Below are 288,358 nucleotides of genomic sequence, written 5' to 3'. Positions count from 1 at the left end.
CAGCGGGTTTGACCTGTTCGACCTGGGGTTTGACCCCCCCAGAGTCACTGACGCGTGGGCCCCGTCGGCCAGGTGGTTAGCTTAGTACTAATCGCTGTTAGTTAACCCCCCCTGACACTGACAAGTGGGCCCCAGCGCCACTAATTCTTAATTAGGATTAAACTAACCTCTGTTAAACCCCCTGTCACTGACGTGTGGACCCCACACGTCAGGTTTGACCCCAGCCAGCCGCAGTTGACCGCTGACGTCGTGCTGACGTCATGCTGGCGCAATATACATATTTCTGGATTTAAATTAAATCAGGAAATTCCAGAATATAATTTAAACTTCAAAAATTCATAACTTTTATTCTGTAACTCCAAATCAGACAAATTATATATGAAAAATGATCAGAAAAATCCAATCTATCCATCTGTACTATTTTCATGCATGATCAAACAAGTTAAATTGATGTTTAAAGCAGAACAAGGAAAAGCACTTTAAAAGGCCATGCTTGAGTTTGAAATTTGAATCTTTGATTCAAATTTGTTCAAACCCTTCTGGTTTTAGTTGCATTAGCCCAACACACTCATATTGCCATGTTTCATGCATGCATCATATTGTTGCACATTGTTTGGTGATGGTTGTGTATCGGTGTCCTTTGCGACAGGTTCTGCCTCCGAGGAGTACCGTGATTACCCTAACGAAGAACCGTATCAGTGCATCGAACCATCAGGCAAGCAACCAACCATTTGATCATATCGATACAATCCCATGTTCTCGCTCCTGCTCTCTTTTACTGCATTAAGACAACGCGATTCAAACTGCTGTGTGCTACGGTAGTTGAACCCATTTCCTCTGCATGACCTGTCATTGCCACAGTAACTAGATGAAACCCACTAGCATGTGTAGGAGTTGTATGAGCCATATGTATGTGTTGTTCCTACCTTGCTATGCCTGCTATGCTTAGAGTCGTGTCAGGTCTGGTTCATCTGGGTGATGGGCTAGAGTGAAATGATTATGTCGGTAATGAGAGTGGTGTGGTGAACACGATTTGGTAAAGGTATCGATGAGAGGCCATGTAGGAGTACATGGTGGGTTGTTTCATTGAAGCCGACCTTAAGCACTGAGATCTGTATGTGTGATTTAAGAATCAGCTACTACCATGCATTGGGCCCGAAACCAATGGACCCTCTCGGCTTCTTATTCACCCTAGTTCTCCGTCCAGGAGTTGCAAGTAGTTTCTGGTGTTTGTAGCCTACTGGAGGCCGTGGACAGTGCTGACCGTAGGGGTGGGCTGTGATGCGGTAGGTACGTGGCCGGGTGTACCGAATACCCGTTAGGTATCTTGGGAACCCTGTTCACATCGTTCGGGGCCGTATGGGAAACCTCGGCCGGACTCCCTGCGGATGGAACCTGAATAGGCGATAAACCTGGACTGGAGGCTTAGGTGATTAGGTAGGTCGTGGCCGACACCCACGTTGGGCTTCCGCTTGAAGGTTGCCGAGTACATGTCGTGTAAACGACGGTAAGTGGTGAGAGCGTGTATGAAGAAGTACACCCCTGCAGGGTTAACATGATCTATTCGAATAGCCGCGTCCGCGGTAAAGGACTACTTGGTTGCCTATACAGTTCATAGACAAGTAAATGGAAACTGCTAAAAGCCTCAAGATAGTGTGGGTGCCGAGGATGGCTCTTCCGTAGGGAGACGGAGGTGGATCCTCGGTAGTGTATTGAAGTGGTGAGTAGTGGACTCGTGTGCGCAAAACCATTTCAAGTTGGAGTATCGTAGGATAGTCTAGCCAAGAGTCAAAGCTGGCTTGCTGCAATAACTCCACCAACCCTTCTTGATAATATGCATGTATGTAGGATCTGATGTAAGTCTTGCTGAGTACCTTTGTACTCATGTTGCTATAATTTACATTTTACAGAAGACGCTGCAACCCCTTCTGATGGGTTCTACGTAGACGTTGACATCAACGAGTAGGCTAAAGGCCCAGGTGGTAATCCTGAGCTTGTGAAGGACCATGTAGTATAGCTAGGCTTTCCAAGCCTCTTTTATTTTACTAGTTGTCTATACTCAGACAAGTTACTTCCGCTGCTGGTTTGTATGACTGTATGACTTGAATGTTGGGTCGTGAGACCCGTACCTTTGTGTATGTTATGTATGGCTCCCTGAGCCTTAAATAAAGTACTTGTGTCGTAGAGTCATGTTGTGATGCTTCGTTGTATTTGCACATATCGAGCATATTGTGTGTATGATTGAAATGCTTGGTATGTGTGGGATCTGACTATCTAGTTGTTTATCTTTAGTAGCCTCTCTTACCGGGAAATGTCTCCTAGTGTTACCGCTGAGCCATGGTAGATTGCTACTGCTCTGGAACACTTAGGCTGGCCGGCATGTGTCCTTCTTTGTTCCTGTGTCTGTCCCTTCGGGGAAATGTCACGCATTGAGTACCGGAGTCCTGTTAGCCCGCTACAGCCCGGTTTACCGGAGTCCTGCTAGCCCAGTGCTACAGCCCGGACCCACTTGCTGATGACCGACACGTTCGAAGCTGGGTCATGGATGCCTGTCCCTGTAAGTCTGTGCCACTTCGGGTTTACGACTAGTCATGTCAGCCCGGGCTCCTTATCATATGGATGCTAGCGACACTATCATATACGTGAGCCAAAAGGCGCAAACGGTCCCGGGCAAAGGTAAGGCGACACCCGTGGGGATACCGTGCGTGAGGCCGCAAAGTGATATGAGGTGTTACCGGCTAGATCAATGTGACATCGAGTCGGGGTCCTGACAAGATCCACGAAGGAGGAAGCTTAGTGACGATACCTCCGGCAACAAACTTGTCCGGTAGCATACAACTGAAGTGCTCAAATTCTCCAGCAAATGACTGTATCTCATGAGCTTGCTCAACCACGAAGCGCTCTTCAATCATCCTGTAATCATAGAATTGCTCCATGATGTACATCTCAGGGCTAGCAACCGGAGGGTAGCAGTGGTGGCCTTACTTGGATCCGAGCGGCGATGACCTACCGTGTTCTACTCTTCCTCGTTTTCGTGTGGCGCGGCCTCATTGGCAGCGGGGCGGGGCCTCAGCAGAGCTGGCGATGTCCTATGTCTCGTTGCCAGCTGGCGGCGCCTCAGCGGAGCAGGGGAAATCCCCCCTCGTTGCTCACAGGGTGGGGCCTCGGCGGAGCCGGCGGTGTCCTATGCCTCGTTGTTGGCGCCGCGGGGCCTCGGGGGAGCAGGGCCTCGCCGACGCCAGCGGAGCGGGGACTCGTCGGCGCCGGCATTGTCCTTTGCCTCGTCCTCGATCTAGCCAAACAACGCCTCACCCGCTTCATCACCCTCTTTGTAGGCGGCTGCAGCCTCCGCCACCCGCATGTGGTACCGCCAGTGCTCGAGGCGGCCCTCGTGGGCGGAGCAGTACGAGTCGAGCAATGCCTCCTGCTCCGCCCACTCCACGGTGATCTGCTCCTCCGCCTGCAGGTGCTCCTAGAGGAGATGGTGGTTGTAGGCGGCGTCGGCCTGCACCTCCCGGAACTGCTCCTCACGCTTCTGCCTCACCGTCTCCATATATTGGGCACAAGCCTCGTCGATGGTCATGGTGCAATGCATCGGCGAGGATGGCGCGGAGGAGGGGATTGGCGCCGGATCATCGACTACCATATTCTCCATTGGGACGTCATCGTCCTCCGGCTGCCTGTCGGCCAGCTAGTCGGCAGTAATGGCTGCCATCTCCTTGTGGTTCGTCGTCCGCCCGTCGCAAAGAGCGCTGGAGCGCGAGGAAGCCATGGTGGGCAGTAGTGGTGTGGACAGGGGAATATGAACGGATGCGGATGACTGCGGCTATGGCCGGCGCAGCTGTTTATATAGCAATGGTGGGCGGCGGAGGGACGGTCGTGTGGTGTCGGAGTAGTCATCTCGACAATCGCTTATTGTTAATGTGGGCGGCTGAACGACGGACGGACGACACTTGGGTTGCTTGAAGGCAGAGCAATCGCATGCACCGGGAAGCGGGGCGGGCGGCGCTGACCGTTTCATGCGGAAAGCGCGTGCGGTCGAGGGAGGCGGTCTGGGTGGGCCAGGGCAGTCAGAATCGTGCTTGGCAGTGGGTCGGTCCAGCAGCTGGACATGCTGGCTCGCCAGCTACCTCGCCGAGCTGAGCGACGACAATTAGACGATGGACATAGCTTCCGACCAGGAGCCGGCACCACTGTCCAAGCCGGTTCACGCCGTGTTCACCATAGAGCAGGTGCGGCCGCACTTCGACGCCCTAATGGTGGAAAGCTACCAGTGCAGGAGCACCTGTGTTGCAACCTCCGTCTCCTCAACAAGCATCGGTGAACAAGCGAACGAGAATGACGTCGCGGACATGTGGCCCTATGATCTTGGCTTCCCGAATGAGCAGCGGGCGTTGTATCAGACCTTCCGTAGGGCCCGTGAGGCCCTCTCCTTTGTCCTTCGAGTTGTTGCGCTCGCCGTGGTGCCGCTGTCTCGCGCTGTCAACTTGGTCAACGGACATGAGGATGAGGAGATGAATTTACTTGGAGAGGATGACAGTGGGGACCCACCAGGGCCATAGCTGCACGTACACAAAGTGCCTCCTTATTAGTATATAAAACTATAATTTTTTTCTTCCTCCTGGTTTCCTGACATCACGGTCCCACACCATTGTCAACCTATGTAGTCAATAAACAAGAGAATTGCACAAGAAGCGGCCGACAGCTGGGACCAAGCAGCTCGAGCAGTATTTGTGTTTTTTAGGTGTGAGCACTGCAGAGTTTTTCTTGAGCGATGTTTAGCCCAAATATTAATTTTTCTCCTCTGAACAATAACGAAAACATCGCTGCAGCTATTAACTGGGCGGGCTGTGGCTCGTCTAGCCCAGGCCAGCCCAGATCTTAATTTTTTCAAGCTGAAAATGGCTAGCCCAGCTATACTTTTTTTAAGAATACCCACGCAAGGTCAAGTTGTTATTCTCCGCCCCGCTCGGCTGCAAATCTTTCCTAGGAGGGATGCATTAGGCTTAACAAGAAAAATGGGCTTTAAGAAATAATAAATGGGATGTAATTATAAAAACTGGGCAATAACTATGAAAAATGCACCAAACACGTAATTACTTTATAGAATATTATTTTTGGATATTGAATTTTTTAATTTCATTAAATGTTGCAAGCACAATGTTTCATTGGATTTTTACGTAATATATATTTATATTGAAATTGTATTTAATCTGACTAGAAATTTTGGGATAAAAATATTTCGAATCCCATCAAAATGTGGGAAATTTTATTGAATTCTGTTTTGAACGGTTGGTTGAAATTGGCTGTACTTTTAACGAACTGTAAATGGGCTATAGTAAATTCCATTAGAGTTCAGAAATTGGCTGCACATTCTTACACATTTCAAATGGCTATAAGTTCTCTGCCACACACTTGTGGCCTTACTAAGTTGACACGTCCCCTAAAAAAAAGAGTTGACGCGTATACAAGGCTTTGTCAACTTATAGTCAACACACGGTTCTAGCAGCAGTGGCCGTTGGATGTCCATCCAACGGATGCCGTGCTTCTTCTTCAATCTCGGATATTCTAGCTTCACCCACCCAAAAAATTATTCCTCCCCCTGACATCTGGAGCGCACCGTTTCAGAAGCTGACCTATGGGCCTACTAAGTTGACGCGTACCAAGGGCTTTGTCAACTTAGTCAATATAATCCATTCTAGCTGCACTGACCGTACGATGTCCATCCAACGGCCTTCATGCTTCTTCAACCTCTGGTCTTCTTGCTCCAGCCGCCCAAAGCAGCATCGGTCGTGCCGCCTGCTCCTACCTCCCGTGGCCGGCTGTGCTGCCGCACATGCCTCACCGCCCCTACTACTCCCACCGCTGGACAGGGCATCCCTCCACTCACCCACAACCCCTGTTATTCTGCGGCGACGGCAGCTTCACACCGCAGCCGAACCAGTGAACCCTCGTACTCCTCTCTGCGTGGGCATCTGCGTTATATCGACTAGAGGGGGGTGAATAGGCGATTTTTATGAAAGTCTTCAAAATGTGGAAGTTATGAAGACAAACAGCAAAGATTATGCCTATTACTATGTAGCGGAAGTTAGATTACACTAGGCCAGCCATGGTCAAGTATTCAATAGAGTGAAAGCACGACGACAAACAGCTGCAGTGTAATAAGGATCAGGTAGGAAGAAGTTATGAAGCCAAACAGATCATACATTCATGTTGTGAAGACAAAAGATAAAGCAAGCATGCAATGTCTTCTCAATGAGTAACAGTAAGAAAAGGAAGTGAAGATGAAACCAGTGACTCGTTGAAGACAATGATATGTTGGACCAGTTCCAGTTGCTGTGACAACTGTACGTCTGGTTGGAGCGGCTAGGTATTTAAACCTTAGGACACACAGTCCCGGACACCCAGTCCTGAACACACAGTTCAGGACACCAAGTCCTCACCGTATTCTCCTTGAGCTAAGGTCACTTAGTCCTCGCCCAATCACTCTGGTAAGTCTTCAAGGTAGACTCCCAAACCTTCACAAACTTCATTCACTGGCAATCCACAATGTCTCTTGGATGCTCTGAACGCGACGCCTAACTGTCTGGAGGATTCACCGTCCTCAAGTGTAATAAGTCTTCAGATCACACAGATAAGAAGACCTAAGTGATGCCCAATTTGCTCTGGCTCTGGGTGGTTAGGGCTTTTCTCCTTACTAGGAATTTTCTCTCAAAGGCTTCGAGGTGGGTTGCTCTCAAACGACAAAAGCCGTGCACTGAAATCTGAGCAGCCAACCGTTTATGGTTGTGGAGGTGGGCTATTTATAGCCACTTGGCAACCCGACCTGATTTGTCCGAAATGACCCTGGGTCACTAAGGAACTGACACGTGTCGCAATGATCAGATTTCAAACTCTCATGGCAACTTTACTTGGGCTACAAGCAAAGCTGACTTGTCCGGCTCTGGACAAGATTCGCTCTCATTGTCTTCGCTCGAAGACATAGGTTTTTGATTTAGGCATCACTTCAGTCATTCTGACTGGTTCTCCTGGACCCCACTTAACAGTACGGTGGTTCCTATGACTCAACACAAAAGAAAAGGAACTACGAAAGATCTAAGTCTTCGAGCTCCATAGGCTTCATAACGTGTCATCATAAGTTGCAAAGGGTAGGGAATTGTCATCATAAGTTGCAAAGGCTCCCCCTGAAGATGTGCATATAGGTTAATTTGCTTTTGGAATGAAAATGCACATGGCAGGTTGTACTTGAGGAGATCCTCTTCAGCTTATGATGACAATCCACTATGCATGTGAAAGTATATGAAGACAATGACATGCATAATGGAAAATGGACGTTTGCAGAATGAGATAAGTGCGGAATTTATCGTCGCACATGCGGAATTTATCTTCGCAAACAGAGTGGCAAACAAGTAGCAGACGACCATCAAGTTTTAGTGTTTACAACTCAAAGAACCAAATAAAGTAAAAGCAAGAGTTGTAAACACGAGGCAAACTATAACAAAACATAAGGCACCCGCCCATATGTTCCCGCTTGAAGACTATAAACATCATATGCTTCTCCCCCTTTTGTCAGTAATGACCAAAAAGGTTTGAAGACATAGAGTTTTCTACGCGTTCCCAGGCGCAGCAGGGTCGGTGGAGTTGTTTGGCGGTGCAGAACTTGGATGTGCTGAAGCAGATGGTGGTGATGTAGCATCGTCGTCTTCATCAATGATCCTTGCAGTAACTGTGGCAGCAGATGAAGAAAACTCAGAGTCTTCAAGTGACGGTGTGTTGCGCATCACAACCCTTCTCGGAGGTGTGGTGTCAAATTTGAAGCGCTCTGTGAAGCCATCCTCTTCAAGTTTAGCTTCAGTGCATATCATTGAGAGCCCTTTCCATGTACGACGACACGTCTCATGAGTGACAAAAGCATTCTTGGTGGCTAGGTTTCGAAGACGATTGACATCCACCAAGAGGCTCTTCATCTGACGCTTTAGCCAGTCGTGATGCCTATCTTGCTTTTGGTGAAGGGCCACAAGAAGCTCTCGGTTAGTGAGGACACGAGCACGCTTCTTGGGTCTTGGAGCATTTGTGTTGTCTGTGGCTTCAGTAGATGCTGGTGCACGTGTAGTGCCATCCAACGGATATACCCTGGATATGGCTTCAACACCTTCAACATTCTGCGTGAAGCTCTGGTGTTCTGCATTCTGAAGACTTATCGGTTGTTTGGCAGGCTCAGGGTATATTGCTTCAGTAGAGGTATCCACATCCGGCAAGAAGATCCGATGGTTTCGGGCAGAGGGCTGATACGAGATCGCAGAGTGCAGTTTGATTAGCCTCATCACCCAAGGAGCATAGAACTTCAAACCAAATAATTCTGAGCCTGACGCTGCAAGTTGGCGTATGAAGAAATCCTGTGCGTTGAACTATTTGCCATGAAGGATACAGAATATCATAGTCTTCATTGCACCCTCGATCTTGGCATGTGGTGAGTGTCCCTTAATGGTCCAGAGAGTCCGCCGGATGATGTGATATATGGTCCTGGGCAGGTACTCTAGGTCTTCAACGAAGAACTCAGTTGGATAGGGTGCATCCTGAGGCAATGGCTTCATCATTGAGAGCATCTGACTCATATTTGGTTCAGTCCTTTGGAATATGCTCTCAATAGCTTCAGCATGTAGTTGACATCCTTCCTCGTAGTATACGCCAGGAGTGGGCAGGCCGGTGAGCTCAATGATATCGAATGCATTGGCTTCATGATGGACATTTCCGGTCATCCACTCCAGGACCCAAGTCTTCGGATCTCTGTTGTATCCTTTAATGTGGAGGGTGGCATAGAACTGAAGCAGAAGCTCTTCATTCCAGTGCTCTTCATTTGTGACAAACGGAAGCAGACCCACTTGCCTGAAGCAATCCAAGGCTTCCTCAAGACATGGCAGACCAGCAATGGCTTCAACCTCAAGGCGCTTGTGGGGAAAGATGCGACCTTGGTTGTATAAGATGCATGAGTAATAGCTGCGCTGAGAATAGCTCCAGAACCTGTCTGATACAATCCTTTCCCTTGAATAGGGGTTCTTGGAGCTATTGAAAAATGTATTGTCTGCCTTGAAGCTATTGATGTCAAAGGAACCAGGTGCTGATGCAGGACCTAGAAACCTTGGAAGCCTTGGGACTGGCTTCTGGACATGAGGTATGTGCTCAATATGATAATCGAATTGAGGACCTATAGCAGACTCAGGAACAGAAGTGTCTGGCTTGGTAGCTTCGATGTCCGCCGAAGCATTTGGTGGGGCGGGCTCCACATTGGCTTCAGTGTTTGTGGTGGGAGCCGCAACATTTTCTTCCTCCGCTTGTGTAGTTGGAGGGACAACCTCAGGCACGTTCTCATGGAGAACTGCATCTTGATGGAGCGGGGAAGTGGGTTCTGGTGGTGCTTCTTCATTATCTTCGGCTGATGCAGCCGGAATTTCTGCAGTATGGACTTGAGGCCGTGGACCGTTGCGAAGCCTATGGAACGCAGACGACGCTTGTGGGGTCGGAGTGGGCTGAACCTCAAAGTCTTCTTCCTCCTGAGGGCGATACGTCCATGACTCATCTTGTGCCATTGGCGTCAGAGGACGGCCAATACTGATGAGTTCGCTTGTTTCAAGCTGAGGAAGGGCTGCATCATCTTGTACATTGTCTTGATGACCAATGTCTTCAGCAGCTATTGGGTCGGCTACTGGTATGTCTTCAGCTTCAGGAGCCTCCGTGGGAGTAGGCTCATGAACTGTCAGTCTTCTTTCTGCATTGGGGTGAAGGACAGAGAGAGGTTCAACCATCAAGGGCTCTGTGGGAGCAGCCCGAGATTTCTTGATCTTGCGCTTCTTTTTGCTGGGGGCAATAGGAGAGGCTTCAGTGCTCTTCCTTTTTCTGGCTTCAGCCTCTGCAGTTCTTGTCTTCTTTAGCTCTGAAGATGTTGACCGGCTCTTTGGCTTCGAGCCAGTCATTGCAATGGGGAAGACAATTTGAACCGCTTCTTGCCTAGGTGCCTTTGGTTCATTCACAGCTGGCTTCTTCTTCTTCTTCGCGGCCATCTTGGGGTCGATGCCAGGACGCCCAAGTGCCTTGCACTTTTCAGCCTCGTTGTAGGCCTGAACACATTTGTCTGCCAAAGACTTCATCCTTTCACGCGAGCCCTGAGCTTCAGCACGCTTCTTCAGAAAGTTTTCTTTGAGCTCATGCAACATGATTTTGAAGCTCCTCACTTCCTGCATGCTGAGGCTGGCCATGTGCTTGTTGAACCGAGCCTTTTCGTGATCAATTTTCTCCTTCAGCTCAACAATGCACTGAGCAATGGCCAGTTCTGAAGCAATTGCGCCTTGGAAGGCGACACTGAGGCCAAGTGGCAGCTGCAGATCATTGAAGCTTATGACTGGTGAGTCAAACCATTCATCGATGAAGCTGTGGATGATGGCGACATCAAAGAGAGGCAGATTGTTAAAGATTTCAGCTTCTTCTTTGCTTTTGATAAGCTGCTCTAGAGCGTCATCTCCCAGATCTTCATCGCTTGATAGATCAATGGCTTCACTGCGCAGAATGGCAGCAACAGTGAGCTCTTTGCCTGTTTGTTGCTAGGGCTCCTTTTCCTTCTGGGGCTTGGAGACGCGGGATACGTCTTCAGACTGCACATTGACTTCAGGTGGTGCAGTTTTCAAAGGCTTCGCCTTGAGATTTTTGAGGCAGGGGCCGGCTTTGAAGCTTTTGGTTTCTTCGTCTGCTTTGGCTTCGGCATAGCAGGAGCTTCATCAGACTCAGAGTCAGCTGGAGGGTCATTCACGGCAGCCCCTTGTACTAAGATGTGAGTGATCAGGCCCTCAAGATTGGCAAAAGGGCCGATGATATTGGGTTCGGCGTCGCGTGTGCCATCTTCCCTTGGTGAGGAGGGACCAGGGTTGAAGTCTAACCCGAATTTCTTCTTGTTTAGCTTCGCCGACTTTTGGGCAAACTGGAAGTTGCACTTGAAGAGATTGTCGTCACGACACCAGAGGAGTGATGACGGATGCGCATCATCAGGCTGTGGTCCTCGGACCATGCATGGGTAGAAGCCTTGCGCAATGGCTTCATCTTTGGTTCTGGGTAAGAGGTTCTTGAAACGGATATCCCCCCATGGCCTCTTGATGGCATATTTCTCTGCATACTCCTGAGTGACGAAGCGGTATTTGAACCACTGTTCTGCCCAATAGCGTCGAATCCATTGGATTCGGGTCTTGCGCTACCCATAGCTCTCTTCTGGATCTGTTTTGTACATTTCTGCCAAGTCTTCAGGCAGATCTTTGGAAGTTCCCTCATGTCTCTGTCTGCCCCCCTTCCTTGCTGCTGCTTCTGAAGCCATAAACTTTAACTTGAAAGGCTTCAAAACTTTCAAAGGCTTCAAAGGCTTTCTTTTTTCTGGACCAACAGGAACTGGCTTCAGGAGAGTTTATGTGATGCTGTAGGAATTCTGCAAATGAATGTAGACTATGAGAACCGAAGGATTCTCCCATGGACATGTACCTGTGACAGCATTAAGGTGCGAGGGAAGGGGAAGAGGTCATATGCATTCTCAGAAGTTTTTGAAGATTAATCAGTTTAGAAGACATTGACCTCATCGTGCGAAGACATTCACTCATAGATAAGAAGTTGGTTCCAGATTTGTACGAACCCACAGATCAGTACAAGTGAGGAATCCAACTACTTTATGAAGCACAAGTGAATATACTAGGCATGTTATGAGATGCAGCGAGAGATCTAACTAGTGTGAAGAGAAACTTCTTATGGTAGAAAGTGACAGAACCATGAGATCAAAGGGGCTGTAAAAAGAAGTTTTATTTACCACACTAGAACTGCTAGACGGAAGGGATTTGATGCCGAGCAGTTCAGTCCTCCGTGCCCTAACTTGGCGACGGAAAACACCTACGATGACGGCGGAGAGGACGATGTCCGCGGTCAGTGTGAGGACGGCGTTGGAGAGGTTGCGGTAGCGAAGCGCTTCGTCTCCGGCGTCGTCGAGTGCTAGCGGTGGCGCTAGGGTTCGTGCGAGGGTGGAAGAAGGAGATAATGACTGCGGTAAGTGTGAACTTATAGGCGTAGGGGCGGCACTGTGCTATTACACAGGTGCCCCTGTCGGTTCGCATTTGAGGAACGCGTGGCCAGTTAGCGGATGTTTGGGGTTTGTTCCACGTCCTACGCACGCCTAAATTGTCGGGTGGTCGTTCCTGCTTCTCCGGATTTTATGTGGAGGAATGAGCATTAAAAACGGACTTTGTGGTTGTCTCTATATCCTCAGCTGACAAGGACGCAGTGAAGACATTCGACAGTTTCAATAGAATGCATATGACTTGGAGAGATAGAATTTGAGATAGAAAGCATCGATAGATTAGGGTCCGATCACATTCACTTAGTTCAAAAGGTTCAACCAAGAAGACATAGCTATAAGTGAATGCTGTAGAGGACAGAACACCAGCATATATATATATCTATACAAGCAACATAGTGAAGATAATCATGAAAACATGTTCGAAGCCAAACCAAATGTGAAGACAACCAAATGTGAAGATATTGCAAGGTAACGCCATAAGTGAAACACTTCAAAATAGAACGTTTGGTGGTGGCGTTACCCACCGTATAGGAAGTATTAGACCCAGACACGGTGCACAATTATCGTGGCGCTCCGAAGTCAAATTCCACATTAATGTATTCACAGTTAGAATGTATGTCTTCATTGAATGAAGATATACTTTACTTTGTGTGTTGCACATCTAAGTCATCAATATGCATAAGTGTTAGGATGTGTGCCTGATCACAGGACATTTGAGGATTCCAAAATATTTAGCTCACACCGTAACTTGCAAAATCTCTTCTCATCCAAGGGCTTGGTGAAGATATCCGCCAATTGCTCTTCAGTGTTGACGTGTATGATATCAATATCATCCTTCACAACATGATCTCTGAGAAAGTGATGATGAATTTCAATGTGCTTTGTCTTCGAGTGCTGAACTGGGTTGCTGGCAATCTTGATGGCGCTTTCGTTGTCGTAGTAAAGTGGCACTTGCTTCAGATGAATGCCATAGTCCTTGAGTGTTTGCTTCATCCACAGAAGCTGAGCGCAGCAAGATCCAGCAGCAATGTATTCAGATTCAGCAGTGGAAAGAGATACACAGTTCTGCTTCTTTGAAGACCAACATACAAGTGATCGTCCCAGAAAGTGACATGTGCCTGATGTAGACTTGCGATCAACCTTGTCACCAGCATAATCAGCATCCGAAAATCCAACCAAATCAAACTCTGAGCCCTTTGGATACCATAATCCTAGAGTTGGGGTGTGAGCCAAATATCGAAGAATTCGCTTCACAGCTAAGTGATGCGACTCCTTTGGTGCCGCTTGAAATCGAGCACACATGCAAACACTAAGCATAATATCTGGCCTAGATGCACATAAATAAAGCAAAGAACCAATCATGGAGCGGTATACCTTTTGATCGAACTCTTTACCATTGTCGTCAGGACCTAGATGATGTTTGGCTGGCATTGGTGTTGTGAAGCCTTTGCAGTCTTGCATACCGAACTTCTTCAGGCAATCTTTGAGATACTTCTCTTGAGATATGAAGATGCCATTGCGTTGTTGTCGTATTTGAAGACCAAGGAAGAACTTCAGCTCCCCCATCATGGACATCTGATATTGCTCTTGCATCATATATCCAAACTCTTCACTGTACTTCTGATTGGTGCAGCCGAAGATAATGTCATCCACATAGATTTGGCACACAAACAGTTCACCATCATATGTCTTCGTGAAAAGAGTGGGATCCAGGGAACCAGGTATGAAGCCTTTGCTCTTCAGGAAGTATTTGAGTGTGTCATACCAGGCCCTAGGGGTTTGTTTGAGGCCATACAGTGCCTTGTTGAGCTTGTATACCATGTCAGGGTGTTTTGGATTTTCAAAGCCAGGTGGTTGTGCAACATACACTTCTTCTTCAATCCTGCCATTGAGAAAGGCACTTTTCACATCCATTTGATATAGAAGTATGTTATGATGATTTGCATAACCCAGCAGTATGCGTATAGCTTCAAGCCTTGCCACAGGAGCAAATGTTTCATCGAAGTCAATGCCCTCCACTTGAGTGTATCCTTGAGCAACGAGACGGGCTTTGTTTCTGACAACTTGACCATGCTCATCTTGCTTGTTGCGGTATATCCACTTGGTGCCTATTATGTTGTGCTTCCGTGGATCAGGACGCTTAACCAGTTCCCATACATTATTCAGCTCAAACAGTTGAAGCTCTTCTTGCATAGCTTGAATCCATTCAGGTTCCATGAAGGCTTCTTCAACTTTCTTGGGTTCTGATATTGATACGAATGCGAAGTGCCCACAGAAATTTGCTAGTTGAGTTGCCTTTGAATGAGTGAGTGGACCAGGTGCATTGATGCTGTCAATTATTCTGTCAATCTGCACTTCATTTGTAACACGAGGATGTACAGGGCGAAGACTTTGCTCTTGCTGATTTGTGTTGTTATTGGGAGGAATGTCTTCAGGCTGAGCATTGTCTTCATGTTGATCAGGTGCTGAGATGATAAGTTCTTCTTCAGGATGAGCTTCAGAAGGTATAATCTCTCCAGTTCCCATAAGCTTGATTGAATCATTAGCTGGAACTTGATCTAGCACATTTGGCAGTTGCTCTCTTTGTGAACCATTTGTCTCATCAAACTACACATCCACTGTTTCAACCACTTTGTAATGGAAGAGATTGAAGACTCTGTAGGAGTGTGAATCCTTTCCATATCCTAGCATAAACCCCTCATGTGCTTTTGGTGCAAACTTTGAGGTGTGGTGTGGGTCCTTGATCCAGCACCTTGCTCCAAATACTCCGAAGTAACTGACATTTGGCTTCTTGCCAGTTAGGAGTTCATAAGATGTCTTGTACAGAAGCTTGTGAAGATAAACGCAATTGATTGTATGGCATGCAGTGTCAATGGCTTCAGTCCAGAATTTTCTTGGAGTCTTGTATTCATCTAGCATTGTTCTGGCCATTTCAATGAGTGTTCTGTTCTTGCATTCGACGACGTCATTTTGCTGTGGCATGTACGGAGCTGAGAATTCATGTGTGATGCCCAAGGTATCAAGATATGTATCAAGGCCAGTGTTCTTGAATTCAGTGCCATTGTCACTTCTGATGTGCTTTATCTTGGCGCCAAAATTGTTCATAGCTCGATTTGCGAAGCGTCTGAAGACATCCTGCACTTCAGTCTTGTAAAGGATTATGTGCACCCAAGTATATCTAGAGTAATCATCAACAATCACGAAGCCATAGAGGCAAGCAGTGGTAGTAAAAGTTGAGTAGTGAGTGGGACCGAAAAGATCCATGTGGAGCAGTTCGAAGGGTTGAGTAGTAGTCATGATTGTCTTCGAAGGATGTTTTGCTCTTGTCATCTTCCCTGCTTCACAGGCACCACATAAGTGATCTTTCTTGAACTTGACGCCCTCGATGCCTATGACATGCTTCTTCTTCCCAAGAGTGTGGAGGTTCCTCATGCCAGCATGCCCAAGCCTTCGATGCCAAAGCCAGCATTCTGAAGCTTTTGCAAGAAGACATACTGCAAGTTGTGGTCCTGCTGAGAAATCTACCACGTACAGATCACCTTTCCGATACCCTTCAAACACTAGAGACTTGTCAGATTCCATTAGTACTAGGCAATGATATTTTCCAAACATTACGATTATGTTCAAATCGCAAAGCATTGAGACAGACATTAAGTTGAAGCCAAGGGCTTCAACAAGCATGACTTTATCCATGTGTTGATCCTTTGAGATTGCAACTCTACCTAGACCCAATACCTTACTTTTACCAGTGTCAGCAAATGTGATGTGGCTCTTGTCGGATGGACGTAAGGTTGAGTCCATAAGAAGGCTTCTTTTGCCAGTCATGTGATTTGTACACCCACTGTCAATAATCCATTCTGAAGACTTTGAAGTCGCTGGTGTCGTACCCTACAGTGCAGTTAGGGGGATAGGCTTCACGAAGAGAATTGTGAAGCAAAAACATTTGACGAACCAGTGGGTTATGAAAACTTAGATCCAGATTAGGACTAATAGGGAGAGTAGCATGCGATTCAGGAACGAAGTACATAATGATGCCATTCGGGCATTTTATCTTGCGCCCAACAAGATTTTTAAGGTCCCCAGCTATAGCATCAGAAGATTTTATTTTTGTGCTGGAGACATTTCCCTGCAAAAGAGAGTTAAGCTTTCTTAACCACCCACATCTTCAAGGGTGGCTTAGAAGCTATAAGTCTAAGTGCAGCATCTGAGAATTTTGGCTTTGAAGCCTTAGCAAACAGTCTAGCAGGTGGACAATAATACTCATAGGAATAAGCAGAATAATTTTTGGTCATATGAACATGACGGTTCGAAGAACCGCTCTCATATTCGTATGCCTGAGTATGGTTTCCCTGCAAAACATTTGCGTTAGTGTGACTCAGGTGAGTCCTCTGTTTGTATGAAGCCTTTGGACCGTATGAAGCCTTTGGTCTGAGGTTTGTCTTCTTCAAGTGAGGTGTCATGAAGACATTCACAGGAAGATTTTCCAGACACTTTTTCGGAACCCAGATCTTCTTCATAGGCGGTTCATTCCTGCAGTTAGTACCAATGTACCTGGCAAACACTTCACCATTCTGATTCTTAAACAGTTTATTGTTTGCATCAAAGGGTTCATCAATGATAATGGGGTTAGCACAAGTGAAGCCAGATAAATTGGATGGATCTGCTGAAGGTTCCTTTGCAGTAACCCATGTGGTTTTGGGGTACTGCTCAGGTTTCCAGTAAGAGCCATCTGCATTTATTTTCCTCATGAACCCAACACCCTCTTTCCTGGGGTTTCGGTTCAAAATCTGCTTCTTGAGGACATCACATAATGTCTGATGTCCTTTAAGACTTTTGTACATCCCTGTTTCAAGCAATGTCTTCAACCTAGCATTCTCATCAGCAATAGCAGTGGTATCCTCAGCAGAGGGGTTAGTTATCACATCAACAGTTGAAGATATTGGACCAGCAGTAGCAGTGGAACATTCAGCGACAGAAGTAGCATTATCACGCTCAATGCATTTAAGACATGGTGGTTCAAATCCTTCCTGAGCGGGACTGATCTGTTCGGCGCGAAGTGACTCGTTTTCCTTTTGAAGATCTTCATGAGCCGTTCTCAATTTCTCAAGTTCTTGCTTCCTTTGAAGATAATCATAGGAAAGCTTTTCATGAGTTGTTGAGAGAGTATCAAGACGATCTTCAAGTTCCTGATACTTAACGTGAAGGTTTTTTATGTCTTCAATTAAGGATTCGGATTGAGTCATTTCAGCACCCAACAGATCATCGCTTCTGTCTAACAGTTTTTGAATATGTTCCATAGCTTTTTGTTGTTCAGTTGCAATTTTAGCAAGTGTTTTGTAGCTGGGTTTTGAGTCACAGTCAGAGTCATCGTCACTAGATGTTTGATAGCGAGTAGTGCATGTGTTTACCTTGGCACCGCGTGCCATGAAGCAGTATGTAGGAGTGGAGTCGTTCTTGTCATTTGCGTCGGTGTCGGTGATGCAGTCATTGTCTTCAGTGTTGAAGATGGACTTGGCGACGTATGCTGTAGCCAGACTCGCAATGCCAGAATCAGACTCCTCCTCAAACTCCACCTCTGCCTCCTCAGATGCAGACTCCTCCTCTGAATCCATTTCCTTCCCAACAAATGCACGTGCCTTGCCAGATGAGCTCTTCTTGCGTGATGAAGACTTTGAGGAAGACTTGGAAGAAGACTTTGAGTATTTCTTCTTCTGCTTGTCGTCAGAATCATATTCCTTGCTCTTCTTCTTCCTTCTGTTCTCATTGTCCCACTGTGGACACTCAGAGGTGAAGTGTCCAGTTTTCTTGCACTTGTGACATGTTTTCTTCTTGTAGTCATGAGCAGAAGCTTCATCATTCCTTGAGCTTGATCGTGAAGATTTTCTGAAGCCTTTCTTCTTGGTGAATTTTTGGAACTTCTTCACTAGCATTGCAAGTTCTCTTCCAATGTCTTCGGGATCATCAGAACTGCAGTCAGATTCTTCTTCAGATGAGCAAACAGCTTTTGCCTTCAAGGCACGAGTTCGCCCATAGTTTGGACCATAGATATCTCTTTTCTCAGAAAGCTGAAACTCATGTGTGTTGAGCCTCTCAAGTATGTCAGACGGATCGAGTGTCTTGAAATCAGGACGTTCTTGAATCATCAGGGCCAGGATGTCAAACGAACTATCAAGTGATCTCAGCAGCGTCTTGGCGATTTCATGTTTGGTGATCTCTGTGGCGCCGAGGGCTTGAAGCTCATTTGTGATGTCAGTGAGCCGGTCAAATGTGTGCTGGACATTCTCATTGTCATTTCGCTTGAAGCGGTTGAAGAGGTTGCGAAGAACACTGATTCTTTGATCTCTCTGGGTTGAGACACCTTGATTGACCTTGGAGAGCCAGTCCCAGACCAGCTTGGATGTCTTCAAAGCACTCACACGGCCATACTGTCCTTTTGTCAGATGACTACAGATGATATTTTTGGCAGTAGAGTCCAGTTGAGTGAACTTCTTGACATCAGTAGCAGTGACACCTTCTCCAGCCTTGGAAACACCGTTCTCGACGACATACCATAGGTCGACGTCAATGGCTTCAAGATGCATGCGCATCTTATTCTTCCAGTAGGGATATTTAGTTCCATCGAAGACGGGGCACGCAGCGGAGACTTTGATTATCCCTGCAGTCGACATAGCTAAAACTCCAGGTGGTTAAACCGAATCACACAGAACAAGGGAGCACCTTGCTCTGATACCAATTGAAAGTGCGTTATATCGACTAGAGGGGGAGGGTGAATAGGCGATTTTTATGAAAGTCTTCAAAACGTGGAAGTTATGAAGACAAATAGCGAAGATTATGCCTATTACTATGCAGCGGAAGTTAGATTACACTAGGCCAGCCATGGTCAAGTATTCAATAGAGTGAAAGCACGACGACAAACAGCTGCAGTGTAATAAGGATCAGGTAGGAAGAAGTTATGAAGCCAACAGATCATACATTCATGTTGTGAAGACAAAAGATAAAGCAAGCATGCAATGTCTTCTCAATGAGTAACAGTAAGAAAAGGAAGTGAAGATGAAACCAGTTACTCGTTGAATACAATGATATGTTGGACCAGTTCCAGTTGCTGTGACAACTATATGTCTGGTTGGAGCGGCTAGGTATTTAAACCTTAGGACACACAGTCCCGGACACCCAGTCCTGAACACACAGTTCAGGACACCAAGTCCTCACCGTATTCTCCTTGAGCTAAGGTCACTTAGTCCTCACCCAATCACTCTGGTAAGTCTTCAAGGTAGACTCCCAAACCTTCACAAACTTCATTCACTGGCAATCCACAATGTCTCTTGGATGCTCTGAACGCGACGCCTAACCGTCTGGAGGATTCACAGTCCTCAAGTGTAATAAGTCTTCAGATCACACAGACAAGAAGACCTAAGTAATGCCCAATTTGCTCTGGCTCTGGGTGGTTAGGGCTTTTCTCCTTACTAGGAATTTTCTCTCAAAGGCTTCGAGGTGGGTTGCTCTCAAACGACAAAAGCCGTGCACTGAAATCTGAGCAGCCAACCGTTTATGGTTGTGGAGGTGGGCTATTTATAGCCACTTGGCAACCCGACCTGATTTGTCCGAAATGACCCTGGGTCACTAAGGAACTGACATGTGTCGTAACGGTCAGATTTCAAACTCTCATGGCAACTTTACTTGGGCTACAAGCAAAGCTGACTTGTCCGGCTCTGGACAAGATTCGCTCTCATTGTCTTCGCTCGAAGACATATGTTTTTGATTTAGGCATCACTTCAGTCATTCTGACTGGTTCTCCTGGACCCCACTTAACAGTACGGTGGTTCCTATGACTCAACACAAAAGAAAAGGAACTACGAAAGATCTAAGTCTTCGAGCTCCATAGGCTTCATAACGTGTCTTCCTTTGTCATAGTCTTCATTGTGAATATCTTCATATACCACCTTTGTCTTCAACGTCTTCGTACATTTTTAGGGGTCATCTTTGGTAGTAAAACCGAATCAATGAGGGACTTCTACCTGTGTTTTCCTGCAATTCTCACAAACACATTAGTCCCTCAACTAGGTTTGTCGTCAATACTCCAAAACCAACTAGGGGTGGCACTAGATGCACTTACAGCATCCACTACCGCGTCTTCCCTGGCTCCGCGCCGTCCCCTTCCTAGGCCTCGCCATCGTCCACCGCCATGGTCCTCTCGGCGTGGTGTGGTCAACGTGGTCAAGGAACGAGTTCCATCGGAAGAGTACTGTACATGGAAAGGCTGATAGCTGGGTCCACGACAGCCGCAAGGAAGTGCCTCCTTATTACGTGGAAAATAATTATTCCTCCACCTGACAGCAGGGCCCCACCGGACGGGCCACCGTATTTGGTGAAAAAAATGTTTCCTACCTGACTGCTGGGACCCACCAGACGGGCCAACGTATTTCGCGAAAAAAATTCCCCCCGCTGTCAGCTCGGACCCACCGGAGGTGCCTCCTTATTACGCACAAAAAAAATGAATACTCTCCCTGCTAGTTGGGACCCACCTTGGTGGGAGGCTAACTTGTGGGCCTACTAAATTGACGGGGACGGAGTGCTTTGTCAACTTAGTCAATATGAACGATTCTACCTTCAGTGACCGTACGATGTCCATCCAATGGCCGTAGTGCTTCTTCAACCTCTGGTCTTCTTGCTCCAACCGACCAAAGCAGCGCCAATCGTGCCGCATGGTCCTGCCTCCCGTGGACGGCTGTGGTGCCGCAGAGGCCTCACCGCCCCTACTATTCCCACCACTGGCCAGGCCCTGTAGCGACGGCAGCCTCACACCGCAGCCGAACCAGTGAACCCTCATACTCCTTTCCGCGCGGGCTTCCACTACCGCGTCTTCCCCGGCTCCGCGTCGTCCCCTTCATAAGCCTCGCTGTCTTCCACCACCCTGGTGCTCTCGGCGCGGCGTGGTCAACGTGGTCAAGGAACGACTTCCATCGGAAGAGTACTGTACGTGGAGAGGCTGACAGCTGGATCCACGGCGGCCGCAAGGAAGTGCATCCTTATTACGCGCAAAATAATTATTCCTCCGCCTGACTGCAGGGACCCACCAGACGGGCAACTGTACTTTGCGGAAAAACGTTTCCCCCTGATTGCTAGGACCTACCAGCTTCATCTTTGCATGCAAAGAAGTGTGTCCGGGCAAAAAAACGATTCTCCCCCTGACTGCTGGGACCCACCAGCTACATCTTCGCACGCAAGGAAGTGCCTGCCCACCTGGTCGAAGCATACGTGGCGTTGTCACTCTGGTCGCGAAAGTGTACGTACATACTGGTCGATGTACAGGCGCGCACGTGTCATAGTAGAGGCGCACACGTAGCATGTACACGTACATACAGCGGCCAGTGTGCAAGAAAGAAAATACGGCCACATACATACATACGGGCAGGGTCTCGAACGCCTATTCGTGCATACGTACGGCCAGGGCTTGCGTACATGGCTGGGTCGAAACGGAGAAATAGCGTCGTCGTGTTCATGGGGAGCCAACCGGCTGGGTCAGGACGGAATGCGTCGTCGTGTTCATCGGGAGGGCTTGGACGGAACAACCGATGGAAACGAGGCCTGGCGTACCGCAGAACGGAGGAAACAACCTTGTGTTCGACCAGCCACGTTCGAAATGGGATCCTGTTCATCGGGAGGAGTCTGGCGTATCGCAAAACGGAGGAAACGGACCTCCTACGGTCGCAAGAGGGGTCATGTTGATCGGGAGGGGTGTGGCATACCGCAAAACAGAGGAAACAGACTTGTGTTGGAGCTCTACGGTCGAAACGGGGGTCCTGTTCATCGGGAGGGGTGTGGCGTACCCCAAAATGGGACTCCACATGATACTGTTCATCTCCAGTGTCGACCCCCTCCAGCCTCCACGGGCTACTGTTCATGCACTGTCGACCTCCTCCAGCCTCCACCTGCGATTGTTCATCCACAGGCTCCTATTCATCCAGCCTCCACTGCGCGCTACTCCACCGGCTACTGTTCATCCAGTCCCAACCGACTCGATCTATCGGGGTCCTGTTCATCCAGAGGCAAAACCACGGGGTCCTGTTCATCCACCCCCACCGTGAACTGTTCATCCAAACCCCCCAGCAACGCTCACTGTTCATCTAGAGGCGGCATCGATCGACTTCAGTTAGTAGTAGTAGCGAAGGAATTGCTCGATCGGGTTCAGTTAACAGCCATCGATCGACCGCTCGGGTTTAGTAACGCGTAGCCTGGAGTGCAATCGCTCGGGTTCAGTTAGAGCCCAACACCTCGCTCGGGTTTAGTTAGAGCCCAACGCCTCACACCCACGCGTGTGCGTGTACAAGAGAAAAACGCATCGCTTGGCCCCGACCACCCACCATAACCGGGAACACCCCGATATTTTCCTCGCCCTCGCTTCTACTACAGTTTTTTCCATCATGGACGGCCCAAAGAATGTCATGCAGCTGCGTCTCCGGCCCGCCCAGGACGAAAAGCCCATTTTCTATCATGATTTTTTGTCATAGAAGTAGGACCCCACCACATCTATGATGATACCGGGTTTTGTCACAATTATTGTCATAGAAGTGTCATAAGTATGACATAATTTTTTTCGTTCGGCCCAAAATTTCATGGATGTGTCTTTTTTTGTAGTGGAAAGACTATGTCTCGGTCATCCGTTTATCAAACATCATGCAGTGCGAGAAATACAACGGAGGAGATCGAGTCTTGTGGGGGAAAGTGTGCAAACCTCTGTAGAGTGTATAAACTAATCATGGTTAGCGGTGTCCCCGGTTATGGACATCTTGTGTATCTGGTGCTTGAATTATTGTTTTGATCTCATCACTTTAATTAATGAATTTGTTGAGTTATAAATGTTAATTTGGGATTGAGTTGGGGGTACCTTCTCAATAATGTCATCAAACTTTGTAATTAAATAAAACATATTCCTTTGTTGTAGGGAAAAAATAGTTTTATGCAAATGATAACCACAGAGCCTCCACCAGCCAAATATGCATGTAGTGATAGTTGTTATTTGTTCATTGCTCTATACTGTTATCTTGCCAGCATATTCCATGTGCTGACCTACACGGCTGCAACATATCATGTTGCAGAGTTTTCAGATGAAGAGTAAGGTGCGATAGGTCGTTGTCATGCACTCAGTTTTGCCGTGGAGTTGGATGGACTCAGTTATCTTCAAAGCTTCTGCAGTTACCTTATTTAGATGGCCTTTAGCCATATTATTGTAATAATTAGTCTATTGAGACACTCGTTGTAATAAGTGTGTGATTGAACTCTGCAATAAATCCTTGAGTACGGTGTGTCAGCAATACCGATCCAGGGATGACACTTAAGCACAGAGACTACGGTCCATTGGGATCGGGTCGCTACACGAACCAGTAGCAGTAGTGCAAGCGAGTGAGCGAGAGCCAAAGCAGCAGCAGTAGATCCGGCTGGTATGGTCGCCGTCGCCAAAGGGGCCTCACACTGGGGGAGAGCCGTCGTGGAGATTCGCCTGTGGCGCCGACTTCGAGGTAGCCGCACCATGGGGTGCAGGATGAAGCATCGTCGGCGCCGGGAGGTCGAGTTAAGGAGAAGGTGTGATGCGATGAGTGTACAACCTCTTTGGTGGCGCCGAGTAGGCATTAGCTTCGTCCGAGGAGTCGGTGAGGATGTTGTTGTTCCGATGGAGCAGGTGAAGGTGGCACCATGGGGATGGAGCAGCCGCGATAGATGAGGCGACCGTCAGAGCAGCTCCTTGGAGGTGGAGGACGGGGCAGCAAAACCGGCAGGACAATGAGATGGACGACAGAACGTCATCTGGGGAGGTAGATGAGGGACTCAAGCTGTTGCGGTGGACGACATCATCGGGAAGAGGCTCTGGCTGGGCAGTGGTGAGGTGGAGGACGGAGGTGGGTGGGGTTTGATACGTCTCCATCGTATCTACTTTTCCAAACACTTTTGCCCTTGTTTTGGACTCTAACTTGCATGATTTGAATGGAACTAACCCGGACTAACGATGTCTTCAGTAGAATTGCCATAGTGTTATTTATGTGCAGAAACAAAAGTTCTCAGAATGAGCTGAAACTTTACGGAACGCCTTTTTCGAAATAATAAAAAAAATCCTTGCACACCAGGGGGCCCACACCCTAGCCACGAGGGTGGGGGGCGCACCCCCTACCTCGTGGGCCCCCTGGAGCTCCTCCGACCTCAACTCCAACTCTATATATTTGCTTTCGGGGTGAAAAAAATCAGAGAGAAGGATTCATCACGTTTTACGATATGGAGCCGCCGCCAAGCCCTAAAACCTCTCGGGAGGGCTGATGTGGAGTCCGTTCGGGGCTCCTGAGAGGGGAATTCGTCGCCATCGTCATCATCAACCATCCTCCATCACCAATTTGATGATGCTCACCGTCGTGCGTGAGTAATACCATCGTAGGCTTACTGGACGGTGATGGGTTGGATGAGATTTATCATGTAATCGAGTTAGTTTTGTTAGGGTTTGATCCCTAGTATCCACTATGTTCTGAGATTGATGTTGCTATGACTTTGCTATGCTTAATGCTTAGGGCCCGAGTGCCATGATTTTAGATCTAAACCTATTATGTTTTTATCAATATATGAGAGTTCTTGATCCTATCTTGCAAGTCTATAGTCACCTACTATGTGTTATGATCCGGCAACCCCGAAGTGACAATAATCGGGACCACTCCCGGTGATGACCGTGGTTTGAGGAGTTCATGTACTCACTATGTGTTAATGCTTTGGTCCGGTACTCTATTAAATGGAGGCCTTAATATCCCTTAGTTTCCGCTAGGACCCCGCTGCCATGGGAGGGTAGGACAAAAGATGTCATGCAAGTTCTTTTCCATAAGCACGTATGACTATATTCGGAATACATGCCTATATTACATTGATGAATTGGAGCTAGTTCTGTGTCACCCTAGGTTATGACTGTTACATGATGAACCGCATCCGGCATAATTCTCTATCACCGATCCATTGCCTACGAGCTTCCCATGTATTGTTCTTTGCTTATTTACTTTTACGTTGATATTGTTATAACCACTACAAAATACCAAAAACATAATTTTGCTATCATTACCTTTTGCTGCTGTTACCACTACTATCATATTACCTTGCTACTAAACACTTTGCTGCAGATATTAAGTTTCCAGGTGTGGTTGAATTGACAACTCAGCTGCTAATACTTGAGAATATTTTTTGGCTCCCCTTGTGTCGAATCAATAAATTTGGGTTGAATACTCTACCCTCGAAAACTATTGTGATCCCCTACTCTTGTGGGCTATCAAGACTATTTTCTGGCGCCGTTGCCGGGGAGCATAGCTCTATTCTTTGAGTCACTTGGGATTTATATCTGCTTATCATTACGAAGAACTTGAGAGATCCAAAAACCAAGATTTATCCCTCAACTACGAGGGGAGGTAAGGAACAGCCATCTAGCTCTGCACTTGATTCACCTTCTGTTTTGAGTAAGCTTGCGACACCTAAACCTACTTCTGCTATTCATTCTGATATGTCGCATGTTATTGATGATGCCACTTCCGCCATGCATGATACTTATGATGAAACTACTTCTATGCTTGATACTAGTGTGCCACTTGGGTGAATTTCTTGATGAACAACTTGCTAGGGTTAGAGAGAATGAAATTATTGAAACTGATAACATTGATGAAAGTGATGATGAAGACTCTCCCCCTAATAAATATGAATCGCCTGTTATTCTTGAGGGTTATGTTTTGGAAAAAGAAGTTGCTTTAGCTATTTTAGCTTGCAAAGATAGATACGAGCTCAAGAGGTTATTAGCTAAATGGAAGCAGCAATCTCTTAATGCTAGAATGAAACCTGACCCTGCTTTTGCTACTTCACCTATCGATGTTACTGATAAGGACTATGAATGCTCTGTTGATCCTGATACAATTACTTTGGTTGAATTTGATCCTTTTCATCATTGTGAATCTGAACTATTGTGGCACATCTTAATAAATTAAATGATATAGCCACCCTATTCACTAATGATGAGAGAAGTCGTTACTTTTATATCCTTAAAATATTTCTGTTCTCATTAAAGGGTGATGCTAAGATATGGTTTAATTCTCTGGATCCTGGTTGTGTGCATAGTCCCCAGGATATGATTTATTACTTCTCTGCTAAATATTTCCCTGCTCATAAGAAACAAGCTGCTTTGAGTGATATATATAATTTTGTGCAAATTGAAGAAGAGAGTCTCCCAAAGCTTGGGGGAGGCTTCTCCAATTACTTAATGCTTTGCCTGATCATCCTCTTAAGAAAAATGAAATACTTGATATTTTTATAATGGACTAACTGATACTTCCAGAGATTACCTGGATAGTTGTGCTGGTTCTATTTTCAGGGAAAGAACACTGGATGAAGCTGAAATTCTATTGAATAATATGTTGACAAATGAAAATAATTGGACACTTCCTGAGCCAGCTCCTGAGCCTATTCCTAAACCAACTCCGAAGAAAAGAGGTGTTCTATTTCTCAGTCCTGAAGATATGCAAGAGGCAAAGAAATCTATGAAAGAGAAAGGTATTAAAGCTGAAGATGTTAAGAATTTACCTCCTATTAAAGAAATACACGGTCTTAATTTACCGCCTATTGAAGAAACATATGATCTTAATCCATTACCTATTGAAGAAATACATGGTCTTGATAACCCGACGCAGGTAGTAAAGGTAAACTCTCTCTATAGATATGATAAAGCTGAAATCCCTCTCACTAAGTTTGCTAGCCAATGCTTAGATCAGTTTGATAATTTTATGGTGAAGCAAGAAGATTTTAATGCTTATTTTGGTAAACAATTGAAATACAATTCAAATATGCTTGAACACTTGGGTGATTATATGGCTAATGTCAAAGGTGAACTTAAACTTATTAGTAAACATGCTTCTATGGTTACCACTCAAGTAGAACAAGCACTTAAGGCTCAAAATGATTTGCTCAATGATTTGAATAGTAAGAATAATGATTATGTTGTTAGAGTGGCTACTAGAACTGGTAGAAGGACTCAGGATCCTCTGTATCCTGAACGCCACCCTAAGAGAATTGAGCAAGATTCTCAGAGAAATAATATAGATGCGCCTAGTCCTTCTAAAAGGAAGAAAAAGAAAAATGATAGGACTTTGCATGCTTCTAGTGACCTATTGCTGAAACACCTGAGAATCCAAATGATATTTCTATTTCTGATGCTGAAACACAATCTCGTAATGAACCTGAAACTAGTGATAATGTTAATGATAATGTTCATATTGATGCCCAACCTAGCAATGATAATGATATAGAAATTGAACCTGCTGTTGATCTTGATAACCCACAATCAAAGAATCAACGTTATGATAAGAGAGACTTTGTTGCTAGGAAAAACGGTAAAGAAAGAGAACCATGGGTTCAGAAACCAATGCCTTTTCCTCCCAAACCATCCAAGAAAAAGGATGATGAGGATTTTAAGCGCTTTGCTGAAATGAATAGACCTATCTTTTTGCGTATGCGATTAACTGATATGCTTAAAATGAATCCTTATGCTAAGTACATGACAAATATTGTTACAAATAAAAGAAAGATATCAGAAGCTGAAATTTCCACCATGCTTGCTAATTATACTTTTAAAGGTGGAATACCAAAGAAACTTGGAGATCCAGGAGTACCCACTATACCATGCTCCATCAAAAGAAACTATGTTAAAACTGCTTTATGTGATCTTGGAGCCGGTGTTAGTGTTATGCCTCTATCTTTATATCGTAGACTTGATTTGAATAAGTCGACACCTACTTAAATATCTTTGCAAATGGCTGATAAATCAACTGCTATACCTGTCGGTATCTGTGAGGATGTGCCTGTTGTGGTTGCAAACGTTACTATTTTAACGGACTTTGTTATTCTTGATATTCCCGAGGACGATAGTATGTCTATTATTCTTGGAAGACCCTTTTTGAATACTGCAGGGGCTGTTATTGATTGCAACAAAGGCAATTTCACTTTTCATGTTAATGGTAATGAGCATACAGTACACTTTCCGAGGAAACAACCTCAAGTTCATAGTATCAACTCTATTGGAAAAATTCCATCGATTATATTTGGAGTTTTTGAATTTCCTCTTCCTACTGTCAAGAAGAAATATGATATTCTTATTATTGGGGATGTGCATATCCCCGTTGAGGTAACATAGTGTTATTCGAAATTTCTCTGGTTCCATGTTATTCAGAACGAGTTTGTTAACAAGACCTGATCAACCTTGTTAGTGGATCCCTTTTGATGAGCATGAGATGGATGAAACTAGAAGGCACAACCTTCTGTACCCTCCTTTTACTTTCTGTTATTCATATTAAATAAAATAAAAATAGTATTTTCTGTCTGTTATCTAAATTATCCATGCAATATAAAAATACCCCGAAAATAAAAGTTCTCTAAATGCCCTGAAATTTAAATATGATTTTTTCTGGAATATTTGAGAATATTTGGCACTGAGAACACAACACCGGGGGCATCCACCTGGCCACGAGGGTTGAGGGCGCGCCCTACCCGCCTGGGCGCCCCCCTTGCCTCATGGGCCCACGGTGGCCCTCCTCCACTTATTCCTGCACCCACACACTTCTTCTTCCTCCCACAAACACCAATATCCAGCTCAAGCACGAGTTCTAGCTCATTTTGCTGCGATTTTCGATCTCCTTGCTCAAAGCACCTCTCACAGAACTGCTTGGGGAGATTGTTCCTTGGTATGTGACTCCTCCATTGGTCCAATTAGTTTTTGTTCTAGTGCTTTATTCATTGCAAATTTATGCTGCCTAGGTGACCATGTTCTTGAGCTTGCATGTCAAATTTATATGGTTCCAAGTGGTTTTGATGCATGATATAGGCTCTAGGCACTTGTAGGAGTAGTTGCTATAAATATTGTTGAGTTTGGTTCACTTTTATTTTGAAGTTACTAAAAATTTCAGAATTTTTCAGAAAATAATGACGAGATTTTTGAGGGGCTCATCGAGCCGAAGCTCGAAGGAAAAGCAAAATGAAAAATCAGAGAGGCCCAAATATAATCTGCCTCGCACCATGATGGTTCGCCTGTGTGAATGGCCTTCCGATGATTTCTTGAGAGCAGCCGGGATTTATGATGATTTTTATGAATTGGTTGAGAATGCAGGCCTCACCGCCTTCCTCCATGACCAACGCGAACAATATCTCTTACTCACCAATATGTTTGTGCAAAACTTTCATTTCCATGCTAGGAGCTCAACACCTACGGTGGAGTTTTATTTATATGATGAGCATAAGGAGATGTCACTTTATGATTTTTGTCGGGTTTGTTTGATCCCTTTCGAGGGCACAGTAGAGGAACCACATCGCGGCGATGTGGATTTGTTTATTGATACCATCACTATAGGGGAAACGAGGAAGGTTTCTGATGCACAAATCACTAGCATACATTTTCATGTTTTACTCTACTTTGCAATATTTGCTAGTCATTGCTTAATTGGTCGCAGAAAATGTGGAAACCTTAGTGTTCCTGATATTATTATATTGTTCCACGGTTTATTCTGTGATAACTCTGTTAGTATGGGCAGTATTATTGCTAAACGGTTAAGTCTGAACCGTACAAAGGGCCCCATCTTTGGAGGCATCTATGCTTCACGCCTAGCTACACATTTTAACATACCTATTAGGCATTATGAGAAGGAAGAAAAATTGTTGCCTCATGTTTATTTACATTATAAGAGTATGGTGGCACACGATTTTATTGTTAAGAATAGGGAAGGGGAGCTTAAATACAAATTGTTCTTTGATAAACATCAGCTTGAGACGATTACCCTGCCTGCTCCTTCCTTGTTTGATTTATCTGCACGCAAGTACCTTGATCCGTTAGAGGCTATTCACGCCTACCGGAACCTTACATCAGCCATAGAGCCAGAGTCGGAACCACAAGTTGATCCTCCACGACAGTCTAATTACCAGTGGGATCCGGAGATGATTGCCAACCAGTGGCAATTAGAGTCTTCTTCTTCGTAGTACGACCCCAGCTACAACTATGGATATCCGCCAGGCCATCCGTGGCAATAAACCAACTTAGGCCAAAAGCCTAAGCTTGGGGGAGTACGTATTTCTCACCAACATTACATTTATGATCACACACTCATTGCTAGATGTCGGTGCTCATACTTTTTCATTGTAATATACATGCTAGTTTATTTTCCTTTATATGCTTTCTTCTTGTGTGTTTGATAAACCTTAATAAAAACCAAAAAAATATAGTTGTAGCTTTTAATTAGTTGACTTTCCATGCTTGTAGTAGTAATTAAAAAGAAAACCCAAAAATATTTCCTGTTCTTCTTTTGCTTGTTGGGAGCTTTCCCGTGCAAATAGTTTTATTTCTTTTCTTTTCTTTGGGGGTCGATAGGAGAAGAACATAATTGAATTGTTGAAGTGGATCTTATATGCATTATTGTTGATCTGACAAAAGAGCCTATATTGCCTTGTCTTCTCCTATTTATTGAATGCTTGCAAATTCCAGCTTAGTCCAATGCACGTGCACTAGTATTATTATTCACATCGCTCGGTCGTGCAAGTGAAAGGCAATTATGACAATATATGATGGACTGACTGAGATGAGAAAAGCTGGTATGAACTCGACCTCTCTTGTTTTTGTAAATATTATTAGTTCATCATTCTTGATTCACCCTATTATGAATAAACATGTTTGCAATGACAACTACAGATCATAGTTTCTTGTGCCATGCTTGATTAGCTAGGAGCTTATAATGGTTTACCTTGCGTGCGAACATGCTATTAAAATGGTTGTGATGTGGTATGATAGGGTGGTATCCTCGTCTGAATGATTTAAGTGACTTGACTTGGAACATGTTCACGCATGTAGTTGAAACAAAATCAACATAGCCTTCACGATATTTATGTTCATGGTGAACTATATCCTACCCATGCTTGCATTCGGTGTTGATTAATTTTAATGCATGTTCATGACTGTTGTCGCTCTCTAGCTGGTCGCTTCCCAGTATTTTTCTAGCCTTCACGTGTACTAAGCAGGAATACTGCTTGTGCATCCAATCCCTTAAACCCCAAAGTTATTCCATATGAGTCCACCATACCTACCTATATATGGTATCTACCTGTCGTTCCAAGTAAATTTGTATGTGCCAAACTCTAAACCTTCAAATAAACATTCTGTTTTGTATGCTCGAATGGCTCATGTATCAACTAGGGCTGTCCGTATCTTCCATGTTAGGCGGGTTATTCTCAAGAGGAGTGGACTCCACTCCTCACTCACGAGAAAATGGCTGGTCACCGGGATGCTCAGTCCCATGCTTTATGCAAACTAAATCAAAATAATTACAAACAAACCCCCTGGGACTCTTGTTAGTTGGAGGCACTCGTTGTTTTGAGAAAGCCATGGATTGATGCTTGTTGGTGGAGGGGGAGTATAAACTTTACCATTCTGTTTGGGAACCGCCTATAATGTGTGTAGCATGGAAGATATCGCCATATCTTGGTTGTTATGTTGACAATGAAAGTATACCGTTCAAAATATTATTCACCTCTATTTCAAAACCGAGCTCTGGCACCTCTACAAATCCCTGCTTCCCTCTGCGAAGGGCCTATCTATTTACTTTCATGTTGAGTCATCATCCTCTTATTAAAAAGCACCAGTTGGAGAGCACCACTGTCATTTGAATTCATTACTGTTAGTTTACATTGAGTATGACTTGACTGGATCTCTTTTACCATGAATTACAGTGTCTAGTCAGTCCTTGATCTTTAAAGGTGCTCTGCATTTATCTTTTGCGGTCTCAGAAAGGCTAGCGAGATACCATCTTATTATATCATATTATGATTGTTTTGAGAAAGTGTTGTCATCCGAGATTTATTATTATTGCTCGCTAGTTGATTATGCCATTGATATGAGTAAACATGAGACCTATGCGTTATTGTGAATATGGTTAGTTCATAATCTTTGCTGAAAACTTGAATGCTGGCTTTACACATTTACAACAACAAGAGCAAACAAAGTTTGTAAAAGTTTTTCTTTACCACTTTCAGTTTGTTAATTGAATTGCTTGAGAACAAGCAAAGGTTTAAGCTTGGGGGAGTTGATATGTCTCCATCGTATCTACTTTTCCAAACACTTTTGCCCTTGTTTTGGACTCTAACTTGCATGATTTGAATGGAACTAACCCAGACTGACGCTGTTTTCAGCAGAATTGCCATAGTGTTATTTATGTGGAGAAACAAAAGTTCTCGGAATGACCTCAAACTTCACGGAACATCTTTTTGGATATAATAAAAAATCCTTGCAAAAGATGAAGACCAGGGGGCCCACACCCTAGCCATGAGGGTGTGGGGGGGGGGGGGCGCCCCCCTACCTCGTGGGCCCCCTGGAGCTCCTCCGACCTCAACTCCAACTCTATATATTTGCTTTCGGGGAGAAAAAAATCAGAGAGAAGGATTCATCGCGTTTTACGATACGGAGCCACCGCCAAGCCCTAAAATCTCTCGGGAGGGCTGATCTGGAGTCCGTTTAGGGCTCTGGAGAGGGGAATCCATCGCCATCGTCATCATCAACCATCCTCCATCACCAATTTCATGATGCTCACCGCCGTGCGTGAGTAATTCCATCATAGGCTTGCTGGACCGTGATGGGTTGGATGGGATTTATCATGTAATCGAGTTAGTTTTGTTAGGGTTTGATCCCTAGTATCCACTATGTTCTGAGATTGATGTTGCTATGACTTTGCTATGCTTAATGCTTGTCACTAGGGCCCGAGTGCCATGATTTCAGATCTGAACCTATTATGTTTTCATCAATATATGAGAGTTCTTGATCCTATCTTGCAAGTCTATAGTCACCTACTATGTGTTATGATCCGGCAACGCCGAAGTGACAATAATCGGGACCACTCCTGGTGATGACCGTAGTTTGAGGAGTTCATGTATTCACTATGTGTTAATGCTTTGGTCCGGTACTCTATTAAAAGGAGGCCTTAATATCCCTTAGTTTCTGCTAGGACCCCACTGCCACGGGAGGGTAGGACAAAAGATGTCATGCAAGTTCTCTTCCATAAGCACGTATGACTATATTTGGAATACATGCCTACATTACATTGATGAATTGGAGCTAGTTCCATGTCACCCTAGGTTATGACTGTTACATGATGAACCGCATCCGGCATAATTCTCTATCACTGATCCATTGCCTACGAGATTCCCATATATTGTTCTTTGCTTATTTACTTTTCCGTTGCTATTGTTACAACCACTACAAAATACCGAAAATATTACTTTTGCTATCATTACCTTTTGCTACCGTTACCACTACTATCATATTACCTTGCTACTAAACACTTTGCTGCAGATATTAAGTTTCCAGGTGTGGTTAAATTGACAACTCAGCTGCTAATACTTGAGAATATTCTTTGGCTCCCCTTGTGTCGAATCAATAAATTTCGGTTCAATACTCTACCCTTGAAAACTGTTGCGATCCCCTACACTTGTGGGTTATCAGGGTTTCGCGGCTGGAGCAGAGAGGTTATGGCGGCCTGGGATTTCGAATGGCGAAAAGGAGGCGATGGGAGGGGGGAACCATGACTTAGGGACACACTTGTCCAAAATATAGGGTGTGTTACAAAAGTACTCCCACTGATTTGAACTAGCGGCCCTTTCGGCTCAGGGTTAGAAGGGGGATTTCGCGTGTCGGGATTTGGCAGCTGGAGGGTGTTTTCACGGGCGTTGTAATTTTGGGATAGCAAGGCGCGGGTAGTGAAGGTGCGAGTTCTGGGAGCACGATATCTGAATTTTCGGGATATAACAAGGCGCGGGTTTAATTTTAGGGACAAACCTAACGTGTAATATTGTACATACCAAATCAATTCGCACTTCCCTCAACAAAAAAAAAATAAAACTATTCACACCACACAAAGAGAGAGTCTTGTCCCGTTTTACTATACAAATGTCATTCAAAGCTATGAATCCATGTTATGTCCCATTAAAGTTTTTTGCTGGCTGTATAATGCATGCAACTTACTCATACCAACATTTTACTGCATTCCAAATGTCTATACTACCGCTGCAATTCGAACTAAATTTGAATTTGTTTATCTATTTGAATAAGAATCTACAATCATGATTGTTGCCAACTTAAATCATCATTCGTGTATTACCTTAACAACACACCACATGATTACTATAGAGATTGATATGAACTATGTGTACTATATGAACTCGAATTCAAATTTTTGAAAACACTTGATGTTGATTCCAAATAGTAGTACATTTGATGTACTAACTAGATATTCACAATCTAAACCATGTTCCATATGTACACCGTGTTTATCACACAAAGTATAGTGCCCCGCCCTGTAGCGACCCGACCTCAAACGGTCAAGTCTCTGTGCTTCAGTGTCATCCCTGGATCGGTAATGCTGACACACCCAGTACTCGAAGGATTTATAACAGAGTAGCAATCACACACTTATTACATCGAATGTCTCAAGAGAGAACTTATTACAATAAATATGGCATAAGGCCATCTAATATGATAAAAGTGGAAGTCTTGGAAGATAAAGTGAGTCCATTAACTCCAACGGCATAGCTGAGCTGTATAGCAACGACCTAACGAACCTTACTCCTTGTCTGAAAAGTCTACAACATAATACGTTGCAGCCCGAAAACGGGTCAGCACATGGAATATGCTGGCAATGTAACACAATAGAGCAAGAATAGAATAATGCTATCACTATATGCATATTTGGCTAGTGGAAAGCTCTATGGTTAAAGTTTTGCGAAAAAGCCAATTTTTCCCTACAACAAAGGAATAGATTTTATTTAACTATCATGGTAGTTGAAACATCATTGAGAAGGTTCCTCCAACTCAATCCCATTAAAAGTAATTATCAACCCAACAATATTAATTTAGAGTGATGAGATTCATATGATAATCCAAGCACTAGCTACTCAAGATGTCCATAGCCGGGGACACGACTAACCATGATTAGTTTGTACACTCTGCAGAGGTTTGCGCACTTTTCCCCACAAGACTCGATCTCCTCCGTTTGATTTCTCGCACTACCTGGTGTTTGAGAAATGGATGACCGAGACAAAGTCTTTCAGAAGCATTAACTCTCTACTCCGGATAGACTATACCACCTACAACTCACTACCTGCTAGTCTACCTCTACAAGAGCTTCACGCAACTTAATCAACTATGCTAGAGCCCATAATAGCTTGTGGCAGCACACGGAAGTTTCTAGCATGAAATATCTCAGTTCCCTTTGATCCTAGGTGGCGGACCTTAGGATTATCACACGGGTACTCTGGGATATCCTAGGACAACACTGGATTCTCTAAGTGCCCGACAAGCAATCCACCCAGATGTGTATTAAAGTTGCCACCTTAAGTTGAACCATTAATTAACAATCTCGCACCTGTCATGGTTTCACTCAAACCCAATCCACCTCTATGAGCATAGCATGGCAATATAAGCAATACGTAGAAGTAATTCCCAAGGGTTTGATAATGAATAGGTGAGTAGGTACTACCTCATCTACTTCCCAATCCCACATGTTATCAAGTCCTAACCATGCAATTTTTGAGGGTTGAAACTAATGCATAAAAACTGGGTGATTAGGGATATGATCAAAGTGTTACTTGCCTTGCTGATGATCCACAAAACCTAGAGACTCGTAGTAGCATGCTTCGCACTCCGGGTGCTCTATCGCAAACAAACAATAGCATACATAAGCAATAAAGCAAAGGTGCATGGGTAAAACTCAAATAAGAGATCTAACCTGAAAGTTCAACTTAAGAACTCCGGTTTGCAAAAAGAATCAAATCAAACGGAGCAACAAAACTCGAACTGCGAAAGAAACAAGATCCGATTACTAATCTGGACTAAGGTCAAATTTTACTGTATCAAAATCTCGTTCAAGTTGGTTAAATGGAAAGAGGGTTTTGAGACGAAACTCTAGGCGCTTGAATCGCCTGATTCCGATAAACGAGTGAAAAGACAAGCTAAAACGAAAATGGGATCAGAAATCGCGATTGGAAATAATCGCAGAAAATCCGAGAAAAAGAAAAACTGACGAACAGGCTAACGAACGAACGTTCGTTGTCTGTGGCTAACGAGTGAACACCGTTCGTTAAAACGAACGTACGGACGAATGCCCGCTAAGTAACTAAACCGAGAAAACCGGCGAACTGATCTATTAAAAAAACGAAACCTAGGGTTTAAAAAAAAAAGAACCAGTTTTAAAATAAAACTGAACGACGGCGGCGGCGGTGTATACCTCCGGCGAGGCTGCGGCGAGGTGGGGCGGCTCCGGCGGGGCTCGGCTGCGGCGGCGACTTCGGCAGGTGGTGGCGGAGGGCAGCGGCTTGGAGTCCCGAGGGGCCCCGAGCTCGGCTTATAGGGGGGCGGGGCGGAGTCCCGGGCGGCGACGATGCGGCGACCGTGTCCTGGCCGGACTCGGGCATGGGAGGCGATGGCGTGGTGCGGGCCGGCGGCCTGGCTCGGCTGGGCCTCAGCCCAAACGGGCGCGGATTAATTTTTTTTAAAAGAATTCCGCTGAGAATAAATAAAAATCTAAAAATGCCAAAACAAATTTTCACCGTCTAAATAAAATATTTAGAACAAGATGAACATTTTCTTAGCCCTAAAATGTAATTTTTTGAAAACGTGCAATTTTTCTAATGCAAATAAAATAGCAATAAAATCCGGATAAAATCAAATATTTGATTTTAATATTTTCCTCCAATATTTCATTTCTTTTGGATAAGTCATATTATCTCCTCTCATATATTTTAACATGAAATATTTTTGGGGAGAAAATTAATTAAAACCAAAAATCCTCGTTTCAATATATAAAATTTCAAATATGATACAATGAAATCCCCAACTCTCTCTCTGAGGGTCCTTGAGTTGCTTAGGATTTCGAGGATCACGCCAAAATGTAATACAATATGATATGCAATGATGACCTAATGCATAACGTTCCAAATTGAAAGTTTGGGATGTTACAAACCTACCCCCCTTAAGATGAATCTCGCCCTCGAGATTCGGGTTGGCTAGAAAATAGGTGTGGGTGGTCTTTGCGAAGACCATCCTCTCGTTCCCAGGTGGCTTCGTCCTCGGTATGGTGGCTCCACTAAACTTTGCAAAACTTAATAACCTTGCTGCGCGTAACTCGGCTGGCAAACTCAAGAATCTGACTAGCTTCTCCTCATAGGTCAAATCATTTTCCAACTGAATCGCTTCCAGCGGTACTGTATCTCTCACGGGAATGTCAGCCATCTCTGCGTGGCACTTCTTCAACTAAGAAACGTGGAACACATCGTGAACTCCTGACAATCCTTCGGGTAATTCCAATTTATAAGCAACTTCTCCCATACGTTCCAAAACTCTGTATGGTCCCACAAAGCATGGCGCTAACTTTCCCTTAACTCCAAAGCGCTTAACTCCTCGGAGTGGTGATACTCGAAGATACACTATCTCCGATTTCATAGACTACCTCCTTGCGTTTTGAATCTGCATAACTCTTCTGTCGGGACTGAGCTACCTTCAGTCTATCTCTAATCAATTTAACCTTCTCTTCTGATTCCTTAATCAAATCTGGTCCAAACAACTGACGGTCTCCAACTTCATCCCACAACAATGGTGTCCCGCACCTCCTTCCGTACAAGGCTTCGAAAAGGTGCCATCTTCAAACTGGCTTGGTAACTGTTGTTGTACGAGAACTCTGCGTAGGGCAAGTTGTCATCCCAACTAGATCCATAATCTAGTGCACAAGCTCTCAACATATCCTCCAGGATCTGGTTGACTCTCTCGGTCTGTCCATCTGTTTGTGGGTGAAAAGTTGTACTGAACTCCAGTCTGGTTCCCAAAGTTTCATGCAACTGATTCCAAAACTTTGAGGTAAACTGGGTTCCTCTATCTTATACAATTGTTCTCGGAACTCCATGCAAACATACGATCCTGGTCATGTATATCTTTGCCAACTTGGCACTTATATAGGTGGTTTTCACTGGAATAAAGTGAGCTACTTTGGTCAAGCGATAAACTACTACCCATAGAGAATCATATCCTAATTTGGTCCTGGGCAATCCGATGATGAAATCCATGCCAAGCTTATCCCACTTCTATTTGGGTATCGGCATAGGTTGTAACAATCCGACTGGCTTTTGATGTTTTGCCTTCACTCTCTGACATACATCACACACGGCTACATACTCGGCAATATCCTTCTTCATACCAGTCCACCAGAAATGCTCCTTTAAATCCACATACATCTTGGCGTTTCCGGGGTGAATCGAGTATGGTCAGTCATGAGCCTCCTAAAGTATTAACTTCCTGATCTCTGTGGTATTGGGCACATAAACACGGTCCTCAAACCACAAGGTGTCGTGTTCATCCTCACGAAAACCTTTGGCCTTTCCTTTGCTCATTCTCTCTTTTATCTCGGCGATTTCTTTGTCATCCTTCTGAGCTTCTCGAATCTTTCCTAAGAATGTAGACTGAACTTCCATTGTTGCAACAAAACCTCTAGGGACAATCTCCAATCGAAGTTCCCTGAGATCCTCTGCCAACTCCTTTGGCAATTCTGCGCTTATGAGTGTGTTGGCATAACTCTTCCGGCTCAAAGCGTCTGCTACGACGTTGGCCTTGCCTGGATGATAGTGAAGCTTCATGTCATAATCCTTTATAAGCTCCAACCATCTCCTCTGGCTAAGGTTCAGCTCCTTCTGTGTGAAAATGTACTTCAAACTCTTATGGTTAGTGTATACATCGCAATGGTTTCTAATAAGATAATGTCTCCAAGTCTTCAACGCATGCACTACGGCTGCCAACTCCAAGTCATGTGTGGCATAGTTTAACTCATGCGATTTCAGTTGTCGCGAGGCATACAAAACAACTCTTCCGTCCTGCATAAGTAATCCTCCAAGTCATAAGCGAGAGGCGTCGCAATACACTTGGAAATCCTTGCGTATATCTGACAGAATCAGTACTGGGTCTATAGTCAGACATTTCTTTAACTCCTGAAAACTGGCTTCACATTCTTCCATCCATTTAAATTTTATATCCTTCTTCAATAGCTCTGTCATTGGCTTCGCAATCTTGGAAACATTCTCAATGAACCTCCGGTAGTATCCTATGAGTCCAAGAAAACTGTGGATCTCGCTAACTGAAGTGGGTGCCAACCATTCAGTGACTGACTGAACCTTGGTGGGGTCTACTACTATACCTTCTCGTGATATAACATGTCCAAGGAATCCAACTTCTTTCAACCAAAACTCACATTTGCTGAACTTGGCATACAACTGATGTTCCCTGAGTTTCTCAAGAACTAAACGCAAATGCTCTTTGTGCTCCTCTTCATTCTTCGAGTATACCATTATATCATCAATGAACACCACAACAAACTTATCCAAATATTCCATGAACACCTTGTTCATCATGCTCATGAAATAGGCAGGGGCGTTAGTCAGTCCAAATGACATGACCGTATACTCATATAACCCGTACCTTGTGGTAAATGCGGTTTTAGGTGTATCCTTTTCCCGGATCTTCAGCTGGTGATATCCTGATCGCAGATCGATCTTTGAGAACACCTTATCTCCTCGCAACTGGTCAAACATATCATTGATCATCAGCAGTGGGTATTTGTTCTTGATCGTCACCTCATTCAATGCACGATAATCAACAACCATCCTTAGAGACTTATCCTTCTTCTCAACCAAAAGTACTGGGGCTCCCCATGGTGATGAACTCCGTCGGATGTAACCTTTGTCCAATAACTCCTTGATCTGCTTCTTAATCTCCTCTAGATCATTTGCGGGCATCCGGTAGGGTCTCTTTGATATTGGCCCAGTACCTGGCAATAGCTCTATCAAAAACTCGATGTCTCGATCCGGTGGCATGCCTGGTAACTCCTCTGGAAAAACATTTGGGTAATCCTTCACTCCAGGCACTTCCTCCTGAACAACTCCCGTGAGGGTATTTACTTGGATACTCCTAGGCGCATGTCTAGATACATACTTGATCCTTTTTCCCTAAGGGTGGTGAGAAAAATTGATTTACTAGCACAGTCAATGCTTCCTCCATACTTTGACATCCAGTCCATGCATAATATAACATCCAATCCTTGTGACTCCAAAATTATTAGGTCCGACGAAAAAACATGGCTACCAATGGTTAGGGGTATCTGGTCGCACCATCAGCTAGCCATATACTCTACTCCAGGTGAACTTACTAACAGAGGGGTCCTAAGGGTTTGGGTTGGTAGTTTAAACTTATTCACGAATCCCCTTGATATGTATGAATGCGATGCACCCGTATCAAAAAGAACAAGGGAGGTAAAAGACTTAACCAAAAACTTACCAATAATTGCGTCTGGCTGCCCTTCAACCTCCTCCGCGTTAACGTGGTTCACTTGTCCTTTGTTGAATGGATTAGGCTTCTTCCCAGCGCTCCCATTACCGTTTCCATTCTTCGCTTCTGGGCACTCCGTGGCATAATGTCCAGTCTTCCCGCACTTGAAACAAGTAACGTGGCTTAGGTCTCTCTTGGCGGGTGTCGCTGGATTGGAACGGTTCTGATTGCTGCTTGCTCCATTCCCATTCCCGTTCCTTGGGCTAGTATGATTATGGGTACTTCCTCCATTGTGGGTGTGGCCTCCATGGTTATGAACAAGTCCTCCTGAGTTCAGGGTTTGACGAGGCTTCTGCTAAGCTCCTGAGTTATACCTTCATTGTCCATACTTCCTTTTGCGGCTCTCAATTTGCTGCTGCTTCCCTTCAATCATAAGAGCCTTGTCTACCAACTCCTGGTAGTTGTTAAATGTTTCCACCATCAACTGCATGCTCATCTCATCGTTCAGCCCTTCCATAAACTTTTCCTGCTTTGCGGCATCTGTGGCCACATTGTCAGGGGCATAACAAGACATCTTACTAAATTCATCCACGTACTGCCCAAGAGTACGGTTCCCTTGGAGCAAGTTGCAAAACTCACGCTTCTTCATGCTCATAGCTCCTATTGAGACATGGGTGCTGCAGAATGCTTGCTGAGACTGATCCCATGTAACGGTGGCTATAGGATAGGTGACTATGTAATTCTCCCACCATGAGGCTGCCGGTCCATCCAACTGATGTGCGGCAAAACACACCTTCTCAGCATCTGTACAACCTATAGTGGTTAAATCCCTTCCAATCCTGCGGAGCCAATCATCTGCCACTATCGGCTCGGTGCTGCTGGAAAACACCGGCGGTTGCAACCTCAGAAAGCGGGCTAAGTTGTCAACTGGTGGTGGGTTGTTGTTGTTGCCTTGATTCTGAGCTAACAACTGCATCAGTGTATTCTATTGTTGGATCAACTGAGCAAGCTCCAATGGGAAAGTAAATCCGGGGTCACGTCTCGGAGGCATCTGAGGGTTTAGAGGGAAGAGAATAGAATAGAATGAGGTCTGGTGAGTAAAACACTACCCATATGCACATGAGACAAACACAATCATATCACTCAATCAATCAAGCAAGGCATACAATCGATCTAACTATCGTTACAAAAGTGCTTGGACTATACTTTATACATGGTGGAATACTACTACTGATGTGGTGGTCTACTAGAAATATTGATCGATCGAAGACTCCATGATGGCTGCTCCAGCTTCATCTTCATAGTCATCATCGCTATCATCGGGGTCTGAGTCGGTGTCGTCGATGATGATGTAGTCCTCAGAACGAATCTCCTTGGGTTCTTCGACTTCACCTCTTGGCGCGGGGTCTCCCATGAATACTCCTAGCTTCATTTCCAGATCATCATTCTTCTCCACTAGTACGACGATTTCCTCCTCATAATCTTCACGAGTAGCCTTGAGTTCTTCCTCCAGTTCTGTGATCCTTGTCATTGCCTTCTTCATATCTATCATGCCTGCGCACATCTGGTTCTCCTGGCGACGAATGTGCTGGTTTAACTCTTGGATGAAAGCGGCGATTGATCTATCCTTCCTGGTGCTAATCATCTCCCATTGCTCATCTCGGCGCCCACAAATCTGATAGATAGTATCCTGAAGCTCCTTATGGTAAACTTCTCCAATGCGTACCATGGTGATGTGAGCTGCCATACTCTTTCCTAGACTCCAGGTTGGTGCATCAAAGGAAAACTCTATGGGTTAGGTGACTGGCGCGAATGTCCTTCCTGGAACTTGAACTTGGATCATCCATCGCTCCTCTTCTGGTAAAGTGGTGTTGTAAGTCCCGGTGAAGCTTGGTATCTCAATGTTCAGGTACTTAGTGACTTCCTTCAAGTGTCGTCCAAAAGGTGCGTCTTCATCCAGTTGTGCAAACTTGTTCCTTGCGTCCGCCATCCTAAAGAGTAGAAAATGCAGAGGAATTAGAAATGAGAAGAGAGTGGTGATCTAGGGCTTTAGCTTAGTAGTCGTGTCCTACACTCAGCGTGTGCTCTGATACCATCTTGCAGCGACCCGACCTCAAACGGTCAAATCTCTGTGCTCCAGTGTCATCCCTGGATTGGTAATGCTGACACACACAGTACTCGAAGGATTTATAATAGAGTAACAATCACACACTTATTACATCGAATGTCTCAACAGAGAACTTATTACAATAAATATGGCTTAAGGCCATCTAATACGATAACAGCTGAGCTGTACGGCAACGACCTAACGAACCTTACTCCTTGTCTAAAAAGTCTGCAACATAATACGTTGCAGCCCGAAAACGGGTCAGCACATGGAATATGCCGGCAATGTAACACAGTAGAGCAAGAACAGAATAATGCTACCACTATATGCATATTTGGCTGGTGGAAAGCTCTATGGTTAAAGTTTTGCAAAAAGCCAATTTTTCCCTACAACAAAGGAAGAGATTTTATTTAACTATCATGGTAGTTGAAACATCATTGAGAAGGTTCCTCCAACTCAATCCCACTAAAAGTAATTATCAACCCAACAATATTAATTTAGAGTGATGAGATACATATGATAATCCAAGTACTAGATGCTCAAGATGTCCATAACTGGGGACACGGCTAACCATGATTAGTTTGTACACTCTGCAGAGGTTTGCACACTTTTCCCCACAAGACTCAATCTACTCCACTGGATTTCTCGCACTACCTGGTGTTTGAGAAACGGATGACCGAGACACAGTCTTTTAGAAGCATTAACTCTCTACTCCGGATAGACTATACCACCTACAAACCACTACCTGCTAGTCTACCTCTTCAAGAGCTTCACGCAACTTAATCAACTATGCTACAACCCATAATATCTTGTGGCTGCACATGGAAGTTTCTATCATGAAATATCTCAGTTCCCTTTGAGCCTGGGTGGCGGACCTTAGGATTATCACATGGGTACTCTGGCATATCCTAGGACAACACTGGATTCTCCAGGTGCCCGACAAGCAATCCACCCAGATGTGTATTAAAGTTGCCACCTTAAGTTGAACCATTAATTAACAATCTCGCATCTGTCATGGTTTCACTCAAACCCAATCCACATCTACGAGCATAGCATGGCAATATAAGCAATACGTAGAAGTAACTCCCAAGGGTTTGATAATGAACAGGTGAGTAGGTACTACCTCATCTACTTCCCAATCCCACATGTTATCAAGTCCTAACCATGCAATGTCTGAGGGTTGAAACTAATGCATAAAAACTGGGTGATAAAGGGATATGATCGAAGTGTTACTTGCCTTGCTGATGATCCACAAAACCTAGAGACTCGTAGTAGCACGCTTCGCACTACGGGTGCTCTGTTGCAAACAAACAATAGCATACATAAGCAATCAAGTAAAGGTGCACGGGTAAAACTCAAATAAGAGATCTAACCAGAAAGTTCAACTTAAGAACTCCGGTTTGCAAAAAGAATGAAATCAAACGGAGCAACGAAACTCGAACTATGAAAGAAACAAGATCCGATTACTAATCTGGACTAAGGTCAAATTTTACTGTATCAAAATCTTGTTCAAGTTGATTAAATGGAAAGAGGGTTTCGAGACGAAACTCTAGGCGCTTGAATCGCCTGATTCCGATAAACGGGCGAAAAGAGAAATTAAAATGAAAATTGGATCAGAAATCACGATTGGAAATAATCACGGAAAATCCGAGAAAAAGAAGAAGTGACGAACAGGCTAACGAACGAACGTTCGCTGTCTGTGGCTAACGAGTGAACACTGTTCGTTAAAACGAACGTACGAACAAACGTCCGCTAAGTAATTAAAACAAGAAAACCGGCGAACCGATCTATTAAAAAAACCTAGGGTTTAAAAAAAACGAACCGATTTTAAAATAAAACCGAATGACGGTGACGGCGGCGTATACCTCCGGTGAGGCTCCGGCGAGGCGGGGCGGCTCCGGCGGGGCTCAGCTGCCGCGACGGGGCGGCGGGGAGGCGGCGAGGCAGCGGTGCGGCGGCGAGGCGCTGCGGGGCGGCGGCTTTGGGTCCCGAGGGGCCCCGTGCTCGACTTATAATGGGGGGTGGCTTGCGGGAGGGGGCGGCGCGGAGTCCCGGGCGGCGACGACGCGGCGGCCGGGTCCTGGCCAGACTCGGGCACGGGAGGCGGCGGCGTGGTGCGGGCCGGTGGCCTGGCTCGGCTGGGCCTCGGCCTAGTCGGGCATGGAAGAAGTTTTTTTTTAAGAATTCCGCCGAGAATAAATCCTAGAAAAATAAATAAAAATCTAAAAATGCAAAAACAAAATTTCACCGTCTAAATAAAATATTTAGAACAAGATGAACATTTTCTTGGCCCTAAAATGTAATTTTTTGAAAACGTGCAATTTTTCTAATGCAAATAAAATAGCAATAAAATCCGGATAAAATCAAATATTTGATTTTAATATTTTTCCTCCAATATTTCATTTATTTTGGAGAAGTCATATTATCTCCTCTCATATATTTTAACATGAAATATTTTTGGGGAGAAAAATAATTAAAACCAAAAATCCTTGTTTCAATATTTTGATAAAATTTCAAATATGAAACAGTGAAGTCCCCAACTCTCTCTCCGAGGGTCCTGGAGTTGCTTAGGATTTCGAGGATCATGCCAAAATGTAATAAAATATGATATGCAATGATGACCTAATGTATAACATTCCAAATTGAAAATTTGGGATGTTACACGCCCCCTACATTATGACAAGTATTTATCCCTAAGATGCAAAGGCCACACATTATCCCAAATTATAATCAAGGTTCTACATTATGATATCTTCTTCAAATATTCGAATCCACTTTTTTTTATAATGAATTGTGATCTTTGTTCGTCTTTTACACCATCACGATCCTCTTCTCTTTGTAGCTAGCTAGCGCTAACTTTCTATCGTGCATGCACACGCTCACCCCCTCTCACCCTCCCTCAGCGTCCCCTCCATCACGCACATTCGTTACTTATCTTTAGGTCATTCACCCTTGGTGTGTGTAGCCCCCCGGCTCCTTCTTTCCGGCACACATGGGTCGATATACCTCTGTAGCCAAGTGTGCCTACCACAAACACACACTTCCCCTCTTCTCTTCTCACTGTCCATGCCCCCCTATGTCCAATACGGTTCCACGCAGGTGCACACTCCTGCCCCTCTTTTCATCAATGTCATACTCGCACAGTCCCCCCCCTTGACATAGTAGTCCTCTCACACCACCTCCTAGCCGCACCCTCTCCCCCTGTCCGTCTCTCTGGACCTTATTTACTTCTAACGCATGCATGCATTTATACGTACCGATCTCCCTACATATAGGTAGGCCGACTATAATTCTTTTCCCCACGCACCGATCGACTTACCTCACTAGTTATGTCTCTCCCTTTCTCGGACACACGATGATCGATCCTCCTATGTAGTTACTGATACGTCCATTTTGCATCATGCTTTTATATCGATATTTATTGCATTATGGGCTGTTATTACACATTATGTCACAATACTTATGCCTATTCTCTATTATTTTACAAGGTTTACATGAATAGGGAGAATGCTGACAGCTGGAATTCTAGGCTGGAAAAGGAGCAAATATTAGAGACCTATTTTGCACATCTCCAAAAGTCCTGAAACTTCATGGGAGCATGTTTCAAAATATATAAAAAATATTGGGCGAAAGAAGTACCAGAGGGGGGGCCACCCGCTGTCCACGAGGGTGGGGTGCGCGTCCTACCCCCCTGGGTGCCCCCTGCCTCATGGGCCCCCTGGCAGCCCTCTGATGCCCATCTTTGGCTCTATGGAGTCTTTCGCCGAGAAGAAAAATCATAAGCAAGCTCATGGGATGAAACTCCACCCCCACAAGGAGGAACCTTGGCGGAACCAATCTAGGGCTCCCGCGGAGCTGTTCCGTTGGGGAAACTTCCCTCCGGGAGGAGGAAATCATCACCACCGTCATCATCATCGATCTTCTCATCAGGAGGGGGTCAATATCCATCAACATATTCACCAGCACCAGCCTCTCTCAAACCCTAGTTCATCTCTTGTATCCAATCTTTGTATCAAAATCTCATATTGGTACCTGTGGGTTGCTAGTAGTGTTTATTGCTCCTTGTAGTTGATGCTAGTTGCTTTACTTGGTGGAAGATCGTATGTTCAGATCCATTATGCATATTAATACCCCTCTGATTATGAACATGAATATGATTTGTGAGTAGTTACGTTTGTTCCTGAGGACATGGGAGAAGTCTTGCTATAAGTAGTCATGTGAATTTGGTATTCGTTCGATATTTTCATGAGATGTATGTTGTCTTTCCTCTAGTGGTGTTATGTGAACGTCAGGTACATGACACTTCACCATTGTTTGGGCCTAGAGGAAGGTATTGGGAAGTAATAAGTAGATGATGGGTTGCTAGAGTGACAGAAGCGTAAACCCTAGTTTATAAGTTGCTTTGTAAGGGGCTGATTTAGATCCATACGTTTCATGTTGTGGTTAGGTTTACCTTAATACTTGTTTTGTAGTTGCGGATGCTTGCAATAGGGGTTAATCATAAGTGGGATGATTTTCCAAGGAAGGATAGTACCCAAGCACCGGTCCACCCACATATCAAATTATCAAAGTACCAAACGCGAATCATATGAACGTGATGAAAACTAGCTTGATGATAATTCCCATGTGTCCTCGGGAGCTCTTTCCTTTATATAAGAGTTTGTCCAGGCTTGTCCTTTGCTACAAAAAGGATTGGGCCATCTTTCTGCACCTTATTTACTTTTATTACTTGTTACCCGTTACCAATTACCTTATCACAAAACCATCTATTACCGATAATTTCAGTGCTTGCAGAGAATACCTTGCTGAAAACCGCTTATCATTTCCTTCTACTCCTCGTTGGGTTCGACACTCTTACTTATCTAAAAGGCTACAAGAGATCCCCTACACTTGTGGGTCATCAAGACTCTTTTGTGGCGCCGTTGCTGGGGAGTGAAGCGCCTTTGGTAGGTGGAATTTGGTAAGGAAACATTTATATAGTGTGCTGAAATTTACTGTCACTTGTTACTATGGAACATAATCCTTTGAGGGGCTTGTTCGGGGTATCTTCACCCCGACCAGTAGAGCAAAGAGTTGCTCCTCAATCTACTGAACCTACTGAAAATGTTTACATTGAAATTCCTTTGGGTATGATAGAGAAACTGCTAGCTAATCCTTTCACAAGTGATGGAACATTACATCCCGATTTGCACCTAATCTATCTGGATGAAGTTTGTGGATTATTTAAGCTTGCAGGTATGCCTGAGGATGTTATCAAGCAGAAGGTATTCCCTTTATCTTTCAAGGAAAAGGCATTGACATGGTTTAGGCTATGTGATGATATGGGATCATGGAACTACAACCGATTGAAATTGGAATTTCATCAGAAGTTTTATCCTATGCATCTTGTTCATCGTGATCATAATCTTTCCCTAATAATAAAGCACAGATTGACTCCGTGGGTTCACCGTCACAATACGCTTTCTTCTTATGTCACAATACGCTTTTACGATTTGTATAGGCAAAATCGTAATATAAACGAGGTGGTACTAATTTGAGGTCTCCTTGTGGAAGTTTTCGTTTGTCACTCGTTATAGGATTTTAGTACGATGAGAAAAACGGATCAGCCTTTTTGCTCTCTGTCTCACATACCTGATTGGGCCTCTGGCCGTCCATCAGCATCCTGCGTATTGTCTAAAACAAGCAGCCTGTGTTGTGGCCCAACAACGAAACAGGCAAAAAATAGGTACTGCTGTCAGGTATCGAACTCACCACCTACCATGGGTCTTCCTTAGGTAGATCCAACTGATCTAAGTCATGCCTGCGTAAAGAGGACAAGTTTCACATGTATTGTATAGTACCACCTCGCCTCTTTGGGTATAATTTCAGCAATTTATATATGAGTACAAGTTGAAATCAATAAGCTTCTTGAGAGTAATAACGAGAGCGAATTATACAATTAAATTGGCTGACGCACAACAGACACGCCATTGAAGGAGGGATTACTGGGAGAAAATGATGCCATTAAATGGGCTGATGCACAACGGCCACTCTATTCATGGAGCGATTAGTGGGAAATTTTTTAAGTTAGTGAATTAATTAATTAACTAACAAGGAAGAGGATTTGTGAGACATAGTTTGAAGGATTCGAACCAGCATTATGTGATTTTTCACTCGACGTTACTTGATTTTCTCATACTGTACATACTCTGATTTTGTTAATTCTAGGACCACTTCTCGAGAAAATATACAGACTAACTATTCACTTTTAATATAAATATGAAGGTTTTGTTGCATATTATTGATAAAACACATATAGTTTTCCACAAAATAGACCACACTATACCTGGCCATACCTCGGGCCGGGCCGGGCTTTGGGCTAGGCCTAGCCAAGCCCGACACAAAAAACCCAGGCCCGGGCCCGGCTCGGCCATCGGGCCTGTTTTCTGAGCCCGAGCCCGGCTCGAACACGTAAAAGCCCGTCGGGCTCCGGGCCAGCCCGGCCCGACTTTCAGAAAAGTGCAAAATCGACGGGCCTGGCCTGGCCCGGCCATCGGGCTCAAAATCTAGGCCCGAGCCCGACCCGGGAGCAGCGTCGTGCAGGGCCGGGTCGGGCCGGGCTGGCCGGGCCGGGCTTCCCATGGCCAGGTATACATATAATACATATGGACTCGATTTTTTTGACAAAAAATTACAGGTGTCTACTGTTCGACTCTATCACGTTGGATGTTAAGGAGACCATGGTGCAGGATACCTGTTTCAAATACGGCCGAGGCTCTACCCATTCGTGCTGACACCGTCGAGATAGAGGTCAGAATCATGGATGGCGACGGACGACTTATTCAATACTAGGAACTCCATCTCGCTTGTTCTGTCAATCGCATACCTAGCGTCGAGATCACATTTGCACTCGCAAAGTTTCCAGGTTTTGCGTGGGAACTGAAATTTCATCAACAGTTCACATTATTGTGTAACTTCCCTAACTTTCATAGAAGAACTCCAAAATTCATAGCCAATAGGCCATGCGTTGTCGACCTACTACAACCTTAATGTGGCTAACACATTTTTAATAAGGTTCATCATCCCATTCACCAGGAGGGCCTTGACTTCCTTCACTACTTATAAGTTTATTCGTTTAACTACATTGTCATCTACTTCACGGTAATTGGTGATTTACTTCGTAACGATGTATGCATCAACTTTGGTAATTGGTGATTTAGTTTGGACTTGGGAGGATGCATGCATCAAGTTGAACAGAGATTGGTGTTGAATAGATGTATAAGTTGGCCACCATTTGTGATGGTAGCAAACATTAGAATTGACAACTTGGATGGGTTGGGCATGCAAGCATTTGTTTCTCCTGTTGCAACCCACTTGCACATTTGCTATGAAAAATATATGAAGCGCTCTTGAACATAAGAAAAAGTGTCGATGACCTATCAGGATTTCATCAACCAAATTGTCCATCTTTTATTAAAAAAGCATAGCACCATAGGAGTGCAAGGAAATTTTCTCCCGTTCCAACACATGGACATGTGGCGGACTGAGACGAGGAAGGGGGAATAAGTGGAGGCATGAGATGTGTAACAATCTCTCGCGTTGCAACGCATGGGCATTTGTGCTAGTTATATATATAATTTTTGGCCTCGCGAAGGAGAAAGCATCGCTCAAGCTTGGGGGAGGCTTAAGTCAATGTTATATTCATGCCCCAATCGTGAGCTCTCAAGAGAAATTATTATTCAAAATTTTTATGCTCGACTTTCTCTCGATAATCGCTCCATGCTCGATACTTGTACTGGCTCTTTTATGATGAAGACTATTGAATTCAAATGGGATTTATTGGAAAGAATTAAACGCAACTCTGAAGATTGGGATCTCGATGAAGGTAAGGAGTTAGGTATAACACCTAAGTTTGATTGTGTTAAATCTTTTATGGATACCGATGCTTTCCGTGAATTTAGCACTAAATATGCACTTGACTCTAAGATAGTAGCTTCTTTCTGTGAATCCTTTGCTACTCATGTTGATCTCCCTAAGGAGAAGTGGTTTAAATATAATCCTCCTATTGAAGTAAAAGTAGTTGCACCTATTAAAGTTGAAGAAAAGACTATCACTTATAATGATCTTATTGTTCCTATTGCTTATATTGAGAAACCACCTTTCCCTGTTAGAATTAAGGATTATGCTAAAACTTCAACTGTAGTTCGTAAGAGTAATACTAGAACACCTACTCTCTCTGAGCAAATTAAAGTTGAACCTGGTGTTGCTATGGTTAAAGATCTCTTGGCCGATAATATTGATGGGCATGTTATTTACTTTTGTGATGAAGCTGCTAGAATTGCTAGACCCGATACTAAAAATAAGCATAGACATGTTGTAGGCATGCCTGTTGTTTCTGTTAAAATAGGAGATCATTGCTATCATGGCTTATGTGATATGGGTGCTAGTGCAAGTGCAATACCTCATTCCTTATACAAAGAAATTATGCATGATATTGCACCTGCTTAGATAGAGGAAATTGATGTTAAAATTAAGCTTGCCAATAGAGACACTATTTCACTAGTTGGGATTGTTAGAGATGTTGAAGTCTTGTGTGGGAAAGTCAAATATCCTGCTGATTTTCTTGTTCTTGGTTCCCCACAAGATAAGTTTTGTCCCATTATATTTGGTAGACCCTTCTTGAATACAGTTAATGCTAAGATAGACTGCAAAAAGGATGTAGTTACTGTTGGTTTGGGGGATATGTCTCATGATTTTAATTTTTGCTAAATTTCGTAGACAACCCCATGATAGAGAATTGCCTAGTAAAGATGAAATTATTGGTCTTGCTTCTATTGCCATGCCTCCTAGTGATCCTTTAGAACAATATTTGCTAGACCATGAAAATGATATGTTTATGAATGAAAGAAGGGAAATAGATGAAGTATTCTTTAAACAGGGACCTATTTTGAAACACAACTTGCCTGTTGAAATCCTAGGGGATCCTCCTCCACCCAAGGGTGATCCCGTGTTTGAGCTTAAACCTTTACCTGATACTCTTAAATACGCTTATCTTGATGAGAAGAGATATATCCTGTTATTATTAGTGCTAACCTTTCAGAGCATGAGGAAAATAAATTATTGAAAACTCTGAAGAAGCATCGTGCTACTATTGGATATACTCTTGATGATCTTAAGGGCATTAGTCCCACTCTATGCCAGCACAAAATAAAATTGGAGAAAGACGCTTGTAACATCCCAAATTTTCAATTTGGAATGTTATACATAGATCATTCTTGCATATCATATTTTATTGCATTTCATCTCGTGATCCTCGAAATCCTAAGCAGCGCAAGGACCCTCGGAGAGAGTTGGGGATTTCCCCGGTTTTCAAATTTGATTTTATCAAATACTGAAATGAGGATTTTGGTTTTAATTATTCTTCTCTCCGAAAATATTTCATATTAAAATATATGAGAGGAGATAATATGACTCCTCCAAAGTAAATGAAATATTGGAGGAAAAATATTAAAATAAATATTTGTTTTTATTAGGATTTTATTTGCAATTTTGTTTGCATTAGAAAAATTGCACGTTTTCAAAATTGCATTTTAGGGCCAAGAAAATGTTCATCTCGTTCTAAATATTTCATTTGGACGGTGAAAAATTTGTTTTGGCATTTTTAGATTTCTTATTTTTATTTTCTAGGATTTTTTTAGTTTCAGCGGAATTTATTTTTTAAAAAAAAGAGAAAAAAATGCGCAGTGGCTAAGTGGGCCGAAGCCCAGCCGCCGGCCCACCTCCCCTGCGACGTCGTCTCCCTCACGGGACCGATGCCGCCACGCTGCCCTGGACCGGAGTCCGGCTAGGACTCCGCCCCGCCGCCTCTTTGCCCCCTCCCCAAGGCACCCCCTCCCCTTATATACCCCCCCCCCGCGACCACCACCCGCCACCGCCGCCTCGCCCCGCCCGCAGTAGCTGCCGCCGGCCGCTGCCGCCGCCGCCTTGCCGCGCCGCCGCCGCCTCGCCTCGTCGTCGCCACCGTGTCTCGCCGGACCGACGAGGTAGTCGCCGGTTTTTTTAAAAGAAAACTGATCCAGTTTTTTTAAAGAAAACCCTAGTTCGTTTTTTTCAGTTCGCCGGTTTTTCCCGGTTTTTCTTTATAGAGTACGTTCGTCCGTACGTTCGTTTAATGAACGGTTTTCGCTCGTTAGTTATAGATAATGAATGTTCGTTCGTTAGCCTGTTCGTCAGTTTTCTTTTATAGGATTTTTCTGCGGTTATTTCTGATCGCGATTTTGATCCGATTTTCGTTCTAGTTTATCTTTTCGCTCGTTAGTCGGAATCAGGCGATTCAAGCGCCTAGATCTTCATCTCGAGACCCTCTTTCCACTTAACCATCTTGATCAAGCTTTTGCTACTGTATTACCCGTGCTTCTTTGCTTGATTGCTTATGTATTCTATTGTTTGTTTGCGATAGAATTGCCGGAGTGCGAAGCGTGTTATTTGGAGTCTCTAGGTTACGCAGATTGTCAGCAAGGCAAGCAACACTTTGATAATATCCCTTTATCACCCAATTTTTATGTATTAGTTCCAATCCTCAAACATTGCATGGTTAGGATGACATTAACATGTGGGTTGGGAAGTAGTTGATGAGGTAGAACCTATTGCCCTGTTACATTTAAACCCTTGGGAGTTACTTACGAATTGCTTATATTGCTATGCTATGCTCGTAGACGTGGTTTGGGTGAGTGAAATCCATGACAGATGTGAGATTGTTAATTAATGGTTCAACTTAAGGTGGCAACTTAAATACACATCTGGGTGGATTCAGGCACATGGAGTACCTAGTGTTGCCTGTATTTTTGGAAATCCCAGAGTACCTGTGTGATCTTCCAATGGACCGCCACCCAGACTCAAAGGGAACTGAGATGATTCATGCTAGAAACTTCCGTGTGCAGCCACAAGCTATTATGGGCTCTAGCATAGTTGAGTAAGTTACGTGAAGCTCTTGAAGAGGTGGATCAGCAGGTAGTGGGTTGTAGGTTTGGTATGGTCTGCCCGGAGTAGAGAGTTAATGTTTCTGAAAGACTATGTCTCGGTCATCCGTTTCTCTAACACCATGTAGTGTGAGAAATCTGACGGAGGCGATCGAGTCTTGTGGGGAAAAGTGCGCAAACCTCTGTAGAGTGTACAAACTGATCATGGTTAGTCGTGTCCCCGGTTATGGACATCTTGAGTATCTAGTACTTGGAGTATCTTAACTATCTCATCACTCTAAATTAATATTGTTGGGTTGATAATTACCTTAATTGGGATTGAGTTGGAGGAACCTTCTCAATGATGTTTCAACTACCATGATATTTAAACTAAAATCTATCCCTTTGTTGTAGGAAAAAATTGGCTTTTCGCAAAACTGTAACCATAGAGCTTTCCACCAGCCAAATATGCATGTAGTAGTAGCATTATTCTGTTCTTGCTCTACTGTGTTACTTTGCAAGCATATTCCATCTGCTGACCCGTTTTTGGGCTGCAACGTATTATGTTGCAGACTTTTCAGACGAGGAGTAAGGTTCGTTAGGTCGTTGTCGTGCAGCTCAGCTATGCCGTTGGAGTTGATGGACTCACTTTATTTTCCAAGCCTTCCGTTGTTATCGTATTAGATGGCCTTAAGCCATACTTATTGTAATAAGTTCTCTTTGGAGACATTCGATGTAATAAGTGTGTGATTGCTACTCTGTTATAAATCTTCGAGTACTGTGTGTGTCAGCATTACCAATCCAGGGATGACACTGAAGCACAGAGACTTGACCGTTTGAGGTCGGGTCGCTACAAGATGGTATTAGAGCACACGCTGAGTGTAGGACACGGCCACTAACCTAAAAGCCATAGATCACTATTCTCTCCTCATTTCTGACTCCTCACCATTTTCTACTCTTTAGGATGGCGGATGCAAGGAACAAGTTTGCACAATCGGATGAAGAAGCACCTTTTGGATGACACTTTAAGGAAGTCACTAGGTACCTAAACATAGGAATGCAAAGCTTCACCGGGACCTACAACGCCACTTTACGAGAAGAGGAGCGATGGATGATTCAAGTTCAAGTTCCAGGAAGAACCTTCACGCCAGTCACCAAACCCATAGAGTTTTCCTTTGATGCACCAACTTGGAGTTTAGGAAAGAGTATGGCAGCTCTCATCACCATGGGACGCATTGGAGAAGTTTACTAAAAGGAGCTTAAGGATACTATCTACCAGATCTGTGGGCGCCGAGATGAGCAATGGGAGATGATTAGCACTACGAAGGATAGATCAATTGCAGCTTTCATCTAGGAACTAAACCAGCACATTCGACGCCAGGAGAATCAGATGTGAGCAGGCATGATAGATCTGAAGAAGGCGATGACAAGGATCATGGAACTGGAGGAAGAACTTAAGGCTACACGTGAAGATTATGAGGAAATCGTTGTACTAGTGAAGAAGAATGACGACCTGGTTAAAAAGATAGGAGTATACCTGGGAGACCCCGCACTAGGAGGAGAAGACGAAGAACCCAAGGAGATTCGCCCGGGGACTACATCATCATCGACAGCACCGACTCCGATCTTAGCGATGATGACTATGAAGACGAAGCTGGAGCAGATATCATGGAGTCTTCAACTGAGGAATATTTTTAGTAGACCACCACATCAGTAATAGTATTCCACCATGTAAATAGAGTAGTCCGAGCACTTTTGTAACGATAGTTAGGTTGATTGTATGCCCTTGCTTGATTGATTGAGTGAAATGATTGTGTTTGTCTCATGTGCATATGGGTAGTGCTTTCTCATTAGACCTCATTCTATTCTAATCTCTCCCTTCTAAACCCATCAGATGCCTCTGAGACTGACCCCGGATTTGCTTTCCCACCAGGAGCTCACTCAGTTGATCCAGCAGCGGAATACCCTGATGCAGTTGTTTGTTCAGAACCAAGGCAACAACAACAACAACAACAATCCACCACCACCACCAGTTGACAACTTAGACCATTTTCTGAGGTTGCAGCCACCGGTGTTTTCCAGTAGCACCAAGCCCATAGTAGCAGATGATTGGCTCCGCAAGATTGGAAGGGAGTTAACCACTGCAGGATGTACTGATGCTGAGAAGGTGCATTTTGCCGCACATCAGTTAGATGGACTAGCAGCCTCATGGTGGGAGAATTACACTGTCACCTACCCTATAGCCACGGTGACATGGGACCAGTTTCAGCAAGCCTTCCGTACAACCCATGTCTCAACTGGAGCCATGAATATGAAGAAGCGTGAGTTTCGCAACTTACACCAGGGGAACCGTACTGTGGCTCAGTACGCGGATGAGTTTAGCAAGTTATCTCGCTATGCCCCTGATGACGTGGCCATAGAAGCCGTAAAGCAGGAGAAGTTTATGGAAGGGTTGAATGATGAGATGAGTATGCAGTTGATGGTGGCAACATTCTCCAACTACCAGGAGTTGGTAGATAAGGCTCTTATGATTGAAGGGAAGCAACAGCAGATTGAGAGCCATAAGAGGAAGTATGGACAAGGGAGGTATAACTCAGGAGCTCAGCAGAAGCCTCGCCTAACCCCGAACTCGAGAGGACTTGTTCATAACCATGGAGGCCACACCCATAATGGAGGAAGTAACCATAATCATACTGACCCAAGGAATGGGAATGGGAATGGAGCAAGCAACAGTCAGAACCGCCCAATCCAGCCGCACCCACCAAGAGAGACCTAAGCCACGGAGTGCCCTGAAGGTAAGAATGGAACTGGAAATGGGAGCACTAGGAAGAAGCCCAATCCATTCAACAAAGGACAAGTGAACCACGTTAACGTGGCGGAGGTTGAAGGGCAGTCAGACGCGGTTATAGGTAAGTTTTTGGTTAAGTCATTTACCGCTCTTGTTCTTTTTGATACTGGTGCATCGCATTCATACATATCAAGGGAATTCGTGGATAAGTTTAAACTACCGACCCAAACCCTTAGGACCCCTCTGTTAGTAAGCTCACCTGGAGCAGTGTTTATGGCTTGTCGATGGTGCAACCAGATACCCTTAACCATTGGCTACCATGTTTTTCCGTCCGACCTAATTATCTTGGAGTCACAAGGATTGGATGTGATATTAGGAATGGACTGGATGTCAAAGTACGGAGGAAGCATTGATGGTGTTAGTAAGTCAATTTGTCTCACCACCCCGGAGGGAAAAAGGATCAAGTATATATCTACGCATGCGCCAAGAAGTAGCCAAATAAATGCCCTCACGGGAGTTGTTCAGGAGGAAGTGCCTGGAGTGAAGGATTACCCGGATGTTTTCCTAGAGGAGTTACCAGGCATGCCACCGGATCGAGATATTGAGTTTTTGATAGAGATATTGCCAGGCACAGGGCCAATATCCAAGAGACCCCATAGGATGCCCACGAATGATCTGGAGGAGATTAAGAAACAGATCAAGGAATGGTATACATTCGACGGAGTTCATCATCATGGGGAGCCCCAGTGCTTTTGGTTGAGAAGAAGGATAAATCCCTAAGAATGGTTGTTGATTATCGGGCATTGAATGAAGTGACGATCAAGAACAAGTACCCATTGCCGATGATCAATGATCTGTTTGATCAGGTGCAAGGAGCTAAGGTGTTTTCGAAGATTGATCTGCGATCAGGATACCATCAGCTGAAGATTCACGAGAAGGATATACCAAAGACAGCCTTCACCACACGGTACGGGTTATATGAATATACGATCATGTCGTTTGGACTGACTAATGTCCCTTCCTATTTCATGAGCATGATGAACAATGTGTTCATGGAATATTTGGATAAGTTTGTTGTGGTGTTCATTGATGATATAATGGTATATTCGAAGAATGAAGAGGAACACAACGAGCATTTGCGTTTAGTTCTCGAGAAACTGAGGGAACATCTGTTGTATGCCAAGTTCAGTAAATGCGAGTTTTGGTTGAAGGAAGTCGGACTCCTTGGACATGTTATATCAGGAGAAGGTATAGCAGTAGACCCCACCAAGGTTCAGTCAGTCACTGAATGGTTGGCACCCACTTCAGTTAGCTAGATCCGCAGTTTTCTTGGACTCGCAGGATATTATCGGAGATTTATTGAGAATTTTTCCAAAATTGCGAAGCCAATGACGGAGTTATTGAAGAAGCATACCAAGTTTAAATGGACGGAAGATTGCGAGGCAAGTTTCCAGGAGCTAAAGAAACGTTTGACTACAGCTCCAGTGCTGACACTGCCAGATATATGCAAGGATTTCCATGTGTATTGTGGCACCTCTCGCTTAGGACTTGGAAGTGTTCTTATGCAGGACGGAAGAGTTGTTTTGTATACCTCGTGACAACTAAAACCACATGAGTTAAATTATGCCACACATGATTTGGAGCTAGCAGCCGTAGTACATGTGTTGAAAACTTGGAGACATTACCTTATTGGAAACCATTGTGATGTGTACACAGATCATAAGAGTTTGAAGTAAATTTTCACCTAGAAGGAACTGAACCTTAGGCAGAGAAGATGGTTGGAGCTTATAAAGGATTATGACATGAAGCTTCACTATCATCCAGGAAAGGCCAATGTCGTAGTAGACACTTTGAGCCGGAAGAGTTATGTTAATACCCTAGAGAGCATGGGAATGCCGAAGGAGCTAGTGGAGGATCTCCGGGAACTTCGATTGGAGATTGTTCCTAGAGGTTTTGTTGCAACAATGGAGGTACAGTCTACATTGTTGGGAAAAATTCGAGAAGCTCAGAAGGATGACAAAAAAATTGCCGAGATAAAGGAGAAAATGAGCGAAGGAAAGGCCAAAGGTTTTCGTGAGGATGAACACGACACCTTATGGTTTGAGGACCGTGTTTATGTGCCCAATAACACAGAGATCAGGAAGTTAATACTTCAGGAGGCTCATGACTCACCATACTCGATACACCCCAGAAACACCAAGATGTATTTGGATTTGAAGGAACGTTTCTGGTGGACAGGTATGAAGAAGGATATCGCCGAGTATGTGGCCGTATGTGATGTATGTCAGAGAGTTAAGGCAGAGCATCAAAAGCCAGCAGGATTGTTACAGCCTATGCCGATACCTGAATGGAAGTGGGATAAACTTGGCGTTTATTTTATCACTGGATTACCCAGGACCAAATCAGGATATGATTCTATATGGGTAGTAGTTGACCGCTTGACCAAAGTGGCACACTTTATCCAAGTGAAAACAACTTATACCAGTGCAAAGTTGGCCAAGATATATATGACCAGGATCGTATGTCTGCATGGAGTTTCGAGGACCATCGTATCGGATAGAGGGACACAGTTTACCTCAAAGTTTTGGCATCAGTTACACCAGACCTTGGGAACGAGATTGGAGTTCAATACAGCATTTCACCCGCAGACGGATGGACAGACCGAGGGAGTCAACCAGATTCCGAAGGACATGTTGAGAGCCTGTGCGCTAGATTATGGATCTAGTTGGGATCACAATCTTCCTTAGGCAGAGTTCTCATACAACAATAGTTACCAAGCCAGTCTGAAGATGGCACCGTTCGAAGCCCTGTATGGCTGAAGGTGCAGAACACCATTGATGTGGGATGAAGTTGGAGACCGATAGTTGTTTGGACCAGACTTGATCAAAGAGTCTGAGGAGAAAGTTAAACTGATTTGAGATAGACTGAAGATAGCTCAGTCCAGGCAGAAGAGTTATGCAGATTCGAAACACAAGGAGGTAACATATGAAATCAGAGACACAACATATCTGCGAGTATCACCTTTGCGAGGAGTGAAATGTTTTGGAGTTAAGGGAAAGTTAGCCCCGAGATTTGTAGGACCGTATCGTGTTTTGGAACGGATGGGAGAAGTTGCCTACAAGTTGGAGTTACCTGAAGGACTGTCAGGAGTTCGCGATGTGTTTCACGTTTCCCACTTGAAGAAGTGCCATGCTGAGATGGCTGACATACCGCTAAGAGATATCGTACCCTTGGAGGCAATTCAGTTGGACAATGACTTGACTTATGAGGAGAAGCCAGTCAAGATTTTGGAGTTTGCCAGTCGAGTCACCCGCAACAAGGTTATTAAGTTTTGCAAAGTTCAGTGGAGCCACCATACTGAGGATGAAGCCACCTGGGAACGAGAGGATGATCTTCGCAAACACCACCCACACCTATTTTCTAGCCAACCCGAATCTCGAGGGCGAGATTCATCTTAAGGGGGGTAGCTTTGTAACATCCCAAATTTACAATTTGGAATGTTATACAGAGATCATTCTTGCATATCATATTTTATTGCATTTCATCTTGCCATCCTCGAAATCCTAAGCAGCTCAAGGACCCTCGGAGAGAGTTGGGGATTTCCCCGGTTTTCAAATTTGATTTTATCAAATTCTAAAACGAGGATTTCGGTTTTAATTATTTTTCTCTCCGAAAATATTTCATATTAAAATATATGAGCGGAGATAATATGACTTCCCCAAAATAAATGAAATATTGGAGGAAAAATATTAAAATCAATATTTGTTTCTATTTGGATTTTATTTGCAATTTTGTTTGCATTAGAAAAATTGCACGTTTTCAAAATTGCATTTTAGGGCCAAGAAAATGTTCATCTCGTTCTAAATAGTTCATTTAGACGGTGAAAATTTGTTTTGGCAATTTTAGATTTATTTTATTTTATTTTCTTGGATTTTTTTAGTTTACGCGGATTTTTTTATAAAAAAATGCGTAGTGGCTAACTGGGCCAAAGCCTAGCCGCCGGCCCACCTCCCCCGCAACGCCGTCTCCCTCAGGAGACCGACGCCGCCATGCCGCCCCGGACCGGAGTCCGGCTAGGACTCCGTCCCGCCGCCCCTTTGCCCCCTCCCTAGGGCACCCCCCTCCCCTTATATACCCCTGCCCTCCCGGCCACCACCACCCGCCACCGCCGCCTTGTTGTGCTGCGCCGCCTTGCCGCGCCGTCACCGCCGTGTCTCGCCAGACAGACGAGGCAGTCGCCAGTTTTTTTAAAAGAAAACCGATCCGTTTTTTAAAAGAAAACCCTAGTTCATTTTTTTCGGTTCGCTGGTTTTTCCTGGTTTTTCTTTTGAGCGGACGTTCGTCCGTACGTTCGTTTAACGAACGGTTTTCGCTCGTTAGTTACAGATAACGAACGTTCATTCGTTAGCCTGTTCGTCAGTTTTCTTTTATCAGATTTTTCCGCGGTTATTTCTGATCGCGATTTCTGACTCGATATTCGTTCTAGTTTATCTTTTCGCTCGTTAGTCAGAATCAAGCAATTCAAGTGCCTAGATCTTCGTCTCGAGGCCCTCTTTCCGCTTAACCAACTTGAACAAGCTTTTGCTACTGTAAAAATTTGACCTAGGTCCAGATTAGTAACAGATCTTATTTCTTTCACCGTTTGAGTTTCGTTGCTCAGTTTGATTTGATTCTTTCTTCAAACTGGAGTTCTTAAGTTGAACTTTCTGGTTAGATCTTCTTATTTGAGTTTTACCCGTGCTTATTTGCTTGATTTCTTATGTATGCTATTGTTTGTTTGCGATAGAATTCTCGGAGTGCGAAGCGTGTTATTTGGAGTCTCTAGGTTACGCGGATCGTCAGGAAGGCAAGTAACACTTTGATCATATCCTTTTATCACCCAGTTTTTATGCATTAGTTCCAATCCTCAAACATTGCATGGTTAGGATGACATTAACATGTGGGTTGGGAAGTAGTTGATGAGGTAGAACCTATTGCCCTGTTACATTTAAACCCTTGGGAGTTACTTAGGAATTGCATATATTACTATGCTATGCTCGTAGACGTGGTTTGGGTGAGTGAAATCTATGATAGATGTGAGATTGTTAATTAATGGTTCAACTTAAGGTGGCATCTTAAATACACATATGGGTGGTTTGAGGCACCTGGAGTACCCAGTGTTTCCTGTATTTTTGGAAATCCCGGAGTACCTGTGTGATCTTCCTATGGACCACCACCCAGACTCAAAGGGAACTGAGATGATTCGTGCTAGAAACTTTCGTGTGCAGCCACAAGATATTATGGGCTCTAGCATAGTTGAGTAAGTTACGTGAAGCTCTTGAAGAGGTGGATCAGCAGGTAGTGGGTTGTAGGTTTGGTATGGTCTGCCCGGAGTAGAGAGTTAATGTTTTTGAAAGACTATGTCTCGGTCATCCGTTTCTCAAACACCACGTAGTGCGAGAAATCCAACGGAGGCGATCGAGTCTTGTGGGGAAAAGTGCGCAAACCTCTGCAGAGTGTACAAACTAATCATGGTTAGCTGTGTCCCCGGTTATGGACATCTTGAGTATCTAGTACTTGGAGTATCTTAAGTATCTCCTCACTCTAAATTAATATTGTTGGGTTGATAATTACCTTAATTGGGATTGAGTTGGAGGAACCTTCTCAATGATGTTTCAACTACCATGATAGTTAAACTAAAATCTATTCCTTTGTTGTAGGGAAAAATTGGCTTTTCACAAAACTGTAACCATAGAGCTTTCCACCAGCCAAATATGCATGTAGTGGTAGCATTATTCTGTTCTTGCTTTATTGTGTTACATTGCAAGCATATTCCATGTGCTGACCCATTTTCGGGCTGCAACGTATTATGTTGCAGGCTTTTCAGACGAGGAGTAAGGTTCATTAGGTCGTTGCCATGCAGCTCAGCTATGCCGTTGGAGTTGATGGACTCACTTTATCTTCCAAGCCTTCCGCTTTTATCGTATTAGATGGCCTTAAGCCATACTTATTGTAATAAGTTCTCTTTGGAGACATTCGATGTAATAAGTGTGTGATTGCTACTCTGTTACAAATCCTCGAGTACTGTGTGTGTCATCATTACCGATCCAGGGATGACACTGAAGCACAGAGACTTGACTGTTTGAGGTCGGGTCACTACAACGCTAAACCAGTTGTTGATCATCAACGAGGGTTAAATCCTAAGATGAAAGAAGTCGTAAGAAAATAAATACTAAAGCTTCTGGAGGTAGGTATAATTTATCCCATTGCTGATAGTTAGTGGGTGAGTCCTGTCCATTGTGTCCCTAAGAAGGGAGGTATTACTTTTGTTCCTAATGATAAAGATGAATTGATCCCACAAAGAATTGTTATAGGTTATAGAATGGTAATTGATTTCCGCAAATTAAATAAAGCTACTAAAAAGGATCATTACCCTTTACCGTTTATTGATCAAATGCAAGAAAGATTATCCAAACATTCACATTTTTGCTTTCAAGATGGTTACTCTGGTTTCTCTCAAATACCTGTGTCAAAAGTTGATCAAGAAAAGACAACTTTTACTTGCCCTTTCCGTACCTTTGCTTATAGACGTATGACTTTTGGTTTATGGAATGCACCTGCTACCTTTCAAAGATGTATGACTGCTATATTCTTTTCCTTTTATGAAAAGATTGTTGAGGTATTCATGGACGATTTCTCCGTTTACGGAACTTCTTTTGATGATTGCTTAAGCAACCTTGATCGAGTTTTGCAGAGATGTGAAGAAACTAATCTTGTCTTGAATTGGGAGAAGTGCCACTTTATGGTTAATGAAGGTATTTTCTTGGGGAATAAAAGTTCTGAAAGAGGTATTGAAGTTGATAAAGCTAAAGTTGATGCCATTAAAAAGATGCCATGTCCTAAGGATATTAAAGGTATAAGAAGTTTCCTTGGTCATGCCGGTTTTTATAGGAGGTTCATTAAGGACTTCTACTACATTTCTAGGCCTCTGACTAATCTCTTACAAAAACATGTTCCTTTTGTCTTTGATGATGATTGTTGTGTAGAAGCATTTGAAATACTTAAGAAAGCTTTGATTTCTGCACCTATAGTTCAGCCTCCTGATTGGAATCTACCATTTGAAATTATGTGTGATGCTAGCGATTATGCTATAGGGGCTGTGCTAGGACAAAGGGTTGATAAGAAATTAAATGTTATCCAATATGCTAGTAAAACCCTAGACAGTGCCCAGAGAAATTATGCTACTACCAAAAAAGAATTTTTAGCAGTTGTATTTGCTTGTGATAAGTTCAGACCTTATATTGTTGATTCCAATGTAACTGTTCACACTAATCATGCTGCTATTAAATATCTCATGGAAAAGAAACATGCTAAACCTACACTTATTAGATGGGTTCTCTTGCTACAAGAATTTGATTTGCATATTATTGATAGAAAGGGAGCTGAGAACCCCGTTGTAGACAACTTGTCTAGGTTAGAGAATGTTCTTGATGACCCACTACCTATTGATGATAGCTTTCCTGATGAACAATTAGCTATGATAAGTGCTTCTCATACTGCTCCATGGTATGCTCATTATGCTAATTACATTGTTGCTAAATTTATACCACCTAGTTTCACATACCAGCAAAAGAAAAAGTTCTTCTATGATTTAAGACATTACTTCTGGGATGACCCGCATCTTTATAATGAAGGAGTAGATGGTGTTATTAGACGTTGTGTACCTGAGCATAAACAGGAACAGATCCTATGCAAGTGTCACTCCGAGGCTTATGGAGGACACCATGCTGGAGATAGAACTGCACATAAGGTATTGCAATCCGGTTTTTATTGGCCTACTCTCTTTAAGGACGCCCATAAGTTTGTTTTGTCTTGTGAAGAATGTCAAGGAATTGGTAATATTAGTAGACGTCAAGAAATGCCAATGAATTATTCACTTGTCATTGAACCATTTGATGTTTGGGGCTTTGATTATATGCGACCGTTTCCTTCCTCTAATGGGTATACACATATTTTAGTTGTTGTTGATTACATTACTAAGTGGGTAGAAGCTATTCCAACTAGTAGTGCTGATCATAACACATGTATTAAGATGCTTAAAGAAGTTATTTTTCCGAGGTTTGGAGTTCCTAGATACTTAATGACTGATGGTGGTTCACATTTTATTCATGGTGCTTTCCGTAAAATGCTTGCTAAGTATGATGTTAATCATAGAATTGCATCTCCATATCATCCACAGTCTAGTGGTCAAGTAGAATTGAGTAATAGAGAGCTTAAATTAATTTTGCAAAAGACTATTAATAGATCTAGGAAGAATTGGTCCAAGAAACTTGATGATGCATTATGGGCCTATAGAACTGCATACAAAAATCCTATGGGTTTGTCTCCATATAAAATGCTTTATTGTAAAGCATCTCACTTACCTCTCGAACTAAAACATAAGGCATATTGGGCCATTAAATAGCTCAATTATGATTTCAAACTTGCCGGTGAGAAGAGGCTTTTTGACATTAGCTGACTTGATGAATGGAGAACCCAGGCCTATGAGAATGCCAAACTGTTTAAAGAAAAAGTTAAAAGATGGCATGATAAAAGGATACAAAAACATGAGTTTAACGTAGGTGATTATGTATTATTATACAACTCTCGTTTAAGATTTTTTGCAGGAAAACTCCTCTCTAAATGGGAAGGTCCTTATGTTATCGAGGAGGTCTACCATTCCGGTGCCATAAAAATCAACAACTTCAAGGGCACAAATCCGAGGGTGGTGAATGGTCAAAGAATCAAACATTATATCTCAGGTAATCCTATAAATGTTGAAACTAATGTTATTGTAACTGTAAGCCAGGAGGAATACATAAGGGACACTTTCCAGAATGTTCCAGACTCTAAAAAGGAATAGGTACGTGGTACGATAAGTAAACCATCTCCAAAACAGTTCTAATGGCATTTTTTCTCTGTTTTGGAATATTTAAGAAAATAGGAAAATAAGAAGCAGTCCAGAAAGGACATGGGGCTTCCACGAGGGTGGACGGCGCGTCCTACTCCCCTGGGTGCGCTCCCTGCTTTGTGGGCACCTCGTGTGCTCTCCGAACTCTGTTTTCTTGTACGATACTTCTTTTGGTCGGTAAAAATTCATTATATAATGTCCCGAAAGTTTGACCATCGTATCATAGAAATATCTTTTGTCTTTGTTTTGAGCTATTTTTCTCACAGTTCTAGATCACCATGGCGTCTTCAAGTGCCCCCAAGGATAAGTTCTTCGAGAAGGTCATCAACCCCTACCTCGCGGAGGTGCTGCAACACCCTCAAACCATTGAGATGCGTGAGGGGTTGCTGCACATCCACGATGTTGAGGGACCAAGGAGGACCGGAAGCATGGAGACAAGGCTTGAGGCAATGGTGCAACAAGTTTTCAAGTGCCAGGAAATGGTGGAACATGGACTCGACTCTAATTATATAATGATCACGGAGTTCACCAACAACCACAAGCTGGATGACAAGAACATTGGGGCGGCCATCTTCAAGATTCACGAGAAAATTGAGCGCCTCCAAGCCCAGATCTATGACCTGTAAAACCAAAACTATGAGTATGAATATAGATTCAAGAGGATGAGTTTGGCTGCAGATTTGAGGATCCCGGAGACTCGATCATCCTTCTATGATGGTGAGCCTATGCCTTGGAAGATGGACGACAAGCCCACATCATCAACAACTCCATCATCACCACCTCTATCTCTAAACATGTGGAAATATTTTTCGATTTTGGCTTTCGCTTGAGGGCAAGTGAGGTCTAAGCTTGGGGGAGTTGATACATCCATTTTGCATCATTCTTTTATATCAATATTTATTGCATTATGGGCTATTATTACACATTATGTCACAATACTTATGCCTATTCTCTCTTATTTTACAAGGTTTACATGAATACGGAGAATGCCGGCAGCTAGAATTCTGGGCTGGAAATGGACCAAATATTAGAGACCTATTTTGCACATCTCCAAAAGTCCTGAAACTTCACGGGAGCATGTTTCAGAATATATAAAGAATATTGGGCGAAAGAAGTACCAGAGGGGGCCACCCACCGTCCACGAGGGTGGGGGCGTGCCCTACCCCCTGGGCGCGCCCCCTGCCTCGTGGGGCCCCTGGCAGCCCTTTGATGCCCATCTTTGGCTATATGGAGTCTTTCGTCGAGAAAAAAAATCATAAGCAAGCTCACGGGACGAAACTCTGCCGCCACAAGGCGGAACCAATCTAGGGCTCAGGTGGAGCTGTTCTGCCGAGGAAACTTCCCTCCGGGAGGGGGAAATCATCACCATCATCGTCATCATTGATCCTCTCATCGGGAGGGGGTTAATCTACATCAACATCTTCACCAGCAACATCCTCTCTCAAACCCTAGTTCATCTCTTGTATCCAATCTTTGTATCAAAACCTCAGATTGGTACCTGTGGGTTGCTATAGTAGTGTTGATTACTCCTTGTAGTTGATGCTAGTTGTATTACTTGGTGGAAGATCATATGTTCAGATCCATTATGCATATTAATACCCCTCTGATTATGAACATGAATATGATTTGTGAGTAGTTACGTTTGTTCCTGAGAACATGGGAGACGTCTTGCTATAAGTAATCATGTGAATTTGGTATTCGTTCGATATTTTGATGAGATGTATGTTGTCTTTCCTCTAGTGGTGTTATGTGAATGTCGACTACATGACACTTCACCATTGTTTGGGGGTATAGGAAGGCATTGGGAAGTAATAAGTAGATGATGGGTTGCTAGAGTGACAGAAGCTTAAACCCTAGTTTATAAGTTGCTTCGTAAGGGGCTGATTTGGATCCATACGTTTCATGTTGTGGTTAAGTTTACCTTAATACTTCTTTTGTAGTTGCGGATGCTTGGAATAGGGGTTAATCATAAGTGGGATGCTTTTCAAAGGAAAGACAGTACCCAAGCACCGGTCCACCCACATATCAAATTGTCAAAGTATCGAACACGAATCATATGAACGTGATGAATAATAGCTTGACGATAATTCCCATGTGTCCTCGGGAGCACTTTCCTTCATATAAGAGTTTGTTCACGTTTTTTCTTTGCTACAAAAAGGATTGGGCCATGTTGCTGCACCTTATTTACTTTTATTACTTATTACCCGTTACCAATTACCTTATCACAAAACTATCTGTTAGTGATAATTTCAGTGCTTGCAGAGAACACCTTGCGGAAAACCGCTTATCATTTCCTTCTGATCCTCGTTGGGTTCGATACTCTTACTTATCGAAAAGGCTACGATAGATCCCCTACACTTGTGGGTCATCAATTACGTTTGCTTACCATAACCATATCGTCCCCCTCATCATCCTTGCATACCTCCCGACACGTCTCTCATACGCACGTGCATAGACAAGTAGACATCCCCTCTCTTATTGATATTGCACTCGTACCCTCCGTTTGTCTAGCAGGGCTCTCCCACCATTTGTGAGAAGCAACTCCACCACCAATCCTCTGACACTCTCCCTTTGTATTTCTCCCAACCTTCTTCCTCCACTACACATATGCATGGATGCCGATCGATCTCCCTCAATACATAGCTAGGCCTCTCTCCTTCTCCACACATATACTTGTCGATCTACCTATCTATAGTTAGGTCTCTGCCCCCTCCCCCCACACACAATGATAGTCAAACGTTGTAGGTAGGTATCCATGCCACAGAGAAAAACTGCACCTCTTCCCTCTCACATTCCAGTAAGCCAGCGGCCCTGTATCTTTGACGTGGGCAAACACAAATTCGATGGCACTCTTTATCGACTACGCACCCACACACTTCATCCTTATTTTCGATTCTTTCGATATCTCACGCCGATGATCCCTCCACTCTCTTCTCCTGGATCACTCCCTCTATATATGATATATCCATGACTCTGTTTCACACACATTGCATATGTTACATTTTTTATTTGAGATATCATCGACACATTGCCTCTGTTTCGCACAAACCATCTCTCTCACACCCACCCACATACGTACTTGCACCTAAAGAAGAGGTGCACGCACGACGCATGTACTCACGTCTCGTTCCCGACCACACCCGCACGGGTACACGGTGGAGTTCATTTCTGTACGAAAAGGCAGCCCACATGATAATTTGACGCTTGTAGCGGTTGTTTACTCGAAGGAGGGTCGTGTACCACGCGTAGATGAAAAAAAGTTCGACTTGACGCATTAGTATTAAATAAATTTACATTCCTCAATGGCATGTACAGAATATAAAACGATTGTCTCTCATCGGGAAAGAAGAAAAATCCGCTCCACTATATACATGGAGCGTGCCTGCGGGGTTTGTCTCTCGTCACACTATCTCACACAAGGTAGCGGTGGCCTCTCTCTCTCACCGTTGGTCACTGATCCGGCCGCATCCCATCCGCCGACGTAAAGGGAGGATGTGCATCGTTTCTCCGTTCGACGGCGTTGAGGCAGCACGTCCCGATCTGCGGTACCCGTCGTTCTCTCTGACCTAGCTCTGGTGCAGTAGGGCCTTTGCCACTTGCTCGCTGCCGCAGTATGGGCAGATCCCGGCCGCTGGCGCCCTCCTAGTTACATCCCGACGACCCTCAGGTATAGCTTCCTTTGGCCTTGCTCCACTGCCCATCTTCCACGTTGTTGCATGTGGAAAATCCTGCATGTGGGTCTAGTTGTTTGGTTTAAACGTATCTCGGCCGGCGTACTTTCCATCTTGCAATCTCATCCTCAAACAGTTTTTGATAAACCAGCATGCTGCTATCTTTCCCTTATTACATGGAATTTGCTTCTTTTTTGTCGGTGTATGTGTCTTCAACTCGTGTTACTAGGCAGTAGTTGTTTCCTTTCTACCTCCTTTTGCAAACAGGGCTATCCATTTCACCTTGCTGCTATTGTGACCTTTTGGTGAACTGCACAAATCACTTTTTTCTTAAGAGTGTTTTGTGCAGTTCTGCCAAAATGTCACACGGGCAGCGTTTTTACATTTCTATGGGACTGCAGAAAGGGAGATTGGTTTTGCTATCCTCCTTATCCCAACTTTGTGCCTAATCTTCTCCAACAAGTAGTTAGTCCTAAAGAGAGATTGTAGAGGTGATCGACTTCTATTTGTGTGTGTTATGTTTCATCATCTAGTTCCACTATTATTGTAATCACACTGACTGGATATCTTTGCAAACAGGGATGATCAGCTCGATTTTAGTGGAGCTGCACAAAATGATCGGATTGTGATGTCCTCCATACACCTCTTTTTTTGCTACAGAGCTGGGTGAAACTAGCTTCCAACCAATGAACACTGTGCCTAGGAAATGGAGCCATGCCTACAAACATCATCAATCAATTATATATTTTTCTTTATTTGGAAACCTTCACACAACTTTGTCTTCAGTTGTGATGTGAATATTGGTGCTGATCAGCGAACCATTGAGATGCATTAGCATCCATGGTAGTTTCATTTGTATTTGATGGAATGTTGTAACGAGACAATCTTGAGGCAAGAGGACACATGAATCCTAAGTTAAAACTTTTTTTCCTGTGGGAACCAAAGTTGAAACATTCATAGCAGCACAGTACAATTTCATTATGCTGGAAAATCATGCGTACATATAAACAAATCCTGAAGGATTGATAGCAATGCCAGAAACAATTCAACTTTGTTTCGCCGACATGTGGGACATCCTTCATCCGGCTCCACCTGCCATGCAACAATTTTGGGCGGATAACTGCAGGGAAGATTCACCCTGGTTGTTGCGCCATAGTAATAATGACTATTGATCAGTCAAATCATAGAGCCCCACCTCCGCCACAGTAAGTTTCTCGGACAAAGCAACCATCATTTTTCTCTTCATTGAATCCGCTGGTACTCCAATATTCCCAGAGTAATAGTAAGTTGCTCGGGCGAAGCAACCATCACTTCACCTTTCCCACAGTAAGTACTACCTCCTTTTTGATTCTAGAAACAACCACACACGAATATTGGACGGTAGCAGCACAACAACTAAATCAAAAATGGAAACCAACCAATGAACTACTAGTAATGGTGAGCGTTTGCTAGTATCATGTACTCTGTATGTCCATGTATATAGGGCTTAATGCATTTTCCGAGACTAACTTTGGCCCTGTTTGAATCCATGGGTCAGAGTTAGTTTGAGCTAGTTGGGGCTCAAATAGCCCTAAAGTATCCAAACATGAGGGTTAAATTGGAGCAAATTGCACCAAACCCACCAAACAATAGTATTCCACCCAAGAGGTGCTAATTGGAGATAGTTCTCATTGGGCCCACTGAAAAATCACTTTTCTCTCTCTATGCAGCCAACCAAGTGGTGCTAATTGGAGCTAGTTCTTGTGGGGCCCATTGAAAAATCACTTTTCTCTCTCCATCAAGTGCATTGATTGTCAATCTAACCATGTCATCCAAACACCTCTTTGGCTACTAGAGTTAGTTCAGGGTTAGTCATGAGTTAGTCTAACCTCTACCTAAGTTAGAGTATCCAAACATGAGCAGTATAGGACATGTAAGTTGCTCAAAGCATACTGTCAAATTCGTACGTGAAAGGATCTTTTTTTTGAAACAGAACGTGAAACGATCTTCGAATGATATAATTTTCAAAATATATAAAATCTTATCAATAGTCAAAGGCAACCTCGAAGGATACATTAGGCCCTATATACAATCTTATCAATAGTCAAAACCAAGTATTACTACTACACCAAACAAGTTCAAAACGAGAAACTGGGCCCACTCACGGCACGCCAATCTCGTTTGGTCCGTCGGTCAAAGCGCTTCCTCTTCTTGGCATAACAATAGAGTACAATAATTTTTTTTGGAATGCTCTTGGCATGTCGCTAACATGTGATGAGTTAACCGACCTCAATAGATAGCAAAATCTCTAGCCCGCCGCACTTTGAGAGAGACGAGGAGCGAGAAGCGATACTGGCTGGTGGATTACTAGAGCTAGGTGTCGCACGGAGGCCAAGAAATATGGTGATAGCGTGGGTTGGCCATGTATGATGTAACTACACTCGTCTGCCGTGTTTCGGACTCTTCCGGTCTACTGTGGAGAAGATTGGGTAGATTTTATATCTCCGAATAAAAATATTAAAGAGTCCAGACGCTCCACCGCGAGGTTTCTTGCTCCTTCTTGGTCGTTGGAAAGAGTTCTTCTAAGTTTTGCTGACACGTGGGACGTCCAACATTCAGGTCCACTTTTCATGCAAGAAAATTGAGTTAAGTATAGTAGGAGAGACTCACCAACGGTCATGAACGTAAGTGCAGTATATGAGCACGAAGAGAAGAGGTGCAGGCACCGACGCAGGTACTCTTTGGCTCTTTCCCTAATACTCACGTGCAGGTACACTATGAGCTCATTTATGTACAAAGAGGCAGCTCACCAGATAAGTTGGTGAGTGTAGTAGTTGTTCATGGGAACCACACGTGGACGAATCACAGTTCGATCATGACGCGGTGGCGCATAAATTAGGTTATTCTATTCGATGGCACGTACGCAACATTATTTTATCAATGGAACGCGAATCATGCACACACTGAATGACAGAGCACGGGATGGTAGCCATGGACATGGTCAACCCTTTTTGGAGACTAATACACTACTTTTGATGTGTCCCGTCAAGTCACAAACGAGGATAAGCTTTGCTTACTATGACTAGCCACACTTGAGAGTAACATACACATATTCCTAGACTATGTTATACGAAGTACCTTCATAGTGGGTAGTAACATAAGTACGATGTCATGCAAAGATGCATTTATTAGGTTATAGAGTCATATTGCATTAGGACATGTGATGTTACAATAACTAGCTAAGTTACTCAAACTACCTCTCTCCTCATTAACCCACTGCCACATAAGCCGCCTCCCTAGATGTTTGGAGAGGAATTGGTCGTCGCGAGGCGGTTCTATAGGTGTGCAGGCAGAAAAAATAGGGGAAACACGTGAAACAGCTAGATGAGAGATTTGGTTGATTTTATATTGCTGAATAATATAAAATATTATGAGTGCAGATGCTCCACCGTGAGGTTCCTTGCTCCTTCTCGGTCGTCGGCAATCTATGTTCTTCCACTCTCTTTTTTGACGTGAGCTTTGTTCGTCCTTTTCCAACACGCGTGACATCTAGCATCAAGCTGCACGTGTCATGCAAGAAAATGGAGATAAGCAGTGCGTAAGTGAGCCGTGCACTTCTATGGCACCTAGTACTATGCAATATTTTTTCTCCTCGATGGCACGTGAATAGTGCATGTACTCAATGACGGAGCACAGGATGGTAGCCATGGACATGGTAGGCCCTTTTTGAAGAGAATACTAAATTAATTTGATGTGTCTCGTCAACTCGCAGAACGACGAGAAGCTTGCTTACTATGCCTTCTCCCTCGCCAACGCATGTGTGGTGGCTCGCAGCACGAGGAGAAACTTTTGCTTACAACCGGTGGACGTGCATCATTTCATTAGGTGTTAGATTGATAAAAGTAGTACTACTACTGTAGTACCATCATTATTGTTCGACTTCCGGAAGAGGTGAAGAGACAAGCGCAAGGTCACCTACTAACCTAGTACAGTACATACTATAGCCAAAGATGGTCCACCTTTTTAGAGCATGGTTAATTAATATAGGTGGCTCTTGAAGTGGCACATCATTTAGAGCAAGTACTCTCTTCGCAGAGTAAAATCGAGGAATAGGAAAATTGTGAGGGGGAGTCTCCAACAGTGTTCCTCGGCTCGCACCTAGAATCACGGTGGTCGAACTTGGAGTCATTTATCTGGTACACGTGGCATCTCTCATCTGGACACAAAGGTGATGTACACCGTTAAGGTCCATGGTCAAGGGGTCAGGGAGGATGCGACCTCTCACTATGCCCGCCATTTGAAGCGGCGCGCCGGCCCATTGCACCGCCCGCTGCACTCCCAGCTGTACCCGCCTCCTTGCCACATTCAAAAAACTACATTTAAACCTGCATGGAATGCGAGAAACCCACTCCGGCCGCACATGTCCATTCAGGGGCAGGACGCCGGCCAAGCTCCTCCTTCCACCATTTTCTCCACTCTTTCGGCGGCATCCGATGAGCAGGAAGAGCAGTTCTCTGGCATAGAAGCTGCCTGGGTGCCCGCTGAGCTCGGCAGTTAAGAGCAAGGAAGCTCGCTGCTCCACCTACCTTGCCTAGCCCATCAGAGGTAGTTGCCGCACTAAGCCAGCGCGTGGTTTCGCAGCTGGCCGCTCCAATATAGCTCAAGGAAGAGTGCCATCTTGCTCCATGCCGGCTTGTCGGGGAGCACGGCGGCACGGGCATCGTTGCTGCCCTCGATGCCACCGCGTCGTACAGCGCCTCCAGTGTCTGCGACTGCGCCAACCACCATCGACACGTGCGTAGCCGCGCCATGCAGGCAGAGAAAGAAACCGCCGCGGATGTTGACGACGTGACGACCAGCACGTCCCTGCCCGCTGCCATCGTCGAGGAGAAGTAGAACACGGGAGGCCGCTGCCGATTGTATCCCATGAAGGCCACCGCCGAGGCAATTCCCACGAATGGAGCCGGTGTCTTGCACGATTCTTCTTCAGCCAGATGCTGGAGGAGGACAAAGAGATCAGGCGGCGACCATTTAGATTAGGTATATTAATTCTACCAGGCTGGTTGTAATGGGAGTGTCATAAGTAGTATCATGCATGCCAACTAGTAGGCAAATTTGATGTGGTGGTGTAGAATTAAATGAAGAAAGAGAGGGTTGAGTATCATATTATGATACCGTATGGAATTAAGTTACTCCCACTGTGGATAGTCTTAGGCCTTGATCGGTTCAACATCCTCCCAAGGGGTTTGGAGAGGAATGGAGGGGAATTAGGCTTGTACATGATTTAATCTCCCACAATCCCTGTTAATCCCCGTTAAAACCCCTTGAACCGTGCATGCCCTTGTTATCACATACTCATAATGCAATTGTTATGCATGTTAATGTAAGCCCCATTTAATCTAGTGCCAGTGTTGATTTGATGTGATGGCACTTCTTAGATAATGACACCTTTTCATATTGTCACTGTAATGCCATTGATAACATATGAGATGCTCATGTTAATCATATGTCACTGCAAAAAAAATGACACTGCTTAAATAGCCCTGTTACATATTTGTGCAAACAGGGTTGTCTATCTCCATATGGTGTCTATTTGTGCAAACGGAAGCACAAACCTCAATTTTAGTGGAACCTGCTGTCAGCTGACCTCACGATGCTCCAGGTATTCCTACATTCTTAACTACTCAATTTTAGTAGGTAGAATGACCAACACAAGATGAAATAAGCTTATTGGTACGTTAACCGATGAGGAGCCATAATTAAGCTGGAGGCGTCTCTTATTTTCTTTCGAATGGGAAATAAGCTGGAGAGCAGGAGAGTTTCTCTAATGGCCTGCCTCTAGTGTTAAGGCCCTCTAGTACGAAACACGGGCAGCCGACTGGGCCGATACAAAAGCCTATCCATCTTAAAGCCCATTTGCTTCTGTTTTTTGCTAGGAGAAGCCCGTATTTCATGAAGAGGGGGCGATCCTAGAAAACCCTCCTTCCTCCTCGCTTCCACTTATACTACAACTCACTGGACTCTCCCGCTTCCGTCGCCCCCAATTCCCCCCACTCCCCATCTTCCTCACTCGTACAGAAACCCCCCGCTCACCTTCTTCCTCACTCGTACAGAAAATGCCTGCTCCTCTTCTTCCACTCCTACAGAAAACCCCAACCCTCCTTCTTCCCCACTCGCAGTGCCAATAGGCTCGTCTCTGGCTACTATTCTCAAACCAATGAGCTCGGCGCGACCCCGGAAGGAAAATGGAGTCGGCTGGCCCCGGCACCAAGAAGATGAGGCTCCCACCAGAGGCAAAGCCGGTTGTAGATCTCGCACCCGGCAACGCGAGGAGAAGCGGCGAGCCCCCCACCCAGATCTGAAGAACCGGTAGAATCTCTAGTGGACCGCATCAGCGATCTCCCGGGTGACATCCTTGCGGAGATCATTTCGCTTCTCCCCACCAAGGATTGTTGCCGCACACAAGTCATCTCAACTCGGTGGCACCCTTTATGGCGCACCGTGCCCCTCAATCTCGACTGTCGTCAGATATATGTCCTTCCTGAATTTGATCTCCTCAGAGCTAGTGTCTCCTCTCACCAGCAGGGCCCCGTTCAACGCCTCTGCATCCCCACATGCTACCTGCTGTCCATACCCTGCACGGTGGACGCTTTGCTGACATCCCCTGAATTAAAAAAACTCCAGCAGTTTGAGTTCTACCATTACCACAAAAGTTTCATACCACGAACCAAACACCAAGAATTTGTTCCCACACTACCATTGTCCATCTCGTGGTTTTCCTCCTCTCTCCACACCGCCACCTTGGCCCGGTGCCATCTACCAGACGATCTGGTACAAATGCTTCGACTCCCACTGCTAAAAAATTTTTCTGCTTGTGGTGGTTTATTTGTTGGAGGCCTCACTGCACAGCATCACACTCCAGTTACCCTGCCCTGGAGCGCTTGCTGATTGTTTTGGGAATAGAAATCCCTATCAGTTGTCTCCAAATAAAGTCGCCTCACCTTAAAAGTATTGGAATTTGTTTTGAAGGACAACAGCTCATCATCGAAGATGCCCTTCACTTCAAAGGTTGCTCCTTCCTTATTGTTATAAACCTTCGAAAATAATTGTTGTCTCTGCTCCCAAACTGGAGACCTTGGGTGTAATTTTTGATCCGTTTAATGATCACAACAAGTTGGTGTCTGGCTCCTCACTTTTTAGGTATCGTATATTATCATCTATACATTTGTAATCATAAGATGCATTTTTCATTTGTGCGCATAGTTTTATATCATCTTACACTTTGGGTACTAATATTATGTTATATGCTCAATGAAGAGTACATCCATGGATAGCCTATCAATGTTGCTGGATTCTGTCAAGATCTTATATTTCAGAATGGTTAGTTTTGATCTGAACATAATTATTGGATTGTTGCGATGGTTTCGATCTCTGGAGAATTTATATATAAAGGTGATGATTTCATGCACATTGAAAGCCCATATATATTGTACTAGAATTAACCATTGAATTGTCGCTCTTTCGACATACTCTTTTTTCAGACCTTAACTGTTTTCAATCTTCATGTCTACTTAGGTAGTGCTAACACATGGAGAAAACACATATAAATAATCGGTGGCGTAATAAGCACTAGGATTTTCTCATTTCTCATGACATTTGTTTGAGGACAATAACAATGGATGGATATGCATCCAACCAGGCAAACAGAAGCCTTGTCAGATTCTTCCTGTTGAATGCGAGGTTACTATTGTCCATGAGGCTTAAGTTTTACAACAAGAGATTTCTCACGAACATACATGTTGAACAGCAAAAAAGAAGTTTCAGTTGGACAAACGGGCTTCTGAATGTGCTCGGCTTGTATTTACCACAATTTGTAGTCATCCTACAATGTTTTTTTTGCACAGGATGTTGATTTTATGGATCAGACCGATCCATTTGTTTGTGACTGCGAAAAAGAGTGGTTGGGTTAGATGTTATTGCCATGTTCAATCTGGGTTTTGTCTAAATTTCATGAACAATTAATCCTTGGGCTTCTTTTACCGTTTGTAAGCTTGAGTTACATGTTATTACCCTCGTACTCCCCTCCGTCTGCCACTACCTCGCCGCATCTTCCACGTCTCCAGTTCGTTCCCATTCGAGGCCTCACCATTGTTCTCCACCTTGGTTCGCTCGCTGTGCTGGCCATCGTCTGGCGTTGTCAACATGGTCAACAACCGAGAGGAATCAGAAGATGATTGTACATGGAGAGGTTGACAGTAGGGACCCACCAGGGTCATTGCATTATGCAAGCAGGTGCTGTGGGATCTGGGGTTCTCGCAGACCCTTGAGGTTCAAAAACTGGGGAGCGCGCGAAGGTTTTCTCCCTATCAATCCACGCCCTAGCTCTCTAAGATCTCGCAGACGAACACGACGAACTCTCAACACAGGAAGACACAAGATTTATACTGGTTCGGGCCACCGTTGTGGTGTAATACCCTAGTCTAGTGTGGTGGTGGTGGATTGCCTCTTGGGCTAATGATGAACAGTACAAGAGCAAGAACAACCTCCTGAGGTCGAGGTGTTGTTGTGTTTGGTGAGTTTGTGTGTGTGAGGATCGGAATCAGCTGCCGACTTGTGATGGTGTCGATCCAATGCCCCTCATGGTGCTGGCTAGTTCCACTTATTTAGGCCCTAGTCCTCTCCCCAAATATTGAGCAGAAAGGGAGCTAACAACAGCCAATTCGAAAGGGGACATCTAGTACAAGCTATCTTGAGAAAAGGTGGTCTTCACCTGCAAAAGGCTCTGGTGATGACGTCGTCTTGGGCTCCATGGGGACCTCTGTCTTGCGTCCTTCTGGTCCTGGTCTTGTTGCATCAATATGGAAACCTTTGCTTGATGCCTCGGTACTCCGCGCTTGCGCTTTCCACCTTAGCACCAAAGAGGAAGGAAGGACGCTGGCGCCCGCCTGGTCTCGGTCGTCATGGCTCACGTCATGAGGAGCCTCGTGAGGTTTGCCTTGCCTTGATCTTTCCACCCCTCGTGAGCCTGCCTAGAGAGGTCGCTCTTTAGGAGGTCTTGCGTCGTCCGCCCCGCGAGGCTTGGCCCCTCGCGAGGGTCTTGAATGTCTTGTCGATGAAGATGGGCCGTACGAACCTACCAGCCCAGCCACGCCATGGGCCGCAGGCAGGCAAGTCTGGGACCCCCGTTCCCAGAACGCCGATAGTAGCCCCCGGGCCCAAGGCGCGCTCGGCCTTGGCATCGAGGCGAAGCCAAAGGGTCAAGTGTGGAGCGTCGCGGGCCCCAAAAGCCTGCGGCCTCGGTTGACGCATGGCGGTTGATTGGACGTGGGCGTCTCCGCTTCCCCACGCCGCCTTTGAAACTACCTGGCTATGCGGCCCTCGCAACCTACACAGTTATTCTCCCATTGCGCACGCCTTGCTCCCTCGGTCCTTCTACTTCCTTGGGACTCTGCTCCTCCTCTCCAATCTTACCTGCACTCCACTTGCTTCGCTGCCATGGCGCCGAAACAAGTAGACAAGGGGAAGAAGCCTCTGTCCCCGCTTGGTTCACCTCCAGCTGCCGAGCCTGCAGTCGGCCGGTCCTTGGTGCTCAACGACAAGGCCATGGACAAGGTGCGCCCCCTGATCGCCACCAGTTTCAACGAGTGGGGGGGGGGGGGGCGGTGGCTTGGCCCACGTCTCGCGCTCATATTGCTCGGGTGGTCACTGAGGTCCCAATCTTCATTGATGTCCTCTGGGAATGCCTGATCCCCCCTTCTCTGCCTTCTTGAACGCGGTGCTTGAACATTACCAGATCCATGTGCTGCATCTCGACCCCCAATCCATGACTCTCCTTGTTGTCTTCGCCTTCGTGTGTGAAGCCATGGTGGGCATTGCTCCCTCTGTGGCCCTTCTCCACCACTTCTTCTCGCTGCATCTGACTGATTCCCGGCAAAGCTCGGGATGCGTAAGCTTCCAGGCCGTGGCCGCGACGGCTGGCACGGGGATTGACTTCGAGCTTCCTCCATCCGCGTGCGAGTTTCAGATACGGTGGGTATTCGTCGACGCCGGTGTGCTCAGCCCTCTGCTCCAGGCCCTGTCAACGCGTGCCGTTCCCCACTCTGGCTGGGGACACGAGAGGCTCGCGAGCCCCTGTCTTGCCCCTGTCTGGTTCAGGCTAAGAATGTTGAAGGACCGCAGCGTGACCGCGCCGATGGTGGTGAAGGAGTTCATCAAGCGCCGGGATGCTCCGCTTCAACGCCATTCTCACCCGATGTGGACCTTTCTCAACAGTCAGGACCACATGAGGCTTTAGGAGTCTGGGCTCCCCCTTGGGGCGCAGCAAACAATGCTCAAGGTCCTGACAGGTGTCTCTTTGCCGGACGACTAGCCTGGGAAGAACTGTCTCCTGTAACGATGCAGGAACAAAGTCGAATTCGCTGCTGGCATGTCTTCCTTCGACGAGTGGGGGCTGCGTCCGGACAGCCTAGTGGGATCCCATGAGAACCCTGCCAGCATGGTTCCCCTCTTGGTTGTTGTTGCCGAGCTCGTCCCGAATGTGGGTGCGAGGGGACGAGTGCCACCAGAGGCTGGCGGCTCGAGCGCTGATGTGCAGACGCCGCCTGGGGAGGTCGTGGTGAGACGGCGCCCGGCTGTTCTGCGCAACCAGGCACCCCTGAAGCTGTCCTCTTGAGAACTTCCCCGACTACTACCCACACTGGCAGCCACGTTCAGCGCTTCAGCCAGCTTTGCATGGACTTCGAGGAGCTCCGCAAGTGGCAAGGATCTTCGAGCAGAAGTGGTACCTTCGGGCCGTTGAAGCGACGAAAGTACATTGCCATTGACGAATAAGTATCTTATCTTGGTGATCTTTTGTGTGCCGCCTTCCTTCCCTGACGATTGTCATCTCAGGACCCCTTCTACCAAGGCTATGAAGCCTCCTGAGAAGCAGCTCCGTCTCGTCTCGTCGCACCCTCCAAGCTCCAGTGTCGCAGGTTCGGGCGCCGCTCATGGTGTGGGGTCAGTCGTGGGAGTCGATTTGTCATCAAGGCGCCCCGAGCTTGGGCCTTCGTCGTCTTTTCTCCATGGCCTTGCTCGGAGCGCAGCAGGCATGCCAAGGGCTCCTCCCTTGGCCGTGTTCGACAGCTGCCTGTCCCCATTGCCGGGGTCTTCTTCAAGCAACGGGACCTGCCCGGTTTGGGCCCCTCGTGAAGGCCGGTCGGCGCCAGGGCCGCGCCAGCCCCCAGCCCCCTGCCGGGAGGAGGCGCTCCGCGCTGGGTGTCGCCCACAGCCCCTGTAGCAGAGGGCAAGATGGGATGTGCACTTGAGTTCGAGTGCGGGCGGAGCGTCGTTCGTCACGAGCTCTTCCAGGAGGCGATGGGCACGATGGACAGACTTGGCGAAGAACTTGAGGGTGTCGAAGCGCGCCTTGAGGCCGAGGGTCTTTGGTCGGCGGAGGAGCGGCACAAGCTGAAGGTGGCCATCAACCTCGGGCGCCACCAGCGTGAACTGGACAACGCGAAGGACGAGGCCTCCCTTGCGGCCTCCCGTGAAGCCTGCTCCCGAGCTCTGGAGGAGGCTCTTGAAGCTGACCGCCATTGTGAGGCTACGGAGAAGCGCTCGTGGGAGCTCCACGCCTAGAGTGCGTCCCTCGAGCAGCAAGTGGAGGCGCGCAAGGCCGCCCTCGTGGCTCTAAGGGGGACGCCTGCCGAGGAATATGAGGTCTGGAAGTGCGAAGAGGCGCTGGCTCTGGAAGCCGTGGAGCACAGCCTCGAGCTTGAGCAACTGGAGACGAGGGAGCGTCAAGTTGACCAAGCGGAAGATGCCGTCGGGTGGCCGAGGTTCGCGCAGATCTTGATGGTCAGCACGCCTTGAAGCTGAAGCTTGCGGGAACTGTGGCAGCGGGCAGGACCACCGCTCTCCGGCCCAGGTTAGATGAGGCGAAGAGGTGCGAGGAGGCCACGTCCGCCACCCTGGTCACGGCGCAGGCGAACTTGGCCTCCGCCCGCGCCGAGCTGCTTTCTCTTCAGAGGTGGGTTTACGACGCCGAGGCCGTCACATGGCAAAACAGGGAGGAAGTGCTTCAATGGCGGACGCTGGAGCGCGAGCACGCCCCCATGCTTCAGGGTCTCCGGAGCAGGGCAAATGCCGCCCGGGCTTTATCTGTGACGAGAATGCACCGCCTCCCCACTCGAATGACTATGCCAGTCACCTAACCTTCTTCACCAACATGATGACGTGCCTGGAAGCTTGGTCTAACAGGGCTCGCCAGCTCGTGGAGGAGAGAAGTCGCAGTCTGCTCGGGCGCGCATTCTCCCGCATCTTCAGCCACATCTGGAACAATGTCCTCGACTTCAATTTTGATGTAGCTATCGCTCCCATGCCGGAAGCCATCCAGGGCGACTTGGCGCGGTGGGTCGAGGACCACGTGGATGCGCTGGTCGTGGCCTTCGCTTCTGACGATGATGGGGTTGTGGTTGCGGCGGATGCAGGTGACGTGGTTGATGACGGCGTCATCGACGTCGGCGAAGGCGGAGGCAACGCCAGCGATGGTGATAGCGATGCCCGCAGCGCGTCTGAAGAAGACATGGGGGATGCGGCGAGCGACATATCCGGCTGATTCCCTATTTCCCTGTTATTTATCCTATAAAAACTTGGGCATGGCCCTAGAACATTGTAAGAGCATTTTGAGAGGGGGTGCCCCTCATGTAAACAATAGCAGTTTTTATCCTTTGGCACTAAATTGAGTTTGCGTTTTCATGAGCTTTAGCACCCCGGGACAAGGGTGTTGTTACGGTTTTACCTTAGCTTTGGCAAGCCCAAACTGGCCCGAGGGATTGCAGGTTCTTGAGGAGCCCCTGATGCATCTGTCGCCGCGCCCAAGAAGGCCGTGTGACAAGAGAGCGGCCGCCACGGCTCGACACGCGTGTGGTTCGTGTGCTTCATGCTCAGCCCGGCTCACGAGGGCCCCGCGAGGGGGGAGCGACTGGCACGTACTCCAAAATAAGGCAAGAACGAGACTGCAAGAAATGACTCGAACGAGAAAAGGCATCCCCCACGCGCATCAAATGAAAACTTGACTTCAACTTAAATCCAAATCCAGAAGGCAAGGTTACAGAAAAGAGATCCAAAGCGAATGGCCACGTCCGACGCCTAGTCTATTCTTCGACGTCTTCTCACCAGTGCGGACCTAAGTGCTGCCACTAGGCGTGGGAGGGAGCCCCCGAGGCCCGAGGGCGGCTTTCCGGAGACTCGGCGCGTGTACAACCCCACTCATTATTACATGAGTGTCACGGGCAGCGATCTTCACAGGCACTGGGCCTTGGTTCACAGGAACCGGCCTTGTTTCATATCGCTAGGTGAGGGCCCCACCTTGCGCCACCCTCTACCACCGCTGGGACGACTGAAAGCCTGGACGGCCCAGCGAGGGCAGAGGGGATGCCAGCGGTGCCCTCGGCGACCACGGGTCCTCTTCCGGGGGAAAGGTCGTGGTCGCTGTCGGTGTCAAAACCGGCGGATCTCGCGTAGGGGGTCCCGAACTGTGTTTCTAAGGAGGATGGTAACAGGAGGAAGGGGACACGATGTTTTACACAGGTTCGGGCCCTCTTGATGGAGGTAAAACACTACGTCCTGCTTGATTTATTCTTGATGATATGGGTATTACAAGAGTTGATCTACAACGAGATTGGAGAGGCTAAACCCTAGAAGCTAGCCTATGGTATGATTGTCTGTTGTCCTACGGACTAAAACCCTCCGGTTTATATATACACCGGAGGGGGCTAGGGTTACACAAGGTCGGTTACAAAGGAGGAGATATACATATCCGTAGTTTCTAGCTTGCCTTCCACACCAAGTAGAGTCCCATCCGAACACGAGACAAAGTCATCAATCTTGCATCTTCATAGTCCAACAGTCCGGCCAAAGGATATAGTTCGGCTGTCCAGAGACCCCCTAATCCAGGACTCCCTCAGTAGCCCCCGAACCAGGCTTCAATGACGATGAGTCTGGCACGCTGTATTGTCTTCGGTATTGCAAGGTGGGTTCTTCTCCAATTTCCAAGTGTTTGTAAGCAGTGTCCGACCTTGTAAGTGTTGATCCTCTTGGCTTTTGTGCCCAATAAGGGCTATATCTCATGCGTCGAACGAATACGAGGCGCCAGGGCATTTTTACATTTGCCCCCCTATCCAGATAAATAAATTGTCTATTAAAGGGATAGGGATTCTTAGATCCGATCCACACCATCTTCCCCTTAGCGAGAATCCATCAGAGCGCGTTTCGGAAAGATCCATTCCAGCATGGCCGACCTCCGCACCTCCTCCTCCCACCCCCGTAGCCCTAAGCTCGGTGATTGGGAGAGGTGTTCAGTCCCACACAGTCGATTGGTCGAACTGCAAACCAAGGGATTTCTCCCTCCGGCGTATATGGTACCCGTTCGAGCCGGGCTTGCCACCTACAATGGTGGGGAGCAAGCGGAGAGCTTTCCCTGTCCCTCCATGGGGGAACGGGTCTGCCTTGTTCCTTACTTACTAAGGGGACTCGGATTTCCAAGCCATCCATTCCTCCGCGGGCTCCTGGAGTTCTACGGCCTCCAATTAAACAATTTCACCCCTGCCTCCATTCTACATATCACCGGCTATGTTGCTCTTTGCGAGTTGTTCCTGGGCTGCGAGGCTCACTTTGAGCTGTGGAAAAGGCTATTCTTCCTTGTCCCTCGCACACAGAGGGAATCACTTTATCAAGTGGGCAGAGCCAAAAATATGGCGCATCGCCGATACCAGATACCTGTCCGGTACCCCAAAGAAGCCGTCCGAAGACTGGCCTTCAGAATGGTTTTATATGGAGGACGTCCCCCTTCCGGATCCTGTTCGGCGGGGTCTTCCTGGGTTCAACAATGCTCCTCTGAAGGAGCGCCGAAGTTGGCGCCCACGGAGCCCCCAGGCGGAAGACAACGGAGAAGTCCTCTATCTGATGAATCGGATCAAAGCACTGGCTCGATCAGGATTGACAATAATCGAAGTTATGTCGATTTGCATAATGCGGGGAGTGCAGCCACTTCAATATCGTGGGCACCCCTTGTGGTGTTATAACGGGGCGGATGACGCCACCCGCTGCAGGGGTAAGGGTCCGGACAATGCTGCCGCTCTAGTGAAAATTCTATCTGAATTGTTCAAGGGTGAGGAAGAGGAGTTCACCCGCATCAAGCCACGGGATGGATTCTCCATGTACAATCCTCCAAGCTGGGTAAGTTATATCTACCTGCTCGCATTTTTCCCGCATTCTTTGTTGTAAGTATTCACCTTGCCACTTTGCGGCAGGAATTGCGAAAAGCCATAAAGGAGGTCAGAAGCCCTTCTCCACAACCAGAGGACCCTGACCGGGCCCTCGACTCCGGACTTGAAAAAGATCCGGTTATCTCCGTGGAGCTGATAGACCGACAGTTCTATCAGTTAAGCTGCGACGATGCCCTGGTGGCCATTACGGCCGACTATCCCGGACTGCTCCCTGCATCGCAAGTAAGAAAAATCAAAAGTCCCAACTCCAAAACTAGGACCCCCTTTTAGGCACTTCACCCACCATATACACATGGCATCTTTTACAGGGAAGGCATTCGGGACGCCCTGCCGAACCCGTAGCAACTCGCCAACAAGAGGCACCGAGGCCGAGTAGGCCAAAAAGGAAGGCGGTCAGGACGGAGACGCCGGCGCAAAGGTATAAGAAAAACCCCGCCCCATGGTTGTCGTCTTCCGCAAAATGTAATGACGCCCGTGTTTCTTTAATAGAAAAAACGCTCACCGAAATATGTCCAGCGATGCTGCCAATCACGCTTCCACGAGTTGGGCGCCAGGACCGGACATGGAGGCAGAAGCCGATATGGGGTAGGCGCCGGATAATCCTCCTACAGAGGATGCGAATAGATTATCCGCTACAAACTCAGAAGTGGAAAGCGCCATGAATCATAGGTGCCGCCGGGCCGTACTCCGCGACGCTTGTTTCTCACCAGAGGCGTTTGACGCCTTCAATTCTAGAGAGGCGTACCTCCGTGCCGCTCAGGATGGTCTAGCCAGAGCCACGAATCAGTATGTAATGGATGTACGGGTGAGTAAATCTGGCGATTTATATGTATCAGTAGCCCCTGAGACTTGAAACAGTTAGCAGAACTGATTTAAGGATCATCTTTACTGTGCAGGTCCTTACAGAGAAGAATACTAGTCTGTCCCAGGAGCTAGAGGAATGCAAGACCCAACCGCGGGCCGTTGTTGCCACATTACAGGAACAGAAAAAGCCTCCCGCTGGTAACATTTACTTTAAAGAATGATGGTTACCATATAGTGTGCGCCGTGGCTGCAGATCTAACAATAGATTTTGCAGATGAATCTGGAGAAAATCTGGGGGATCAGCATGTTATGCGACAGCTAGAGGCTGGCAAACGCATGCTGACTGAGGTTAGGCGGGAGAAAAACAATCTCCAAGACACCAATATTAAGCTGAACGTGGAACTAAAAGACGTTCAGGGCCAGCTTGCAGACTCCGAGAAGGAGAATAAGCGGCTTCGACATAGCATTTTCAGTAAGTGCTTGAACGAATCCTTTTAAAGGAGTTCGGCGAAGAAGCCAACTAACAACGTAATGTCTGTAGGTATGATGACGGGTCGTCCCGCGGAGGAAATGCCCGGGTCTGCGAGTGATCTTCTGTCCAAGCTGTCACATCTGCACGAACAAGTTCGGCAGGTGATGCAGGGTGTTGCCCAGGCCTTGTGGCCGTCCGTCTCCCTGCCAGAGGGCGTTGCAGAGCTTGCGGAGAAGCTCAAGGGAGCATGGAGGCGCTTCCGGTTATAGAAGATATCAGCCTACCGACAGGGTGCCAGAGAAGCCTGGGCCATGATGAAGACGCGGTATACTAAGGCAGACCAAAATCACATGGCCGAGGTCGGACCTGTGGGGCCCGACGGAAAAGAGATCCCCGTTAGCTTAGTTTATGGGCAAGTAGAATTAGCCGCAAAGTATTCCCAACAGGATTGTAAGCTACACCACCTGTTGGATGGTATAGAAGAGGAATTTAGTCAGTCTGCATGACTATGTAATTAAAGTGACATGCATAATGCCTTCTAGCCAGATTGTAGGTCATTTGTCGTTGCGGACCTTTTCACTTCAACCTCCGGGCCCGATAGCCAGATTGTAGGTAATTAAAGTGTATCCGAATACCCGCTCAGTTAAATAAGAACCGGGGTATGCGTGGAGACCAGGCATAGGGGTCATTGGTGCTTTATCAGACAAGTGCCCAACTAGTTACGTTATATTACATGGGTAGTAAGAAACATCTTCCACGGAGAATAGTTCCATTAAGGGTTCCTTTCCTTGGGTAAGCATGCCCTAAAGTGCATGTCAGGACTGCGATAGGAAACGTAGGAAAAACATCTGGGGGCAGATATGGACAATAAAATAAAAATCATATTTTGTTCACCGACCGAATATTCCCTTAAGAACGCTAGCTTTCGGCTTCACCCAGTCTGAGGTACACATCCGGCGGACCCGGCAGTAACAATCGCAGAGGTGCTCCCCTTATGCCCTAGACGAATTAACGGGAACGTAGGGCATAAATACAAGAGCCAGGCAACCCAGCTTGGCCAAAACTTAAGTCATATCGATGCATATAATGGTGAAAAAAGGTACATGCGGAAGTACAACACATGTATTGGGCATGAGGCCCGGATAAATAATTTAAGCTTCTGTGAAAGAAGCCCCCAGGTATGAAGACTGCGGCTAGCGCATCTGTAATGTGCAAGCGAGGCACAAGGTGACCCTTGAAAGCCTAGAGGAATAATAAAAGACAGAAATAAAGGAAAACAAGATAGATAATGTATATGCAAAAAATGGACAAAGGTAGGGGACTAACATAGAGTCCGGTGCTAGGCGTAGAATCTTCGAAGCCTGGCCGCGTTCCATGGGTTCGGCTCGAGTCGACTAGTCGATGCATCTTGCAGTCGGTACGCTCCACCGGTCAGAACTTGGTCAATAATGAAGGGATCTTCCCATTTGGGCTCGACCTTGTTCTTTTTCTTATCCGGCAGGCATAGAACTAGTTCGCCAACGTTATAAATTTTGGCCCGTACTTCTCTGCTTTGGTATCTGTGAGCCTGTTGCTGATAAAATGCGGAAAGGGCTTTGGCTATGTCGCGCTCCTCCTCCAGGGTGTCTAGACTGTCCTGCCGATCGAGCTCGGCTTCTCTTTCTTCGTACATGCGCACTCTAGGTGAGTCATGAATTATAGCACAGGGCAAGACTGCCTCTGCACCGTACACCATAAAGAAGGGTGTATATCCGGTACTACGATTCGGCGTGGTCCGCAGCCCCCAGAGTACGGAGTCGAGCTCCTCTACCCAGTGCATGTTAGACTCTGTTAAGGAACACACTAACCTGGGTTTAATGCCACTCATTATAAGACCGTTTGCTCGCTTGAATTGACCGTTGGTTTGTGGGTGATAGACTGAGGCATAATCGAGCTTGATGCCCATTTTGCTGCACCAGAGTTTTACCTCGTCGGCCATGTAGTTTGTGCCATTATCAATGATGATGCTGTGGGGGATGCCATAACGGTGTACAGCCCCGGATATGAAGTCTATCACCGGTGCGGATTCGGCTGTTTTAACAGGTTTGGCCTCTATCCATTTGGTGAATTTATCCACCATGACCAATAAGTATTTTTTTCTTGTGGGTTCCCCCTTTAAGGGGTCCAACCATGTCAAGCCCCCAGACCGCAAAGGGACATGTAATGGGGATTTTTCGGAGGGCGGTGGGTGGCATGTGGCTTTGATTTGCAAAGAGCTGGCAACCGGCACAACGTTGGACCAAGTCTTGTGCATCTGCCCGGGCCGTTGGCCAATAGAATCCTGTACGGAAGGCCTTGATTACCAGAGCCCGGGCTGCAGCGTGATGACCGCCGAGTTCGGCGTGAATTTCTGCTAAAAGATTCCGCCCTTCCTCTTCGGAGATGCACCTTTCAAGGACTCCAGTAGTGCTTTTTTTGTACAATTCTCCCTCACGGACCCTGTAGGCCTTGGATCGCCGCACTATGCAGCGTGCCTCGTTTTGGTCCTCTGGAAGTTCTTGTCTAGTTAGGTAGGCTAGGAATGGTTCTGTCCACGGGGCAATAATGGCCATTATTTCGTGGGCTGAACGTGTTATTTCGGTGGTGGAGCCTCCGATTGTGTCAGAGAGTTCGGTATCGGGTATTTTGGCTGGGTCCGGACTGTTGTTACCGGTGTCCCCTTCCCATACTACGGATGGTTTGAACAACCTTTCCAAGAATATGTTGGGGGGGACCGCATCGCGTTTTGCGCCGATGCGGGTGAGGATATCTGCCGCCTGATTGTTTTCCCGAGCCGCATGGTGAAATTCGAGCCCCTCGAACCGAGCTGACATTTCTAGGAAGGCGTTTCGATAGGCCGCCATTTTCAGATCCTTGGCGTCAAAGTCTCCATTTATTTGGGATATTGCGAGGTTTGAATCCCCACGCACCTCCAGGCGTTGAATGCCCATGGAGACTTCCATCCGAAGACCATGCAACAGAGCTTCGTATTCGGCTGCATTGTTGGAGTTTGTATACAATATTTGCAATACATACTGAACGGTATCTCCGGTTGGGGACGTCAGGACGACGCCAGCCCCTAGACCAGCCATCATTTTAGAACCGTCGAAGTGCATGATCCAATTGGAGTATGCGCCGTACTCTTTAGGGAGTTCGGCCTCCGTCCATTCGGCGACGTAGTCGGCCAATACTTGCGACTTAATGGCTCATCGAGGTTTGTATGTTATGTCGAACGGGAGGAGCTCAATGGCCCATTTGGCAATCCGTCCCGTAGCGTCGCGGTTGTTTATAATATCATTAAGTGGCACTTCTGAGGCTACTGTAATCGAACTCTCTTGAAAGTAGTGTCGCAGCTTCCGCGATGCCATGAATACCGCATATGCTATTTTTGGTAATGTGGGTACCGTGATTTGCATGGAGTGAGGACAGTGGATACATAGCATACCGGCTTTTGAAGAGGGAATTTGTGTCCGTCCGCTTCTCGTTCGAGAACGAGCACCGCGCTTACAACTTGATGAGTTGCCGCAATGTACAATAGCATTGGTTTGCCGATGTTTGGCGCGGCCAGGATTGGGTTGGTTGCCAAAATTGCCTTTATTTCTTCCAATCCGGCTGCGGCCGCATCCATCCACTCAAAGTGTTCGGTGCGCCGAAGGAGGCGATAAAGGGGTAAAGCCTTTTCTCCTAAGCGGGAGATAGAGCGGCATAGAGCCGCCACGCATCCAGTTAACTTCTGGATTTGTTTGAGTTCTGCTGGGGTAGCCAACTGTGACAAAGCTCAGATTTTGGCCGGATTAGCTTCAATACCTCTACTGGAGACAATGAAACCCAGGAGCTTTCCAGCTGGTACGCCGAAAACGCATTTTTCCGGATTGAGCTTGATGTCGTATGTTCGGAGGTTGTCGAATGTGAGCCTCAAGTCGTCTATCAAAGAGTCGACGTGTTTGGTTTTGACGACCACATCATCTATGTAGGCATCTACTGTTTTGCCGATTTGTTTCTCCAGACATGTCTGAATCATGCGCTGATATGTTGCGCTGGCGTTTTTTAGCCCAAAAGGCATTGTGTTGAAACAGAAGGGACCGTATGGTGTGATGAATGCCGTTGCGGCTTGGTCGGACTCCGCCATCTTGATTTGGTGGTAACCGGAGTATGCGTCGAGGAAACACAATGACTCGTGTCCTGCGGTAGTATCAATGATTCGATCGATGGGTATGAGGGGGAAGGGATCCTTTAGGCAAGCTTTATTGAGGTCTTTGAAATCGACACAAAGGCGCCAGGATTTATCCTTCTTTGGTACCATTACCAGGTTTGCTAGCCAGTCCGGGTGTTTTATTTCTCTGATGAATCCGACCTCCAATAACTTGGCTAGTTCCTCTCCCATGGCCTGTCTCTTAGGTTCGGAGAAACGCCGAAGAGCTTGCTTAACCATCTTGAATCCCTTTAGGATATTGAGGCTATGCTCGGCCAGCCTACGTGGGATTCCTGGCATGTCTGAGGGATGCCAGGTGAATATGTCCCAGTTCTCGTGCAGGAACTCTCGTAGTGTGGCGTCCACAGCGGGGTTTAACTGTGCCCTGATGGAGGCTGTTTTTGTAGGGTTCGTTGGGTGGACTTGGAATTTGACTATTTCGTCCGCTGGTTTAAAAGAGGTGGACTTGGATCTCTTGTCGAGTATCACGTTGTCCCTGTCCACTGTGGAGCGTAGCATGGTTAATTCCTCGGCTGAGAGGCCTTCGGATAATGCCTCGAGGGCCAGTGCGGCTGTTTTGTTTTTGGGCGGAGTGTTGTGTCCGGATCACTGGCGAGAGAGATGATTCTGTTGGGCCCGGGCATTTTGAGCTTCACGTACCCGTAATGGGGTACGGCTTGGAAGATTGTGAACGCCTCCCGTCCTATAAGAGCGTGATAACCACTGTTGAACGGGGCCACTTGGAATGTAACTTCTTCGGACCTGTAATTATCCGGCGTGCCGAATACCACATCTAGTGTGATTTTCCTAGCACAGTGTGCTTCCCGACTGGGGATGATTCCTCTAAAGGTTGTGCTACTTTGCTCAATGCGGTTCCGGTCTATTTCCATCTTTTGAAGAGTTTCCTCATAGATGAAGTTTAATCTGCTGCCGCCGTCCATGAGTACTTTGGTGAGTCGAAAGCCATCCACGATTGGACTGAGGACCAGTGCGGCTGGTGCTCGGGCTGTTCGGAATTTAGGTTCGTCACTGGCATCGAAGGTAATAGCCGTGTCACTCCATGGATTTATTGCTGCTACGTGCCAGATTTCGGCCATGCTGCGGAGTGTTCGCTTGCACCTATTATTTGACGCGAAGGTCTCGAAGACTGTTAACACCGTATTGTTATCCACGGGATGGCACTCTGTGGTATTTGGGAGAAGAAGATCCTCACCACTTTTGGCCACCTGCCGGAGTATCCAACATGCTCTAAGGCTGTGCGTTGGTATTGTATCCGCTGTACTATGAATTTTGCAGGGTCCGTTGAGCCATCCGTCTAGTACGGTTCCATGCCCTGTAGAGGGTTTTTTCTTTTTGGTAGCTGACCTGGGTGTATTGTGATAATGCACCCTTTTATTTCGGACTGGGTTTGTATTCAGGGCCGGATTATCCCGAAAGTTTGTTTCGGTTTTCTAGGCACTTTCCATCTCACAGTACTTTCGTACTACGGACGCCAAGTCAGCGAAGTGTGTTATCTCACGGCGATTTATGGTGTTAAGGATTCCCTTGTCTGTGCAATTATTGCAGAAAAATAGGATTGCGTCTTCCTCGCGATAGTCCTTAACCTTGTTCATCGCAAGGAAGAATCTGGCCAAATAGTGATGTATTGTTTCCTGGGGCTCTTGCCTGATGTGGGAAAGATCGCTTATGTTTGGGTGGGTGGGTGTAATTGAATCCAAACCCTTACCCGATCTGTGATCCAGGGGCCGAGGAGTTTCCCATTTTGGAAGTTCCAGTTCCGGGGTGTTACCCTATAATCCTGGCCCGTTGCCTGACTCTAAGTTCAGGGATTGGATGTTGTCCTCCCGCGAACGGGCATCCGGCTCGGAGAGCTCGGGAATCTGGACATAGTTGGTCCTCAAGATAGAGGAAAGGTCGCCGCATTGTTCCTCCACCACTGCAATATGATGGGTGACCGGTGGAGAGTTAATCTCCCTTTGATCGGGTTTAAGCCCAATCCGATCATAGTCCGTAGCGACTCCCAAGGCGGTGATGCGATCCAAGAGCTCGTTTAAGGAGGTGAGCTCCATTGGATCCATCTATTCGGCGAGTGCCGATTTGACGTGGAGGCTGTTTTTGATGACCCGAGAAGTCATCGTCGGTGCGGCGGCCGAACAGGAGGTCATGACGAAACCGCCTAGCCGGAGAGTTTGGCCAACAGCCAAAGCTCCCCCAACAGTAGTACCATCTTTAAAGACGGCACAGAGGAACTCTCAATGAAAGAACCAATGTCGGTGTCAAAACCGGCGGATCTCGGGTAGGGGGTCTCGAACTGTGCGTCTAAGGCGGATGGTAATAGGAGGCAGGGGACACGATGTTTTACCCAGGTTCGGGCCCTCTTGATGGAGGTAAAACCCTATGTCCTGCTTGATTTATTCTTGATGATATGGGTATTACAAGAGTTGATGTACCACGAGATCGGAGAGGCTAAACCCTAGAAGCTAGCCTATGGTATGATTGTCTGTTGTCTTACGGACTAAAACCCTCCGGTTTATATAGACATCGGAGGGGGCTAGGGTTACACAAGGTCGGTTACAAAGGAGGAGATATACATATCCGTATTGTCTAGCTTGCCTTCCATGCCAAGTAGAGTACCATCCGGACACGAGATGAAGTCTTCAATCTTGCATCTTCATAGTCCAACAGTCCGTCCAAAGGATATAGTCCGGCTGTCCGGAGACCCCCTAATCCAGGACTCCCTTAGTCGCCACCCCGGCAGAGGGCCTACCTCCGGGTGTTGCCTTGCTCCCCGCGACTGGGGGAGGGGCCTTGCTCTTGCCCCCTTCCGCGCAGCCCCTAGTGGGTTTCTCCTGTCGGGGCGGGCATCCCCATGCCGGAACCACCGTTTGGCGTCGTAGCCTGGTTTATCTGTGACTCATGATTAGCAAAAGCTTGCTCCTGAGGGATTAGTGGTACCATGTATCTATTGTCGACGGCACAGTTGGCGGGGCTCTCCAGCAGCTCTTGGAAGGCTTCATCTCCCAATGCTTCCTCCTCCCACGAGCCGGGGTCTCCCTCCGGCGTGTAATCCTGGTCCATCATGCGGGGCACATAGGCTTCCGAGGCTGTCACCCCAAACACCTCGCCGTACTGCCCCATGCTCCATGTTGCCCGACCCAGCGCGGCGTCCTAAGGGTGATAGCGCGACGCCTCGCTGGGCCGTGGGGGCAACGCTCGTGCCCATGCTCATTAGAGGCGGCGCGGGGGCAACGGGGCCCACGGCGCTGCCGGCCGCCCTGTTGATGGTGAAGCCCCCGGGCGCTCCCGAGGGTGTGCGGCCATGACCCGTCCCTTCATGAGGTCCGGTAGCGGCTCGGGACGGGACCAGGTAGCAGAAAGACGGTGCTCCTGATGCCGCCGCATCCAGTAGCTCAGTGACACATTCCAGCGGTGCGTCGCGTCCACTCTCCATCAACCAGCACCGCAGCAACTCTCGCGCCATCGTGAGCGCGGCCCGCATGTTCGCCTGCTCCCGCCAGGTGTGTGGCGCCATTGCTGCGGCGTGGCTTGCGGCCCTTGCAGTGGCTCACGCTTGTCGTGGAGTGGGGGTGGATGACGCCTGGCCGCGCCGCCCGCGTCCCGCACCGTTAGGAGGCGCTCGCGCCGCCTGGAGCGCAGGGTTGAGATCTTCATGGGTAGGTGGCACCGCCCGTGCTGGCCAGGGTACCCATTGGTCGGAGTCGGCCCTTGGGTCACCAGACATCGAGGCCACAAAGCGTCGACGGGTCAATTGGTGGGGAAGAGACTCCGGCGCACCCCTACCTGGGGCGCCAAATATCGGATCTGGGGTTCCGACATACCCTTGAGGTTCGAACACTGGGATGCGCAGGAAGGTTTTCTCCCTATTGATCCACGCCCTAGCTCTCTAAGATCTGGCAGACGAACACAACGAACTATCACCATTGGAAGACACAAGATTTATACTGGTTCGGTCCACCGTTGTGGTGTAATACCCTACTCCAGTGTGGTGGTGGTGGATTTCCTCTTGGGCTAATGATGAACAGTACAAGAGAAAGAACAGCCTCCCGAGGTCGACGTGTTCTTGTGTTTGGTGAGTTTGTGTGTGTGAGGATCAGAATCAGCTGCCGACTTGTGATGGTGTCGATCCGATGCCCCTCATGGTGGTGGCTAGTTACAATCCTCACACACAGAAACTCACCAAACACAAGAACACCTCGACCTCAGGAGGCTGTTCTTCCTCTTGTATTGTTCATCATTAGCCCAAGAGGCAATCCGCCACCACCACACTAGAGTAGGGTATTACACCACAACGGTGGCCCAAACCAGTATAAATCTTGTGTCTTCCTATGTTGAGAGTTCGTCGTGTTCGTCTGCGAGATCTTAGAGAGCTAGGGCGTGGAACGATAGGGAGAAAACCTTCGCGCGCACCCCAGTGTTCGAACCTCAGGGGTCTGCCGGAAACCCAAATCCGACATTTGGCACGCCAGGTAGGGGTGCACCGGAGGATCTTCCCCACCAATCGACCCATCGACAGTCTGTGGCCCCGATGTCCAGCGACCCAAGGGCCGACTCCGACCAATGGGCAGCATGGCCAGCCCAGCAGACCCTTGAGGTTCGAACACTGGGGTGCACGCGAAGGTTTTCTCCCTATCGATCCACACCCTAGCTCTCTAAGATCTCGCAGACGAACACGACGAACTCTCAACACAGGAACACACAAGAATTATACTCGTTTGGGCCACCATTGTGGTGTAATACCCTACTCCAGTGTGGTGGTGGTGGATTGCCTCTTGGGCTAATTATGAATAGTACAAGAGGAAGAGCAGCCTCTCGAGGTCGAGGTGTTCTTGCGTTTGGAGAGTTTGTGTGTGTGAGGATCGGAATCAGCTGCCGACTTGTGATGGTGTCGATCCGATGCCCCCATGATGGTGGCTAGTTCTACTTATATAGGCCCTGGTCCTCTCCCCAAATCGTGAGCGGGAAGGGAGCCAACAACGGCCAATTCGAAAGGGGACAACTAGTACAAGCTATCCTGACAAAAGGTGGTCTTCGCCTGCAAAAGTCTCTGGTGATGATGCCGTCTTAGGCTCCATGGTGACCTCCGTCTTGCCGTCCTTCTGGTCCTGGTCTTGTTGCACCAATAGGGAAACCTTTACTTGATGCCTCGGTACTCCACGCCTCCGCTTGCCCCCTTAGCACCAAAGAGGAAACAAGGACGCTGCGCGCGCTGGCGCTCGCCTGGTCTTGTTCGTCATGGCTCATGTCATGAGGAGCTTCGCGAGGTTTGCCTTGACTTTATCTTTCCTCCCCTCGTGAGCCTGCCTGGTGAGGCCGCTCTTGAGGAGGTCTTGCGTCGTCCGCTCCGCGAGGCTTGGCCCCTCGCGAGGTTCTTGAATGTCTTGTCGATGAAGATGGGCCGCACGAACCTGCCAGCCTAGACACTCCGTGGGCCGCAGGTATGCAAGTCTGGGGACCCCCGTTCGCAGAACACCGACAATTTCTACTTATATAGGCCCTGGTCCTCTTCCCAAATATTGAGTGGGAAGGGAACCAACAACAGCCAATTCGAAAGGGGACAGCTAGTACAAGCTATCCTGAGAAAAGGTGGTCTTCGCCTCCAAACGGCTCTGGTGATGACGCCATCTTGGGCTCCATGGTGACCTCCGTCTTGCCGTCCTTCTGGTCCTGGTCTTGTAGAATCAATATGGAAAACTTTGCTTGCTGCCTCGGTACTCCGCGTCTGCGCTTGCCCGCTTAGCACCAAAGAGGAAACGAGGACGCTGCACGCGCTGGCGCCCGCCTGGTCTCGGTCGTCATGGCTCACGTCACGAGGAGCCTCGTGAGGTTTGCCTTGCCTTGATCTTTCTGCCCCTCGTGAGCCTAGCTGGTGAGGCCGCTCTTGAGGAGGTCTTGCGTCATCCGCCCCTCGAAGCCTGGCCCCTCGCGAGGGTCTTGAATGTCTTGTCGATGAAGATAGGCCGTATGAACCTGCCAGCCCAACCACGCCATGGGCCACAGGCAGGCAAGTCTGGGGACCCCCATTCCTAGAATGCCGATAGGTGCCTCATTATTACAAGCCAAAAAATACTTCCTCCTAATTGTTTGAAAACTAGGTCCCACGCCGTTGTCAATGTAGTCAATAAACGAGAAAATTACACAACGAGCGGATAACACCAGGGACCCAGCAGCTCGCCCAGTTGTTTTCTAGTTTTAGAGACGGAACTCAATCGCGCGCTGTGCGGGGGCTGTGGCCCATCTAGCCCACGCTTACGCTTTTATTTAAGCACATGAAGAGCCCAGTTGATATCTTTTTTCTTTCTAAAAATGGCTAGCCCAGTTTTTTGGAGAATACCCAACCGAGGCCTACTTGCTTTTCTTAGCCCTGCTGGGCTGCAAATCTTTCAAGACAAGCAAGGATGTAAGTAGTAAGAAATGGCTTCCCCAGAAAATGGGCTATAAGTTGTAAGAAATGGGCTGCGAATTTTTAAACCAAAGACAACCGGAAATTACATTCAAATACCAATTTTTGGATTTCTCTAATCTTAGAATAAGCTAGCCCAATTTTTTTTGGAGAATACCCAACCGAGGCCTACTTGCTTTTCTCAGCCCTGCTGGGCTACAAACCTTTCAAGACGAGGAGGGATGTAAGTAGTAAGAAATGGGCTTCCCCAGAAAATGGGCTATAAGTTGTATGAAATGGGCTGCAAATTTTTAAACCAAAGCCAACCGGCAATTACATTCAAATATCATTTTTCTGGATTTCTCCACTCTTATAAAAAGCAGAGTTGGTGATGATGGTGTGCCTCCCATCCTATAATATAGGCTGTCCGATCTATATCTAATAGAAAGAAAGGAAAATATGACAATTTACCCGCACTCCTCTCCACATTTCCATATACGTCCTTCCCTCATTCATTCTTTTCTCCCACAAGATAAACTACTCATACAAATGCATCTTGATGTTCCGTGCAACGCACAGGCATCTTGCTAGTGAAGATTTTAAATTTCTTTCATTTTTTGCGGATAATTTTTAAAAAAAATTTAGATGATTTTAAAAAATATTATTTTTAATGTGACTCGAAATTTCGTGATTAAAAGAGTTCGGACCCCACCAAGGTATGCAAAATTTCATTGAATTTTTTAGTAGTGCCCAGAATATGGTCTGCAATGCTAATAAAAATAATATGGGCTTCAAAATATCCTTAAGAATTAGCAAGTGGGCTATAAATTATATTTAAAATAATGGCTAATGGGTTGTATGATGTTTTCCACTAATCTGGAGGCTGACTTCTAGGGCTACTAGGTTGATGATGACACTGTCCTAAAAAAATTGACGCGTACGCAAGGCTTTGTCAACTTAGTCAACACAAAGAAGTAACTGTTGGATGTCCATCCAACAGCCGTCGTGCTTCTTCAATCTCTGGTCTTCCCGCTCCAGCCGCCCAAACCAGCGTCGGCGGGACTGCGTGCTCCCTCCTCCCGTGGCCGGTTGTGCTGCCGCCAGGCCATCCCTCTAGCAACCCGCACACCCATTATTTTCTGCCAACGTTAGCCTCACCCCGCAGTCGACCAGTCAGCGCTCGTACTCCCCTCCACATGGACATCCACTACTGTGGCTTCGCCGGCTCCGGGTCATCACCTTCCTAGGCCTCGCCCTCGTCCACCGTGGTTGTGCTCTCGGTGTGGTGTGGTCTACATGGTCAACAAACAACAACCATCCGAAGATCGATGTAAGTGGTGAGGCTAATAGTAGGGACCCACACAGGCAAGTGCCTCCTTATTACGCGCAAAATAATGATTCCTCCACCTGACAGCTGGGACCCACCGGAAGGGCCTCTGCAATTCGCGAAACAAATGTTCCTCCCACTGACAGCTCAGACCCACCAGCTATATTTTTCGAATGCAAGGAAGTGTTTTCTTATTACGCACAAAAATGAATACCCCCCTGCTAGCTAGGACCCACTATAGTGGGAGGCTGACTTGTGGGCCTACTAAGTTGACGCGGACGGAGGGCTTTGTCAACTTAGTCAATATGAACGATTCTAGCTCCAGTGACCGTACGATGTCCATCCAACATTCGTAGTGCTTCTTTGACCTCTGGTATTCTTGCTCCAGCCGTCCAAACCAGCGCGGGTCGTGCCGTCTGCTCCTGCCTCTCATGGCCGGCTCTGTTGCCGCGCAGGCTTGACTGCCCCACCCTACTCCAACCTCTGGCCAGGCCATCCCTCTACTCACCCACAACCCTTGTTATTTTGTGGCGACGACAGCCTCACACCGCAGCCGAACCAGCCAACCCTCATACTCCTCTCCGCATGGGCATCCAATGTCACGTAGTCCCCGGTTGCGCGTCGTTCCCTTCCTAAGCCTCGCCGTCGTCCACCGCCTTGGTGCTCTCGGCACGGCATGGTCAATGTGGTTAAAGAATGACTTCATCAGAAGAGTATTGTACGTGGAGAGGCTGACAGCTGGGTCCACGGTCGCAGCAAGGAAGTGCCTCCTTATTATGCGCAAAAAATGATTCCTCCACCTGATACCAAGGACCCATTGGACGGGCCATCGTATTTCGCAAAATAATGTTTCCCCCTACTACTGGGACCCGCCAGCTACATCTTCGCATGCAAGGAAGTGTGTCCATATTACGGGCAAAAAATACGATTCTCCCCCTAATAGCTAGGACCCACCAGCTATATCTTCACATGCAAGGAAGTGCCTCCTTACCTCCCTGACAGCTGGGACTTACCCGATCGAACCGTACGTAGGGTTGTCTATCTGGTCGCGAATGTGTACGTACTTACTAGTCGATCGGTCTGTCTGCAGGCTGCAGTGATGAACCGTGGCCGAGTAAGGAAGGGCACATGTCGTAGTAGAGGCACGGGCGTAGCAAGTCACGTAGTCCCATCTATATCGTGTACACGTACGTACAACCAGGGTGCAAGAAAGTAATATGGCCATGTACGAACATACGGGCGGGCTCTAGAATGCCTACTCGTGCATACGTACGGCCAGTGCTCGTGTACATGGAGAGGCAATGGAGAGCAGCGACAGTGTCCTATTCATCAGCAGCTAGCCAGCTGGGTCAGAACGGAGAAACTGTGTCGTGTTCATCAGGAGGCAACGCAATGCATGCTATTCATCGGGAGCTAACCGGCTTAGACGAAACAGCCAAAACGAGGCCTGACGTACTGCAGAACGGAGGAAACGGCCTTGAGTTCGACCGAGGGGTCTGTCGTAACGTAAAACGGAGGAAACAGACTTCTCTTCGACCTCCTAAGGTGAAAATGAGGGTCCTGTTCATCGGGAGGGGTGTGGCGTACTGCAAAAGAGAGGAAACGGACTTCTCTTCGACCTCCTATGGTTGAAACGGGGGTCCTATTCATCGGGAGGGGTGTGGCGTGCCGCAAAACGGGACTCCATGGGATACTGTTCATCCATCGTCTACTACCTCGCTCGAGCCTCCACGGGCTACTGTTCATCCACCGTCGACCTCCTCCATCCTCCACCTGCGACTCTTCATCCACAGGCTCCTGTTCATCCAGCCTCCATTGGCTACTGTTCAACCACCCCTCCACTGGATACTATTCATCCAGCCCTCCACCGGCTACTGTTCAACCAGCCCTCCACGGGGTCCTGATCGTCCACCCCAACCGGCTCGATCAGGGTCCTGTTCATCCAACGACAACGAACTCTAGCTTCTACCACCGGGTCCTATTCATCCAACCCCCACCGGGAACTATTCATTCAACCCCCAACAACATTCACTGTTCATCAAGAGGCAGCAGGTTCGATCCGCTTCAGTTAGCAGCTATAGCGAAGGAATCGCTCGATTTGGTTCAGTTAATAGCCAGATCGATCGACCGCTCGGGTTCAATAATGCGTAGCTTGGAGTGCAATTGCTCGGGTTCAGTTGGCGAACGCCTCGCAGCCACGCGTGTACGTGTACGAGAGGAACGCGCAATCCCTCCATGCATCGCTTGGCCCCGACCACCCACCATAACCGGGAACTCCCTGATATTTTCCTCGCCCTCGCTTCTACCACGATTTTTTCCGTCATGGACGACCCAAAGAATGTCATGCAGCTGCGCCTCCGGCCCGCCCAGGACGAAAAGCCCATTTTCTGTCATGATTTTTTGTCATAGTAGTAGGAGCCCACCACATCCATGATGATACCGGGTTTTGTCGCAATTATGGTCATAGAAGTGTCATAAGCATGGCAGAAAACAAATTGTTCGGCCCAAAATGTCACGGATGTGTCTTTTTTTGTAGTGCCTCTTCGACCCATGCGATGATGCAGAGGAGGACGAGGAGGATAAGAACCCTTCCCGCAAGGGGAAGAGGGCGGCGTCCGAGAATGCGAAGGCCGAGATATGGCCACATGGCCTAAAGAGGCCACTCGAGGCCTCCACCGAGCCTGCTGGCAAGCCGGCCTCGTCAGGGAAGTTCACCTTCCTTGACAATTCAGACACGACGATGATGCCGTCACCCTGGGGAGGGATAAGCCTACACCCCGGAGGTACGTTGTTGTCATTTTCAGTAACTTGGTCATCGAGGGATAATTCATATGAGTGTTTCTTGTTCATCCCACCGTAGGTACGCCTTGGCGACGACTCTTCCAATGGGCTATCGCCTCGAAGTGGGACGCCCAACCCTACTGCTCCCCCTCCCGCTCAAGGGGGTTTGGGGGGAGGTGACGTCTATTGCGGGCCCTCCTACTAACATAATGGAGGCTGGAGGGTTGGTCATTATGGCCGAGGCTGAGGCCTTGGTCCAGCAGGACCAAGGGGACGAAGTCCCCGAGGTCGTTCTAGAAGGGCTTTGCGAGGCATTGGCCCAGCCGAAGTCGACTCTGGCACCAGTATTGCAGCCGGAGACCATCGTTCCCAACACTTCAGTGTTGGCTCTAAGATTGTGCCACCCCTGCCTCCTGCCCCAAAGCAGGCTACCACAGGGTGGACCGAAGAGATGGATGTAGCCCTAACAGGCTCCTCCCTTAAATAAGAGCACCGTGCGTTGATTTGCGTGGCGCTATAGGGCTTCCGGTCTGCTGAGGCCGGAACATGTGAGGCCTTTAAAGGTCTCATCTTGAGCTTCGACGTATTCTCCAATGCCTTTATTTAAGAGTGACTTCCATAAATAGATTTATGTGTGTCTGTTCGACGACATTTTTGCTTATACTGTGGCATAGTGTTTTAGACAGTGTAGCCATTGAGTAGCACCCAAGCCCAAGGCTAGATTTGAAAAAACTGGCCGTGGGTTTGTAGTAGAGTACCATAAGCTAATAAAAAATTAGTAGCCCCCATGACTCTGGCATGCATTCTCAAAATGTAGATGCCTGGTGCAGGGGTTTAAGTATGAACTGTTTGTTTACAGGCTTCTACCTCGAGTCTTAGCTCCGCCTCCGAGGATATTGCGGAGATGAATCGGAAGCTCGAGAGGTCCAAGAAGGACCTCAATCTGATGAACAGGCAGATCAAGAAATCTCAAGGTAAAGTCCACATTATTTAAAATTTACTTTGTGTGAGGATAAATTCATGTGATACATGCTAATGCTGAGCTGTTTAAATGAAAACGGTTGTGGCCGAGCTTGAGTGACTCAAGGCCGAGCTTGTGATATCTCAGTAGGAAGCCAAGCAGCAGAAGGCTGCGGCCGCCAAGGCGGAGAAGGACCTAGCCGCCGAAAAGGTGGCTAGGGGCAAGGACCAGGCACAGGTCCTGGAGGTCAAGGAGAATCTGAAGGGCATGTTTGAGGCACATGATACCCTCCAAGCTGAGGAGAAGAAGATGAAGGAAGAGCTCGAGAAGCTCCGTCTTGTGCACTCGAAGCTCCAGACCCAAGCCAGGACCTACCACGAGGCGCTCCAACAAGTGGGGTAGATTGCCGTGGGTAAGTCATATTTACTTCAGTGCGTTTTTGGCACCAAGGGGTTCATCAAGCTGACCCAACCGTGGTGCTCTCCAGATGTTTTCACGGATCTGTCAGGGAGTGCAATGGACGCGGCTCACCACTTCGGCGAGTAGGAGGGCCATGAGGTAGAGAAGGCGTTCTGGCAGCAATTCCAGGGGGCGCCTCGTCCAGAGTTGCTGAATCATCGAATGAAGCAGCTGGTGGAGCTTCTCCGTATGTCTAGGCCGGTGCTCCAAGATATATGCGTTAACTTGTGGCCCGCGGAGGCACTGCCCACCAGCTTCTTTGGGCTCATAGCTCGGCTGCAAGGAGCCGTGGAACAAGTGGACTACTAGAAACGGTCCGCGTGCCTGGAAGGGGCTTGGCGGGCATATGCCTATGTGTGATACGTCCATTTTGCATCATGCTTTTATATTGATATTTATTGCATTATGGGTTGTTATTACACATTATGGTACAATACTTATGCCTTTTCTCTCTTATTTTACAAGGTTTGCATGAAGAAGGAGAATTCCGACAGTTGGAATTCTGGACTAGAAAAGGAGCAAATCTGGGAGACCTACTCTGCACAACTCTAAAAGTCTTGAAAATTTACGGAGAATTATTTTGGAATATATAAAAATATTGGGCAAAGGAAGCACCAGAGGGGACCCACCAGGTAGCCACAAGGGTGGGGGCGCGCCCTACCCCCTGGGCATGCCCCCTGCCTTGTGGGCCACCTGGCAGGCCTACGGTGCCCATCTTCTACTATATGAAGGGTTTTGACCTAGAAAATTCAAGAGGGAGCTTTCGGGACGAAGCACCGCCGTCTAGAGGTGGAACTTGGGCAGAACCAATCTAGGGCTCCCGTGGAGTTGTTCTGCCAGGGAAACTTCCCTCCCGGAGGGGGAAATCATCAACATCGTCATCACCAATGATCCTCTCATCGAGAGGGGGTCAATCTCCATCAATATCTTCACCAACACCATCTCCTCTAAAACCCTAGTTCATCTCTTGTATCCGATCTTTGTCTCAAAACCTCAGATTGGTACATGTGGGTTGCTAGTAGTGTTGATTACTCCTTGTAGTTGATGCTAGTTGGTTTATTCAGCGGAAGATCATATGTTCAGATCCTTAATGATAATTAACACTCCTTTGATTATGAACATGAATATGCTTTGTGAGTAGTTACGTTTGTTCCTGAGGACATGGGAGAAGTCTTGTTATAAGTAATCATGTGAATTTGGTATTCGTTCGATATTTTGATGAGATGTATGATGTATTTCCTCTAGTGGTGTTATGTGAACATCAACTACATGACACTTCACCATGATTTGGGCCTAGGGGAGGGCATTGGGAAGTAATAAGTAGACTATGGGTTGCTAGAGTGACAGAAGCTTAAACCCTAGTTTATGAGATGCTTTGTAAGGGGCAGATTTGGATCCACGTGTTTCATGCTATGGTTAGATTTATCTTAATTCTTATTTCTTAGTTGCGGATGCTTGCGAGAGGGGTTGATCATAAGCGGGGGGCTTGTCCAAGTAAGGTCAGCACCAAAGCGCTGGTCCACCCACATATCAAATTATCAAAGTAACGAACGCGAATCATATGAGCATGATGAAAACTAGCTTGACAATAACTCCCATGTGTCCTCGGGAGCGCTGTGCTTTGTATAAGAGTTTGTCCAGGCTTGTCCTTTGATATAAAAAGTATTGGGCCACCTTGTTGCACCTTTGTTACACTTGTTACCCGTTGCGAATTATCTTATCACACAACTATCTCTTACCGATAATTTCAGTGCTTGCAGAGAATACCTTGCTGAAAACCGCTTGTCATTTCCTTCTGCTCCTCATTGGGTTCAACACTCTTACTTATTGAAAGGACTATGATAGATCCCCTATCCTTGTGGATAATCAAGACTCTTTTCTGGCGCCGTTGCTGGGGAGCGAAGCGCCTTTGGTAAGTGGAATTTGGTAAGGAAAAATTTATATAGTGTGCTAAAATTTACTGTCCCTTGTGTTGGGAATCGTTGCATGGAAGACAAAAACTTTCTATGCACATGCAATGATCTATCCATGGAGATGCATAGCAACAAGGAGGAGAGTGTGTCTAAGTAACATTACAGACCGTAAGCGGAAGCGTTTCACAATGCGGTTGAGTAGTTGTACACTGTCTCGATCCGCCTGATCAAGTACCGAACACACGACACCTCCGCGTTATGCACATGTTCAGCTCGGTGTCGTCCTCGCCATCTTGATCCAGCAAGTAGGGCGAGGTAGTAGATGAGTTGCATCAGCATAATGGCGTGGTGACGGTGGTGGTGAAGTAATCCCGCAGAGCTTGGCCTAAGCACTGCGGTGATCTAGGGTGGAGGAATAAACTAGAGGCGGAGGGGTGCCGACACACAACGTGGAATAAGCTGTGTATTGTGTGGCACCCCTCCCCACATATATATAGGTGTGGGAGTGGAGGAGGAAACCCCTAGAGCGCCCCAAGTGGTGTGGCGGCAGCCCTAGGGCTCCTCCCTTTGGTGCCCCCCTGCCAAATAGTGGCAAGGGGGAAGGAAAGGGAGGAGGCGCCCCCTTCTTTCCTTCATCCCCTCTCCGGGATATGGTAAGCGGAGGTGGCACCTCCCCCTTCCATCTAATTGGGCGTGGCTGCCATAAGGGGGGGCGCACCAGCCCATGTGGGCTGGTGTGTTCCCCTCTACTTAGCCCACTAAGGTCCAATACTCTCCCGGTGCCTCTGGAACCCCTTCCGGTATTCCGATAACTTTCCTCTGCATTCCAAAACCATTTCGGAGACCAAATAAAATCGCCCTATATATCGTCTTTACCTCCGGACCATTCCGGAGCTCCTCATTATGTCTATATTCACATCTGGGACACCAAAACACATAACTTATATAATACCAAATCGACATCGAATGTTAAGTGTGTGGACCCTACGTGTTCGAGAACTATGTAGACATGACCGAGACACCTCTCCGGTCAATAACCAATAGCGGAACCTGGATACCCATATTGGCTCCTACTTATTCTACGTAGATCTTTATCGGTCGAACCGTAATGACAAGATACGTAATTCCCTTTGTCCATCAGCAAGTCTATTTACTCATTGTGTAATACATCACCTCGTGACTAACTCCTTAGTCATTTGCTTGCAAGCTTATGATGCGTATTACCGAGAGGGCCCAGAGATACCTCTCCGATACTTAGAGTGACAAATCCTAATCTCGATCTATGAAAAGTCAACAAACACCTTCGGATATACCTCTGGAGCATCTTTATAATCACCCAGTTACATTGTGACGTTTGATAGCACACAAGGCATTCCTCCGGTATCCGGGAGTTTCATAATCTCATAGTCGAAGGAATATGTATTTGACATGAAGGAAGCAATAGCAATAAAACCGAACAATCATTATGCTAAGCTAACAGATGGGTCTTGTCCATCACATCATTCTCCTAATGATGTGATCCCCTTATCAAATGGCAACTCATGTCAATGGTTAGGAAACCTTAACCATCTTTGATCAATGACCTAGTCTAGTAGAGGCTTACTAGGGACACAATATTTGTTTATGTATTCGCACATGTATTAAGGTTTTCGATCAATGCAATTCTAGCATGAACAATAAACCTTTATCGTAAATAAGGAAATTTGAAATAAAAACTTTTTATTGACTCTAGGGCATATTTCCTTCAGTCTCCCACTTGCACTAGAGTCAATAATCTAGTTTAGATCGCCATGTGCTTAACACTCATAGCTCACATCGACATGTGACCAACACCCAAAGAGTTTACTAGAGTCAATAATCTAGTCACATCGCCATGTGATTAACACCCAAAGAGTAATAAGGTACGATCATGTTTTGCTTGTGAGAGAGGTTGAGTCAACGGGTCTATCATATTCAGATCCGTATGTATTTTGCAAATTACTATGTCTGCAATGCTATGCATGGAGCTACTCTAGCTAATTGCTCCCACTTTCAATATGTATCCATATTGAGACTTAGAGTCATCTGGATCGATGTAAAAGCTTTCATCGACGTAACCCTTTACGACGAATTCTTTGTTACCTCCTTAACCGAGAAACATTTCCTTAGTCCTTTTTAAGCTACCTAAGGATAATTTTGACTGCTGTCCAGTGACCTACTCCTGGATCACCATTGTACCCCCTTCCAAACTCATGGCAAGGCACATAGTAGGTCTGTTACACAACATGACATACTTTATAGAACCTATGGCTGAGGCATAGGGAATGACTTTCATTCTCTCTCTATCTTGTGCCATGGTCGGGCTTTGAGTCTTACTCAACTTCACACCTTGTTACACAGGCAAGAATCCTTTCTTTGACTAACCCATTTTGAACTCCTTCAAAATCTTGTCAAGGTGTGTACTCATTGAAAATCTTGGCAAGCGTCTTGATCTATCTCAATAGATCATGATGCCTAATATGTAAGAAGCTTCACTGAGGTGTTCCAAAATTCTTATTCAAGTATCCTTTTATGCTATCTAGAAATTCTATATCATTTCCAATCAACAATATGTCATCCACATATAATATAAGAAATGCTACAGAGCTCCCACTCACTTTCTTGTAAGTACATGCTACACCGTAAGTTTGTATAAAACCATATGCTTTTATCACCTCATCAAAGCGTATATTGCAACTCCGACATGCTTGCACAAGTCCATAGATGGATCGCTAGAGCTTGCGCACTTTGTTAGCTCCTTTAGGATCGAAAAAACCTTCTGGTTGCATCATATACAACTCTTCTTCAATAAATCCATTAAGGAGTGCAGTTTTGACATCCATTTGCCAGATTTCATAATCATAAAATGCGGCAATTCCTAACATGATTCAAAAAAACTTAATAATCACTATGGGTGAGAAAGTCTCATCATAGTCAACCCCTTGAACTTGTCAAAAACCTTTTACAACAAGTCGAGCTTTGTAGACCGTAACATTACCATCAACGTCAGTCTTCTTCTTGAAGATCCATCTATTCTCTCTGGCTTGCCGATCATCGGGCAAGTCCACCAAAGTCCACACTTTGTTCTCATACATGGATCCTACCTCAGATTTCATGTCCTCAAACCATTTGTCGGAATCTGGGCTCATCATAGCTTCTTCATAGTTCATAGGTTCGCCTTGGTCTAGTAACATGACTTCCAGAACAGGAATACCGAACCACTATGGTGCAGATCATGCTCTGGTTGACCTACAAAGTTCAGTAGTAACTTGATCTAAAGTTTCATGATCATCATCATTAGATTCCTCTCTATTTGGTGTATACATCACGGGAATGATTTTTTGTGATGTGCTACTTTCCAATTCGAGAGAAGGTACAATAACCTCATCAAATTCTACTTTCCTCCCACTCACTTCTTTCTAGAGAAACTCCTTCTCTATAAAGGTTCCATTCTTGGCAACAAAGATCTTGCCTTCGGATCTATGGTAGAAGGTGTACTGAGGAGTCCAAGATTATGGGGTCTTCGGGTGTCCAAGCCATGTAGCATGGGACGGACTGATGCGCCGTGATAGAAGGCCTTCCCCCGTGTCCCGATGGGACTCTCCTTTGCGTGGGTGGCAAGTTTGGTGTCCGGATGTATGATTTGCTTTCTCTGTAAACCAACTTTGTACAACCCCAGGTCCTTCCCGTGTCTATATAAACCGGAGGGTTTAGTCCGCTGAGGCTATCAGAATTCATATCGGCTAGGAAGCTAGGGTTTAGCCATTACAATCTCGAGGTAGATTAACTCTTGTAACCCCAATACTCATCAAATTCAATCAAGCAGGAAGTAGGGTGTGGGAGTCCTGGATTAGGGGGGTCTCCGGACAGCCGGACTATCTCCATTGGCCGGACGGTTAGCCTATGAAGATACAAGATTGAAGACTTCGTATCGTGTCCGGATGGGACTCTACTTGGCATGGAAGGCAAGCTAAGCAATACAGATATGGATATCTCCTCCTTTGTAACTGACCTTGTGTAACCCTAACCCTCTCCGGTGTCTATATAAACCAAAGGGTTTTAGTCCATAGGACAACAATCACAACATACAATCATACCATAGGTTAGCTTCTAGGATTTAGCCTCTCTGATCTCGTGGTAGATCTACTCTTGTACTACCCATATCATCAATATTAATCAAGCAGGACATAGGGTTTTACCTCCATTAAGAGGGCCCGAACCTGGGTAAAACATCGTGTCCCCTGCCTCCTATTACCATCCGGCCTAGACAGACAGTTCGGGACCCCCTACCCGAGATCCGCCGGTTTTGACACCGACATTGGTGCTTTCGTTGAGAGTTCCTCTGTGTCATCGCCGTTAGGCTTGGTGGCTCCTACTATCATCGATAGCGATGCGGTCCAGGGTGAGACTTTTCTCCCCGGACAGATCTTCGTATTCGGCGGCTTTGCACTGCGGGCTAATTCGCCTGGCCATCAGGAGCAGACTGAAAGCTACGCCCGTGTCCATCAGGTCAGATTTGGAAGTTTGAATTACACGGCCGACATCCGCGGAGACTTGATCTTTGACGGATTCGAGCCACAGCCGGGCGCGCCGCACTGTCGTGATGGGTATGACCTAGCTCTGCCGCCGAACAGTACCCCAGAGGCCGCGCCCGCATCAGCTCCGACCCTTAGCTCGGAGCCAACTGTGCCAGTCGAGGACGGGTGGTTAGACACCGCCTCAGGGGCTGCAGTCTCAAGATCGAGCCAAACACCAGCCTAACAGTCTGCGCAGCCAGTGACTCCAAGGTGCCGGACTCTTTTCCGGACTCCGAACCATCCGCGCCCCTGCCAATCGAATCCGATTGGGCGCCGATCATGGAATTCACCGCCGCGCCCTTCGGCGACATTCTGAATTCACTAAGTTATCTCTCTTTGTCAGGAGAGCCCTGGCCGGATTATGGCCAATAGGATTGGAATGCGGATGACGAAGAAATTCGACGCCCACCCACTACCCACTTCATAGCCACTGTCGATGACTCAACCGACATGCTCGACTTCGACTGTGAAGACATCGACGGTATGGACAACGATGCAGGAGGCGAAGAGGAACCACCGCCCACAGGGCGCTGGACTTTCACCTCATCATATGACGTATACATGGTGGACACACCAAAAGAAGACGACGACGAGGAACGGAAAGACGCACCAAAGGCTTGTTCCCTCGAGAAGCAGTCAAAGTGGCGGCGCAAGCGCCGCCCCAAATCCCGCCTCGGTAGAAATAACGATCATACAGACCCAGCGTTGGAGCAGGGCGAACCACTGCCGGACTACGGCAATACAGAGAATCAAACCGAACAAACTAATTCTGTCAAAGATAATAGTCCGGACGATATAACGCCGGACAGGCACCCGGAGCAGCATAATGCCCGTCAAAGGCTTGTTGCCACCGCGAGGAGTATGAAAAAGCAGAAGCAAACGCTCAAGGTTGCACATGACACACTCCAAATCAGATGGAGTAACGTACTCAACACAGCAACAAAGTACGGCGACAATCGCCCCACCAAGAGCTACCCAAAGCGGAAGTTGCTACCTGAATTCGATGAGGAGGCCTCAGACCCCCCACAACCAAAAATCAAAACAGCCACCTGGCCGGATAGACGACCTCATGGCCAACATCGAGCGGCAAACAACGCCACTCACAAGCCAATACGCGATACACGCGAGGGCTCGCACCAAAAGGACGGCGCAACCAGATCCATCTATGGACCACGCAAGCGCGCCCCAGCATACGATGTAACACAACAAACATCCGAGCAACGTGGTACACCCAGATACAGGGGTGCCGCACACCCCCTATGTTTCACCGACGAGGCGTTGGACCAAGAATTTCCAGAGGGATTCAAACCCGTAAACATAGAGGCATACGACGGAACAACAGACCCTGGGGTTTGGGTTGAGGACTATATCCTCCATATCCATATGGCTCGAGGAGATGATCTCCACGCCATCAAGTACTTACCCCTCAAGCTCAAAGGGCCAGCTCGCCACTGGCTTAAAAGCCTCCCCGAAAACTCCATTGGAAGCTGGGAAGAGCTCGAAGACGCCTTTAGGGTAAATTTTCAAGGGACTTATGTCCGACCTCCGGATAAGGACGATTTGAGTCATATAACTCAACAGCCCGAAGAGTCAGCCCGAAAACTTTGGAACATGTTTCTTACTAAAAAGAACCAAATTGTCGATTGTCCGGATGCCGAAGCCTTGGCATATTTTAAGCATAGCATCTGAGACAAATGGCTTGCCAGACACCTCGGCCAAGAAAAGCCGAGAACCATGGCAGCATTAACAAGCCTCATGACCCGCTTTTGCGTGGGTGAGGACAGCTGGCTAGCCAGATGCAGCACCAGCGACCCCAGTACATCTGAAGTTAGAGATGGAAATGGGAAATCACGGTGCAACAACAATAACAAATGCTGGAATAAAGAAGACAGCACGAAGAGCATGACAGTAAACGCCGGATTCAAAAGCTCTCGGCCGGGAGAGCAAAAGCCACCCTCTAAGGGCGCCAGAGACGAACTGTCCAGCCTAAACAAAATTCTGGACCAAATATGTCAGATCCATAGCACCCCTCGTAAACCCGCTAATCATACCCATAGAGAATGTTGGGTCTTCAAGCAGTCAAGGAAGCTCAACGCCGTACACAAGGGGGAGGATACACCAAGCGAAGACGAGGATGAGCCTCCCAAGCAAGACACTGGGGAACAAAAGAAATTTCCACCAGAAGTCAAAACAGTAAACGTGTTACACGTGATCAAGGAAAGAAACAAAATGGCACTCCCAGAAAAATATGCCCAAGGGCCTACCACCGCGGAGTCCTGCCACTGGTCGTCTCAACCGATCACTTTCGACCATCGAGATTACTCAGCAAGTATCCGGCGTGCAGGATGGGCTGCCCTGGTATTAGACCGAATAATTGACGGATACCACTTCACACGAGTCCTGATGGACGGTGGCAGTAGTCTAAACCTGATATACCAGGACACAATCCGCGAAATGGGGATAGACCCAACAAAAATTTGCCAAAGCAATACTACCTTTAAAGGAGTAACGCCAGGCCCAGGGGCTCATTGCACGGGCTCCCTGCTACTAAAGGTTATATTTGGCTTCCCCGATAACTTCCGTAGCGAACATTTAACCTTCCACATCGCTCCGTTCTAAAGTGGCTATCAAGCACTACTCGGATGCGAAGCTTTCGTTCGCTTTAATGCAATACCGCACTACGCTTCCCTCACACTTAAGATGCCCGGCCCACGTGGCATCATTACAGTGAACAGAAATATTAAGCGATCTTTGCGCACTGAAGAAAGTGCGGCTGCCTTGGCAGCCGCACACTAAAAACGGCCTGACCAACTAAAGCATTTATCAGGTCGTCAAGACCTCGGACACGGTTAGACGAGTCTGGTGCAACTATATGTAATTCATACCAGATCAATGGTCGCACCCCTATTACAAATACAAGGGGCTCAACACGCGCAGACAAGTGGCAATTTTTACTCATCATGAATTATACATAGTTTCTTTAAAAACTATCTTTTTGCACGACAACTTTTTCACCTAAGTTCCTCTCTTTTACAGATGATCATCGTGCCACACCCGTCCAGGATACGGCACAATGGAGATACATGCACAGACGTGCAGCAGGGACCCGCTCAAAGGATTCTTTTTAGATTAAGACCCTGCGTAAACCTTTTTTACTGTCTCTTATTGATACATATCCACTGAATTCTCAGCACAGTTGAGAAGGATGCTGACGTCTTGGCATGTGGCCACGTCAGAATAATGCACGTACCTGGACACAAAGGGCTTCTTACAAAGGGCACTATTTAGGCCCGGTTTATACCATAAAGACCGAATACCTTAGGGAGTGTTCGGCGTCGTGAGTTTGGCCTTATATGCATCAGCTTCGAATCATTGTCTTTGGTCAAATGTTGGGTTTGCCCGGCTCCTGTGTTTTGGTGCCTTACGTTCTGCTTCATCGGCTAAGGTAGCACCAGGAGAACTACTGCGATTGTGCCCTGGTTTATCCAGACGAGCACCTCAGTAGAGAAAGCCGAAAACTGATTGTCATGATATAGCGTGAGACTGGTCAACCACTCGATGACCTATCGGAATGATATAATTCCTCTGCCTTAACGAAGGGCCGTTTTCCGGACAGGCATGTACGCACCCTGCGATCGGGAGAGTGCGGAGCCACCAGGGGCTATCTAGTAGCCCCACTGTCAAACTCCTATGGCTAAGTGAAAGTGTTAAAGCATTATAGTCCGGTTGCCTCGTTCGCGACGCTATCACCTCCTTAATAGGACAAAGACGTTGGGTTAAGTGTGAACACGCGTTTTTTGCTAGCACCTCCGCATTATATGCGTGGGGGTTGAAGCCGACGGCTGCAATCTTTCAGGTTATACACATGTATACATAAACAACTGCACAGGAGGCATCATACTACTTTCAGGCAAAAGTATAAACATAGCCTTATAAAAACTTCATAAAAGCATTGTGTTTACAATGAGAATACATATGACTCAAACATAATATTCTTCGAGCACTGGGCCTCTATCAAACAAGCACCCTCGAGAACTTCCTTGAAATAATGCTCGGCAGCCTGTGCCGCAATTGTGGTAGCGTCCATCTCCGCCCAGTCTGCTTTAACCCGTGCAAGGGCCATCCGCGAGCCTTCTATGCACGCCGACCTCTTCATCGCATTAATGCACGGCACTGCACCAAGGAACTGCTGCACTAAGCTAAAGTAGCTGTTCGGCTTTGGCTTTTCCGGCCATAGCTGATCCACAACAGACCTCATGGCGAGTCCGGACAACCTATTGAGTTCGGCCCATTCGGCTAGCTGGTCAGTCAATGAAAGCGGATGCTCTGGAACGTGGAATTGCGACCAGAACAACTTGTCCATTTCACGATCTGTCTGACCTTGGAAGTACTTGGCCGCATCGGCAGCGCTCGCCGCCAAATCCATATACGCATCTGCCGAACTCCACAACCGATCCAGAGGGGCATACCATGGATCTCCGAACTTCCTCCGTAACATGAAGGGTTTCCCAGCCGCAATATCCCCGGCTTCCCGCAGCTCCTCCTTCTTCGCTCTCATAGCAGAACGGGTGTCTTTGTCCGCCGCCGTGGCCTTCTCAAGGTCCGTTGCCTTCGCTCGGTTTCCTTTTTCAAGGACCTGGCAACAGTCGGTAGTGTCTTTTAATTCTACGGCCATCTTGGCCATCTTCTCTTGGCTCTCGCAATGTGCGGCCTTCTTGTCTTTCAACTCTTCGGCCGCCTTCAAAGCAGCCGCATTACTAATCCTCGCTTGTTCCTTGGCTCAGGCAAGTTCTGCCCGCAAGGCTTCCACGGTGGCAGCTCCATCTACAGTCACAACATATTAAAGATACTAGCATCATGCTGCTCTTACTATGTGGCATTCACCAGATAATAACACTTACCCTGTGCCTCGTCAAGCCTCTTGTTAACAAGCTCGATGTCGGTGTCTGCCGCATCCAGCTGCTCTTACTAGTCCGTCTAGCCACCGAAGCTTCCACCACCTACACATAGGGGCAGTCTGGTTATTGCCTGGGAATATGATCCTCTGTTCGCCGCCGTTCTCGACGACAAGAGTCTCGGGGGCTACTATCTACACAGGGCACACCTAACATGTGAAGTACTATGACATATTATCTCACGTACCTCAAAGCCTATCAGTAGACTCATAAAAGCTTCATGTAATCCGCTTTCGGCGGACGAGATTCTCTCCATCACCGTACTCATCATCATATAGTGTTCTTTTGAGATGGCCGCTCGCCCCACCAACTCTCTCAGAACGTCCGACCGCACACCAGACAGTGCCGGACTCTTTTGTCTGCTCTCTTCGGGAGCCGGACGCTGGGGACTTCAGGGGTCTATGGGATTATCTTTTGGCCTCACCGGATCCGGAGAGGCCCTCCGTGATGACACTTCGAGGACGCCCTCTTCTTGAGCGGAGGAGTCCGGGGGAGGCATTTCGCTCTCCATCATCTCTGGAAGAAGATCCCTCGAAGACGAGCTCAGCTGAGTGGGGCTAAGGCCCGAACTGCAAGATATATGCGGTGGTTATTCTCTTAGAAAAAAAGATATCATACCTTTACTATTAAAGTATTTTGGATCACTTATGACTCATTGGAGGGCTGATCCCCCCGCAGACTTTGTGCGGCAAAAGCACCCCCTGAGGCAGGACCCTCTGTGGGAGACTTCTTCTCCCGTTTGGAGGCTTCGGCTTCCGGATCCTCGGAAGCAGTCCTTTTCCTCCCCCGGTTGTCCTCCTTCGTGGAGACGCTCGTTCCCTCAGTTGGAACGGGCAGCAATGGGGGCCCGCGTACGCCCGTATTATCCCCCCGATATCTTCCTTCAAGGGCTCTGGGCAAGGTGCGACCTCGAGCATCTTTTCCAACACCGGATTTTCTAAACCCTCAGGGAGGGGGGCCAAACACCGAATCATCTTCCCCTTTGTTAGCCAGTCCTGGTCAAAAAGCAAACTCTCAGAAATAACTTTGTGACGAATAAACGACAGTGTGTTCGTCCAGAGGATTTCTTACTTGTTCGGCGACGTGGTTACTGCTCAGGCCCACGTCCTCGGTAATATCCGGACATTCTACTTGAGGTCCGAAGAATGACTTGTACATCTCCTCGTGCGTCAGGTCGAGGAAACTTTGAATGGCACGTGGTCCCTCTGGGTTTAACTCCCACAAGTGAAGGGGCCGGCGTTTGCAAGGCTGGACTTGATGAACCAGCATAACTTGTATTACCGCAACCAAATTAAAATCTCCCTCGAAGAGATCTCGGATGCGGCTTTGTAGTATAGGCACGTCCTTGGCTGGACCCCAACTCAGACCTCTACTAATCCATGACATCAGTTGTGGTGGGGGGCCCGAGCGGAAAGCAGGGGCAGCCGCCCACTTGGCACTTCTGGGAGCTGTGACGTAAAACCACTCCCACTACCATAATTCGGACACCTCTGGGAAGGAACCTTTCGGCCATGGAGCTCCTGCCATATTGCCTATTGATGCACCTCCGCACGCTGCATGTTGCCCCTCGATCATCTTTGGCTTCACTTCAAAGGTCTTGAGCCACAAGCCGAAGTGAGGGGTGATGCGGAGGAAGGCCTCGGACACGACAATAAATGTCGAGATGTGGAGAAAGGAGTCCGGAGCTAGATCATGGAAATCTAGCCCGTAATAGAACATCAAACCCCCCACGAAGGGATCCCGAGTGAGGCCTATACCTCGGAAGAAGTGGGAGACGAACACGACATTCTCGTTGGGTTCAGGAGTAGGGACGATCTGCCCTCAAGCAGGCAGCCGATGCGAAACCTCGGCGGTCAGGTATCTGGCCTTCCTCAACTTCTTAATGTCCTCTTCTGTAATGGAGGAGGGCGTCCATCGGCCTTGAAGGCTGGATCCGGACATGGTTGAAGATCCAGAGCACCTAACCTAGGCTTTGGGTGTTAGAACTCGAGGGGGGGAAGGGTTCGAGTGAGCACAAGAGGGAAAACGCAAAAACCTTGTCCCTTTATAAAGAGGGTGAATATCAAGCGTCCTCTTTGTAGCCGTTTAGGACTTGCCTATAATCTAGGAGTCCTAGACACGGTTGGGTTACCCACGACCGCATTAATGAGAATCCCGCAATTGAGGGAACACGATCTCCGCTTCGGCAAGACGTGTAAATAAACCGCCTCGCGTTATGTGTGGAGAAACGGTTCGAATAATCACCGGGCCATGACATAAGGTCGTGTGCCAAAACAAGCAGTGAATTAGATCTGCGAAAATATTATTCTCTCTGCGGTGGAATGTGGAACTTATTTTGCAGGGTCGGACACTATCCTCGTTTTCAAGTTCTTCTGTGATGTATTCGGAGAAGGAACCCTCCTTGCAATGCCGAAGATAATGTTGCGCACCGGACTCATCGTCATTGAAGCCGGGTTCAGGGGCTACTGAGGGAGTCCTGGATTAGGGGGTCTTGGGACAGCCGGACTATCTCCATTGGCCGGACTGTTAGACTATGAATACACAAGATTGAAGACTTCGTCTCGTGTCCGGATGGGACTCTACTTGGCGTGGAAGGCAAGCTAAGCAATACGGATATGGATATATCCTCCTTTGTAACCGACCTTGTGTAACCCTAACCCTCTCCCGTGTCTATATAAACTAAAGGGTTTTAGTCCGTAGGACAACAATCACAACATACAATCATACCATAGGCTAGCTTCTAGGGTTTAGCCTCTCTGATCTCGTGGTAGATCTACTCTTGTACTACCCATATAATCAATATTAATCAAGCAGGACGTAGGGTTTTACCTCCATCAAGAGGGCCCGAACCTGGGTAAAACATTGTGTCCCTTGCCTCATGTTACCATCCGGCCTAGACGCACAGTTCGGGACCCCCTAGCCGAGATCCGCCGGTTTTGACACCGACATAGGGTTTTACCTCCATCGAGAGGGCCCAAACCTGGGTAAACATCGTGTTGCCTTTGTCTCCTCTTACCTTCAGTCCTCAGACGCACAGTTCGGGACCCCCTACCCGAGATCGGCCGGTTTTGACTCCGACATTGGTGCTTTCATTGAGAATTCCTCTGTGTCGCCGATGGCAGGATCAACGGATCGCCTTGTAATTAATGACACCATCACCTTTGGAAGGGCCCTAGCCTCAGGACAGGTCCTCCAGCTCGGCGGTTTCACCATGGGTTCATGCCTAGAGTTTAAGCCAAAGGAAGCCCCCACAATCGCCATACGTCACCTCCGCATGAGCCCCATACACTCTGAAAAGATGGATCCGACAGATGTCCCATCCTTGAGCGAACTGCTACATCGCATCGCCGCCCTGGGAGTCGCAACAAACTATGATCTGATTGGGCTTAAACCCGATCAGAGGGAAATCAAATCCCCCACCGATCACCCATCTGGTAGTGGTTGTGGAGGAGCGCATCGAGAATACTTCTCCCACTAAGTTAAGAACAATATATGTTCGGATTTCTGGGCCCTGTGCGCCGGATACCCGTCCACGGTAAGAGACCGTATGTCCGCCGAACATAGAATCAAGCGTCGAGCCTGAAAGTCTCCAGGACCGTCCGGATCCTTGACTAGTGACCTCAGAGATTCTTCACGCTCCAGATCCAATGGCGTGTCAGGGTTTGGATTTTTACCCGTCCAGCCACCACAAACAATATTCCCCAAGCAATTCAGGCCCTCTAGATGTATGAGACCTAATGTACGTACGACAGTAGCCTCAGGAAACAGTCAATCACTTCTGGACCAGCTTCCTCCTTGTTAAAACAAGATTAAGGACTGCTGCGACGATGATGCGGTTTCAGTCTTCTCCCGCAACTGTACGGACGAGGTATTCCTCAATGCCCTCAACCGCAACCGCATACTGCACTATGCAGATTTGACACACATAGTAGAGAAGTTCCGCACAATGGAAAGCGCTTGGAAAGCTTAGACAGCCCGATGGGATCCCCCTGCATTCAAGCAACCCACAAGACGGGCAAAAAGGATGCACCCTTACGGGCCACCCGACTATCATCTCATTGACAAGAGAACCAAATCCTTCACAGGACATAGAACTGTCCTTGAGGAACTGCTCGACAAGCCCTGTCAAATACACACTACGCCGAATACCGAACCAACACACAGCCTTCGGGCATGTTGGGTGCTCCGGCAAGTAGCTAAGAGCGGCGAGGCTATCCTCACCAACATCACCCCGGTGATGCACTCTTCAGAGGACGACGATCTCAATGTCTTTACGGTCTTCGAGACCTTTTCGTCAAATAATCAGTGCAAAAGGGCGCTCTGCGACCTCGCGGAAGTCAACCACGTAGCTGCAATAAATCCCTGGAACGATATGGCAATAACTTTTACTGCCGATGACGAACCAAGGGCCAAATCAATCCGAGCACCTATCGCCTTGGTCTTAAACCCAATTGTTGATGGCTTCAGGCTCACTAAAGTGCTCATGGACGGCGGCAGTGGACTGAACCTCATCTACGAGGATACGCTCCAGAAAATGCAAATGGACAAAAGTCGCATCGAGCAAAGCAACACCACCTTTCGAGGCATTATCCTGACTCGAGAAGCGCGAAGCTCTGGGAAAATTAAGCTTGGTGTGGTGTTCGTCACACCGGAGAACTACAGGTCCGAAGAGTTTCTCTTCAACGTGGCACCTTTCAATTGTGGATATCACACCCTTTTGGGGCGAGATGCATCCACACGCTTCCAAGCTATACCCCATTACGGGTACATGAAGCTCAAAATGCCAGGGCCCAATGGAGTTATCACAATCACCAGTGATCCAGATATAGTAGTATCTGAGGCCCTCGCGGCCGAAGAGTTAACCACTCTACGTTCTACAATGGACAAAGATGATGTAACACTCGATAAGAGGCCCATGTCCACTTCTTTCAAAACAGCAGACGAAATAGTTAAATTTCAAGTGCACCCGACGGATCCCAACAAGACAACCTCCATCGAAGCACAGTTGGATCCAACGGTCGACATCGCCTTGCGAGCGTTCCTGCGCAAGAATTGGGACATCTTCGCCTGGCACCCTTCGAATATGCCGGGAATCCCACGCAGACTGGCTGAACACAACCTCAACATAATAAAGGGGATCAAACCAGTCAAGAAAACGTTGCGACAATTTTTCGAACCCAAATGACAGGCTATGGGGGAGGAGCTAACCAAGCTACTTGAAGCCGAGTTCATCAGAGAGATCAAGCACCCAGACTGGCTGGCAAATCTGGTCATGGTGCCAAAGAAGGATAAATCCTGGCGCCTTTGTGTCGATTTTAAGGATCTCAATAAGGCTTGCCCTAAGGACCCCTTCCCACTACCCCGCATTGACCATATAATTGATGTGACTGCAGGACACGATTCTCTGTCTTTCCTCGACGCATACTCCGGATACCATCAAATCAAGATGAAGGAGTCCGACCAAGCTGCAACAACATTCATTACCCCCTACGGGACTTTTTGCTTCAACACTCTGCCTTTTGGGCCCAAAAACGCCAGCGCCACTTACCAACGCATGATTCAAACATGTTTGGAATAGCAAATCGGCAAGACAGTGGAGGCATACGTCGATGATGTTGTCATCAAGACTAAACACGTCGAATCATTGGTGGACGATCTGTGAATCACATTCGACAACCTTCGAACATATGACATATGGCTCAATCCGGAAAAATGTGTCTTTGGCGTTCATGCCGGAAAACTACTCGGGTTCATTGTTTCCAATAGAGGAATTTGAGCGAACCCAACAAAAATCCGAGCCTTGTCACAATTGGCAACACCAACAGACTTAAAGCAAGTCCAAAAACTAGTCGGGTGCGTGGCAGTCTTGAGCCGCTTTATCTCCAGATTAGGGAAGAAGGCACTACCACTTTATCAACTCCTCCGACACACCAACCACTTCGAGTGGACGGACGCGGCTATAGCCGGATTGGAAGAAATAAAAACTTTGTTAGCAAGCAACCCAATCCCTGCTGCACCAAGTGTTGGCGCACCTATGTTGCTCTACATATCTGTGACTCATCAGGTAGTAAGTGCGGTGCTCGTCGTTGAACGATAGGAGGAGGGACATAAATTCCCACTCCAGAAACCGGTGTATTATGTATCGGTGTTTCTAACACCGTGCAAATCTCGATACCCACATTATCAAAATATAGCGTATGCGGTCTTCATGGCATCTTGGAAATTGCGGCACTACTTTCAAGAGTTTTCGATCACAGTGGCTTCCGAAGTTCCACTCAATGACATCATAAACAATCAGGACGCCACCGGCCGCATCGCCAAATGGGCCATCGAGCTCTTACCATTTGAAATAACATACAAGCTATGCCGAGCTATTAAATCTCAAGTGTTGGTCGACTTTGTCACCGAATGGACAGAAGTCGAACTCCCCAAGGAGTACAACACATACTCCAACTAGGTAATGTACTTTGACGACTCTAAAATGTTAGCCAGATTGGGGGCTGGTGTGATCCTAACATCCCCCACTGGGGACACAGTCTGTTACGTATTACAAATCATGTATACGGACTCCAACAAGGCAGCTGAATATGAGGCACTATTGCATGGTCTCCGAATGGCCGTTTCCATGGGCATACAATGCCTTGAGGTGCGTGGGGATTGGAACCTTGCGATATCCCAAATAGATGGAGATTTCGATGCAAAAGATCCAAAAATGGCGGCATACCACAACACCATACTCAAAATATCAGCTCGGTTCGAGGGGCTTGAGTTTCATCATGTCGCTCACGAAAATAACAGGCAGCTGGCATCCTTCCTCGAATGGGCGCTAAACGTGACCCCGTCCAACCTAACACCTTTGTGGAAAGGCTCTTCAAGCCATCCGTGGTATGGCAGGACGAGAGTGGCAACACTAGTCCGGAGACGATCACACCCCCGGTTGCTGAACACAAGTCTAATATCATTGGGGGCTCGGACACCGGAATGACACCTTCCACCCATTTAATCATGGTTGTCATCGCTCCATGGACCGAACCCTTCCTAGCCTACCTTAATAGGCGGGAGCTCCCTGATGACCAGAATGAGGCCCGTCACATAGTCCGACGCTCGAAAGCCTACAAAGTTCATGAAGGAGAACTCTAAAAGAAAAGTACTACTAGAGTTCTTCAAAGATGTATCTCCGAAGAGGAGGAACGACAACTCTTGCTCGAATACATGCTGGCTTCGTTGGCCATCACGCTGCATCCCAGGCCCTCGAAAGTAAGGCCTTCTGTACATGTTTGTTTTGGCCCACGACCCGAGCAGATGCATACGCACTTGTATAGCGTTGTGTCGGATGCCAGTTATTCGCCAATCAAAGTCATATGCTGCCCACTACCCTAAAAACAATTCCCATTACCTAGCCTTTTGCGGTATGGAGTCTAGGTATCTTCGGCCCCTCAAAGGGGTAAGCCATAAGAAGAAATATTTGCTGGTCATGGTGGATAAATTCAGTAAGTGAATAGAGGCCAAACCAGTAAAAACAGGTGAAGTCGGGCTGGTGATCGACTTTATACCCGGCGTTGTACACCGCTATGGCTCACAACCGATGAGGTGAAAAATTGGTGTGCTAATCTGGGCATTAAGCTCGACTACGCCTCAGTATATCACCCTCAAACAAACGGTCAGGTTGAATGGGCAAATGGCCTGATAATGAGTGGCATCAAACCCAAATTAGTGCGATCCCTAAGGGAGTCGGATAAACATTGGTTCGAGGAACTCGATTCCGTACTCTGGGGGCTGCAGACCACGCCCAATCGCACGACCGAATACACACCTTTCTTCATGGTGTACGGCACAGAGGCTATCTTGCCCTGCGACATTATTCATGACTCACCTCGAGTGCGCATGTATGAAGAGATAGAAGTCGATCTCGATCAACAGGACGACCTGGATGGCCTGGAGGAGGAGCGCGATGTTGCAAAAGCCCGTTCCGCATTCTATCAACAACAGGCTCGGCGATACCAAAGCATAGAAGTGCGGGCAAAGACTTATAACGTCGGTGAGCTTGTTTTATGCCTCCCAGAGAAGAAAAAGGACAAGCTCAAACCAAAATGGGAAGGTCCCTTCATTATAGATGAAGTTCTCACTGGAGGAGCCTACAACCTTCGGAATGCATTGGATAATCACTTAGAGACGAACCTGTGGAACACTGCTCGGCTCCGAAGATTCTGCGAAAAGTTCGACCATACTTATTTTCGTTCTCTTTTTCTTTCTTCTCTTCATCTATTTTTCATTTTCTCGTTTTTGTACGATTTCCATGATATGTTCGGATAAGCCGAACACTTAAGGGGTACACATCCTTCAATGTACACACCCCACCATGATTGGGGGCTTATGTAAATAGAAGCTTATCATTATCCCGAGCCTAGAGCTCACAATATATTTGTTGTTTGTTGATATACATCCTTTTTGCCATTATATGCACCTCTATGACTTAAGTTTTTGCCAAGCTGGGTTGCCTTGCTCCTGTTCTTATGCCCTACGTTCCCGATTGTTCGGCTAGGGAATAAAGGGAGCACCTCTGGGATTGTTACAACCGGGTTATCCGGACATGTACCTCAGACGGGTGAAGCCGAAAGCTAGCGTTCTTAAGGGAATAATTGGCCGGCAATCAAATGACAGATTGTTGCAGTATTGCAACTACTTTAAAACAATGCGAGACAGTTTTTCCGTATTACGGATCGCACACCCCGGCACGTGTATGCATAGTATGCTAACCCAAGGAAAGGAACCCTTAACGGAACTATTTTCCTTTGAAGATGTTTCTTACATATATAATATAACATACATTCCGAACTCAATTTTTTTCTGTTTGAGCACAATGACCGGGTTGCTTGGCTTCCTATTATAATACATACTTCTTTCATTTCAAAAAAAAAGTATCCGGAAACACTCCACAAGTTTTTGTTCGGAGGACAAAAGCCAAAGGCCTGCGATGACAAAATTTTCACATGTTCGGCTAAAAGGTACATGTTGACTAATACAGACACCTATTCCTTATCTACTCCATCTATAAGACTTTCTAACTTATAGTCCTCTTGCGAGTACTTCGTAGCCATCATTACTTGGTCATAAACCAACTTCACTGGAATTTCTTTCAAATCTGGTTCCTGTGGTCCTACTCGGGCCATATGATTTTGGTCCAGTATAGTGAAGCGTGTCTTCACCATAGCCCAAGCTTCTCGTGCGCCTTCGCGGCAGGTGGATGTCTTCCATAGCTCGAACCCGCACCGGGCATCTTTGAATAGGTCTTCCAGGCGCTCCATACTTTCCGTATGGGTATCAGATGGCCATAAAGCCTTCACCATACTTTTCATGGCTTTCCGGGCCGGAGCATGTACCACAGACAGTTCCTTCAGCACGTCGCCTTGAAATCCGGATACTTATTCCTCCGGTCGACCAGTCAACAGGCCTGTGGAAATAGAGTCATGGCATTTTGAATTAAGGGATTGCACATAAGCACCTAGGATGGTTCTAAATAAGAGAGGAAGACATACCAAATATGCCGCCTTTCAGCTTCTCATTTTCCTTCTGAACGGCTGATAACCGAGCCTTTAAGCTCTCTATCTCTTCGGATAGTTTGTCTTTTTCCCCGTCATGTTTATTCTTCCTAGACACACTCGTTGTGCCCTTTTGAATTTCCGCCAGCTCGGCTGTGACAACATTTAACTGTGTCTGATTTGCTTCTAGCTCCTCGGACAGCGCGGTATTTTTCTCTTTGAGAACCTGCGGGTGATAGAGATCCTTAAATCAGTTTAACACACCGCTTCAAGTCTCGGGGGCTACTGGCACATGACTATCACAAATTGCGTAAACTTTTACCTGTATGTCCTTCGAGAACAGCTGAATGACTCTGGCAAGTCCGTCTCGAGCAGCTCGGAGATACGCATCCAATGAACTGAGTGCAGTAAACTCTTGTTCGGAAAACATCGGAGCCCGCATAGCCTATTTCAATCGACGGTGATTCATCACACTTTCCACTTCGGAATTCGTGACGTATACGTCATACGAATCTTCTTGAGGAGGCGGAACTGGCATTGCATCGGCTGGCATCCTAGTTGACGAGTCCGACACCGGATCAGTGGACATTCGGCTAATCGGGCATTTTTCAACCGTCCGCAGCATACTCCTCCTGATGTCAAGGATAAAGCGAGACTTTTCACAATCCAGAGTCATGCCTACACATGTATTAGAGCACACGTACCTCTTGGAAGTCTGTGAGGTCTCCGTAGCACTCCCGGTCCCTTTTCGCTTTGAACGACGGCCTTGCGTAGGGGCCGCCCTTGAGGAAATATGCTCCCTAGAGTGCAGATCCTATTAAAATCTGGATCAGTACAGGAGATAGAAATGCAGATAAGGATTTCCTTTTAAGGACCCTCTGAATAGTCACAATGCAAAAGGGATAGTGGCGGGGGTAGTCGGTGGTACTAGCCACCTCCGAACCATCAAGGCTCGCTTGATAAAATACCCTGTCGTCAAACTCTACATATATGTCCGGATCCTCACAAAAGCCAGGATCTTTATCACGGTTATGATCCTTTGGCAAGGGAGCGGGATAGTGGACGTCCTCGGTCATCTTCCTCCATGACTGTTGGTGGCAACAAATGGCAAATTTGATTAGTGTCTGTAAAGCAAAAAAAATACAGACGATCGAAATCTTACCCATTCAATGGGTGAGTACATGGAACAACCCTCCCGATAGTTTAACTGGAGAAAATCTTCCTTCTTGCCCTTATACAGATCGACCAAGATTGAGGCCAGTTCGGCTGGAATATCCGGACCCTTCCGTCTGTAGCGGGATGCATCGTCTTCTTCATTGTAACACCATAAAGGGGTTACTCTGGATTGAAGAGGCTGGACACACCTCTTTATTGCAATGGCCATAACCTCAACTATCGACAGTTTGGTATGGGCTAGCAGCCTGACCTTGCTGACCAATCTCTTTATCTTCGCACAATCCTCTTCCTTGGGGCTTCGGGACCGCCAGTTGAGGCGCTTCTTTAAAGGAGCACCAAAAAATTTAGGGAGGGTGCGCCAAACTGGATCCGATAGCGGAACATCGTCCATATAGAACCATTCTAAAGACCACTAATGGTATACCTCTTTAGGTGTTCCTACGAGGTATACAGATCCAGCTATGCGCCATACTTCGGCGCCGCCCACTTCAAACATGGAACGTCCCCGGTGGCGGGGAACGAGCAAAAGAACTTCCTCCATAATTCAAAATGGGCCTCGATGCCTAAGAATAGCTCGCAGAGGGCAACGAAACCTAAGATTTGCAAAATCGAACCAGGGGTGAGGTTGTGTTGTTGGATGCCATAAAATTCCAATAACCCCCAAAGGAAGGGATGGATTGGAAATCCCAGGCCCGGTAACAGGAATGGGACGAAGCACACCCTCTCCTCCTTATTGGGGATGGGGAAGTTCTCAGTCATAGCGTTGTTGCCGATTGAATATAATCCCACTCGAACAGAGACTAGATCCACGAGGGGGGGTAACCCTGTGTCTGGAGTCGGCTTAGCTGAAGATGAGGCACGGAGCAACTCTGCCAATCACCCTCTTGAGGGCCATGGGGGCGCGAGGAGGAGCCTGGGGTACCAGTCATGTTGGAAAGCTTTGTTCATGGCTAAACTCGACGGTTTCCCTTTTGCGTGATGTGATATGGCATTAGGAAATCTAAAACTCCTTATATAGATGTCGTCTGAGCACGAAGAGCGGGTTATTTGCAAAAAAGGCATGGACTGTTCATATTCGCCTGATGCACGGAAATCGAGAAGTCGGGAGGGGGGAATCGTAAAAGACAAAAACGTCTAGGTTATCGCCGGACTGTCGTTGGTCCTAAATATGATGAAGAACCCGTGTAACACCCTCGATGCAGCTATATCTCCTACGTGTCGAAGCATGACTTAGAGGCATAACCGCATTGAAAGCAATGTCGCAAGTAAGGTAATCTTCACAACAACCCATGTAAATAGATAATAGGGGAAAAGGATACATAGTTGGCTTACACTCGCCACATCACACAAATACATGAATAACATTACAATCATCCAATACACTCATGGTCCGACTATGGCACCAAAATAAAAGATCAACCCCAACATGCGACACGGTCCCTGATCGCCCCAACTGGGCACCACTACTGATCATCTGGGAAAGACACATAGTAACGATGGGAGTCTTCGTCGAACTCTCCCACTTGAACTCAAGCACATCATCTGAAACGGTATCATCGGTCCCTGCATCTGGTTTGGAAGTAATCTGTGAGTCACGGGGACTCAGCAATCTCGCACCCTCGCGATCAAGATTATTTAAGATTAAAGGTAAGGCAAGGTAATATGTGGAGTTGCAGCAAGCGACTAGCATATATGGTGGCTAACTTGTTCGCAAAAGAGAGCGAGAAGAGAAGGCAAAGCACAAACGAAGAACTATGATCAAGAAGTGATCCTATAACAACCTACGTCAAACATTACTCCAACACCGTGTTCACTTCCCGGACTCCGCCGAGAAGAGACCATCACGGTAACACACGCGGTTGATTCATTTTAATTAAGTTAAGTCTCAAGGTATCTACAATCGGACATTAACAAATTCCCATCTGCCCATAACCACGGGCACGACTTTCGAAAGTTCAAATCCTTGCAGGGGAGTCCCAACTTAACCCATCACAAGCTCTCATGGTCAACGAAGGATATTCCTTCTAGCGGGAAGACCCGATCAGGCTCGGAATCCCGGTTACAAGACATCCTCGACAATGGTAAAACTAACCCAGCAACACCGCCCGAATGTGCCGACAAATCCTGATAGGAGCTGCACATATCTCGTTCTCTGCGCACACCAGATTGTCCAAGGTTCCAGTAGGCCAGCCTAGAGTTGTCCCTGGTGGCCACCGGCAGCTGACAGGTTGGACCAACACTTAGAGGAGCACTGGCCCGGGTGTTTAAATAAAGATGAGCCTTGAGTCCACAGAACCCAAGGGAAAAGGAGGCTAGGTGGCGAATGGTAAAACCAAAGTTGGGCATTGCTGGAAGAGTTTTATTCAAGGCGAACTGTCAAGGGGTTCCCATTATAACCCAACCGTGTAAGGAACGCAAAATCCGGGAACATAACACCGATATGACGGAAACTAGGGTGGCAAGAGTGGAACAAAATACTAGGCAAAAGGCCGAGCCTTCCACCCTTTACCAAGTATATAGGTGCATTAAGATAAACAAGATAATATGGTGATATCTCAACAATAAACAATGTTCCAACAAGGAATGATCTCCAATCTTCACCTTCAACTAGCAACGCTATAAGAGGGGCTGAGCAAAGTGGTAACATAGCCAATCAATGGTTTGCTAGGACATGGTGGGTTAGAGGTTTGACATGGCAATTTGGGAGGCATGATGAGCAAGTGGTAGGCATCGTAGCATAGGCATAGCAAAAGAGAGAGCTTCTAGCAAGCAAAGATAGAAGTGATTTCGAGGGTATGATCATCTTGCCTGCAAAGTTGTCAGAGTTGACTTGATCCTCATAAGCAAACTCAACGGGCTCCTCGTTAGCGAACTCATCTCCTGGCTCTACCCAAACAAGACAAACAAGCAAAAGGAACACAATCAACCACATGCAATGCTCGAACAACATGATGCAAACATGGTATGCTATGCGGGATGCGATATGTGATGCATATGCAAGATTTGACAAGGATTGATTGAACCTGGCCTCAACATGGAAATCCAAGAGTGCCACTAGAAAGGTGAGGTGATTTCGGTTGAAATCGATATAAAGATCACCTGAATCGGATGCACGGTTTGGAAATGGCAAGAAAAACAAATATGGCACTGGTCTGCGATAAGCAGCAAGTAGCCATCTAAAAGCATCAAGATTATTATGCTACAGCACTCAAACATGACGACAAAATACATGGCAGGGATCCACTCATGATTCTTGACAAAAGATGAACACTGAGATACGGCCAATTCATCCATTAACAGGTTCAAACAAGCATGGCAAAAGTGCAAATGATAACAGGTTTCAGACTCGGTGAAATTAACACAAGTCTGGAATTTAACACCAGGTAGCACACTTTGGAGCATGAAAACTATATGCTACAGGAACTTAACATGGCAAAGAAAGGCATTAAATGAAGCTACTCAAAGCACTTAAAAAAAGTCCTTTAGCGACCTTGAGCCAAAAGGGATAAGAAAATACAATTGCAAGCATGTGAACATGGCAAAAACATAATCAGATTACAGACTTGGTGAAAAACTGGAGCATGCAAATCTATTAACGAGTAGGCATGTTCACGAGCTCGATGCACTCACTACAGAGCATGGCATGACAAACTAAGCATACACCCATCAAGAATACATGGCATAGAAGCTAGACATGGCAAGAACAACAACATAGCATGCACGGATCAATAGCAACATCCTCGGCAAAATCGCTAACAAGTCAACAATCTGCCAGGATTCACGAAATGGCAAAAGTAGAGCTCGATTGACTCAAGCTAGGTTGCTCCATAAATGCAAACAAAGACATGGATGGATAAAGAAGCACAATGTTAACAAATTATCCTTACTGATCATCCTCAAAAGAGGCACAGATCACTAGGAAACAACATGAACAGATGGCATAATGACAAAATCAGGACAAGGACTTAGAAAAATCCTAAATCCCTGAAATCAGCATTAACGAATGCACTACTTTGCAAGCTTGTGCTAATAACCACACATATCACAAAAATACATGGTAATCACCTCTGTAAAGATGGCATGGCATATAAGAAAACTCATGTAGAGCTCAGGAGCATATCATGCACACATTAATCATGGCAAAAATGACAAATAGCTAATTGATGAAACAGATCTGACAATTATATCACATAGCCCTCTTACAACAGCATTTCGGGAATCAAGATGGGCTCAAATGAAAATGATGCAATGAGATGAAATGATGTACTCTCTGAGACAAACATTTTGATATGCTACACACGCAAATCGGAGCTACGGATGCGGAGCTACAACATGATGAAAAACGCAAAAAAAACTAGGGTTTCGGGAGGAAAAGTCAACCGATCCAGATCCAGATTCGCACGCCGATCGAGGTTCGTCGCTAGAGTACTGTAGCCGCCGGAGTCGGACTTGGGGCCGCCGAAGAGGACGAGGGTGCCGAGGAGGAGGCCGGCCAGAGAGGACGGCGAGGTGCGGTGGCGCAGGACGGCGCCGGAGCAGCGGGACGGCGGGCGGCGCTGGAGGCGGAGGCCGGCGCGGTGGCGCGAGCTCGCCGGCGAGGGGCAGCTCCGGCCGGCGCGGTGTCCTGCGGCAGAGGAGAGAGGCGCGGGGCGGCGCAGCTCTCCCAGGCGGCGGGGCGCGGGCGATGGGCCTCGGGGGCCCGGTGCGGGCTTCCCGGGCCTGCAGCGGGAGGAGTGCGGTGGCGACAGGTGGCACGTCCTGAGTGGTGGCGGCGGTGTGTCCGGCGGCCGGCGGACGTGTCCGGCCGTGCGGAGAGGAATTTTTCTAGGGTTAGGGTGGAAGGAGATCCGAGATTTTTGGGAGATGATCTATATATAGAGGTAGGAGGAGCTAGGAGAGTCCAAATGAGGTGCGGCTTGCGGCCACGCGATCGTGATCGAACGACCGAGATGATGGAGAGGTCTTAGGTGGGTTTTGATCCACTTTCAAAGGGTGTTGGGCTGCAACACTAGCGAGGCCTTTTCGGTCCCTCGGTTAACCGTTGGAGTATCAAACGAAGTCCAAATGGTACGAAACTTGACAGGCGGTCTACCGGTAGTAAACCAAGGCCGCATGACAAGTCTCAGTCCAATCCGGAAATGTTTAACATCGTCACACGAAAAGAGGTAGAAATGGACACCGGGTGACATAGGAGCGCCGGATTGCAAAACGGACAACGGGGAAAATGCTCGGATGCATGAGACGAACATGTATGCAAATGAAATGCACATGATGACATGATATGCAATGCATGACACGCAAGCAATGACAAGGCAAACAACAACGAATAACTGGAAGACACCTAGCACATCGGTCTCGGGGCGTTACAACCCGCCTTGCAAAGCAGAAGACATGAGCCTGATACTACGTCATCATTGAAGGCAAGTTCAGGGGCTACTGAGGGAGTCCTGAATTATGGGGTCTTCGGGTGTCCGGGCTGTGTAGCATGGGCCGGACTGATGGGTCGTGATATAAAGCCTTCACTCATGTCCGGATGGGACTCTCCTTTGCGTGGGTAGCAAGTTTGACGTCTGGATGTATGATTTCCTTTCTCTGTGAACCGACTTTGTACAACCGTAGGCCCCTCCGGTGTCTATATATACTGCAGTGTTTAGTCCGTAGAGGCTATCAGATTTCATATAGGCTAGGCAGCTGGGGTTTAGCCATTATGATCTCGTGGTAGATTAACTCTTGTAACCCCAATACTCATCAAATTCAATCAAGCAAGAAGTTGGGTTTTACCTCCATCGAGAGGGCCCGAACCTGGGTAAACATCGTGTCCCCTTTGTCTCCTGTTACCTTCGATCCTCAGACGCACAGTTCGGGACCCCCTACCCGATATCAGCCGGTTTTGACACCGACTTGTGCCCAATTGTTTCCTTAGGGTATCCTATGAAGACGCACTTTTCCGATTTAGGTTCGAGCTTATTAGGCTGAAGCTTTTTGACATAAGAGTCACATCCCAAGAATTTAAGAAACGACAACTTAGGTTTCTTGCCAAACCATAGTTCACACATGTCGTCTCAATGGATTTAGACGGTGCCCTATTTAAAACGAATGCAACTGTCTCTAATGCATAACCCCAAAACGATACTGGTAAATCGGTAAGAGACATCATATATCGCACCATATCTAATAAAGTACGATTACGATGTTCGGACACACCATTACGCTGTGGTGTTCCAGGTGGCGTGAGTTGTGAAACTATTCCACATTTTTAAATGAAGGCCAAACTTGTAACTCAAATATTCACCTTTGTGATTAGATCGTAGAAACTTTATTTTCTTGTTACGATGATTCTCCACTTCACTCAGAAATTCTTTGAACTTTTCAAATGTTTCAAACTTGTGTTTCATCAAGTAGATATACCCATACCTACTCAAATCATCTGTGAAGGTCAAAAAATAATGATACCTGGCGCGTGCTTCAATAGTCATCGGGTAACATACATCGGTATGTATTATTTCCAACAAGTCATTAGCTCACTCCATTGTTTTAGAGAACGGAGTTTTAGTCATCTTGACCATGAGGCATGGTTCGCAAGTATCAAATGATTCATAATCAAGTGATTCCAAAAGTCCATCTGCATGGAGTTTCTTCATGCGCTTTACACCAATATGACCCAAACGGCAGTGCCACAACTATGTTGTACTATCATTATAATCTTTGCATCTTTTGGCATCAATATTATGAATATGTGTATCACTATGATCGAGATTCAATAAACCATTCACATTGGGTGTATGACCATAGAAGGTCTTATTCATGTAAACAGAACAACAATTATTCTCTGACTTAAATGAATAAACGTATGCAATAAACATGATCTAATCATATTCATGCTCAAGGCAAACACCAAATAACATTTATTTAGGTTCAACACTTATTCCGAAGGTAGAGGGAGTGTGCGGTGGTGATCATATCAACCTTCGAATCATTTCCAACACACATCGTCACCTCGCCATTAACTAGTCTCCGTTTATTCTGCAACTCCTGTTTTGAGTTACTAATCTTAGTAGCTGAACTAGTATCAAATATCCAGGGGTACTACAAATACTAGTAAGGTCCACATAAATAACATGTATATCAAATATACCTTTGTTCACTTTTCCATCCTACTTACCCGCCAAGTATTTGGGGCAGTTCCGCTTCCAGTGACCATTCCCTTTGCAGTAGAAGCACTCAGTTTCAGGCTTGGGTCCAGCTTTGGGCTTCTTCCCGGGAGTGGCAACTTGCTTGCCATTTCTTCTTGAAGTTCCCTTTCTTTCCCTTGACATTTTTCTTGAAACTAGTAGTCTTCTTAACCATCAACACTTGATGCTTTTTCTTGATTTCTACCTTTGCCGATTTCAGCATCGCAAAGAGCTTTGAAATTGTTTTTGTCATCCCTTGCTTATTATAGTTCATCACGAAGTTCTATTAACTTGGTGATAGTGACTACAGAACTCTGTCAATCACTATCTTATCTGGAAGATTAACTCCCACTTGATTCAAGTGATTGTAGTACCCAGACATTCCGAGTACATGCTCACTGGTTGAGCTATTCTCCTCCATCTTGTAGAAAAGTACTTGTCAGAGGTCTCACACCTCTTGACATGGGCATGAATCTGAAATACCAATTTCCAGCTCTTGGAACATCTCATATGCTCCATGGCATTCAAAACGTTTTTGAAGTCCCGGTTCTAGGCCGTAAAGCGTGACGCACTAAACTATCAAGTAGTCATCATATCGAGCTTGCAAAACGTTCATAACGTCTGCATCTGCTCTGGCAACAGGCTTGTCACCTAGCGGTGCATCAAGGACATAATTCTTCTGTGCAGCAATGAAGATAATCCTCTGATCACGGACCCAGTCCGCATCATTGCTACTATCATCTTTCAACTTATTTTTCTCTAGGAACATATCAAAAATATATAGGGGCTATATCGCAAGCTATTGATCTACAACATAGATATGCAAAACTATCAAGACTAAGTTCATGATAAATTAAGTTCAGTTAATCAAATTACTTAAGAACTCCCACTTAAATAGACATCCCTCAAGTCATCTAAGTGATACGTGATCCAAATCAACTAACCCATGTACGATCATCACGTGAGATGGGGTAGTCATCAATGGTGAACATCTCTATGTCAATCATATATACTATGTGATTCATGTTCGACCATTCAGTCTCCAGTGTTCCGAGTCCATGTATGTACATGTTAGGCTCGTCAAGTTTAACCCAAGTATTCCACATGTGCAAAACTGTCTTGCACCCGTTGTATGTGAACATAGAGTCTATCACACCCGATCATCACATGGTGTATCAACACGATGAACTGTACCAACGGTGCATACTCAGGGAGAACACTTTTACCATGAAATTTAGTGAAGGTATCGTCTCATAATGCTACCGCTGTACTAAGAAAAATAAGATGCATAAACGATAAACATCATATGCAATCAAAATATGTGAAATGATATGGCCATCATCATCTCATGTTTTGATCTCCATCTGCAAAGCATCTTCATGATCTCCATCGTCACTGGCTCGACACCTTGATCTCCATCGTAGCGTCGTGGTCGTCTCACGAACTATTGCTTCTACAACTATCGCTAACGCATAGTGATAAATTAAAGCAATTACATGGCGTTGTGCATTTCATACAATAAAGAGACAACCATAAGGCTCCTGCCGGTTGTCAGATATCTTACAAAACATGATCATCTCATACAATACTGTTTATCACATCATGTCTTGACCATATCACATCACCACATGCCCTGCAAAAACAAGTTCGACGTCCTCTACTTTGTTGTGGCACATTTTATGTGGCTGCTACGGGCTTCTAGCAAGAACTGTTCTTACCTACCCATAAAACCACAACGGTGTTTCATCAAGTTTGTTGTTTTAACCTTCTTCAAGGACCGGCCGCAGTCAAATTTGGTTCAACTAAAGTAGGACAAACAGACACCCGCCAGCCACCTTTATGCAAAACTAGATGCATGTTAGTCGATGGAACCGGTCTCATGTGCGCGGACATGTAAGTTTGGTCCTGGCCGATTCGTCCCATAATACTGACGAATCAAAATAAGATGTTGGTGGTAAGAAGTATGACTATCATCGCCTACAACTCTTTGTGTTCTACTCGTGCATATCATCTACGCGTAAACCTGGCTCATGATGCCACTGTTGGGAATCGTTGCATGGAAAAGAAAAAATTTCTACGCACACGCAATGATCTATCCATGGAGATGCATGACAACGAGGGGGAGAGTGTGTCTATGTACCCTCGTAGACCACAAGTGGAAGCGTTTCATAACGCGTTCATGTAGTCGTACACCTTCTCGATCCGCCCGATCAAGTACGGAACACACGACACCTCCGCGCTCTGCACACGTTCATATCGGTGTCGTCCTTGCCATCTTGATCCAGCAAGAAGAGCGAGGTATTATATGAGTTCCGTCAGCATAACGGCATGGTGACAGTGGTGGTGAAGTAATCCCGTAGGGCTTCGCCTAAGCACTACGACGATCTAGAGCGGAGGAGTAAACTAGAGGCAGAGGGGTACCGACACACGGCGTGGAATAAGCTGTGTATTGTGTGGCACCCCTCCCTACATACATATATAGGTGTGGGAGGGGAGGAGGCAGCCCCTAGGGTTCCCCAAGTGGCGCGGCGGCAGCCCTAGGGCTCCTCCCTTTGGTGCGCCCCCCTGCCAAAAATTGGCACAAGGGGGAAGGAAAGGGAGGAGGCACCCCCTTCTTTCCTTCCTCCCCTCTCCGGGATATGGTAAGAGGAGGTGGCACCTCCCCCTTCCATCTAATTGGGTGTGGCTGCCATAAGGGGGGTGCACCAGCCCATGTGGGCTGGTGTGTTCCCCTCTACATGGCCCACTAAGGTCCAATACTCTGTCGGTGCCTCCGGAACCCCTTTGGTACTCCGATAACTTTCAAGTGCATTCTGAAACCATTCCGGAGACCAAATAGCATCATCCTATATATCGATCTTTACCTCCGGACCATTCTGGAGCTCCTCGTCAACTCTGTGATCACATCCGGGACTCCGAACAACATTCGGTCACCAAAACACATAACTCATATAATACCAAATCGACATCGAACGTTAAGCGTGTGGACCCTATGTGTTCGAGAACTATGTAGATATGACCTAGACACCTCTCCAGTCAATAACCAATAGCGGAACCTGGATGCCCATATTGGCTCCTACATATTCTACGAAGATCTTTATCGATCGAACCGTAATGACAACATACGTAATTCCCTTTGACCATCGGTATGTTACTTGCCCGAGATTCGATCGTCGGTATCTTCATACTTAGTTCAATCTCGTTACCGGCAAGTCTCTTTACTCGTCCCCTAATGCATCACCTCGTGACTAACTCCTTAGTCATTTGCTTGCAAGCTTATAATGTGTATTACCGAGAGGGCCCGGAGATACCTCTTCGATACTCGGAGTGATAAATCCTAATCTCAATCTATGCCAACTCAACAAACACCTTTGGAGATACCTATAGAGCATCTTTATAATCACCCAGTTACGTTGTGACATTTGATATCAGACAAGGCATTCCTCCATTATCTGGGAGTTACATAATCTCATAGTTGAAGGAATATGTATTTGACATGAAGGAAGCAATAGCAATAAAACCGAACGATCATTATGCTAAGCTAACGGATGGGTATTTTCCATCACATCATTCTCCTAATGATGTGATCCCGTTATCAAATGACAACTCGGGTCAATGGTTAGGAAACCTTAACCATCTTTGATCAATGAGCTAGTCTAGTAGAGGCTTTCTAGGGACATAATATTTGTTTATGTATTCACACGTGGATTAAGGTTTTTGATCAATAAAACTCTAGCATGAATAACAAACCTTTATGATGAATAAGGAAATTTAAAATAACAACTTTATTATTGCCTCTAGGGCATATTTCCTTCAACTTGTTACTATGGAAAATAATCCTTTGAGGGGTTTGTTCGGGGTATCTTCACCCCGACCGGAAGAGCAAAGAGTTGCTCCTCAACCTACTGCACCTACTGAAAATATTTATTATGAAATTCCTTCGGGTATGATAGAGAAACTGCTAGCTAATCCTTATGCAGGAGATGGAACATTGCATCCTAATATGCATCTAATCTATGTGGATGAAGTTGTGGATTATTTAAGCTTGCAAGTTTGCCCGAGGATGAAGTCAAGAAAAAGGTCTTCCCTTTATATTTGAAGGTGAAGGCATTGACATGGTATAGGCTATGCGATGATATTGGGACTTGGGACTACAACCGATTGAAATTGGAATTTCATTAGAAGTTTTATCCTATGCATCTAGTTCCTCGTGATCAGAATTATATTGATAATTTTTTGCCTCGTGAAGGAGAAAGTATCGCTCAAGGTTGGGGGAGGCTTAAGTCAATGTTATATTCATGCCCCAATCATGAGCTCTCAAAATAAATTATTATTCAGAACTTTTAGGCTCGGCTTTCTCGTAATGATCAATACATACTTGATACTTCTTGTACTAGTTTTTCTATGAAGAAGACTATTGAATTCAAATGGGTTTTACTAGAAAGAATTAAACGCAACTCCGAAGATTGGGAACTCGAGGAAGGTAATGAGTCAGGTATAAAAGTTCGACTGTGTTAAATCTTACATGGTTACCGATGCTTTTCGTGAATTTAGCACTAAATAGGACTTGACTGTGAGATAGTAGCTTCCTTCCGTGAATCATTTGCTACACATGTTGATCTCCCTATGGAGAAGTGGTTTAAATATGATCCTCCCATTTAAGTGAAAGTAGTAGAACCTATTAAAGTTGAAGAAGAAACCATTACTTATAATGTTGATCCTATTGTTCCTACTGCTTATACTGAGAAACCACCTTTCCTTTTTTTGAGGGAAATGCCATCATAGCGGTTTATATTCCATGTGAGAATATAGATACATTGTTTGTTAATACATCTAATAAGAAACCCGAGGGCTTTGATTTCCAAACAATTGTTCTAGATACCTTCAAGTTCTTAGCAAGAAGATCCGCCGCCATATTGGCTTCCCGAGGGCAATGACTATATAAGAAAGAACATTCTTCATAAATTGCCGCTGTAGGTCCAAGTGAATTGCCGCTGCTCTGCATGTTCTCAATAACCTCCATGCAATCCGCCTCAACATAAATTTTGTTGCATCCAACTTCACTCGCTAGTAGTAGGCCATCTCGTAGTCCTCTAGCTTCTGTCATCCCCGCGTCTTCCATAAAGGGTATATCACTACAGGATGCATCAACAAAGAAACCTGCCACATCACGTAGCACTGCTCATGTACCTCTTGCACTAGTGTTCTGATCAAATGTTCCATCAATATTGAGTTTGATGAAGCCCTCCAGCGGCTTGGACCAGCCATGTATTTTGATTTTAGTGTGCTTCATACTTGCATGAGAGAAGTTCTGCACTAGAGTTGATATAGCTTGAGCCGATCTGGCCAGCTCATAGATGTTCTCACCGTGCGTGTGCTACCACTTGAGCACTGCATTGGTTTTCCCTTGAAGAGGAAAGGGTGATACAACAAAGTAGCGTAAGTATTTCCCTCAGTTTTTGAGAACCAAGGTATCAATCCAGTAGGAGATCACGCTCAAGTCCCACACACCTACACAAACAAATAAGAACCTCACAACCAACGCGATAAAGGGGTTGTCAAGCCCTTCATGATCACTTACGAGAGTGAGATCTGATAGATATGATAAGATAATATTTTTGGTATTTTTATGATAAAGAGAAATAAAGATGCAAAGTAAAATAAATGGCAAAGGAAATAACTAAGTGTTGGAAGATTAATATGATGGAAGATAGACCCGGGGGCCATAGGTTTAACTAGTGGCTTCTCTCAAGAGCATAAGTATTACGATGGGTAAACGAATTACTGTCGAGCAATTGATAGAATTGAGCATAGTTATGAGAATATCTAGGTATGATCATGTATATAGGCATCACGTCCGTGACAAGTAGACCGAAACGATTCTGCATCTACTACTATTACTCCACACATTGATCGCTATCGAGCATGCATATAGAGTATTAAGTTCATAAGAACACAGTAATTCTTTAGGGAAGATGACATGATGTAGAGGGATAAACTCATGCAATATGATATAAACCCCATCTTTTTATCCTCGATGGAAAAATACAATACGTGTCGTTTCCCTTTCTGTCACTGGGATCGAGCACCGCAAGATTGAACCCAAAGCTAAGCACTTCTCCCATTGCAAGAAAGATCAATCTAGTAGGCCAAACCAAACTGATAATTCGAAGAGACTTGCAAATATAAACCAATCATACATAAAAGATTTCAGAGGAGAATCAAATATTGTTCATAGATAAACTGGATCATAAACCCACAATTCATCGGATCTCGACAAACACACCACAAAAGGAGATTACATCGAATAGATCTCCAAGAAGACCGAGGAGAACTTTGTATTGATATCCAAAGAGAGAGAAGAAGCCATCTAGCTAATAACTATGGACCCGTAGGTCTGAAGTAAACGACTCACACATCACCGGAGAGGCCATGGAGTTGATGTAGAGGCCCTCCATGATCAATGCCCCCTCCGGTGGAACTCCGAAAAAGGCCCCGAGATGGGATCTCTCGGGTACAGAAGGTTGTGGTGATGGAATTAGGTTTTCATGGTGCTCCTGGATGTTTGGGGGGTACATGGATATATATAGGAGGAATAAGTACATCGGTGGAGCAATGGGGGGCCCATGAGGGCGGAGGGCCCGCCCAGGGGGGTAGGCGCGCCCCTTGCCTCGTGGCTTCCTCCGTTATTTCTTGACGCCCACTCCAAGTCTCCTAGATCACGTTTGTTGAGAAAATCACGTTCCCGAAGGTTTCACTCCGTTTGGACTCCGTTTGATATTCCTTTTCTTCGAAACCCTAAAATAGGCAAAAAAAACAGCAATTTGGGTTGGGCCTCTCGTTAGTAGGTTAGTCCCAAAAATGATATAAAAGTGTAAAATAAAGCCCATTGACATCCAAAATAGACAATATAATATCATCGAGCAATCAAAAATTATAGATATGTTGGAGACGTATCAAGCATCCCCAAGCTCAATTCCTGCTCGTCCTTGAGTAGGTAAATGATAAAAGAAGAATTTTTTATGTCGAATGCTTTCTAACATATTTCTCAATGTAATTTTTCTTTATTGTGGCATGAATGTTCAGATCCGAAAGATTCAAGATAAAAGTTTAATATTGGCATAAAAATGATAATACTTCAAGCATACAAACTAAGCAATTATGTCTTCTCTAAATAACATGGCCGAAGAAAGTTATCCCTACAAAATCATGTAGGCTGTCTATGCTCTATCTTCACCACACAAAATATTTAAATCATGCACAACCCCGATGACAAGCCAAGGAATTGTTTCGTACTTTTGATGTTCTCAAACTTTTTCAATCTTCATGCAATATATGAGCGTGAGCCATGGATATAGCACTATGGTAGAATATAATGGTGGTTGTGGAGGAGACAAAAGGAGAAGATAGTCTCACATCAACTAGGCATATCAACGGGCTATGGAGATGCCCATTAATAGATATCAATGTGAGTGAGTAGGGATTGCCATGCAACGGATGCACTAGAGCTATAAGTATATGAAAGCTCAACAAAAGAAACTAAGTGGGTGTGCATCCAACTTGCTTGCTCACGAAGACCTAGGGCATTTTGAGGAAGCCCATCATTGGAATATACAAGCCAAGTTCTATAATGAAAAATTCCCACAAGTATATGAAAGTGATATCATAGGAGACTCTCTATATGAAGAACATGGTGCTACTTTGAAGCACAAGTGAGGAAAAAGGATAGTAGCGTTGTCCCTTCTCTCTTTTTCTCTCATTTTTTATTTGGGCCTTCTTTCTTTTTTCTTTTCTTTTTTTTGGCCTCTTTTTTTTCGTCCGGAGTATCATCCCAACTTGTGGGGGAATCATAGTCTCCATCATCCTTTCCTCACTTGGGACAATGCTCTAATAATGATGATCATCACACTTTATTTCCTTACAACTCAAGAATTACAACTCAATACTTAGACAAAAAATATGACTCTATGTGAATGCCTCCGGCGGTGTACCGGGATGTGCAATGATGCATGAGTGACATGTATGAAGAATTATGAACGGTGGCTTTGCCACAAATACGATGTCAACTACATGATCATGCAAGCAATATGATAATGATGAAGCGTGTCATAATAACGGAATGGTGGAAAGTTGCATGGCAATATATCTCAGAATGGCTATGGAAATGCCATAATAGGTACGTATGGTGGCTGTTTTGAGGAAGGTATGGTGGGTTTATGGTACCGGCGAAAGTTGCGCGATACTAGAGAGGCTAGCAATGGTTGAAGGGTGAGAGTGCGTATAATCCATGGACTCAACATTACTCATAAAGAACTCACATACTTATTGCAAAAATCTATTAGCTATCGAAACAAAGTATTACGCGCATGCTCCTAGGAGGATAGATTGGTAGGAAAAGACCACCGCTCATCCCCGACCACCACTCATAAGGAAGACAATCAATAAATAAATCATGCTCTGACTTCATCACATAAGGGTTCACCATAAGTGCATGCTATGGGAATCACAAACTTCAACACAAGTATTTGTCAAATTCACAACTACTCAACTAGCATGACTCTAATATCACCCTCTCCATATCTCAAAACAATTATCAAGTATCAAACTTCTCATAGTATTCAATGCACTTCTATGAAAGTTTTTATATTATAGCAAATTTCCATGTTGTTCTAAAGGACTCTCAAAATAATATAAGTGAAACATGAGAGAACAATAGTTTCTAGAAAAAAAATCCACCACCGTGCTCTAAAAGATATAAGTGAAGCACTAGAGCAAAAACTATATAGCTCAAAAGATATAAGTGAATGTGACGCCCCGCGACCGATGCGCCAGGTGTCTCCTAGTTGTTCGCCGTCGTTGCCATGTCATTTGCTCGCGTGTTGCATCTTGTCATGTCATCATGTGCATTGCATCATCATGCTTTCAAAACTTGCATCCGTCTGGGTTCCTCCAGTTCCGTCCGTTGTCCGTTTTGAGCCAAGACCCACTCGCACGCACCCGCGTCACGTCCGATTTTTTTTAAGTGGCAGGAAAATGTTCCCGGAATGGGATGAAAGTTGGCATGCGGTGTTGTTATGTTGTCAGTAGGTCGCATTCCAGGTTTCATCGCGTTCAGAGTCCGTTTGATGCCCCAACGGATAATTATAGTGACAATATAGTCGGTCAAAACGTCAGACATTTTCGGTCTCCGGAAACGGTTGCCGGGCTGCCTTCTTTTCATCTCTCCCTTCTCAGCCCACAACCTCCTACACAATCCACCTAGGCCCAGCCTAGAGCCCCCTCACGTTCGAATTCATTCGATCGAGATCGAAGGGCCCCGAAAGCCCCTCAACCACCTCTAAACCTAATACCTGCCCTATATATACACCCCTTCCTTCCAAATATGGGCACCCTAGTCTTCCCCTAACCCCTAGACCCCTTCTCCTCGGATCCGCCACCTCCAGCCACAACCAATCCCCCTCCTCCTCTATTTCCGGCGACCTTTACCTCCACCGTTCCACTTGGCGCGTAGCCATTGGCTGCGCGGCCACCCCGCACCACCCGTGGCCAATCGAGCGAGGCCACGTCGCCTCCCCAGTGACCCACCTTGCTGCGGCCCGGTTGGCCCATCCGCGTCCCGCCCCATGCCGATCTGGGCCCGAAGCCGCCTGCACCACTGCCCGGATCCTGTTCCCCCCTTGCAGCTCCTCCTCCCGAGAGCTCGCACCGCCGCCCGCTCAGCCTCGCCGGAGCACACCGATCCCACCGCCCGGATCGAGAACATCGAGTCACCGCGCCAGATCCCTGTGCCCTAGACCTCCCCGGCGTCACATGGTCCAGTGCCGCCGTCGCTCGTCCCGTCGCCTTCGCCAAGTCCCGCTGCCGTGCCCTGCATCCTGGGAGCCAGTCGCGCCTCGTCCAAGCTCCACCGCCGGTGCCGCTAGGCTCCTCTACCGCCGGATCTAGACCTCCCTGCATCTGCCTCGCCTCCCGGTGTTTCCCCGACCAGCTCCATCATCGGCCGGCCCGAACTGCTCCATGTGTCGCCCTCGCCGGAGATGCTCCAGTGTTGCCCTCCTCACGTTGACCCGTGCGAGCGTGTGGGCCGCGCCAGGCCCAGCGCCCCTTCCGGCCTGCTGCTTCCTCCTCCCACCGAGCCGGGCCAAGGCCCATGGTGAGCAGCACCCGAGCCCCCCTTCACTGTTGGGCTGACCAGTTTTGGCCCGTTTCATGTTTTTTCCTCCAGAACGATTTTCCTTTCATTCCAGGGTTTTTTTTTTGCAGAAAACCCCTCAAGCAACATGCATTTAAGAACTCACCAACCATACATCTTTTGTAAAAACATCAAATATGAAAAATGATTAGAATTGTGTCTAGATTCATAATATCCAACTTTCAACCATGTTTAAAATGTTAAAAATGTTGTTTGTGTAATTTTTCTCATATGCCATGTTAAAATGCTTTAATTCATAACTTAATAACCGTAGCTCCAAATTTAATAAACTTTATATGTAAATGGGGTAGAAAAATGCCTAGTTTAACATGGTGCGCTCACTTTGCATGTTTAATAACTCTAAAATATGGTTTAGGGCAGAACAGTACCAAATCTAAAATATGCACATGAGGATTTTCCGGACTTGTTGTTTGTTGTTCCGGCCTCATTTAAACCTGCCTAGTTAAGTAGTTTTTTTATGCTTCACCCCTTGCCATGCTAACCAACATTTAATCTTGTTGAGTACTTAAGCGAGAGAGAACTAAATAATTGACGTGGTGTTTCATCAATATGCAACTCGTTGCATATTGAGCTCCACTTAATTTGTAGGATTGTTTGTGCATTTTGCCACGCCATGCCTCATTAAAGCGGACATGCATCATACTTGGTTGTGCATCATGCCATGTTTATGTGATGGTTGTTTACTATGTTGTTTTCTTCTTTCCAGTGTTTCTTCTTTGGGTTAGTTCCGATAATGTCGCGTTTGTGAGGATTCGTTGGACTACGTCTGTTTGTCTTCTTCATGGACTTGTTCTTCTTCCTTGCGGGATCTCAGGCAAGATGACCATACCCTCGAAATCACTTCTATCTTTGCTTGCTAGTTGTTCGCTTTATTGCTATGCCGCGATACCTACCACTTGCTATATCATGCCTCCCATATTGCCATGTCAAGCCTCTAACCCTCCTTTCCTAACAAACCGTTGTTTGGCTATGTTACCGCTTTGCTCAGCCCCTCTTATAGTGTTGCTAGTTGCAGGTGAAGATGAAGTTTGTTCCTTGTTGGAACATGGATACTTTGTTGGGATATCATTATTATATCTTATTTACTTTAATGCATCTATATACTTGGTAAGGGGTGGAAGGCTCGGCCTTATGCCTAGTGTTTTGTTCCACTCTTGTCGCCTTAGTTTCCATCATACCAGTGTTATGCTCCTTGATTTTGCATTACTTACGCGGTTAGGTGTTATGGGAACCCCTTGATAGTTTGCTTTGAATAAAACACCTCCAGCAAGGCCCAACCTTGGTTTTACCATTTGCCACCTAAGCCTTTTCCCTTGGGTTTCGCTGACTCAAGGGTCATCTTTATTTTAAACCCCCGGGCCAGTGCTTCTCTAAGTGTTGGTCCAAACTGAGCGATGTGCGGCGCCCCCCTGCGCAACCTGGCTCTGATACCAACTTGTAACACCCATGATGCGGCTATTTCTCCCACGTGTCAGGGCACGACTTAGAGGCATAACCGCATGGTAGGCATGTCGCAAGACCGTACCAAGATTGCGCTATATCTCTCCTTAATCCTTTTCAATGAGAATAAGTAGTATGCCAAATCCATTGCTTGTCATCAATTTAAGTGGTGAAGGATACGCATAATTTAATTCTTATTCTTGTGTCATCGAGTGAATTCAATGCCTTATTCAGGAGGTTCATCAAATTCTCGGTTTCAATTGGTTCATCTTTGCTTTTCCCGGAGTTCCAAGCTCTCTCAACTATATCGTCGCGAAGTTCCATCTAAATCATTACAAGGCTTCACCTTGTGTTTTCAACTTCTCTTTCTTTTCATTATTCTTTTATTAACGGAGTTCTTCATGGAGGTTCTACATGGTGGTTCATCAAGGATTCCTTTCATTCTTCAATTGTTCTTCAAGATTTCTCTCAAAGTTATGATCCACCAAGCTATACTCTAAATTAAACATGGTGCTCAACACGTGTTTTGTTTTGAGGGGTTCAAGCATTCTTCATCTTGCATTCCGTAGTGCAATTCTTTCTACCTTATCTTTTGAGGTGGTGTTATGTCATTCTTGACAATTTCCCTTCGTGTGTCATGATTCAATAGTTGTCAAGAATGAGATAGTTAAACCCATCAATTTCTTCGAGCATGAGATCTTCTCAATCCATCAATCTCTTTGTTGGAGCTATCTTGGGTTATATTTCACCTGAAGCCTTCCCTAAGGAATGTTGCTATTGTGGTGCTTGACAATGATCCAAGTTATCTCTGTATCATCTTGGTGGAAGAAGTTTTCTATCTTTTCTATCTAAATCAAATCTTTTTCCCATGAGTGGTAGGTTGTTACCTCATAATTTTGAGAAGTTTTCCATAAGCCCACTACAAGTTTATTCGTTTCGTTTTTGGTTTTCCAACAACTCCGTTATAACCTTCTTGGAAGGGTGCTCTCCAAGCTCATTTGTGGCAGAAGTTGTCATTTTCTTCTCAATTCTTTCATTTCCAACGATCCAACTTCTATTCTTTCGTTCCAGAGGCATTGTGATGTTGCTATTTTCACTCATCATCTCGGGTTGTGAAGATATTATTATTTCCTTTGCTTATCCATTTAAACGAAGTGTCGTGCCTGCTTTTCAAGTTCCTCCCATTCTGTCAAGTTTTGCCTCCCTTCTCAATCGGAGTGCTGTCTAAAATCTTTCTTACCCATTGTGCCATTCTTTCAATAGTTCCGAAGGCAGTGTATTGTTGATTTCGTCAAGTATCCCCTCATCTTGTCAAATTATTGTTCAATTCCTTCCATTTACAGTCGGAGTGCTGCGCAAATTATATGATTCTTATTCCTTCTCTATCTTGTTTCCAACCGAAGTGTTGTCGTAATTGATCTTTATCGTTCCTTGTACATCTCGTTCCAACCGGAGTGCTTGCTTGTAATTCTTGTCCATTGCAACCATTTTCTTACATCTTTTAACCTACAAGGTTCTAGTAATGTTCCTTGTTCCTCTTTTCTAACGGAGTGTTTTCAACTTTGTTCATCTTCGTTGTATTCTTTCGTTCAATTTGTTCAACCTCTCAAGGTTCGTGGTTTCACTCGTTTGTCAAAGAAGCAACTTAGTTTTACCTCTTCTCTTCCTCTTCTATTTCCCTCTGGTGCCATCCTACATCTCGGGACAAGATCCTCTTGTACTAGTGGAGTGTTGTGACGCCCAAGACCGATGCGCCAGGTGTCTCCCAGTTGTTCGCCGTCGTTGCCATGTCATTTGCTCGCATGTTGCATCTTGTCATGTCATCATGTGCATTGCATCATCATCTTTTGAAAACTTGCATCCGTCTGGGTTCCTCCAGTTCCGTCCGTTGTCCGTTTTGAGCCAAGACACACTCACATGCGCCCGCGGCACGTCCGAAATATTATTTTTTAAGTGGCCGGAAAATGTTCTTGGAATGGGATGAAAGTTGGCATGCGGTGTTGTTATGTTGTCAGTAGGTCGCCTGCCAAGTTTCATTGCATTCGGAGTCTGTTTGACGCCCCAACGGATAATTATAGCGACAATATAGTTGGTCAAAACGTTAGACATTTTCGGTCTCCGGAAACGGTTGCTGGGCTGCCTTCTTTTTGTCTCTCCTTTCTCAGCCCACAACCTCCTACGCAGTCCACCTAGGGCCAGCCTAGACCCCCCTCGCATTCGGATTCGTTCGATCGAGGTCGAAGGGCCCCGAAAGCCCCTCAAACACCCCTAAACCTAATACCTGCCCTATATATACACCCCTTCCTTCCAAATATGGGCACCCTAGTCTTCCCCTAACCCCTAGACCCCATCTCCTCGGATCTGCCGCCTCCAGCCACTGCCAATCCCCCTCCTCCTCTATTTCCGGCGAACTCCACCTCCACCGTGCCACTTGGCGCGTAGCCATTGGCTGCGCGGCCACCCCGTATCACCCGCGGCCAATCAGGCAAGGTCACGTCACCTCCCCAGTGCCCCACTTCGCCGCGGCCCGCCTGGCCCATCCGCGGCCTGCCCCATGCCGATCTAGGCCCGAAGCCGCCCGCACCGCCACCCGGATCCCGTTCCTTGCCTTGCAGCTCCTCCTCCACCTCCCGAGAGCTCGTGCCGCCGCCCACTCAGCTTCGTCGGAGCACACCGATCCCACCGCCCGGATCGAGAACATCGAGCCACCGCGCCGGATCCCTGTGCCCTGGACCTCCCCGGCGTCACATGGTCTAGCGCCTCCGCCGCTCGTCCCGCCGCCTTCGCCAAGTCCCGCCGCCGTGCCCTGCATCCTGGGAGCCAGCCGCGCCTCGTCCAAGCTCCACCGCCGGCGCCGCCAGGCTCCTCTGCCACCAGATCTGGACCTCCCTGCACCTGCCTCGCCGCCCGGCGTCTCCCGACCAGCTCCGTCGTCGGTCGGCCCGAACTGCTCCCTGCGTCGCCCTCGTAGGAGATGCTCCAGCGCTGCCCTACTCCCGTTGATCCGCGCGAGCGCGTGGGCCGCGCCAGGCCCAGCGACCCTTTCGGCCTGCTGCTTCCTCCTCCCACCGAGCCGGGCACGGCCCATGGTGAGCAGCACCCGAGCCCCCCTGCACTGTTGGGCTGACCAGTTTTGGCCCGTTTCATGTTTTTCCTCCAGAATGATTTTCCTTTTATTCCAGGGTTTTGCTGTTTTGCAGAAAACCCCTCAAGCAACATGATATGAAAAATGCTTAGAATTGTGTCTAGATTCATAATATCCAACTTTCAACCATGTTTAAAATGTTAAAAATGTTGTTTGTGTAATTGTTCCCATATGCCATGTTAAAATGCTTTAATTCATAACTTTATATGTAAATGGGGTAGAAAAATGCCTAGTTTAACATGGTGCACTCACTTTGCATGTTTAATAACTCTAAAATATGGTTTAGGGAAGAACCGTACCAAATCTAAAATATGCACATGAGGATTTTCCGGACTTGTTGTTTGTTGTCCCAGTCTCATTTAAACTTGCCTAGTTAAGTAGTTTTTTATGCTTCACCCCTTGCCATGCTAACCAACATTTAATCTTGTTGAGTACTTAAACGAGAGAGAACTAAATAATTGATGTGGTGTTTCGTCAATATTCAACTCGTTGCATATTGAGCTCCACTTAATTTGTAGGATTGTTTGCGCATTTTTCCATGCCATGCCTCATTAAAGCGGACATGCATCATACTTGGTTGTGCATCATGCCATGTTTATGTGATGGTTGTTTACTATGTTGTTTGCTTCTTTCCGGTGTTGCTTCTTCAGGTTAGTTCCGATAACGTCCCGTTTGTGAGGATTCGTTCGACTACGTCCGTTTGTCTTCTTCATGGACTCGTTCTTCTTCCTTGCGGGATCTCAGGCAAGATGACCATACCCTCGAAATCACTTCTATCTTTGCTTGCTAGTTGTTCACTCTATTGCTATGTCACGATACCTACCACTTGCTATATCATGCCTCCCATATTGCCATGTCAAGCCTCTAACCCTCCTTTCCTAGCAAACCGTTGTTTGGCTATGTTACCGCTTTGCTCAGCCCCTCTTATAGTGTTGCTAGTTGCAGGTGAAGATGAAGTTTGTTCCATGTTGGAACATGGATATTTTGTTGGGATGTCATTATTAAATCTTGTTTACTTTAATTCATCTATATACTTGGTAAAGGGCGGAAGGCTCAGCCTTATGCCTGGTGTTTTGTTCCACTCTTGCCGCCTTAGTTTCCGTCATACCAGTGTTATGTTCCATGATTTTGCGTTCCTTACGCAGTTGGGTGTTATGGGAACCCCTTGACAGTTTGCTTTGAATAAAACTCCTCCAGCAAGGCCCAACCTTTGTTTTACCATTTGCCACCTAAGCCTTTTTCCCTTGGGTTTCGCGGACTCAAGGATCATCTTTATTTTAAACCCCCGGGCCAGTGCTTCTCTAACTGTTGGTCCAACCTGAGCGACATCCGGCGCCCCCCTGGGCAACCAGGGTCTATGCCAACCCCACGTCTGGTTCATCCGGTGTGCCCTGAGAATGAGATATGTGCAGCTCCTATCGGGATTTGTCGGCACATTCGGGAGGCTTTGCTGGTCTTGTTTTACCATTGTCGAAATGTCTTGTAACCGGGATTCCAAGACTGATCGGGTCTTCCCGGGAGAAGGAATATCCTTCGTTGACCGTGAGAGCTTGTGATGGTCTAAGTTGGGACACCCCTGCAGGGTTTTGAACTTTCGAAAGTCGTGCTCGCGGTTATGGGCAGATGGGAATTTGTTAATATCCGGTTGTAGAAAACCTGACACATAACTTAATTAAAAATGAATCAACCGCGTGTGTAGCCGTGATGGTCTCTTTTCGGCAGAGTCCGGGAAGAGAACACGGTCTCGTGTTATGCTTGAATGTAAGTAGCTTGAGGATCACTTCTTGATCACTTTTAGCTTCTCGACCGTGCTTTGCTTCTCTTCTCGCTCTCATTTGCGTAAGTTATCCACCATATAGGCTTAGTGCTTTGCTGCAGCTCCACCTCACTACCCTTTCCTACCCTTAAGCTTAAATAGTTTTGATCGCGAGGGTGTGAGATTCCTGAGTCCCCGTGACTCACAGATACTTCCAAACAGATGCAGGTGCCGATGGTACTAGTGCAGGTGGCGCAACTAAGCTCAAGTGGGAGCTCAATGAAGATCTTGTTTGTTGTGTTGTGTCTTTTCCGATTGATCAGTAGTGGAGCCTAGTTGGGACGATTAGGGATCTAGCATTTGGGGTTTTCTTCTTTTATTTTGGTTCCGCAGTCGGACCTTGATTGTATTCTGGATGATGTATGTTTAACTTGTATTTGTGTGAAGTGGCAATTGTAAGCCAACTCTTTATCCCTTTCTTATTCAATACATGGGATGTGTAAAGATTACCCTCTTGCGACATGCCTACCATGCGGTTATGCCTCTAAGTCGTGCCCCGACACGTGGGAGATATAGCCGCATCGTGGGAGTTACAGTGAAGCACATAGAGTATTCTAATAAATTTCAAATCATGTGAGTCTGTATCAAAGGTGTGTACAACAAGGATGATTGTGGTAAACTAAAAATCAAAGACTCAAATCATACAAGACGCTCCAAGCAAAACACATATCATGTGGTGAATAAAAATATAGCTCCAAGTAAAGTTACCGATAGACGAAGACGAAAGAAAGGATGCCTTCCAGGGCATCCCCAAGCTTAGGCTTTTTGGTGTCCTTGAATTTTACCTTGGGTGCCCTGGGAATCCCCAAGCTTAGGCTCTTGCCACTATTTGTTCCATAATCCATCAAATCTTTACCCAAAACTTGAAAACTTCACAACACAAAACTCAAAATAGAAGATCTCGTGAGCTCCGTTAGCGAAAGAATAAAAAACACCACTTCAAGTTACTGTAATGAATTCATTCTTTATTTATATTGGTGTTAAACCTACCGTATTCCAACTTCTCTATGGTTTATAAACTCTTTTACTAGCCATAGATTCATCAAAAAAAGCAAACAACACAAGAAAAACAGAATCTGTCAAAAACAGAACAGTCTGTAGTAATCTGTAGCTAACGCAACTTCTGGAACCCCAAAAATTCTAAAATAAATTTCTAGACGTGAGGAATTTATCTGTTAATCATATGCAAAAATAATTAACTAAATAGAACTTTCCAAATAAAATGACAGCGATTCTCGTGAGCGCTAAAGTTCCTGTTTTTACAGCAAGATCAAAAAGACTTTCCCCAAGTCTTCCCAACAGTTCTACTTGGCACAAAAACTAATTAAACACAAACACAACCAAAACATAGGCTAGATAAATTATTTATTACTAAACAGGAGCAAAAAGCAAGGAATAAAAATAAAATTGGGTTCCCTCCCAACAAGCACTATCGTTTAACGCCCCTAGCTAGGCATAAAAGCGAAGATAGATCTAGGTATTGCCATCTTTGGTAGGCTATTCATAAGTGGATCTCATAATAGATTCATATGGTAATTTAATTTTCTTTCTCGGGAAGTGTTCCATTCCTTTACTTAACGGAAATTCAAATCTAATATTCCCTTCCTTCATAACAATAATTGCACCAATCATTCTAAGGAAAGGTCTACCAAGAATAATAGGACGTGAAGGATTGCAATCTATATCAAGAACAATGAAATCTATGGGCACATAGTTCATATTTGCAACAATAAGAACATCATTAATTCTTCCCATAGGTTTCTTAATAGTGGAATCCGCAAGGTGCAAGTTTAAAGAACAATCATCAAAATCATGGAAACCTAGCAAATCACACAAAGTTTTTGGAATCGTGGAAACACTAGCACCCAAATCACACAAATCATAGCACTCATGATCTTTAATTTTAATTTTTATTGTAGGTTCCCACTCATCATAAAGTTTCCTAGGGATAGAATTCCAACTCAAGTTTTTCTTCATAAGATTGCATCAAAGCATCAATGATATGTTTAGTAAAAGCTTTATTTTGACTATAAGCATGAGGAGAATTTAGCACGGATTGCAACAAGGAAATACAATCTATCAAAGAGCAATTATCATAATTAAATTCCTTGAAATCCAAAATAGTGGGTTCATTGATATTTAAAGTTTTAATCTCTTCAATCCCACTTTTAACAATTTTTGCATCAAGATCTAAAACTCCGAATTTTTGGAACGCCTTCTATGTAAAGGTGGCTCATCTTCAGTCCCATCATTATCAAGATTCATATTGCAAAACAAAGATTTAATAGGGGACACATCAATAACTTTTAGATCTTTATCCTTATTATCATGAAAACTAGAAGAACACGCTTTCACAAAGCAATCTTTCTTAGCACGCATCCTAGCGGTTCTTTCTTTGCACTCATCAATGGAAATTCTCATGGATTCGAGAGACTCATTGATATCATGCTTAGCTGGAATAGATCTAAGTTTCAAATAATCAACATCAAGAGAAATTCTATCCACGTTCCTAGCCAATTCATCAATCTTAAGCAATTTTTATTCAATCAAAGCATTGAAACTCTTTTGCGATGTAATAAATTCTTTAATACTAGATTCAAAATCAGAGGGCCTCTTATGAAAATTTCCATAAGAATTGTTGTAGGAATTACCATAATTATTAGAGGAATTACTAGGGAATGGCCAAGAATTAAAATTACCTCTATACGCGTTGTTACCAAAATTATTCCTACCAACAAAATTCACACCCATAGATTCATTATTATTCTCAATCAAAGTAGACAAAGGCATATCATTAGGATTAGTAGGAGCACTCTTATTAGCAAACAATTTCATAAGTTCATCCATCTTTCCACTCAAAACATTAATCTCTTCAATTGCATGCACTTTTTTATTAGTAGATCTTTCGGTGTGCCATTGAGAATAATTAACCATAATATTATCTAGGAGTTTAGTAGTTTCTCCTAAAGTGATTTCCATAAAAGTGCCTCCCGCGGCCGAATCTAAAATATTTCTAGAAGCAAAATTCAATCAGGCATAAAAGTTTTGTATAATCATCCAAAGATTCAAACCATGTGTAGGGCAATTACGTATCATTAATTTCATCCTTTCCCAAGATTGTGCAACATATTCATGATCAAGTTGCTTAAAATTCATAATATCATTTCTAAGAGAGATGATCTTAGCGGGAGGAAAATACTTAGAGATAAAAGCATATTTGCACTTATTCCATGAATCAATACTATTTTTAGGCAAATACGAAAACCGAGCTTTAGCATGATCTCTAAGCGAAAACGGAAATAGCTTAAGTTTAACAATATCATTATCCACATATTTGTTCTTTTGCATATCACACAAATCAACAAAGTTGTTTAGATGGGTAGTGGCATCTTCACTAGGAAGGCCGGCGAATTGATCTTTCATGACAAGATTCAACAAAGCAGCATTAATTTTACAAGATTCAGCATCGGTAGGAGGAGCAATCGGAGTGCTAAGAAAATCATTGTTGTTGGTATTGGCAAAGTCACACAATTTAGTATTATCTTGAGCCATCTTGACAAGCAAGCAATCCAACACACAAGCAAACAAGAAACGGGCAAAAGAGGCAAATAGGGAAAGAGAAGGGGAACGGAGAGAGAGGGCGAATAAAACGGCAAGGGTGAAGTGGGGGACAGGAAAACGAGAGGCAAATGGCAAATAATGTAATGCGAGGGATAAGAGTTTGTGATGGGTACTAGGTATATCTTGACTTGGCAACGGCACATGAAATGACTCATTGTTGGGAGTCAAATCTTGACTTGACTTGGCGCGAATCTCCCCAGCAACGGCGCCAGAAATCCTTCTTGCTACCTCTTGAGCACTACGTTGGTTTTCCCTTGAAGAAGAATGGGTGATGCAGCAAAGTAGCGTAAGTATTGCCCTCAGTTTTTGAGAACCAAGGTATCAATCCAATAGGAGATCATGCTCAAGTCCCACGCACCTACACAAACAAATAAGAACCTCGCAACCAACACGATAAAGAGGTTGTCAAGCCCTTCACGGTCACTTACAAGAGTGAGATCTGATAGATATGATAAGATAATATTTTTGGTATTTTTATGATAAAGAGAAATAAAGATGCAAAGTAAAATAGACGGCAAAGGAAATAACTTAGTGTTGGTAGATTAATATGATGGAAGATAGACTCGGGGGCCATAGGTTTCACTAGTGGCTTCTCTCAAGAGCATAAGTATTACGGTGGGTGACCGAATTACTGTCAAGCAATTGATAGAATTGAGCATAGTTATGAGAATATCCAGGTATTATCATGTATATAGGCATCACGTCCGCGACAAGTAAACCAAAACGATTTTGCATCTACAACTATTACTCCACACATCGACCGCTATCAAGCATGCATCTAGAGTATTAAGTTCATAAGAAAAGAGTAATTCTTTAAGGAAGATGACATGATGTAAAGGGATAAACTCATGCAATATGATATAAACCCCATCTTTTTATCCTCGATGGCAACAATACAATACGTGTTGTTTCCCTTTCTGTCACTGGGACTGAGCACCGCAAGATTGAACCCAAAGCTAAGCACATCTCCCATTGCAAGAAAGATCAATCTAGTAGGCCAAACCAAACTGATAATTCAAAGAGACATGCAAATATAAACCAATCATACATAAAAGATTTCAGAGGAGAATCAAATATTTTTCATAGATAAACTGGATCATAAACCCGCAATTCATCGGATCTCGACAAACACACCGCAAAAAGAAGATTACATCGAATAGAGCTCCAAGAAGATCGAGGAGTACTTTGTATTGAGATCCAAAGAGAGAGAAGAAGCCATCTAGCTAACAACTATGGACTTGTAGGTCTGAAGTAAACTACTCACACATCACCAGAGAGGCCATGGAGTTGATGTAGAGGCCCTCCGTGATCAATGCCCCCTCCGGTGGAGCTCTGGAAAAGGCCCCGAGATGGGATCTCTCGGGTACAGAAGGTTGCGGCGGTGGAATTATGTTTTCATGGTGATCCTGGATGTTTGGGGGGGGGTACGTGGATATATATAGGAGGAAGAAGTACATCAGTGGAGCAACGGGGGGCCCATGAGGGTGGGGGCACCCAGGGGGGTAGGCGCGTCCCCCTGCCTCATGGCTTCCTTCGTTGTTTCTTGACGCCCACTCCAAGTCTCCTGGATCACGTTTGTTGAGAAAATCACGTTCCCGAAGGTTTCATTCCGTTTGATATTCCTTTTCTTCGAAACCCTAAAATAGGCAAAAAACAACAATTTGGGCTGGCCCCCGGTTAGTAGGTTAGTCCCAAAAATGATATAAAAGTGTAAAATAAAGCCCATTGACATCCAAAATAGATAATATAATAGCATGGAGCAATCAAAAATTATAGATACGTTAGAGACGTATCAGCGTGTATTTGCGTCATTCCCACCATGTGTACCAGATAGTTGTGGCTACTAAATCATTCCGCTGAACAGCCACCAGCGGACATGTAGTACTATTGGATAAAAGAAGATAAGGCAGCACCAAACCTCCATCTCTCCCTACTGTGCAAACTTCATTTGCCAGCTCCTGTAGACCAAGAATTTGCCAAATTTCCTTTACCCTCGGGCATAGAAACATGGCATGCCTGTTCCTCTCACAGTCCAAACTACAAAGTGGACACTGGGAGGTTGTAATCATGTGTCTATTAATTAGCTAAAACCCCATGGCAAGGAATAGCTCCTAGTAAAGTTCTCAAAATATGGATTTTAATTTTTGATGGCACACACAATTTCCAAATGGCACGCCAGACTGGACTAGTACTTGAGGCTTGTAATGAGTTCGTCATCCTCAACTTTCGTCCATGATGATGCCCCCACTCTTCATGGTATGCCGATTTCACTGAGAAAATTCCAATCATATTAAGGTACCATGAAACCAAATCTTCCATCATCCCCAGAGCTAGAGGAATTTTCATAATGTGTTGCACATCTATTGGCCAAAAAATATCATTTAGTAATTGTTAATCCCACACTCTGTTTTCTAAATCAATGACTTCAGAGACTCTTGTAATCACTATATTTCCCCTTGGTGTAAATATTCTGCAGGTAGGGCTGCTAGGTATTGATGTCTGCTAGAACTACGTCGGTATTTCCCCAAAGAGGAAGGGATGATACAACACGACAACGGTAGGTATTTCCCTCAGTGATGAGACCAAGGTTATCGAACCAGTAGGAGAACCAAGAAACACTATGTAAACATCACCTGCACACTAATAACAAATAGTCGCAACCCGACGTGTTAAAGGGGTTGTCAATCCCTTTCGGGTAACGGCGCCAGAAATAGGCAAAGGATGTGAGAAAGTTGTAATAAGTTGATAGATCGAACACAAAATAAAATAAATTGCAGCAAGGTATTTCTGTATTTTTGGTTTAATAGATCTAAAAATAAAAAGCAAAGGAAAATAGATCGCAAAGGCAAATATAATAAAGAAGAGACCAGGGGGCCGTAGGTTTCACTAGTGACTTCTCTCGAGAAAATTAGCAAATGGTGGGTAAACGAATTACTGTTGGGCAATTGATCAAACTTCAAATAACCATGACGATATCCAGGAAATGATCATTATATAAGCATCACGTCCAAGATTAGTAGACTGACTCCTGGTTGCATCTACTACTATTACTCCACACATCGACCGCTATCCAGCATCCATCTAGTGTATTAAGTTCATGGAGAAACAGAGTAATGCAATAAGAACGATGACATGATGTAGACAAGATCTATTTATCTAGAAATAGACCCCATCTTGTTATCCTTAATGGAAACTATACATACGTATCGTTTCCCCTTCTATCACTGGGATTAAGCAACGTAAGATCGAACCCATCACAAAGCACCTCTTCCCATTGCAAGATAAAAAGATCAAGTTTCCCAAACAAAACCCAAATATTGGAGAATAAATACGAGGCTATAAGAAATCATGCATATAAGATATCAAAGAATACTCAAATAACTTTCATGGATAAAAATATAGATCTGATCATAAACTCAAAGTTCATCGAATCCCAACAAACACACCGCAAAAATAATTACATAATACGGATCTCCAAGAGACCATTGTATTGAGAATCAAATGAGAGAGAAAAAGCCATCTAGCTACTAACTACGGACCCGAAGGTCTACAAAGAACCACTCACGCATCATCAGAGAGGCCCCAATGGACATGATGCATCCTTCCGTGATGGTGTCAAGATTGGATTTGGTGTTTCTGGAACTTGTGGTGGCTAGAATTGATTTTTGTCGACTCCCCTAGGGTTTCTGGAATATTGGGGTATTTATAGAGTAAAGAAGCGGTTCGGGAGGCAACCGATGTGGGCACAACCCACCAGGGCGCGCCTGGGCCTCCAAGCGCGCCCTGGTGTCTTGTGCTCCCCTCAAAGCACCCCCCAAGTGCTTCTCTAGCCCATTGGATGTCTTCTGGTCCAAAAAAATCCACAAAAAGTTTCGCTGCGTTTGGACTCCGTTTGATATTGATTTTCTGCGATGTAAAAAACATGCAGAAAACAACAACTGACACTTGGCACTATGTCAATAGGTTAGTACCAAAAAATGATATAAAATGACTATGAAATGATTGTAAAACATCCAAGAATGATTGCGATGTCAAAACCGGCGGATCTCGGGTAGGGGGTCCCGAACTGTGTGTCTAGGCCGGATGGTAACAGGAGGCAAGGGACACGAAGTTTTACCCAGGTTCAGGCCCTCTCGATGGAGGTAAAACCCTATGTCCTGCTTGATTAATATTGATGATATGGGTACTACAAGGGTAGATCTACCACGAGATCAGAGAGGCTAAACCCTAGAAGCTAGCCTATGGTATGATTGTTGTTGTGTATGTTGTCCTACGGACTAAAACCCTCAGGTTTATATAGACATCGGAGAGGGTTAGGGTTACACAAAGTCAGTTATAATGGTAGGAGATCTATATATCCGTATCGCCAAGCTTGCCTTCCACGCCAAGGAAAGTCCCTTCCGGACACGGGACGAAGTCTTCAATCTTGTATCTTTATAATCCAGGAGTCCGGCTTAAGGTATAGTCCGGCCATCCGGACACCCCCTAATCCAGGACTCCCTTAGTAGCACCTAAACTAGGCTTCAATGATGACGAGTCCGGCGCGCAGATTGTCTTCGGCATTGCAAGGCGGGTTCCTCCTCCAAGTACTTCATAGAAGATTTTGAACACAAATATAGTGTCCGACTCTGCAAAATAAGTTTCCACATATTGCCGTAGAGAGAATAACATTTACACAAATCTAATCTGCTGACGTATTCCGTAGTGTGACACACCACGGCCAAGCCTTTATCCGAGTCGTTTCATTATCCCACCCCAGCGCGTCATGCGAGGCGGTTTCCTTGGCACGTCTTGTTAAAGCAGAGATCGTGTCCCCTTATTCTGGGATTCTCATCAATACGGGCGTGGGTAACCCAACCGCTTCTAGGACTCCTAGATTATAGGCAAGTCCAAACGGACACGTAGAGGACACTTGATATTCACCCTCTTTATAAAGGGACAAGGCTTTTATTTTTCCCTCCCGTGCTCAATCGAATCCTTCCCCCACCTCAAGCTCAAACGCCCAATGTTCAGGTCAGGTGCTCCGAACCTTTAGTCATGTCCGGATCTAGCCTTCAAGGCCGATGGGTGCCTTCCTCCGTCACGGAAGAAGACATCAAAAAGTTGAGGGAGGCCAGATATCTGACCGCCAAGATTTTGCATCGGCTGCCTCCCCGGGGGCAGGCCGTCCCCTCCCCCGAACCCAACGAGAGCGTCGTGTTCGTCTCCCACTTCCTCCGAGGTCTAGGCCTTGCCCTGGATCCTTTCGTCAGGGGCTTGATGTTTTATTACGGGCTAGATTTCTATGGTCTAGCTCCGGACTCCTTTCTTCATATCACGACATTTATTGTTGTGTGCGAGGCCTTTCTCCGGGTTACCCGTCACTTTGGCCTATGGCTCAAGACTTTTGAAGTAAAGCCAAAGATGATCGAGGGGCAACATGCGCCGTGTGGAGGTGCCTCAATACGCAAGATGACGGGAGCTTCATGGCCCAAAGGTTCCATTCCAGAGGTGTCTGAATTGTGGCAACAGGAGTGGTTCTACATCACGGCTCCTAGAAGTGCCAAGTGGGCGGCCGCCCCCGTTTTCCGCTCGAGCCCTCCACCATAACTGATGTCATGGATTAGTAGAGGACTGAGTAGGGGTCCAGCCAAGGACGTGCTTATGTTGCAAAGCCGCATTCGAGATCTCTTTAATGGAGATTTCAGTTTGGTTGCGGTAATACAAGTTATGTTGGTCCGTCAAGTCCAGCCTTGCAAACGCCGGCCCCTTTGCTTGTGGGAGTTCAATCCCGAGGGACCGCGTGTCATTCAAAATTTCCTCGGCCTGACGCACGAGGAGATGTACAAGTTATTCTTCGGACCTCAAATAGAGTGTCCGGAAATCACCGAGGACGTGGGCCTGAGCAGTAACCATGACGCCGAACAGGTAAGGAATCTTCCGGCCGAACATACCATCTCTCATTTGTTACGAAGTTATCTCTGAGAGTTCGCTTTTTGACCAGGACTGGCTAACGAAGGCGAAGTTGATTCGGTGTTCGCCCCCCTCCTTGAGGGTTTAGAAAATCCGGTACTGGAAAAGATGCTCCAGGTCGCACCCTGCCCGGAGCCCTTGAAGGAAGATACCGGGGAGGATAATACGGGCGGACGCGGGCCTCCAACGCTACCCATTCTAACCGAGGGAGCGAGCGTCTCCATGAAAGAAGACGACCGGAGGAGGAAAAGGACTGCGCCCGGGGATTCGGAAGTCGAAGCTTCCAAATGGGAGAATAAGTCTCCCACAAAGGGTCCTACCTTGCGGGGTGCTGTTGCCGCACAAAGTCCGCGGGGGGATCAATTCTCCCATGAGTCGTAAGTGACCCGAAATACTCTAATAGTACATATATGCCATCTTTTTCTTCTGAGAAAATAACCACCACATATATCTTTGCAGTTCGGGCCTTAGACCCTCTCAAATGAGCTCGTCTTCGGGGGATCTTCTTCCAGAGATGAGGGAGAGCGAAACGCCTCCTCCGGACTCCTCCGCTCCGGAAGCAGGCGACCCTGAAGTGTCGTCGCGGAGGGCCTCTCCGAGTCCGGCGAGGCCAGAAGATAATCCCGTTGACCCCTGAAGCTCCCAGTGTCCGGCTCCCGAAGAGAGCAGACAAAAGAGTCCGGCACCGTCTAGTGTGCGATCGGATGTTCTCAGGGAGTTGGTGGGGCGAGCGGCCATCTCAGATGAACATCATGTGCTGATGAATACGGTGATGGAGAGAATCTCATCCGCCGAAAGCGGATTGCATAAAGCTTTTATGAGTCTACTGACAGGCTTTGAGGTAGGTAAAATAATGTATGATAGTCCTGCACATGCTAGGTGTGCCCTGTGTAGATAGTAGCCCCTGAGACTCTAGTCATCGTCGGAAACGACGACGAACAGAGGATCATATTCCCAGGTAATAACCATACTTCCTCTATGTGCAGGTGATGGAAGCTCCGGTGGCTAGCCGGACTAGCGAGTTTGCCTATTTAGAATGGCAGTTGGATGCGGCAGACGCCGACATCGAGCTTGTTAACAAAAGTCTTGACGAGGCACAGGGTAAGTGTCATTATCTGGTAAACGCCACATAGGAAGAGCAGCATGATGCCAGTATCTTTAATATGTTGTGACTGCAGATGGAGCTGCCACTGTTGAAGCCTTGCGGGCAGAACTTGCCTGAGCCAAGGAACAAGCGAGGTTGGGTAACGCGGCTGCTTTGAAGGCGGCCGAAGAGTTGCAAGCCCAGAAGGCCGCGCATGGAGAGAGCCGAGATAAGATGGCCAAGATGGCCATGGAATTAAAAGCCGCCGCCGACCGTTGCCGGGTTCTTGAAAAGGAAAACCAGGCAAAGGCATTGGACCTTGAGAAGGCTGCTGCGACGGGAAAAGACCTCCGCTCTGCTATCAGGGCAAAGAAGGAGGAGCTGCGGGAAGCCGGGGATATTGTAGCTGGGAAATCCTTTATGCTGCAGAGGATGTTCGGAGATCCACGGTATGCCCCTCTGGATCGGTTGTGGAGTTTGGAGGATGTGTATATGGATTTGGCAACGAGCGCTGCCGATGCGGCCAAGTACTTCCAGGGTCAGACGGACCATGAAGTAGACCAACTATTTTGGAGACAATTCCATTCTCCCGAGCTGTCTGGCCAATTAGCCGAATGGGCCGAACTAAATAGGTTGTCCTGACTCTCCACGAGGTCTGTTGTGGATCAGCTATGGACGGAAAGGATAAAACCGAACAGCTATTTCATCTTGGTGTAGCAGTTCCTTGACGTGGTGCCATGCATTAATGTGATGAAGAGGTCAGCGTGCATAGAGGGCGCACGGATGGCCTTTGCCCGTGTTAAAGCATGCTGGGCGGAGATGGATGCCACCACTGTTGCAGCGCGGGATTCGGCCATAGGTCGAAGGGCTGCTGAGCACTACTTTGAGGAAGTTCTTGAGGGTGCTCGTTTGATAGAGACCCAGTGCTCAAAAAATATTATGTTTGAATGATATGTGATCTCATTGTAAGCGAAATGCTTTTATAGATTTTTATAAGGCTATTTTTATACTTTTGCCTGAAAGTAATATGATGCGTCCTGGGCAGCCGTTTATGTATACATGTGTGTAACCTGAAAGATTGCAGTCCTCGGCTTCAACCCCCACGCATATAATGCGGAGGTGCTTGCAAAAACACGCGTTCACACTTAACCCAATGCCTTGGTCCTATTAAGGAGGTGATAGCCGAGCGAGCGAGGCAACCGGACTATAATGCTTTAGCACTTTCACTTAGCCATAGGAGTTTGACAGTGGGGCTACTAGATAGCCCCTGGTGGCTCCGCACTCTCCCGATCCCGGGGTGCGTACATGCCTGGCCGGAAAACGACCCTTCATTAAGGCGGAGGAATTCTAACATTCCAACAGGTCATCGAGTGGTTGACCAGTCTCACACTATATCATGACAGTTAGTTTTCGGCTTTCTCTACTGAGGTGCTCGTCCGGATGAACCAGGGCACAATCATAGTAGTTCTCCTGGTGCTACCTTAGCCGGTAAAGCAGAACGTAAGGCACCAAAACACAGGAGCTGGGCAAACCCAACATTTGACCAAAGACAATGATTCGGAGCTGATGCATATAGGGCCAAACTCGCGACGCCGAGCACTCCCTAAGGTATTCGGTCTTTGTGGTATAAACCGGGCCTAAGTAATGGCCTTTGTAAGAAGCCCCTTGTGTACAGGTACGTGCATTGTTCTGGCATGGCCACATGCCAAGACGTCAGCATCCTTCTTGACGGTGGATGTGTATCAACAAGAGACAGTAAAAAAGGTTTACGCAGGGTCTTAATCTGAAAAGAATCCTTGGAGCGGGTCCCTACTGCACATCTGCGCCTGTGTCTTCGTTGTGCCGTATCCTGGACGGGTGTAGCACGATGATCGTCTGTAAAAGAGAGGAATTTAGGTGAAAAAGGTTGTCGTGCAAAAAGATAGTTTTAAAGAAACCATGTATAATTCAAGATGAGAAGAAATTGCCACTTGTCTGCGTGCGTTGAGCCCCTTGTATTGACAAATAGGGGTGTGACCATTTATTCGGTATAAGTAGCGGCGCCGGACTCGATTAGTTGTGTCTGAGGTCTTGACGACCTATTGGATGCTTTCGCTAGTCCGGGCGCCTTTAGTGTGCGGCTGCCCAGGCAGCCTCACTCTCTTCGGCGCGCAGAGATCGCTTGATATTTCCGTGCACTGAAATGATGCCACGTGGACCGGGCATCTTGAGTGTGAGGGAGGCGTAGTGTGGTATTGCATTAAAGCGAGCGAAAGCTTCTCGTCCGAGCAGTGCTTGATAGCCACTTTGAAACGGAGCGATGTGGAAGGTTAAATGCTCGCGACGGAAGTTATCGAGGGAGCCGAATATAACTTGTAGTAGGAGGGAACCCGTACAACGAGCCCCTGGGCCTGGCGTTACTCCTTTAAAGGTAGTATTGCTATGGCGAATTTGTGTTGGGTCTAACCCCATCCCGCGGATTGTATCCTGATATATTAGGTTTAGGCTGCTGCCGCCGTCCATCAAGACTCGCGTGAAGTGATATCCGCCAATTACTGGGTCTAATACCAGGGCAGCCCATCCTGCGTGTCGGATACTTGCTGAGTAATCGTGATGGTCGAAAGTGATCAGTTGAGACGGCCAGTGGCAGGTCTTCGCGGTGACAGGCACTTGGGTATATTTTCCTGGGAGTGCTGCATTGTTTTTTCCCTTGATCACGTGTAACACGTTTACTGTTTTGACTTCCAATGGAAATTTCTTTTGTTCCCCCGTGTCTTGCTTGGGAGGCTCGTCCTCGTCTTCACTTGGTGTATCCTCCCCCTTGTGTACGGCGTTGAGCTTGCCGGACTGCTTGAAGACCCAACATTCTCTGTGGGTATGATTAGCAGGTTTGCTAGGGGTACTATGGATCTGACATACTTGGTCCAGAATTTTGCTGAGGCTGGACAGTTCATCCCTGGTGCCTTTAGTGGGTGATTTTTGACCTGGCCGAGAGCTTTTGAATCCGGCATTTACTGCCGTGCCCTTCGTGCCGTCTTCTTTATTCCGGCGCTTGTTATTGCTGTTGCGCCGTGATTTCCCGTTTCCATCTCTAACTTCAGATGTACTGGGGTAGCTGGTGCTGCATCTGGCTAGCCAGCTCTCCTCACCCGCGCAAAAGCGGGTCATGAGGTTTGTTAATGCGGCCATCGTTCTCGGCTTATTTTGGCCGAGGTGTCTGGCGAGCCATTCTTCACGGACGTTGTGCTTGAAAGCTGCCAAGGCTTCGACATCCGAACAGTCGACAATCTGGTTCTTTTTAGTAAGAAACATGTTCCAAAGCTTTCGGGCTGACTCTCCGGGCTGTTGAGTTATATAAGTCAAATCGTCCGCATCCGGAGGTCGGACATAAGTCCCTTGAAAATTTGCCCGAAAGGCGTCTTCGAGCTCTTCCCAACTTCCAATGGAGCTTTCGGGGAGTCCTTTAAGCCAGTGACGAGCCGGCCCTTTGAGCTTGAGGGGTAAGTTCTTGATGGCGTGGAGATTATCTCCTCGAGCCATATGGATGTGAAGGATGTAGTCCTCAATCTAGACCCCTGGGTCTGTTGTTCCGTCGTATGTATCTATGTTTACGGGTTTGAATCCCTCTGGAAATTCATGGTCCAGCACCTCATCAGTGAAACATAGGGGGTGTGCGGCACCCCTGTAGCTGGGTGTACCGCGTTGTTCGGATGTTTGTTGTGTTGCATTGTATGCTGGGGGGCGCTTGCATGGTCCATAGATGGATCTTGTTGCATCGTCCTTTGGGTGCGAGCCCTCGCATGGGTCGCGTGTTGTATTATGAGTGGCGTTGTATGCCGCTCTGTGTTGATAGAGGGGTCGTCTATCCGACCAGGTGGCTGCTTTGATATTTGGTTATGGGGGGTCTGAGGCATCCTCATCGAATTCAGGTAGCAGCTTCCGCTTTGGGTAGCTCTTGGAGGGGCGACTATCACCGTACATCACTGCTGTGTTGAGTATTTTACTCCATCTGATTTGGAGTGTGTCTTGTGCAGCCTTGAGCCTTTGCTTCTGCTTTTTCAGACTCCTTGCGGTGGCAACAAGCCTTTTACGGGTATTCTGCTACTCCGGGTGCCTGTCCGGCGTTATGTTGTCCGGACCATTATCCTTGATAGAATTTGTTTGTTCGGTTTGGTTATCCGGATTACCGTTGTCCGGCAGCGGTTCGCCCTGCTCCAGCGCTGGGTCTGTGTGATCGCTATTTTTATCGAGGCGGGATTTGGGGCGGCGCTTGCGTCACCGCTTTGACTGCTTTTCGAGGGAACAGGCCTTCGGTGCGTCCTTCCGCTCCTTGTCATCATCTTTTGGTGCGTCCACCACGTATACGTCATATGACGAGGTGGCGCTCGGGGGCCCAATGGGCGCTGGTTCTTCATTGTCTCCTTCATCGGCGTCCATACCGTCGATGTCTTCGGAGTCGAAGTCGAGCATGTCGGTTAAATCATCGACAGTGGCTACAAAGTGGATGGTGGGTGGGCTTTGAATTTCTTCATCGTCTGTATCCCAACCTTGCTGACCGTAGTTCGGCCAGGGCTCTCCTGATAAAGAGAGAGTCTTTAGTGTCTTCAGAATATCGCCGAAAGGCGAGTGCTGAAAGATGTCCGCAGCAGTAAACTCCATGATCGGCGCCCAATCGGATTCGATCGGCAGGGGCGCGGAGGGTTCGGAGTCCGGAGAGGAGTCCGGCTTCTTGGAGTCACGAGTCTCGCGGCGTGCGGGGCTGGTGTTCGGCTCGATCGCCGTTGGGATTACAGCCCCCGAGGCAGCGTCCAACCACCCATCCTCGATCGGTGCAGTTGGCTACGAATTAAAGGTCGAAGCCGATGCGGGTGCGGCCTCCAGGGCACTGTTCGGCAGCAGAGCTAGATCATGCTCGTCGTGACAGTGCAACGCGCTCGGTAGTTGCTCGAATCCATCGAAGATCAAGTCCCCGCAGATGTCAGTCGTGTAGTTTAAACTTTCAAATCTGACCTAACGGCCAGGGGCGTAGCTTTCGATCTTCTCCAGATGGACAAGTGAATTGGCCTGTAGTGCGAAGCCGTCGAAGACGAAAATCTGTCCGGGGAGGAAGGTATCACCGTGGACTGCATCGCTATTGATGATCGTAGGAGCCATCGAGCCTGACGACGACGACACAGAGGAACTCTCAATGAAAGCACCAATGTCGGTGTCAAAACCGGCGGATCTCAGGTAGGGGGTCCCGAACTGTGCGTCTAGGCCGGATGGTAACAGGAGGCAAGGGACACAAAGTTTTACCCAGGTTCGGGCCCTCTTGATGGAGGTAAAACCCTACGTCCTGCTTGATTAATATTGATGATATGGGTAGTACAAGAGTAGATCTACCATGAGATCCAAGAGGCTAAACCCTAGAAGCTAGCCTATGGTATGATTGTTGTTGTGTATGTTGTCCTACGGACTAAAACCCTCCGGTTTATATAGACATCGGAGAGGGTTGGGGTTACACAAAGTCGTTTATAATGGAAGGAGATCTGTATATCCGTATCGCCAAGCTTGCCTTCCACACCAAGGAAAGTCCCTTCCGGACACGGGACGAAGTCTTCAATCTTTTATCTTCATAGTCCAGGAGTCCGGCTGAAGGTATAGACCGGCCATCCGGACACCCCCTAATCCAGGACTCCCTCAATGATAATATGACAGCATGGAACAATCAAAAATTATAGATACGTTGGAGATGTATCAGCATCCCCAAGCTTAAGACTTTCTCATCCTCGAGTAGGTAAATGATAAAAACATAATTTTTGATGTGGAATGTTGCCTAACATGCTCATCTCATATTCTTTTCATTATAGCATGGACATGTGGACTTTTTATATGGTTCAAAGCAATAGTCTAGTTTTTACATGAGACTTAAATACTCAAGCATATCAACAAGCAACCATGTCTTTCAAAATATCAACGCTAAAATAAGTTATACCTAGACCATCATGCTCAATCATTGATCCATTCATGAAACACACTCGCATATTAACTACACCCAATGCTCAAGTACGATCATAGTGTCCCCTAGTTGGTGCTTTATAAGAGAAGATGGAGACTCAAATTAAAAATAAAAATTGCATAAAATAAAAGAAAGGCCCTTCGCGGAGGTAAGTAGGGATTTCCGGAGGTGCCAGAGCTCAAAGCGAAAAACATAGAGATAAAAACATTTTGGGAGGCATGCTTTTCCTGTCAATGAGAACGATCGAGAAGTTCCCTATACTTTCCATGCTAGATATATCATAGGCGGTTTCCAAATAGAAATTAAAGTTTATTCCTTTTCCACCATACTTTCACTTTCCATGGCTAGCCATATCCACGGGTGTCTTTCATACCAACACTTCCCAAGGAATTTATTATTTGACAACCTAAAGTAAATTCATTTTTCATTTCGGGACTGGGCATCCCTAATACCTTTTCCTTACTCTCGTGCAATGACAAGTGAATAAACACTCATCGTGAGAATAAAATATCTAGCATGGAAATATATATTAGCCACCCCCTACCGATTCATGAGCGGTACGAGCACACAAAAAAGAAATTTATTTTGAAAATTAGACATGGCAAATACAAATTTTCTTAGAACGGCAAAAGAATACCACATATAGGTAGGTATGGTGGACTCATGTGGCAAAACTGGTTTAAGGATTTTGGATGCACAAGTAGTGATCATACTTAGTGCAAAATGAAGGCTAGCAAAAGATTGAGAAGGGACCAACCAAGAAACGAATAATCTCATAAGCGAGCATTAAGCATAATTAACACCGAATAATGCACCACAAGTAGGATGTGATCTCATTGCATAACTATTGCCTTTCGTGCTTGCATATGGAATCACAAACCTTAACACCAATATTCTTACTAAAGCATAATTACTCATCAACATGACTCACATATCACATCATCATATCTCAAAACTATTACAAGGAATCAAGTTTATTTTGTCTAATGATCTTCATGAAATTTTTTGTTATATCCTTCTTTGATATCTAACACTTTATAACTAATTTTCATGTGTTGCTTTTGATAAGCTCAAACAAATATAAGTGAAGGTCATGAGCATAATATTTATTTCTCTCAAATTAATTTTAGTGAAGCAAGAGAGAACTTATTAAAAAATTACTAACTCTCAAATAAATCTAAGTTAAGCATGAGAGCATTTTTTCAAAAATAACAAAGCACACCGTGCTCAAAAAGATATAAGTGAAGCACTAGAGCAATTCCATAGCTCATAAAGATTTAAGTGAAGCATAGAGAGCAATTCTAATAAGTCATGGCATAATTTTGGCTCTCTAAAATAGGTGTGTAAAGCAAGGATTAAAGACTTAAAACACAAAGAAAAACAAGCAAAGACTCATACCATACAAGCGCTCCAAGCAAAACTCATACTATGTGACGAATAAAAATATAGTTCCGAGCAAAATACCGATGGTCGTTAGAAGAAAGAGGGGATGCCACTCGGGCATCCCCAAGCTTAGTTGCTTGCTTCACTTTGGATAATAGATTGGGATTCCATGGGCATCCCCAAGCTTAGGCCCTTCTTACTGCTTATTCTTTCATCCATCGTAACATCACCCAAAACTTGAAAACTTCAATCACACAAAACTCAACAAAACCTTCGTGAGATCCGTTAGTGTAAGAAAAAAAATCACTACTATAAGTACTGTTGCAAACCCATTCATATTTTATCCTTGCATTATATCTACTATATTCCAACTTTTCTATGGCAAAAACTCTTCAAAGAAAAGCATAGAATCATCAAAACAAGCAAACAACACAAAGAAAATAGAATCTGTCAAAAACAGAACAGTCTATAACAATCTGGATATTTAGAATACTTCTGTAACTCAAAAAATTCTGCAAAATTAGGAACATGTGAGAAATTTGTACATTAATCTTTTGTTTGAATAATTGGTATTTTATCACACTCCTGTTAAAATGAGAATTACTTTCGTGAGCGCAAAAGTTTCTGTTTTTCAGCAAGATCAAGTCAACTATCACCCAGGAAGATCCTAAAGGCTTTGCTTGGAAGAAACACTAATTAAAACACAAAAACACAATCACAATAGTAGCATAATTGATCAAAAACTCAAGAACAGAAATCAAAAATAATTCTTATTCATTGGGTTGCCTTCCAACAAGCGCTATCGTTTTACGCCCCTAGCTAGGCATAAAGCAAGGATCTAAGTATTGTCATCTTTGTTTCTAGATCCATGAGATGCCCTCATGAATGATTCATAAGGTGGCCTAATTATTGTACTAGGGAAGTGTTCCATACCCTTCCTTAGTGGAAATTTAAATTTAATATTGCCTTCTTTCATATCAAGCACGGCACCAATAGTACGTAAAAATGGTCTACCAAGAATAATTGGACAAGACAGATTGCAATCAATATCAAGAACAATAAAATCTATGGGCACATAATTCCTATTTGCAAGAATAAGAACATCATTAATTCTTCCCATAGGCTTTTTAATAGTAGCATCCGCCAAGTGCAAATTTAAAGAACACACTTCAATATCGGTAAGACCAAGCACATCACATAAAGATTTCGGAATTATAGAAACACTAGCACCCAAGTAACATAAAGTAAAACACTCATAATTATTAATCTTGACTTTGATAGTAGGTTTCCACTCATCAGGCAATTTCTGAGGAATTGAAACTTCTAATTCCAATTTTTCTTCCAAAGCTTTCATCAAAGCATCAACAATATGTTTAGTAAAAGCTTTATTTTGTTCATAAGAATAGGGTGAATTCATCATGGATTGCAACAAAGAAATACAATCAATCAAATATCAACTATCATAATTAAAGTCTTTGTAATCCAAAAGAGTGGGCACATTACTAGTTAAAGTTTTGACCTCCTCAAACCCACTTTTATCAATTTTCTCAACAAGATTTTCACACTCCGAATTATCGAGACGCCTTCTAGCTAAAGTTGACTCTTCTACAGTCCCTTTATCACCAATATCAATTTTTCTAAACAAGGAATCAATAGAAGAAACACCAATCATTTTAAGATCTTCGTCACTTTTATGAAAGCAATCACTAGAAAACGCTTTTTCTAAAAATCTCTTCTAGCTCTAAGAATAGCGGTTCTTTTCTTACTTTCATCCATAAAACATAAAGAACTTTAATTGATTACTCAACCTTAGGAACAAAAAATTTCATCTTGAGATTTTCTACATCATGTGAAATTATATCAACACTTCTAAACAAATCATCAATCTTATTCAACTTTTCTCCATTGTAGCATTGAAAACCTTTTGAGTGTTGATAAATTCTTTAATATGATTCTCAAGATCAGAGGTGTTCCTATTATTATTATAAGAAGGATTACCATAATTATTAGAGGAATTGCTAGGAAAAGGCGTAGGATTAAAATTACCTCTATAAGCGTTGTTGTTGAAATTGTTTTGCGAGATAAAATTCACATCTACGACATCACTATTTTGCTCAATCAAAGTATACAAAGGGACATCATTAAAATCAATGGGAGCACTTTTATTAGCAACCAATTTCATAAGAGCATCAGCTTCTTCACTCAAATAAGAAATTTCTTCAACTGAATTAACTTTTTACTACTTGGAGCTATGTCTGTATGCCATTGTGAATAATTTTCCATAATATTATCAAGAAATCTGGTGGCTTCACCCAAAGTAATTTCCATAAAAGTACCACCCGTGGCGGAATCTAAAAGATTACGAGAAACAAAATTAAACCCCGCATAAAAATTGTGTATAATCATCCAAAGATTTAACCCACGAGTTGGGCAATTCCTAAGCATCATTTTCATCCTTTCCCAAGATTGTGCAGCATGCTCATGTTCAACTTCCTTGAAATTCATGATCTGGGTTCTAAGGGAAATATTTTTTATGGGCGGAAAATATTTAGTAATAAAAGCATCTTTGCACTTGTTCCAAGAATCATACTATTGCGAGGCAAACAGGAAAATCAAATTTTTGCATGATCTTGCAAAGAAAATGGAAATAATTTCATCTTCACAACATCATTGTCCACATCTTTTTTCTTTTGCATACCGCATAATTCCACGAATGTGTTAAGATGGGACGCGACATCCTCATTAGAAGTACCAGAAAATTGATCTTTCTAACAAGATTCAGCAAAGCGGTAGTAATATCACAAGACTCCGCACTAGTCGTGAGAGGAGCAATGGGAGTGCCAATAAAATCATTGTTGTTGGTATTGGAGAAAAGACACAACTTGTTGTTCTCTTGAGTCATTGTGACTACTGTCGGTGTGAAAACCGGCCGATCTCGGGTAGGGGTCCCGAACTGTGCGTCTGAGGATCAAAGGTAACAGGAGACAAAGGGGACACGATGTTTACCTAGGTTCAGGCCCTCTCGATGGAGGTAAAACCCTACTTCCTTCTTGATTGACTTTGATGAGTATTGGGGTCACAAGAGTTAATCTACCTCGAGATCGTAATGGCTAAACCCTCGCTGCCTAGCCTATATGAATTCTGATAGCCTTTACGAATTAAACCCTCCAGTTTATATAGAAACCGGCGGGGCCTAGGGTTGTACAAAGTCGGTTTACAGAGAAAGCAAATCATACATCTAGACACCAAACTTCCCACCCATGCAAAGGAGAGTCCCATCCGGACACGGGGCAAGGCCTTCTATCACGACCCATCAGTCCGGCCCATGCTACATGGCCCGGACACCCGAAGACCCCATAATCCAGGACTCCCTTAGTATCCCCTGAACTCGCCTTCAATGACGACGTAGTATCCGACTCATGTCTTCGTCTTTGCAAGGCGGGTTCTTCATTATATTTCGGACCAACGACAGTCCGGCGATAACCTCGACATTTTTGTCTTTTACGATTCCCCCTGTTGATGCTTTGATTTCCGCGTGCCAAGTCAATATGTATGGTGCATGCTTTTTTGGAAATAAGCCCCTCTCCGTGCTCAGATAACATCTATATAAGGAGATGTAGATTTCCTAATGCCATCTCACATCACGCAACAGGGAAACCGTCAAGATTAGCCACGAACAAAGCTTTCCAGCATGATTGGTGCCCCAGGCTCCTCCTCCCGCCCCTGTGGACCTCAAGAGGGTGATTAGCAGAGTTGCTATGTGCCTCATCTTCAGCTAAGCCGACTCCAGACGCAGGGTTACCCCCCCATGCAACGACTCGATGACTGAGAACTTCCCTAGCCCCAATAAGGAGGAGAGGGTGTGCTTCGTCCCATTCCTGTTACGGGGCCTGGGATTTCCAATCCATCCCTTCCTTAGGGGGTTATATGAATTTTACAGAATCCAACTACACAACCTCACCCTAGGTTCGATTTTGTACATCTCAGGTTTCGTTACACTCTGTGAGCTATTCTTAGGCATCGAGGCCCATTTTGAATTATGGATGAAGTTCTTTTGCCTCGTTCCCTGCCACCGGGGAGGTTCCATATTTGAAGTGGGCGGCGCTGAAGTATGGCGCATAGCCGGATCGGGACACCTCGTAGGAACACCTAAAGAGGTATACTAGGAGTAGTCTTCGAAATGGTCTATATGGACGACGTTCCGCTGTCGGATCCAGTTCGGCGTGGCCTCCCTGAATTTTCCAGTGCGCCTTTAAAGAAGCGCCTCAACTGGTGTCCCTGAAGCCCCAAGGAAGAGGAAAGTGCAGAGATAAAGAGATTGGTCAGCAAGGTCAGGCTCTAAGCCCATACTAAACTCTCGATAGTTGAGGTTATGGCCATTGCAATAAAGAGGTGTGTCCAGCATCTTCAATCCAGAGTAACCCCTTTATGGTGTTACAACAAAGAAGACGATGCATCCCGCTACAGACGGAAGGGTCCGAATACTCCAGCCGAACTGGCCTCAATCTTGGTCGATCTATATAAGGGTGAGAAGGAAGAGTTTCTCTGGTTAAACTGCGGGGAGGGTTATTCCATGTACACCCCCATTGAATGGGTAAGATTTCGATCGTCTGTATTTATTTTTTTTGCTTTACAGACACTTAATCAAATTTGACCTTTGTTGCCACCAACAGTCATGGAGGAAGATTACCGAGGACGTCCACTATCCCGCTCCCCAGCTAGAGGATCATAACCATGATAAAGATCCTGGATTTTATGAGGATCTGGACATATATGTAGAGTTTGATGAAGGGGTATTTTATCAAGCAAGCCTTGACGGTTCGGAGGTGGCTATTACCGCCAACTACCCCCACCTCTATCCCTTCTGCATTGTGAGTATTCAGAGGGTCCTTAAAAGGAAATCCTTATCTGCATTTCTATCTCTTGTACTGATCTGGATCTTAATAGGATCAGCGCTCTAGGGACCATATTCCCTCAAGGGCGACTCTAGGCAAGGTCGTTGTTCAAAGCGAAAAGGGACCAGGAGTGCTGTGGAGACCTCACAGCCTTCCAAGAGGTATGTGTGCTCTAATACATTCCTAGTCATGAGTCCAAATTGTGAAAAGTCTCCTTTTATAGTTGACATCAGGAGGAGTCCGCGACCGACGGTTGAAAAACGCCTGATTAGCCGAATGTCCACTGGTCCGGTGCCGGACTCGTCAACTAGGATGCGAGCCGATGCAATGCCAGTATCGCCTCCTTAAGAAGATCTGGATGACATATCCATCACGAATTCCAAAGTGGAAAGCATGATGAATCACTGTCGATTGAAAGAGGCTATGCAGGCTCCGGTGTTTTCCGAACAAGTGTTTACCGCACTCAGTTCGGTGGATGCGTATCTCCAAGCCGCTTGACACGAACTTGCCGGAGTCATTCAGCTGTTCTCGAAGGACATTCAAGTAAAATTTTACGCAATTCGTGATAGTCATATGCCAGTAGCCCCCGAGACATTAAGAGGTGAGTTAAACCGATTTAAGGATCGCTATCACCCGCGGGTTCTCAAAGAGAAAAATACCGCATTGTCCTAGGATCTAGAAGCAAATCAGACACAGTTAAATGTTGTCACCGCCGAGCTGGCGGAAATTAAAAGGGGCACAACGAGTGTGTCCAGGAAGAATAAACATGACAGGGATAAAGAAAAACTATCCGAAGAGATAGAGAGCTTAAAGGCTCAGTTATGGGCCGCTCAGAAGGAAAATGAGAAGCTGAAAGGCGACATGTTCGGTATGTCTTCCTCTCTTATTTAGAACCATGCTAGGTGCTTATGTGCAATCCCTTAATTAAAAATGTCATGACTCGGTTGCCACAGGCCTGTTGACTGGTCGACCCGAGGAAGAAGTATCCAGATTTCAAGGCAACATGCTGAAGGAACTGTCTGTGGTACATGCTCGGGCCCGAAAAGCCATAAAAGTATGGTGAAAGCTTTATGGCCATCTGATACCCCTCCGGAAAGTATGGAGGGCCTGGCAGACATGTTCAAAGGTGCCCAGTGCCGGTTCAAGCTATGGAAGACCTCCGCCTGCTGCGAAGGCGCATGAGAATCCTGGGCTATGGTGAAGACACGCTTCACTAAACTGGACCCAAATCATATGGCCCAAGTAGGACCACAAGGACCAGATGGGAAAGAAATTCCAGTGAAGTTGGTTTATGACCAAGTAATGATAGCTGTGAAGTACTCACAGGAGGACTGTAAGTTAGACAGTCTTATAGATGGAGTAGATTAGGAATAGATGTTTGTATTAGTCAACCTGTACCTTTTAGCCGAACATGTGAAAAATTTGTCATCGCAGGCCTTTGGCTTTTGTCCTCCGAACAAAAACTGGTGGAGTGTTTCCGGGTACTTTTTTTGAAATGAAAGAAGTGTGTATTATATCCGGAAGCCAAGCAACCAGGTCATTGTGCTCAAACAGACAAAATTTGAGTTCGGAATGTATGTTATATTATATATGTAAGAAACATCTTCGAAGGAAAATAGTTCTATTAAGGGTTCCTTTCCTTGGGTTAGCATACTATGCGTACACGTGCCGGGGTGTGCGATCCATAATACAGAAAAACTGTCTCGCATTGTTTTAAAGTAGTTGCAATACTGCAACAATCTGTCATTTGATTGCCGACCAATTATTCCCTTAAGAACGCTAGCTTTCGGCTTCACCCGTCTCAGGAACCTGTCCGGATAACCCGGTTGTAACAATCCCAGAGGCGCTCCCTTTATGCCCTAGCCGAACAATCGGGAACGTAGGGCATAAGCATAGGATCAAGGCAACCCAGCTTGGCAAAAACTTAAGTCATAGAGGTGCATATAATGGAAAAAAGGATGTATATGAGCAAATGACACATATATTGTGAGCTCTAGGCTCGGGATAATGATAAGCTTCTATTTACAGAAGACCCCAGTCATGCTGGGGTGTGTACATTTAATGATGTGTACCTCTCAAGTGTTCAGCTTATCCGAACATATCATGGAAATCGTACAAAAATGAGAAAATGAAAAACAGATGAAGAGAAGAAAGAAAAAGAGAACGAAAAGAAGTATGGTTGAACTTATGTGTAGTATCTTCGGAGCCGAGCAGCATTCCACGGGTTCGACTCTAAGCGATTATCCGATGCATTGTGAAGGCGATAGGCTCCTCCAGTGAGAACTTCATCTATAATGAAGGGACCTTCCCATTTTGGTTTGAGCTTGTCCTTTTTCTTCTCTGGGAGGCATAAAACAAGCTCACCAACGTTATAAGTCTTCCCCGGCACTTCTTTGTTTTAGTATCGCCAAGCCTGTTGTTGATAGAATGCGGAACGGGCTTTTGCAACATTGCGCTCCTCCTCCAGGCCATCCAGGTCGTCCTACTGATCGATCTCGGCTTCCCTCTCTTCATACATTCCCACTCGAGGTGAGTCATGAATAATGTCGCAGGGCAAGACAACCTCTGCGCCGTACACCATGAAGAAAGGTGTGTATCCGGTCATGCGATTGGGCATGGTACGCAACCCCCAGAGTACGGAATCGAGTTCCTCGACCCAATGTTTATCTGACTCCCTTAGGGATCGCACTAGTCTGGGTTTGATGCCACTCATTATCAGGCCATTAGCCAGTTCAACCCGACTGTTTGTTTGAGGGTGATATACCGAGGCGTAGTCGAGCTTAATGCCCAGATTAGCACACCAATTTTTCACCTCATCGGTTGTGAAGTTAGAGCCATTGTTAGTGATAATGCTGTTTGGGACACCATAGCGGTGCACAACGTCGGATATAAAGTCGATCACCGGCCCGGCTTCAACAGTTTTTACTAGTTTGGCCTCTATCCACTTAGTGAACTTATCCACCATGACCAGAAGATATTTCTTCTTATGGTTTCCCCTTTTAGGGGTCCCACCATATCTAGCCCCCAGACCGCAAAAGTCTAGGTAATGGGAATTGTTTTTAGGGCGGTGGGTGGCATATGACTTTGATTGGCGAACAACTAGCATCCGACACAGCGCTGTACAAGTGCATGTGCATCTGCTCAGGCCGTCGGCCAAAAGAAACCTGTACGGAAGGCCTTACTTACTAGGGCCCAGGCTGCCGCGTGATGGCCACCGAGGCCAGCATGTATTTCGGCCAAGAGCTGCTGTCCCTCCTCTTCGGAGATACATCTTTGAAGAACTCCAGTAGTACTTTTCTTGTAGAGTTCTTCTTCATGAACTTTGTAGGTTTTCGAGCGTCCGACTTTGCGACGGGCTTCATTCTGGTCATCTGGGAGCTCCCACCTTTGTAGGGTTCGGTCCATGGAGCGATGACAACCATGATTAAATGGGCGGAAGGTGCCATTTCAGTGTCCGAGCCCCCGATGATATCAGACTTGTGTTCAGCAACCGGGGGTGTGATCGGATCCGGACTAGTGTTGTGGCTCTCGTCCTGCCATACCATGGATGGCTTGAAGAGCATTTCCACAAAGGTGTTAGGTGGGACGGGGTAACGTTTAGCGCCCATTCGAGCAAGGATGTCTGCTGCCTGATTATTTTCTTGAGCGACATGATGAAACTCGAGCCCATTAAACCGAGATGATATTTTGAGTATGGCATTGTGGTATGCCGCCGTTTTTGGATCTTTTGCATCGAAATCTCCATTTATTTGGGATATCATGAGGTTCGAATCCCCACGCAACTCGAGGCGTTGTATGCCCATGGAAACGGCCATTCGGAGACTATGGAATAGTGCCTCATATTCAGCCGCATTGTTGGAGTCTGTATACGTGTAACGGACTATGTCCCATGTTGGGGATGTTAGGATCACACTAGCCCCCAATCTGGCTAACATTTTAGTGCCGTCAAAGTACATTACCTAGTTGGAGTATGTGTTGTACTCCTTGGGGAGTTCGGCTTCTGTCCATTCGGTAACAAAGTCGGCCAACACCTGAGATTTAATAGCTCGGCGTGGCTTGTATGTTATTTCAAATGGTAAGAGCTCGATGGACCATTTAGCGATGCGGTCGGTGGTGTCCCGATTGTTTATGATGTCATTGAGTGGTACTTCAGAAGCCACCGTGATGGAACACTCTTGAAAGTAGTGCGGCAACTTCCGGGATGCCATGAAGACCGCATACACTATCTTTTGATAATGTGGGTATTGAGATTTGCACGGTGTTAGAACCGCCGATACATAGTACATCGGTTTCTGGAGTGGGAATTTATGACCCTCCTCCTGTCGTTCAACGACGAGCACCGCACTTACTACTTAATGAGTCGCAGATATGTAGAGCAACATACGTTCGCCAACACTTGGTGTGGCAAGGATTGGGTTACTTGCTAACAAATATTTTTTTCTTCCAATCCGGCTTTAGCCGCTTCCGTCCTCTTGGAGTGGTGGGTGTGTCGGAGGAGTCGATAAAGTGGTAGCGCCTTCTCCCCTAATCTGGAGATAAAGCATCAAGGCTGCCACACACCCGGCTAGTTTTTGGACTTGCTTTAAGTCTGTTGGTGTTGCCAATTGTGACAAGGCTCGGATTTTTGCCAGTTTCGCTTCAATTCCTCTATTGGAAATGATGAACCCGAGTAGTTTTTCGGCTGGAAAGCCGAAGACACATTTTTCCTGATTGAGTCATATGTCATATGTTCGGAGGTTGTCGAATGTGATTCGTAGATCGTCCACTAATGATTCGACGTGTTTAGTCTTGATGACAACATCATCGACGTATGCCTCCACTGCTTGCCGATTTGCTTTTCCAAACATGTTTGAATCGTGCGTTGGTAAGTGGCGCCGACATTTTTGAACCTGAAAGGCATAGTGTTGAAGAATAAAGGCCCGTAGGGGGTAATGAATGATGTTGCAGCTTGGTCGGACTCCTTCATCTTGATTTGATGGTATCCGCAGTATGCGTCGAGGAAACACAGTGAGTCGTGTCCTGCAGTGGCGTCAATTATTTGGTCTGTGCGGGGTAGTGAGAAAGGGTCCTTAGGGCAAGCCTTATTGAAATCCTTAAAATCGACACAGAGGCGCCAGGATTTATCCTTCTTTGGCACCATGACCAAATTTGCCAGACAGTCTGGGTGTTTGATCTCTCTGATGAACCCGGCGTCAAGTAGCTTGGCTAGCTCCTCCCCCATTGCGTGTCGTTTGGGTTCGAAAAATTGTCGCAGCGTTTGCTTGACTGGTATGAACCCCTTTATTATGTTGAGGCTGTGTTCAGCCAGTCTGCATGGTATTCCCGGCATATCCGAAGGGTGCTAGGCGAAGATGTCCCAATTCTCGCGCAGGAACGCTCGTCAGGCGACGTCGAACGTCGGATCCAACTGTGCTCCGATGGAAGCTTTCTTGTTGGGATCCATCGGGTGCACTTGAAATTTAACTATTTCGTCTGCTGGTTTGAAAGAAGTGGACTTGGGCCTCTTACCGAGGATTACATCGTCTTTGTCCACTATAGAACGTGGAGTGGTTAACTCTTCGGCCTTGAGGGCCTCAGATAGTGCCTTGAAGGCCAAAGATGTCGTTTTGTTTTCGGCGTGGAGTGCTATATTCGGATCACTGGTGATTGTGATAACTCCGTTGGGCTGGCATTTTGAGCATCATGTACCCGTAATGGGGTATAGCTTGGAAGCGTGTGAATGTGTCTCGCCCCAAAAGGGTGTGATATCCGCTACTGAAAGGTGCCACATGGAAGAGCAACTCTTCGGACCTGTAGTTCTCCGGCGTGCCAAACACCACATCAAGCTTAATTTTCCCCGAGCTTCATGCTTCTCGACTGGGGATAATGCCTCGAAAGGTGGTGCCACTTTGCTCGATGCGACTTTTGCCCATTTGCATTTTTTGGAGGGTATCCTCATAGATGATGTTCAGTCTGCTGCCGCCATCCATGAGCACTTTAGTGAGCCTGATGCCATCCATAATTGGGTTTAAGACAAAGGCGGCAGGTGCTCGGATTGATCTGGCCCTTGGTTCATCATCGACAGTAAAAGTTATTGCCATACCATTCCAGAGATTTATTGCAGCTATGTGGTTGACTTCGGCGAGGTCGCGGAGCGCCCTTTTGCGCCGATTATTTGAGGAAAAGGTCCTGAAGACCGTAAAGACATTGAGATCTTCGACCTCCGAAGAGTGCGTCACCGGGGTGATGTTGGTGAGGATAGCCTCCACTCTTAGCTACTTGCCGGAGCACCCAACATGCCCGAAGGCTGTGTGTTGGTTCGGTATTCGGTGTAGTGTTTATTTGACAGGGCTTGTCGAGCAGTTCGTTAAGGACAGTTCTATGTCCTGTGAAGGATTTGGTTCTCTTGTCAATGAGATGATAGTCGAGTGGCCCGTAAGGGTGCATCCTTTTTGCCCGTCCTGTGGACTTCTTGAAGGCAGGGGGATCCCATCAGGCTGTCTGAGCTTTCCAAGCGCTTTCCATTGCGAAGCACTTTTGTACTATGTGTGTCAAATCTGCAAAGTTCAGTATGCGGCGGCGGTTGAGGGCATTGAGGATTACCTCATCCATCATTTGCGGTAGAAGACTGAAACCGCATCTTCATCGCAGCAGTCCTTAATCTTGTTTTTAACAAGGAGGAACCTGGCCCAAAAGTGATTGACCGTTTGCTGAGGCTGCTGTTGTACGTACATTAGGTTGCATACATCTGGAGGACCTGAATTGCTTGGGGAATATTGTTTGTGGTGGGTGTGCAGGAAATACTAAACCCTGACCCGCCATTGAATCCGGAGCTTGAAGAATCTCCGAGGTCGCTAGTCCAGGATCTAGAGGGTCCTGGAGACTTTCAGGCTCGATGCATGATTTTATGTTTGGAGGACATACGGTCTCTTCTCGTGGTCGGATATCCGGCGTGCAGGGCCCGGAAATCCAAACATAGCTTGTTCATAACTTAGGGGGAGAAGTATTCTCGGCGCGCTCCTCCACAACCGCCACCAGATGGGTGATCGGTAGGGAGTTGATTTCCCTCTGATCGGGTTTAAGCTCAATCAGATCATAGTTTGTTGTGAATCCCAGGGCGGCGTTGCAATCTAGCAGTTCGTTCAAGGATGAGACATCTGCTGGATCCATCTTTTCGAAGTGTTCGGGGCTGATGCGGAGGTGATGTTTGGCGATTGTGGGGGCTGCCTTTGGCTTAAAGTCCAGGCGTGAACCCATGGTGAAATAGCCGAGCTGGAGGACTTGTCCTGAGGCTAGGGCCCTTCCAGAGGTGATGTTGTCATTAATGACAAGGCGATCCGTTGATCCTTCCATTGGCGACACAGAGCAACTTTCGATGAAAGCACCAATGTCAGTGTCAAAACCGGCCGATATCGGGTAGGGGGTCCTGAATTGTGCGTCTGAGGATTGAAGGTAACAGGACACAAAGGGGACATGGTGTTTACCCAGGTTCGAGCACTCTCGATGGAGGTAAACCCCTACTTCCTGCTTGATTGACTTTGAGGAGTGTTGGGGTTACAAGAGCTAATCTACCTCGAGATCGTAATGGCTAAACCCTATCTGCCTAGCCTATATGAATTCTGATAGCCTCTACGGACTAAATCCTTCAGTTTACACAGAAAGGAGATCATACATCTGGACGCCAAGCATGCCACCCACACGAAGGAGAGTCCCATCCAGACACGGGGGAAGGCCTTCTATAACGGCCCATCTGTCCGGCCCATGCTACATGGCCCGGACACCCGAAGACCCCATAATCCAGGACTCTCTCAGTAGCCCCCGAACTTGCCTTCAATGGCAAATTTTCATGAAGTGGGGGAGAGGAAAATGAGAGGCAAATGACAAATAATTTAAATTGCGAGGAGATGAGAATTGTGATTAGGAACCTGGTAGATGTTGATGATGTCTCCCCGACAATGGCGCCAGAAATTCGTTTTGATGTCAGCTAGAACTACGTCGGTATTTCCCCAAAGAGGAAGGGATGATGCATCACAACAACGATTGGTATTTCCCTCGGTGATGAGATCAAGGTTATCGAACCAGTAGGAGAACCAGGCAACACTACGTAAACATCACCTGCACACAAATAACAAATACTCGCAACCCGACGTATTAAAGGGGTTGTCAATCCCTTTCGGGTAATGGCGCCGGAAATTGGCAAACGGATGTGAGAAAGTTGTAATAAGTTGATAGATCAAACGCCAAATAAAATAAATTGCAGAAAGGTATTTTTGGTTTAATAGATCTGAAAATAAAAGAAAAGGAAAATAGATCGCAAAGGAAAATATAATAAAGAAGAGACCCGGGGCCGTTGGTTTCACTAGTGGCTTCTCTCGACAAAAATAGCAAACAGTGTGTAAACGAATTACTATTGGGCAATTGAGAGAACTTCAAATAATCATGATGATATCCAGGCAATGATCATTATATTGGCATCACGTCCAAGATTAGTAGATCGACTCCTGCCTGCATCTACTACTATTACTCCACACATCGACCGCCATGTAGCATGCATCTAGTGTATTAAGTTCATGGAGAAATGGAGTAATGCAATAAGAACGATGACATGATGTAGACAAGATCTATTTATGTAGAAATAGACCCCATCTTGTTATCCTTAATGGCAATGATACATACGTGCCGGTTCCCCTTCTGTCATTGGGATCAAGCATCGTATGATCGAACACATCACAAAGCACCTCTTCCCATTGCAAGATAAATAGATCAAGTTGGCCAAACAAAACCCAAATATCGGAGAAGAAATATGAGGCTATAAGCAATCATGCATATTAGAGATCAAAGAAGACTCAAATAACTTTCATGGATAAAAAAATAGATCTAATCATAAACTCAAAGTTCATCGAATCCCAACAAACACACCACAAAAAGAATTACATCATATGGATCTCCAAGAGACCATTGTATTGAGAATCAAATGAGAGAGAGAAAGCAATCTAGCTACTAATTACGGACCCGAAGGTCTACAGAGGACTACTCACGCATCATCGGAGAGGCACCAATGGACATGATGCACCCCTCCATGATGGTGTCTAGATTCGATCTAGTGTTTCTGGAACTTGCCGTGGCTGGATTTGAGTTTCATCGACTCCCCTAGGGTTTCTGGAATATTGGGGTATTTATAGAGTAAAGAGGCGGTTCGGGAGGCAACCACGGTGGGCACAACCCACCAGGGCGCGCCTGGGCCTCCAGGCGCGCCCTGCTGGGTTGTGCTCCCCTCGGAGCACCCCCAGATGCTTCTCCGGCCCATTGGATGTCTTCTAGTCCAAAACAATCCACAAAAGGTTTCACTACATTTAGACTCCATTTGATATTGGTTTCCTATGATGTAAAAAACATGCAGAAAACAGCAACTGGCACTTGGCACTATGTGAATAAGTTAGTACCAAAATATGTTAATATGCGAACCACCTTTCCTTGTTAGGATAAAGTATCATGCTAAAGCTTCAACTGTGGTTCGTACGAGTTATACTAGAACACTTACACCCCCTGAAAAAATTAAAGTTAACCTAATATTTCTATGGTTAAAGATCTCTTGGCCGATAATATTGATGGGCATGTTATTTATTTTTGTGATGAAGCTGCTAGAACTGCTAGACCAGATACTAAAGATAAACATAGACCTATTGTTGGCATGCCTATAGTTTCTATTAAAATAGGGGATCATTGTTATCATGACTTATGTGATGTGGGTGCTAGTGTGAGTGCAATTCCTTTTACTTTATATCAAGAAATTATGAATGATATTGCACCTTCTGAGATAGAAGATATTGATGTTACCATTAAGCTTGCCAATAGAGATACTATATCACTAATTGGGGTTGTTAGAGATGTTGAAGTCTTGTGTGGGAAAATAAAATAGCCTACTGATTTTCTTGTTCTTGGTTCCCCACAAGATGATTTTTCTCCCATTATATTCGGTAGACCTTTCTAGAACGTTGTTAATGCTAGGATAGACTGCGAGAAAGAAATTGTTACTATCAGTTTTGGGGATGTGTCTCATGATTTTAATTTCTCTAAATTTCGTAGACAACCTCGTGATAAAGAATTGCCTACTAAGGATGAAATTATTAGTCTTGCTTCTATTAATGTGCCTCCTACTGATCCTTTAGAACAATATTTGCTATACCATGAAAATGATATGTTTATGAACGAAAGGAACGAATTAGATGAAATATTCTTTAACCAAATGTCTATTTTGAAACACAACTTGCCTGTTGAGATTCTTGGGGATCCTCCTCCACCCAAGGGTGATCCCGTGTTTGAGCTTAAGCAATTACCTGATACTTTGAAATATGCTTATCTTGATGAAAATAAGATATATCCTGTTATTATTAGTGCTAACCTTTCAGAGCATGAAGAAAAGAAATTGTTGCAAACTCTAAGGAAGCACCGCATTGCTATTGGATATACTCTTGATGATCTTAAGGGCATTAGTCCCACTCTATGTCAGCACAAAATTAATATGGAGCCTGATGCTAAAGCACTCGTTGATCATCAACGGCGGTTGAATACAAACATGAAAGAAGTGGCAAGGAATGAAATATTAAAGCTTCTGGAAGTAGGTATAATCTATCTTATTGCTGATAGTAGATGGGTAAGTCCTGTTCATTGTGTCCCTAAGAAGGGAGGTATTGTTGTTGTTCCTAATGATAAGAATGAATTGATTCCACAAAGAATTGTTACAGGCTATAGAATGGTAATTGATTTTCGCAAATTAAACAAAGCTACTAGGAAAGATCATTACCCTCTAACTTTTATTGATCAAATGCTAGAAAGATTGTCCAAGCATACACACTTTTGCTTTCTATATGGCTATTCTAGTTTTTCTCAAATACCCATGTCAAAAGAGGATAAAAAGATTACTTTTACTTGCCATTTCGGTCCTTTTGCTTATAGACGTATGCCTTTTGGTTTAGGCGATGCACCTGCTACCTTTCAATGATGTAAGACTACTATATTCTCTGACTTTTCTGAAAAGATTGTTGAGGTTTTCATGGATGATTTCTCCATTTGCGGGACTTCTTTTGATGGTTGCTTAAGCAACCTTGATCAAGCTTTGCAAAGATGTGAAGGAACTAATCTTGTCTTGAATTTGGAAAAGTGCCACTTTATGGTTCATGAAGGTATTGTCTTGGGGCATAAAATTTCTGAAAGAGGTATTGAAGTTGATAAAGCTAAAGTAGATACTATTGAAAAAATGCCGTGTCCTACATATATCAAAGGTATAAGAAGTTTCATTGGTCATGCTGCTTTCTATAGAAGATTCATTAAAGACTTCTCTAAAATTTCTAGGCCTCTCACTAATCTCGTGCAAAAAGATGTCCCATTTTCTTTTTATGATGATTGTGTAGAAGCCTTTGAAATACTTAAGAAAGCCTTAATTTCTGCACCTATTGTTCAACCACCTGATTGGAATTTACCCTTTGAAATTATGTGTGATGCTAGTGATTATGTTGTTGGTGATGTTCTAGGGTAAAGAGTTGATAAGAAATTGAATGTTATCCATTATGTTAGTAAAACTCTAGACAGTGCCCAGAGAAATTATGCTACTACTGAGAAAGAATTTTTAGAAGTTGTGTTTGCTTGTGATAAGTTCAGATCTCATATTGTTGATTCCAAAGTGACGGTTTACACTGATCATGCTGCTATTACATATCTCATGGAAAAGAAAGATGCTAAACCTAGACTTATTAGATGGGTTCTCTTTCTACAAGAATTTGATTTGCATATTATTGATAGAAAGGGTGCTGCGAACCCTGTAGCAGATAACTTGTCTTGGTTAGAAAATGTTCTTGATGACCCACTACCTATTGATGATAGCTTTCTAGGTGAACAATTAGCTGTCGTAAATGCTTCTCATAATGCTCCATGGTATGCTGATTATGCTAATTACATTGTTGCTAAATTTATACCACCTAGTTTCACATACCAGCAAAAGAAAAAGTTTTTCTATGACTTAAGACATTACTTTTGGGATGACCCACACCTCTATAAAGGAGTAGATGGTTTTATTAGACGTGGTGTACCTGAGCATAAACAAGAATAGATCCTACGCAAGTGTGATTCCGAGGCCTATGGAGGACACCATGCTAGAGATAGAACTACACACAAGGTATTACAATCTGGTTTTTATTGGCCTACTCTCTTCAAGGATGCTCGTAAGTATGTCTTGTCTTGTGATGAATGTCAAGGAATTGGTAATATTAGTAGACGTCGGGAAATGCCTATGAATTACTCACTTGTTATTGAACCATTTGATGTTTGGGGCTTTGACTATATGGGACCTTTTCCTTCCTCTAATGGGTATACACATTTTAGTTGTTGTTAATTACATTACTAAGTGGGTAGAAGCTATTCCAACTAGTAGTGATGATCATAACACTTCTATTAAAATGCTTAAAGAAGTTATTTTTCTGAGGTTTGGAGTCCCTAGATATTTGATGATTGATGGTGGTTCACACTTTATTCAAGGTGCTTTCCGTAAAATGCTTGCTAAATATGATGTCAACCACATAATTGCATATCCTTATCATCCTTAGTCTAGCGGTCAAGTAGAATTGAGTAATAGAGAAATTAAATCGATCTTGCAAAAAACTTTTAATAGATCTAGAAAGAATTTGTCTAAGAAACTTGATGATGCATTATGGGCTTATAGAATTGCTTATAAGAACCCTATGGGTATGTCTCCATATAAAATGTTTTATGTAAAAGCATGTCACTTACCTCTTAAATTAGAACATAAAGCTTATTGGGTAATCAAAGAGCTCAACTATGATTTCAAACTTGCCAGTGAAAAGAGATTATTTGACATTAGCTCACTTGATGAATGGAGAAACCAAGCCTATGAAAATGCCAAGTTATTTAAAGAAAAAGAAAATATGGCATGACAAAAGGATACAAAAGCGTGAATTTAATGTAGGTGACCATGTCTTGATATACAACTCTCGTTTAAGATTTTTTGCAGGAAAGCTTCTCTCTAAATGGGAAGGCCCTTACATTATCGAGGAGGTGTAACACCCCGGATGTAACTTGCCATATTTGTAACTCCGACTCTTGCCATTTTTGGCTTTAAGTTATGAGATTCCCTTTGTGGTTGGGATTTGTATTCGTTTTGCATTTTTTTTCATGTCATGCATTTCATATCATGTGATCATGTGCATCGCATTTGCATTCGTGTTCGTCTCATGCATCCGAGCATTTTCCCCGTTGTCCGTTTCAAAATCCGACACTACCACATGCACCCAACGCACCCCTCTTGTCTCTTTTCGTGAGCGGGAGTTAAACGTTCTCGGAATGGGCCGAGATTTTTCAAGTGGCCTTGGTACACCACCGGTAGACCGACTGTCAAATTTTGTTCCATTTGGAGGTCGTTTGATGCTCCAACGGTTAATCGGGTAACCACAAAAGCCCCTTGTGTGTTGCAGCCCAACACCCCTCCAAAACATCCCAACAACCCATCTAAACCATCTCCATGTTCTTCGCCGTCGGATCACGATCGTGTGGGCGAAAACCGCACCTCTGTTGGACACTCCAAACTCCCTCTACCTATAAATATGTGCACCCCTCCAAAAATCTCGTAGTCCAAACCCTAGTCTTCTTCCACCTTGCGCCACCGGACAAGTCCGTCCGCGCCGGACGTGTCCACCGGACGCGTCACCATGGCCAATCGCAAGACGCCACCTCAGACGCCGCCGGCCCGCGCCCAATACCCCACCGCCATGTCAGCCGCCGCCACCCACTCACTCCTCCATGCCCGCCGCCGGCCTGCGGGGCCCGAAGCCGGCCCTCCAGACCCGGGCGCTCACCCGTGCCGCCCCGCTCCTCCTCCCGCGCGTCGCCTCCGCCACCGCGCTCGCCGACATTGCTGGTCCCCGCCGCCTTGCCGCTACAGATCCGGCCGGCGCCGCCCTCACTGAGCTCCGGTCAGATCCGGATCATCTACCCCGGATCCGGCACCGCCCTGGCCTCCTCCGCGCCCCGACGCCGCCGGCGAGCTGCGGCCAACTCCCTCCTTCTCTCCGGCTTCATCTCCGGCGAACGTCTCCGGCGAACCTCGAGATCCGCCGCCTCATCGATTTCCTTGCAAGCCCGAGGTTGACTCCGTTTTTCGTCTAAGTCCCAAATGTGTGATGTTTTATGCCCCTATTCATCATGCCACATCTTGGTGACCGTAGCTCCAAATCATGTTTATGATATGTTGAAATGTTCGTCTCGTTGAGCTCTTAATGTTAGAAGCATTTACATGCATGTTACTGTCCATTATGGTGCAATTTTCATTGATGCAAGAGTGCTATAAAATGTTAACTGCTGGTGCTTATCAGAACATGGTGATTTGTTATTTTTGTTGCAGTTGATGTGTGTTCCATATGAGCATGAGGTCTACATGTGTTTTGAACTACACCATGCCATATATACAGAGGTGAAAGTCTTGTATTTTTTTTGATCTATGTGGTGATTAGCACAAGCATGCAAAGTTGGCTCCACAATGTTGCTATTTTCAGGGACTTAGAATTTTGCCAACTCCTTTTCCTGCTGTTATTCTGATGCCATGTAAAATTGATGCTACATTGAGATCCATGATTATTTTGGGATACTTCAGTAAGGATGTTTTGAACATGTGGTTATTCTCTATCCATTCATGCCCCTGGGTGCAATTATGGAGTGCTCTAGAATGTCTTTTGCTTGCTCTACTTTTGCTATCAAATGTTCCTGGCGGATTGGTAACATGTTAATCAATATTGCCATGGTTTTTGCTAGTGATCCATGCATCCTATTAACTTGCTCTTGCCATGGTTAGCTTCATGAACATGTACTCTTACGGTTGGTATGCTTGTTTTGTCATGCAATGCTTTGTGATGAGTGGCATGAGCTCACAAATTGGCTATCATAATTCTGTTTATGCCATGCTCTGTTTTTCAGTCTGAAACTGTTAATTAAACTTGCTATGTTTACATGGGTGCCAATAATATCTTCTGTGCCTTTTTGGCTCATGTTCAGTAAGGGAGTTTTGTTCTATGCATTTAATAGAATAATTCCATGCCTTTGTTTGCTATGATATGTTCCTGTAGCATGATGTTTTCTTGCTCTAAACATTGCTTCCTGATGTTGTTTTGACATGTTAGTATTTTCACTAAGTCTGTGAGGCTGATATCTTTTGCACTTTTGCCATGCTTGTTTGAACATGTTCTAGTGTGATTTAGCCGTATCTCAGTGTTCATGTTTTGTCAATCATCTCTTGTACATCACTGCCATATGCTTTGTTGCTATGTTGGAGTGCAGTAGCTTAGTTTCTTGTTGCATTCTAAGTGCCATTGTGTTGTTAATCGCAGTTTTGCGTCATTCTTGTTTTGCTTGCCAATTGAAAACCGTGCATCCGTTTCCGGTGATCTTTATATCGATTTCAACCGAAATCATCTCATCTTTCCAGCAGCATACTTGGTTTGCCAAGTTGATGCCTTGATCATTCTTTCCCTTCCGAAGCACGCATAGGCATTGCATATCATGCGATGTATTGCATCATGTTGCTTGTGCATTGCACCGTGATTGATTGTTGTTCCATTGCTTGTGTTCTTGCCTTGGGTAGAGCCGGGATATGAGTACGTGACCGAGGAACCTGTTGAGTACGCTAATGAGGATCAAGCTTTCGACGACTCTAAGAACATTGCAGGCAAGAGGACCATACCCTCGAAATCACTTCTATCTTTGCTTGCTAGTTGTTCGCTCTATCGTTATGTCGCACTACCTACCACTTGTTTTATCATGCCTCCCATGTCTCCATGTCAAGCCTCTAACCCACCTTCCTAGCAAACCGTTGTTTGGCTATGTTACCATTTTTTCTCAGCCCTCTTATAGCGTTGCTAGTTGCAGGTGAAGTTGAAGTTTGTTCCATGTTGGAACATGGATATGTTGGGATATTATAATATGTCTTATTTTAATTAACGCATCTATATACTTGGTAAAGGGTGGAAGGCTCGGCCTTTTGCCTGGTGTTTTGTTCCACTCTTGTTGCCCTAGTTTCCGTCATACCGTTGTTATGTTCCTTGATTTTGTGTTCCTTACGCAGTTGGGTGTTATGGGAACCCCTTGACAGTTCGCTTTGAATAAAACTCCTGCAGCAAGGCCCAACCTTGGTTTTAACATTTGAAACCTAAGCCTTTTTCCCTTGGGTTCCGTGGACTCAAGGGTCATCTTTATTTTAAACCCCCGGGCCAGTGCTCCTTTGAGTGTTGGTCCAAACTGGGCGATGTCCGGCGCCCCCTGGGAAACCAGGGTCTATGCTAACCCGACGTCTGGCCCATTCGGTGTGCCCTGAGAACCAGATACGTGTGACTCCTATCAGGATTTGTCGGCACATCGGGCGGCTTTGCTGGTCTTGTTTTACCATTGTCGAAATGTCTTGTAACCGGGATTCCAAGACTGGTCGGGTCTTCCCGGGAGAAGGAATATCCTTCGTTGACCGTGAGAGCTTGTGATGGGCTAAGTTGGGACACCCCTGCAGGGTATAAACTTTTGAGAGCCGTGCCCGCGGTTATGTGGCAAATGGGAATTTGTTAATATCCGGTTGTATAGAACTTGACACTTAACTTAATTAAAATGCATCAACCGCATGTTTAGCCGTGATGGTCTCTTTTCAGCGGAGTCCAGGAAGTGAACACGGTCTTGTGTTATGCTTGAACGTAAGTAGCTTCAGGATCACTTCTTGATCACTTCTAGCTTCTCGACCGTTGCGTTGCTTCTCTTCTCGCTCCTATTTGTGTATGTTAGCCACCATATATGCTTAGTGCTTGCCGTAGCTCCACCTCACTACCTTCTCCTACCGATAAGCTTAAATAGTCTTGATCTCACGGGTGTGAGATTGCTGAGTCCTCGTGACTCACGAATACTTCCAAACAGTTGCAGGTGCCGAGGATACCAGTGCCAGTGATGCTACCGAACTCAAGTGCGAGTTCGACAAGGATCTAGGTCGTTACTATGTTTCGTTTTTTCCTGATGATCAGTAGTGGAGCCCAGTTGGGACGATCGGGGATCTAGAATTTGGGGTTTATCTTCCTTTTCTGTTGGATTTGACCGTAGTCGGTCTTTGAGTGTATTTGGATGATGTATGAATTATTTGTGTATTGTTTGAAGTGGCGATTGTAAGCCAACTCTTTAGCCCTTTCTTATTCAGTACATGGGATTGTGCGAAGATTACCCCTCTTGCAAAAAAACTACCGTGCGGCTATGCCTCTAAGTCGTGCCCCGACACATGGGGGATATAGCCGCATAGTGGGTGTTACAGGAGGTCTATCATTCTGGTGCCATCAAAGGAAACAACGCCAAAGGCACTAATCCAAACGTGGTAAACGGTCAAAGAATCAAACATTATATCTCAGGTACTCTCATAAATGTTGAGACTAGTATAATTAATACCATAACACCGGAGGAGTACATAAAGGAGACTTTCCAGAATGTTTCAATCTCAGAAAAGGAATCGGTATGTGGTACGGTAAGTAAACCAACTCCAAAATGTTTCCAATGGCAATTTTTTTCTGTTTTGGAATATTTAAAAAATTAGGAAAATTAAAAGTAGTTTGAAGAGTGCATGAGGAGGCGGCAAGACAGGAGGGCTAATGACCCACAAGTATAGGGGATCTATCATAGTCCTTTCGATAAGTAAGAGTGTCAAACCCAACGAGGAGCAGAAGGAAATGATAAGCAGTTTTTAGTAAGGTATTCTCTGCAAGCACTGAAATTATCGATAACAGATAGTTTTGTGATAAGGTGATTTGTAACGGGTAACAAGTAACAAAAGCAAATAAGGTGTAGCAAGATGGCCCAATCCTTTTTGCAGCAAAGGACAAGCCTGTGCAAACTCTTATATAAAGGAAAACGCTCCCGAGGACACATGGGAATTATCGTCAAGCTAGTTTTCATCATGCTCATATGATTCATGTTCGTTACTTTGATAATTTGATATGTGGGTGAACCGGTGCTTGGGTACTTCCCTTCCTTGGACAAGCATCCCACTTATGATTAACCCCTCTTGCAAGCTTCCGCAACTACAAAAGAAGTATTAAGGTAAACCTAACCATAGTATGAAACATATGGATCCAAATCAGCCCCTTCTGAAGTAACACATAAACTAGGGTTTAAGCTTCTTTCACTCTAGCAACCCATCATCTACTTATTACTTCCCAAACATGTAGTCAATGTTCACATGACACCACTAGAGGAGAGAAAACATACATCTCATCAAAATATCGAATGAATACCAAATTCACATGACTACGTATAGCAAGACTTCTCCCATGTCCTCAGGAACAAACGTAACTACTCACAAATCATATTCATGTTCATAATCAGAGGGGTATTAATATGCATAAAGGATCTGAACATATGATCTTCCACCAAATAAACCAACTAGCATCAACTACAAGCAGTAATCAATGCTACTAGCAACCCACAGTTACCAATCTAAGGTTTTGGGACAAATATTGGGTACAAGAGATGAACTAGGGTTTGAGATGGGATGGTGCTAGTGAATATGTTGATGGAGATTGACCCCCTCCCGATTGGAGGATCGATGGTGATGACGATGGTGATGAGTTCCCCCTCCCGGAGGGATGTTTCCCCAACAAAACAGCTCCGCCGGAGCCCTAGATTGGTTCCGCCAAGGTTCCGCCTCGTGGCGGCAGAGTTTCATCCCGAGAGCTTGCTTATGATATTTTTTCCAGGGCGAAAGACTTCATATAGCCAAAGATGGGTACCGGAGGCCTGCTAGGGGGACCACGAGGCAGGGGGGCCGCCCAGGGGGTGGGGCGCGCCCCCCACCCTCGTGGATGGTGGGTGGCCCCCTCTAGTGCTTCCTTCGCCCAATATTTGTTATATATTCTAAAAATGACTCCCTTGGAGTTTCAGGACTTTTGGAGTTGTGCAGAATAGGTCTCTAATATTTGCTCCTTTTCCAGCCCAGAATTCTAGCTGCCGGCATTCTCCCCCTTCATGCATACCTTGTAAAATAAGAGAGAATAGGCATAAGTATTGTTACATAATGTGTAATAACAACCCATAATGCAATAAATATCGATATAAAAGCATGATGCAAAATGGACATATCAACTCCCCCAAGATTAGACCTCGCTTGTCCTCAAGCGGAAGCCGGTATCGAAAAAATGTCCACATGTTTAGAGATAGAGGTGTCGATAAAATAGAATACGGACATGAGGGCATCATGATCATCCTTATAAAAGCAACATAAATATATATTGTCATATGATTTCTTATGCTAAAGTAACAATTCATTCATAATTTCAAGTATGAATCAGAAACTTCATTGAAAACTAACAAACTATAATCTCAGTCATTGGAGCAATTGCAATTTATCATAATATCAGAAAGAGTCAATATAAGAGCTTTTCAGCAAGTCCACACACTCAACTATCATTTAGTCTTTCACAATTGCTAACACTCACGCAATACTTATAGGTATGAAGTTTTAATCGGACAAAGAGAAAGATAGGGGCTTATAGTTTTGCCTCCCAACCTTTTACCTCAAGGGTAATGTCAACAATAATAGTTCATGAAAACTCACATCCAATTAGCTATATATATCAGGATCTTTCCAACACACAGTGCTTGCCAAAGGATAAAATGTAAAAAGGAAAGGTGAAGATCACCATAACTCTTATATAAAGTATAAGATAAGAATAGAAGATAGGCCCTTCGTAGAGGGAAGCAGAGGTTGTCATGTGTTTTTATGGTTGGATGCACGAAATCTTAATGCAAAAGAACGTCACTTTATATTGCCACTTGTGATATGGACCTTTATTATGCAGTCTGTCGCTTTTATTTCTTCCACATTACAAGATCGTATAAAGCTTATTTTCTCCACACTAATAAATCATACATATTTAGAGAGCAATTTTTATTGCTTACAACCATGCCAACTTACTTGAGGGACCTTACTCAATCCATAGGTAGACATGGTGGACTCTCATGGCAAAACTTGGTTTAAGGATATTTGGAAGCACAAGTAGTATCTCTACTTGGTGCAAGGAATTCGGCTAGCATGAGAGGGAAAGGCAAGCTCAACATGTTGGATGATCCATGCCAATATAATTTATTTCGGATGTAAGAAAACATAACCCATTACGTGCTCTTCCTTGTCCAACATCAACTTTTTAGCATGTCATATTTTAATGAGTGCTCACAATCATAAAAGATGTCCAAGATAGTATATTTATATGTGAAAACCTTTCTTTCTTTATTACTTCCTATTAATTGCAACGATGACCAAAACTATGTTTGTCAACTCTCAACAACTTTTATTCATCATACTCTTTATATGTGAAGTCATTACTCTCCATAAGATTAATATGATCTCTTTATTTCTTTTTATTCTATCTCTCCCCTTCTTTCTTTCTCAAGATCATAGCAAGATAATCAAGCCCTTGACTTAAAACTAATATTTATTATATATAGCTCACGGACTCGATTACATAGAAGGATCATAAAGCAAAACTCAAAACTAAATCATACTAAAACTTTATTCTACTAGATCAAGATATTACCAAAAGGATCTAACTAAGAAAAATAGTAAAGATAAAAGTGTGATGGTGATACGATACCGGGGCACTCCCCCAAGCTTGGTAGTTGCCAAGGGGAGTGCGCATACCCATGTATTTATGTCTCTTTCTTTAGAGTTGGTGACGTGATATTCTTGGCGATGATGCCCCTCAAGATACGATTATCTTCCTGAAGCTTATTGACTTGCTGCTTTAGGTCAATTATTTCCTTATGGAGCTTGCACGTGATGGCTAAAGCTCCTTTCACCAATGGATGTTGCATAGCTACGGGAGAACAAGTAACACTCTTTTTCCTATTTTCATAAGAGAGAAATCTAACATTGGAAGGGGTGACCGAGTTTGGAATAGCTGAGCCCTGTAGTTCCCCTAATGTGAATCTGGCTCGGAAACAAGAAGTAACTTCTTCATCCTCTTCCATGGCATCTATCCTTTTCAGGTCGGCCTCTATCTCTTCCTCCGTTGATGGCCCAAAGTGGTTAGCATCACTGTTTGCTCTTGGTCCCAGTGTCGGATGAGACACCTGGCTCTCCCCGACTGACTCTTGAGAAAACATCTTGATCTAAATCTTCAGCAGAACAGCTCGAAACAAAAACAGAGGATATTTGTGTGGTACGGTGGTCAAAACCTTCGGGAGATTATATAATGATATTTTACCGACCAAAAGAAGTATCATGCAAGAAAACAGAATCCGGAGGGCACACGAGGTGCCCACGAGGCAGGGGGCGTGCCCAAGGGGGGTAGGGCGCGCCCTCCACCCTCAAGGATGCCTCGTGTCCTTTCTGGACTGCTTCTTATTTTCCTATTTTCTTAAATATTCCAAAACAGAGAAAAATTGCTATTACAACTGTTTTGGAGTCGGTTTACTTACCGTACCACATACCTCTTCCTTTTCGGAGGTTGAGACATTCTGGAAAGTGTCCCTTATATACTCCTCCGAGGTTACGGTTTCAATAACATTAGTTTCAACATTTATAGGATTACCTGAGATATAATGTTTGATTCTGTGACCATTCACCACCCTCGGATTTGTGCCTTCGAAGATTGTTATTTTTATGGCACCGGAACGATAGACCTCCTCGATAACATAAGGACCTTCCCATTTAGAGAGGAGTTTTCCTGCAAAAAATTTTAAACGGGAGTTGTATAACAATACATAATCACCTACATTAAACTCATGTTTTTGTATCTTTTTGTCATGCCATCTTTTAACTTTTTCTTTAAACAGTTTGGCATTCTCATAGGCATGGGTTCTCCACTCATCAAGTGAGTAATGTCAAATAGTCTCTTCTCACCAGCAAGTTTGAAATCATAATTGAGCTCTTTAATAGCCCAATATGCTTTATGTTCTAGTTCGAGAGGTAAGTGGCATGCTTTTCCATAAACCATCTTATACGTAGACATACCCATAGGATTTTTATATGCAGTTCTATAGGCCCATAATGCATCATCAAGTTTCTTAGACCAATTCTTTCTAGATATATTAACAGTCTTTTGCAAAATTAATTTAAGCTCTCTATTACTTACTTCTACTTGACCACTAGACTGTGGGTGATATGGAGATGAAATTCTATGACTAACATCATACTTAGCAAGCATCTTACGAAAAGCACCATGAATAAAATGTGAACCACCATCAGTCATTAAGTATTTAGGGACTGCAAACCTCAGAAAAATAACTTCTTTAAGCATCTTAATAGAGGTGTTATGATCAGCACTACTAGTTGGAATTGCTTCTACCCACTTAGTAATGTAATCAACAACAACTAAAATATGTGTATACCCATTAGAGGAAGGAAATGGTCCCATATAATCAAAGCCCCAAACATCAAATGGTTCAATAACAAGTGAATAATTCATAGGCATTTCTTGATGTCTACTAATATTACCAATTCTTTGACATTCATCACAAGATAAGACAAACTTACGGGAATCCTTGAAGAGAGTACGCCAATAAAAATCGGATTGTAATACCTTATTTGCAGTTCTATCTCCAGCATGGTGTCCTCCATAAGCCTCAGAGTGACACTTGCGTAGGATCTGTTCATGTTCATGCTCAGGTACACAACGTCTAATAACACCATCTACTCCTTCTTTATAGAGATGTGGGCCATCCCAGAAGTTATGTCTTAAATCATAGAAAAACTTTTTCTTTTGCTGGTATGTGAAACTAGGTGGTATAAATTTAGCAACAATGTAAATGGCATAATCAGCATACCATGGAACAATACGATAAGCATTTATGACAGCTAATTGTTCATCAGGAAAGCTATCATCAATAGGTGGTGGGTCATCAAGAACATTCTGTAACCTAGACAAGTTGTCTAGAACGGGGTTCTCAGCTCCTTTTCTATCAATAATATGCAAATCAAATTCTTGTAGCAAGAGAACCCATCTAATAAGTCTAGGTTTAGCATCTTTATTTTCCATAAGATATTTAATAGCAGCATGATCAGTGTGAACAGTTACTTTAGAATCAACAATATAAGGTCTGAACTTATCACAAGCAAATACAACTGCTAAAAATTCTTTTTCAGCTGTACCATAATTTCTTTGGGCATTTTCTAGAGTTTTACTAGCATATTGGATAACATTTAATTTCTTATCAACTCTTTGTCCTAGGACAGCACCTATGGCATAATCACTAACATCACACATAATTTCAAAGGGTAAATTCCAATCAGGAGGCTAAACAATAGGTGCAGAATTCAAGGCTTTCTTAAGTATTTCAAATGCTTCTACACAATCATCATCAAAGACAAACGAAATATCTTTTTGTATGAGATTAGTCAGAGGCCTAGAAATTTTTGAGAAGTCTTTAATGAACCTCCTATAAAAAAACCGGCATGACCAAGGAAACTTCTTATACCTTTAATGTCCTTAGGACACGACATCTTTTCAATAGCATCAACTTTAGCTTTATCAACTTCAATACCTCTTTTAGAAATTTTATGTCCCAAGACAATGCCTTCATTAACCATAAAGTGGCACTTCTCCCAATTCAAGACAAGATTAGTTTCTTCACATCTCTGCAAAACTCGATCAAGGTTGCTTAAGCAATCATCAAAAGAAGTTCCATATACAGAAAAATCATCCATGAAAACACAATCTTTTCACGAAAGTTAGAGAATATAGCAGTCATACATCTTTGAAAGGTAGCAGGTGCATTACATAAACCAAAAGGCATACATCTATAAGCCAAGGTACCAAAGGGCAAGTAAAAGTGGTCTTTTCTTGATCCTCTTTTGACACAGGTATTTGATAGAAACCAGAATAACCATCTAGAAAGCAAAAATGTGTATGTTTAGATAATCTTTCTAGCATTGATCAATAAAAGGTAAAGGGTAATGATCCTTTTTCGTAGCTTTATTTAATTTGCGGAAGGCAATTACCATTCTATAACCTCTAACAATTCTTTGTGGGATCAATTCATCTTTATCATTAGGAACAACAGTAATACCTCCCTTCTTAGGGACAGAATGGACAGGACTTACCCATTGACTATTAGCAATGGGTGTCACACCCTAGCTAGTTCATGCATTAGAGTGTTGCATCATGTCTATTCTTTCATCAGAAACCTGAAATGGGGATGACAGAACCCCCAGCCCCCTCTGAAACCAGCTAGGGTTTACTAAAAACTTTTTCAATGAACCTGAAATGCCCTTCTAAAATGCCCATCATTTTTGTCTTGGTTCAGAACCTCTTCCAGAAGTGATGCACATTTTCCTAGGTCATCTTAGGGTCTTTGAATTAAATCATAAATATTTGAATTTGGGCATTTAAAATTATATAAAATATTTCAAATGCCCAAATATCTCCAAACTAAAATGTTTCATGTTGGAAATAATCCAACTATGGACCAGGAGTAGTTTGGTGATTTTAGGAGTTGCCTAAGTATTTTTAATAATTCAACAAAGTTGCAGAGGAATTAAAAAAACAAAAAACAGGGAATAACAGAAAAACTTACCTGGCGCCCAGCACCCGGCCCACCTGCCGGCCCAGCCCAGCGCCGCGCCAGCGAGCTGCTTGTCGGCCAGGCAGGCAGGCAGGTGCTCGACGGCGAGCACCGCATGGGTGCCACGCACCTGCTCGTCGCCTCGCCGCTCCACTCGCCCGGCTAACGTCGTGGATCGCTCCCCCTCTCTCTCCCAAACCCCCCAGACGCCCCCTCTCCTCTCCACCTCCTCCCCCTCGCGCTCCCCAGCCATGGCCGACACCACCGCCGCCGTGCCTACGTCGTAGCCGCGCTCCCCGCCGCCCGTGCGTCTTCTCGTCGTGTCCAGGAGCTCCGCCGCCGTCCACTTCATCGAGCTAGCTGAGCCCCGTGTGCTCGCAAGGCCCGAGTCCACCGCACCGACCTCGCCCGAGTTCGCCGTCGCCGGAGATCCCTTTCAACGCCGTCGCCGCCTCAGCTCGTCCCCGACCCCGCCGGTGGCCTCTACGGGTGCGTTGTGAGCCTAGCTACCCCTCCTACCATCCCTCTCTAATTCCCGAGCCCTGTAGAAACCGCACGAAGATCACCCGCACGCACCGCCGCGGATCTCGTCGCCGACGTGCTCCCGGCCATCCTCCGGCCACCTCACGGTGTCCAACGCACTCACCACGCTGCGTTGGGTCCAACCGTGCACTCCCCGCACCTCACCGCACACCCTAGCCCCGAGTTCGCCTTCACCCGAACTCCGGTGGCCGCCAAAGTCGCCGCCGGCGCCAACTCCGGCCACCCCGACCCCAACGGACTCCACCAAGAGCTGCGGCTCGTCCTCAGCTCCACTCCGATGGCCTCAACGACCCATTTGGTGGTCGGAACGGCCAAAACCACTTACGCCGCCACGTCGGGCTCGCCGGCGGCTAAACGCCGGTGTAGCCGACCTGGCTTTGACCGCGGGTGGGCCCCGGTTGACTCTGTTGAGTCAATGATAGGTGGGGCCCCCTTCTGCTAATTATCCAGATTAGTTTAAACCAAATTAATTTAGTTAATTATCCACTGACATGCGGGACCCACTGGTCAGTTTGACCTGGACCGGTCTGTTGACTTGCTGAGGTCAGCATGACCTCATGCTGACGCAGTAATCCTTTTCTGGAATTAAAATAAATCTAAAATGATTTATAAATTCCAGAAAATAACCCAAACTTCAAAAAATCATAGAAAATAATCTGTAGCTCCAAATGCAAAATTTTATATATGAAAAATGATCAGAAAAATCCAATCTATCCATCTGTACTAGTTTCATGCATGTTTAAGCAAGCTAACTTGATGTTTAGTGTAGAACAAGATAAAACACTTTAAAGGGCCATGTATGAGTTTGAAATTTGAATCTTTGGTTCAAATTGGTTCAAACCCTTCTGGTCTTAGTTGCATTAGCCCAACACACTCATATTGCCATGTTTCATGCATGCATCATATTGTCGCACATTGTTTGGTGATGGTTGTGTATCGGTGTTCTTTGCGGCAGGTTCTGCCTCCGAGGAGTACCGTGATTACCCTAGCGAAGAACCATATCAGTGCATCGACCCATCAGGCAAGCAGCCAACCATTTGATCATATCGATACAATCCCATGTTCTCGCTCTTGCTCTCTTTTACTGCATTAAGACAACGCGTTTCAAACTGCTGTGTGCTGCGGTAGTTGAACCCATTTCCTCTGCATGACCTGTCATTGCCACAGTAACTAGATGAAACCCACTAGCATGTGTAGGAGTTGATTGAGCCATGTATGTGTGTTGTTCCTACCTTGCTATGCCTGCTATGCTTAGAGTCGTGTCAGGTCTGGTTCATCTGGGTGATGGGCTAGAGTGAAATGATCATGTCGGTACTGAGAGTGATGTGGTGAACACGATTTGGTAAAGGTATCGATGAGAGGCCATGTAGGAGTACATGGTGGGTTGTTTCATTGAAGCCGACCTTAAGCACTGAGATCTGTATGTGTGATTTAAGATACAGCTACTACCATGCATTGGGCCCTGAAATATGACCCCGCTCGACTTCTTATTCACCCTAGTCCTCTGTCCAGGAGTTGCAAGTAGTTTCTGGTGTTTGTAGCCTACTGGAGGCCGTGGACAGCGCTGACCGTAGGGGTGGGCTGTGATGCGGTAGGTACGTGGCACGGTGTACCGAATACCCGTTAGGTATCTCGGGAACCCTGTACACATCGTTCGGGGCCGTATGGGAAACCTCGGCCGGACTCCCTGCGGATGGAACCTGGATAGGCGATAAACCTGGACTAGAGACTTAGGTGTTTAGGTAGGTCGTGGTCTACACCCACGTCGGCTTTCGCTTGAAGTCTGCCGAGCACATGTCGTGTGCAGACGCTAAGTGGTGGAAACATGTATGAAGAAGTACACCCCTGCAGGGTTAACATGATCTATTCGAATAGCCGCGTCCGCGGTAAAGGACTACTTGGTTGCCTATACAGTTCATAGACAAGTAAATGGAAACTACTAAAAGCCTCAAGATAAGTGTGAGTGCCGAGGATGGCTCTTCCGTGGGAAGACGGAGGTGGATCCTCGGTAGTGTATTGAAGTGGTGAGTAGTGGACTCGTGTGCGCAAAACCATTTCAAGTTGGAGTCTCGTAGGATAGCCTAGCCAAGAGTCAAAGCTGGCTTGCTGCAATAACCCCACCAACCCTTCTTGATAATGTGCATGTATGTAGGATCTGATGTAAGTCTTGCTGAGTACCTTTGTACTCATGTTGCTATAATTTACATTTTTACAGAAGACGCTGCAACCCCTTCTGATGGGTTCTTCGTAGACGTTGACATCAATGAGTAGGCTAAGGCCCAGGTGGTGATCCTGAGCTTGTGAAGGACCACGTAGTATAGCTAGGCTTTCCAAGCCTATTTTATTTTACTAGTTGTCTGTACTCAGACAAGTTACTTCCGCTGCTGGTTTGTATGACTGTATGACTTGAATGCTGGGTCGTGTGACCCGTACTTATGTGTATGTTATGTATGGCTCTCTGAGCCTTAAATAAAGTACTTGTGTCGTAGAGTCATGTTGTGATGCCTTGTTGTATTTGCACATATCGAGCATATTGTGTGTATGATTGAAATGCTTGGTATGTGTGGGATCTGACTATCTAGTTGTTTATCTTTAGTAGCCTCTCTTACCGGGAAATGTCTCCTAGTGTTACCACTGAGCCATGGTAGCTTGCTACTGCTCTGGAACACTTAGGCTGGCCGGCATGTGTCCTTCTTCGTTCCTGTGTCTGTCCCTTCGGGGAAATGTCACGCATTGAGTACCGGAGTCCTGTTAGCCCGCTACAGCCCGGTTTACCGGAGTCCTGCTAGCCCAGTGCTACAGCCCGGACCCACTTGCTGATGACCGACACGTTCGAAGCTGGGTCATGGATGCCTGTCCCTGTAAGTCTGTGCCACTTTGGGTTTACGACTAGTCATGTCAGCCCGGGCTCCTTATCATATGGATGCTAGCGACACTATCATATACGTGAGCCAAAAGGCGCAAACGGTCCCGGGCAAAGGTAAGGCGACACCCGTGGGATACCGTGCGTGAGGCCGCAAAGTGATATGAGGTGTTACAGGCTAGATTGATGTGACATTGAGTCGGGGTCCTGACAGCGTTGGCATCAGAGCCGGACTGCCTGTAGGTTCTCCAAGCCAAACTGGTCGATGTTGAGTCTAGAAATTCTTTAGTTATATGTAGGGGAATTGTTTGTGGGTTGGAACGTAAGGCTCTTTTTTACTCCTTTATCTTATGACATTCTGATCTGAGTCAGTCTATTCTTCCACCGGGGGTTAAGGAATTAGGATCTTTTCTCTCTATCAGGTTCACGTGTTACTAATCAGTAGTACCTTATAGGTTTGATGGATACAAGCCTAGTTCAGTTCTACTACCACATTATGTTGCTAGGATGGACCCAGAACTTTGATATGATGTTGTTGAGTGTGTATGAAATCCTTTGTCAAATGTCTCAAAATCCTTTTTGAGCATTTACAGCCGTTATGCTGTCGAAATTTTGCTAGAAATTCTAATGCCTTTGCATTATGGTTGTGCTTTCAGATGGCCACTCGCGACCTCAATCAAGTGGTTCGCCTGACTCGATGCCTAGATGTACCCGGCCATACTGCCATGTTGGTCAGGGTAATGACTGAGGCTGGATACCGTTGGTATCCTGAGTACACGGTCGAAGAGCAATTTTGAGACTTTAATCAATGCCGGTATCTTTGCACTGTCAGGATATTTCCATCTTATCCTGGATCCACCGAGCCCCTTCACTGCTCCTATGGACTCGGGGTTACTATTGAGATGGCTGTGCAGGATGCCGCCTACTCTATGATGACCATCATGCGAGTCAGGACTGGCCTATTTCGGGACTCTGATTTCCGGTATATGCCAGCATCACTTCCGGGAGCACAAGGGTATCTCCAGGCTATCTATGCTGACCCCACTCAGGAGGATTCACGGACTCGCACCACTGCCGAGTTGCTCGAGGATAAGGACCGTGAAAATCGGGCCTTGAGGCTAGAGCTTTTCAATACCGTGCTGACCATTGGGCCACTTTGACGCGGTTTGCACCGGCTGTGCAAGCTGGATATTCGGATATGCGCGATCTCTATCCTGTGAGATCTGCTCTGCCAGACGTGATGGGCTGGCGTGATGTAGGAGGCATCACCCCACCTCGTGGTCCCCACAGGCCACCGTTTGTTGGTCCAAGACCTCATCCTAGCCCCTATGGTCCACAAGCTCCGCGAGATCGTCTGTTTCCGAATGATCATGTTGAGCTTCCAGGCTATGGAGGTGACTTCTACGAGGACTACTACGGATCGGTCTGAGTTAGTGGTAGTATCACTAGTTCGTACTAGCTGTGTTGTCTATCGTCCTGCGTGACTCGTGGGATATGACCTAGTTTGTACCGCCTTCCGGAAGTGTAGAAAAATAATGTATAGGAGCTTGGGATGCCTCTGATGAGATGTAATCCTCTTTTCACCGTACTAGTACCTTGTTTGGTCTTGTACTAAACCTTGTATGGTGTGTATGACGATGGAATAAAAGAAGCAGTTTCTGTATCTACCATGTCATACGGATGATCATCTTGCATTCCGAGTTATTCCTTACATTCTGTATTCTATGTCGGAATCTTATCTTTCTGACTAAATCATTGTCTTGTTTACCTAGGATGGTCAACACGCGCAATAACCCTGCTCCCAAGAGCAGGCCGAAGGCAGTGAAGTCGGGAATGCAAACCTGCCTCACCCTCCTTCCCTAGCCGAAGTTATGCTGGAAGCCGAGAGAAACAAGCGGGATACCAACCGTTTGTTGGAGCGTATTGAACAGAACACATCACACCATCAGAGAAATAACTTGGTGTCACTCAGTGATTTCATCAAGTTACATCCACCCACGTCCCACCACTCCGTCGAGCCTCTCGACGCTGATGACTGGCTTCGCAGTATTTCTCACAAACTGCGTTCTGCGCTAGTAGCTGAGGCTGACAAGGTCACCTTTGCTGCATATCATCTTGAAGGCCCCGCCAGTCTATGGTGGGAAAATTATGGAGCTATGCGCCCAGCGGACCATGTCACTACTTGGGCTGAATTCAGCGAGGCTTTCCTGAACATCACATTCCGGAGGGTCTCATGGACCGTAAACGTGAGGAATTTTGCAGTTTCACTCAAGGCCGACTCTCTGTGGATGCTTACAGCAGGGAGTTCGGTAACCTCGCACGATATGCAACTGAGGAAGTTTCTACTGATGCCAAGAAGCAAGCAAGGTTCCGTAAGGGACTTAGTCCTGAGCTTCGCCGCGACCTCCGTCTGCATGAGTGCACATCTTTTCAGAAGCTTGTTAACAAGGCCATCAGTGCTGAGACTGGTCAGACTGATTATGACGCAACACGCAAGCATGGCCGTGATATGGGTTCCTCATCCGGTGCTGGTCCTCAGAAGCGCCGCGTGTGGGTGCCTAACACTGCCCTGCCACCCAGGTTCACACCGAGGCCATCCTTCCAGGCGCCTCGCCCCGTTCAACAGTTTGCACCAGCCAAGCCCTATGGTGGTCCAACCAACAATGCTCCTCCACGCACCAGTTCCGTGACTTGTTTCAAGTGTGGGGAATCGGGCCACTATATGCGCGAGTGCCCCCAAACCAACCCCAACCAATCTGCTAAAGGTGTTGGCCGTGGCAAGCCGACAGGGAAAGTGTTCTACGCCAAGCCGGCCACCGCTGCACGTGGCCATGTCAACTGTATCTCTGCCGAAGAAGCTCAAGAGGATCCCAACGTCGTTCTCGGTACGCTCCTTGTTAATTGCCACCCGACATCTGTTCTTTTCGATACAGGAGCATCTCATTCATTTATATCCGAGAGCTATGCTCGTCTGCATAACACCACATTCTGTGAGATGCCCACCTCTATGGTAATTCAAACTCCGGGATCCAAATGGCAAACTTCTAGAGTAAGCCATGGAAATGAAATTCAAGTCGACAGACTTGTTTTTCTCGCATCTTTGATAGCCCTCAAATCTTCGGATATTAATATCATCTTGGGTATGGACTGGATGTCAGCCCATCATGCCAAAATTGATTGCTTCTCTAGGACTGTTCAACTCACCCATCCTTCGGGGAAGATAGTCAATGTCTTGACCCGAATAGCCAAGCGACAGTTATATTCTCTTAACGCCAGCCCTTTGCCAGACCTTGAGGACGTTCCGGTAGTCCGTGACTTCCCGGATGTCTTCCCAGAGGAATTGCCAGGTGTTCCACCTGACAGGGATGTTGAGTTCGTAATAGACCTCATTCCAGGAACCGTCCCGATTGCTAGAAGACCCTATAAGATGGCACCACTAGAACTAGCTGAGCTTAAGAAACAACTCGATGAGTCCTTGAAAAAGGGTTTCATCCGACCTAGTTCATCTCCGTGGGCTTGCCCCGTCCTCTTCGTCAAGAAGAAGGATGGTACGGACCGGATGGTTGTAGATTATCGACCTGTCAATTTGGTCACAATCAAGAACAAATATCCGCTCCCCAGGATCAACGACCTGTATGATCAGCTCGCTGGATCCTCAGTCTTCTCCAAAATGGATTTGAGGTTGGGCTACCATCAAATCAAAATCAGGAACGGGGACATTCCTAAAACGGCCTTTGTTACTCGTTATGGCCAATACGAGTACACCGTCATGTCCTTCGGTTTAACCAACGCTCCAGCCACCTTTTCTCGGTTAATGAACTCAATCTTCATGGAGTATTTGGATAAATTCGTCGTGGTTTACCTCGATGATATACTCATCTACTCCAAGAACGAGGAAGAACATGCCGAACATCTAAGGCTAGTGTTGAAGAAACTTCGAGAGCATCGCCTTTATGCCAAATTTTCTAAATGTGAATTTTGGTTGTCAGAAGTGACCTATCTGGGTCATGTAATATCTGGTAAAGGTATTGCTGTTAACCCTGAGCGAGTTCAAGCCGTCCTTAATTGGACTCCACCTGAATCGGTCAAGCAAGTTCGGAGTTTTCTGGGCTTAGCGAGCTATTGCCGTCGCTTTGTCGAAAATTTCTCCAAAGTTGCAAAACCTCTAACCGAACTCCTCAAGAAAGATAAAAAGTTCGAGTGGACTCCACAATGTGAGCACAGCTTTCAGGAACTGAAAAGACGCCTGACATCTGCTCCCGTATTGGTACCGCCAGATTTCTCTAAGGACTTTGTTATCTACTGCGACGCCTCGCGACAAGGACTAGGTTGCATTCTCATGCAAGATCGACACGTAATTGCTTACGCTTCACGGCAATTGCACCCACATGAGGAGAATTATCCTACTCATGATCTAGAGCTTGCAGCTGTAGTCTATGCACTTAAAACCTGGCGACATTACCTCCTCAGGTAATCGTTGCGAAATATTCACTGATCACCAAAGTCTGAAGTACATCTTCACCCAACCGGATTTGAATCTCAGGCAAAGACGTTGGGTCGAGTTGATCACAGATTTCGACTTAGGAATAACTTACACCCCAGGGAAAGCCAACGTCATGGCTGATGCGCTAAGTCGTAAATCTTATTGTAACAACCTGATGTTACAACAAAGTCAACCGCTTCTCCATGAGGAATTTCGGAAGCTTAACCTTCACATTTCCTCAAGGATTTCCTTCCACCTTGGTGGCGAAACCTACTCTTATGGATCAAATCATCGCTGCCAAAAGCGAGATAAGGGAATATCTAAGATCAAGGAGAACATTGCTAGCGGAGGTGCTAGATGTTTCTCCACAAATGATCATGGTGTTGTGTACTTTGAGAACCGTTTAGTGGTTCCCAAGAACCAGCATCTACGGCAGTTGATCCTTAAGGAGGCTCATGAATCTCCTCTCACCATTCATCCCGGTAGTACCAAGATGTATCAGGACCTACGCCAGAGGTTCTGGTGGACTAGGATGAAGAGAGAAATTGCTCAGTATATTGCTAATTGTGACGTCTGCCGTCGTGTAAAAGCAGAGCATCAACGGCCTGCTGGCACCCTTCAACCCCTAGCTATTCCTGAATGGAAATGGGATAAAATTGGTATGGACTTCATCACCGGTTTTCCCAGGACCAAGAGAGGGAATAATGCTATCTTCGTCGTTGTCGATCGTCTTTCCAAAGTAGCCCATTTCCTACCTGTTCGCGAGAGTATAACCGCTAGTCAATTGGCAGACTTATACATCTCCCGAATAGTGTCTCTCCATGGTGTTCCTTTGGAAATTAACTCAGATCGAGGAAGTCTTTTCACCTCTCGATTTTGGGAAAGTTTCCAAAATGCTATGGGAACCCGCCTTTCTTTAGTACCGCTTTCCACCCTCAATCAAGTGGTCAAGTGGAACGCGTCAACCAGATTTTAGAAGATATGCTTCGAGCTTCTGTTATCTCATTCGGAATGGAATGGGAGAAATGCCTTCCATTTGCCGAATTTGCTTATAACAACAGCTATCAATCCAGCTTGGGCAAAGCCCCTTTTGAAGTTCTCTATGGACGAAGGTGTCGAACGCCTCTTAACTGGTCAGAAACCGGGGAAAGACAATTCTTTGGCCCGGATATGATCCAGGAAGCAGAAGAGCAAGTTCGCATCGTTCGTGAAAAGTTGAAAACAGCCCAATCTCGTCAAAAGAGTCAATATGACCGAAAACATAAGGCTATGACTTTCGAGGTTGACGAGAAGGCTTACCTTCGGGTTACTCCTCTGAAGGGAACCCATCGTTTCGGTATCAAAGGCAAATTGGCTCCCCGTTACATTGGACCTTTTCGTATTCTCGCTAAACGAGGAGAAGTTGCCTACTAATTGGAACTACCTCCGCATCTCTCTAGAGTCCACGATGTCTTCCACGTTTCTCAACTCAGGCGTTGCTTCTCGGATCCTATCCGTGGAGTGGACCACGAAACGCTTGATCTCCAAGATAATCTCACGTATCGAGAGTACCCCATTCGTATCCTCGATCAGGCCGAGCGTACCACTCGACGTCACAATATCAAGTTTCTCAAAGTTCAATGGTCACACCATTCTGAGGATGAAGTAACTTGGGAAAGGGAGGATCGTCTTCGACTCGAGTATCCCGCCTTCTTTCCGGAGGAACCCAAATCTCGGGACGAGATTCTTTTGAGTGGGGGTGAGTTGTCACACCCTAGCTAGTTCATGCATTAGAGTGTTGCATCATGTCTATTCTTTCATCAGAAACCTGAAATGGGGATGACAGAACCCCCAGCCCCCTCTGAAACCAACTAGGGTTTACTAAAAACTTTTTCAATGAACCTGAAATGCCCTTCTAAAATGCCCATCATTTTTGTCTTGGTTCAGAACCTCTGCTAGAAGTGATGCACATTTTCCTAGGTCATCTTAGGGTCTTTGAATTAAATCATAAATATTTGAATTTGGGCATTTAAAATTATATAAAATATTTCAAATGCCCAAATATCTCCAAACTAAAATGTTTCATGTTGGAAATAATCCAACTATGGGCCAGGAGTAGTTTGGTGATTTTAGGAGTTGCCTAAGTATTTTTAATAATTCAACAAAGTTGCAGAGGAATTAAAAAAACAGAAAACAGGGAATAACAGAAAAACTTACCTGGCGCCCAGCACCCGGCCCACCTGCCGGCCCAGCCCAGCGCCGCGCCAGCGAGCTGCTTGCCGGCCAGGCAGGCAGGCAGGTGCTCGACGGCGAGCACCGCATGGGTGCCACGCACCTGCTCACCGCCTCGCCGCTCCACTCGCCCGGCTAACGTCATGGATCGCTCCCCCTCTCTCTCCCAAACCCCCCAGACGCCCCCTCTCCTCTCCAGCTCCTCCCCCTCGTGCTCCCCAGCCATGGTTGACGCCATCGCCGCCGTGCCTACGTCGTAGCCGCGCTCCCCGCCGCCCGTGCGTCTTCTCGTCATGTCCAGGAGCTCCGCCGCCGTCCACTTCATCGAGCTAGCTGAGCCCCGTGTGCTCGCAAGGCCCGAGTCCACCGCACCGACCTCGCCCGAGTTCGCCGTCGCCGAAGATCCCTTTCAACGCTGTCGCCGCCTCAGCTCGTCCCCGACCCCGCCGGTGGCCTCTACGGGTGTGTTGTGAGCCTAGCTACCCCTCCTACCCTCCCTCTCTCGTTCCCGAGCCGTGTAGCCACCGCACGAAGATCACCCGCACGCACCGCCGCGGATCTCGTCGCCGACGTGCTCCCGGCCATCCTCTGGCCACCTCACGGTGTCCAACGCACTCACCACGCTGCGTTGGGTCCAACCGTGCACTCCCCGCACCTCACCGCACACCCTAGCCCCGAGTTCGCCTTCACCCGAACTCCGGTGGCTGCCAAACTCGCCGCCGGCGCCAACTCCGGCCACCCCAACCCCAACGGACTCCACCAAGAGCTGCGGCTCGTCCTCAGCTCCACTCCGATGGCCTCCGCGACCCATTTGGTAGCCGGAACGGCCAAAACCACTTCCGCCGCCGCGTCGGGCTCGCCGGCGGCTAAACGCCGGTGCAGCCGACCTGGCTTTGACCGCGGGTGGGCCCCGGTTGACTCTGTTGAGTCAATGACAGGTGGGGCCCCCTTCTGCTAATTATCCAGATTAGTTTAAACCAAATTAATTTAGTTAATTATCCACTGACATGCAGGACCCACTGGTCAGTTTGACCTGGACCGGTCTGTTGCCTTGCTGAGGTCAGCATGACCTCATGCTGACGGAGTAATCCTTTTCTGGAATTAAAATAAATCTAAAATGATTTATAAATTCCAGAAAATAACCCAAACTTCAAAAAATCATAGAAAATAATCTGTAGCTCCAAATGCAAAGTTTTATATATGAAAAATGATCAGAAAAATCCAATCTATCCATCTGTACTAGTTTCATGCATGTTTAAGCAAGCTAACTTGATGTTTAGTGCAGAACAAGATAAAACACTTTAAAGGGCCATGTATGAGTTTGAAATTTGAATCTTTGGTTCAAATTGGTTCAAACCCTTCTGGTCTTAGTTGCATTAGCCCAACACACTCATATTGCCATGTTTCATGCATGCATCATATTGTCGCACATTGTTTGGTGATGGCTGTGTATCGGTGTTCTTTGCGGCAAGTTCTGCCTCCGAGGAGTACCGTGATTACCCTAGCGAAGAACCATATCAGTGCATCGACCCATCAGGCAAGCAACCAACCATTTGATCATATCGATACAATCCCATGTTCTCGCTCTTGCTCTCTTTTACTGCATTAAGACAACGCGTTTCAAACTGCTGTGTGCTGCGGTAGTTGAACCCATTTCCTCTGCATGACCTGTCATTGCCACAGTAACTAGATGAAACCCACTAGCATGTGTAGGAGTTGATTGAGCCATGTATGTGTGTTGTTCCTACCTTGCTATGCCTGCTATGCTTAGAGTCGTGTCAGGTCTGGTTCATCTGGGTGATGGGCTAGAGTGAAATGATCATGTCGGTACTGAGAGTGATGTGGTGAACACGATTTGGTAAAGGTATCGATGAGAGGCCATGTAGGAGTACATGGTGGGTTGTTTCATTGAAGCCGACCTTAAGCACTGAGATCTATATGTGTGATTTAAGATACAGCTACTACCATGCATTGGGCCCTGAAATATGACCCCGCTCGACTTCTTATTCACCCTAGTCCTCTGTCCAGGAGTTGCAAGTAGTTTCTGGTGTTTGTAGCCTACTGGAGGCCGTGGACAACGCTGACCGTAGGGGTGGGCTGTGATGCAGTAGGTACATGGCACGGTGTACCGAATACCCGTTAGGTATCTCGGGAACCCTGTACACATCGTTCGGGGCCGTATGGGAAACCTCGGCCGGACTCCCTGCGGATGGAACCTGGATAGGCGATAAACCTGGACTAGAGACTTAGGTGTTTAGGTAGGTCGTGGTATACACCCATGTCGGCTTTCGCTTGAAGTCTGCCGAGCACATGTCGTGTGCAGACGCTAAGTGGTGGAAACATGTATGAAGAAGTACACCCCTGCAGGGTTAACATGATCTATTCGAATAGCCGCGTCCGCGGTAAAGGACTACTTGGTTGCCTATACAGTTCATAGACAAGTAAATGGAAACTACTAAAAGCCTCAAGATAAGTGTGAGTGCCGAGGATGGCTCTTCCGTGGGAAGACGGAGGTGGATCCTTGGTAGTGTATTGAAGTGGTGAGTAGTGGACTCGTGTGCGCAAAACCATTTCAAGTTGGAGTCTCGTAGGATAGCCTAGCCAAGAGTCAAAGTTGGCTTGCTGCAATAACCCCACCAACCCTTCTTGATAATGTGCATGTATGTAGGATCTGATGTAAGTCTTGCTGAGTACCTTTGTACTCATGTTGCTATAATTTACATTTTTACAGAAGACGCCGCAACCCCTTCTGATGGGTTCTTCGTAGACGTTGACATCAATGAGTAGGCTAAGGCCCAGGTGGTGATCCTGAGCTTGTGAAGGACCACGTAGTATAGCTAGGCTTTCCAAGCCTATTTTATTTTACTAGTTGTCTGTACTCAGACAAGTTACTTCCGCTGCTGGTTTGTATGACTGTATGACTTGAATGCTGGGTCGTGTGACCCGTACTTATGTGTATGTTATGTATGGCTCTCTGAGCCTTAAATAAAGTACTTGTGTCGTAGAGTCATGTTGTGATGCCTTGTTGTATTTGCACATATCGAGCATATTGTGTGTATGATTGAAATGCTTGGTATGTGTGGGATCTGACTATCTAGTTGTTTATCTTTAGTAGCCTCTCTTACCGGGAAATGTCTCCTAGTGTTACCACTGAGCCATGGTAGCTTGCTACTGCTCTGGAACACTTAGGCTGGCCGGCATGTGTCCTTCTTCGTTCCTGTGTCTGTCCCTTCGGGGAAATGTCACGCATTGAGTACTGGAGTCCTGTTAGCCCGCTACAGCCCGGTTTACCGGAGTCCTGCTAGCCCAGTGCTACAGCCCGGACCCACTTGCTGATGACCGACACGTTCGATGCTGGGTCATGGATGCCTGTCCCTGTAAGTCTGTGCCACTTTGGGTTTATGACTAGTCATGTCAGCCCGGGCTCCTTATCATATGGATGCTAGCGACACTATCATATACGTGAGCCAAAAGGCGCAAACGATCCCGGGCAAAGGTAAGGCGACACCCGTGGGGATACCGTGCGTGAGGCCGCAAAGTGATATGAGGTGTTACAGGCTAGGTCGATGTGACATTGAGTCGGGGTATTGAAAATGGGATAAATTATAGCTACCTCCAGAAGCTCTAGTATTTCTTTTGTTACCACTTCTTTCATCTTAGGATTTAACCGTCATTGGTGATCAACAACCGGTTTAGCGTCTTTCTACAATTTTATTTTGTGCTGGCATAGAGTGGGACTAATGCCCTTAAGATCATCAAGAGTATATCCAATAGCAGCACGATGCTTCTTCAGAGTTTTCAATAATTTCTCTTCTTCTTGCTCTGAAAGGTTAGCACTAATAATAACAGGATATATCTTCTTTTCATCAAGATAAGCATATTTAAGAGTATCACGCAATGGTTTAAGCTCAAACACAGGAGCACCCTTAGGTGGAGGAGGACCCCCTAGAATTTCGACAGGCAATTTGTGTTTCAAAATAGGTCCCTGTTTAAAGAATGCTTCATCTATTTCCCTTCTTTCATTCATAAACATACCATTTTCATGGTCTAGCAAATATTGTTCTAAAGGATCATTAGGAGGCACGGCAATAGAAGCAAGGCCAATAATTTCATGTTTACCAGGCAATTCTTTATCATGGGGTTGTCTACGAAATTTAGGAAAATTAAAATCATGAGACATATCCCCTAAACCAACAGAAACAATATCCTTTTTGCGGTCTATCTTAGCATTAACAGTATTCAAGAAGGGTCTACCGAATATAATAGGACAAAAGTCATCTTGTGGGGAACCAAGAACAAGAAAATCAGCAGGATATTTAACTTTCCCACACAAGACTTCAACATCTCTAACAATTCCAATCGGTGAAATAGTATCTCTATTGGTATGCTTAATTCTAACATCAATACCTTCTATCTCAGCAGGTGCAATATCATGCAAAATTTCTTCATATAAAGATTGAGGTATTACACTCGCACTAGCACCCATATCACATAATCCATGATAGCAATGATCTCCTATTTTAATAGAAATAACAGGCATGCCTACAACAGGTCTATGTTTATTTTTAGTATCGGATCTAGCAATTTTAGTAGCTTCATCACAAAAGTAAATAACATGCCTATAAATATTATCGGACAAGAGATCCTTAACCATAGCAATACTAGGTTCAACTTTAATTTTCTTAGAGGGTTTGGGTGTTCTAATGTTACTTTTGTTGACCACAGTAGAAGCTTTAGCATGATCCTTTATTCTAGTAGGGAAAGGTGGTTTCTCAATATAAGCGGTAGGAACAATAGGATCAACATTATATGTGATAGTATTTTCTTCAACATTAACAGGTTAAACTACTTTTACTTCAATGGGAGGATGATATTTAAGCAACTTCTCCTTAGGGAGATCAACATGAGCAGCAAATGATTCACAGAAAGAAGCTTCTATCTCAGAGTCAAGTCCATATTTAGTGCTGAATTCACGAAAAGCATTCGTATCCATAAAAGATTTAACACAATCAAACTTAGGTGTTATACCTGACTCCTTACCTTCATCGAGTTCCCAATCTTCAGAGTTGCTTTTAATTCTTTCCAATAAATCCCATCTGAATTCAATAGTCTTCGCCATAAAAGAACCAGTACAAGAAGTATCGAGCATGGAGCGATTATTGAGAGAAAGCCGAGAATAAATTGTTTGAATAATAATTTCTCTTGAGAGCTCATGATTGGGGCATGAATCTAGCATTGACTTAAGCCTCCCCCAATCTTGAGCGATACTTTCTCCTTCGCAAGGCCAAAAATTATATATATAATTACGATCACGATGAACCAGATGCATAGGATAAAACTTCTGATGAAATTCCAATTTCAATCAATTGTAGTTCCATGATCCCATATCATCACATAGCCTAAACCATGTAAATGCCTTTCCCTTCAAAGATAAAGGGAAGACCTTCTTCTTGATAACATCCTTGGGAAAACCTGCAAGCTTAAATAATCAACAAACTTCATCCACATAGATTAGGTGCAAATCGGGATGCAATGTTCCATCTCACGTAAAAGGATTAGCTAGCAGTTTATCTATCATATACGAAGGAATTTCGAAGTAAACATATTTAGTAGGTTCAGTAGGTTGAGGAGCAACTCTTTGCTCTACTGGTCGGGGTGAAGATACCCCGAACAAGCCCCTCAAAGGATTAGTTTCCATAGTGACAAGTGACAGAAAATTTCAGCACACTATATAAATTTTTCCTTACCAAATTCCACCTACCAAAGGTGCTTCACTCCCTGGCAACGGCACCAAAAAAGAGTCTTGATGACCCACAAGTATAGGGGATCTATCGTAGTCCTTTCGATAAGTATGAGTGTCGAACCCAACGAGGAGTAGAAGGAAATGATAAGCAGTTTTCAGTAAGGTATTCTCTACAAGCACTGAAATTATCGGCAATAGATAGTTTTGTGATAAGGTAATTTGTAACGGATAACAAGTAACAAAAGTAAATAAGGTACAACAATAGGGAGCAATCCTTTTTGTAGCAAAGGACAAGCCTGGACAAACTCTTATATAAATGAAAACGCTCCCGAGGACACATGGGAATTATCGTCAAGCTAGTTTTCATCACGCTCATATGGTTCACGTTCGTTACTTTGATAATTTGATATGTGGGTGAACTAGTGCTTGGGTACTGACCTTCCTTGGAAAAGCATCCCACTTATGATTAACCCCTCTTGCAAGTATCCGCAACTACAAAATAAGTATTAAGGTAAACCTAACCATAACATTAAACATATAGATCCAAATCAGCCCCTTACGAAGCAATGCATAAACTAGGGTTTAAACTTCTGTCACTCTAGCAACCCATCATCTACTTATTACTTCCCAATGCCTTCCCCTAGGCCCAAATAATGGTGAAGTGTCATGTAGTCGACATTCACATGACACCACTAGAGGAGAGACAACATTCATCTCATCAAAATATCGAACGAGTACCAAATTCACATGACTACTTATAGCAAGACTTCTCCCATGTCCTTAGGAACAAACGAAACTACCCACAAATCATATTCATGTTCATAATCAGAGGGGTATTAATATGCATAAACGATCTGAACATATGATCTTACACCAAATAAACCAACTAGCATCAACTACAAGGAGTAATCAACACTACTAGCAACCCAGAGGTACCAATCTGAGGCTTTGGGACAAAGATTGGGTACAAGAAATGAACTAGGGTTTGAGATGGGATGGTGCTGGTGAAGATGTTGATGGAGATTGACCCCCTCCCGATGAGAGGATCGATGGTGATGATTTCCCCCTCCCAGAGGGATTTTTCTGCCAGCAGAACAGCTCCGCCGGAGCCCTAGATTGGTTCCGCCAAGGTTCCGCGTCGTGGCGGCGGAGTTTCATCTTGAGAGCTTTCTTATGATTTTTTTCCAGGGCGAAAGACTTCATATAGCCAAAGATGGGCACCGAAGGCCTGCTAGGGGCCCATGAGGCAGGGGGCGCGCCCAGGGGGTAGGGCGCGCCCCCACCCTTGTGGATGGTGGGTGGCCCCCTCTGGTGCTTCCTTCTCCCAATATTTTTCATATATTCTAAAAATGACTCCCGTGGTGTTTCAGGATTTTTGGAGTTGTGCAGAATAGGTCTCTAATATTTGCTCCTTTTCCAGCCCAAAATTCCAGCTGCCAGCATTCTCCCTCTTCATGCAAACCTTGTAAAATAAGAGAGAATAGGCATAAGTATTGTGACATAATGTGTAATAACAGCCCATAATGCAATAAATATCGATATAAAAGCATGATGCAAAATGGACGTATCAGGGGCGCACCCTACCCCCTGGGCGCGCCCTTGTGCCTTGTGGCCACCTCGTGTGCCCTCCAGACTCCGTTTTCTTGTGGAACACTTATGTTGGTTGGTAAAAATTCATTATATAATCTCCCAAAGGTTTTGACCACCATACCACGACAAAATCCTCTGTTCTTCTGTTTGGATAATTCTGTAGCAGATTTGGAGCAAGATGTCTTCGCAAGAGTCGGTCGGGGAGAGTCGTATCTCCCACCCGACACAGGACCCAAGGGCCTACAGCCAAGCTGAACCCTTTGGATGGTCAACGGAGGAAGAGATGGAGGCCTACCTTAAAATAGTAGACGCCATGGAGGAGGACCAAGAAGCTACTTCTCGCCTTAAACTAGGAGTTCTGCTGGAGGAGCTTTAGAGCTCAACAATACCAGACTCGGTCATACCTCATAATGCTCAATTTGTCTCTTATGATAACATGAAAAAGAGTGTTGCATTTTCCCCAGCAGCCATGAATCATCCATGGGTGATTGGAGCTCTATCCGTGACGAGCAAACTCCGTAAGGAAAGAATGGATCTCAAACAACAAGTCAATAAGCTTGAGGAAGAAAATCGCATCCTGAAGGGTATTATTGCTAAGAATATTGGATCACCACCTCCCAAGAAAGAGATATAAATACATGGGTATGGGCACTCCCCTTGACTTGTGCCAAGCTTGGGGGAGGTGCCCTAGTATCATATCACCGTCACATCTTTACCTTTATCGTTTTTCTTAGTTTGATCCTTTGGTTATATCTTGATCTAGTAGAGTAAAAGTTTTAGCATGATCTAGTTTTGAGGTTTGCTTTGAGATCTATCTATGTAATCGAGTGTGTGAGTTATATAATAAAGAGTAGTTTTGAGTTGAGGGCTTTGCTTTCTTGCTATGATCATGAGAAAAGGAAAGAAATAAAAAGAAGTAAAAAGATCATATAATGATCTTATGGAGAGTGATGACTTCACATATAAAGAGTATGATGAAAAAAACGTTGAGAGTTGACAAACATAGTTCTAGTCATTGTTGCAATTAATAGGAAGTGATAAAGGAAGAGAGGTTTCACATATAAATATATTATCTTGGACATCTTTTGTGATTCTGAGCACTCATTCAAATATGACATGCTGAAAGGTCGATGTTGGACAAGGAAGACATCATATCGGTTATGTTTTCTTATATCCGAATAGAAGTTATATTGTCATGGATCCTCCAACATGTTGAGCTTGCTTTCCCTCTTATGCTAGCCAAATATTTTGCACCAAGTAGACATACTACTTGTGCATCCAAACATCCCTTAAACTATTTTTGCCATGAGAGTCCACCAACCTACTTATGGATTGAGTAAGATCCTTCAAGTAAGTTGTCATCGGTGGAAGCAATAAAAATTGCTCTCTAAATATGAATGATCTTTTAGGGTGAATAAAATAAGCCTTATACGAACTTGTGATAGGGAAGAAATAAAAGCGACGGACTGCATAATAAAGTTCTTTATCACAAGTGGCAATATAAAGTGATGTTGTTTTGCGTTAAGATTTTCTGCATCCAACCATAAAAGCGCATGACAACCTCTGCTTCCCCCCGCGAAGGGCCTATCTTTTACTTTTACCTTCTACCCTTATACAAGAGTGATGGTGATCTTCACCTTTCCTTTTTATACTTTTTCTTTTGGGCAAGTATTACGTGTTGGAGAAAGATCCATATATATATATACATACATACATATACATACATATATATATATATATATATATATATATAGGACAACACTATTCTGATCCTGGGATCAGAATAGTTATTTGGATCACAGCAGCCCTATATAGGGCCCGATGAGATGTTCCTGAGATCCCGATCCAAAAAAAGAAGAGCAACGGACCGGCCCATTACCACTTTCCCAACCGGCCCTATACCCCACCCACGAACTGCCTTCTCTGTCTTCAACCTACACCGTAATCCTTTCTTCACCGGATCTCGACCGCCGCAGGCCTCCTCCCACTAACCCTCCGCCACCGCAGGCCTCCTCCCGCGTCCCCTCCACCTGCCTCCTACCACATCCCCGCCGCCCACCACACCGACACGCGTCCCGCTGGATCCACCCGATCCAGTGCCGCCACCATCAACCCCAACAGTCGCCGCCGCCATCAACCCCGCCAGCCACCGCCACCATCCACCACACTAGTCGCCACGCCGCTATCCTCCCCACTCGCCATCTCCCCCAACAACCCCGAGCAACTGCTGCCAACCAACTTCCCAACAAACAGGCACCAGTCGTCGATGCGAGCAGTCCCATGCGTTGCCGCAAAGGGCCCACGCCCCCAAGCCCCCGTCATCGGCAAGGCCGCACGCCCCTAATCCCATGATCTCACATCGCCCCGCGTCTGGCCAGCACGCTACCCCTCATCGGCGCACCTCCCACTCACCTGGACGGCTTCCCCTCCTCTGCTTGAACTTCTTCTCCAACCTCCACCTCGCCAGCCTGATATTCCTCTATGAAGCCCAGCAGGAGGCGTGCTCTTTCTGTTACTATTCTTCTTCACAAAAGGTTGACTTGCCTTGTAGACTCTGCAAAACCACCATTTTCTGTAGTAGTTAGTATGGTTGAGTCCAGTGTGTTGATTTTTAGGGGTCCAAATGTGTCTACCACTCCACCTACCGCATGTGTGCACAAACCGTCAGCCAACTCTGACCTCCTGCTCCTCTCTTCAACTTCATATTTAATCCTATCCAAGTATGCGTGTGCGCAGCTAAAGTTCGACTATGAAGAGGAGAGCCGGAGACGGTGAGGGTCAGCCTCACAGAGGACTGTGGGTCGCCTTTGATGCTGCGCACAGACTTGAGGCAGTGTCGCCAAACCCCGTCGGATTGCACATCCACCCGAGCTCCATGTCTAGCTGGGATCGGATGCAAGGACGCAAGGTCCAATCTAACCTCTTTTGTTTCTTTGAAACAAGCATAGAGAAGCATCAGGTATTTGATGTTCTTTAGTTGAACGAGCTGCTAGCTATACTGTACATGTACAAGCCGTGCATATGCTGGCTGGAGTGTGCGTGCAGTGGTGCTTGGGGCATGTACTCTCTATTTTTAGATGCCTATACTGTGTACTAGTGTGTTGTACTACATATTTTTGTGTTTCTGTACTCTGTATTATTGTGTGTAATAGTTTGGTGTACGCTGCATGTTTATACCTGAAGTTCATGTTTTAGAAGTTTCTAAGTTCAGAATTATGACCTAAATATGTATACAAGTATGTTAAAACGATAATTACATCGGAAGAAAGAAGGGGCCGCCTAGGCCATTTCACCGAGGATAGAAGGACAAAAGGTGAGAAATTGTTGCTAGGCACCTACATAGTTTGTACTGTACATCACATTTGTAAAATAAAAAAGAAATAAATATGACTCTTTTAGAGCTCTCTTGGCACTCAATACAAGTTCACATATATGGTCAAAAGGATCAAGTTAACAAGTGGCAAAATTTGTTCAAGAGATTTTTTTAAGTGAGCAATGTCTACAGTTACAAACATGAGTCAGTGCACACTACTGTTAGTCTAACACTCTAATACCTATATAATTAATTTTCTAATAAAGATACACATCAGCGCGGGTCAAAAAATTTATTGGAGTGACGCATTTCAAAAACCACTCCAAAAAAATGATTGGAGTCATGCATTTCAAAAATAACTCCTAGAAAGTTCAGGCATTGTTGTTGAAAAAGACCATAAATTTCATAATGGGTGACTACACCGCGGTAGGTGTGTGTGTGTGTGTGTGTTTGTAAATTTGCACAAAAATAAACTCTAGAAGTTCACAAACCCCCCAAAAGACTACAAGGTAAAAGACAAAACAGTAGACAATTTTTCTGTCTTTGAAACTAAACCAAGAACTTCAACTTTAAGATACATAGCAGGTCGATAAGAAAATCAGAATTTTTTTGTATCTGAAAAGAAAATTAAGAAGTTCAAATTAACATAACACACGACTTTGATGCTTATTTTTTATAAAAAGAACATTGTTTTCGGTTTCAGAAAAATGAAAAAAATAAACTATTTCAAACAAACCAGGAAGTACAAATTATAAAAAATGAGAAGTTCAGTATTAAAAAAACATAGGTTTTCTTAGTTACTAAAGAATAAAATTAAAGAAGTTCAAATAAAAATAAAAGGAGTAGCTTAATGTTTACAAAAAACTCAAATTATTTCCATTTAGAAAAATGTTTGATGCTTATTTGAAAACATATTTTTATCTAACAATAAGACTAAGAAGTTCAATTTGAAATAACATAGAATTTCGGAGATAAAAACTCATATTTGTTGCAAGAAGTTCACGTGCACCCCCATGCACGGTTCATAATTTATATTGCGGGGCGTTCGACCTCCAATTACATGTTTTAAAAAATAGCAAAAATGATGTCCGATCTTCAATTGCGTGTAATTTAACGTATACACAAAAATGTGACAGAAGTTCATAATGAAAACAACGAGAAGTTCAAGTACTGCAAGGAATGCATTTCAGGTGAGAATAAAAGTATAGAAAAATAAAAGTTTAAAAGGTTTCTTAAAAGAAGTTCAAGTGCTCTGTCCGGAGAAGTTCAAAAATTCTTGCGAGAGAGGTTCACCTTGTATTTTCATGTTCAATTTTTTCCGTATAAAAATCGAATACAATTCTTTACTCTAAATATAAAAAAGATGAAGTTCAAATTGAAATAACAGAGAAGTTCGTAGGTTATTAAAACCTATGATTTACCTATTCAAAAAATAAAAAATAAAACACCATTTTTTGCACTTTTAAAAACAACTCATATACGAAAAAATGGTTGCTAGAAGTTCAAGTGCTCGGCGAGGAAAAGTTTAAAAAATTCTTGTGAGAGAGCTTCGCCATGTATTTAGATGTCGAAAATACAAAAAAATATGTTGTTTTTTGTGTTTTAAAATAATTCTCTCAAACGAGAGAGAAGTTGAGTGTGATAACGATCGCAAGTTCACGTACTACATGGTGTGTATTTCATATAATAAAAATACAATAAAGTGAAACTGAGTGAAGTTCAAACAGACATGTCCCGGAAGTTCAACTACTTCACGCGGTGCAAAAAACAGCACGTCAAAAAATAGAGTGAAGTTCAAACAAACATGCCCCAGAAGTTCAACTACTTCACGCAGTGCATTTCCATTCGCAATGAAGGCAGAAATCATGATCTCGCCATTTCTCTAATTTACCTCAAAACGACATGAATATCATTTGTGTAAGTTCAAGTCCTCGGGCAAAGAAAGTTAAAAAATATATTGTGAGAGAGGCTTGTACAAAAAGAATATCATTTGTGTAACACTGACGAAATGGATGAGAAAATTACAAATGAAAATACGTCACAGAAGTTCAGCGTGAAAACAGCAGGAAGTTCGACTACTACGCTGAATGAATTTTAGATGAAAAACTTTTAAAATCATCGCGAGTATGAAAAGATGATCAACACGGGAAACTTGCGTGCTTACAACAGCTTTCCATCGGTATATCACCTGCTCAATTCCGGTGAATGGATGGAGAGTTACGAGCAGTGGATGGAGACCTACGAGCAAAAAAATCACGTGAAAAACAGAGTGAAGTTCAGGTACACGCATCGAGAAGTTCAGGTTCTTCACGCGGTGCATTTTCGAAGAATCTGTTTCGCGAAAAAGGCAGAACGCATGATCCTGCCGTTTTCGAAATTACTTGAAAACGGCTAGGAATCAGAGAAAACCATCAACATGAAAAAGTTTTGCATTTTTCGTATCTTTTCAGCAGTATATTATTTGCCCCATTTCGATAAATTTTGTAGAAATTACGACAAAAATACATTTTTCGCCATTTTCAAAACTGACTTAAAACCGTAAAGAATTGGGAGAAACAATACATACCAAAAAGTTTCGCATTTGTTCAAGCTTTCGAACTCCATATCATTTGCTGCATTCGGACGCACGGTTAAAAAATTAACTCGAAAATACGAACTCGGTAGGACTTGGACCATTTTCTAAATTACTCTTAAACCATTCAAAATTAGAAAAAAAACTTTCAAGATGAAAAAGTAGCGCATTTTCATAAGCTTTCCAACACCGTATCATATGCCTCCATTGGAATAGCCGTTTAGAAATGACATCGAAAAAACGAACTCAGCTGTTCGGTTTACGAAATTTTATGTTTTTTCAAATTACTCTTTAACCATAGGGAATTAGAGAAAACTTTCAACATGTGGAAGGAGCGGTTTTGCAGAAGATTTCCAATGCCATATTATATGCCTCATTCCGATAAACGATTTAGAAATGCGATCGAAAATACGATTCATGTTTTTTGTGCGAAGAAAAAACGGTTTTCAAAACTACTCTTAAACCGCTTATATTTTGCCAAAAATTTAAGTTGGGTCATGATATTGGTGTCCATAGCTTTCCAATGGTATATCGCAAGCCCCATTTGGGCAATGTTGGCGGCAGTTCAACCTAGTTCACAGGGAAGTTCAACGTACTACTAGCGGGGAGGTCAGGTTGTGATTAGAATATTATTCTGATCCCGTGATCAGAATAGTGTTTATGTATATATATATATATATATATATATATATATATATATATATATATATATATCCACTCGGATGTAGGTTATCATAAAGTATTATTGTTGACATTAACTTCGAGGTAAAAGGTTGGGAGGTGAAATGTAGCAACCCGACCCGAATGGATCAAGTCTCTATGCTTAAGTGTCATCCCTGGATCGGTATGCTGACACACACAGTACTCGAGGATTTATAACAGAGGTAAATCACATGTATAAAGTAACGTAAATACTATTACCTCAATCCAAATAGCGGAAGTAACAACAAGGTTGTGGATTCCCATCAACACCAACGGCAAAGTTGAGTGTAGAAATCGTAACCCTAACGTATCACTTACTCGTCGTAAGATAATCCTGCAACATGAGACGTTGCAGCCACAAAGGGTCAGTACATTGAATGTACTGGCAAATTCACACCATAGAGCAAAGATGAATAATAGCTATCACTACATGCATATTTGGTTGGTGGAAAGCTCTAAGTTTGTTTTTGCATATAGCCAATTTTTCCCTACAGCAAAGGAACACATTTTATTTACTACAAAGTTTGTTGAAAACATTGAGAATGGTAACCCCATATCAATCCCAATTAAAGTAATCATTAACCCAACTAGTTAATTAAATAAAGTGATGAGATCAACATGATAATTCAAGAACCAGATACTCAAGATGTCTGATGAAGCTATGTACTTAGGGTAGGGTCATGGATCTTTCCAACATACCCTCCCCAAGGACATCTCTACAAAGAATCAGAAGCAGTCGAAGAGAAACCATCATCCACTCGACCGTGAAGATGTGCTCACTCGACCACCTTGAAGACACTCGACCACCAGAAGATGAGAAACTCTCCACTCTGCAACGGTCAGGACTTAAACCATAGCTTTATGGGAATTTACAACACTTTACTGCAGACGTTACTAGTAACGCCCCTCCTTTATGAGCATTGAACCTTGTGTAACGGAGGGGAGCTGGGGTCCTGGCGTACTCTATATAAGCCAGCCCCTCCTCTGGGACAAGGGTTCACACTTTCTGTAATTCACATGCATATATTCAGTCGACCGCCTCCGGGCTCCGAGACGTAGGGTTGTTACTTCCTCCGAGAAGGGCCTGAACTCATAAAACTCGTGTGTACAACTCCTCCATAGCTAGGATCTTGCCTCTACATTTCTACCCCCCTATTCTACTGTCAGTCTTACAACCACGACAGTTGGCGCCCACCGTGGGGCAGCTGTCTTAGCGACTTGTTGGAGAAGTTGCAATTTTTCCGATCCCCTTCATCATGGTTCCAGGCGGAGGTTTGGCTAAGGGCCGCGAGATCCGTCTCGACGCGCTCGTGTTTGTCGCTGACGACTCCGCTTGGCTTCAGGAGGCTCCACTCGACACCGACACGCTCCCCGGCCGCGGGGCGATGCACTTTCGCGCGTGCGCCCGCGGCCTCCTCCTGCGGTAACCGTTGACCCAGTATCAGTCGTCTCTAGTAGCTTTCCCCCTCTCTGCGGCCCGCCATAGCAAACGCTCCAGTCGGTCGAGGCTTCAGCGGTGGGTGAAGCATGCGGTGGCCCGCCAATCGGCCACCCCTCAAGTCGCGGCAACCGAGCCCGATGAATCTCTCTACGGCCTGTTCGATCTGTCTACTGGCTCCGTAGAGACCGCATCCGAGTGCGACAGTAGCGACCCAACGGCGGAAGTCCAGATGGTCAATGGACCATGCAGTCCTCCTGGCTTCAATCGTGAAGACGGAGGCGACGGGAATGGCGATCCGTCGCGCGTTCACGAGGAGTACCGCCCCGACCCCTCTCCTCGCAGTAGAGGGAGGAACTTCGTCGCTGGAACATGGATGCCCTGCATACTCATATAGTTGGAGAAACCCCTGAGGCCCAGGCCTTGGAGCAGGCGCGTTTGGCCAACCTGGCTGAGCGCACTCGATCGGAGAACCTCCAGCACGCACTCGACGATCGCGCTCGATAACGTGCTCCTGAGTCCAGTTGACGCCAACTTTTTCCACCTCCGACTCAGGTATACCGAACACCGATCCAGAATCTAGCAGCTGCTGCCCGGATAGCAGAGTCGATCGAACCTTCCCAGTCAGAAGCTGGCCAAGGTCTGGTGCATATTACAGCCTTGCTTCGGGTAGCGGGAGAGCAGAATACGGTCGTATCTCAGTCGCGGAATAGGATCCATAGCAGATCCGTGGTCGCAGACACAGTTTAGTCAGCCCATAGCCCAAGATCGCCCCCGAGGCGTGAGGGATGTGGGGATCGGTGTGATCAGTACAGAAACCGAGAGCAGTATGATCGCCGTGCCGATCGCGATGATCGCCGTCGAGTGCCCACGCCTCCTCCAAGGAGTGGGTCATACGTGCCTTGGCCACATGAAGACAGACGCCCTCACAGTGTCGGATGAGGTATTCCAGTTGACCCCAGGGAGCCAGGGTTTGATGCGAGATCTATTCTCGTGCAGGGCTTGGTCGACAAAAACAGAGCTCACCAAGAGGGCCATGACAGAGATCCGCAAACCAGCAATAGGGTGCATGTCTCTGGTCCAGAATGCTTCAGCAGAGCTATCAGAGCTGTGGTGATTCCCCCCAACTTCAGTTTGGCATCTGGAGTCAGTAAGTTCACCGGAGAGTCCAAGCCTGACACTTGGCTTGAAGACTACCGAGTGGTTGTCCAGATTGGTGGCGGCAATGATGAAGTGGCCATGAAACACCTTCCTCTGATGTTGGAGGGCTTGGCTAGAGCATGACTGAATCAGTTAGCTCCTGGTAGCATCTATACTTGGGAAGATCTCACCCGAGTATTTGTCAGAACATTCGAGGGCACTTGCAAACGGCTGGCAGGTTTGACAGAATTATAGTGTTGTGTTCAGAAACCGAATGAAACTTTGAGGGATTATATAAAGAGATGGATCACCCTACACCACACGGTAGAAGATGTGTCGGATCATCAGGCAATTTGTGCCTTTAAGGAAAGCGTCAGGTATCGGGAGTTGAATATGAAATTTGGCCGGACAGGAAATATGACTCTGGCTCGGATGATGGAAATTGCCACCAAGTATGCCAATGATGAAGAAGAAGAGCGACTCCGAAGTGGCAAGCACAAAGCAGTCGCCCACGAAGCCGGAGGAGGAAACTCCGGTCGGAAACAAAAGCGCAAGGCCGAGCCAGCTGCTCCGGGTGAAGCCTTGGCTGTGGTTCAAGGAAAGTTCAAGGGGAAGCCCAAAGGGTCGTGGAACCCCAAGAAAGTAAAAGATCAAGATGGAAATGACGTGTTGGATCTGCCGTGCCATATCCACACCAAAAAAGATGAAGAAGGTAATTTCATTTACCCGAAGCACACCACTCGGCAGTGTCGGCTCCTAATCTAGCAGTTTCGAGAGAAACAGCCCAAGGAAAAGGAGAAGGAAGCAGACAAGGCTGAGGATGAGGGAGAGGATGATGATGGTTATCCCCACGTGAATTCCACTCTAATGATTTTTGCTGACGTTGAGAGCAAAAGTCAATTGAAAGTCATCAACAGGGAAGTGAACATGGTCGCTGCGGTGACACCCAGTTACTTGAAGTGGTCGCAGACTGCCATTACATTCGACCAGTCTGACCATCCAGCGCACATCGCCACCCCTGGGAGGCAAGCTCTGGTGGTCGACCAAGTGGTCGAAGGCACTCGAGTGACAAAGGTCCTGATGGACGGTGGCAGTGGCCTGAACATACTGTATGCAGAGACGTTGAAGGGAATGGGCACTCCGATGTCCAGACTCAATAAAAGCCATATGAGTTTCCATGGGGTCATTCCAGGCAAGAAGGCTGCATCCCTCGGTTAGATTGCACTCGACGTGGTTTTTGGTGATTCCAAAAATTACCGCAAAGAAAAGTTGACATTTGAAGTTGTGGATTTCCAGAGTGCTTATCATGCAATTCTGGGCAGGCCAGCTTATGCACGATTTATGGCTCGACCGTGTTACGTGTACCTCAAACTGAAGATGCATGGTCCCAAAGGAGTGATCACTATCTCTGGTAATCGGAAGAAGGCAGAAGAGTGCTTCCAGAAGGGCTCAAAGATCGCCGATGCTCAGATGGCTGTGGTAGAATTGCAAGAATACCAGAAAAATGTAGATCCGAGTGACTTGTTGCGAGCCAAGAAGCCATCCACAGATTCAGCATTCCAGTCGTCCGGTGAAACAAAGTCGATTCACATTCACCCAACAGATCCCAGTGCAGCTCCGACTCACATTTCAACCACACTCGACTCCAAATAGGAAGAAGCGCTCATCCAGTTCATCCGTGAGAACTGGGACATCTTTGCATGGAAGCCTTCTGACATGTCGGGTGTTCCCATGGGATTGGCTGAGCATCGTTTTCGAGTCGACCCAAAGGTGAAACCAGTCAAAGAGCATCTTCGATGGTCTGTCATACAGAAAAGAAAAGCAATCAGTGAAGAGGTGGCTCGGCTTTTGGCAGCTGAGTTTATCCGAGAGATTTACCACTCCGAGTGGTTAGCCAATGTTGTCATGGTCCCAAAGAAGAATGACTCACTTCGCATGTGCATTGATTTCAAGCATATCAATTGAGCCTGCCCGAAAGATCACTTTCCTCTCCCTCGCATCAACCAGATAGTCGACTCGACTGCAGGGTGCGAGCGTTTGTCCTTTTTGGACGCCTACTCCGGGTACCACCAGATCCATCTGTACGGACCCGGCGAGATAAAGACAGCTTTTATCACCCCGTTTGGGTGCTTATGTTATGTCACAATGCCATTCGGTTTGAACAATGCCGGAGCCACATTCATGCGGATGATTCAGAAGTGCCTGCTCACTCAGATCAGTCGGAATGTGGAAGCGTACATGGATGACATCATGGTCAAGTCATGTAAAGGTTCCGACCTACCGACTGACCTCGCTGAAACCGTTCCAACCTCAGAAGGTATGATATCAAGCTCAATCTAGCAAAGTGCATGTTTGGAGTTTCGGGCGGAAAGTTACTCGGTTTCCTTGTTTCCGAGCGAGGAATCGATGCTAACCCAGAGAAAGTGGGCGGTATACTCCGAATGAAACGCCTTGTGCGTGTGCAAGATGTCCAGAAGCTTACTGGTTGCTTGGCCGCCCCAAGTCAATTCATTTCTTGCCTCGGTGAAAAGGCGCTGCCTCTTTACCGAGTGATGAAGAAATCAGATAAGTTCGAGTGGACCCCAGAAGCTGATACAACATTTGCAGAGCTAAAAGCCCTGCTTTCCACCCAGTGGGTGCTTGCTGCTCCAATCAGCAAAGAGCCTCTACTGCTTTATATAGCAGCCACTGGACAAGTCGTCAGTATAGTACTTACGGTCGAGCGGGAAGAAGAAGGAAAATCTTATAAAGTTCAACGTCCAGTTTATTATATTTCTGAAGTCCTGACCCCGTCAAAGCAGAGATATCCTCACTATCAGAAGTACACTATTTCTCAGATCGCTCTGTTACAGTCGTAAGCGACGCTCCATTGTTAGAGATTCTGCACAACAGGGATGCAACTGCTCGAGTGGCAAAATGGGCGATTGAACTCCTTCCCTTGGATATCAAGTTTGAGGCAAAGAAAGCTATCAAGTCCCAAGCAATAGCAGATTTCCTCGCCGAGTGGATCAAACAACAACTGCCGACTCAAGTTCACTCGGAGCACTGGACCATGTTCTTTGACGGATCCAAGATGCTGAATGGGTCTGGTGCTGGGGTAGTTCTGGTATCCCCCCGAGGAGACAGGCTCAGATATGTCCTTCAGATTCACTTTGATTCCTCCAACAATGAAGCAGAATATGAAGCACTCCTGTATGGGTTGCGCATGGCCATCTCACTCGGCATCCGTCGCCTCATGGTCTATGGCGACTCAGATTTGGTAGTTAATCAAGTGATGAAAGAGTGGGACGTCAGAAGCCTAGCCATGACTGGTTACTGCAACGCGGTGAGGAAGCTTGAGAAGAAGTTTGAGGGGTTAGAGCTCCACCACATACCCCGATTCAAAAATCAAGCAGCCGACGACTTGGCAAAGATAGGTTCCAAGAGAGAAGCCATTCCCAGCAATGTGTTTTTGGAGCATATTCACACGCCGACAGTTCAGGAAGATCCTTTTACTGAAGAGCCCCCGCAACCTAAGATCGCCACAGATCCGACTGAAGTCGAGGTCCCGGCCGTTGTCGACCTGATCATGGAGGTTCTGGCCATTACTCCCGACTGGACAGTGCCCTACATTGCGTACATCCTCAGGAAAGAACTCCCAGAGGATGAAGAAGAGGCTCAATAGATCGTCCGTCGATCCAAGGCCTTTACTGTAATAGGAGGACCACTGTTCAGAGAAAGCGTGACTGGAGTTGGTCAGAAATGCATAACACCAGAAGAAGGTCAAATGATCCTCAACAACATCCACTCGGGGACCTGTGGTCACCATGCGTCCTCCCGGGCCATCGTGGCTAAAGCATACCGAGCTGGATTCTATTGGCCACGAGCAAATGAAATGGCGAAAGATATAGTCGACATATGTGAAGGCTGCCAGTTTTACTCCGACATGTCTCACAAGCCAGCGTCTGCCCTGAAGACCATCCCCCTCATCTGGCCCTTTGCTGTTTGGGGACTGGATATGGTTGGACCACTAAGAACTGGCAGGAGCGGCTTCACTCATGTGCTTGTTGCAGTCGATAAGTTTACCAAATGGATCGAAGCTAAACCTATCAAGAACCTTGATGCTAGCACCGCTGTCAATTTTATCAGAGAATTGACATTCAGATATGGAGTCACACACATCATCATCACGGATAATGGGTCAAACTTCGATTCCGATGAGTTCAGAGCTTTCTGCGCCTCTCAGGGCACTCAAGTCGACTATGCTTCAGTCGCTCACCCGTAGTGGAACGAACAAGTGGAAAGAGCCAATGGCCTAATTCTCAAAGGACTGAAACCCCGACTGATGCGTGATCTCAAACACGCAGCAGGCGCTTGGGTTGATGAACTTCCATCAGTTCTGTGAGGTTTAAGGACAACTCCTAATCGGTCGACCGGACGAACTTCTTTCTTCTTAGTCTATGGAGCCGAAGCTGTTCTGCCAAGTGACCTGCTCCACAACGCACCCCAAGTCGAGCTCTTCTCCGAAGAGGAAGCAGAGCAGGCCCGACAAGATTCAGTCGATCTCTTAGAGGATGAAAGAGAGATGGCCTTGATCAGGTCGACCATTTATCAGCAAGACTTGCGTCGATTCCACGCCAGAAATGTGAGGGGTGGAGCCTTTCAAGAAGGAGACCTGGTTCTTTGAGTGGATCAACAGAAACCACACAAGCTTGCCCCGACTTGGGAGGACCCATTCATCATCACCAAAGTTCTCCACAACAGAGCATACCATCTTTACAATATTGAACATCAGAAAGACAAGCCACGGGCTTGGAACGCGGAGCTGCTCCGCCCCTTTTATACTTAAGCACTCGTTTGAATAAAATGTAATAAGAAACACCTTTGTAATTTGCTTATCAAAGACAAGAGCTTATGGTCCTATCATTCGATTGTTGTGTTCTTATTTACTTCTGAAATCCCCCAGTGGGTGGGCTTAGTCGCGAATCCGTTTCGCCTAAGTTCGAAAGAAAAAATCCTACCGAGTGGAGAGCAATCCTCCCACTCGGGGGCTTAGCTGCAGTCCAGTACTCGCCTAAGTTCTCTCACTAGGAGACTTAGCTGCAGTCCAGCACTCGCCTATGTTTGAAAAAATCCTACTGAGTGGAGAGCAATCCTCCCACTCAGGGGCTTAGCTGCAGTCCAGTACTCGCCTAAGTTCTCTCACTAAGAGACTTAGCTGTAGTCCAGTACTCCCCTAAGTTTGAAAAAAATCCTACCGAGTGGAGAGCAATCCTCCCACTCGGGGGCTTAGCTGCAGTCCAGTACTCGCCTAAGTTCTCTCACTAAGAGACTTAGCTGCAGTCCAGTACTCGCCTAAGTTTGAAAAAATCCTACCGAGTGGAGAGCAATCCTCCCACTCGGGAGCTTAGCTGCAGTCCAGTACTCGCCTAAGTTCTCTCACTAAGAGACTTAGCTGCAGTCCAGTACTCGCCTAAGTTTGAAAAAAAAATCCTACCGAGTGAGAGCAATCCTCCCACTCGGGGGCTTAGCTGCAGTCTAGTACTCGCCTAAGTTCTCTCACTAAGAGACTTAGCTGCAGTCCAGTACTCGCCTAAGTCTGAAACATACCACGACAAGGTGTCGGTCGACTGCAACCTTCCCCTTCGGAGCTATGACACAAGTACAACGTCCGCTCCATCCCTATCCGCAAGGGCGACGAGGTGTAGGTCGACTGCAACCTTCTCCTTCGGAGCTACGACATAAGTACAACGTACGCTCCACCACTATCTGCAAGGACGACGAGGTGCAGGTCGACTGCAACCTTCTCCTCGGAGCTACGACACAAGTACAAAGTACACTCCATCCCTATCCGCAAGGACGACGAGGTGCAGGTCGACTGCAACCTTCTCCTTCGGAGCTACGGCACTAGTACAACGTCCGCTCCATCCCTATCCGCAAGGACGGCAGAGCGTTCTGAGCTGTGAGCAAAGTCCATTCGAAGGCAAACGCAAGCACATTCGGAGATAAACCAAATTCAGATAAATCCTAAAAGTTCCAAGCACCAAATCAAAAGTACTCGGGCACCAATCCCGAAGGAGTTCAACGGTTACAGTAATCACTCGGCATTCCGAGGAAAATTTAAAGCAGATTCAAGTTTCAAAAGTTTGTTCACTAGGCCGGAAGAGGGCTAGCATGCTCCATGAATGAGTCCAGATCGATCCCATCAGCGATCCGAGTGGCGGCAGCAATGAAAGTCTCCATGAAGGACTGGAAGTCATGCTTTTTGGTGTTAGCGACTTTGATCACAGCCAGCTTGTCTTCACGAGCCTCCTTGCAATGGACTCGCACCAAGGACAGCGCCACATCAGCACCACACCGGGCGGAGGATTTCTTCCATTCTTGCACACGGTCAGGGATCTTGTTTAGTCGAGTCATCAGGGATTCCAGATCATTTTGGATCATCGCCCTTGGCCAAAGCGATGAGTCAATTTGGGAGACTACCTCCTTCAGGCGCACGAGGTAGCTTGTGGCGCTGGCGATACGGGACTCCAGTCGGAGCACGTTCATTGCAGTTTCGGCGCAGACTGGAGAAGAGATAGGGTCCAGACCCGTCTCGACCCTTCCAGTTTCCTCGTCGAAGTCTTGGCAGAATTCTGCAGCCAAGAATTAGTGAATCGACTGAGCAAGATCCGTTCGCAAGCATCAACATAGTCGGTTTAGAAGAAATACCTTCCAGCGTGAGATAGAGCTTCTTGGCAAGAGTCCTCAGATAAGCTTCCGTGTCATTCCTCTTGCGGATCGCAGACTCCAACTTTTCGTTCAGGACGACCTTGTCCTTCTTCAGACTGGTCACTTCGCGGTTAGCTTCATTAAGACAAGATTTCAGCTTGTTCACCTTCCCTTCCAGCGTTCCGATTGAAGGAAGCTTCTGGTCTGCGAGAGCAGTTTTATCTTGGGCTGCTTTTTGTGCGGCGGCGAGGTCCGAGTCCTTCTTCTCCAGAGCCAACTTCATTTTCTCTGCAAAAGAAACAATCGATTCAAAGAAGAGATCAAAGAAATATATTGAAAGTTAGTCGACAGTCAGTTACCTTCCATACCAGCGGCTTCGTCTTAAGCTTTCTTCAGATTCTGCTGGGCCAATTCCAAGTCGAGGTTGAGTTGCCTCTGCTTCTCCTCAAGTTCAGCAAACTTAGAAATAAGAGTACAAGACTTCTGCAGAAGGCAAAAGACGGATTAGTCGATAAGATCAAAGGTTGTTTACTTCTGAGTGAATAAAACCTAAAGAGGTTCGCTTAGACCCCAGCCGACTGCACACAGTCGACTGCGGTCTTAGGGGCTACACCCAGCGGGCGTACTTGGCGTGCCCTCGCTGACTAAGACTCAACTCGAACAGTCTGGCCGGACCAAGTAAAAAAAAGCTGTTCAGACCATAGTCGACTGCCAGCAGTCGACTGCGGTCTCGGGGACTACACCCAGTGGGTGCACTTGGCATGCCCCCACCGGTTCGGATCCTACTCGACCGGTCCGCCTGACTCGAGTATAAGGAGTGAAAAAGAAAGGAATGTAGAACTCAGACCCCAGTCGACTGCTAGCAGTCGACCGCGGTCTCGGGGACTACACCCAGTGGGTGCACTTAGCGTGCCCCCACCGGTTCAGATCCCACTCGCCCAGACCGAGTGGAACAACGAAACTACCAAAAACAGAAAAACACCCAGTGGGTGCTCTAATTCGACGCAAACAACATGAGATTGTGTAGAGGAAGATTTTTCGAGTAACATTTCCTCATAGAGCAAAAACAGTCGGAAAGTCTACTCACCTGGACATTGGCCCGAAGAGCAGCACTGGCGTCGTAGGCAGCCTGGCTGTTCTCATGCACCGTCTTCACCCGCTCCATCATCATGTCAGCCTGTCGGATGGCTTCTGCAGCCGCTTCAGACTGGTTGTCCGGGACGGGGTAGCTGGTGAAAAAGTGAGCAAACGACCCAGGTGCGGCGGCTTGGAGCTCCGTGGCATGGAGTTGGACAGTTGAAGGAATCACAGGTGCAGTCGACTGTGCGGGGTGCTCACTCGACAAGGGTGCAGCGAAAGTCACAGAGGCCCTGCCCGCATCTTTAGGTTGACGGACGGGAGGTGTTGTAGTCGGTTCTTGCCGAGACATCCTGCCAGCTGCTACCTTCTTGCTCTTCCTGGGCTTAAGAGCCACATCTTCATCGTCATCTAGAAGATCGATGACGTTGGGTGGAGCTGCAAGGCAGATCATTCGACCCCAAGTGAACCACTAAAACGCAATCGTCCAAGGAATCAAGAACAAAATCACAAGAGTTTATACCTGGGTTGGAGGTAACTGCATCTTCCATCTCCTCGTCCCGGTACTGGAGAGAAGAGGTTCCTAACGTAGCAGCACTGCAAAGACCCGCATTTAGTCAGTTACGTCCCGTTAATCGAGTCGACGAAAAAGACAAGTCAGATGAATACCCGGAGATAGTGGGGATGGTCAATTTGATCCTGGGCAAAGCCTTTGGCGGTTTGGAGGAGGTAGCTTTCGGTGCTTTCGGTGCTGGAGGCGGCACAACTTTGGACCGCTTGGGAGCCTTCTCAGTCAACGTTGGAGAAGACATCCTGGGACGCTTCGAAGACTGTCCAATCGGCGCAGACACCAAGTTCGGAGTGCTCGCCGGGTCGTGAGCATGTTTGGATCTCCTCTCCCTGCGAGGGGGCGAGTCGACTTCCTCGTCATCAGTCGATTCGTCGCTCTCCTCGTCCTCCTCGGCATCCGAGTGCTCTTCGCTGCTCTCACCCCCGCTCGCTTCTTCCTTGACGTCTTGCTCCTGCACTCCGTTGGGCATTGAGTACATGTCGATGAGGGCCTGAAAAGACAACGATCAAAGGAAATTCAGTCGACAATAAACAAGATGTCACACAGGGAATCGGAAAGATACTTGGTAAAACAGAATCACACCTGGTCCGGTTGATGTGAGTTATCGAATGGAATCACCCTCCTAGACCCACGAGGGTTGTCTTTGTTGCCGGTGATCCCCATCAACCACTTCTCCAAGGTGTCCTCACTGACGTTCTCCGGGTGGATCCATGTGGAGTCCTCGAGGCCGGAGTACATCCACATCGGATCATCACGTGCCTGAAGCGGTTGGATGCGTCGACCGAGAAAGACCTCCAGCAGGTCCATCCCGGTCACCCCGTCGCGGACGAGTTGGATGACCTGCTCGACTAGCACGTTGACTTGCGCCTTCTCTTTTGGAACCACCTTTAGGGGAGCAGGCTTCTCCACTCGAGCTAAGGAAAAGGGAGGAAGTCCAGTCGACTGACCCGGGGTCGGCTGATCCTTGCAGTAGAACCAAGTCGACTGCCAGTCCCGGACCGAGTCGGGAAGGAACATGGCTGGGAAAGTACTCTTGCTCCTCATCTGGATCCCCAAACCCCCGCACATTTGGATCACTTGTGTCCTCTCGTCACTCGGATTGGCCTTTTTGACCGACTGGGAGCGGGCAGGTGAAGATGTGTTTGAAAAGACCCCAGTGCGGTCGACAGCCCAAGAATTTTTCACACATCGACACGAAAGCAGCCAGATAGACTATGGTGTTTGGAGTGAAATGGTGAAGTTGAGCCCCAAAGAAATTCAAAAACCCAGGAAGAAAGGATGGGGAGGCAGTGAGAATCCGCGATCTACGTGGGTGGCGAGGAGAACACACTCACCCTCCCTTGGCTGTGGCTCGGTTTCGTTCCCCGGGAGCCATGCCGACTTGTGGGGGATCGGTCCCCCCTCCACCAGGTCGTCGAGGTCGTCCTGGGTGATTGTTGAGCGAATCCAGTCGCCTTGGATCCAGCCCGGCAGCAGGCCGGATCTCGACGAGGATCCGCCCCGGCTGGTCCGCTTGCCCTTCGCCTTCGTGGTCGCCTTCTTCGCGCGCTCCAGCACCACCGTCCTCTCTTTCCCCATGGCGACAGGTCGAGCTCGAGCAAGAGTCCGGCGACGAGGGCAGAAGCGAGCGTGGCGGAGAGATCGGGAGAAGAAGAAGAGAGAATGGGAGCACACGAGGCAGAGGCCTGGTCCAGGGCCTTTTATAAGGTCGTCCACCGAGTGACTGACTGGTGGACCCAGACGATCTAAACAAATCCCGCAACAGTCGCGCGCGCAGTACGTGGCAAAAAAGGTGGCATGGGCATCGAGGAGACTTGCCTAATCCATCCCGATAACCTCGGTTCCATCCGTCTGGCGCACTTCCCAAAATTCGAATCCCGCGAAATCCGCGAAGAGCAGAGCAACCTGTCAGACTAAAGACAAACATCCTCTACATCATCATACGGAATTCTACTATGAAAATTCACTCGACAAAAACCAAGAATGGACCAAGGTGACTGAGAAAGGAGTCGACGTTGTCACCTCAACTCATTGTTCCAGAACAAGATATACTCATAGCACAAAGAATGGGTCGGAAGTGTTCCCAACTCCTTCCTCACTCAAATCCTGATCCATTCAGGGGCTAATGATGAAGCAATGTACTTAGGGTAGGGTCATGGCTCTGTCCAACATACCCTCCCCAAGGACATCTCTACAAAGAATCAGAAGCAGTCGAAGAGAAACCATCATCCACTCGACCGTGAAGATGTGCTCACTCGACCACCTTGAAGACACTCGACCACCAGAAGATGAGAAACTCTCCACTCTGCAACGGTTAGGACTTAAACCATAGCTTTATGGGCATTTACAACACTTTGCTGCAGACGTTACCAGTAACGCCCCTCCTTTATGAGCATTGAACCTTTTGTAACGGAGGGGAGCTCGGGTCCTGGCATACTCTATATAAGCCACCCCCTCCTCTGGGACAAGGGTTCACACTTTCTGTAATTCACACACATATATTCTGTCGACCGCCTCCGGGCTCCAAGACGTAGGGCTGTTACTTCCTCCGAGAAGGGCCTGAACTTGTAAAACTCTTGTGTACAACTCCTCCATAGCTAGGATCTTGCCTCTACATTCCTACCCCCTATTCTACTGTCAGTCTTAGAACCACGACAATATCCATAACCGGGGACACGGCTAATCATGATTAGTTTGTACACTCTGCAGAGGTTTGTGCACTTTTCCCCACAAGACTCGATCTCCTTCGTTGGATTTCTCGCACTACAAGGTGTTTGAAAAACGGATGACCGAGACACAGTTTTTTCAGAAGCATTAACTCTGACCCTGGGTAGACCGTACCAACCTACATCCCCTACACCTGCTAGTCTACCACTGGAAGAGGTCATGGAACTTACTCCACTATGCTAGAGCCCATAATTGCTTGTGGCTACACACGGAAGTTTCTAGCATTAATAAATCTCATGATCCCTTTGAGCCTGGGTGGCATTCCATAGGATGATCACACAGTAACCCCGGGATCTCGTAGAACAACACTGGTATATCCCCATGTGTCCGGGCAAGTCCACTGGTATATCCCTAGGGTGCCCCTACCAATCCACCCAGATGTGTATTAAAGTAGCCACCTTAAGTTAAGCCTTAGTTAACAATAAACTCTCACATCTTTCATGTATTCTCTCAAACCAATCCATGTCTACGAGCATAGCATAGCAGTATAAGCATAACGTAGTAATAACTCCCAAGGTTTGAATGCAGGACAATAGGTTCCTACCTCATCAACTATTTCCCAATACCCACATGTTATCAATCCTACTCATGCTATGTTTGGGGGTTGAAACTAATGCATAAAAACTGGGTAATGAAGAGATATGATCAAAGTGTGAACTTGCCTTGTACTGTTGGTGAAGATGATTCGCACTCATAACTTCTGATAGTTCTACTCGTCACACTCCGTTCAATCTATCGTGAGCAAGCAATTTCATACATAAGCACTCATGCAATATAATCGAAGAAAACATCTCGGAAAACTTCGAAAACAAGCCATTAACTCTTGTAAAAGAAAACAATTTCTAACAGTACCAAAATTAGGTGGATTTGGCCTTATAAGAAAGTTTAGGTCAAGAGCTTCGATTTGCAAAAAGAATCAACCCAATCGGCGTTACGAAACTCAAGTTATGATCAAAAGAACTCTAAATATGAATCAGAACAAATTTCGAAATTTGAAAATTTCAAAAAGCTAATGTCACAGGTTCACTGGATAGGTGAAAACAAGAAAAAACTATAGGCGATGATTTCATCTAATTTGGATGAACGAGTAAAATGTTATGGCTATTTAAAAAATTAGGGCCAAGCTGTTTTACAGAAGAAAAATAGCTACGGCTAAAAAAATCTAGGTCTAATGTATAAATACATAGACTAATTGATAATCTAATTATTCTATCGTACTAGCCGAGAAATAATAAACTATGGGGGTATAAAAATAAAAAAACGAATGAAGATACCTTTATAAAGTAGAGAAAAGATGATTTCAAAGAGAGGAGACAACTTCCAAAAGTTCCGCGAGAGAGGAGAAAAATATTTTTCTTTAATGAATCTAGTCAAACCAAAATATTGATTTGACCCGAATCGGATGATTTTTGAAGGCTCTATGGGTCTATATTTATAGGTGGAAAAGAGGTTTAAGGATTAAAAGCTAAGAAATGTGGGACTAAACGTAGACAAACGAATAAAATAAGGGAAACGTTTACAAACGGTGCACCGGCCGAAGCATTCAGCCGGTCGTGCGCGTGCCGCTCAATCTATTGGTGATCGAAGCCCCTGGTCTAGCCACGCCATCGCACACGGGGATTAAACACGTGGATATTGGGGGCCCCGGCACCACCCGCGACCCGCTCCTTATCTCTTCGTTTAGCTGCGTCTTCTTCCCCCGTTTGTCGCCCTTGGTCTGCGCTGGATGCACCACTACCCATGGCCGCCCGCAGCCATGGGGGCGCTCGTCTTCTTGTCCGCCGCTCGTAGCCATGGGGCACTCGTCTCCTTGTCCGCCGCACGCAGCCATGGGGCGCTCGTCTCCTTTGTCCACCGCCTGCAGTCATGGACGCGCTCGTCTCCTTATCCGCGGCAGCTGGCTGCACGCCCTCTCCATGGCCACCGCAGCCAGGTTCGTTGTCGCCATGGACAAGCTGCAATCGGCCACGGCAGCGGTGAGTCTGTGCTGGAACCGGTGGGGTATGCTGGAACCAGGTTTTTTGTTTGCTGGATCCACTCATTTTTTTTGCTACAACCCTTTTCTTTTTTGCTTCCATCTCCATTCAATTTTTGTTGAACTTCTTCTTTTTTGCTGGAACCGGTGCCCCGGTTTGCTGGAACCACCTGGTGGATGTGCTACATCCCGATTCCACAGATACAACATCCAAACAATTTTTTTGCTGGAACCAATAACTGGAGTTCGTTGTTGATTTTTTGTTTGTTGGAAGTAGCATTTGGTTTTGCTACCACCAGTGACTTCATTTGCTACTACGGGCGACACATGTTTTTTCCTAAATCATTCATGAAGATGATGTAACTCTGATGACGGGTGACAATGTTCTTTTTTGCTGGAAACGACACAATATTTTGCTTCCTCCGGCGACAATTTTTGCTACCACCACATGCTGATGTGATCACCATCGTCTTTTTTTTCTGCTACAGTCGCGTTGTTTTTGTTTTTGCTGCAAGCGGCAACCACAAAAGCTACAACCGGTGAGCATTTTTGCTACGATGGCGAAGGAGTGTCCGCACCAGCAAGCTTTTTTTTATGCTGGAACTGGTTTTTTTGCTACAATCTGTCGCCTTTTTTGCTGTAACCGGCAACCCGAGGGAAGTATATTTTTGCGAGCTCCTTGTCGGAAGTGCCATGACCGTCGATCGTGATCACTGGAGCTGTGCCCGTCATCATGGGAGTTGCAACCACGGGGGAGGGGGTGGGGGACACGTTGCTGCATGCGTAAAGCCGATGAGAAATACAGGAGACGAGGGCGGCGGCCGGCGGCGACCGCGACGACCAGCGACGAGGGCGGTGCGACGGCAGCGACAACAGCGGTGCTTTGAGACCGGGCCGCGTGCTAATCCCTGACGTCACAATGGTGGTTGCTTTCTCAGAGAAGAAGAAACACAGGGAAGAAGGAAGGAGATCGCACGGCTAAGAAACGCTAGATCGTACGCTGCTGGTGCGACCGGCCCAAATTTGGGCCGGCGCACTGGCGTGTATTACCGCCCAATAAAATAAACGGGGAACCGCATGGGCTAAAAAAATCACCACGGGCCGGCCACACGTGCGTACACGGCACTGTAGTTTTTTTTTGAAATTTGGCTAAAGAAGAAAAGAAAAAAACTGGAAATGATTATGGCTGGCTGGGCCTGGCCCATTTACGAGAGAAAAAAGATGAGGCGCCAGCTACCACTACGCTACGCGTGTGGGCGATAAAACCGAATAATGAAAATAAATTTAAATTTTATATAGGCATATTATATATCATAATTTTCAGAAAAAGATTTTCTACAACATGACCATTTTTCTAGCGTCAAATAAAATCCACAAAAATTCCAATAAAGCAAAGAGTGCTACTGTTGCAATAAAACCTCATAAAAATCCTTTTAAAAATACCAAAATGATTTCAAATTTATTTTTCTCCAATTTTCTACTAGAGGGAATCATGTTACCCTATTTTCCATATATTTTATTTTTGGAGAAAAATAATTTGAATAAAACCCAAGTAAATCCAAATTTGAAAATAATTCCAAAGGGACTTTAAATTTGAATCTTTTAAACTTCCAACTCATATTTCATATGTTTTGAAGAAGTCATTTTATCTTTTCTCATGAAAATCATTGAGTTTCTTAAAGGTTTTGAATTTGGAATATTTCCAAATGGAATTCAAATATTTTCAAAACCCTTTTTCATTTATTTAAATGGAAGAAGTCATGTCATCTTCTCTCCATGATTTTGTGATGAAAAGAATTTGAATTCATGGAGATCAAAATGCAAAGTGGAAGTTTGGAAATGTCCTTCTATTCCCTCTCATTTAACTTTCAAAAGTTTCAAATTTCACTCAATTGCACTTAGGAAACCACACCACAAATCAAACAATCAATCGAAACTATTTATTTAATATAACGTTCCAAAATTTAGAATTTTGGGATGTTACAAACCTATCACCCTTAAAATGAATCTCGTCCTCGAGATTCGGAGAGGCGAGAAAGAAATAGGTTAGGTTCGGGGTCTCCTCAAAAATCCAACGATTGTCACGAAGGCTTGGGGTGCTACCACCCTTAGAAACATTGTTACGGTTCCATCAAAACTTATATAGTCCATCCATTTTGTTGATAGAGTCGGTCTTCTCAGATTCTCGGGAAAATTCCTTCTCTGGGCTCTTCCGGTAGTGGCATAACCTTTACCGCAATTCTTCTGCCCTTTCATCTTGGTAAGTGCTACCTCTTGAGCACTGCGTTGGATTTCCTTGAGGAGGAAAGGATGATGCAACAAAGTATCGTAAGTATTTCCCTTAGTTTTTGAGAACCAAGGTATCAATCCAGTAGGAGGCTGCACGTGAGTCCCTCGTACCTGCACAAAACAAATAACTACTCGCAACCAACGCGATAAGGGGTTGTCAATCCCTTCACGGTCACTTAAGAGAGTGAGATCTGATAGATATGATAGTATAATATTTTTGGTATTTTCTAATAAAGATGCAAAGTAAAATAAAAGCAAAGTAAAAAAGCAAAGGAAATAACTAAGTATTGCAAGATTAATATGATGAAGATAGACCCGGGGGCCACAGGTTTCACTAGTGGCTTATCTCAAGAGCATAAGTATTTTATCGTGGGTGAACGAATTACTATTGAGAAATTGACAGAATTGAGCATAGTTATGAGAATATCTAGTTATGATTATGTATATAGGCATCACGTCCGAGACAAGTAGACCGACTCCTGCCTGCATCTACTACTATTACTCCACTAATCGACCGCTATCCAGCATGCATCTAGAGTATTAAGTTCATGAAAACAGAGTAACGCCATAAGCAAGATGACATGATGTTGAGGGATAAATTCATGCAATATGATAAAAAACCATCTTGTTATCCTCGATGGCAACAATACAATACGTGCCTTGCTTCCCCTACTGTCACTGGGAAAGGACACTGCAAGATTGAACCCAAAGCTAAGCACTTCTCCCATTGCAAGAAAGACCAATCTAGTAGGCCACACCAAACTGATAATTCGAAGAGACTTGCAAAGATAACCAATCATACATAAAATAATTCAGAGAAGATTCGAATATTGTTCATAGATAATCTTGATCATAAACCCACAATTCATCAATCTCAATAAACACACCGCAAAAAGAAGATTACATCGAATAGATCTCCACAAGAGAGGGGGAGAACATTGTATTGAGGTCCAAAAAGAGAGAAGAAGACATCTAGCTAATAACTATGGACCCAAAGGTCTGAGGTAAACTACTCACACTTCATCGGAGAAGCTATGGTGTTGATGTAGAAGCCCTCTGTGATGGATGCCCCCTCCGGCGGAGCTCCAGAACAGGCCCCGATATGGGATCTCGTGGATACAGAAGGTTGCGGCAGTGGAATTAGGTTTTTGGCTCCATATCTGATCGTTTGGGGGTACATAGGTATATATAGGAGGAAGGAGTACGTCGGTGGAGCAACAGGGGGCCCACGAGGGTGGAGGGCGCGTCTGGGGGGTAGGCGCGCCCCCTACCTCGTGGCTTCCTCCTTTATTTCTTGACGTAGGGTCCAAGTCTCCTGGATCATGTTCGTTCCGAAAATCATGTTCCCAAAGGTTTCATTCCGTTTGGACTCCGTTTGATATTCCTTTTCTGCGAAACTCTGAAATAGGCAAAAAACAGCAATTCTGGGCTGGGCCTCCGGTTAATAGGTTAGTCCCAAAAATAATATAAAAGTGGATAATAAAGCCCAATAATGTCCAAAACAGTAGATAATATAGCATGGAGCAATCAAAAATTATAGATATGTTGGAGACGTATCAAGCATCCCCAAGCTTAATTCCTGCTCGTCCTCGAGTAGGTAAATGATAAAAAAGATAATTTTGATGCGGAGTGCTACTTGGCATAATTTTAATGTAATTCTTCTTAATTGTGGTATGAATATTCAGATCCAAAAGATTGAAGATAAAAGTTCATATTGACATAAAAATAATAATACTTCAAGCATACTAACTAAGAAATTATGTCTTCTCAAAATAACATGGCCAAAGAAAGTTCATCCCTACAAAATCATATAGTTTAGTCATGCTCCATTTTTGTCACACAAGAATGCTCTCATCATGCACAACCCAGATGACAAGCCAAGCAATTGTTTCGTACTTTAGTAATCTCAAACCTATAAACCTTCACGCAATATATGAGTGCGAGCCATGTACATTGCACTATGGGTGGTATATAATATGATTATGGGGGTTATGTGGAGAAGACAAAAAAGGATAAAGTCTCACATCAACGAGGCTAATCAATGGGCTATGGAGATGCCCATCGATTGATGTTAATGCAAGGAGTAGGGATTGCCATGCAATGGATGCACTAGAGCTATAAATGTATGGAAGCTCAACAAAAGAAACTAAGTGGGTGTGCATCCAACTTTCTTGCTCACGAAGACCTAGGGCACTTGAGGAGGCCCATTGTTGGAATATACAAGCCAAGTTCTATAATGAAAAATTCCCACTAGTATATGAAAGTGACAAAACAAAAGACTCTCTATCATGAAGATTATGGTTCTACTTTGAAGCACAAGTGTGGCAAAGGATAGTAGCATTGTCCCTCTCTCTCTTTTTCTCTCTCTCTTTTGGGGGGGGGGCTACTCTTGTTCTTTTTTTATGGCCTTTCTCTCCCCTTTTTTTTTAATTCCTCACTTGGGACAACGCTCTAGAAAATGATGATCATCACACTTCTATTTATTTACAACTCAATGATTACAACTCGATGCTAGGACAAAAGATGACTCTATATGAATGCCTCCAGTGGTGTACCGGGATATGCAATGAACCAAGAGTGACATGTATGAAAGAATTATGAACGGTGGCTTTGCCACAAATACTATGTCAACTACATGATCATGCTAAGCAATATGACAATGATGAATGTGCCATGATAAACGGAATGGTGGAAAGTTGCATGGCAATATATCTCAGAATGGCTATGGAAATACCATAATAGGTAGGTATGGTGGCTGTTTTGAGGAAGATATAAGGAGGTTTATGTGTGAAAGAGCGTATCATATCACGGGGTTTGGTTGCACCAGCGAAGTTTGCACCAACTCTCAATGTGAGAAAGGGCAATGCATGGTACCGAAGAGGCTAGCAATGATGGAAGGGTGAGAGTGTGTATAATCCATGGATGATTGAAGGGTGAGAGTGCGTATAATCCATGGACTCAACATTAGTCATAAAGAACTCACATACTTATGGCAAAAATCTACAAGTCATCAAAAACCAAGCACTACGCGCATGCTCCTAGGGGGGTAGATTGGTAGGAAAATACCATCGCTCATCCCCGACCGCCACTCATAAGGAGAACAATCAAAGAACACCTCATGTTTCAAATTTGTTACATAACTATACCATACGTGCATGCTACGGGACTTGCAAACTTCAACACAAGCATTTCTCAAATTCACAACTACTCAACTAGCACGACTTTGATATTATTACCTCCATATCTCAAAACAATCATCAAGCATCAAACTTCTCTTAGTATTCAAAACACTCATAAGATTTTTTTACTAATCTTGAATACCTAGTATATTAGGATTATTTAAGCAAATTACCATGATATTTAAGACTCTCAAAATAATCTAAGTGAAGCATGAGAGATCAATAGTTTCTATAAAACAAATCCACCACCGTGCTCTAAAAGATATAAGTGAAGTACTAGAGCAAAACTATATAACTCAAAAGATATAAGTGAAGCACACAGAGTATTCTAACAAATTCCAAATCATGTATGGCTCTCTCAAAAGGTGTGTACAGCAAGTATGATTGTCGTAAACTAAATAGCAAAGACTCAAATCATACAAGACGCTCCAAACAAAACACATATCATGTGGTGAATAAAAATATAGCTCCAAGTAAAGTTACCGATGGAAGTAGACGAAAGAGGGGATACCTTCCGGGGCATCCCCAAGCTTTGGCTTTTAGGTGTCCTTAGATTATCTTGGGAGTGCCATGGGAATCCCCAAGATTAGGCTCTTTCCACTCCTTGTTCCATAATCCATCAAATCTTTACCCAAAACTTGAAAACTTCACAACACAAAACTTAAGGTAGAAAATCTCATGAGCTCCGTTAGCGAAAGAAAACAAAAGACCACTTCAAGGTACTGTAATGAACTCATTCTTTATTTATATTTGTGTTAAACCTACTGTATTCCAACTTCTCTATGGTTTATAAACTATTTTACTAGCCATAGATTCATCAAAATAAGCAAACAACACACGAAAAACACAATCTGTCAAAAACAGAACAGTCTGTAGTAATCTGTAACTAGCGCAAGATCTGGAATCCCAAAAATTCTAAAATAAATTTCTGGAAGTGAGGAATTTATCTATTAATCATCTTCAAAAATAATTAACTAAATAGAACTTCCAAATAAAAATGGCAGCAGTTCTCGTGAGCGCTAAAGTTTCTGTTTTTTACAGCAAGATAACAAGACTTTCCCCAAGTCTTCCCAACATTTCTACTTGGCACAAACACTAATTAAACACAAAAAACACAGCCAAAATAGAGGCTAGATAAATTATTTATTACTAAATAGGATCAAAAAGCAAGTAATAAAAATAAAATTGGGTTGCCTCCCAACAAGCGCTATCATTTAACGCCCCTAGCTAGGCATAAAAAGCAAGGATAGATCTTGGTATTGCCATCTTTGGTCTTAGGAAAGAAAAGAGCAAACTTGCTATCTATAGAATTAATCCTTCTATTTTGATACAGAACATGGCTATTAATGGTAGAGGAAATATTAAGTATGTTATGGAAATTTGTTTCTAGGCTAGCCTTTATCTCTTTAATAGATTCGTTTTGGTAAGAGAGCAAAAGAGATGTAGATTCAACTTTCTCATTCATGGGGTGTCCAAATATGGTTTTCATTTTTTCATAAGTGTCTACGACATCCCTGTCAATAAAACCTTTTTCAAATATATAATCTAAGACATGCTTAAAAGAAGAAGGAAGGGAAATATAAAAGCTTTTTAAGTAAAATTCAATTTGGTATTGAGGCACATAGCTAGCCCTGATCCTTAATAGTCTATAGCAAGCATCTTTCAAAGATTCATCAAGTAAATAATGAAAAATTCCAGAATCATCTTCATCAAAATTATTAAGATTCTCATTGATAACTCCGGTAGGTTTTTCCATAGTATCCTTATTTATGAGCTTAACGAGGATAGAGGGGTTGTCCAAAGTACTAAAACTCTGGACAAAACCCCCAACCCTTTTTGATTCAGACATGGCGGAAGAAAGGCGAGCGAGAAGACTGGGCAAATAAAACGGCAAGGGTGAAGTGGGGGAGAGGAAAACGAGAGGCAAATGGAAAATAATGTAATGCGGGAGATAAGGGTTGTGATGGGTACTTGGTATGTTGACTTTTGCGTAGACTCCCTGGCAACGGCGCCAGAAATGGCTCATTGTCGGGTGTCAAATCTTGACTTGCGCGAACCTCCCCGGCAACGGCGCCAGAAATCTTCTTGCTACCTCTTGAGCACTGCGTTCGATTTCCTTGAAGAGGAAAGGATGATGCAGCAAAGTAGCATAAGTACCCTATGTTTTTGAGAACCAAGGTATCAATCCAGTAGGAGGCTGCGCGCGATTCCCTCGTACCTACACAAAACAAATAACTCCTTGCAACCAATGCGATAAGGGGTTGTAAATCACTTCACGGTCACTTACGAGAGTGAGATCTGATAGATATGATAGGATAATATTTTTGGTATTTTTGTGATAAAGATGCAAAGTAAAATAAAAGCAAAGTAAGAAATCAAAGGAAATAACTAAGTATTGGAAGATTAATATGATGAAGATAGGCCCAGGGGGCATAGGTTTCACTAGTGGTGTCGGTGTCAAAACTGGCGGATCTCGGGTAGGGGGTCCCGAACTGTGCATCTAGGTTGTATGGTAACAGGAGGCAAGGAACACAAAGTTTTACCCAGCTTCGGGGCCTCTCGATGGAGGTAAAACCCTACGTCCTACTTGATTAATATTGATGATATGGGTAGTACAAGAGTAGATCTACCACGAGATCAGAGAGGCTAAACACTAGAAGCTAGCCTATGGTATGATTGTTGATGTGTATGTTGTCCTACGGACTAAAACCCTCCGGTTTATATAGACATCGGAGAGGGTTAGGGTTACATAGAGTCGGTTACAATGGTAGGAGATCTGAATATCCGTATCGCCAAGCTTGCCTTCCACACCAAAGAAAGTCCCTTCCGGACACGGGACGAAGTCTTCAATCTTGTATCTTCATAGTCCAGGAGTCTGGCTGAAGGTATAGTCCGGCTATACGAACACCCCCTAATCTAGGACTCCCTCAGTAGCCCCTGAACCAGGCTTCAATGATGACGAGTCCTGTGCGCAAATTGTCTTCGGCATTGCAAGGCGTGTTCCTCCTCCAAATACTTCATAGAAGATTTTGAACACAAAGATAGTGTCCGGCTCTGCAAAAAAAGTTTCCACATATTGCCATAGAGAGAATAATATTCACACCAATCTAATCTGCTGACGTATTCCGTAGTGTGACACACCACGGCCAAGCCTTTATCTGAGTCGTTTCATTATCCCACCTCAGCGCGTCATGCGAGGCGGTTTCCTTGGCACGTCTTGTCAAAGCAGAGATCGTGTCCCCTGAAAGAACATGCGGTGCCCCCATGTTTGGTTTTGGTAATTGATGGCAATCTCTATGGACTAATGGTTGCCTTGAGTTATATCTGAAGATTTTGTCCATAGGCTTTTCTTGAAGTCCATGTGTTGGTTTCAAGGAGTTTATGAGTTGACCAAGGTGTTATTAAGGAATTATCCAAAGATTGGTCATGTGAGTGTTGAGCTTATTGCAAGCATGTCTTGAAGAATAAGATTGTGTGATCATTCATGTCCACCTTCAAGACATCATCCAAATGAAGAGAGTTGGATAGATTCAACACACAAAGCGCACAAGATGTACCGAGGGATCAAGTGATCCCATGGTGTGGTAAGCATTGTCCATTACGCTTTGTGTGCTAACCCATGGTCTTCGTGAGAGTTCTTTGTGGGGTTAGGTTAGGTGTGCAAGTTCAAGTGATGTATCACGAAGAGATCAAGTGCTTGAAGCTTGCCGTCCATTGTGGTGACAATGGACTTGTGAAGATGAGTGGAAGAGTGGCTCATCCATAGTGGAGTATGGGGGAGCAATCAACTAGTCTTCATCGAGCCAACGCAATCAAGAAAGGTGGTCCATCTTGAGGAGGAGTAGATCGTCATCATCTAGCTCAAGTGGATTTTGTGCTAGGCAAAGGTTTGCCCTTGATAGGTTTTCTATTTTACCGGTCTCATGGTAGTTGTGGGAGACCGATTTATAGGATCGATTGCCGTACTATCAAAGGGGGCTCTCGATGAGTTGCTTGATCGTATCGTTCGTAGAGAGCTCAAACCATTGCATCCTTGCATCATCTTTATTGGTTCTTGTTTGGTTCTTCTCCTTGTGAGATTTGGAGCTTTTGGTCATCTTGATGACAAGCTTGAGTTCATCGAAAACGGAGTTTGCATACGTCTTCTATGATGTTTTCGGTGTTGGAGGTTTTACCGGTCTTATCCGAGGAAGGGTTCTCACCTTTTTCTTTTGGGCCTTTTCTCATTTGCTTATTATTGGTATTTCTTTCAAGATTGTGTTAGCCCTTGTCGCTAGCTTTCCAACAAACTTGGTTTCATCGAATTCGGAGTCCGGATGCAAAAGTTGTGGTTGTTTTGGTAAAGGCTGCAGCGGTACTACCGCGACTAGAGCGGATGTAATTTTTTACTACCGCTCCAGAGCGGTACTACCGCGGCTCCGGAGCGGTAGTACCGCACCAGAGCAGTACTACCGCGGCTCCTAAGCGGTAGTACCGCTCCGGACCAAAATCTCGTGTTTTGCTCAGCGGAAGTAGGCACAGAAGTATTTTTTTAGTACCGCTCGCAAGCAGTAGTACCGCTACCATTTGCGGTAGTACCGTGAGGTCGAGCGGTAGTACCGTGAGGTCGAGTGGTACTACCGCTCCAAAGGTTCTTTTGGCCTTTTTGCTTCCTCGCTGTTGTGTTTCGAAGGGGTTCTACCGCCCTAGCGGTAGTATCGCTCCTCGGAGCGGTAGTACCGCTCTGTGCGGGCTGTGAGCATAACGGTTGGATTCGGGAGCTCCTATAAAAGGGGGTCTTCTTCCCCATTCAACCTTATCCTTTGAGCTCGTGTTCTTCCCCCATTGTTGACCTTCTTCGAGCTTGCTAACTCTCAATCCCTCCATCGATTCTTGCTAGTTTTTGAGGGAAAAGAGAGAGGAGATCTAGATCCACATTTCCACCAATCACTTTCTCCTCTATGTGAGGGGAGCCCCTTGGATCTAGTTCTTGGAGTTCTTGGTGTTCTCCTTCTTGTTCTTCCTCTCATTTTCCTCCCTAGCATTAGTTGCTTCGGTGGGATTTGAGAGAGAAGGACTTGGGCACTCCGTGTGCCCTTGCCATTGCATTTGGTGCATCGGTTTGAGTTCTCCACGTGATACGTGGAAGTTACAAGTTGAGAAGCTTATTACTCTTGGGTGCTTGGTGCCCTTGAGCTTGTTTATCTTGGGTGCTTGGGCCCCCTAGTCGGTTGGTGGTGTTCGGAGCTCAATCATTGTGGTGTAAAGCTCCGGGCAAGCGTCGGGGTCTCCAATTAGGTTGTGGAGATCGCCCCGAGCAATTTGACGGGTACCGGTGACCGCCTCCAAGGGTTGCCAAAGTGTACGGGTTCGGTGACCGCCCCCAAGGGTCGCCATTTGTACGGGTTCGGTGACCGCCCTCAAGGGTCCCTTAGTGGAATCACGGCATCTTGCATTGTGCGAGGGCGTGAGGAGATTACGGTGGCCCTAGTGGCTTCTTGGGGAGCATTGTGCCTCCACACTGCTCCAAACGGAGATTAGCATCCGCAAGGGTGTGAACTTCGGGATACATCATCGTCTCCTCGTGCCTCGGTTATCTCTTACCCGAGCCCTTTACTTATGCACTTTACTTTGTGATAGCCATATTGTTATTTGTCATATATCTTGCTATCACTTTGTTGCTTACCTTGCTTAGCATAAGTTGTTGGTGCACATAGGTGAGCCTAGTTGTTGTAGGTTTTGTGCTTGACAAATTAACCGCTAGGTTTATTCCGCATTTGTTCGAGCCTCTACCGTAATTATTTTAAAACGCCTATTCACCCCCCCCCCCTCTAGGCGACATCCACGATCTTTCAATTGGTATCAGAGCCTCGTCTCTCTTTGTTGGGCTTAACCGCCTAGAGAGTAAAGATGTCGACTAGAGGATTAGGATTCTCTGACACTCTTAGTTTCGATGGCACAAATTTTGATGTTTGGGTAATTCGCATGCTTAATCTCTTTAGGGTCATGGACTCAAATTTAGAGCGAATTGTAGATATGGGTTTTTCTCCTCCAAAGGATCCCCAAAGATTATCTTTAGAGGATGAGAAAAACTCTTATCTCAATGCTCAAGCCTCTAATGTGCTTTTCGATGCTTTGAGCAATGTAGTTATATTTCAACTCATGCCGTTCCGGGATGCTCATGAGTTATGGACAAAGCTTCAAGATAAATATGGTGTGTCCAAGATTTGTGGGGATGGTTGTTCTTCCTCCACCTCCGGTCATATAGTCTTCTCAACTTCTTCTACTTCACCTACATGTGGTTTGCCACAAGGTAATGATATGGTGAGTAGTGTTGGTCATTGCAATGTTGATAGTATGCTTATTGTGGATGATTCTTCATCACTATATTATTGCAATGCTCCCTCTTTGGGCTTTAACACTTTGAGCACTCCAAATGTTTCACATGCTTGTGTTCATAGTCCTTGCATATCATGTAGAAATTGCTTGACTAAATCTCATGATGATATGCTTGCTATGTCCTGTTGCCATGATAAAAATGCATCTATTTCCTTGAATTGTTGTGCTAACAATGTAGAGGAAACCGAACACTCCATGGAACAAGATGTGGTGTTTAATGGTGCCTCAAGGGATCCTACATCATCATCTATTGCTTTTTGCCTTATGGCTAAGGCATCAAAGGTATCTCCTACTTTGTACCCCAATATGTCTCTTGATGATGATGTTGATGCTAATGATGATGAGGATAATGATGAAGATAACGATAATGTTGCCTCCTTAAAAACAAAGGGGGAGATGATTTTTAAAGCTCTTCATAAAAATAAAATTGCTCGTTCCAACTTCATGGAAATTATGTCCATTGCCATTGAGGGCAAGAAATATATTGAGGAGTTGGAATCTCATCTCGAGGAGCATGAGGTCACCATTGAGAAAATGGAAGCTCATGGGCGTGATTACGCAAATGAGATCGCGGAGCTATCTCAAGCTCTTGAACATGAACAAACCACCTCCGAATCTCTTGAGGAGACTTTTGCTCTAGAATTATCTAGAGTGAGGGAATCTCATGATAGAGCTCTTGAGGTGGCCAACGATTTCAAAACTAAAAATGCTAAGCTTGAAGTTTCTCATGCTAGACTCCTTGAGGATTTTGAGCACCTCGAAAATGGCTCAAGGGTCATCAAGGGTGAGCTCATCAAACTCACCAAGTCTCATGCCCAACTTGAAGCTTCTTATTTAAAAGAGCTTGCCAAGTTGCCTTCTCCTCTTGTTGTTAATGATGATGCTTGTGCTACTAATTCTATTACTTGTGAAGCATCCATTTTGAAGGAGAATGTTGAGCTACGGGCTCAACTTGAGGTGCTATCTAGCAATTATGGGAAATTGGAAGAAAGTCATGAAAAGCTCTCAAGCTCTCATGATGATCTTCTAGTATCCCATAGTGTGCTAAAGATAGCTCATGAGGCCATGATTGCTAAGGTAACATCTAGTGAGCCTCATGTGGATACTAGCACTACTTCTAGTCAAAATAGTATATTGCCATGTGCTAGTCCTTGTAATTCATCTACTCACAATGTTGGTACATCTTGTGATGAATTGCTTTCCTTGCCTTGTTGCTCTAACGATGAAGCTTATACTTCCTCTAGTACTTGTGTTGAGACTAACCATGTAGAGGAAATCAAAGAGCTCAAGGCCCAAGTCACTTCTTTGAAGAAAGACTTGGAAAAGTGTCATGAAGGGAAATCCACACTCAACAATATCTTGAGTGTGCAAAAATCCCCCAATGACAAAGGTGGACTTGGATTCAACCCCAATAAGAAGAAGAAGTCCAAGATGAACAAAAAGAAGGGCCAAGAACAAGTCAAGAATTCGACCAAGATTGTTTGCTTCAAGTGCAAAGTAGAAGGGCATCATGTTAGATCTTGCCCATTGAAGAAGAAGGCCATTAGTGTCAAGCAACAAGGGAAGAGGGCACAAGTTCAATCTCATGCTCAACCTCAAGTTGAAGAAAGGACACTTCCCAAGAAGACTCAAGTTAATGCCTCTCTTGTTGAGAAATCAAGTGAGAAGAAAATGAAGAGTAGACGTTGCTACTTATGTCGTGAGAAAGGTCACCTTGCTTCTTCATGCACTAGTGGTAACTTATCCAACCCAATTATTATTGATGATATCTATGCTTTGGGAAGGATAAGGTTGGCAATGTGTTTGCCAAGTTTGTTGGTACTCAAAGTGGTGTCAAGAAAAGAACCATTTGGGTTGCCAAGCCTATTGTGACTAACCTCTTAGGACCCAACTTGGTTGGGGACCAACAAGCTCAAACTTGATCAATAGGTGTTGTTGGAGGGCATTGGAGACTTGGCTACATTATGAAGAATTAAGGGGACTTCATCACTCTTATTGTCTCAAGCCAAGTCAATTGAATCATCAAGTTTATATCTTATATCCAATGTGCCTCCTTGCGGTAACTTGTACTTAAAATTGCTTACATTGAAAGTTACTTGCCCCCTTGCATGTTTTGGTTTTGTTCCTTGCATGTGTTTGTATATGTTGTGATTCCAACTTGCTTATCTTGAGCAATCAAGTATGTGTGTGTTGGTTTGCACACCATGTACGTGTGTGTCGTGCGTTGAGCCTTTATGCTTCTTGTTTGTATCCTAGTTGGCTCGTGTGAGAGATTAATGGAACATCCCATTTTGGGGGAGTGATGTGCTTTGTGCACCTCACAATCCTATAAATGTGTGTACATGAGGAATACCATCTAGTATTGATATTACAAGATTATCTAGTCGCTAGGTGGTATATCTCTCATGAGAAATTCAAATTCTAAATAGTCCATTAATTATCTCTTGTTTGTTCCTCTTATTGCCTCTTGTTAAGTTCTTATTGGTATCACATTATGGGGGAGTAATATGCTAAGTGCATATTACAAGCCTAGAAAATGTGTACATTTGAGATATTGTCACCTAGAATTGATATTGTAGATTATCTTGTTCCTAGGTGGCATGTTAGCTCTACAAGTTGCAATTTGCTTGTGTTTGTTGTGAAGATGATGTTGGATGTCCTTGTTATCTACCACCGGGAATTATTTCCAAATACTTCTTGTCTTTTGACAATTGGTAGTCACTTATGTGTGGTAGAATTTGTTGATCATCTTTACATTGGCTTTTGTTTTACTTGCCTTTTCTCTTGCCAAGGTTTGTGTCAACTCCCGTTGTCTTCCATACCACTTGTGGATCTTGTTTATTTCTTGTTCTTGTCTAGTGTTTTCTAGATATAGTGAAAGCGGTGATCCCATCTTGTGCATTTTGTATTCAAATACAAATCCTATATAATGCACAACTCGTGGGGGGAGCTATCCTATTTTCTTTAGAACACTCTTCTTGTGATCCTTATCAAGTGTGTTTGGTGGAAGGCAGCCATTTCTTTTTGGTACTTTGTGCCATCATGAAACTTTGCTGAGAGCTTGGTTTGTTTGGAACCATCCTCTCTTTGGGAGTTTGACATCTTTAGTTTAGTGTGTATCAATGGATATCTCATTCCTTGATGTATCTTTAATGATATCTTCCAAGTGATGATTTCTCCATTTGGTATCCTTTTCACTTGGCATTTCTTTGTCTTTTGGTTTCGGGTTTTGTAAGTCTTGAGCATGCATGTTTACTTCATGTATTTCATTTGGCATGCTTTCTTTCTTTGACTCAATATATAGGGAAAACTCCACCTAGTCTCAATTTGGATGAGATGTGCATGAAATTCATTTTCATATCTATATGCACATATTTTTGTGGAGTTTGTCCTATGTATTGGTGTTTCTAACTATTTGGTCCCGATGAGTTTGGGTACCGTTTAGTTTGTGTTGTTCTTCTAGGAACATTTGGAGATGCATTGGATGCTTGGCTCACTCACAAGGAAGGTGTTGTCACCATGTGCATATTGGAGTCAAGCTAGGATGATCAATGAACTACTATCTACCTTCAATTGGTATCTACTACATCCTTCCAATGATATCCCGGTAACAAGTATCTATTCATGCTTTCCCTTCTTGTATTCAACCTTGTGTAGGTTGCATCTTGGCATGATATTCATTTCATATCTTGTGATACTTGTTTCCTTCTCAAAGCATCCCAACGATGATCTCTTGTTGCTAGTTGTGATGTCTTTGATGTTCGTGCGGTAGGAATTCATTTATATACAATAAGACCATATCTAGCCATGTGCTATGCTTCCAGGCAAATATCTTATTGGTATATGTATGACTTCCTTTTGGATATCTTGTTCCTTCGTGCTGTAACTATTTCGGGTGTACATCCTTCTTTGTAGATATATATCATCATGATTTCGTCTACCTAGAACCCTATACACTTGAGAGAACTTACATCTCTAGTTGATATCCTTTCTTTCACGTCCACCTTGTCTTTCTTATGTTATTTCTTTGGTGGCTCCGTGAAAGCTTTTGCCTTGAGTGCGTGTCCTCTATTGTAGCATCTTGATGCACTCTTGTGTGGTGAAGATTATTTTCCTCATGCTTGTCTTTACGAGGCTTTTGCCATCTTAATTGGTATCCCTCGTCTTGATGAGGCTTTCATCTTCTATCTTCACCACGGGTTGTCACAAGCATAGGTTCTTTATATGCGTATTAGTAAGCTTGTGAACCCATTTGCTAGTTGTGTGTGGGAATGATAGGCCTTGCACCGTGTGCCTCATTCTTTCAAGACTATGTTGATGCTTAATGCTCATCCTATTTTTAGTCTTCTCAAGTGCTTCGCCATGACTCACACACATCATTTTGGTTGAGCCTATTCTTAAGTTGCCTCTTTTACTTGTTGCTCAACCATGTGCTTGTTGCAAGCGCTAGGCTTTGTTTCCTATATGCTCACTTGCACTGGATGTAAGTTTCTATTGATTTTGGGGGAGCTATGATCCTATTTTGTGCACTTTGTATCCAAATACAAATATTCTTATGTGTGCACAAATCATGGGGAGCTTCTCTAGCTTATTTAGAACACTCCTTTGCTCATATCATAATATCCTTCATTCATGTGGCTCATAGGATCTTTGGTCTAGTTGGTTCAATTGATATCATTTGATTGCTTGCTTCAATTGGTATCTTTTGATTGCTCGATTGCTTGTTTCTCTCTTTGTTATGTCTTTGTGGCATATCACTCTTTTGCAATCTTTGGGCCTCAATATAGTTTGTCTTCCTCCAAGTATTTACCATTGGATATGTGTATTGCATTCCACTCTATTTTTGAGAGATACACAATTTATGGAGGAACACTCTTTATATTGGCCTTCTAAGCTTTTCACCCATTTTGGCAATCGATGCCAATGGGGGAGGAGTTTCAGAGAGTTTTGTGGAGAATTCTTCTGAGTTTTCTCCTTGCTTTGGTTTTGGTTCCTAAGCATTTGCATCCCATTCTCATGCATCATTGGTTATTGCATTGCATGGTGATGCATAACTCCTTGTATAAACTCTCTTGAAAGTGATTGTCATCAATTACCAAAATGGGGGAGATTGAAAGAACATGCGGTGCCCCCATGTTTGGTTTTGGTAATTGATGGCAATCTCTATGGACTAATGGTTGCCTTGAGTTATATCTGAAGGTTTTGTCCATAGGCTTTTCTTGAAGTCCATGTGTTGGTTTCAAGGAGTTTATGAGTTGACCAAGGTGTTATTAAGGAATTATCCAAAGATTGGTCATGTGAGTGTTGAGCTTATTGCAAGCATGTCTTGAAGAATAAGATTGTGTGATCATTCATGTCCACCTTCAAGACATCATCCAAATGAAGAGAGTTGGAAAGATTCAACACACAAAGCGCACAAGATGTACCGAGGGATCAAGTGATCCCATGGTGTGGTAAGCATTGTCCATTACGCTTTGTGTGCTAACCCATGGTCTTCGTGAGAGTTCTTTGTGGGGTTAGGTTAGGTGTGCAAGTTCAAGTGATGTATCACGAAGAGATCAAGTGCTTGAAGCTTGCCGTCCATTGTGGTGACAATGGACTTGTGAAGATGAGCGGAAGAGTGGCTCATCCATAGTGGAGTATGGGGGAGCAATCAACTAGTCTTCATCGAGCCAACGCAATCAAGAAAGGTGGTCCATCTTGAGGAGGAGTAGATCGTCATCATCTAGCTCAAGTGGATTTTGTGCAAGGCAAAGGTTTGCCCTTGATAGGTTTTCTATTTTACCGGTCTCATGGTAGTTGTGGGAGACCGATTTATAGGATCGATTGCCGTACTATCAAAGGGGGCTCTCGATGAGTTGCTTGATCGTATCGTTCGTAGAGAGCTCAAACCATTGCATCCTTGCATCATCTTTATTGGTTCTTGTTTGGTTCTTCTCCTTGTGAGATTTGGAGCTTTTGGTCATCTTGATGACAAGCTTGAGTTCATCGAAAACGGAGTTTGCATACGTCTTCTATGATGTTTTCGGTGTTGGAGGTTTTACCGGTCTTATCCGAGGAAGGGTTCTCACCTTTTCTTTTGGGCCTTTTCTCATTTGCTTATTCTTGATATTTCTATCAAGATTGTGTTGGCCCTTGTCGCTAGCTTTCCAACAAACTTGGTTTCGTCGAATTCGGAGTCCGGATGCAAAAGTTGTGGTTGTTTTGGTAAAGGCTGCAGCGGTACTACCGCGACTAGAGCGGATGTAATTTTTTACTACCGCTCCAGAGCGGTACTACCGCGGCTCCTGAGCGGTAGTACCGCACCAGAGCAGTACTACCGCGGCTCCTAAGCGGTAGTACCGCTCCGGACCAAAATCTCGTGTTTTGCTCAGCGGAAGTAGGCACAGAAGTATTTTTTTAGTACCGCTCGCAAGCAGTAGTACCGCTACCATTTGCGGTAGTACCGTGAGGTCGAGCGGTAGTACCGTGAGGTCGAGCGGTACTACCGCTCCGAAGGTTCTTTTGGCCTTTTTGCCTCCTCGCTGTTGTGTTTCGAAGGGGTTCTACCGCCCTAGCGGTAGTACCGCTCCTTGGAGCGGTAGTACCGCTCTGTGCGGGCTGTGAGCATAACGGTTGGATTCGGGAGCTCCTATAAAAGGGGGTCTTCTTCCCCATTCAACCTTATCCTTTGAGCTCGTGTTCTTCCCCCATTGTTGACCTTCTTCGAGCTTGCTAACTCTCAATCCCTCCATGGATTCTTGCTAGTTTTTGAGGGAAAAGAGAGAGGAGATCTAGATCCACATTTCCACCAATCACTTTCTCCTCTATGTGAGGGGAGCCCCTTGGATCTAGTTCTTGGAGTTCTTGGTGTTCTCCTTCTTGTTCTTCCTCTCATTTTCCTCCCTAGCATTAGTTGCTTCGGTGGGATTTGAGAGAGAAGGACTTGGGCACTCCGTGTGCCCTTGCCATTGCATTTGGTGCATCGGTTTGAGTTCTCCACGTGATACGTGGAAGTTACAAGTTGAGAAGCTTATTACTCTTGGGTGCTTGGTGCCCTTGAGCTTGTTTATCTTGGGTGCTTGGGCCCCCTAGTCGGTTGGTGGTGTTCGGAGCTCAATCATTGTGGTGTAAAGCTCCGGGCAAGCGTCGGGGTCTCCAATTAGGTTGTGGAGATCGCCCCGAGCAATTTGACGGGTACCGGTGACCGCCTCCAAGGGTTGCCAAAGTGTACGGGTTCGGTGACCGCCCCCAAGGGTCGCCATTTGTACGGGTTCGGTGACCGCCCTCAAGGGTCCCTTAGTGGAATCACGGCATCTTGCATTGTGCGAGGGCGTGAGGAGATTACGGTGGCCCTAGTGGCTTCTTGGGGAGCATTGTGCCTCCACACCGCTCCAAACGGAGATTAGCATCCGCAAGGGTGTGAACTTCGGGATACATCATCGTCTCCTCGTGCCTCGGTTATCTCTTACCCGAGCCCTTTACTTATGCACTTTACTTTGTGATAGCCATATTGTTATTTGTCATATATCTTGCTATCACTTTGTTGCTTACCTTGCTTAGCATAAGTTGTTGGTGCACATAGGTGAGCCTAGTTGTTGTAGGTTTTGTGCTTGACAAATTAACCGCTAGGTTTATTCCGCATTTGTTCGAGCCTCTACCGTAATTATTTTAAAACGCCTATTCACCCCCCCTCTAGGCGACATCCACGATCTTTCATCCCCCTTATTCTCGGATTCTCATCAATACGGGCGTGGGTAACCCAACCACGCCCTTGATTATGGCGCTTGGAGATAAGCGAGTTTTACCAGGCTGGTGGGGACATGTAGTTGCGTCCATCCATATAAGGGGATAAGGATCCACCTTTTCACCCACGTCTTCTTCCTCCTTTGCCTATCCATTCTTGCGCACTCGAGCTCCAGCGCCCAAGTCCGTACACCCACCTCAACCTTTCTCCAGCCATGTCCGGAGCGGGAGGCAAGTGGATGGTCTCCTCCGTCACGGAGGGACACATCAAAAATCTAAGGAAGGCCGGATACCTGTCTAGCGACATCGCGCACCGGCTTCCCGAAAAGGGGCAGCTTATCCCCACCCCTAGGCCCCATGAGAGGGTGGTATTCCTGCCCCATTTCCTCCGTGGACTGGGCTTCCCTCTGCATCCATTTGTCCGGGGGCTCATGTTCTACTACAGCCTGGGTTTCCACGATCTGGCCCCGAACTTCGTCCTCAACATCTCGGCGTTTATCATCGTGTGCGAGGCCTTCCTTCGTATCCGCCCCCGTTTCGGCCTATGGCTCAAGACTTTCAACGTCAAGCCGAAGGTGGTGCGCGGCAGCTAGGCGGAGTGCGGTGGTGCCATGGTGGGCAAGATGGCCAACGTCCTGTGGCTCGAGGGCTCCTTTGTGGAGACCCTGAAGGGGTGGCAATCGTGTTGGTTTTACGTCACCGAGCCGCGCGACGCCGATTGGGCCGCACCCCCTGAGTTTCGACCCGGCCCCCCTACGCGGCTCACCTCCTGGAAGGAGACGGGCCTGTCTTGGCGTAAAAAGGAGAGCTGACCGGACTCCAAACATGCATCCAAACCCTGGTGGAAAAGAAGCTCAGGCTTGTCAACGTAGTCCAGGTGATGCTCATCCGCCTGATCCTCCCGTGTCAACAACGGGCCTTCAACCTGTGGGAGTTCGACCCGGCGCAGCACCGAACTCTAAACAGGCTCTTCGACACGATGTACGAAGATGCCTGGAGGATGCTTTTCAAGGGCGCCGAGGCTCCCGCATCACCGAGGATCGCAGATTCAGTACGCAGCATCACGCTCATGCGGTAAGCTGTTATTTTTCCTTTTACAGGACATTAGGCTATCATAGTTTGGCTCCATGCGGGATCTAAGTTCCCTTACCTTTGTCAGGATTGGCAGGTCATGTCCGGACAAATCAACAGTCCGGCTCCTTTGCCTGAAGGCCCAGCAGATGCTTGCTTGGTGAAGCTGCTAGTTCCGGTGCCCTATGTGGTGCCAGAGAAGAAGGCTGCAAAAAGGGCCACGGGGACTCGAAAGAGTGCCCGGCGCCAGGAGGTGTCGGATTCATCATCCAACGGTCCCGAAGCGCCTTCCTCTCGTGAAGACGAGGAGGAAGAAGAAGAAACCTCTCCCCCTCCAACGGGAGGAGAGAAGAAAAGGAAGGCCGCCCTCTCTGAGGAGGCCAGAGGGTCCAAGAAGGGGAAAACCCTTCCTCCAGACTATTCCACCGACGCCGACGACGGCGGAGAGGAGTGGCAGCCTAGGGCCAAGCCCCTGGCAAAGTCGTAAGTATCCGGATACCGGAGTAATTCATAGTATTCGTTTATTGCACAACTTTCCCTTATGTCGAATATGTTTATGCAACCCACCCAAAGACCGGCTCGACGCGTCATCGAGCGGCTCACTGGAATCGTTGGATGTGAACTCGCTTCGGACGGCTTCCTCCCCCCGTCCTACGAACGACACCAAGATGTTGTCCCAACAGGATCCAAACAGGGAGGAGGTGGTCCTGGAGGCACCGCAAGGCGACCTCCCAAACTCCAGGAGTAAAGGGGATGAAAACCCCCAGGGCTCCAAGTCCGGCTCTAGGCCGGACACCGCTCCGGAACCTTCAAAGGTTCCGGAGTCCGGCGGGGGACCTCCTTCCAAGAGGAGCAACTCCACCGTGCTGGCGGCCCCCGTCCAACCGGAGGCGCCGGACAATATGTTGGAGGCGCTCCAAGGCGCCTCCATCGACGAGGAGCACTGCACTATTATGAGTGTGGTGATCCAGAAGGTTCAGTCCTCCAAGAGCGGTCTGACTGAAGCTGGTACAAGCCTTTTGACAGGCTTTGAGGTAAGTAAACAATGTGTAAATAATATTACCGCATAGACAGTAGCCCCTGATTCTCTGTTGGGCGTTCGGGAAGAAAAGCCGAATAGAGGATCAAAAAATTCGCAGGAGTCTAACAAAAGGAGTCAATATGCATATGCAGGCTTCTCTGCTAGTGTCCGCCGCACTGACTGCGGAAGTGGACGCGCTGAAGCAGAGCCTCGAGAAGTCCAAGCAGGAGCTCGGGCGTGCCAAGAAGCAGCTCGAGGAGAAGGAAGGTAAGAAATACCTTGTTTGAATATATATATTTATAAAGGGTGCAATTGCAAAAAATGACAGGATTGACAGGCTATTGTAGGGGCCACGTCTGAGGTGGCAACCCCTAAGCAAGCGCTGCTCGAGGCCGAGAAGAGTGCGGCCGCGGAGCGCACCGAGCGGGAGAAATATGAGGCCGAGGTTGGCAAGGTGCGGCAAGAGCTCCAGGTTCTCATGAAGAAACATGAGAGTTTGGAGCTTGACTCGAAGACGCGAGCGTCTGAGCTCGCGGCGGCTATTGAGAATGCCAAGTCTGCCAAGACCGAATCCCAGAAGACCCTCCAGGAGTTGGATGAGGTGAAGAAGATAGCAGCGGGTAAGCCATTCTTTATGCAAAGCAAACATATAAACGTGAGCTACTTGATACTTACCCGAATCCGGAGCTCTCCAGGAGCATTTGCAGATCTTCCCCGGAGTGTATCTTATGCCGCCGCATTCTATCGAGCCACGGAGGGTAGCTCGACAGAGAAGGTGTTTTGGTCTCAGTATGCTGAGGCCGGACACCCCGTGCCCCTGAGCGACCAGCTGAAGCAACTGGTCGAGCTCCACAGGGCGGCCGAACAGGCCATGAAGGGCCTCCTAGTTCAGCTGTGGCCTGGAGAGGCTCTGCTTGGGAGCTATTTCGGGCTGGTGCGGCGGCTGGTGGAGGCCTGTCCAAGGCTCGAAGTCATCAAGCGCTCTGTCTGCATTGAAGGTGCCCGTAGGGCCTTTGCCCGTGCTAAGGTGCACTGGGGCAGGCTGGATGCTGAGAAGCTTGTGACGGACGGGCCACCGCTGAGGAAAGAGCATCGCAAGCCCGAAAATTACTATAAGGATGTTCTGAAGGGTGCCCGCCTTGTGGCGGATGAATGTACTAGGGATGTATTTTTTGAGTAAAACTCGCTCATTTTTGTCCTATGCGCTGAAAACTTGTTCATATGCGCTGAGCAATGCTGCTTGAATTTAAAATATAACCTTCTGTGCGGCTGTTTATCAATACTGAGAGATGGCGAGTCGTCGGCTTCTGCCCCCTTGCCACTAGTGCTGGGGTGTTCGGGGATAAACCTGGGCGCTCTTTTTCCCATATTTGGGTCCTTCGAGGGAGGCGCTCAGCCCAAATAACGAGGCAATCGGACTATAATACGTGAATACTCTCACTTAGCCATAGAATTCTATAATTTTAAATTTCGGCAAAGCCCCTAGTATTCGGAAGACCGAGTTCGGGGCGCTATCCACGCCTTGGCCGGACAGAGCCGACTCCTCACCCTAAGCGGCATAAGTCTTTAGGGACTCAAAAAAACCTCTCGAACAGCGACCAACTCTCGCATCATCATGACAGTCAGTTTTAGCTTTCTCCACTGAGGTGCTCAGCCCAGCTCAACTGGGGCACAATCGCAGTGGTTCTCCTAGTGCTACCTTAGCCGATATAGCGGAACGTAAGGCACCAAAACATAGGAGTCGGGCAAACCCAACTATTGACCCAAGACATGATTCGGAGCCGATGCATATAATGCTATAAGTTCGGGGTGCCGGACTTGTGTAAGTGTTCGGACTTCTCACACCATATTGAGGGGTGCTAAAAGCCCCTGACGTATTTTGGCCGTACCAAATTGTACGGGTGCAACATGTCGTTAAGGAACATTTATTTATAAAATAGACGAAAGTTGTGCATTGTTTATTAAAAATAGTTGCGATCGAGGTAGAATGATACAAGTAATGCGATAAACAAAAAGCTGGACTATTTAACATGTCTGCTCCAGGGGCAGGCTGCGGAATAGAATGCGAAACAGGTATACTGCTCGTGATAGAGACCACCTGAGAGTTTCGTAATGCGGCATGGCTCGTTTGCTTCCCTGGTTCTTGCATCGTTTGTGCGGCAATTGAACTGCCGGACATGCCTTCCGAAGAGTAGAGTCCTGGAAGTAAGAGAAAAGTAAAAAATCGGCAGCCCCTGGTGCGGTTTAAGCTGTGTTTTGGGCGTGCCGTGATAGTGCCCCTCCCCCTATGCCCATGGTATTTCTAGAGCATAGTTATGTACGTGAAGTACTGGTGTCGCCTTTTTGCGAGGGTTGGGGTTGGGGCCGCATTGCTATGCCTGCTCGGAACGTGCCAGGTGATCTTGTTGTGGGTTACTCCGGGCGCGCTTGACGGTGTCCGGACGTTTAATGGCCGGACTGGAGAATTGCCTAGAGAGGCTGCTTTGTACTTCCGCTGCAAGGGCGGCAGTGTGCTCCTCCATTCGGAGAGAGCGTTCGGTGTTTCCATTGACCGTAATTACTCCAAGAGGGCCTGGCATCTTGAGCTTAAGGTATGCGTAGTGCGGTACCGCATTGAACTTGGCAAATGCGGTTCGTCCGAGCAGTGCGTGATAGAACGGGACTATGTCGAAGATCAACTCCTCGCTTCGGAAATTATCCGGAGATCCGAAGACCACTTCAAGTGTGACCGAGCCTGTACAGTTGGCCTCTACACCTAGTATTACGTCTTTAAAGGTCGTTTTGGTGGGCTTAATCCTCGAGGGATCTATGCCCATTTTCCGCACTGTATCCTGGTAAAGCAGGTTCAGGCTGCTGCCGCCGTCCATAAGGACTCTAGTGAGATGAAATCCGTCAACAATTGGGTCTAGAACCAATGCGGCCAAACCGCCATGACGGATGCTAGTGGGATGGTCCCTTCGATCAAAGGTGATCGTGTAGGAGGACCATGGGTTGAGCTTTGGGGCGACTGGCTCTACCGCGTATACGTCCCTTAACGCGCGCTTCCGCTCCCTTTTGGGGACGTGGATTGCGTATATCATGTTCACCGTCCGCACTTGTGGGGGAAAACCCTTCTGTCCATTGTTGTTCGGTGGCCGGGGCTCCTCGTCGTCATCGCTATGCAGCCCCTTGTCTTCATTGTCGGTGTTTAATTTGCCTGCCTGCTTGAACACCCAACAATCCATGTTGGTGTGATTGGTCGGCTTTTCAGCGGTGCCATGTATTTGGCACAAGCGGTCGAGTATTCGGTCCAAGATGGACGGGTCCCTAGGATTCCTTTTGAATGGCTTTTTCTGCTGACCAGATTTAGAGCCTCTGAATCTGGCATTAATTGTCGTATCCTCAGCGTTGTCACCATTAATGCGGCACTTCTGCTTGTTGCGATGCGACCTGCCACTAATGTCCCTGGTGTCCGAACTACCAGGGTTCTTGGTCATATTGTTGCTACGAGCAAGCCAGCTTTCTTCTCCCGCGCAAAAGCGGGTCAAGAGTGTCGTGAGTGCTGCCATAGATTTCGGCTTTTCCTGTCCGAGGTGCCGAGCCAGCCACTCGTCACGGATATTGTGCTTGAAGGCTGCTAGGGCCTCGGCGTCTGGACAGTCGACTATTTGGTTTTTCTTTGTTAGGAACCGTGTCCAGAATTGCCTGGCCGATTCCTCTGGCTGCTGAATTACGTGACTTAGGTCATCAGCGTCTGGGGGTCGCACATAAGTGCCCTAGAAATTGTCGAGGAATGCGGCTTCCAGGTCCTCCCAACAACTGATTGATCCTGTTGGCAAGCTGTTAAGCCAATGCCGAGCTGGTCCTTTAAGCTTGAGTGGGAGGTATTTGATGGCGTGAAAATCGTCGCCGCGGGCCATGTGGATATGAAGGAGATAATCCTCGATCCATTCCGCAGGATCTGTTGTGCCATCATATGATTCGATGTTTACGGGTTTGAAACCCTCGGGGATTTGATGATCCATTATTTCATCTGTAAAGCATAATGGGTGTGCGGCGCCTCTGTACTGGGCGATATAATGACGTAGCTCCAATGAGCTTTGTCTACTGTGTTCGGCCCTGCCGAATTTGTGGCCGCGTGACGGTTACCGTCTCGAGCTATGGGGTGCCCACGCGATCCGTAGATCAATCGTGTTTGCCTTGCCTTGTCCTCCAGCATGTCTCGTAAGTCCGGCGCATATTCCCGTGCCTTGGTACGGGGTGCGGCTTGAGTGGAGGGCCGAGAGGCCTCTCTGTCGCAGCCACGAGGTGGCCGTTCTGCCGCATCAAGTGCTTCCTCCTCTAATTGGGGTAGCAACCTGCGCTTTGGGTAGCTCTTGGAGGGGCGTTCGAGTTTATGCTCTTCGGCCGCAAGGACTTCAGTCCATTTGTCAACTAGCAAATCTTGATCAGCTCTGAGCTGTTGTTGTTTTTTCTTGAGGCTTCTTGCCGTGGCCATAAGCCTGCGTTGAAAACGTTTTTGTTCGACGGGATCCTCTGGCATGACGAATTCGTCGTCGTCGAGGCTTGCCTCGTCTTCGGAGGGAGGCATATAATTATTGTCCTCGACCTCTCTGTCAACCGCTCCCTCATGAGGGCTGGTTTCTCCATCCTCCTATGCTACATCTTGCTGGAGGGGGTTTTCTTCGGCACTTTCCGGGGTATTATTATCTCCCGTGCTGGAATCGCCGTTTTTGTTTTGGCGGGATTTTGAGCGGCGCCGCTGACGCCGGCGCTTAGGCTGTTTCTTGGAGGGGTCATCCTCCGCTGTTCCATCGCCATCTCCTTCTTTTGGGGTGTCCACCATGTATATGTCATATGACGAGGTGGCCTTCCAGGGCCTGGTAGGCGCTGGTGCTTCATCATCTCCTTCATCGGCGTCCATACCGTCGATGTATTCAGAGTCGATGTCGAGCATGTCGGTTAAGTCGTCGATAGTGGCTACAAAGTGGGTGGTGGGTGGGCTTTGAATTTCTTCATCGTCCGTACCCCAACCTTGCTGACCGTAGTCTGGCCAAGGCTCTCTTGATAAAGAGAGAGACTTCAGTGACTTCAGGATATCGCCGAAAGGCGAGTGCTGAAAGATGTTTGCGGCAGTGAACTCCATGATCGGCGCCCAATCGGATTCTATTGCCAGGGGCGCGGAGGGTTCGGAGTCCGGAGAGGAGTCCGGCTCCTTGGAGTCACAAGTCTCGTAGAGTACGGGGCTGGTGTTTGGCTCAATCGCCATTGGTATCGCAGCCCCCGAGGTGGCGTCCAACCGTCCATCCTCGATTGGCGCAGTTGGCTCCGAACTAAGGGTCGGAGCCGGTGCGGGTGCTGCCTCCAGGGCACTGTTCGGCGGCAGAGTTAGATCATGCTCGTCGTGACAGTGCAGCGCGCTCGGCAGTGGCTCGAATCCGTTGAAGATCAAGTCCCCGCGGATGTCAGCCGTGTAGTTTAAACTTCCAAATCTGACCTGACGGCCAGGGGCGTAGCTTTCGATCTGCTCCAGATGGCCAAGTGAATTGGCCCGCAGTGCGAAGCCGCCGAAGACGAAGATCTGTCCGGGGAGAAAGGTCTCACCTTGGACTGCATCGCTATTGATGATCGTAGGAGCCATCGGGCCTGACAACGACGACACAGAGGAACTCTCAATGAAAGCACCAATGTCAGTGTCAAAACCGGCGGATCTCGGGTAGGGGGTCCCGAACTGTGTGTCTAGGTCGGATGGTAACAGGAGGCAAGGAACACGAAGTTTTACCCAGGTTCGGGCCCTCTCGATGGAGGTAAAACCCTACGTCCTGCTTGATCAATATTGATGATATGGGTAGTACAAGAGTAGATCTACCACGAGATCAGAGAGGCTAAACCCTAGAAGCTAGCCTATGGTATGATTGTTGATGTGTATGTTGTCCTACGGAATAAAACCCTTCGGTTTATATAGACACCGGAGAGGGTTAGGGTTACATAGAGTCGGTTACAATGGTAGGAGATCTGAATATGCGTATCGCCAAGCTTGCCTTCCATGCCAAGGAAAGTCCCTTCTGGACACGGGATGAAGTCTTCAATCTTGTATCTTCATAGTCCAGGAGTCCGGCTATCCGAACACCCCCTAATCCAGGACTCCCTCAAGTGGCTTCTCTCAAGAGCATAAGTATTTTACGGTGGGTGAATGAATTACTGTTGAGCAATTGACAGAATTGAGCATAGTTATGAGAATATCTAGGTATGATCATGTATATAGGCATCACGTCCGAGACAAGTAGACCGACTCCTGCCTGCATCTACTACTATTACTCCACTCATCGACCGCTATCCAGCATGCATCTAGAGTATTAAGTTCATGAAAACAGAGTAACACCTTAAGCAAGATGGCATGATGTAGAGGGATAAATTCAGGCAATATGATAAAAACCCCATCTTGTTATCCTCGATGGCAACAATACAATACGTGCCTTGCTGCCCCTACTGTCACTGGGAAAGGACACCGCAAGATTGAACCCAAAGCTAAGCACTTCTCCCATTGCAAGAAAGATCAATCTAGTAGGCCAAACCAAACTGATAATTCGAAGAGACTTGCAAAGATAACCAATCATACATAAAAGAATTCAGAGAAGATTCTAATATTGTTCATAGATAATCTTGATCATAAACCCACAATTCATCGGTCTCAACAAACACACCGCAAAAAGAAGATTACATCGAATAGATCTCCACAAGAGAGGGGGAGAACATTGTATTGAGATCCAAAAAGAGAGAAGAAGCCATCTAGCTAATAACAATGGACCCGAAGGTCGGAGGTAAACAACTCACACTTCATCGGAGAGGCTATGGTGTTGATGTAGAAGCCCTCCGTGATGGATGCCCCCACCGGTGGAGCTCCGGAACAGGCCCCAAGATGGGATCTCGTGGATACAGAAGGTTGCGGTGGTGGAATTAGGCTTTTGGCTCCGTATCTGATTGTTTAGGGGTACGTAAGTATATATAGGAGGAAGGAGTACGTCGATGGAGCAACAGGGGGCCCACGAGGGTGGAGGGCGCCTGTGGGGTAGGCGCGCTCCCCTACCTCATGGCTTCCTCTTTTATTTCTTGATGTAGGGTCCAAGTCTCCTGGATCATGTTCGTTCCGAAAATCACGTTCCCGAAGGTTTCATTCCGTTTGGACTCCGGTTGATATTCCTTTTCCGCGAAACTCAGAAATAGGCAAAAAAACAACAATTCTGGGCCGGGCCTCCGGTTAATAGGTTAGTCCCAAAAATAATATAAAAGTGGATAATAAAGCCCAATAATGTCCAAAACAGTAGATAATATAGCATGGAGCAATCAAAAATTATAGATACATTGGAGACATATCAGTAAGGTTCTTCTGGGACTGGGCCTTCTGAGCTGACGGGTCTGGCGCCAATACTAAACAACTATCGATATCTCATGGTGGTCAACCATTTATGGTTTCTCCTGCCGAAAACGGGTCTGGGCTTGAACCTCACTATATATCCTACGATTGGCAAAAACTGCCTTGTACAAGGGAAAATTGCCATACCATTCTAAGGTTCAAACAAGGTTTTGATCGTCGTCTCTCTACTATGGGCAAGTCACTCAGATTTACCATCCCATACAGCAAGGCGAATAAAAAGAGTAAGTTGGTATGGTGATCAATCTATCCCGCAACCAAATCATTACTTGGTATATGGTTTAGCGAATCTCGTATTCTAACACTCGGTCATCCTCACAAGCATTGCAGAATTTCTCTTGTCCATGAACTGGGTTCGGATAAATCCATTGATTCTGCAAGCCAAATAAACATTTATCGTTCCTTCACATCTCTCAGGTTTTGCGTAAACTCCTATAAGATTGTCAGTGGGTAAAGTCGTAATCTCTTCCAGGGTTTTTCCTTTAGCAAGAGTGTGCTTACTTCTTGGCAGGTCCTCGGGCCTGTCGGTTATGGCCCATCTCATCACTTCCAAACCTTGAAATCATCATCGGGCAACTGATCATTATTCGAACATCCAGCTTCCTAGCATTTCTTAAATCCATCGAATTGTACTGTCTCTCTTCCTTCTATTGGTACCAAACTAAGACGTGATTACTTGACTCATCATGGAGTTGCAATTGCTCCATATTTCCAACATCATACCTCCTTTACATCCAATAGTACCTCATCCCTTCATACTCTTGGGATATCCCACATATCGAGACAAAACTCATTCTTATTTTTTTCTAAAATCCACTCTATGGAATATCATAATCCTTTCCAGAGGTCAAGGGTCCTCACAAGGTACTACCACCCTTAAAATGCTCCAATTCTTCCACAGACGATATTTCCCATATCCTCGAAAATGGCCAAAATCTTTCTTCATAGAGTAACTACTCATAAATTCCAAATCAGTACCAACGATGCTAACTTTATTGATTCTCAAATTATTACAATCTCCTATATTTCCATTACATGCCTCAACTCAACACCTCAATATAAAAGAATTGTTCCCACCACTACTACTATATTTCTTTTGTTGCAAACTCAACTGTTTAGCACAAGTTTCCTTCTCCTTGGGACAATCTCTGGCAAAGTGCTCTATTCATTACAGCAGAAACATGCTACTTCTGACAAGTCTTGAGGTTTCCTCATGATTACATAGCCTCCTTGGGTCCACGGCTTCCTTTTTGAGCAACCTCTAAGGTAGTGCCCTAACTCCTTGCACCTAAAATAGGTAATATGACTCAGGTCCTTCCTGGAATCCAATCTACTTCTCTTTCTGGACTTTTCCTTTCCAATCAGGGCTTCTATTTCCTGTGGGTCATCCTCTACTTCCTCTGTCGGGGGTTCTACTAGATCTCCATTCAGACAATTCTGCGAGATGTGTCCTCCTCCTCCACATGAATAGCATGACTTGGTGCAGGGTTTAATTGGGTCTGCTTTGGGTGTGTCCTCCACCTCTTCCTTCATCATAGGTTCTTGTAAAATTTCCATGAGGGCTCCTTTCATTGCTTATTTCTTCTGTTGGATAGTTCGTTGTACCATGGGGTAAATGTGACACTGAGCAGGGTAGTGGGTAGTCCCTTCACATAAGAAACAAGTGATCTGCCTAGTTGGGCATTCTTTAGTTGGGTGACTTCCTTCACAATTAGGGCATTCATCCTTGTGTTCCTTATGGTTGTGTCATATTTCTCCACAAAGCTTGCATGCACAAGACTTCCTCATATCATTTCCATAAGGTTCCATCTTCTGGGACACAGCCTGAGACTTTAGCAGAGTCTACTTAAATTCTTTCCAAGTGGTTACTCTTTGCCATCCATTGATGGTTTGGTACATCCTCCACCCAGTAGCGGGACCTCTTTCAAATCACTGAAGAGCATGCTGGGTCATATCCTTTTTGGCTATAGTGTTATTCTCCATATGATCCTCCATGTTCTGAATCCATTGGTCTATCTCCAATTGACTCATCGGTCAAGAAAATACAAGCTCGTCTCCATTCATCCTCTATTGGGTCCATGGGTTTGGGGTGAGATAAGAGAGATAGAGAGGGATGCACACAATACAAACAATAGTTTTGAAAAGATAGATTTTTTTGTTGCTATTGGAAAAACATCAAACAAATGACAGCTCACAAACGTCCGATCTGACGTAGGTATATAACAGGGGTTTGGTCTTCTAAAGGTCAAAAAGTCTTCAAAGTCACCAAACTCTTCAAGTCTTGTTCATGTCTCCGATGGCTTCTTCCGATCGTGTTTGTCCTTCTCAAGTTCTTTTGCCAGATCCTCTCTATTGACAAAAAGTTTCTCGTGACGTCCTTTAATATTCCTGGAGTTGCGTTCCAAACTTCTGGGTTTCAACATCCTTGCATGAACCATGGTCCTACTGTCCTGCAGTTCCTGACGAATCTCCGGTATCTCGAGGTTTTGCTCCTCCAGCTTGGCTACTTTCATCTTCTGGGTCTTCAGTTCTTCACGAAATGCTTCCTTGTCTAATACAGCTTCCTGGAGCTCCATCTTAAAATTCTTGATGTACTACTCTAGATCCTGATGATACACCGGCTAAGGTTAAAACTTCATATTTTGCTGATAGGTGCTCCATTCACCCTTTTGTCATCCAATCCTTCCGAAGAAATGCATGCTTAACTCAGCACAATGATAAATAGCATAAGCGGGCGATAACATCATGGATAGCCATGTCTATGCCCATGTCTCTACCATGAGCTATCAGTCCATAGTTGATATCTCCTGCCTTAGTGTTTTCTTGACAAAACTTTGACTTTTAACGCTCCATGTTCCAGTCTTTCTCCGACACACCTTGATCTCGAGTATTGACAACTTCAATAGTCTGATAAGTTCCATAGGGGTAGCCTTCCTAGGTCATACCAATCTGGAAATTCTTCAGAGCCTTCAAATTTTCCTTGTCTTCGGAGTCTTCAATCGTCGTAGTTTAATTATTATAATTCTCGGTAAAATCCTCTTCATTTCGAAGTGGTCATTGTCCGATATCTTTTCCTTCTCGGAGTGGTCTCGTCAGTCGAATCTTCATGTGGTCAAAAGGGAAAAGGGGGTATTGTCTAACTAAAAGGAATATTTGATAAAACTCAGAAAGGAAGAGAGGTAAAAGATCCTTTTGAAATAAGGTTTGAGAGAAAAATCTTTCCTATCGGCTTGCCAGTTTCTAGGGGTCACGTCCTACAGTCAACATGTGCTCTGATACCATCTTGTAGCGACCCAACCCGAATGGATCAAGTCTCTGTGCTTAAGTGTCATCCCTGGATCGGTGTGCTGACACACACAGTACTCGAGGATTTATAACAGAGATAAATCACATGTATAAAGTAACGTAAATACTATTACTTCAATCCAAATAGCGGAAGTAACAACAAGGTTGCCGATACCCATCAACACCAACGGCAAAGTTGAGTGTAGAAATCTTAACCCTAATGTATAACTTACTCGTCGTAAGATAATCATGCAACATGAGACATTGCAGCCACAAAGGGTCAGTACATTGAATGTACTGGCAAGTTCACACCATAGAGCAAAGATGAATAATAGCTATCACTGCATGCATATTTGGCTGGTGGAAAGCTCTAAGTTTATTTTTGCATAAAGCCAATTTTTCCCTACAGCAAAGGAACACATTTTATTTACTACAAAGTTTGTTGAAAACATTGATAATGGTAACCCCGTCTCAATCCTAATTAAAGTAATCATTAACCCAACCAGTTAATTAAATAAAGTGATGATATCAACATGATAATTCAAGAACCAGATACTCAAGATGTCCATAATCGGAGACACAGCTAAGCTTGATTAGTTTTTACACCTTGCAGAGGTTTGCGCACTTTTACCCACAAGACTCGATCTCCTCTGTTGGATTTCTCGCACTACAAGGAGTTTGAGAAATGGATGGCTGAGACATAGTTTTTCAGAAGCATTAACTCTAACCCCGGGTAGATCATACCAACCTACATCCCCTACATCTGCTAGCCTACCACTAGAAGAGGTCGTGCAACTTACTCCACTATGCTAGAGCCCATAATAGCTTGTGGCTGCACAAGGAAGTTTCTAGCATGAATAAATCTTATGATCCCTTTGAGCCTGGGTGGCATTCCATAGGATGATCACACGGTAACCCCGGGATCTCCTAGGACAACACTTGTATATCCCTAGGTGTCCGGGCAAGTCCACTGGTATATCCCCAGGGTGCCCCTACCAATCCACCCAGATGTGTATAAAAGTAGCCACCTTAAGTTAAGTCTTAGTTAACAATAAACTCTCACATCTTTCATGAATTCTCTCAAACCAATCCACGTCTATGAGCATAGCATAGCAGTATAAGCATAGCATAGTAATAACTCCCAAGGTTTGAATGCAGGACAATAGGTTCCTACCTCATCAACTATTTCCCAATACCAACATATTATCAATCCTACTCATGCAATGTTTGAGGGTTGAAACTAATGCATAAAAACTGAGTAATGAAGGGATATGATCAAAGTGTGAACTTGTCTTGTACTATTGATGAAGATGATTCGCACTTATAACTTCTGATAGTTCTACTCGTCACACTCCGTTCAATCTATCGTGAGCAAGCAATTGCATACATAAGCACTCATGCGAAAGAATCGAAGAAAAGATCTTGGAAAACTTCGAAAACAAGCAATTAACTCTTGTAATAGAAAACAATTTCTGACAATACCAAAATTAGGTGGATTTGGCTTTATCAGAAAGTTTAGGTCAAGAGCTTCGATTTGCAAAAAGAATCAACACAATCGGAGGTACGAAACTCACGTTATGATCAAAAGAAGTTTGAATATGAATCAGAACAAATTTCGAAATTTGAAATTTTCATAAAGTTGATGTGACAGGTTCACTGGATAGGTGAAAACAAGACAAAACTATAGGCGCTGGTTTCATCTAATTTGGATGAACTAGTAAAAAGTTATGGCTATTTAAAAACTCAGGACCAAGCTGTTTTACGGAAGAAAAATAGCTATGTTTAAAAAAAAATCTAGGTCTAATTTATGGGCCGCACGTACAGTTTTTTTAAATAGAAACAGAAGGAAACTGAATAACGAAAATAAATTAAAATTTTATATAGGCATAAAATATATCATAATTTTTAGAAAAAGATTTTCTACAACATGAACATTTTTCTAGCTTCAAATAAAATCCAAAAAAATTCAAATAAAGCAAAGAGTGCTACTGTTGCAATAAAACCTCATAAAAATCCTTTTAAAATACCAAAATGATTTCAAATTTATTTTTCTCCGATTTTCTACTGTATGGAATCATGTTACCCTATTTTCCATATATTTTATTTTTGGAGAAAAATAATTTGAATAAAGCCCAAGTAAATCCAAATTTAAAAATAATTCCAAAGGGACTTTAAATTTGAATCTTTTAAACTTCCAACTCATATTTCATATGTTTTGAAGAAGTCATTTTATCTTTTCTCATGAAAATCATTGAGTTTCTTAAAGTTTGTGAATTTGGAATATTTCCAAATGGAATTCAAATCTTTTCAAAACCCTTTTTCATTTATTTAAATGGAGGAAGTCATGTCATCTTCTCTCTAGGGTTTTTTGATGAAAAGAATTTGAATTCATGGAGATCAAAATGCAAAGTGAAAGTTTGGGAAAGTCCTTTTATTCCCTCTCATTTAACTTTCAAAATTTCAAATTTCACTCAATTGCACTCAAGCAACCACACCACAAATCAAACAATCAATCAAAACCTATAAGCCCCTATCTTTCTCTATGTCCGATTGAGGCTTTGAACCCATACGTATCGCGTGAGTTTTAGCAATTATAAAAGACTAAAAGATGGTTGAGTATATGGACTTGCTATATGAAAGATCTTACATTGACTCTTTCCGATATTATGATAAATTGCAATTGCTTCAATGATTGAGAACATAGTTTGTTGGTTTTCAATAGAGGTTCTGATTCATACTTTACCTTCTGAATGAATTGTTACTTTGACATAAGAAATTATACGACTTTATATGTTGCTGTTCTAAAGATGACCATGATGCCCCCATGTCCATATTTTATTTTATTGACACCTCTATATCTAAACATGTGGACATGATTATCGATTTTGATTTTCGCTTGAGGACAAGCAAGGTCTCAGCTTGGGGGAGTTGATACGTCTGTTTTGCATCATGCTTTTATATTGATATTTATTGCATTATGGGCTGTTATTACATATTATGGTACAATACTTATGCCTTTTATCTCTTATTTTACAAGGTTTACGTGAAGAAGGAGAATGCCGGCAGCTGGAATTCTGGACTGGAAAAGGAGCAAATCTGAGAGACCTATTCTGCACAGCTCCAAAAGTCCTGAAAATTTATGGAGAATTATTTTGGAATATACATAAAATATTGGGAGAAGAAAGCACCAGAGGGGACCCACCAGGTAGCCACAATGGTGGGGGCGTGCCCCCTGCCTTGTGGGCCACCTAGCAGGCCTCCGGTGCCCATCTTCTGCTATATGAAGGGTTTTGACCTAGAAAAAATCAAGAGGGAGCTTTCGGGATGAAGCACCGCCGTCTCGAGGCGAAACTTGGGCAGAACAAATCTAGGGCTCTGGTGGAGCTGTTCTGCCAGGGAAACTTCCCTCCCGGAGGGGGAAATCATCGACATCGTCATCACCAACGATCCTCTCATCGAGAGGGGGTCAATCTCCATCAACATCTTCACCAACACCATCTGCTCTAAAACCCTAGTTCATCTCTTGTATCCGATCTTTGTCTCAAAACCTCAGATTGGTACATGTGGGTTGCTAGTAGTTAATACGTCTCCAACGTATCTATAATTTTTTATTGTTCCATGCTATTATATATTCTGTTTTGGATGTTTAATGGGCTTATTTATACACTTTTATATTATTTTTGGGACTAACCTATTAACCGGAGGCCCAGCCCAAATTGTTGTTTTTTGCCTATTTCAGTGTTCCGCGGAAAAAGAATATCAAACGGAGTCCAAACGGAATGAAACCTTCGGGAGCATGATTTTTGGAACAAACATGATCTAGAGGACTTGGAGTGGATGTCAAGCAATCAACGAGGAGGCCACGAGGCAGGAGGCGCGCCTACCCCGTGGGTGCGCCCTCCACCCTCGTGGGCCCCTCGTGGCTCCACCGACCTACTTCTTCCTCCTATATATACCTACGTACCCTGAAACCATTGGAGAGCACCATGAAAACCTAATTCCACCACCGCAACCTTCTGTACCCGTGAGATCCCATCTTGGGGCCTTTCCGGCGCTCCATCGGAGGGGGCATTGAGCATAGAGGGCTTCTACATCAACACCATAGCCTCTCCGATGATGTATGAGTAGTTTACCTCAGACCTTCGGGTCCATAGTTATTAGCTAGATAGCTTCTTCTCTCTCTTGGATCTCGATACAAAGTTCTCCTCAATCTTCTTGGAGATCTATTCAATGCAACTCTTTTTGCGGTGTGTTTGTCGAGATCCGATGAATTGTGGCTTTATGATCAAGATTATCTATGAAGAATATTTGAATCTTCTCTAAATTCTTTTATGTATGATTGGTTATCTTTGGAAGTCTCTTCGAATTATTAGTTTGGTTTGGCCTACTAGATTGATCTTTCTTGCAATGGAAGAAGTGCTTAGCTTTGGGTTCAATCTTGCGGTGCTCGATCCCAGTGATAGTAGGGGAAATGACACGTATTGTATTGCTGCCATCGAGGATAAAAAGATGGGGTTTATATCATATTGCATGAGTTTATCCCTCTACATCATGTCATCCTGCTTAAAGCATTACTCCATTCTTATGAACTTAATACTCTAGATGCACGCTGGATAGCGGTCGATGTGTGGAGTAATAGTAGTAGATGCAGGCAGGAGTCGGTCTACTTGTCACAGACGTGATGCCTATATACATGATCATACCTAGATATTCTCATAACTATGCTCAATTCTATCAATTGCTCGACAGTAATTTGTTCATCCACCGTAATAATTATGCTATCTTGAGAGAAGCCACTAGTGAAACCTATGGCCCCCGGGTCTATTTTCCATCATACAAGTTTCCAATCTATTTTATTTTGCAATCTTTACTTTCAATTTATATCATACAAATACCAAAAATATTATCTTATTATTATTATCTCTATTAGATCTCACTCTTGCAAGTGGCCGTGAAGGGATTGACAACCCCTTTATCGCGTTGGTTGCGAGGTTCTTATTTGTTTGTGTAGGTACTAGGTGACTCGCGCATGGTCTCCTACTGGATTGATACCTTAGTTCTCAAAAACTGAGGGAAATACTTACGCTGCTTTGCTGCATCACCCTTTCCTCTTCAAGGGAAAACCAACGCATGCTCAAGAGGTAGCAGTAGTGTTGACTACTCCTTGTAGTTGATGCTAGCTGGTTTATTTGGTGGAAGATCGTATGTTCAGATCCTTAATGATAATTAATACATGGGATAAGTCTTGTTATAAGTAATTATGTGAATTTGGTATCCGTTCGATATTTTGGATGAGATGTATGTTGTCTCTCCTCTAGTGGTGTTATGTGAACATCGACTACATGACACTTCACCATGATTTGGGCCTAGGGGGAGGCATTGGGAAGTGATAAATAGATGATGGGTTGCTAGAGTGACAGAATCTTAAACCCTAGTTTATGCGTTGCTTCGGAAGGGGATGATTTGGATCCACATGTTTCATGCTATGGTTAGATTTATCTTAATTCTTCTTTTGTGGTTGTGGATGCTTGCAAGAGGGGTTAATCATAAGTGGGAAGCTTGTCCAAGTAAGGATAACACCCAAGCACCGGTCCACGCACATATCAAATTATCAAGGTAACGAACGCGAATCATGTGAGCATGATGAAAACTAGCTTGACAATAATTCCCATGTGTCCTCGGGAGCACTTTGCTATATATAAGAATTTGTCTAGGCTTGTCCTTTGCTATAAAAAGGATTGGGCCACCTTTCTGCACCTTTGTTACACTTGTTACTTGTTACCCGTTACGAATTATCCAAGTACCCATCACAACTTTTACCCTTCGCATTACATTATTTGCCATTTGCCTCTCGTTTTCCACTCCCCCACTTCACCCTTGTCGTTTTATTCGCCCTCTTTTTCGCTTGCTTCGTCGTTATGGCTAGTCCTTTATCCGCTCCTTTGTCTCCCGAGAATGAAGTTCTTAATTTTAAACAAAGGGAGCGAGAAAATCTAAAAGATGCTTGGTACAGAATTTGCAATGCGCAAAATAGATCTACTAGGAAGCAATCTACTTCCGTTCTTCTTTGCAATTTTTATGTAGGCATCACTCCTTGGAATAGATATATTATTGATACCATTACCGGAGGAAATTTCTTGGGTAGCCATACTTTTGATTCTTATAATGCTATGATAGATTTGTTTGGCCCACCACCTCTTTTGGTTAATGGAACTATTTTAACTTTGGAACATGTGATGCAACGGCTTGAAATTATTGAAAATAAAGTTGCCACCATAGAGTTAATTGAAAATTTGGATAGAAAGATCCATAACCAAATTACCCAACACGGATCTAAGGTAGGAGTTTCTCTTAAAAATTTTAAATAAAAGGGACCTATGGTTAATGAAAAGATAGATCAAGATTCCACTAGAATTGATAAAATTGAGGATATTATTACCAACCTAGGGTCTGCCTTTTCTTCCGTGAAAAACACTCCTTCTAATTCTAAGATTGCCAAATTGATGTATGTTCCTAAAAATAAGGGAGAAACTTCTAGTAAGGGAAATGCAGACCTCAAATCCATAAGTGTTCACCCCAACTTTCTCACTACCCTTAAGGAACCTTTTGCTACAAATGATTTTCTCGATTTCGTGCCTAGGAGTTTGATAATTAATAAAAATAAAGAAACTCCTAGGAGTTATAGGTGTCTTATTGAAGAATTGCCTACCAAAGATGGCAATACCTAGATCTATCCTTGCTTTTATGCCTAGCTAGGGGCGTTAAACGATAGTGCTTGTTGGGAGGCAACCCAATTTTATTTTTATTCCTTGCTTTTTGTTCCTGTTTAGTATTAAATAGTTTATCTAGACTCTGTTTTGGTTGTGTTTTTTGTGTTTAATTAGTGTTTGTGCCAAGTAGAACCATTGGGAAGACTTGGGGGAAGTCTTTTTGATCTTGCTGTAAAAAACAGAAACTTTAGCGCTCGCGAGAATTGCTGAATTTTTTTATTGGTGAGTTCTATTTAGTTAATTCTTTTTGAAGATGATTAATAGATAGATTCCTCACGTCCAGAAATTTATTTTAGAATTTTTGTGGTTCCATAAGTATGCGTTTGATACAGATTACTACAGACTGTTCTGTTTTTGACAGATTGTGTTTTTCGTGTGTTGTTTGCTTATTTTGATGAATCTATGGCTAGTAATGGAGTTTATAAACCATATAAAAGTTGGAATACATTAGGTTTAACACCAATATAAATAAATAATGAGTTAATTACATTACCTTGAAGTGGTGTTTTGTTTTCTTTCGCTAACGGAGCTCACGAGATTTTCTGTTAAGTTTTGTGTTGTGAAGTTTTCAAGTTTTGGGTAAAGATTTGATGGATTATGGAACAAGGAGTGGCAAGAGCCTAAGCTTGGGGATCCCCAAGGCATCCCCTCTTTTGTCTTCGTTCATGGGTAACTTTACTTGGAGTTATATTTTTATTCACCACATGATATGTGTTTTGCTTGGAGCGTCTTGTATGATTTTAGTCTTTGCTTTTTAGTTTACCACAATAATCCTTGCTGTACACACCTTTTGAGAGAGAGACACATGAATTGGAATTTATTAGAATATTGTATGTGCTTCACTTATCTCTTTTGAGTTGGATAATTTTTGCTCTAGTGCTTCGCTTATATCTTTTAGAGCACGGTGGTGGTTTTATTTTATAGAAATAATTGATCTCTCATGCTTCACTTATATTATTTTGAGAGTCCTTTAGAACAGCATGGTAATTTTCTTTTAGGCATAATAAAAACTTTCATATAAGTGCATTGGATACTATAAGAAGTTTGATACTTGATAATTGTTTTGAGATATGGAGATGGTGATATTAGAGTCATGCTAGTTGAGTAGTTGTGAATTTGAGAAATACTTGTGTTGAAGTTTGTGATTCCCGTAGCATGCAGATATGGTGAACCGTTATGTGATGAAGTCGAAGCATGATTTATTTATTAATTGTCTTCCTTATGAGTGGCGGTCGGGGATGAGCGATGGTCTTTTCCTACCAATCTATTCCCCTAGGAGCATGTGCATAGTACTTTGGTTCGATAACTAATAGATTTTTGCAATAAGTATGTGCACTCTCACCCTTCCACATTTGCTAGCCTCTCCATTACCGCACACTTTTCGCCGGTATCATACACCCACCATATACCTTCCTCAAAACAGCCACCATACCTACCTATTATGGCATTTCCATAGCCATTCTGAGATATATTGCCATGCAACTTTCCACTGTTCTGTTTGTTACGACACGCTTCATCATTGTCATATTGCCATGCATGATCATTTAGTTGACATCGTATTTGTGGCAAAGTCACCATTCATTTTTTCATACATGTCACTCTTGATTCATTGCATATCCCGGTACACCGCCGGAGGCATTCACATAGAGTCATATTTTGTTCTAAGTATTGAGTTGTAAGTAAAAAGAAGTGTGATGATCATCATTATTAGAGCATTGTCCCAGTGAGGAAAGGATGATGAAGACTATGATTCCCCCACAAGTCGGGATGAGACTCCGGACGAAAAAAAGAGGCCAAAAAAAGAAGGCCCAAATAAAAAAATGAGAGAAAAAGAGAGAAGGGACAATGTTACTATCCTTTTTCCACACTTGTGCTTCAAAGTAGCACCATGGTCTTCATGATAGAGAGTCTCCTATGTTTTCACTTTCATAAACTAGTGGGAATTTTACATTATAGAACTTGGCTTGTATATTCCAATGATGGGCTTCCTCAAATTGCCCTAGGTCTTCGTGAGCAAGCAAGTTGGATGCACACCCACTTAGTTTCTTTTGTTGAGCTTTCATACACTTATAGCTCTAGTGCATCCGTTGCATGGCAATCCCTACTCACTCACATGGATATCTGTTGATGGGCATCTCCATAGCCCGTTGATACGCCTAGTTGATGTGAGAGTATCTTCTCCTTTTTGTCTTCTCCACAACCACCATTCTATTCCACCTATAGTGCTATGTCCATGGCTCACGCTCATGTATTGCGTGAAAATTGAAAAAGTTTGAGAACATGAAACGTATGAAACAATTGCTTGGCTTGTCATCGGGGTTATGTATGATTTAATATTTTGTGTGATGAAGATAGAGCATAGTTGTCGGTGTCAAAACCGGCGGATCTCGGGTAGGGGGTCCCGAACTGTCCGTCTAAGGTCGATGGTAACAGGAGACAAGGGGCACGATGTTAACCCAGGTTCAGGCCCTCCCTATGGAGGTAATACCCTATGTCCTGCTTGATTGATATTGATGAATATGAGTATTACAAGAGTTGATCTACGTCGAGATCGTAATGGCTAAACCCTAGAGGTCTAGCTTGGATGGGTATGATAATGAGTCCCCTATCCGGACTAAGTCGTCCGGTTTATATAGACACCGGGAGGATGTGGGTTACACAAGGTCGGTTACGAAGAAGGGAATCTACATATCCAGTCGCCATGCTTGTCTTCCATGCCAAGGAGAGTCCCATCCGGACAAGGGTGCAGTCTTCGGTCTTCGTATCTTCACAGCCCATCAGTCTGGCCCATGTCCAACAGGCGGACGCCCGAGGACCCCTTAGTCCAGGACTCCCTCAGTAGCCCCTGAACCTGGCTTCAATGACAAGGTATCCGGCGCGTAGTGCTTCCTTCGGCATTGCAAGGCGGGTTCCTCCTTCCAAACTCCAAAATAATCTTCGGACGAATTGATCGTGTCCAGACCTGTAACACACACCACACACAACCGTAGAGAGAATATAATAATACACAAGTCCAATCCGCTGACAACTTTTACAACATGACATCACGTCCATCCGGTCATAATTTCGAACCGTTTTTTGCCTGCCGCTCCATGTTTCGAGACACGGTTTCGATTGGCACGTCTTGTCAAAGCAGAGATCATGTCCCCTTATTACGAGATTCTCATCAATACGGGCGTGGGTAACCCAACCGTGTTGTTTACACAACCCTCGAGAGCAGGTGAATTTAGAGGCGAGTGGGGTGGCGTTCAATATTCACTGCCCTTATAAGGAGATAAGATTCCCCTTTCTTCTCCCCCGCCTTCTCTCTTCTTCTACCTTTCCGCTCTTGAGCTCTAGTGCCCAAGTTCTCATATGTTTCCTACTCGAGAAAGCAGTCCAAACATGTCTGGATCAAGAGCTGGTTGCAAGTGGATGGCTTCTTCTGTCAAGAAGAAAGACATCAAGGAGCTTCGAGAGGCCGGATACCTAGCCATGGAGATCGTTCACCGCCTCCCGGCCGAAGGACAAATCATCCCTATCCCAGATCCCCATGAGAGGGTTGTATTTCTCGCACACTTCGTCCATGGGCTGGGATTCCCACTCCACCCATTTGTCCGTGGACTGATGTTTTACTATGGGCTAGATTTCCATGATCTAGCCCCCAATTTTTTCCTCAACATCTCAGCATTCATAATCGTTTGTGAGGCCTTCCTCTGTATCCCGCCTTACTTCGGCCTATGGCTGAAGACGTTCAATGTAAAGCCGAAGGTGGTGGGAGGCCAACAAGAAGAGTGCGGAGGCGCCATGGTGGGCGAGGTGCCCAACGTGATATGGCCTGAAGGTTCCTTCATGGAGAAGGTGAAGGGGTGGCAGTTGGGGTGGTTCTACATCATCGAGCCGCGCGACACCAACTGGGCGGCGACCCCTGAATTTCGATCCGGAACTCCCATGCGACTTACCTCCTGGCAAGAGATGGGCCTCGCCTGGGGCTCTTCGAGCGAGCTGACTGGGCTCCAGACATGCGTTCAGAACATGCTAACCAAGAGGATCAAACTTGTCAACGTGATCCAGGTTATGCTCATTCGCCGGATCCTTCCATGCCAACGTCGGACTTGCTTTTTGTGGGAGTTCAACCCGGCCAAGCATCAGACGCTACGAGAGCTCTTTAGCACAACGCACGAAGATATCTGGAAAGTGCTCTTCAAGGCCGGCGAGACACCACCGCCCACGATCGAAGATCACGGGCTTAGCTTAAAGCGCCAGGCCAATTCGGTAAGTTCTTTCATGTATTCAAGGTATAGCCTTTACTGGCATATTTTTGGAAGGAGTCTAAGGCTTCCTATCAATTTTCAAGCCTGGATCGACATAGAGGAGCGGATTAATTGTCCCACTCCACTGCCCGAAGACGAGGAAACCCCACTCCTAATGAAGATGCTATTCCCGGTGCCTTATGATGTGCCGGAGAAGAAGGCCAAGAAGACGACCAAAGGGAGCAGGAGCGGCTTTCGCCGCAAGGGTGCTTCGGACATGTCGTCCGAAGACAAGACTGACTCTTCGGTCGCTGAAGACGATGGCGAGGAGGAAGAAGAAAGCGGCTTCCCCCAGAGGGGGGAAAGAAGAAAACAGAGGCCTCCATGAATCTGGAGGCGAAAGCGCCCAAGAGGGGGAAGGGCTCCCTTGCGGATAACTCCGCATGGGATGCCGAAAGCAGTCCGGAGCGAATGCCCCAGACCAAGCCTTGGGCTGCCTCGTAAGTACCAAAACCCTATGCACCTCCCAATACCTGGCCTTTCTAGTTTATAATATTAATGTGTTTAAACTATTCCATTACAGTCCGGCCTGTGATGGCTCCCCGCGATCCTTGACAGAGGATTCGCTAGACTCGAAGGAGATGGCTAGCATGTCTCTGCCACCCGCTCATTATGCCTCACCCAAGGGTGATGACGGGGTGGCATCCCAAAGGATATTTCCAGACCAGGGGGAGATTCCAGAAATCATTAAGGCGCCGCAGGATGACTCCTCGGCTGCTGGACACATGGGGAAAAAATCCCCCATGGGGACTGGTAGTGGGGGCCAAGTTCCCTTCGGCCCTCAGCCGGATACCATTCCAGAGACTTATACAGCTCCGGAGTCCAGTGAATGGCCTTCCCCGAAAGGAGGAGGCATGTCTGTTCCACCAATGACCTCTGTCCAACCAGAGGCATCGGACAATCTGCTGGAGGCGCTGCGAGGTGCCGCCATTGTGGATGAGCACTGTGTCCTTATGGGTACGGTGATCGAAAAGGTTCAGTCCACCAAAAGTGGACTGATTGAGGCCTGCACTAGCCTTTTAACAAGCTCTGAGGTAACAATTATAGAAAAATATCACAATGTGGACAGTAGCCCCTGATGCTCTGTTCGGTGTCCGGAAAGGAAAAGTCGAACAAGGGATCAAAATAATTTTCATAGGAGTCTAACATAATATGTCTATGTGAATAAGCAAGCGTCGCTGCTGGCTGCTGCCGCTCACACTGCGGAGGTCTTCGGACTGAAGCAGGACCTGGAGCGTACCGAGAAAGAGCTCAGCCTCGTGAAGAAGCAGCTGGAGGACAGCAAAGGTATGCAGTAACCTGCATGTATGTTTAGGAAGGATGAATGGTTCGTGCTGACTCGGGTGCCATGAACTTTATTAGGGGCCACAACCGAGGTGGCGGCCCTCAAGAAGGCATTAAAGAAAGCCGAGGACAAAGCGGCCAAGGAATGCACCACGCACGAGAATCATGAGGCCCGGGTTGGCGAGGTTCAGCAAGAGCTCCAGGACAACGTCAAGAAGTGTGAGTCCTTGGAGCGTGATTCCAAGACGCAAGCGTCCGAACTTGCAAAGGCCCTCCAGAGCGTGCAGGAGGCTCGAGACGAAGACCAGAGCGCCCTTTAGGAAATCCAGGCGGCCCAGAAGATCGCGGCGGGTAAGGCTTTTGTTATGCAAAGCAAGTCTGTTAAGGAAATGTTCCTATTACTTACCCGAATTTGGAGTTCTCCAGGGGCATTTACGGATTTGCCGTGTAGCATATCAGATGCTGCCGTGTTCTATCGGGCTGAAGAAGGGAGTTCTACGGAGAAGCTGTTCTGGTCTCAATATCTTGGACCCGAACATCTATTGTCCATCAGCGACCAGCTGAAATAGCTGGTCGAGCTGCACAAGGCGGCCGAGCTGGCCATGAAGGAGCTTATAGTCCGACTGTGGCCTGCCGCGCCGATGCCCAGCAGCTACTTCGGACTTGTGAAGTGGCTTGCTAATGCCTGCCCACGTCTTGAGGTGATAAAGTGGTCGGACTGTATCGAAGGTGCATGGATGGCCTTTGCCCGCGTCAAGACGCATTGGGCGAAGATGGATGCCAAGAAGTTAATGACCGAGGGGCCACCTGAGGGCAAAGAGCACCACCGACCCGAGTTATATTTTGATGGTTTCCTGGAGGGATCCCGCATTGTTGCGGATCACTGTGCGAAAGACACTATCTTTGAATGAATGTATGCGAGTTCCCTCTGCCTTGTATGATAAAAGAAAGTGTTTATGCAATATAATGCTTTGTTATGTTTTTAAATTTTTACTTCCTGTGCGGCCGTGTTGTATGAAATCTGAGGGTCAACCAGTCGTCGGCTTTTGCCCCCATGTAGGTAGTACGGGGGTGTTCGGGATGGAATCTAAACAATCTTGATCCAATTAGATGGTCCTTGAAGGAGTTGTTTAGCGCAACGAACCAGACAACCAAACTATGCGGCTATAACACCCTCACTTAGCCATAGGAGTGCGACAATAAAAACATGGGCGCAGCCCCTAGTATCTGAACTAGAGTGCTATAAGAGTTTGATCGGGAAGTACCAATCCTTCGCGTGATGCACAAGAAATCTCCAATGATTTGCAACCTCCGAACAGCTGATCGGCTCTTGCCGCATCATGACAGTCAGTTTTTGGCTTTCTCTACTGAGGTGCTCCTTTGGATAAACCAAGGCACAAGCGCAGTAGTTCTCCCTTTACTACCTTAGGCGATGTAGCGGAACGTAAGGTAGCAAGCACAGGAGCCGGGCAACCCAACTATTGACCAAAGACATGATTCAGAGACAATGCATAGAATGCTAAATTCGGGGTGCCGAACTATACTTATAAAAAGTGTTCAGACTTTTGCTGCCGTAATGTGGGGTGCTATGAAGCCCCTGGCAAGCATCGAGCGTACCAAAGTGTACGGGTGCTACCTGATAGGATTACCCACAGGGGAGCTGAAAAGAGAAAAAAAGAAAGAAAACATAAAAGGTACAAAAAAGTTGGAGTCCTACAGCTCCAGCCGCAAACTATTCTCATTGTAATTTAATTAGTACATCAAGGTGCATTGATACATGTAGTGCGATAAGCAACAGGCTATTTGACATGCCGAAACCAAGGGAGAGCTGCATGTGGGTCCTGGAAAATAGGTAAAGTTATCATTAACGGAATCACCTAAAAAGTCCCCCATATGTCTGTGTTTCTCGCCGTCTTGGTGGGTTTATCCTTCAAGAGGACTGGTGACTAGGCCATCTGATGGTGCCTGTGAGATTGAGACCTGAAAAGGAAACAAGTAAAAATGAAATTATATGTCTATCCGACGTCGGTTGAGCCATACTACGGACTAGAAGCTAGCTATGCCTCCGTCAATGCCCATGGGATTTTGAGCGTGTAGTTATGTACGCGCGGCGCAAATGCCACAACTTGATCGGAACTGCGATGGAGGCCGAATTGCTAGTCGAGCTCGTGACGAGCCGAGCTCTCCTGCTGCAGAGTAGTTCAGACCCTCTTAACGGTGTCTGTGGGCTCGGCAGCCGAGTTAAGGTTCTACTTGAGAAGGCCGCTCTGTACTTCTGCTGCTAAGGCAGCTGTGTGCTCTTCTGTACAGAGGGAGCATTCCGTATTTCCGTTGACTGTTATGGCGCCGCATGGACCGGGCATCTTGAGCTTGAGATAAGCATAGTGTGGTACTGCGTTGAATCGAGCGAACGCAGTTCGTCCGAGCAGTGCGTGATAGCCACTGCGAAATGGGATGATATCGAAGATTAACTCCTCGCTTCGGAAGTTGTCTGGAGATCTGAAGACAACCTCGAGTGTGATTGAGCCCGTACAGCGGGCCTCTATGCCTGGTATGACTCCTTTAAAGGTAGTCCGTGTAGGCTTGATCCTTGATGGGTTAATGCCCAGTTTTTGTGTTGTATCCTGATAGAGTAGATTAAGGCTGCTACCTCCGTCCATAAGGACGCGAGTCAGGTGGAACCCATCAATTATTGGGTCTAAGACTAGTGCGGCTGAGCCACCGTGCCGAATACTGGTCGGATGATCCCTGCGATCAAAAGTGATCGGGCATGAAGACCATGGATTAAATTTTGGGGCGACTGGCTCTATCGCATAGATGTCCCTGAGCATGCGCTTGCGCTCCCTCTTGGGGATGTGGGTAGCATATATCATGTTCACTGCTTTGACCTAAGGGGGAAACTTCTTCTGTCCCCCTATGTTCGGTTGCTGGGGCTCTTAGTCATCGTCCTCGCTTTGCGATCCCTTTTCCCTATTCTCGATATTTAATTTGCCAGCTATTTAAAAACCCAGCAATCTCTATTTTTATGATTGGGTGGCTTGTCCGGGGTGCCATGAATCTGGCACGGGCGATCGAGTATGCGGTCTAAGCTGGATGGGCCTGAATTGTTCTTTTGGAACAACTTCTTCCACTGACCGGACTTAGGCCCCCGAATCCGGCATTAACTGTCGTGTCCTCGGTGTTATGACTGTTGTTTCGACGCTTGTATCTGTTGCGTCGAGACTTGTCTTTGCTAGTTTAGCTTCATGGGTGCCGGCATCGCTTGCATTGTTTTTGCTACGGGCCAACCAACTGTCCTCGCCCGCACAAAAGCGGGTCATGAGTGCCGTGAGGGCTGCCATGGATTTTGGCTTTTCTTGGCTGAGGTGGCGAGCGAGCCATTCGTCGCGGATACTGTGTTTGAAGGCTGCTAGGGCTTCGGCATCTGGACAATCGACGATTTGGTTCTTTTTAGTTAAGAACCTAGTCCAGAATTTCCTGGCGGACTCTCCGGGCTGTTGAACTATAGGCCTTAAGTCATCAGCGTCCGGAGGTCGAACGTATGTACCTTAGAAGTTATCGAGGAAGGCCTCTTCCAAGTACTCCCAGCTGCCAATAGAATTTGCAGGTAGACTGTTGAGCCAGTGCAGAGCTGGCCCTTTGTGTTTTAAAGGGAGGTATTTGATGGCGTGGAGGTCATCACCGTGGGCCATAGGAATGTGGAGAATGAAGTCTTCGATCCACACCGCAGGGTCCGTGGTTCCATCGTATGATTCTATATTCATAGGTTTGAACCCTTCTGGGAATTCATGATCTAGGACCTCATTAGTGAAGCAATGAGGATGTGCGACGCCTCTATATCGGGCCGTATCGCGACGTGGCTCGGATGGAGTCCGTCTGCGGTTTTCGGCCCACACATGACTAAGTTTGTCACATCTGAATAGGTGGCCGTCGTCGCGTGTCCAGGCACACCCTCGCGATCCGTAGATTGATCTAGTGTGTCCTGGTTTATTGTTCAGGGTTTGCTGGAGGTCATATGTATGTGCATGCAGTAATTTACCTCTGCCTGTGCGCTGAGGCGGGGCTGGCTGGTGTTCGGCGTGAGTTGCCGCATTGTACGATGGAGGTATGTAGTTCGGCGCCTCCTCATCAAACTGAGGTAGCAGTTTGCGCTTTGGGTAGCTTTTGGTTGGGCGCTTGAGGCTGTACTCTTCGGCTGCTAGGACATCGGTCCATTTATCATTTAGCAGATCTTGGTCAGCTTGAAGCTGCTGCTGCTTCTTTTTCACGCTCCGTGCAGTGGCAATGAGCTGGCGCTTAAAGCGCTCTTGCTCAAGAGGTTCCTCAGGCACGATGAAATCCTCGGTGCTGAGGCTCACCTCGTCCTCGAAGAGCGGAAGGTAATTATCGTCCTCGAAATCTTCGTGCGTGGCCTCTTTACTGGGGCTAACCTACCCGCCTTCCTGTTGTCTTGTTCATTAGCTGTATCGACGGGGTGTTCGTTGTCTTCGGCACCTTCTGGAGTGTTTTCTTCTCTTGTCCCCGTACTGCTGTCTTCGCTGCGGCGTGACTTAGAGCGGCGCCGCTGACGCCGGCGCTTGGACTGTATTTCAGAAGGTTTATCCTCAGCTGGATCTTCCTTGTCCTCGCTGTTGTTCTCCTTTGGTGCATCCACCATGTATACATCATACGAGGAAGTGGCCGTCCAGCGTCTGGTGAACGACGGGTTCTGGACCTCTTCTTCTCCGGCATCATCATCCATATCATCGATGTCCTCGAAGTCGTAGTCAAGTTCGTCGGTCAAATCCTCGACCGTGGCTATTGTTGAGGCATACCTCTCTCGAGGTACTTTTGGTGATTGATGACAGCATGTTTGCGGACTAATCATGTGCTTTGAGTAGTTCACAGATTCATCCTTGGCACAAGATGTTTTCTTCCCTTTGGAGTGTCATTCAAGACGGTGTAGCTCTTTCGTTTCTCTTTTGGTGGACTAGTTGCGTAGAGGGCACCGTACTATCAAGAGGGGGTCCGCTGGGGTATTGCATGGGTGGAATCAACACATACATGATAGCTTCTCACCCCCCGAGCTCTTCCACTTCTTTGGAGAGATCTTTTCTCTTTTCTGTGTCCTGCCTGGGTTCCAGCGGTAGTACCGCGCAACCCAGCGGTAGTACCGTTGAGGAGTCACAAGCGGCAGTACCGCTCCAAAGCGGTAGCACCACGCGTGACTCCACAGCAGTGCTACCGCTGGCCTGCCTGGCACCACCGCCTCATCCTCATCCTCGATGGAGAGATCTTCTCTCTCTCTTCTGTGTCCCAGCGGTAGTACCGCACTACCAGTGGTAGTACCGCCGAAGGGTCACAAGCGGCAGTACCGCTCCGCAGCGGTAGTACCGACCGTGACCCCGCTGATGTACTACCGCTGGGCTGTCTAGCTCCTACCACCTCGACTCGAGGGCTCTTTTTCTCATGCCGGGTTTTGCGGCACTAGTTGCAGTAGTAGAGGCGGTAGTACCGTTTCGTAGCGGTAGTACCGCCCTTACCACCACGGTAGTACTGCGCTGGGTCCAGATCCCTGCTGCTCTTCTCTGCGCGGCAGTACCGCTCGCTGGAACGGCAGTACCGCTGGCTCAGCGGTAGTACCACCCCCTTTTGCGGTACTACCGCCCTGTGCGGGGCTGGTTGGTGGGGCGACGGTTGGATTGTTGCCCCCACTATAAAAGGGGGGTCCCCATCTTCTCCTTTGACCTACCTCTTCCCCCTCAAGCTCCATTAAATGCTCCAAGCTCCATTTTCGCCCGATCTATCTCTCTAGCCAATCAAACTTGTTGATTTGCTCGGGAGTTGTTGAGAAGGCCCCGATCTACACTTCCACCAAGGGATTTTCGATTCCCCCACTCATCCCTAGCGGATCTTGTTACTCTTGGGTGTTTGAGAACCCTAGACGGTTGAGGTCACCATGGAGCCATAGTCCATTGTGGTGAAGCTTCGTGGTTTTGTTGGGAGCCTCCGATTAAGTTGTGGAGATTGCCCCACCCTTGTTTGTAAAGGTTCGGTGACCGCCTTCAAGGGAACCAATAGTGGAATCACGGCATCTCGCATTGTGTGAGGGTGTGAGGAGAATACGGTGGCCCTAGTGGCTTCTTGGGGAGCATCGTGCCTCCACACCGCTGTAACAGAGACGTACTTCCCCTCAAAAGGAAGGAACTTCGGTAACACATCCTCGTCTTCACCGGATCAACTCTTGGTTATCTCTTAACTTTACTTGTGCATGCTCTTTAGTGTTACTTCTCTTGCTTGCTTGTATGCTTGTTGTTATTGCATCATATAGGTTGCTCACCTAGTTGCACATCTAGACAACCTACTTTGATGCAAAGTTTAATTTGGTAAAGAAAAGTTAAAAATTGGTAGTTGCCTATTCACCCCCTCCCCCTCTAGTCAACCATATCGATCCTTTCAATTAGTATCAGAGCCTCGTCTCTTTATTAAGGACTTTACCGTCCAAAGAGTATGGTTGATACCGTAGACGGTGTGGAGGAACAGTCCGGTGTGAATCCGATCTCGTCTACGGGCGATGGGGAAACCTCGGTCTCTCGTGAGGAGTTCAATGTGGCCTTGGGTGCATTGAAAACCTCCATGACGACCGAGGTTGAAAGCATGTTTACTAAATTTCTTGAGGGGCTTAAACTATCCACCGCACTATTGAAAGTGGGTGACCCCACCGACAAGGTGACGGATGCTATCCCCGACAAGGGGGAAGCTAGTAGTGAAAAGGCTCCTTCTTCTAGTGGTAAAAATGGCACCGGCATCTTTTCTCATGTGGAACCACCACTTGTTTATGGTGGACCGGTTCCTTCTACTCATTTGAATCATGTCGGTCCTCCCCCTAAGATTGTGAAAAATGAGGACTTTGATTCTTGGGTTTACCGCTTTAAACGTCATTTAAATCATGTGAACACTAACCTTTGGAGAATCATTGAACAAGGTTTCTATCCGCATGATTCAAGGAACTTCACTCCTCGAGAAGCCGCGGATAATCAATTCAATGAGAATGCTCTCTTCATCATTCAAGATGCAATCCCACCCGAAGACCTACCTCGTCTTCGGCCCTTCGCTTTGGCCAAAGACGCATGGATTTGTGTTGTCTCCCTCTACCGGGGAAGCGCAAGCATTCAACGCTCCAATTATGAAGTGGTGCAAGATGAGGCCGATGAGTTTGCAATGAAAGAAGATGAAGAACCTCGTGAGCTTTATCGGAGGGTAACTAAACTCGCGGTCTCACTCCGAGATCACGGGAGCAAGGACAAAGATGACAATTGGATCAAGCGCAAATTCCTCAAGGCAATGATGCCCTACCACAAGGCCATGTCCTCCATCATTCGTCAAAGACCGGACGTCCACACTTTGACCTCAAGCAAAGTGTTGGATGAGTTTGTGGCCATGAACATTTTGGACAAGACCACCGACAATGCGGTGCTTCGTTCTCAAAGGGCAAAGAAGCCCAACCTTGCATTGAAGGCCAAGCTCTCCATTGAAGAAGAAGAGGAGGAAGAAGAGGAGAGCAACCCCGAGGATACGAAGTATGCTTATCATGAACACATGGCACTCGCTTCAAGGCAATTTTGGAGCAAGAAAAACTCGAGGCCAAACTTTAACAAGAACAACTCAAGTGGCACGAAGAGCAAGCAACGTGTAAGGACTTGCTACAATTGTGGCACCATGAGTCATTTTATTGCGGAGTGCCTGTATGAGAAGAGGGAAGACAATGGTGGCAAGCTCATCCGAAAGGACAAGGCCAAGTCATTCCCCAACAAGAGCAACTTCACCAAGAAGAATCCTCCCAAGGCATTGGTGGTACAAGAAGAGTACAATGAGGATGGCGACAATGATGAAGGCGATGAGTCGGTTGCCATGGCCTCCATTGCCATTGCGACGACTCCACGGGTGTCCCTCTTCGACTCACCCAATGAGAGCATCACCACCAAATGCCTCATGGCTAAAGCCACTAACAAGGTAACCCCAACATCAAAAATACCATCATTAATCATCCTTCTCCGACGGATAGCATTAATGAACTTGAGGGAGCGAATGTGGAGACTAATGAGTTTGAGACCATTATGGGCAAACTTAAGGGAAAATCCAAGAAGCACTTTGTTGCTCTCTTGGAACAACTTGGTGAAGCCAATGACAAGATCGAGGATCACGAAGACACCATCACTAAGATGGAAGAGCATAGTCGTGACTATGCTGATGAGATTTCGGATCTTTCCAATGCTCTTGAGGAAGAGCGTGGTCTTCGTTTGGCTCTTGAGGAGTCACACAATGTTGATCATGCTAAGTTAAAGAAAGATTATGATCATGTCCTCATTGTTTCTCATGTGCTAAACTCCGAGAAGGCCGAACTTGAGGTTGATCTTGCTAGACTCAAAGAGGAGTTTGATCTACTTGACAAGGCTCACAAGGTCTTGAAGGGTGCTCATGCTAGCCTCAAAGAGTCTCATGATCAACTTCAAGTAAAGCTAACCAAGGAGAAAGCCACTTTTCCTCGTATGATGTTAATTGATAATGCAAATGCTACTAACCCGTGTTGTGAGCATGTGCATCTCATTGAGGAGAACGCTAAACTAAAGGGGAAACTTGAGAGAGGTCTTGCGACATGCATACAAGGCAAGAAGAACCTCAACGACCTCTTGATCAACCAAAAGGGAGTTGTGGCCAAGGAAGGGGTTGGGTACGTGCCCGACTCCAAGAACAAGAAGAAGAATGACAAGACCAAACGACCTCCTCCTCTCATGCAAACCTTTGTGAACGAGGGAGAGAGTGCCTCCGAGGAGAATAAGAAGAACAATGAGAAGGGTGGCATTGTCAAAAAGGGCAATGCCACTCCTCGCATCAAAGCCGGCGACATTAATCCTTCATATGTGTTATGACGTGCTAGTGATGGGCATGTCTATGCCAAATTCGTTGGCTCTCCTCATGAATACATTGAATGGTCTATTTGGGTTCCAAAGACCCTTTTTACTA

Source organism: Triticum aestivum, chromosome 3A, assembly GCF_018294505.1.
Source record: "Triticum aestivum cultivar Chinese Spring chromosome 3A, IWGSC CS RefSeq v2.1, whole genome shotgun sequence".
Lineage (NCBI taxonomy): Eukaryota > Viridiplantae > Streptophyta > Magnoliopsida > Poales > Poaceae > Triticum > Triticum aestivum.
This window is presented reverse-complemented; position numbering follows the sequence as displayed.